Raw genomic sequence first — 288358 nt, 5'->3', positions numbered from 1 at the left:
CTTGGCCTGTGTGTGCACCTCTTGCACAACGGCGTTCAGGCTCACTTTTGTCAACAATGTTACCCTGTCACCTTCTTGTCTTCTTACCGGAACCCTCCTGCCAGTCTAGCTGGGAAGACAGCCTCATGCCCTGCCATTGACTGGCCAATGGCCACAGGATAAGAAAGCCATGCAGAGTCGACAGTGGCACTCAAGTGGGTGTGCACACAACACCACACTGGCATCACTGCACGGAGATGGAATGGAAAGGTAAACTCCTCAAGGCTTGGTGATTTCAACCCTGGAGGCTCATGGGAATCGCCTGGAGAGATTTAAAAACTCCTGATGCCTGGGTCCCACCTCAAGAGTTTCTGGTTTCTTGGGTCTGAGGACAACTCTGGCTTTAGGAGTCTAACAGCTCTTCAGGTGACTTTAATGTGGAGTCAAGACTGAGAAACCACCACCCGAGACAAGCGTAAGGGTCGAGAATTCGGAGCCCTCTCCCTCCTACCCGCCGTGTTTCCCTCGGCAGCATCCCATGCTAGTGTTCTACGTTGGTGTAAAATTACCTCGTGCTACGTCCCCAGGTGCTTTTCACTAATAGAGCTGCAAGGACTAGGGCTGAGCCCTGGAACCGTCTCTTTCACCTCCTCCTCTGAGGGGCTCTCTTGTCCTAGGGGGCATGTGGGGCTGGCAGTCAGAAAACCTGAGTTCAATTCCAGCTCTGCCGCTGTCAGCATGGAGTCTCAGGCGTGTCCTGACTTCCGTGCTCTCTCTCAACGCATCTTCAAAATATGAGGATTGGACCAGAAGTTCCTGAAAGTCCCTCCTGCCCCTTCTACTGGCCACTAATTAGGGATGTGCTACTTGTGAAATGCTGGGGGTGGGGAGAGTGGGGGCCCATCCATGGCTGGAATTGGGGCTCCTGAGTGATCCCAGAGCACGTGGCTGAGCTCTCCACCAGTGTTGCTGCTTGTGGTGAGCAATTCTCAAATTGTCTGGTTTTCACTCCAATTCACAAGTTCCTTGGAAGTTTTGGAGGGTTCTGAGAGCCCAACTGAGTCTGGATGTTAAGCTCTGCCCTGCAGTCACTGCCCATCAAGCTCTCCTCACATCCCGGCTCAGAGGACGCCCCATCTCTTTGGACTGCTTAGCTTTGCTCCCAGGTATCATGACGGGGCCTCTATTCTGAGGCTCCTTCATTGTATCTTTCCAGCCAGCGCAAGTCTTTGGAATTTCTCCAACCCATTGTGTATTCGTAGCACAAGAACGGAGGACTTCTACCACCCCCTAAAATGACTATCTAAAAATATGGGTCTTTGGCTACAGCCTAGAACAGGCTAAACCTAAAACAACTCGTGTGGAAGATGGCTAAGAGTCTGGGCTCTGGACTTGGCCCTAAGTTTGAAGGCTGACCCTGGGACACACCAGCTGTACAACCCTAGTCAGGTGACATATGCTCTCCAAGCTGCAGTGTCCTCCTTGGTAAATGGGGAGGATGATAGGACTTACCTCATTGAGTGGTTGTGGAGATTCAATGAAAGGTGACCTGCAGTGCTGGTGGCACAGTACCAGGTATGTCTGGGTGAAATCATATTAGCCACAGAGCACATGCCAGGCTTAGGATCCGCTTTTGCTGTCTTTACAGCAAGGGGCTCCCTGCTGGATCCTGCACACAGAGGGCTCAAGGAGCGGGCCGGCTGCCTTGCAATGTCCTGTAGGTGCAGGCCAGCCCTAGCCAAGACGCGGCCGACTGCAGGAGGACCAGGCCAAGTTCACCACTGTTCCCCTGTAGCTAATGCCCAATTCTGGAAAAGATTCCCATGATCTCTAACTCTGTGCCCAGCCTGCTGGCACTGCTGTGGACACTGAAGACTGGACGGCCACTGTCACGGGCTCTGTGAATCCTAGGGAAATAAAGCCATGTCCTTCTGGAACCCAAAGCATCCTCCTGAGGTTCTGCGGTGGCCTCTGTGCGAAGCAAGAGGAGACGGGGACCATCGCTTTCATGTGTCCTACATATTCTCCTCCCGGGTAGACTCCGTTTAAAGAAAGTGTTAGGTGCCCAAATATGTTCATTAACAAATAAAATGGGAAAGCTCTGATACAGAGCAGTGCTTCTAAAACCTCCTGAGCACAAGACTCACTGAGGGGTCTTGTTAAAGTGCAGGTTCTGGTTCAAATGCACTTCCAAATGCAGGTCTGGAGTGGAGCCAAGAGTCTGCTTTCCTCACAAGCTCCCTGATGTTGCCCATGTTGCTGGCCCGAGGATCACACTGTGAATAGCGAGGTTCCAGGGGCCCCAACATCCAACATTAGTGAGACTCTATTGTGGGCAAGGAAGCAAAGGAAAGATTCTGGGGAGACCATACAAACTTGAGGAGTGCTCATTTTAAAAACCCGAGCTGAATTTGGAAGTCAACTCAGAAAGAAAGACAAATGGAGCTGCATCCAGCCCGGGAGTGACCCAGACCCCTCAGGGCCACTGCAGACCTCTGCCAATGCTGACGCGAGTTTTGGGGGCACTCTGGGCCCTGGACACTGGGCCTCTCCTAGCAAAGACTCCAGTCAGGCCTGGGAGCAGAGCTGCCATCGAGATGGAGCTCTGGATTTCTCCACTATATCTCTGGATGGCGCTTGTCTGCTCCGCTGGGGAAGCAAGGCCAGGAAAGTCCTCTCGCCCTGGAAAATGTATCGACACTTATTCTAAAACGCCAGGCAAGGCAGATGGTCAGGGGTCAGGAAGAGCTCTGCACAAAATTCCGCAGAGGCTCAGGTAGGAGGACTGTTTAGGCCGGCCCGGACAACGAGGAAGACTTTGCAGGTGAGGCGATGGGAGTCAGTCCTGGAGGATGCGGGACTCCACCAGAAGAGGCCGGGAGGAGGGAAGGCAGCTATGACCTGTTTGTCTTTCAGGTCTGAGGTCCAGCCCTGCAGCCTTCCTTGGCTTCACATTCCTCAGAAAAAAAATTATGATATGTTGTGCTTTGCTTTTCTAGTAAATGAAGTATGAAACCACTCCACAAACTTTAGCGCGCGATACAAATGCAAAGTGGAGCTATTTCTATTCATCTCTATGCGGCCCAAGATATTTGTATTCATCAGCAAGTAACTCAGATTGAAAGGCATCTGGAAAACTTTGCACCTGTTCTTGCTAATCCAGTTAATTTAGGGCCTGAGATTATCTCAGCATTCTGTTGCTCTTGTTCTCATTCCCGAGCTGACGGGCGTTAAACACTTGCATTGTACCGCTGACTGTCGGCAGGCGCTCTGAGCGACCTTTCTCTGGGCTTGGGCACCCAAACCCAGCTGCTGCCAGGATGTGACCTCCTCCATGGGGTCACCTTTGGCTCATGTAAACCCCTTCACCTGGAGATGCTGGGAGTTGCCCCGGCACCTCCCCAGAAGGGGCCCATAGCCCCTGACTGCCAGTGCCAGGGTTAGCAGCTCAGCCCCTCACTCCTGGCTGGACAACTGCCTCGGAACAAGTCACAGTCGAGGGTGCTCTGCAGGACCAGGCTGAGGCTGGACTTCTCCTGAACTCCAGCTTTGCCCAGTTTCTTCCTGCCCCCTACCCTGTTGCCCCCACTCCCTTCAGGTCTCTCCTGAGAGCCCTCCCTCAAAGATCACCTGCTCAGGCTCTGCTCCTAGCGAACTGAGCGCGGATGATTCTCAAACGCTTTACTGTGAGACCTCATTTCATCATCACAGTGACAGGCATGCATGTCAACAAGGCTCAGATTATTGCGAATGAAGTAATCTTCCCAAATTCCTACAACCAGCAGGTGCCAGAGCTGGGACTTGAATTCAGCTGCCTCCCAGTTTTCACCATGAGGTCTTTAGGAAGAAATGGGTCATTTTTTAAAGTATCCGTTGCTCACAACCCCTTCTTATATTAGCAGAAATACAAAAATGATACTGCTTCACATAACTATTAAAACAGTTGTGGAGCCGGCCCCGTGGCTGAGTGGTTAAGTTCGCACGCTCCGCTGTGGCGGCCCAGGGTTTCACAGGTTGGAATCCTGGGCATGGACAAGGCACTGCTCATCAGGCCATGCTGAGGCAGCATCCCACATAGCACAACTAGAAAGACCCACAACCAAAAACACACAACTATGTACCAGGGGGCTTTGGGGAGAAAAAGGAAAAATTAAATCTTCAAAAAAAAAAAAAAAAGCAGTTGAGCCCTCACCCAAATAATTCAAGTGTAATGGGGCATGAGAGAAAAGCCGAGACTGTCACCGCCCCCGGAGGTCAGCTGTACCAAGAAGGTAATCGCTCAGTAAGCAAGGTCACAAATGCAGACTCCACAGGCATAGTTATGTACTGTGGGGTTTTTCCACAAGTAAAATGTCGACATCTTTGGCATCCTCGGAGAATAAGCAGAAAGCAGAGTTCTAAAGCTTCAGTCTTTTAGTTTCTGTCTCTCGTGTTGCAGCCCAAGTGCGTTTATCTTCCGATCCAGGAGCAGTGGCATGGAGTGTTTCTGGGGCAGCCCTCCGCACTGATTTATGTGCCCAGAGACGACGATGGCACAGTGTTCTTGCAGTGTCCCTCCGTCACAAGTGTCTCCTCGGGGTGTGGGCCCTCCCGCAGCCGGTCTCTGGGCTGGGGCCTGGCTTGCCTATTCTCTGCCGAGCTCTCCCGGTGGCATTTGTACATCCTAGACTGAAGCCTCGCTGCTCTCGGGCAGAGTTTTCATATTCAAAACAGGATTGACAAAGTGCCTGTTACTGGGATGGGAACCTTGAATTTTAGATTAAAAAATATCCTGTCTCCTCTTGTCCAGTGTGCAGTGTGGGGTACTGTCTGGAAATTGTCCAACCGACAGTGAAACAGTGTGCAGAGAGGCAGCGCCGTGGGCGCCCCTCACTCCGCCTCTGACGTGTAATTGTGGAAAACGCTGAGCGTTCTCGGCTGTCTTTTGGCAGTTAGTCACATGAGTACCATGATGCCCATCCGGAGGAAGCGAACCAGATGAAACACCTTCCAAACGTCTGAAGCCCCACGCCTTTGGCTCTGCGAGTGAGAAAACTGTACCTGTAGCTGTCAGCGGAACAGAACTCTGAGGTTTCCATTTAAGTGAATTCTAATGAAACCATATTTGCTTTTTCTCTGGACTCGTAAACTAGGCACCTATTGTAGGATTCGGATCAAGTTCTCTTCCTTTTTTCCTGAATTCCCAGGCCAAGTCTGCAAGCTTTGTACCCACTTCTGCTATCACTCATCATGGATTGCCCCCAAACACTCCAAAGGTGACTCCAGCCGCTGGATGGGGTCCACACTTGGTCAGACTGACTGCAGTCACACGAAGTGGTTCTGAACTGACTCCAAGGCAGCTGCCCCAGTGCCCTTGGGGATCCTCCATTGCTCCCTCCCACTTGAAGGAGCTCTGGGGGCCGTGCCGAGGCCTCACTCCGGGTGGTTGTTTGGGGAGTTTGAGGTATAATCCAGGCACAAAGCCTAGATCTGGCTTTGAAGTTGGTCTGCACCTGTGACAACTCCACGAGAGGGCAGCTGCAAGAGACAGTCGGTGCTCAGGTGAGGCCTCCACCCAGAAGAGAGCAAAGGCTGGACCTGCAGGACATGCTTTACACTGAGTCCTCAGAATCGGAGAGACACAGCCCTTCTTGTTTTTTTCTTTTAATAGAGATTTATTAAACCTCTATGAGTTCTAACTGTTAAGTACTGGGACGAAAGTATGAAGACAAATGTGACCCCGTCCTCACAGTCCAATGAGGGAACTAGACACTAACCAGGATGCCAAGCAACGCACACATAAACTCTATGACAAGTGCCATGTCAGAAATCATGCAGAGGGTAGAACCTGGCTTGGGCAGATAGGAGTAGAAGTAAAGAAACCTTGCAGAGTTGGATCCAGACATGGGTTCCAGCAGAAGGTCACACAGTGATCTGGGTGGAGAGCAAACAACGATGTATGCAAAGGCCCTGAGGCAGGAAGGAAAGTGGCACCACTCAGAGAATGAGCCAAAGGCCACAGGTGCCTCCTGTGGTGATAGGTCTCTGGCAGGGGTCCCGAGCCTTACTGGCCACTTGGCCTGTGAATGAGCAGCCACAGAGAGCTGTGATCAACTGGAAACAAGGGAAGACAGCAGGACCAGCATGTGGACCAGGACCCGTGAGACTCTTACCACGCTGCACTGCTCATGGGCTCTCAGGGAGGGTTCAGCCAGACCCTAATTCAGACGCCGAGGACAGGGGGAGCTCAGAATGCTGTGACCCCACTTGATTTCTATCCAGCGGCTGCTGGATAGTGCTGCCAGCAATAGGACTGCTGACTGCAGCATCCTGGGCTTTCCAGGTCAGGAGGGGCAGACAGCTGCCTGGCTTCCATCTCGGACACTTCACTGGCCCCATAAAGCCCGCCACCTCGAGGGAGAGGCAGGAACCAGAGAGGCAGCCAGAAGCAGGACTTTCACGGAGCCTCACCCAGCTACTGCAGCTCTTCCCGGCCCCTGCCTCACACCCAGGCTGGGGACAGTCACCAGCAGCGGGGCAAGCCTGCAGGCAGACATCCTCACCCTTTCAGCATTTCTGCCTTTTTTTATCTCACATGTGGATTCTTCTTCATCAGAGGGGCTCCCGGCGGCTGGCACACGGCTCCTGAGCACAAGCAGTGAGGACTTCGCAGGAGGAATCTGAGGGCTGCCCCTGCCCCGTGCCGCCCGCCCCACACACACACAAACACACACACACACACACACACACACAGTGAGGACATCGCAGGGGGATCTGAGGGCTGCCCCCGCCCCCCACACCCACCCACACACATACAAACACACACACACACAGTGAGGACATCACAGGGGAATCTGAGGGCTGCCCCCGCCCCCTGCACTCACCCACACACACACACACACACACACACACATACAGACGGGGTTTCCACTCCAGCACCCAGCCACACTAGATAGAGAGAGCTGGAGACAGTGGCTGCTGTATTCTTGACTTCACAAGCATCACAAAGGAAATGCCTCCATCAGCAGAGGTCCTATCCTAAAATGCAACGGGGCCATAATGGCAGGTACCAGTTATAGAACAGATGCAAACCCAAGACTGGGGATGGACCACAAATTCAAAACTGCATGTCAGCTCAACGCCCAATCATTGAACGTAATTAGGACAGAATCAAGCAGGAAAGAGCTGTGAGGAAGTGGGCATTGTCAGCTGGCGAGAGGGAAGGGATCTGGGAGCAGGGAGCAGGAAAGTCGTTAAGACCACCCTGGGGGTCTCCAAGGACTTTGGTAGCTACTGGCTTTCCAAACAAGGGTGAAATCTAGTTTCCTATTAACTAAGTCTCTTGGAGAGTATTTCCTGGAATCGCTGATATGGAGTGGACAGGCTGTGCCCAAGTTTCCATCTCCAGAGGACCGGCCGGTGAGATGGCCAGCACGGCCTCTGACATGGGCGGGAGCCCAGCTTCAGTCTCTGCTGGGAAATCATCCTGCTTAGGAAAGAAGCTGTGTTGTCATCCAAAGTCAAAGCCTTGTCAACAAAAATATCTGGAATACAAGAATTTAGTTACAAGAGCTTTATTGCTCATACAGTTTGCAACCTGGGGAGATGCAGCCTCTGAAACAAATTGAAAGCACACTGAGGGGAGAGTGTAAGAGAGCAGAGCTGATAAAGGCAAAAATCATAGACCACAGGGATCGTTTTGGAAGCCCTCAGATTCGTTGGTTCCCCTATAGACACTGGCCTTCTATAGTCAGCTTGATCGGGCTTCCAGTCACCTGTTAGCAAGGAACACGCAGTCTCAGGTACAAGTCGTGGTTGTTCTGAGACTAGAGCACGAGACTGCGCTTCAGTTGCCTGACCGCTTGATTCTATTTTGTTCTAGGTCCCAGTTAGCCACACAGAGTCCATTTTGTCTTTCTCTTTTAGGAGTCCTCTATCTTTGGTTTTAATTCCACAGCCTGAAATCCCACGGAGTGGCCTCAGTCGGATTCTTCTGTGGTTGTTTGTTGTTAGCTGTGTCCTTGTGTGTGAGGCCAGCTGGAAGTGAGAGCTCTGCTTAACCCTACAGAGACCTGCCCGGAGCCTCCTGCTTCTCAGGCCTTGTGGCCAAGTGGCCGTGGGCCTCCTGCCGCGCCGGGTGGGCGGGGGGGTTTCCATGGCGAATGTGTGAGGCGTTGTCTGCCCTTCTGAGCCTGCATTTCTCTGCTTCAAAATATGAATTAAATTAATAAAAATTCTATCGCTGACATGAAGTTTTAAAGTAGATGGAGCTCTAAGTATCAGTAAGAGTAAATGAAAGTATGATGTAAATTTAAAATATATTTTCCTCCTCCTGAATTGATGCTTTTTCCCTTCTTTCCCTCTTTTCTTCCTTCTTTCTTTTTTTCTTCTTGCAAAATGAAAACTAAAAATTAAGAACTTTAGCCCTCACCCACAGATAGTGACAAACGCATTCAGTACCTTCGGTACTGTGTAGCTGCTGTGTGCTCTCATTACTGTTTTAGCTGCTGGAGACGCCTCCGTGGAGCAGAATCCAGAAGTCGGCCCTGTACTGCTTAGGAGACCACAGACGCAGTGGAAGCTTCAGGATCAGAAATCGGGCTCAAGATTTGATTGTCATTGGTGATCCCTTCAGGGGAAACCATTTTCTTGTTGGAATTGACTTTTATTGTCATTTTTATTAAACATCACATCTATGGGCAGGCTTCTCCCCCTACTTGGGGTGGCAGATCAGGGATGGGGGAGAGGCTACAGGAAGAGAGAGAAAAAGGAAGAAAGACGGTTATACACCTAGCACCTACTGTGTGTCTTAAATAGATTCTCAGGTTTGGAAAAGGTGGAATTTTGTGACAAAGAGTCAGAATCAAATCAAATCAAGCCAATAGATCAAGCTCCTTCTCATAATAAAGACAGATATGGAACCTCAGAATCTCAGTGAGCCCCTTACAACATCCCTGTCACTCTCATTCGATCCTGACCGAGGTAGGTGGGTAAAGGAACAAAGGGCTCCCCAAAGCCTTCAGCACTGGCTCATCACCACTCCCCACCGAGCATGGCATTTTCTTCCAGGTTAGAATTACGAAATCAATGTGCAAACACTCCCTCTCCCCCTCTTCCTCCCCCTCCCCTCCCCTCCCCTCCCCGCCCCTTCCTCTCCTTCTCCTGGTGGGTGAATTTACCTCTGGGTAATTAACTATGAACAGCTGGAATTCCCTGAAGCTCCCTCAAGGCAGAAGCTGTCACTCTTGAGGCTGTCACATGGACCTTGCAAAGACACTGTTCAGTATTTAGACGCCCATCACTGGGATGTGTTAGGACCACACCTTCCTTCCCCTTTACTTTGGATTGCTTCCTCCCATTTCCTCATTTCATGTCCTTAGAGTACTGTGCGGTCATATGCTATGCAAATTTTAATGATGCAACCTGGAATAATATGGTAAATATTAATCAAATCATTCATTTTATGTGCAAAATTTGAAATAATGTCAATGACCCACATTAATATTTCATTTAGGATTCCCGGGTTTCAAAGCAGATGGTCCGTGCCGAGTACAGGCTGTTTCCACGGGGGTCTTGGGAAAAGCCCCTTCAGCTTTAAACCAAAGACCTGCTGGCCTCTGTCATGATGGCCTTCAGTAAGATGAGGTTAGACTTTGCAAGGGCTCCCACAAGACATCTCTGGCCTGAAATGTAACCCATATTCTAGATTCATTGTGCTTTTGATGAAGAGTTCTCATGGGACATCTCTTGTACGTTGTGGTAGGTTAGACTTTCCAAGTCAGAGGCAACGTCCTCCAAGAGAATGTAAATTAATATAAATATATTGATTTTACCACTTTATATTTTAAATGCTGGAAATTTCCAAATGACTTTCAAATGTATTGTCTCTTTTAATTCTCAGAACAACTTATAAGATAGTTATTTTAGGCAAGGTAAGCGAGGAACAAATGAACCCCAATATTTCAACGGTTTAGGCATGTCATAGTCTGATGCAGGTTGGGTAGTCAACCTCCATCTTGTAGCTACATGATCAGAAGCATGTGGCCTCTAAGGACAACACAGAAGGAAAGAGTGCTGAGAGGATGACACTGGATATGTTTTTATGGGCTCACATTGCTTCTGCTCATGCTTAGCCACAAGTCAGTCATGTGATCCCAACCCAACTGAGGGAGGCGGGAAGGAGAGCCTGCCTTTATGTCCCAACAGAGGAAACGCATGTAGGTTACACAGCATTGACTATGTCCCAATCAATATTTATCTCAGCAGACTTTAATTGAGCATCTCCTATATTCCAGGCAATGTGTTGGATCTTAAGGGTATTATTCTCCTTAAACATTTAGAGGCTCAAAACTGTTACATGACTTCCTCAAAGCTGCACTATGAATAAATTGGAGACTTTGATTGCAAATTAAAATTTTTTGTTTCCCAATTAGTCATCCTCTTTTAGATTTACTTGGCATCTTGGCACAGGTAAAGAGATTTTCTAAAAGTTATTCTGATCTAACAGTTTTTAATCCTATGATAAAACTATCCATGATAAACAGTTGTCTTTGTTTTAATGTCAATGTCTACATATGACAGCAAAGGCACCACTAAATGTGGTGTTGGCCTCTCTAGGAATCAGATGATGGAGAGAGTATTAAAGTAATTTCTTTATTCATGATATGGCTATAATATATAGAATGAATTCTACGCCATTGAGTAACTATATTCTGTGGGATTCTTTCTTGAAGAGTGATTCATTTTCAGTCCATGATTTTTCTAGCCCTCAAGATTTCCTTTGACATGAAGTACAGCATTCTGTTTGGGCATCAGACACCGCTCCTTCAAACACATTGGTGGCATCTACAGGTGCAATATTCTGCTGCTTGTGTTGCTTCATCTTTTGTTATTGTTCCCAGATACGACACTACAGCATAAACAAACAGACCGCGTGCATCACTGTTTGCCTGGGGCTACTTTTTGCTTGCAGGGCTTCTTCTTTGGCCTGTGTTTTACGGAGAAAGCTCCACATTACCCCTGCCCTTCACTCCTTCTTTGGAGAGTATTTTGCTGTTTTTCTCTATAGTGTGTAAGAGTTTAATGGACTTCAAAGAACAGATAACAGTGTCACTGAAACAAGTCACTTTAATTTTCAACGTCATGTGTCTTCCTGTGTATGGTGAATGCCACCATATTTGTGCTATGTTCTGGGCTGTTGTTCTCTTTTTGTCCTAGAGTTCAATTAATAAACACGCGAAATAACCAGGTCTTTTGAGCTTGTATAAGGAAGAGTGAAAGATAAATTTTCACCTATGAAAATTATTCAAGAAATTTTACATTTTTGAACCAAGACTGTTTTGTTCTTTGCACTGGGGCCTGTCACTGCACTGTGAGTGCAATTAGCAGTGCGGATGGAGATCACACAATAGCCCCAACCAGGGCAACACCAAAAGCGAAGGGGGTGCTTTTAGTAATTATGCCTCAGGCAAACCAGGACATAGGTCACCCTGAATATAAAGTACGCGGAAGTCCACCAAGGGGATGCGGTTGCCTAAATCTCCATATCTGAAGTGTTTTTGTTAAGGGGGTAATCCTGAGGCATAAACTAAGAAATTGCATTTAATCAGTTTTGAAACTTCAAATACTTTCCTGTATATGCCGTCATATTTGATCTCACTCATATTTGATCACACATACACAGACACACACGTGCACACACACACGCATAAACACTCACATGCACGCATACGCCCACGCGCATGAAGCCAAGTCGTAGGCAGTCTGTCCGTCTATTGCAGCAGAGCCAGGCCCAGAAGCAAATCTTGGCCCTGAGCTCCAGCGCTCTCCCACCACACCGGATTTCCAGATGGGGGGCTTTCTAGGCCCCAGACAGTCATCATGCAGAGGGATCGCTTCAAGAACACTGTATAGAATAAATATTTGTTAAAAATGTAGATGTCAATGTGCCCATCTCACTTCAAATACAGATTGCCCAGTTTTACAAACAGAAGGTAAACAAATAACGCAATGTGTGGCAGGCTTCATTTGAAGACTTTAAGGCACACACAGTGACTTTTCAATAGAAAATACTAATTAATTTCCCATGGCTTATCAGGCACTGAACTTCTTGAGATTTTGCTAAATAACCCCCCCAAAAAATATTTCTGGGTATTTCAAAGAAAAATATTTTCTCTGGAAAGCCATCAAGAATTCACACGGTGCATGTACCATGCTAAGTAAAAGAAAATGGCGCCTTGAATGGTTCAATCCTTAGACAGGATTAACTATAAAATTTTCTTATGCTTTTAAATTATAAAACTATATATTCACATAGTCAAAACATACAGAAAAGTAACAAATTAAAAGTAACCTCCAAGAGCCACCTAGAGCCAGCCAAATTTCCGCCTTTGATGAAACGGTATTCAGGTGAAAACCTAGAAAGACGTATGTGTTAACAGGACCATATCCTGGGAGCAGGTCCATACTCTAAGACGGAGGAAAATACTGAAACAAAAATTAGGTCTGAAAAAGAACAAAACCAAGCTTCACCCAAGGACCTCTCAGCATTTTAATGGCTTTTCGTAATAAAACCCACTACTTTTCAAAGTTAAGAGTATATAATCCAGACTCTTTGTAATATAAAATTTGTAATACCTAGCATACAATTAAAATTTACTAGACATGCAAAAAAGCAGGAAATTATGATTTATAATCTAGAAAAAAGCGCAGTCAATGGAAACACACTCAAAGCTGATCTAGATGTAAGAATTATCAATGAAAGCATTTAAGCAGCACTTATAAATGTGATCAAAGATTTGAAGGAAAGGTTGAATAATAATGATTGACCAGATGGAGAAGGGAAATTGGAATAAGGAGTAAGGAGTGAGGAACCAAATGGAAATTCTGGAGTTGATAATTACAATATATAAATTACAAATTCCTTTAGGTTATATAAGCAGATTATAGATTGCAGAAGAAAAGGATCAGTGACCTCAATCACAGGTCAATAGAAGTTATGAAATCTGAAGAACAGAGAGAAGAAAACTTTGAAAAGATATAAACAGAGTATAAAAGACTTATGGCGTAATATCATTTTGGTAATTGGAATTCCAAAAGGAAAGAATAATGAAAATAGGGTAGGAAAATATGTGAAGAAATAATGATTGAAAATTTCTCAAAAGTGGAGAAAAACATCAATTTACAGATGAAGGAATCTCAGCAAATCCCAATCAGAATAAATGCAAGGAAAACCATCGGGCTTAAGTACATCTTCAAAGTTTCCAGAGAAAAAAAATCACATTATCTATGGGGGAGCAGGGATATAAATGATGACTTTTTAATGTGAGCAGTAGATCAAAAGTCAGTGGAATGATTAAGGTGCTGAAAAAAATATGTCAGCTTACGATCTATCTGCCAAAATGTCCTTAAATATGAGAGTGAAGTAAAAACATATGCAGATAACCAAACTCTGAGAAAAGTTGTCATCAATGGACCTTCACAATAATAAATGATAAAGGAATTCTTCAGGCTGAAGGGAATGATACCAGATCAATAAATGAATCCATAGGAAGGAATGAACAAAAGCATTGGAAATGTTAAATAAATGGATAAATATAAAAGGTTATCATTTGGTTCTTTTTATAAAGATATGTGAATGCTTGAAAATAATATGATAACATGATGCTGGGAGCTATGATGTATTTACAAGAAAATATATGATAGTAAGTATGAATTATGTAGGATAAATATGGAATTATTCTGTTGTAATATTTGAACATTTCATATGAAGTGATACAATGTTAATTATATGCAGACTGTTGCAAATAAAAAATGCATACTGAAATTCCTAGAACAACCACTAAAAATAAAATTATACTACACAAATAAAACAAAATACTAATAATCTGATTACCTCAAAGGAAGCTGCCTAGGAAAGAAATGAGAAATAAAACTGTACTCATAGTAAAAGTAAGCAATTCGTAAAATTAGTTATGGTAGATAAGTACGTTATATTTATATATTAAGAATATAATATACTTATATATTTGTGTTTATAAATATAAATTAGATATTTATATATACACACATATATAATAACATACATCATGCAGTTATATACACATATGCTTATATATAAATATAATGTATACTATATGTAAAATAATTTATGAAACATATGATCTAGTTGCTAAAAGAGAAATCAAGGTGAATCAAAAGATCCACTGAAACTGTGTTAAATGAAGGAGCAACCTAAAAACACTTCTCATTGGTGATCAGTAGTGAGGATAATAAAGACCCTGCAACGGTGAAACAAGAGCAGGCTGATATGAAAAGAAAAATAAAGCGGTCGTAGTACAAGAAACAGGATGGGGAAATTTAAAACATTATCGCTAATAATTTATATATATGCGTGAACACGTACATATGTATGAAAGAGCAGAATGGATAATAATAAACACAGAGTCACACAACACAAGCATGAAGCATTCTTCTAGAAAGAAGAGCAAAAAGAGCAGAAATTGCACATTTTCTGCGGTCTGCAGCGGGCTCCGTCTGACTGAGTAGCGCGCCCGCCTGATACCCAGCCAGCTCCTGAGGGAGCTCCTCACTCCCGCTCAAGACCATTCTGCTGACTTTTCCTCTTTGCAGATTTGCTGAAAGCAAAAGTAAAAGTTCTGACCACAGGCTCCTAAGCCACAGACTAGGGTCGCAGTTTCCATGGTGCTGAGATACAGAGAGGCCGCCAGGTGTGGAAACACCACGGAACTCAGAACACAGAGCCTTTTGGTATCACAGTCCAATACACAGTCAGGTAATGTCATCCGTGCTTTTGTTACTTATATCCAGGACGTGTGAGAAGAGCACAAAGATGTACAGAGAAAATGAACGAGGGTCCCAGCATAAGATGAGCTCAGGACTCGATCCTGGAGTGGAACCTAAAGCTGAGATGGATATTCCAGGGTCCTCACAAGAGCACTATGAGGGCTGAGAGACAAGGTGCATGCATCAGCCACGAGGAGTGCTCCTGGAGTGCCCTGGGGATGGCCGGTACCGGAGGCGTGTCTGCTGTGCTGGACTCACCTGGAGAGGCCCCAGCCGGCGAGCCCAAACTCCCTCCTTCCTTATTTCCATTCTTGTTTTTTCCCCTAAATAAATTGGGAGTGGGGTGAATATATATTCTTTTAAAGAATTAACTAACTCTGCCTTTCTTCCTGACAGTGAAAAAGCCCTACAGCAAAACTGCTTAATGGAAAAGAAATGATGAACAACATGAATTTATGTTTCTGAAATTCTAACTTCAAATATTTGTCTACATAAAAACTCCAATACAATCAACTGAACAAGTGCTGGAACTAACAAGGAAATTGAAGAGTGTGGCTTGATAACAACCCAGCATATAAAAACCAATTCTTCTGTTCACTGGCAATGATCAGAAAAAAAACGAAATCTCATTCAAAAGAGTAAAAGCATGGTAAGATACCCAAGAATAAACAAATTAAGAAATGCATAGACTGGAATTTTAAAAAATTCATACCTACACATGTCTACATGTACTTTTCCAGAATGACATAGAAAAGAGGATCAGATGCAGGATGAGCCTGAGTCTTATAAGAGAAGTCCCAGGACTATACAAGTACAGATACTCTTAAATTAACCAGCAAACTTGAACAATCCCTATCATAATACTGTCACAATTTTTTTTAAAGCTTTTTTTTAAAAGATTTTATTTTTTCCTTTTTCTCCCCAAAGCCCCCCAGTACATAGTTGTATATTTCTCGCTGTGGGTTCCTCTAGCTGTGGCATGTGGGATGCTGCCCCAGCGTGGCTCGATGAGCAGTGCCATGTCCGCGCCCAGGATCCGAACCAACAAAACACTGGGATGCCTGCAGCGGAGCGCGCGAACCCAACCACTTGGCCACGGGGCCAGCCCCAACTGTCACAATTTTTAATGAACCTTGGCGAGGTGTCTATAAAGTTAATATGGAAAAGAAAATATAAAAGAATAGAATTTTTTAAAAATCTTAATATTAATGAAATACTTGCCCTAGCACATATGAAAGCAGACTATAAGTTACAGTAACTAAATCTGTGTGGTATTGACACAGGGTTAAACAAATAGATGAGAGGGAGAGAACAGATTGTTCAGGAACAGACCCGAATGTGATATACACATGATATTTTGAAACAGTGGGGCAAAGACGGATTATTTGATGCATTATATTTTGGAAAATCCACCCCATTTTGTGGTCAGCAGAATAGCAGCCCCCAAAGGTGCCCACAGGTCCCCCTAGATTCTGTGCCTCACACGGTAGAAGGCTCTTGGCAGACGGGACCAAAGTTTGGACCTTAACACAGGGAGATCATCCAGGACTACTCGGGTGGGCCCAGCCTAACCACAGGAGCCTTTAACAGCTGAGCTCTCCTGGCTGTAGTCAGTGATAGAGACACCAAAGAGGGATCAGGGAGATGACACGCTGCCGGTTCCTAAGATGGAGGACGGGGTCATGAGGCGGAAGGAGAGCAGGCTGCCTCTAGAAGCTGAAAAAGCAAAGAAACATATCCTACCACCCCAGGGCATCCAGGAAGCAATGCAGCCCTGCCAATACCTTGATTTGGTCCAGGGAGACGTGTGATGGACGTTGGGTCTACAGAATTGTAATATAATTACTTTGTGTTGATTTAAGCCACAAAGCTTTTAGTAATTTGTTATAACAGCAATAGAAAACTAACGCAACTTTGAAAAAAAAAACTAAGATTCCTACCTCATTCTACATACAAAATAAAAAAGAGAGAAAATTCCAGATTAGTTAGTGAGCCAAATACAACAAAACACTTGGCTGGATGGTTACAGACACACATGCATCCATGAGACGGGGTGGGAGGGAGGAGTGAAAGCAGCTTTCGTGGAATGCGCATCTACATCTGAAGCGGCAGCAAGCCCACTAAGCAACACACAACATCCGCAAGCAAGGAAACCAGATGAATAAATTTGACTTCCAACAAATAAAAGTGTTCTGAAGGACAAAGAAAAAAACAAAACTAAAAACAAAAATTGCCTGAGGGAGAATATTTCTCACATATGTAATTGACAAAGTGATAGTATCTTTATCAGAGAAAACAGATACTGCAAACTTCAAGAAAAATAATAACTGGACAGAAAAAGAAATTACACAGTACAAGACCAGGTGATTCCCAGAATAAGCTATTTAAATGGCCAGTAAACATATGGAAAAAAACGAAATCTAGGAAACAGTAATGATAATAATAATGACACTTCACCCATCAGATAGGCAAACCTTTCAAATATTGATAACACTCACTGATTGAACATTACATAAAGATTTTTCTCTTTTCTTCCATGGTGTATGAATATATGAAATAAAAAAATGTTTTTGTGTCTAGCTTACAGCGTGGTTGAGTCAACCCTAAATTTCTTGGTCCTTCTATTAAACACATGCATGAACACACACACTCACACATGTGCACACTCCCCAAAGGAGCTGAGCTGAGGCTGGAGGAGCTCAAATCCCAGGGACAGTAAGTCAGACAGCCACTGCTGAATCCTGCCATTTCTGTAACGCCGAGTGAGTCCCCCCCACCTGGACAGACAGGCAGGGGTGGCTTCTGAGAGGTCAGAGCTGCTTTCCCTTCTTGTGAGGCCCTCCTGCATTTCACCGCGGGGACTCGAGGGGCACACGCTTGGGAGAGCCGAGGGCATTCTCTTGACTGGGGAATTCCCCCACTGCTCATGGTAACACTTTGCTTTTGCCCTTTTCCCTTTCTCTGCCAGGCATCGAAGGGACTTTATGGGTAGGAGAAAACAAAACTTCAAGTTTATGAATTTGAGACGTTGCTTGTGAGCTTCTCTGCCCAGGGGCACGGAGTCTGAGTCTAATAAGAGGACTCACAGACAATCCTGAGAGCCTGGCCTCCCCCAACCCTCTGCCCAGAAGGGAGGGGAAGCAGAGTCCTCTGTGGCAGTGTAAATCAGTGCGGCCTTGTGGAGGGTGATTGGACCCCAGCTACTCCCCCAGGAGAAAGAGAGATGCACAGGATGTCACCGCAGCTCAGTTTATTATAAAAAGTCAGAAAACAGGAAATAAACCAAATGTTCATTGATACGCTTATGACTAAACAAAAGAGTACTCTATCCACCCACTAGATCCTCTGTTGCGTGTGCATGCACATGTGCGGACTTCCTTTGGCCGCCATGAAGTGGCTGGTGGAGACAGCCTCTATCACAGCTTTTAAACCACACTGGTGCAGAACTGCGTGTGCTTAAGCCAGGTGCCAGGCCCCGAGCTCCCCACACCTGAGGACAAGTGTCCCTTCCTTCTCAAGCAAAGCAATTGTTTAGCAAGTGTGTGGGGCAAGGTCAGACATCAGAGTCCATCTCAAAATAAATCATGAAGCGTAAATTTTCTCGGCATCTGCTCTAAAAATGTTAGCAGTCATATTATATCACCTTCAGGGGTGGGGAACATGAATTCTCCAAAATGAGCAGAAAACATAGTGTGATACTTAGAGATGTGGGTTTGAATTGCAGCTCTGTCATTTGCTAAGCATGTAACATTGGACAGTTTATTTAATTCTCTGAAACTTGGCTGTCTATTTATTTTTCCTCCTCCCTCCCCCCATGCTTCTGGTAACCACCAATCCAATCTCTGTCTCTATGTGTTTGTTTGTTGTTTTTATCTTCTACTTATGAGTGACATAATATGGTATTTGACTTTCTCCCTCTGAGTTGTTTCACTTAGCGTAATACCCTCAGGGTCCATCAATGTTGTCATAAATGGCCAGAGTTCATCATTTCTTATGGCTGAGTAGTATTCCATTGTGTATAAATACCACATCTTCTTTATCTATTCATCCCTTCATGAGCACCTAAACTGCTTCCAAGTCTTGGCTATTGTGTATAATGCTGCAGTGAACATAGGGGTGTATGTATCTTTACACATTCATGTTTTCATGTTCTTTGGATAAATGCTAGCAGTGGAATAGCTAGATCATATGGTAGATCTATTCTTAATTTTTTGAGCCATCTCCATACTGTTTTCCATGGTGGCTGCTCTAGTTTGCATTCCCACCCACAGTGTATGAGGGTTCCCCTCTCTCCACATCCTCTCCAACACTTCTTGGTAATTATAGCCATTCTGATGGGAGTGAAGTGATATTTCATAGTCGTTTTCATTTGCATTTCTGATAATGATGCTGAACATCCTTCCATGTGCCTGTTGGCCATCTGTATATCTTCTTTGCAGAAATGGCTGATCAAATCTTTTGCCCATATTTTAATTGAGTTGTTAGTTTTTTCTTGTTGAGATGTATGAGTTCTTTATATATTTTGGATATTAACCCCTTATCAGATATATAGTTTGTAAATATCTTCTCCCAATTGTTAGGTTGTCTTTTCATTTTGTTGGTGGTTTCCTTTGCTGTGCAGAAGCTTTTTAGTTTGATGTAGTCCCATTTGTTTATCTTTTCTATTGTTTCCCTTGCCTGGTACTTGAATATGCTGCTAAGACCAATGTCAAAGAGTGTACTGCCTATGTTTTCTTCTAGAAGTTTTGTGGTTTCAGGTCGTACATTCAAGTCTTTAATCCAACTTGAGTTGTTTTTTGTGCATGGTGTAAGATAATGGTCTACTTTCATTCTTTCGCATGTGGCTGTCCAGTTTTCCCAACACCATTTATTGACGAGACTCTCCTTTCCCCATTGTATGTTCCTGGATCCCTCGTCAACAATTAGCTGTTCCCAGATGTGTGGGTTTAATTCTGGGCTCTTGATTCTGTTCCATTCATCTGTGTGTCTGTTTTTGTGCCAGTACCATGTTGTTTTGGTTCCTACAGCTTTGTAGTACATTTTGAAATCAGGGAGTGTGATACCTCCAGCTTTGTTCTGTTTTCTCAGGATTCCTTTGGCTGTTCATGGTTGTTTGTTGCACCATATAAATTGTAGAATTCTTTGTCCTATTTCTGTGAAAAACGTTGTTGGAACTTTGATAGGGATTGCACTGAACCTGGAGATTGCTTTAGGAAGTATGGACATTTTAACTATGTTAATTCTTGCAATCCAAGAGCACAGGATATTTTTCCATTTCTTTGCATCCTCTTTTATTTCTCTCAACAATGTTTTATAGTTTTCCGTGTACAGATCTTTCACCGCTTTGGTTAAGTTTATTCCTATGTATTTTATTCTTTTTGTTGCAGTTGTAAATTGTATTCTTAATTTCTCTTTCTGCTACTTCGTTGTTGGTGTGTACAAACACAATTGATTTTATGTTGATTTTGTATCCTGCAATTTTACTGTATTCATTTATTATTTCAATAAGTTTTTTACGGATTCTTTAGGGTTTTCTATATATCAAATCATGTCATCTGCAAATAGCGACAGTTTCACTTCTTCCTTTCCAGTTTGGATCCCTTTTATTTCTTTTTCTTGCCTGATTGCTCTGGCTAGGATTCCAATTCTATGTTAAATAAGAGTGGTGAAAGCAGTCTTCCTTGTCTGGTTCCTGATCTTAGAGGGATAGAGTTCAGTTTTTCTCAATTGAGAATGATATTACCTGTGGCCTTGTCATATATGGACTTTATTGTGTTGAGGTATTTTCCTTCTATGCCCATTTTATTCAGAGTTTTTATCATAAATGGATGCTGTATCTTGTCAAATGCTTTCTCTGCATCTATTGAGATGATCATATGATTTTTATTCTTCATTTTGTTAATATGGTAGATCACACCAATTGACTTGCAGATGTTGAACCATCTATGCATCCCGGGAATAAATCCCACCTGATCATGATGTGTACTCTTTCTAAGGTATTGTCGTATTCAATTTGCTAGTATTTTGTTGAGGATGTTTGCATTGATGTTCATCAGTGATATTGGCCTCTAATTTTCTTTTTTGTGTTGTCCTTGTCTGGTTTTAGTATCAGGGTAAAGTTTGTTTCATAGAATGAGTTAGGAAGCTTCCCCTCTTGAAATTTTTGGAAGAGAAGGATAGGCATTAAGTCTTTGAGTGTTTGGTGGAATTCACCCGAGAAGCCATCTGATCCTAGACTTTTACTTTTTGGGAGGTTTGTGATTACTGTTTCAATTTCCTTACTGGTGATTGGTCTATTCAAATTCTCTATTTCTTCTTGATTCAGTTTTGAAAGATTGTATGATTTTAAGAATGTATCCATTTCTTCTAGATTGTCCAATTTGTTGGCATATAGATTTTAGTAGTCTCTTGTATTTCTGAGGTCTCTGTTGTAATTTCACCTCTTTCATTTCTGATTTCATTTATTTGAGCCTTCTCTCTTTTTTTCTTGGTGACTCTAGCTAAAGGCTTGTTAATTTTGTTTATCTTTTCAAAGAACCAGCTCTTGGTTTCATTGATTTTTTCTATTGTTTTTTTTCAGTCTCTGTTTGATTTATTTCTCCTCTCATTTTTATTATTACCTTCCTTCTACTGATTTGGGGCTTGTTTTTTCTTCTTTTTCCAGTTCCTTTAGGTGCACTGTTAGATTGTTTATTTGGGATTTTTCTTGTCTGTTGAGATAGGCCTGTATTGCTGTAAACTTTCCTCTTAGAACCACTTGTGCCGTATCCCACAGATTTCAGCATGTTGTATTTTCATTATCATTTGTCTCCAGGTATTTTTTATTTCTCCTTTGATTTCTTCATTGACCCAATCATTGTTCAGTAGCATTTTGTTTAGTCTCCACATGTTTGTGGCATTTCTGATTTTCTTCCTGCAATTGATTTCTAGTTTCATACCTTTGTGCTCAGAAAAGATGCTTGGTATTATTTCAATCTTCTTAAATTTATTGAGACTTGTTTTGTGGCCTAATATGTGACCAATCTTGGAACATGTTAAATGTGCATTTGAAAAGAATATATATCCTGTGCCTTTTGGATGGAATGTTCTGCATATATCTACTCAGTCCATTTGGTCTAATGTGTTTTTTAAGGCCAATCTTGCCTTATTGATCTTCTTTTTGGATGATCTATCCATTGGTGTAAGTGGAGTGTTAAAGCCTCCTGCTATTCCTGTGTTACTGTTTATTTCTCCTTTTATGTCTGTTAATAATTGCTTTATATATTTATGCGCTCCTATGTTGGGTGCATAGATATTTACAAGTGTTATATGCTCTTGTGGGATTGTTCCCTTTATCATTATATAGTGTCCTTCTTTGTATCTTGTTACAGTTTTTGTTTTAACATCTATGTTGTCTAAGTGTGGCTACCCCTGCTTTATTTTCTTTGCCATTTGCATGGATTATCTTTTTCCATCCCTTCACTTTCAGTTTGTGAGTGTCTTTGGGTCTGAAGTGTGTCGCTTGTATGCAGCATATATATGGGTCCTGTTTTTTTATCCAATTGGCCATTCTATGCCTTTTGATTGGAGCATTGGCTGTCTATTTTATGGAGCTGCTGTGAGGACTGAAGTAGGTAAATACATGTAAAACCTTCAGTGGTGCTTGATACTAGACAAGTGTCTATTGTCTTTTCTTTCTAGAGTCTCTCTAGAGTCAGCATCATACAGTCTTTGGGCCAAACCTAACCTGTCACCTGTTTTTGTAGATACAGTTTCACTGGAACGCAGCCAGAGTCAGGTGTTTATGTATTGTCTGTGGCTGCTTTCACACAGCAACTGCAGAGCTGAGAATTTGCATAGAGATTTCTGGCTCTATAAGGGAAAAGTCTCTGCACTAGCTAACATTTTTGCCATCTTTACTGCCTGCTTTCACATGAGTGTCATGAAATGATTGCACATGTAAGGATATATCATTACTAATTACAAGTGTATATCTATGTACAAGGCTTTCTTTATATTTCTACTGGTATTATACTTTTAACTTCATCTAAATCTTTTTCTATAAGATATATAGAGATAGATATATGTAAGATAATAAGATGAACTTCCATATGTTTTGAATTTCATGTACCTTTTATTAAAATAAAGATCCAAACTCTTTCAATATATTCTCAAAAAGGCACTTCTAGTTAAGGCATATCTCATCGAATAGGATATGTTTGGCTGCAAGGAACAGAAGTCACAACTAAAAGTGGTTTAAATGACACCAGCTGAAGGAAATACCTCTTCAAAACTTAGCGATTTAACAAAACGACATTATTCAGGTTGTTCACAAATCCGCAATTTGCACAGGGTGTGGTGGGTCAGTTTGCTGTCAACTGGGACAGCTTGAGGGCTAGGAGATGGAACCACTTGCCAGTTTGCCCCTCATCTGTCTGGTGGTTGGAGCAAGGCTGTGACTGGAGCACATAGCCTCTCTGTGGGGCTGCCTGGCTTCCTCACTGCGTGGTGGCCACTCTAAGAGCGAGTATCCAAGTGTCCAGGCAGAGCCTAAGTCATCTCTGCTGGTTTTGTGTGGCAAATTCCACAGCATTTCTTGCCCATAGTCTCAGTTCCGTTCAGACCCATGGGGAGGGCTGTGAGCATCGCTGTAAGCAGAATGGGGAGTGCGATAGGTTCTTGGGAAACGTCTTTGGAAAATGCAGTCTGCCACAGCAGCTCGAAAGCGTTTCCTCCAAGCCCCGTTGTGTGGAGCCGTGGCTGCTCGTCGGCTGTGCTGTGGAGGTGTGCCAGCGGGGCTGACCAAGAAGAGCTGACACTTGGTTGCAAAACTTGCCAAGGGAGACAGAAAATGCCAGTGTTGTCTCTGACAGCAAGGACAGCTGTCCCATATGCTGGGGTGCATATAGGTGTTGGGGAGCGGGAGGTTGCACACTTCTTTTCCCTAGTCATTTACATAGCCCAGGTGAGAAGCTGGGACCCCAGACTCCAAAGGACGGCCAGGCCACTTGTAGTGGGGGTGGGTCCCTGACCCTGGCCCCAGAAGTCATCTGCAGAGGCTGAGCCTCTTGTCACGAAGCCCTTGAAGGCAATGTCATCTGTAACTAAGATCAATTAATGGTTATTTTTTTCCTCTACTCACCTAAGCAGGAGGGGGAGTATAGTGTGGCCATAAAGTCTGGAAACAGACATTCTTATTTTATCATCTACTATAACATAGTGTCACGAATCACACATTGTGTATTTGCATGCAGTTGCTGGCTTGTGGGGGCCACATTGATTATCCTCGTAACAACCGTGAAGCCAGGTCCCTGCCGTGTGGGTGTCAGAACTGAGACAGGGAAAGACTGGTCATGCAGAGAGCGCCAGCACTCCACCTCGCTGCTGCTGGGTGTTAAACAACACCAAGAAGCCAAGCTGAAGAACATAAAGAGCAAGAGCAGAAAGAAAACGCTGTGCTTCCCCGTCAGGAACGGCCCCCTGCTGCTGATCTGGGGAGACCATCTGGCCAGTGTGGTGCTCCTCACTGAGAATTCTTTAAACATCTCTTTTTCCCCACGCTTCCCTGGGGAGGGACGCAAGAAGGCTTCCATTTCAAGCATGCTGTGCGGGATCCCCACAGGTGAATAGCCGTGAACCCTCAACAGTATCTCCCGCATCTTATACAAGTTCACCTGCCCATTGAAGTTCCTATCCCAGCGTGGTAGAGCATCCCTTACAGGAAACATATAGGTCTCAACCTCAAAGAAGAACGACTATCCCACCCACCACTTCCCTTCCAGCAGAGTGAACACTGGGCCAGAGGTGTTGCCCTGCAAGTTCGTAAGTGTTAACAACTTGAGGTCATTATAAGTTGCTTCCTATGAAAGCTTAGAGACAGGCTAAATAGCATTCCTCTTGAAGGCAAGGATAAATAGTTGAAAATCCCCATCTACGTAGCAACGACACGCAGTCACGAGGAATGTGAAGCCTCATCACCGTCCACGAGGGAAGGCTGTATGGAAAATAACTAAGGTCTAAAACGCCCTTTCCTGTCATTGTTTTGGCATCACAAATGCCCTCTCGTTGGTCGTCGTCACCTTGCCACCGACCTTTGTACCTTAGGTCAAAGAGTTGCGTCTGTGATTCACAGCAGTGTCTTCCTAATCTTTTCTTTCCCTAATGCCTGTCTTGAGCAAGCCCCAGAACAGGCTGAGAGCAGCTGGCAGTTGTTCCCCACCACAATGGGCTCTGAGAGGGCTGCGATCAGAGCCAACTGCCGACAGAGCCTCAGTGGCGGGGAAACATACGGTGGCTGCCTCCCCGTAATCAGGACCCACCTCAGCTCTGCGTGGGAAGGGAGTGGGCCTTTTCCATCTGTTAGGACCTAAAGCAATGAGTGCACTGGTAGCACCGTAGCCCCTCTCTGCCTACACGCTGCATGCTCATGTCACGTTAATGAAGAAAGTCTGTCCTATGTGGGCAGAGGGCCTGGACAGCAGTGAAGGGAAGCTCCCAGCCATGTGTTGACCCAGCCCTGTGGGAGAAGGAGTTCTACTCAGGGGCTGCTCATTGGAGAGGAGAGAGCATCAGGATGTGACGCCAGAGTCCCCAGAGTTGAGCCTGTTTCTCCATCATAGCTACTGTGCAAACTCGGGTGAGTGATTTGACCTCTCTGAGCCTCAGTTCCTCAACTAGAAATGTGGCATTCAATAGTAACTTCCTCTGGGGGGATTTTTAAGTGTGAATGGGATCACATATGTGAAGGACGCTTTGAGAAACTGGTTGCGGTTATAGGTGTGATGGAAACATGACATCACTAATGGCTTGTTTTAGTTTTGTCATCCCGGTACATGTTGTGAGCCATCCTACCTGCTGTATGGCGGGGGAGCTGCCTTTTCCACTGAGAGGAGCAAAGCTGTACTTGCTCAGCATACAGCCGTTCTCCTAGAGAGTCAGACCTGGTGTGACAGAACTTCCTGGACAGTCCCATCTGTCTCCTGCATTGCACACTGAAGGCTCTGGCACAGGAGGGACACATCGGGGAACCTGCAGTCCCAAGAAGCCCAGACAAGACATCAGCACTGCCCGCGACGACCGAGTGCCGTGCTCATCTCGCACGTCTACCAGTGACTGTGGCTGTGTGGGCAGCATCCTCTTGACTCCATTTTCTAAGTACTTAGTACTAAGTACTGAGTAACTAGCTCCTCATGCTCCTGGCCCTCATTTCTGTTATAGCAACTTCCACAAAACCATGGGATCCTGTGTTACTTCTCTTTTCCCCTAGGGTTTCAGCTGTCAGGCAGGAGGAGTTGTTTATTCGTCTTTGTGCCTGTGGGACAGATCGCTGTGAGTGGCACATGGATTAGTTTCCTACTGCTGCATAACAAATCATCACGGACTGAGTGGCTTAAAAGGTCGCCCATTTATCATCTCATGGTTCTGTCTGTGGGGGACCCGGGCACAGCGTGGCAGGGTTCTCTGCTCAGGATCCCAGAGGGCTGACATGAAGGTGCCCACCAGGCCCAACCGAGTTCTTGCCTGGAAGCTCAGGGGTGTCTGCTTCCAGGCTCATTCAGGTTCTTGGAGCCACAGGGAGTCCCCATTTGCCAGCTGGTCCCAGGGAAAGCTGCGCTCAGTGCCTGCCTCGTGGCCCCTCCGTCCTCAGCAGAGAAACTCTTCCTGCTGACTTCCCATCTCTGACCTCTAGATGTATTGCAGGGGCTCCTGGGTCAGGGCAGGCCTGCAGGATGATCTCCCCCTCTTAAAGTCCCCCTTGACTACACCTGGGAATTCCTCGCCAGCACTGCCTGGAGTCATATTGGTTGAGTGACCAAGAGAAGGAATGTGACAGGGATAGGACCCTTGGGTTACCCTAGAATTCTACCTGCCACATCACATAAAACTGGTTCAACAAATATTTGTAAACTGGCTGAAAGTCATCAAGTCGTATATTTCTCCACGTGACACTTAAATTTCCAGGGCGTGTCTTTCCCATAGACTAGAGTTTCCCAATGCACTCTACCCCAAGGCCTGCTCCATCAACATCAGCTGGCTCTCTTTCAAATGCAGAGTCCTAGGCCCCAGAGGCTTCTGATGAGTGCTCTGGGGTGGGGAGGCTGCCTTCTAAGGGCTCCTCCCTAGGGCACTCTGGTGTGTAGCCCTTGGGGGAAGCACCAAGGGGCACTTCTCCCCGCTGGGCCTTATCTGAAAACGACTGGACTCAGCAGGTGCATGCAGGGCATTTGCCAGGTGGACAATAAAAGGCAGCATTCACCAAGGAGGAGGTCTTACTGGGAGGAATCCATGGAGCACATACCAGGACAGCCCGGGCCTGCAGCTTACCGTGGATTAAGGATACCATCGAAGGAAGCAAGACAAGTCCTGGGGTCTAGGAAGTGAAACATAGACATCAGTACCTCATCCGGAAGAGGAAGGAGTGACAGCTGATTCCTATGTCTTATTAATAAGCTGGACAATTATTTGTAGAAATGGCAGTACAGCACATCTGCACCCTGACAATTTGTGGGTTAATTGAAAGGGGGATCATAGAGTCATCAACTGTTACTGCATTTATTCATTTAACCAGCATCGACTGAGCCAGGTTCTGAGAGATGGCCCCTACTCTCAGCAGCCCTTGTCCCATGGTAGAGACAGGCTGGTACCCATAGGACTCTGGGAGTCTGTAAATGCTAACAGCGGTGTGTGCAAAGTGCTGAGGGGGTGCACGGTCTTGCTGTGTTCAAAGGGGGCCTGGAAGACTGTGGAGGCACAGTGACGTTTGACGCCAAGTTTCCCATCTGTCTAACTGTGTCAACTGTGGCAGGCCACATTCTCACCGGGCAGCCAATATTTCAGTATCCAAAGTGGACCCCATGACCCATGTCTGGGACTCTCTCTGGGGCCAGGCCGTACTTAGCTGTCTAACAGGGCCACAAGCAGGGCTTCCTGCAGCTGAGTGAAGCTGATAGACTTGATTAGCACTCAGTGCAACCAAAAATTGTATTGACATACTAACTCCTGTTTTGTTATTATTGCTAGTGACCCCTGCCCTCTCCCTACCCACCCCGAGAAGGTAGCCAGACTTTGTGTTCTTCATCTGGGGGTGGGCACCAGAGGATAGGTTTCTGTTACCGAGCTAAGGCAGCAGTTGCCAGGCATGCAGAAGACAACCACCCCTTCTGTTTGTTTTTTAGGCCGGTGGAGTGTGTAAAAGGGACAAGACAGGAGGGAAGTTTGGAGCTTCCCCCAAGATTGGAAAGATTACTACAGTTTGTAAGGCTCAGGTTGGGCACCAGGTAACCAGGGCCATTTCCAACACTGATAAAGTGGAGAGTTCTGCTATTAATGACCCCTGCATTGACCTCAACCATGTGGTCTACATGCTCCAGTACAATCTTACCCACAGAAATTTTAAGAGAATCTTCAAAGCCAAGGGCACGAAACTTATGGTCAACAAGAAACCCATCTCCATCTTCCATGAGCAGGATCCTGCTGACATGGAATTGATGCAGGGTCGGCGAGCTGAAGAGTCAAAAGAAAGATTTCTTGGACTCTCAAGGTCTGGCAGTAGTGCTCTTTTATTTAGAGAATAGTGTGGAATAGCACAGGGACAGGACCCATGGGCAGGAGGAGTTCTTACTGCCCATGGGTCCTGTCCCCATGAAATTCCACACTATTCTCTAAATAAAAGAGCACTACTGCCAGACCTTGAGAGTCCAAGAAATCTTTCTTTTGACTCTTCAGCTCGCCGACACCGCATCAGAATGGGTGATGGATGTTCTGTGGTCCACTGGTGCCATCACCACCTTAAAGAAGGCTGGACTCACTTGAACAGTGGAGCCAAAGGGTCATCATCTTGCCCCTTCTGCCAATGATCCATGTTTGTGATGGGAGTCAGACTCCTTCCACACCCAGCAATGCCTGCTGTACCATGAACTGCTTGCCCTCCCTTCCCTCAGGCAACTTCAGTATCACGGAGAGCTTCATGACTCTGGTCTACACCATCCTGCCACTCAGGAGACTCTGGCTAACAGTGGCAAGGTGGACATGAAGCTGCCCAAACACCATCCCTGCATCAATGACATGCCAAGGCAGTGGGCAAGGCCATTCTTGAACTGAATGGGAAGCCCACTGGCACAACCTTCCATGCCCCAGCACCAAGTGTGTCTGCCATTGAACTGACCTGCTTATTTGCAGAAACGTGTCAAATACAATAACATCAAGAATGTGGTGGGGGCCCGTCCCCTGGCTGAGTGGTTGGTTCGCACACTCCACTCTGGCAGCCCAGGGTTTTGCCAGTTCAGATACTGGGCACAGACCTAGCACTGCTCATCAAGCCATGCTGAGGCAGCATCCCACATATCAGAACTAGAAGGACCTACAGCTAGTGAATACAACTATGTACTGGGGTACTTTGGGGAGAAGAAGGAAAAAAAAAAAAGAGTTTGGCAACAGATGTTATCTCAGGGCCAAACTTTCAAAAAGAAAAATTAAAAAACAAAAAAAAGAAGGTGGTGAAGTGAGTGTCAGAGGGACCCCTAAAGGGTGTTCTTGCTTCACTAAGGACTAAGTCATCTTCTGAGACTTGAACAGTGACACCCACTTCTCCAACTTTGGTGATGGGGCTAGCATTGCTCTGGATGACCCCTTTGTCAAGATCATTTCCTGTTATGATAATAAATTTGGCTACAGCAACCACTTTGTGAACCTCATGGTCCTCCTGGCCTTCAATAAGTAAGAGCTCTGGACCACCAGCCCCAACAACAGCGTGAGAGGAAGAGAGAAGCTCTAAGATGCTGGGGAGTCCCTGCCTCATTTCACCCTCCAACAACTGATCATCTCCCATCCATTACTCAGTTCTCACCTCAAGCCCCTTGAAGCAGAGGTGGCACTTGGAGAGCCATGCCTTGCCATGTACCCTCAAGTACCATTAACAACCTCTCTGCTACACCCAGCAATGAAGAACATGCATCAACAAGCTTCTAATTGCAAGGTGGAAGTCAAAACACTTGTTGAAAATAAATATGAACTGCCACTGGAGTCACACCAGATTGTCAAGTTATTGTTTTCAGTTGCAATGAGAAAGAAAGATATTCTGGCAGGGAATTCAACAGAATTGTCTTAAAATGACTAAACTCTGGAAATGATGGCTGCTGTTTGGCCATGCATTTTCCATGTGGATTTCCATAGACTGTGAATCTCAAAAGAGAATTTCTGTTACATTTAATGATTAACTTTCTTTATTTTTTATTTTACTCTATCTGGAAGCATTAAAAAGAAAGCATATTAAATCATGCAATTAATCTCTTTTCCAATAGAATTGTACCCTGTGGTAGGAATGACCATGTGGAAGGTCAGTATAGACCTTGAGAAAGATGAGTCTCTGACGTGGCAAGGCAAACCTAGATTTCTAGCAGGATTCCCACAGGGCAAGGTGACCTCAGCCAGGTTGGGGGCGGAGGTGAGTTGTCCTTTGTCTGTCCTCTGTCATCCTGGGCTGCCCCTCTCCTTGCCCCAGCAGCCCCCACACTAGACTCCTATCTCTCTTGTTCAAGTTGTTGCCTTATCACCAGCTCTCATTCTCATTTATTATCCCAAACCCGCTGCATTCCGCCCTTCCATTCAAGTCACATGTTTGCTTATTCACATCTCTCTTTCCCCCAGACTCTTCCACTCCCCCAGAAGATCGAGCTTAGAGACTCCCTACCAGGGACAATCTCTGCACACTCCTTCCCCCACATTCTGCCAACCTGTGTCTCCAGCCGTGCCCCTGACACAGAAAACGTTACACCACCCACCTACCCCCAGGGAGTTTTTTTATTGTGGTAAAATATACAGAACACAAAATTTAACATTTTAACCATTTCTAAGTGTACAGTTCAACAGTACCAAGTACATTCACATTGTTGCGCAACCATCACCACCATCCATCTCCAGAACTTCTTCAACGTCTCAAACTGAAGCTCTGCCCCGTTAAACAATAATTCCCATCTCCCTCCTCCCAGCCCCTAGAACCGCCATTCTACTTTCCGTCTCTACGAATCTGACTACTGTGGGTACTACCTCGTATAAAAGGAATCATACAACATTTGTCCTTTCGTGACTGGCTTGTGTCACTATATAATGTCTTCAAGATTCATCCATGTCGTAGTATGCAGCGGTATGTCTTTCCTTATCATAACTGAATAATATTCCATTGTATATATACACCATGTCTTGTTTATCCATGCATCTGTCAATGTACACCTGGATTGCTTCCACCTTTTGGCTATTGTGAATAATGATTCTATGAACATGGATGTACAAATAACTGTTCAAGTCCCAGCTTGAAATTCTTTCCAGTATATACCCACAAGTGGAATTTCTGGATCAAGTAGTAATTTTTAATTTTTGAGGAACTAACCTACTGTTTTCCATAGCAACTGTACTATTTTACATTCCCACCAACAGTATACAAAGGTTGGAATTTCAATTTCTCCATATCCTTGCCCACACTTGTTATTTTCCGGGTGATGTTTTTTCTTTTGGAATAGCCATCCTAATGGGTGTAAAGTGGTATCTCATTTTGGTTTCGATTTGCATTTCCCTAATGATTAGCGATGTTGAACATGTGTTTATTGACCATTTGTTTATCTTCTTTGAAGAAATGTCTTCCTCTGCCTATTTTTAAATCAGGTTGTTTGTTTTCTTGTTGATTTGTAGGAGCTCGTTATATATTCTGGATATTAACCTCTTATCAGACATATAGTTTGCAAATATTTTCTCCCTTCCATGAATTGGTTGCCTTTTCACTCAGTTGATAGCGAATGCACAAAGTATCTAATTTTGATGAAGTCCAATTTACCTATTTTTTCTTTTGTTGCCTGTGCTTTTGGTGTCATATCCCCTGTGCTTTTTAGAACCTTGGGATCTAGTGCTTTTCTCTACCTGTTGATGAAGGGCTTGATGGAGTCCTGCCCACTGACTGTTTCTGTGGCACGCACATTTAGGCCTCTGGAATTTCTTAACCACCTAGTTTAGTTATGATTTTTAGTGTTTCTTAGTCTCTAACTTTCCTGTTATTATAGGTTTTATTTGCCCTCCCAATAATGGGATGTCTCTCATTATTACTAGTAACAAATTTTAAAATTTCTCTATGACATTATCTGGGAGATATCCCAGATTTCAGTATATTTTAAGTTAATCGGAAAAATCAAACTTTTTATTTATTTTCACTGTGGTCTGTGATGCTTTTAATGGGAATTTAAATACACAAAATATTAGTTGAACTGTTATGAGGCTTATATTCCTTACAGTAAAATGGGGCAGTCCAGCTAGTCAGATGCTGAAAAATGTCATCCTGTGCTCCAGATGATATACGAGGCCACGTAGCCCCTGCTGTGGCCAAAGTGATGAGATTCCTCAATGAACGTGCCTGGGAGTTCCTGTAAAGGCGCTGTTTGTAAGCACTAAGCTCTGTATTGATGTAAGTGTCCAAAAAGAGGGGGGCGTGTTCGAGGCAGGATGCAGCACCATCAGCTCACACCATATGATGTAGCCTGGGAATAAGAGATGAAGGGGTGGTAATATGGCCAAATTTGATACAGGATGTGTTTGTGAAAAAAATGAAACCACAGAAACCAATTTAATTTTTAAAAGACAAAAAATTATAAACATTTCAAATGTGTCTGTATCTGGTCATTGGAATTTGGGGTGAAGTTTATTTTCTTGTAATTTTCCACATTTCTTGAGAAAATTTAAATGAACATGCATTGGTTTTTCTGTTAGAAACAGGGCTAGTGATGTTTGTTATAAGAGCACAGCCCGCTCCTCTTCTCCTTCCTTCCCTGACCCCACAGACTGGCACATTCAGGTGGGACCTACAGGGCCTTGGTGGCCACTGTGTACAGAGGAGACTGAAGACCCTCCATGCAGCCCTAGAAGCAGTGCAATCATATTGGCAGAGACTCATGAAATGCAGGACTCTCACTTGATTTTATTAATAAGTCATTTTAAAAAACATTTTATATAATTACCATAAAAAGTGGATGTGTGTGTGTGTGCACATAACCACAGCAAGGAAATCCAGAGTGTGAGGATAACGTATTAAATGTATTTCTTTTGGGGCCATGGTTGTTTCCTTAGAGATTCTAGATTTAATTTAGGTTCTTACCTAAATTTCTTTTTCTGCCATCTATCCAAGGAGATGGTGCCCAAGGTCTTTCATTATTGGACACTGAACGAATGAATGCCTGGGCTTGCAGAAATATGTTTTCTTGGCTCCATGTCATTCTCACCCCTATGCCAGGACGTATCATAGGGACTCATGTCAACACCACCAATGCATGGGGAATCCTGCTGACACTACACTTTCGCACTGGCCCAGCACCTTCACGGGGTGCATACCGCCTCCCTCCCTCCACCCTGACAGCCCGTTAGCCTCACCTTCATGAAGGTGGCCCCTCATTCTCTCAGCAAATGCAAACAACTCTGGCCTATCCTTACTTTTCCCAATGGCTGGCTTTCATTCTAGTGTCCACCTCATTTCTGGTCTTTCAGCTCCCTCTGGGTGCGTCCATGCCCAAGAACTGAGGCACTGAAACCACCACAACTTACTCTCTGTTACCTCTCCTTCATATTGTAATGAGGGCATTAAACTGACTTGAATTTTGAAATTATTTGAAATGATGAATGCATGTAAGTTACATCATCTGTTAAGTTTCATTTCGGAAGAGCAGGTGGGCATTAGTTCTTTCTGATACAAGTGGCTGAGGACCAGGACTCCAGCTGGTGTTCCCTGATTGGGCATGTATGTTTCCTTTAGTGGACAAGATGTATGAAGCCCTGTTTGGCCTCAACTCCAAGCTTTGTTCTCTGGGTCAGCTTTTACCAACAACAAACTGAAATGCTACTATCTGCTTGCCCCTGTTGGGCGTTTGTCAAACGGTCCAAGAGCCAGAAGACCAGGTTTTCTTCACCAACATTGGTCTTCCCAGCAGCAACAGGAGGTAGGGTTGTCAGGCAGCCTGGAAGACCACCGAGGAAGGCTTACCTTCCAGAAGGAGAAACGTGACGCAGGCTCTCATTGCCCTCTTGGGTTTGCTTGCTGTTGTGCTTGGCGAGGAGCTGAGCCCCATCTCTGCTTTTCATGGCCTGGGCCAAGTGTTCCTGACGCTTAGGAGGTTTTCCTTCTCTCCTTCAGTGAGCATCCTCCCACCCCTTCACCTTCTCCTGCAATTGCTTCCGTCAGTGTTGGGAATTATTTTGCCGCATTCTACAGATGAGGAAATGGAGGTTCAGACTGGTGAAGTGACTTGTCCAGAGTCACACAGTCTGGATTTGAACTCAAGCCTTCTGCTGCCTCCAGTATGAGGATATTTTCACATTTTTCCATTTACAGAATTCTGGCTTTCTCACTGTATTTGGGCAACAATAAAATATTTGATTGGAAAGGGCCTGAGTGCACTCAGTCTTACCGCTCAGCACGGGGACCCCTCTCTGGCCTGGCCAGCATGTTCAGGACCTGGAGCAGCCTTTTCCCTAGGAGCCAATGTCACTGTTGTTGCTGGTTCTTCCCTGCAGACACTGGCACTTCTAATTCTGCGAGAGGCGGAACAGGTCTAGCCTGCGACCCAAGTACACACGTCAACTCTGCCGTCCTGTTCTCCTTGTCGTCTCCCTTTTTTGGCCTAACCCCCCCAGGTAAAGCTCCCCTTCCCCAGAATCACATTTATGCATCTTTCCCATTTGTTACTACCTTCTGTTGCACAGTCTCATTTATCAATGTCCCTTTCAAAATGGGGCAGCCAGGGTTACCCTGTTAAATTTATTCTTCTCAATTTGGGGCCAACTTCTGGCTTTTCAAGGCCATTTTGAATCCTGCAAGTTTGTAGGGAAAACTCAGCAAAGCATTCCCACCCCTCCGTGCCCAGAATTTGCGTTTGTGTCTAAATTGGGAAAGTTTGCCTCAGGCCAGTTGTTGGAAGATGGAGGACTGGACGGGTCCCAGCCTGAGCCTCGGCGGTCCTCGCTGCCGCCCACACACGTGTGCACATATACACGCTGACACGCACACACCCACTCACACACACCCTCCTACACCTCACCCTGGCGCTGTCTCCACATACTCCGTGCCCCTTGCTGATGTGCTCACTCCTTCGTTCTCTCTGCCGCCTCTGCTCTGTCTGCTGCTCCGATCCTCTGCCAGCCTCACTCCAACACATAACCCACTTTCCAAGGGCAGATCTAGGTGGGAATAATTGCTTTTATGTAGGACAGGGCGCTGGCCGCACTGAGGAAATGCCCTCATTTCAGGGAGAGGCCTTTCTCTGCTCATCCCACTCCACTGATGTTCTGGCCCTGCCCCTGCCCTGACCCCACAGAGGTCATAGCGACTTTTGCGTGGCCCTCAGAGCTGCTCACACCCAGAGAGCATCACACATGTCACACTCTGGGGTGTGACTGTGAGGTGTATTTGTGCCCCAAGGAGCTGGGCAAGACAGGGGACCAGTTGCCACCTTCTTACCCCAGGGGTGTCCTTGCTGCCAGAGGTTATTCAACACATTCCACATGTGGGAATCCTCTGTCCTCTTGGTTGTGAGGACAGCACACCCCCTGGCCCTCCCCCAAGGCCACTTACCTTCCACCTCCTTTGTGGATCTCTCCTTCACTGTCCATCCAGGGACATGTCCATATGTTCCAACACTCAGTTCTTTCCTTCCTTCTTAACTGAGGTGATGTCATCAAGTGACATGGTTGTCAATGCTCTAAATGCCAATGATGACTCCCATGCCTTCCCAATTCCAATCCCTGGTTCTGAACTCCACCTGTGTTCTCACATGTGCACCTGCCTCCCTGACATCCCACCTGACTGTGGAGCAGAGACCTGGGACTCAACCTTGTGCTGGCTCACACAGTTCTCACTTCCTCTCTCCTTCTCAGTGCTGACAGTCACAGCAATCGGCAGCATCCAGTTGCTGCAGCCACAAACCAAGGAGTCCCTCTTGATTGATGTCTTTCTTTCATGCTCTCCTTTCACCCATCGGCAAGTTCCCTTGGCTCTGCCTCCTTACTACATGGTGGGCAGGTCCAGTTCTTCCCTCCACCTCCTCTACCTGGTCTTGGTCAAGGTCACCATTATCACACTCCTGGGCTTTGCAGCAGCCTTATGACTATTTTCCCAGCTTCCTCTCCTGCTCCCTACAATCCATTGTCTGAGCAGCAACCCATGTGGTCATCTTAGAGTCATCAGATCAGAGGACTGCCCAGCTGAGAGCCTTCTCTGACCCCACACCTCTGCTAAGGCCCCCCACTGGACTTAGAGTAACATGCAAACTCCTTACTATGGCCTACGAGTTTGCATGGGCTGGCCCTACTCACCTTCCAACTGCATCTTGGGCCACTTTCTTCCTGGCCCAAAGCACTCCAGCTGGGTTAGGGTTAGGGTTAGGGTTAGTGTTAGGGTTAGGGTCAGGGTTAGGGTTAGGGCTAGAGTTTTTTGCTTTCTGCCTGAAAATAATCTAAGCTCATGCCTGATTTAGGATCTGAGCATGTACTCTGCCTTCTACCTACATGTTCACCCCCAGATGTCCATATGGTTGTTCCCTCTATTGAGAGGTCTGAGCTCTCAGGTCACCTCTTCACAGAGATCTGCTCCAATCATTCAGTGTGATGTGGGACACCCTCCTCAGGTTGTCCCCTCACACATGGTGCTGGCTTATTGCCTTCATAAGAACTTATCTTTTTTGTTTATTTGTTTGTTTGTTGTAGGAAGATTAACCCTGAGCTAACATCTGTGCCCATCTTCCTCTACTTTATATGTGAGACACCTGCCGAAGCATGGTTTAATAACTGGTGCTAGGTCCACTCCCAGATCCAAACTGGCAAACCCAGGGCCACCAAATTGGAGCACATGACCTTAACTGTTATGCCACCAGTCAGCCCCTCATAAGCACTTATCTTAATTATGGGATTGCTTTCTTTTCTCCTCCAATGGAATATAAGTTCCTTGAGTACAGGGACCAAGCCAGTTTTGTTTATATTTTAGTTTCAGTGACTTGGCATGTATAAGGCAGTCAATAAATATTTGTTAAATGCATGATTAAATAATTTAATGGCAAATTCTGAGCTTCTGTGTCAGTGTTTCTCAACCCTGGAGGCAAAGAATCAAATATGAGCTTTAAAAAATGTGAACATCAGACGTCAGCAACATGGCAGAGTGAGTTCTCCCAGTGATCTCTCTACCCTCCATGATACAATGAAAAAAACATTCATACTCCAACAGAGGACATCCATACAACACAAAACATGTCTGAGAGATCCATGCAGCCACATGTCAGAGGCCAGAGAGGCTGGAGCCCCACTCAGAGGAGGTAGAATGGAGGAAGAGAAAACTTTGCTTCCTCCCCAAAGACTGCAATGTAGGACTACACGAGGCCTCCAAGAGGGAAGGAACAGGGGAGGGAACATTCATTCACGGGAACATCAAGGACCCTGGAGGGCCTTTGCAGGCTAGGGGAAAGCCCCTACCAAGGTGACAGCTAACACAGGGGTGACCTCAACAAGCCAACACCCCAGGAGAGCAGATAGTGAGAGCAGAGTGAGAAAACTCTGAAAGCATGCAGAAGAAAGCACCCTTCCCCCGCACCCACCCAGCACTGGCCACAGTGCCTGGGATCTCGGTGGAATTCAGAGGGCTCAGAATACGCAGCTCTTGACCACCCCCTCCCCTCCACCACCACCACCAGTGGCAATACACAGTAACTGCAAACAAATAATACCAGAATGTGAAAGAACAAAGCCATGCCCCTAGATGTATCAAAAGTTATATTATATCTCCAGACCAGAGAGAAAATGACAAGTACCCAGAAACCAGTCCTGAAGACACAGAAATATGTAATCTAAATGACAGAGAATTCAAAATAGCTATCATCAGAAAACTCAACAAGTTAAAAGAGAATGTAGAGAAACAATTCAACTAGTTCAGGAGCTACTTCACAAAAGAGATTGAAACTATAAAGAAAAAACAATCAGAAATATTGGAGATGAAAAACACAATGAATGAGACAGAGCAGAATATGGAGTCCCTGAACACTTGAGTGGACACCATAGAGGAGTGCATCAGCATAATCAAGGATAGACATGTTGAAATGCTCCCGATAAAAGAGGAGAGAGAAACAAGACTAAAAAGAAATGAAAAAAGTCTCTGAGAAATATCCAACTCAATTAGGAAATGCAACATAAGAATTATAGGTATTCAAGAGGGAGAAGAGAATAAGAATGGAGCAGAAAGAGTGTTCAAAGAAATAATAGCAGAGAATTTCCCAAACCTGGGGAAGGAGGTGAAAATCCATGTGGAAGAAGCTATCAGATCTCCTAAATGTGTCAATGTAAAAAGACCTACTGCAAGGCATATACTAGTAAAACTAGCAAAAAATGAATGACAGAGAAAGAATACTAAGGGCAGCAAGGCAGAAGAAAATAACCTACAAAGGAACCCCTATCAGGCATTCAGAGGATTTCTCTGCAGAAACCTTACAGGCTAGGAGAGACTGGAAGGACATATCCAAATCATTGAAGGACAAAAACTTTCAGCCAAGAATACTCTATCCAGCAAAAGTATCCTTTAGATATGATGGAGAAATAAAAATTTTCCCATATAAACAATAGCTAAGGGAGTTCATAGCCTCAAGACACCCCCTCCACAAGAAATCCTCAAGAAGGCCCACATACCTGAAAAAAAAGGGAGAAAGGGATTACAAAACATGGAGTACGGAGATAAATAGGTAGACAAAATCAAAAAATAGTAGCTATACATCAGAACAGGTTAGCAAATACTCAAGTATAACATTAAAGGGAGGGAAAACACCAGAAACAAAGACAATCTTGTCATTTTAACCACAAACTCACAACATAAGATGGAATAAGATGTGAGAAAAACAACATAGGATGAGAAGGGGACAGGGACTGGATTGGTTTGGTCTAAGGAAATAACAGGCCATCAGAAAACGGACCATCTTATCTACTAGATTTTGAATACAAACCTCATGGTAACCACTAAACAAAAAAGCAGAACAGAGATGCAAATAATAAATAAGGAGAAAACAATGAAACACAACATAAAAAACTACATAACTCAATTGGTAGACTGAAACACATGGGACAAGAAACAAAGGAAATGCAGGAGAACCAGAAAACGAGTGATAAAATGGCATCATTAAGCCCTCATATATCGATAATCACCCTAAATGTAAATGGATTGAATTCCCCAAACAAAAGACACAGAATGGCAAGACGGATTAAAGAACAAGACCCAACAATATGCTGCCTCCATGAAACACATCTCAATTCCAATGACAAACAGTCTCAGAGTGAAAGGATGGCAGACAATGCTCCAAGTTAATGGCAAACAAAAGAAAGCAGGTGTTGCCATAAATTGTATCGGAGAAAGTAGACTTCAAGATAAGACAGGTAAAGAGAGACAAAGAGAGGCAGTACATAATGATCAAAGGGACGCTCCACCAAGAAGACATAACACATATAAATATCTATGTACCCAACACAGGAACACCAAAGTACATAAAGTAACTATTAGAAAACCTAAAAGGAGATATTAATAATAACACAATAATAGTAGGAGACCTCAAAACTTCACTCACATAAATGGATAGATCATCCAGATAGGAAATCAACAAGGAAACAGTGGAATTAAATAAAAAGCTAGATCAGTTGGACTTAATAGACATATATAGAACATTCCATCCAAAAACAGCAGAATACACATTCTTTTCAAATGCACACAGAACATTCTCAAGGATAGACCATATGTTGGGAAACAAGGCAAGCCTCAATAAATTTAAGAAGATTGAAATAATAATAAGCATCTTTTCCAATCACAATGCTATGAAGCCAGACATGGATTACAAGAAAAAAGCTAAGAAAGGGACAAAGATGTGGAGACTAAACAACATCCTATTGAACAACCAATGGATCACTGAAGAAATTAAAAGAGAAATCAAAAAATATCTGGAGACAAATGAAAATGAAAACATACCACACCAACTCATATGAAATGCAGCAAAAGATGTACTAAGAGGGAAATTCATTGCAATACAGGCTCACCTGAATAAACAAGAAAAATCACAAATAAGCAATCTCAAGCTAAACCTTACTGAATTAGAAAAAGAAGAACAAACAAAGCCCAACGTCAGCAGAAGGAGAGAAACAATAAAAACCAGAGAAGACATAAATGCAATTGAAACAAAAAAGGCAGTAGAAAGGATGAATGAAACAAAGAGCTGGTTCTTTGAGAAGATAAACAAAATGGACAAACCTTTAGCCAGACTTACAAAGAAAAAAACAGAGAAAGTTCAGATAAATAAAATTAGAAATGAAAGAGGAGAAATAACAACGGATACCACAGTTTTAAGAGAAAACTCAAAAAGCAATAAGCCAACAAAATGGACAAACTAGAAGAAATGGATAAATTCTTAGACTCTTACAACCTCCCAAAGCTGAATCCAGAAGAAATAGGTAATCTGAATAGGCCAATCACAAGTAAAAAGAGATTGAAACAGTAATCAAAGCATCCCAAAAATAAAAGCCCAGTACCAGATGGCCTACGTGGAGAATTCTACCAAACTTTTAGAGAAGCTTTAATACCTATCCTTCTCAAGCTATTCCAAAAAATTAGGAAAGATGGAGCACTTCCTAATACATTCTACGAGGCCAACATCACCCTGATACCAAAGCCAGACAAGGATAACATGAAAAAGGAGAACTACAGGCCAATATTGCTGATGAACACAGATGCAAAAACCTTCAACAAAATATTGGCAAACTGAATATAGCAATACATCAAAAAGATCACACATTATGATCAAGTGGGGTTTTTACCAGGGACACAGGGATGATTCAACATCCACAAATCAATCAATGTGATATACCACGTTAACAAAATGAGGAATAAAAACCACATGATCATCTCAATAGATGCCGAGAAAGCAATTGACAAGATCCAACAGCCATTTATGATTAAAAATTCTCAATAAAATGGGGATAGAAGGAAAGTACCTCAACATGATAAAGACCATATATGACAACCCCACAGCCAAATCATACTCAATGGGGAAAAACTGAACGCCATCCCTCTGAGAACAGGAACAAGACAAGGGTGCCCACTATCACCACTCTTATTCAACATAGTACTGGAGATTTTGACCAGAGCAATTAGGCAAGAGAAAGGAATAAAAGGAATCCAAACAGGGAGTGAAGAAGTGAAACTCTCACTGTTTGCAGACATAATCTTATATATTGAAAACTCAAAAAAATCCATCGGGAAACTAATAGAAATAATTAACAACTACAGTAAAGTTGCAGGGTACAGAATGAACTTACAAAAATCAGTTGCTTTTCTATACTCCAATAATGAACTTACAGAAAGACAACTCAAGAATACAATTCCATTTGCAATCACAACTAAAAGAATAAAGTACCTAGGAATAAATTTAACCAAAGAGGTGAAGGACTTACACAATGAAAACTATAAGACGTTACTGAAAGAAATAGATGATGACCTAAAGAGGCAGAAAGACATTCCATGCACGTGGATTGGAAGAACAAACATAGTTAAAATGTCCATTCTATCCAAAACAATCTACAGATTCAACGCAATCCTAATCAGAACCCCAAGGACATTCTTCACAGAAATAGAACAAAGAATCCTAAAATCCATATGGGGCAACCAAAGAGCCTGAATTGCTAAGGCAATCCTGAGAAAAAAGAACAAAGCTGGAGGCATCACAATCCCTGTCTTCAAAATGTACTACAAAGCCATGGTGATCAAAACGGCATGGTTCTGATACAAAAACAGACACACAGATCAATGGAACAGAACTGAAAGCCCAAAAATAAAACTGCACATCTACGGACAGCTAATCTTCAACAAGGGTGCCAAGAACATACAAAGGCGAAAAGACAGTCTCTTCAATAAACGGTGTTGGGAAATCTGAACAACCAATTTCAAAAGAATGAAAGTATCATTATCTTACGCTAACAGAAAAATAAACTCAAAATGGATCAGACTTGAAAATAAGTCCTGAAACCACAAAAATCCTAGAAGATAATATAGGTAGTACACTCTTTGGCATCGGTCTTAAAAGGATCTTTTTGAATTCTATGTCTTCTCAGACAAGGGAAACAAAAGAAAAAATAAACAAGTGGAACTTCATCAGACTAAAGAGCTTCTACAAAGCAAAAGAAAGTAGGATCAAAACAAAAAGACAACCCACTAATTGGGAGAGAATATTTGCAAATCATATATCCAACAGGGGGCTAATATCCATGACAGAAAGAACTCAGACACTGAACAACAAAAAAACAAACAGCCCGATCATAAAGTAGTCAGAAGATATGAACAGACATTTTTCCAAAGAAGACATACAGATGGCCAGTAAACACACGAAAAGAGCTTCAACACCACTAATCATCAGGGAAATGCAAACCAAAACTACACTAAGATACTACCTTTCGCCTGTTAAAATGGCTATAATCATTAAGACTAAAAGTAACAAATGTTGGAGAGAATGTGGAGAAAAGGGAACCCTCATACACTGCTGGTGGGAATGCAAACTGGTGTAGCTACTACGGAAAATAGTACGGAGATTCCTCAAAAAACTAAAAATAGAACTACCATACACCCAGCTATCCCACTACTGGGTATCAACCCAAACAACTTGAAATCAACAATCCAAAGTAACACATGCACCCCTATGTCCATTGCAGCACTATTCACAATAGCCAAGACATGGAAACAATTCAAGTACCCATCGACTGATGATTGGATAAAAAAGATGTGGTAGATATATACAATGGAATACTACTCAGCCAGAAAAAAAGATAAAATCATCCCATTTGTAACAACATAGATGGACTTGGAGGGTATTATGCTAAGCAAAATAAGCCAGACTGAGAAAGGCAAACACCATATCATTTCACTCATATGTGGAATATAAACAAACACATGGACAAAGGAAACAGTGGTTACCAGGGGAAGGGGTGTGGGGAGTGGGCACAGGGGGTGAAGGGGAGCACTTATGTGGTGACAGACAAGAAATAATGTACAACTGAAATTTCACAATAATGTAAACTATTAAGGACTCAATAAAAAAAAGTAAAAAAAAAAAAAAAATGAATACCAGGCCCCTGTATCTGGAGATGCTGATTAAATTGTTCTGGAGAAGGGCCCAGGCATCAGGAGTTAAACTACAAACGTAAACCAAATATACATCTGGGGCTGAGAATCACCTGGAATGCAGGTCTCAGCTCTGGTCCTGATACTGTCAACCCCGACTCCTCAAAAGGACCCACCGCAGTAAGGGAGATCCACCTGGAGAGGTTGGGGGACAGTGCTCATTTGTTTTGGGGCTGAGCTCAGCAATTGTTAGGCCAGTCTTGAAAAGTGAGGAATTTGTTGGAACTGGGCAGTTTAGGACACGACAGCCTTGGAGTGGTGGATGCAGTGGAGGGAGGGTCTGGAAGTGAGTTCTGATGAGCAAAGTTTCTGTTGGGTCTTATCCTGTCATTCTGTCTGCTTGTCTGTTTGCTTGGTCCCAGCACTATTTAACGCAGGGACAGGAAATCTTCTTGGTTTCAGTTCTCAGTATTAATCAGAAGGAAGGCAAGTCTGAATCTATGCAAAAAGAAGTTTATTCAGAAAAGTATAAATGAAAACCCATAAGTTCATGAGGAAAAAGCAATGCAGCAGCCTCCCCATCACAGAGGAAGCAGAGGCTGAAAGCTGTCTTGCCCCTCTGAGTTAGCTAGTAATTTTTATTTCAATATTAAACCATCGCATGGTTACTAATATAACTCAGTCTAATAAACACAGTTTAATGGATCAATCTAATATTTTTGCAATGAGTGAGATATATTAAGAATACAAATGTGGCAGTGAATCAAATGATTTGTTCTAAGTAATGCAATATAATGATGCTGCATCCAATTAGAAATTAAAATCAGGAAACTGATGAAAGACAATCATAAAATATATGGATTTTGTTAAATACGTAGAAGGTGGTGGGCCTAGCAGAATACGCAGGAAGATGTTTGGTGCTGTGCCAAGGGGGAATGTAGCGGAGAACAACCTGAGAAGGGGGCGTCACCAGCTACTTGCTCTGCATCCAGAAAGATCCACATTTGATGTCACGGCTCAGAGGCTGATTGGGAATATTCTGGTAAACGTTTTCTCTAAAACCAGTTACAATGACAGCTAACTACCCGTCTCATTGAGTCTGGATACCAAATCAAGTCACCTTGATTCACGTCCTTACTTTCTATATTCGTGATGTAATTGAATAGGCTCATGATGTATTAAAATAGGATCTTCTTTCTGGGAACAGCTTTTATATCATGAAAAGATCTAAATTGGTCACAAAGTTAAATGAAAATAAAATAAAACACAATGTCTGTAAGTATGCATAGTTTTAAAGTATTTTAGACGAAACATGTAATAAAAAAGCTCTTGTGGGGAGATGAGCAGTGTGGCCCCAGCCAGCTGGGCCAGTGGCTGCCCAGCCAGGCCCTGAGCAGCAGGAGTAATCTCCTTTCTTTGACCACTGGTACTTTCGTTTTGCAATTCCCCTCTATTCGTTTTGAAGGTCTTGGTTTCATCTCCTCTCGACTCCTAGAGTATAAACCCTTGCCCGGCTGAAGCTGTGTTTCAATCTGTAGCATCTAAGAAGACATCTTGCACTCGTTAAACGTTTGAGTGAACTGCGTCTCTTGCCTGCCTACTGATCTGAAGGTGGGATGTGCCCTGTGGATTCAGAATCCACCTTCTCTAGGCACCGTTTCCTGACTGCTCAGGAGTTCCTGTGGATCAACAGCCCAGGACTCAGCCATCCCTTCAGCACTATGGCCTGACCTGGGCGAGGAAAGGAGACAGGAAAATGGGGTAGAAAAATAGCAGTTGTCCTAGGCTGATTGAAATTCAACAGATTCCCCGGGAGGGTTTATTTCCTAAATGGCTTCTAATTTCCTTAAGTGTTTTGTCCTTTTTTCTCTTATATGCGGGCATCCAATAAGCAGGCACTGGTGCCATAAATTTCTGACATTCCTTTCCTGGCAAAACCCTCTAATTATAAAGCACTGCTTGCTGTGCGAGCCAAAGGAAAGAGTAAATTACTTTACTTTTGTTTTTACCATTGACTCCAGAGATGAATGTCTTCTCTTCCCCTGCGGAGCCAAAGCCATCCTCTTCTGACCCTTTGCAAAGGCAGGTGCCAATGCTTGTGCTCACCCACATCCTATGAGTTGGGGTGTCTGCCTCCTGTGCCTCAGGAATGAACTGTGCATCTCCCAGCTTCTGGTGTCCCTTTGAAGAATGTCAAGGACAGTATCCTCTTGACATGTGAGTCTCTCTACCTACTCCCAGCCCCAGGCAAAAGGAGAGGGCCTCTGAGATCCACAATCAGAAGAGAATTCTCCTAGAAACATTCCCAGATGCCTTCAGGGCTGTGACTTGGATGGGGAAGGTGTGAAGGACAGAGGGCTTAAAACATGTTGAATGCTAGCACAAGGCTCCGTACCAAGCACATTGCATGCATGACACCATTTAATCCCCCTAACAGGATGAAGAGATGCCATTATCGTCCCCATTTTACAGTTTAGACCTGAGGCCTAGAGAGATTAAGTAGCTTGCCCAGGGTCAGTCTCTCTCTCTCTCTCCCTCTCATAGACACACACACACACACACACACACACATGCACACATGCGCACAGAGGCACACATAGAGTTAATAAGGAGCAGAGCAGCCTTTGGGCCCACAGACCTACCTCCTGTGCAGGATGTTAGGATGCCTCCTTAAAGCAGCCTCCTTTCATGGATCTCAGTTGCGGAGCTGTCGGAAGTTACAACTGGCAGACTCTAGTTCACATGAGAAATCCAAGCACAGGAGCGTGTGAATGTGCCCAAAGTCCCATGGATGAGGCCATCCAGAGAGCCTTTGGGACCTTGAGCAAGTGTTGAAACTTGAGAGTCTTAAGCAGCTTCTCCCAGAATCAAACCCTGAAATGAGGAACTATGGGCGAGTGACTAATTTGGAAGAAGTCCCAGGGGAGGCAGTCAGGGAGCAGGAGAGGAGGATGGTTATGGAGCGAGCCAAGCAAAGAAGAGTCTCAGGTACGTGCTGTAGAGGGGAGCTTCAGCCTGACCCCACAGAGGCCTCTGGAGGGTAGGTGCACCTCTGAGTTTGTCCTGCCTTGAAGCCAGGGAGCCAGATGTTCCTAATCCTGTCTATCTGTCACAGATTACTGGCAAGCAGGGAGGACATCAACCCACAGGCACTCCCAGCTCTGAGTTTGAAGGGTAAGCTCAAGTCCTCTGAAGAAAGTGCATGTGCTAGAGTTAGGAGAAAACATACAGAAGCTTGGAGTGAGTGCAGTTCAGATAAAGGAGTCAGAGGACATCTGGATGGAGACCACCAGGAGTCATGGCACTGGGCCCCTATTATTAGTATGATGCTCCACACAGAGCCAGAACTGGACCTCGTTACTACGCAGCCCCACAACCTCATCAAGGAGCAGGGGGAAGGGGGAGGATGTCCGAAAGTACACAGTGCAATTGACAAAGAAGACTGGAAAATAGATTTTAAATCTTTGTTTTTTTGTTTTTAAAGATTGGCACCTGGGCTAACAACTGTTGCCAATCTTTTTTTTTTTTTTTTCTGCTTTTTCTCCCCTAACCCCCTCTGTACACAGTTGTATATCTTAGTTGCAGGTCCTTCTAGTTGTGGGATGTGGGATGCCACCTCAACGTGGCCTGACGAGCAGTGCTATGTCCGCGCGCAGGATCCGAACCCTGGGCCGCCGCAGCGGAGCGCGCCAACTTAACCACTCGGCCATGGAGCCGGCCCCTGGAAAACAGATTTTAAAAGAAAGGTTAACAGAATTAGAATATTTAGCCTCAAGAGAAAACTAAATAGTGATCCAGTAACTGTGCAAGTAAATAGAGACTTGGTGCAGAGACAGACAGCTGATTAAAGAATACAGAACTATGACTTAAGTACAGAAAAAGAGGCTGGTGTTAGACATAAGAAAGAGGAGTCTGACCAAGGACAGCGGCCCTCAGAAGGCACTCAGGAGCGGGGCGCTCAGCATGCCTGGGACCCACTGCACAGGGGTACGCAGGGGCCCTCCTGGAGTGATTTGCGTGAACATATAAAGCATGACACAAAGAACACTTCCAGAGCATCTCTGAGGTAGATGAATTTGGGAGCAGAAGCACATGAAGATGAGGATGAGGCAAACTCTGGATGAGGCAATCTTCCACTCTCCCCTCGGCCCTACGTGAGGGGATCGGTAGTGGTTCACACTCCCAAGCAAGGGCTGGGCATCAGGAAGCTCCAGGTTATGGCTCCTTCCAGCTAAGTGACTTCAGGGTATTACTTAACTTCTCTGGGCCTCAGCTCCCTCCCTTCTGTGAGCAATAGCCTCATAGGCACGGACAAACTCAGAGGTGGGAACAAGTAAGGAAGGATCAACTAGGTTGCCTCTTTAAATGTGAACCCATGTCCTGCCTGCTGGCAAGGTGGGGTTCACTGTTGCCTGCAGGCCTCTAACACACTCATCTGTTCAAGCAGAATTTATTTTGAGTCAACACAGCATCATCAAGGGACACCCAAAACATCCTGAATATCCAGCTCATACTATTTATATTTCTTCCAGCTATTGACCCAGCACCTTCCATCATACCAGCGCTATGCAGAAACGTAAGCTCATTCATCCTCCCAACACCCTCGGGTGTGAGTGAAATCTGGAAATGAGCAGCTCCATTTTGCAGATACAGAAACTGAGGACCGGATCAAGTCACCACTTCTGGAGTCTGAGCAAAAGCAGGTTTCCTCCCTCACCACCCCGAGTCCCCACTGCATGAGCCAAGCCTTTGGGGCACTCGGGTCTCTTCCTGCTCTGATATTTATTTTCTTCCTTCCTTTTATTTGTAAAAATGAATGGATCTTTGTTTGAAAGGAGTGACAAATGAGCGCATGGAAGAAGTATGGGAATCTGGGACAGGACTGGGCTCTCGCGAACAGAATCTGACCCCGCGCCCTGATTGATGCCTCCAGGCACTGCCCCATGAGCAGCAGAGGAGCAGCAACAGTGCATAGTGCACAGAAGGACAGGTGCATTATCATCCATTGAATCTGCCCACTGGCACAAGCAGATGGATCACCGCCAGGAAATTTCCATCTTTTCAATTTTATGCAAAGCCTGCAGATGGAGCCCTCCAAAGTCAATGAGTCCAGGCTCAGGCTGGACTGCAGCCGTAGACAGGAGAAAACCCAGAGTCAGGAGGCCTGGATGCAAATATCATTTCTGCCACTTTCCAAATGCAACTTTGGGCACCCCCAGCTCTGTGTCCTGAAGGCGCGGCGTGAGCTCCGAGCACTGCCCTCTCCTCTGCTCACACGGAATGGGGGCCTGTTCCAAAACAACAGGGGGTTTGCCAAGACAGGACAGTTGAGGTCCAGCACCAGAAATGCGGCTGGGAGAAGCTGAGGTCTGAAACAGGAAAGTGACGTTGAGTCCAAAGACAGAGGGAAGTGGAAGTGAGCAGCTAGATCAGTAGCCAGCAAAGCAAAAAGCCAAATGGAAGCAGGGGCAAAAACGGGTTTCAGAGCGTGGTTCAGAGTGAAGCCCCTTTTTGTGAGTGTGAGCTAGGGGGTCCCTCACACACTGTGACCAGCTCCAAGGAGCCTGGGGGCCTGCTCTGCAAACGGGACTAATAATCCCCCTGGAAGGGCGGCCCCTGTGCAGGGGAGAGAACAGACATGGAAGGGCCTCTGCTAAGCACTGCACAGACAGGGAGGTTCCGCGAGTGCCAGGTGCTTGGCGACTCCAGAGGCTCCTGCTGCATCACACAGTCACCCCGACACCTTCTCACTCACAGTAGACAGCCGGTGTTCTCAACTGTGTGCTCTCCACTGTTCCAGGTTTCTAGTAAACGTGTTGACTCACTTACTCTTCACCAAAATGCAGAACTGGGAAGGGAAGGAACTCACTAGCCCAAGGATGCTCTGCAGGAGGCACAGAAGGAGCCGGCAGCCCAGCCCTGCACCACTCCTGGCCACCAGGCTGCCCGCCTTCTTCAAGGGTCCGTCCTGCCCCCTGCAAGGAGAAGAGCACAAAGCCGCCAGGGGATGTCCATCAGAGCTTGTCATTTAAATTAGAGTCATGCATCGCATAATGACATTCTGGTCAACGACAAACCCATATACAATGGGGGTCCCATATAATTATAATAAAGCTGAAAAATTCCTATTAGTAGTGATGGCAAAGCCATCCTAACATTGCATAGCTGAAGAAGAGGCAAGAGAAAAGGAAACTGCAGAAGAAGAAAAAGAAGAACCCCCAAGACAATTCGCAGTGAAGGGTTTAGCAGAAGCCTTTGCAGACCTCAACAAGCTCCTTAAACAGTTTGAAAATGTGGACCTCAGCACTGAAAGGCTTTCATTAATAGAGAGGAATATTCATGGTGCGTTATCTGCTTTAAAGCAAATCTGTGACCAAAAAAAAGAAACAAACCAAGCAAATCACCATGGACATTTTCTGAAGAGAGTGACCCCTCCTCAGGAAGAGCCTCAGGCAGGTCCTTCAGGAGACGTTCCAGAAGAAGAAGTTGTTATCTTACGAGGTGACAGATCCACGCGTGTTATTGCCCCTGAAGACCTTCCAGTGGGACAAGATGTGGAGGCGAAGACAGTGATATTGACGATCCTGCCCCTGTGGAGGCCTAGGCTAATGTGCGTGTTTGTGTCTTAGTTTTTAACAGAAAAGTTTTAAAATTTAAAAAAATAAAAAATTTTAAAAATAGAAAAAAGATTATAGAGTAAGGATATAAAGAAATAAAATATTTTTGTACGTCTGTACAATGTGTGTTTTAAGCTAAGTGTTATAAAGAAGCTAAAAAGTTAAAAATAGTTAAAAAGTTTATAAAGTAAAAAAGTTACAGTAAGCTAAGGTTATATCTTATTGAAGAAAGAAAAATATTTTTTTTATAAATTTAGTGTATCCTAAGTGTACAGTGTTTGTCAAGAATACAGCAGTGTACAGTAACGTCCCAGGCCCCCACCTTCACTCACCACTCACCCGCTGACTCACCCAGAGCGACTTCCAGTCCCGCAGGCTCCATTCACGGAAAATGCCCTACAAAGGTGTTACTGTATTTGTCTTTCATACCATATTTTTACTATACATTTTCTATCTTTGGAAATCTTTATCTGTCACATATCTACCTTTAGATATGTGTACAAATACACAAATACTTGCATCGTGTTATAATTGCCTGCTGTATTTAGTACAAGAACATGCTGTACAGGTTTGCAGCCTAAGAGCAACGGGCTGTACCGTAGAGCCCAGGTGCGTGGTCGACTGGACCATCCAGGTCTGTGTAAGTGCACTCTGTGATGTTCACACAATGAGGACACGGCCCAGCTATGCATTTCTCAGAACGTGTCCCCGTTGTTAAGTGACACAGGGCTGTACCGTACGGTGGAAATGAGCGTTGGCATTTGCATCTGAAGAAATTGGCTAACTCTCCTGTTACTATTTTGGTTTTGGCTAGCAGGCTATTTATATGACAGTGAGAGCTCATGGGTCTAAAGACCATGATGGGCTGGAATAAAGGAAAGACACAAATATCCTGTTCTTCTCAGGAGAAAAGCATTGTTCGTATTGCTCCTTTACACTTCCCATCCACTCAGCTTGGAGGTTCAGCCTACTTTGTCATCTTGAAACATTTGAGGCTACTTGGCAATCTTGACTTTTTCCTTTTACATCCCCTGGAACTCCTCAGCAGGGAGATAGGCTGAGGTGAGGTGATCAGGAGAGGCTGGAGCAAGAAGACACCAAAGCAGAAATGGGCGAGGAGACTCCAGAAAGGGCCGCACGCGATCAGAGTGCACCGTCTGAGTGCACACAGCTGCTCCTTGTGGAGAGCGGGGACCTGCAGCTGTTTCTCTGTGCGGACAGCCCTGGCTTCTGCTGCCCAGTACTGTGCTGTGGCTTCTGTGCCTTGAGACTGTCACGTACCAACCTGTCGCCTCACCCTGCATGTCGCCCCCAGCCCAAACTGTCCTGAGAGAACAGGCTCACAGGAGAGGGCAGCCGGGCGCAGGCTGACACGCACCCTGCCCCCCACCGGGGCCTCACTCTAGCTGCATCCACAGTCATTAGGGGACAGTTAAGTGGTTTGGAGGAAAAAGACATGTTTCTGTTGAAAAGTGTTTTCAGTGTCTTTAGTGAGGCAATAAAATGTATTTTTCTACCTGTTGACTTTTTTGGTCAAGCCTAACGCGGTTTCGTGAAAAGACAAAATACATGACTGTGGGTGAGGCAGCCCACTCCTGGGAGTGGGAGGTGGCAGGCTCAGACTCCAGCCAGCCTGCAACCCGTTCAGCGCTGCCTCTCCAGCCTCCAGCTGTTTGGTACCCAGGCAGTGGGAGACCCAGGCGAAAACCCACAGCAATAAAAACCTTGCTGAAATTAAAAATATATATATTGTTACAGGTAACCCAAGTTTTTAATTATCAAATATATTTGTGCAAGAAGGAAAAAAAGTCACATAATATATAAATTCTAGGGAAGAAGTAATTTTGTTAGCAGCGATATTATCCCACAGGGTTTAAATGGTATGCACTCAATTCGTGAACACTTTTCAGCTCTCACCATGAAGAGCAGTCACGGTGGCTGCTGCTGGGGGTGTGAAGATGCACAGCATGGAAGTCCCTACTAACTCCCCTGGGGGCCAAACTTCACATGTGCATATGCACACAAGCACATGCATACCTGCACACGGGTTCGCCCACACGCACACCCACACACGTGTGAATACATACATGCAGTCCTTACCTGCAAAGAGCTTTCTGTCCAGTAAGTGTGATAAGCAAGGTGCATAAGGAACACTGCTCCAGGTAGGAAGCCGTCCAGCCAACAGGGACATAGGGAGGGTGATTCCTTTCTTGAAAGAAGGGCAAGACCCCGATTTTGTGTTCTGGAAGTGGGGATGTTGGAGACAAGCCTGCCTGTGGGTAGGATGGCTGTGCAGCCAGCTGTGAGGCAGACAAGGGGGTGGCTGGAGAAGCACACCTGGCCAAGAGTACAGAAAAAGTAATGGGAAGTCCAGGTGTTGCCTGAACAGGGAGTCACAGCACTCACCTTCAGACATTTTTGTAAGAGAACTTGGCAAAATTACAAGGAATTCAGTGTGGCTCATGATATGCGATGATTTCAAATGGTATGAGGCCACTGCCAACCTCCGCAGCCTGACTTCCTGACTTCACACAACTTACACTCTGGTGCTCTGTGCTTCTTCTGACCTAAAAACCTGTAAGAGCAGCTGGGGCCCAGGAGAACCCCCTTCCCCAGCCCCCATGTGTACAAGCACCAGACACAGGTCCATAACTCCTGTTCTGCACTCAAGGCTCAGCTGTCTTGATTACTCCAACCTCCATGGGCTACCCTCCCTCTCTGCTCCACTGGGACCCTGCGTTTCCCCATAAGAGCAATCATCAGTCTGCAGACCACTGCCTGTTTACCTGCCTTCCCCATCACGGTCCCACCATCACTGCTCAGACATGCCCAGTAGTAGACACCAGCAAACATGCTGAACCAATGGCAGAGGCACAGGCCAGGAAGGAGGCATCCAGTCACTCGGCCTTCCAAAGCAGTCTACCATCGCAGACACTGCTGTTTTCCATTGTTTGTTAAATCATTTTATTTTGCTCCTCCTTCCACAACTGTGGGGACAAGACGTAAGTACACTCGACAATCTATCCCTTAGCCGGTGAATCCCGCTTTGGTACAGCCTGGATTGTCAGGCGGTCCTTGGACCAGAGGGTACTCTTTCTTTTGTGCTGCCAGCCAGGGCGTATGTGTTTTACACTGCAAGTGGATAGATTCTACATGGCCATGTTCAGCCCCCGCTGTGGGAGGAGACCCTCACGGCACCCCAGTGCCTTGATATCAAGCAAACCATGTTTCAGGGACTCTGGGAAGGACTAGTCACCAGGATAGCTGTGGCCATGCCAAGCCCTGGCTCTCCGGCCCTGCTCATGCGCATGGCAATCACCCAGTGAACAGAGCTACAGTGTGCTTCGGTTCTGGCACTTGCCTGAGTGAGTTCCTTCGTTTAAGAGGCATTCTTTTCTTGAAATATGAGTGATAAACTGAAAATCACAAAAATGAAATTGCTTACCTTTGTGTTTTTTCCTCCAGTTTCACATCCTGCAAATTTAGAGAAGTGTTTATTTTTGCAACAGAACTCTTTTATTTTGCAGGGAAAAAACACATTGCAGGAAAAAATATATGTTCTTGAGCCAAAAATGAGTTTGCAGGCCCTTTAGAAAATGCCAGAAATCACAGTAGTAATTAATGACACGTTTAAATGCTTAGTTCTGCACCAGCAATGTTTTCAATGATCTCAACCTCCTAGTTTCTCATTATGTTAGAGCTACACTAATACATGTCATTCTTTTGTATAGCAAGGGAAGCCCAGGGTCTCTCATTTCAGTGAGGGAGGGACATTGCTTTATCCACTTCAGCGCATGCATGGAAGTGGACCTCTGAATCCATTTTTTGAGGCTAGCATTTTTGAGCACATGCTGCAAATTCTGGCCTCACGGTCCATCCTGATACCAAAGTTTTGTAGAGCTAAACTTTCTCTATTTTTTTTCCTCTCCAACAGTCCTGGAAACAATCATATTTTCCAACTTTTGGTAGATATATTTTCTGAAAGATAATGACTATTCTGAGACTGCACTCTGTCATAATAATAGATACTGTGTTGTGGATCACAGAAATTACTAACTAGATAAAACGCAAGTAGAAGCCATCTGCCAAGGCAGGACAGGGGCGAGGCAGGTGTCGGGGGCTATGGAGGACCAGCCACATTGGGAACACACAGAGCTTGGAGCTGGAGGCTCTGGCGTAAACAAGCTGGATTGTTACCTGACCATCCCTGGAAATGTCCAAGAAAATGTGAGGTCAAATCTGCGTTCATTTCAAGTGACAGTCTAGGAAGAAGAAATGAATTGTCAAAGTCAGGAGAGGGAACAGATGCAGGGTGGGAGATAAGCAGAACGACAGCAGACAGGATCAACAACATATGCATGGGGCACAGTGGGGCACTCGGACTTGATCTCTCTTTCCTGATTGATCTCTGACTGCATGGTGTGTGGGCTGTTCACTAGGAAACGTACAGGATCTTTCCCAACTGGACAGCATAACCAAACCTACTTTTGTGTTTATCTGATGTAACCCAGGAAAATGAGCAGCCTTGTGGCCCAGTCTCAACACAGGGTCACATTCAAACAAAGAGCAATTTGATACCTAATGTAGGTCTTTAATGTAGATGTGGATGATATAGGAGTTCCACACAGTAAATCACACAGCAGAATTTCCCAGGATTCTCTCTTGTGCCAGAGGGAACCTGTTTGACACATGCTCAGATGCCGTCCAGAAACGTGGGGTGCTGGGCCCATCGTGGAGGATGGAGTCTGTTGGACAGGCATTTCCTCTTTATCCCTCACCTGAGTGATTCTGAGACACACTCTTTATTCATCAGGTGGTCCTAGGAGATCAAGAACTAGTTGTTACGTTGTTACCCACAGTGCGGACCCCCTCATGGATGCCTCCTTGGACTGCTCCCCACTCCCTCCTCATTGCTCATCCAGGTGGTCTTCACTCCTTGTCCCTGGGGTTAGTTCCCAAATAAACTGCCTGATTACATCCTCAGGCTCTGATTTCAGGAAAGGAGACTACTCAGGCCAAGACACGTTCTTTCTGGATATTGAGCACCTGTGCTTTACTGAGGCACAACCGAGCTTACTCAATTCAGGTGTGTGAAATTGTGAGCACCACTGAGGAAAACTATGCCAACAGAGGACGCACATAAGGACACCAAGAGAAAAGATAACAAAACCTGTTATTTCAGCTTCAGTTGGTCTTGAGGGAAGAAGAGAGAATTCTGGAGCATTCCCCACCAGTATGTCTGACCACACCCACAATAACCGCAGCTCGTCTTTGGCATGCCCACTCCTATAGGTGCCCTGGACTAGCTCCCCATGGCAAATGTCATCATGCCCATTTTGTAGATGGAGAAATTGATATTTCAAGAGGTGAGGTGCTGGCTGAACATCAACTAGGTAAAAACCCATGAGCTGGATTTAGCCTTACCTGCTTGAGTCTGACCTGCCCGCTTTCCACGACACCACAGTGTGTCCCACGCTCCCAGACATGCTCAGGGTTTCTCCAGGCTCTAGCTTTGAAGGCCTGGAGCTGAATGGAGGAGGCAGCCCATGTTTTCATGTTCTTATAGGATAAATTTAGGCAGTCCCAGGAAAGAGAGTAATACTGAAGAAATAGGCAGGTGGGAGTCAGCAGCAGCCAGGTCCACAGAAGCCGGAGAGTGGGCAGATGGTCAGCCAAGGGGATCTGGGGGGGTCTGAGGGGACATAACTGTGTCAGCCATACTCAGCCTCTGCCCCCTTGAAACAAGAAGCACTTGGATGAAAAAGATAATGTCAATAACCCCTATTACATAGCATTCTGAGGTCTTCCAAGCACCAGCATTGGTTTTGTGCCAAAAATCTAGAATTTGCCATTCCTCTCAACTTCCTTGGAAAAAGTATCCAGCAAGTCCTGTCTTGCCAACTGTCTTTAAGAACAACAGCCGGCCTACTTTGCTCAGGAAAACACGCTGAGTGCGTTGAACACATTCTTGCCTCTACAATGCCAGGCAGCAGATATTATACAGGAATTATGCTCATTTTAGACATGCAGAAACCCAGGCTCTGTAAGTGAGGACAGAGAGTGACAGGATGTGGCAGATGCCTACTTCAAGCTCAGGTTTGCCTGGCTCCGATGTCTGGACTCCTAACCTTGATGGTAAGCATTCAGCCAACTCCTGACAGACACCCTCTGTTAATGTTGGCTACTAGGGAAGTTGAAGGCAGGCTGGATCCAAGCCCCACTCCTGAACACTCCCTAGCTATGTGGTGACAGACAAGCGACTCAGTCCTCAACACTCAGCTTCTTCAGCTCCTGGGATTGCTCCTACCAGCCCCATGGAGCTCAGATCAAATTATGCGTATAAAGAGCCTATCTCACTCCCAGGTGTGGTAGATAGCAAAAATGGTCCCAAATTCCTCCCACCCCTCATCACATGCCCATTTCCAATGTGACTTTATGGCTCCACCCCTCAAAAGGTGGAGCTATTTCCCCATCTCCTGAGTCTGGGCTGGTGCACATGACCTGCTTTGGTCAATGAGACATTACCTAATGTGATGTCAGCTTGAAAAGCCATGTGCATTAAGGCCTGCTGCTGTTGGGCACTCTGCAGCCACCACTTTGTGAAGAATCCTGGGCCAGGCTTCTGGAGGAGGAGAGCCTTATGGTCCAGTTGGCCCATCACCCCAGTCCACAACGAACCCCCAGACATGTGAGAAAGGCTTTTGACTGCCAGCTGACCACAGATGCCTGAGTGAGCCCAGGTAGCACCATGTGAAGCAGAGGCAACCCATCCCAGTGGGCTCAGCCCATGATGCCAGACCTCAGAATTATGAACAAATATATGGCTGTCATTTTAAGCTGTGGAGTTTTGGGGTAGTTTGTTATGCAGCAATAGATAACTGATATCCTGGTCCTATAGAGGTTGCTTAAAATGCATTCACTTTCTCTCTTCCTTACTTCTTTCCAAAGTGAGGTAATGGATGCAGAGGCAAGACTGACGATTTGGAAATCAGCGAGCCAGACCTGGGCTGGCCTGCCCTGAACTCAGCCCCCTGGAACTGTTTCCTCAACTGTAGGATCAGAGACTGCAACCAGGCGATCGCCAAGGACCCCTCCAACTCTAATGCTCTGACGTTGTGTTGCATCTTTGTTCCTGTTCTAAACTCTCACATCAACGTGGCCTCAGACATTTGTCTAGGTTTTGGATCTTTCTCCCTTGATTTCTGACAGCAATTCAGTTTTTCTTAGAGCCTTGCCTATCGTGTCTTCATCGAATATCTGAATGGTCATCTTTCTGTCTTTCTGTCAAGAAGATTCCAGTTTAATAAGACATCACAGGTTTTCAATTCCTGGATGTCATCAATTTAAGACAAACAATTTAACAACAGATTTTGGAGAAGAAAAGAAAAAACTATATTAATTACATTGCTTTAAAATTGGGTACACCATTCTTCATCTTTAGTATTACAACAATTTGAGTTTGAGCATTTTACATATCCATCTAAAGATGGTTTCTGAATGAGTGCTGTCCAACTCCGGACACTACCCATGGCGCCACACGGGCATTTTGTAGCCTTTGCCCATGGTGTAAAGCCTTTAATTCAAGACGTATTAAGGAATATTTCCTATTTGAAAAATTCCAATCTGTGTTTCCTCTAATCAAGTCACCTATCTCTGGGATGTAACAGCTTCTCCTGAAGTCATCCAGAAGCCTGACAGCTGGCTCAGTGTTTGAGTGACAGTTCTTCACAACACATGAACTGGCCCCACTGACCTCTCTTATCTCTGAAAGTCCTGTAATCTCTTCTTAGAAATAAGCATTGTTGAAAAGATTATGCAATTTCCAGGAGATTTGGCAATTTCTGTGTCCCAATACCCATTATGTGACAGCCCCTTATTTACTTTCTTGTTTCAATGCTACATCACAGCATAATAGTGAGGATAATATTCCAAGCAACACACACACTTAAGAGAAACCACCCTCTGTGTGCAGCTACCATTCCAGCTCAACTGAAGGGCCCACCAGGAGCCGCAGATCCCTTCCCTGAGCTTCCTCGTCTGCTGGGAGCAGGTGACATCTCTCTCTTCATTCAAGATTCCTGGCCCTGGCAAGTTTCTTTTGCAATGACTGGGAAGGCCCATTCAGATTGCAAAAACACTAAAATGTGCATATATGTGTTGGGGGGGCTGGGTCAAGAAAAGACAACATACATCTGAGGATCTTGAAGCCATGGGAGTGGCATGGGAGAAATAAATAACAACAACAATAATAAATAATAATAAAGCCTATCACATCATAAACTTTCCCCCTTTCTTTCAAACTGCCCTCTTTCTTCAGAGACATCTGTTTTTTGACCCCACAATCCAATGTGGTTTCTCTGACAACTGTCATTTGCTGAGTTTTGTTCAATACCTGGGACGTGCCTACGCAAAGACAATACAGCAGTGACCTAAGGGAGCCCACCCATATGACGCGGAGACAGAAATTACACATTCATCCCACAATAAAAGAAAATGCAAATGTTTAAGGCTAAATTGAGTGAGGCATGTTGTGAAAACTAAGCCTTAGAAAATTTTAGGAAATGCAAGCCCGCCCTGCTGCCCAAAATGTATCTGCTCAACACACCACCTGGAAGAGCTGGGGGCACGGCTCCAAAGCACGAGCCTGAAAAGTTGCAAAGTTCCGAGGACACGGAACTCGGCTGCAGAACTCAGTCCAGAGTGACTGCAAAGGCGCTGTCTTCCCTTAACTTATGCAGCCCTCACTTTTGGAGGGAGCATTCTGAAGTCAACCAGTGGTGGCCAGAAATCACGTTCCCTGCTACACTCAAGGAGGTGCCTGCCTGCTGAATTGGGAAAAGTCCATTTAAAATTCGCCAGTACTCTCGAGTCAAAGGCAAGTCAGGGCTGTAACCCAGGCTGGTGTTCTCTTGACAAAACAAAGCTGGCCTCAAAGCCAGGTAGGTGCTAGAGCTCCGACAGGCAGGAGCCTGAATCCATGCTCCTTCTGCATACTGAGTGGCTACAGAAATCTCAGTTAACCTTTCCGAACCTCAGCTTCTCAATCTGATAAACGGGAATGATGATTCTCCACCTCAAACGAGAATAGCTGCTCAGCCCAGTGGTTCGGATGAGAGAATGTTCTGCCCACGAAAGGACCCAGGAAAAGTGAGCAACTTCACTAGAGAAAGGTGGCATTTCCCTCCGTTTGAGAAGTTCTTCTAGACGGGAGACGTACAATGGCCTTTTCTGAGTGTTCCAGACCACAGCCTTGCAGCTGGGGATCTAGAGAAAGAAACCCCAGTTGTGTTTCGCCGTGTTGCAGAGATGAAGACACGTGTAATTCAGGTGGATAAAGACAAACCACAGGTGGTGCTGGTTCCATTGGCCTACTGCTCCACCCAAATGCCTCCTTAGGGAGGCAGTCTGACTTGAGCATTCTCTTTGGGCCGCTCAAGTTCCGCAGGAGCCAAGGCCCTCTCTCCACCACCTCAAGGAAAGGGAAAATGTGGAGGGACCTGCAGTTCTGGCTCCAACTCCTGCCCTTTGGAAACTCCACCGGGGGAGACCCAGCAGAGGACTCAGAGCCTTCTCAGGCAAAGCGTTGGTTACCAGGCAAAAGAGAGGGCTCTGCACTGAGGATGGTTTCATGGGGCATCGCTGGCCCTGACCATCAGGGCTGGAGAATGGGCTGGCAAGGCTGGGACAAGTGGCACGTCTGTGCTTGGGGTAGAAATGGGCTCACAGATTTTTTTCCTGAATCACCCTCTTTCTGGTACATCTTTCTTTCACAGTTGTTCTTTTATGAAATCCCAACTGAAAACACTACTTTGCCCCCTTTCCCTCAACGACTGAGATGCAGACTATTCCGGGAGGAGGCCTTCCCTCAGCTGGGCTCCCCTATCCTCACTCTCTTCCTCATGATTATGCCCACACCGCACCTCGGCCACGCCACTGCTCTAGTTTCCTTTCAATTCCAACTACCAAGGGCCAGCCGTGGGTGGACAACAGATCGGTTTGGGGCTGGCCGGGGCTCTCACAGTCTGGTCCGGCGCCTGGTTTCGCCTGGATGCTTGGCTGGTCAGGACTTGAGTAAATGCCAGACCTATAAAATGGGTCCTTATGAACCTCAAAACCGAACTGGAGCCTGGGAAGGCCTTTAGGACCGAGGGGAGCCATCTCTTCTAGGAGCCAGGCAAATCCCTGTCCTCGTGTCCCCAGCGGCTGCCCCTTCCCCCAACCTCTGTCGCCCTCACATTCTCAGACACGGCCCCTTGCCACCCGCCAGACGCGATCACCCGCGGGGCCCGGTCGGCGTGGGGCAAAGTTGGCCGCCGCCTTCGCGCGGGGCCATTCCTTCCTCCTCCTCCTCGCTTCCATCCTCCCCCAGAGCCGGTGGCCGCCGCCTCCAGCAAGCGCGTCGCCAGGCTCGGCAAGCCTAGAGGCGCTCCCGGGAGCCCCCTCGCCCGACCAGCCGGCTGGGAGCGCGCCGCGGGAGTCTTGTCGCACCCCTTCCTTTCCCGGGGGTCAGAGGGCCGGGCTCCGCCCCATTCCCACAGCTCCCGAGCTCCCAGCCGCCGGGGCTACCCCCGCTGCCCCACGCCAGGCGCTCCAGGACGCGCGGGGCAGCCGGGGGCGCGGGCGGCGAGCGCAGGGCGGCGAGCAGCGTGGGGAGAGGAGCAGCGCGGAGAGGAGCCGAGGGGAGGGGAGGGGAGGAGAGGGCAGAGGAGGAGAGAGCCGGGGAGCTGAGGAGCAGAGGCGGGCGCCGCACGGCCCCGCGCCCGCACGCTTGCTCGCTCGGGAGACGCGCTGGTGGCCGCCTGGGCGCACTAGCCGGGTCACCTTGTCCCAGAGGTAAGTCCCTAAAGCCGGGGCAGCGCGGGCGGGCGGAGGGGCCGGCGGGAGCGGGGCGGGGGCGGCGGGTGGGCGCTGGAGGCTGCCCTCGCGCGGGAGGGCGTCCCAGCTCCGCCTCGGAGCGCGCAGCACCGGCGGCGGCGCGGCGCCAGCGGTGAGTCCCGGTGGTCGAGGCGGCGGGACACGGGAGGCGTGGGGTCTCCAGGAGCTAGGGGAGAGCGGAGAGGCGAGGAAGATGCGGAGGAAGGGGTGGGTGCTGTCGGCCGGGGCTGCAGCTTGGCGCCTCGCCACCCCAGGCGCCCGGGCGACGCGGAGGGGCTGCTGTGCAAAGTCAGCCGGAGCTAGTGAGACCCAGACCTGGGTGCGCGGCGGAGCCGGGCTGCCCAGGCCGTGACCGCGCGCGGCGGGCATCAGCTCTGAGGGTTCTGGCGACCCCCTGGAGCGGCCCAAAGGAACCCGAACGCGGCTGGTGAGCGGGGCAGCCGCGAAGCTGGGGACCGAGGTCCATCTGTGTCCGGGAGGGAAGCGGGCTTCAATTCGCCGAGCGGAGGGAAAAAGGAAGGCGAGGGTGCGAACGCCCTGGGGAAGGGGACTCTCAACCGGCGACCTGGACTGACATAGGGACTTCCGGAGCCCCTTGCTGCCGGCGAGGGCAGGACAGGCATCTATGAGCTGTCTGGTCCTTGGCAGCCCGACAGTCAGAAGCCCTGGGAGCCGCCAGCCCAGGCGCGGAGAGGGGAGGGAGTGGATGCGCCTTTGGGGTTCAAGTTCTAGTCTCAGTTTCCCTGGGTTTGAGCTCTGCCTTTTCGTGTGCGCCGAGAAGCGGAGAGAGAGGAATGGACTACAGGCAGAGTTGAGCACTTCCCTGAGGGAGGGGCTTTGATCGCTGTGCGTTTTCTGCAAGACTCCAGTAGAGTGGGCACTGGTAGCCTTGCTTTAGGGAGGCTGCCAGTAAGGTCGCTTGTCTTTTCTGAAGGACTTTTCTGAAAGGGTCGTCTGGTCGTCTTGATTTCCTTGGGGTCCCCTTGCACGCAAGGCTTGGGCGCCTGGTACCCAGACTTCTGTTGCGCGCATCCGTTGTGTGGCGTCAGATGCGCTGGCGCCGCCGGGCTGCTGGCCGGGACTCGATGTATGCGCCTTCTCTGGCTACGTCCCCATGTTCAGTGCAGCAGACAATGGCCGAGGGCTTGGCCGATTTGGGGTTTAGGAGGTGGGTGATTCCGTTTTCTGGTTAGAATCAGGCTCAGGCTGTGGGGCGTGTGCGCGTCTGTGTATCTGTCCGCCCCCCTCCTACTGGCCAGCATGTTTGGTCAGAACCCAAAGGGAGAGGCGTGCTGCGCAGACCTGCAGCCTGTGGGGTGAGCAGCCTGGTAACAAACGCCAGAGCTAGCCAACTTTTCCTTGCCAAGGTGCGATTGTCAGGGCCGTCTGCATTGGCGCTGAGATTTCCTCCCTCAAGAGGGATCCGACCCCCGAAACCCCCGCGGCAGCTACCGAGGCGGCCCGGGCAGTCTGATGTTGGTTCTGGCTGGGACAAGAAGTAGCTGGAGTGAATTTTCGGATGAATTATTGCCTGCTTTGTGCCTGGTGGTTGTGTGGAATGTCCTTTTGGCGATCAGAACACAGGTGCACAGCCTGTGAGCCATGAGGAACAGCTCTCCGCCTCTTTCTCTCCCACAGCCCAGTCCCTTGGGTAGGTTTGTAGCTGGTCTGGTGCCCTCTTGCACCCGCCCCACCTACTGCATGAAAATGGAATCGTCATAATCAAGAGGGCCTTGTTAGATAAAGGAAAAAATGGGGAAATCTATGTTTCAAGTTTTTTATGATGAAAAAGTCCAGTGGTACACAAAAGTGAAGAGAATAAAACCCTGAACCTCCAATGTCCCCCTCATCCAGTTCCCAGACTCGTAGCCTTTTGCCTTTGCCGCTTGTTTACCCACCTCCTCAGAGTTTTGGCGGCCATGTTTGATGAAGGATGTAAAACCCATTCCTAGCTCCCCTCTTCTCTAAGCGCATCCCCACCTGTCTGCAGCTGAGGAGGTTCCCCTGCATTTCCACCTAACCAGCATCAGAAACGACTGCTTCAAAGGATTCCAGTAGAACATGGGTGATGTTAAAATAAAAATGAAAGCATCCCCCCTCTTCCATTTGGGGGTAGAAAAAGAAAACCTGCTAATGTTCTTTGAGGCATGAAGTAGGGAATTGAAGGAAGAAAGAGAAATCCAGATCCTGAAGAAAAGAGACATTTGAAACAATTAGATTTGACTTAGACGTGCAGGGGATAAACAAGATTCCAGCTGAACCATGGTAGGCAAAATAACTTCTTTTTGGTAAAAACTTTCTCAATTCATAAATCATAAGCAATCAATTTCTTCCACATTCAGCATGACATAAATTAAAAGTGCTCCGCTAGACTTGACTCATCTTTCCCATTAACTCTAACTCATGTTTTCTAGGGAGTTATTACTATTATAAGAGAATAAAAGGATATTTTCTTATGTAAGTTTTCTATCTGAGACACTAGTTGGTGCTATTCCGAGGCTCATGACGAGTGCTGAATATTCCGTCTCTCGATTAGAGACCGTTTGGCCATCGCACTGGTCACATCTGATCCACCCTCTGGAGAGAGGCTCTGCTCACTCAGCTTTGATTCTGGGCGTAGCGTCTGTTGGCTGGAGAGGAACAGCATGGAGAAGGCCTCCAGAGACAGTGGGAGGGTGATCCCCCCACACACGCCCACAAGTCCCCTCCCACCCTACACATCTCTGCGCCTTCCTTTATATAAAAGCTGTTTCTAAAAATTGTCAATGACGTTCTGGGAGGATTCAGTGAGACTTCTGAATTCCTTTATAAGGTGCGCTATTTAAAGGATTCCTTAGCTAACCTCTTGTAATATGAATAACCATCCTGTACGTAGTTTTATAAGTCCTCTCCCCCCAAATCAGACCTTGTTTTTCCATGACACCAGCATAACCCTGAGCCCCTCCCTTTAGCCCCTGCAGGGCCCCCATGCATTTTCGAGATTTTCATGGCCAACACAGACTGATTGCAATACTGCGACCTATAGTTTGAACAGACTTCATGTTATCAGCAAAATTCTTTGAATGAGTGGGTGAAGGTGGCAAGGATTGAAGGATGGGGTATTCATTTATTAGCATCAGCAAAGCAGTGGGGCTAAATGAGTAGCAAAAGTCTGTTCTTTTAGTGGGAAGTCACATGGGACCGTCTGGCAGAAACGTGCTGATATGAGGCGATATTGGAGCTTTGGACCCAGCATCAATACACTGGAGACATTGTACCAATATGTCAAAAAAGCAAAACATTAAAGATAGTCAAACATTAAATATTCAAAACGTTGAAGATAGGCTGACCAGGTTCTGGCCCATGTCACCAGAATTGGAATAATGAAGGTGGTAGTAGGTACTTTTAACAAATGTGACTTTTCAGCATTCTCTGTGCAAGATGCTTAGACATCCAAATTATTCCGGAGAGTCTATAAACATGTGTTTTAAAAAGGAGCTGCAGTAACTGTTTCAGGCACCGGGCTGCGACTCCATGCCCTGGCTGTTGCTTTCTTTTGGTCAAGCAGTGTACTAGATTTCAGCTGTGAGTGGAGGGGAGGAGTCAGGGAGACATTTGCATTTTCCCCTGTGTGTGGCTGCTCCGCCCCACAGCACTTTGTGGAGTGCCTGTGAGAGGACTTAGGTTTCAAACTCTGGGCTCTGCTGCCTGCTTGTTGCATCACCGTAGATCACTGAACTTTTGTCAGGTTCTGTTTCTTTACATCCATGTTCTTTCCAGGATTTTGAAAGCAAAATAGCTATGGTTGTTACAATATTTTAAGTGGGGAAGGCTCTGGATTGGGAATGTGTTTGTGTCTTGATTGAATGTCTCTTTGGGTGAAGTCTGCATGCCCGAGGCTCTCTGAGAAGGCAGGATGAGCCCAGGCCCTTCGCTGCACCTGCATCCTACAGCTTCTTGTTGGGAAGAGTCAGAATAAGAACAGACAGTGCCCGTGCACCTGGGTTGTATTCTCATGTAAGAATGTGCCTGAGTGGTGCAGACATTCCTGTCGGGTGGGGTTTAGAGGGAATGTATAGAAAAGGCTTATGAACAACAGCTTATGAAATATATCTTTAACACAACTAAATTTAGACTCATATCACATAAAAGTTGTATGATTCATGTTATCTAGGATAAACATTTTAAAGTAGATTATCAACAAACCACAAAGCACCATTTATAACACATGGTGATTAAGTTACAAACTTTGTTTAGATCAAAAGTCCAAATCATTTTAAACCATTTTATGATAAATAACCTGTTAAATTACATAAAATAAAATACAACAGCAGCAAGCAACAACAGCAAATAAGCATGCAGGCCCAAGATAACTATTAGAGCTAAGAATAACACAACCAGGAAATAATATATGTGTAGAAAATAGTAAAAATAAAAGCTGCTTCTGAAAGCTTATTTCAGATCAACCCAGGTAACTGCATATTTACTTGCACAAAAAGAGTTTATCTAGGAATTCAGTTAACATTATTCCAGAGAGATGGAGGTTTTGCACTTGGGGTTCAAATCCATGTTCAGTGTGAAACATTTTGAGTTTTCAGTTCCCAGTCGATTCTTGTGTTGATCATAGTCGTTTTTAAACTTAGGTCTTGATAATGCTGTAGTGGCATTTAGGGCATGTGCATCTGAAGGAGAGAAGACGTAGGTATTTACTGATTGCAAGTTAAGTCTGTCATGAAGGGCCCACTTAGTTTAAATTCATATTTTAAAAACATTACTTTTTCAAACTCTTGACCTCACTGGGTCGCCACCCGCCTTCAAAGATGCCTCCCATGTTCCTTCCTTAACCTTTTTCTCTGTTGGCAAAGTCAGGGTCCAAAACCAAACCAAAAAGTAAGCAAACACTTCACACAATTGGAACCACACAAGTTCTACTCCACTGCCTCAGCTTTAAGATGCTTCTGAAAGAGAAAAACATCATACCTCAAATCTGTTGGGGCTTCACCTCCACTCAGGGAAGCAAAGAAACAAAAATGTTATGTCAACTTACCTTTCTGCCATGCGTACATTGTGCAGTTTTTAACTTATTATGATCTTGGTCCTCACACCCTGGTGGCGTAGCCTAGTGCAGGTGTTTGAAATAAGAAGGTTTGTTTTTGAGAGTCCTAATAGGATTGAGTCCTGGGGCTGGGACAGGAGCCCATCAGCTCTGCTCAGGGGTGGGCTTAGGCTCCATTAGCATTAGAGGGGGCTCTGAGGATGCCTTACTCATCCTGCCAAAGGCTGCCACCAAGTCTCCTGTTATTTGTAGTGTCTAAAATAGCCTTTAAATAAAGTATACGTGTTTCTATAGCCAACCTTAATATCTGAAATCCAGGCCTTGGCCCCTTATCCCATATGTGTCCCTTAGGAGGGCCCCCATCCTTACTAGTTGGGATAATGGTGCTTCGTCCTGTAGGGCAGTCAGGCCCTGTAGGACATATAATTTGCATGTGACACCCAGTGTGCACTGGGCCTGGGTGCCGTCTAACCACGGGGTCTGGCCTGTGCTAGGAGCTCAGACATTCACAGATTTGTCTTAAGAGCCGCTCCTCTGCTCCACCTTGTGTGCCCTCCCAGCCCAGCCTGGAAATACCTTCCAGGGTCTCTTGCTGGAAACGACCCTGTCTTCACTTTTCTCTCCCAGTTCCTTTCTTTTCCCATACTCCCCTTTGGTACAAGCCGTTCTGCAACAAAGAACTATGAGCTGATTAATTAATATGCATATTATTTTACAGTTTTCCTTTCATATACTAAACCCAGAAACACAGTAATTTGCATCAGTACTTTATATGGTTCACTGCTCTAAACTCACTCACAAAGAGGGATTTCTGTTAAAAGCCAATTTTAAGTAAAGGGAAATAACCTGTTTGTCATTTCTAAATTCTTTCTCTGCCTTTCATTCTTACTGTAATTTTTTTAAAGCTGTGGACATAAGGGTCCCACCTTTCCACATGGGGAAACCACTGTGTTGTTCTCACTCTCTTCAGAAACTAGACTGGCAAGGCTCTTGTTGGAATCCTCTCCTAACTGCCTCTGGATTAGGTAAGTGCCAGGCATCTGTGGCACAGTGTCCCACTCGAGGGACTCAGGACAAGGAGGGTCATTTATCCAACTGCCTCTCAGTCCTTCTGTCATCCCTTTGACCCCACTTGTTGGAGTCCTCTTGCATGGTATTCATTGGCATGATTGCTAATCTGACTGTTCTTGGTGTAGGTGTATTAGCTGTGAACAGGAGTGTTGAATATATTTGGGGACTTCACAGTCTATTCTAAAACCATAGAGGAAAAATGTATTTGTTGACTCAAAATGTGCAGAAAAATGCAGTTTCTTTTTCTGTTGCTAGACTTTGAGTAGCTGATTTGCCAAATACCCTTCCAGGAAAAACATGTACTTCAGCTTCTTGGGTCACAAACATATATTTCCATCCCAGATTCCAGTAACTGCTCTGTGTATTATGCATCACAGGCCAACAAGGCCACATAGCAAAGGTCAGCTAAGCGACAGGCTCTAGTGCAAGGTGTGACCAGACCACCCATGCTGGCGCCCTCCCTCCCTTGGTGTTTGACCATGGCTCAGCCTCAAGCACCCGTTTTCTTTGCCAGAGCAGGGACATTTTCACATGTTCAAGTACTCCATGACACCAGGGTTCCATTTTGGAAAGTTGAAGCTTTGGAATGCCACACCCAGAAGCTTCCTCCTGCCTTTGTTCACGTTTTCGCCTTCCCCAACTGGGGAGCTCCTCCACAGGCAAGGACTGCATCCCACTGACAGTCGGGTGACCCTTGATGAGGGATGCTTTGCTGAGGTGTAACCACTCTAGAACTGCCCTACCTCGGCACATCTTGTCCTCCAGCTATTCCAATGCCTCTTGCTACCTGCACAGGTTTCTGGTGACCTTCAGATGCTAAACTGCCTACTCGGATTTAGAACTGCAAGTGACACCCAGTCTGAGGCTTGCTTCTCCCACAGCTGCAGAAATGTTGCCTGGTGGGAGGGCCCCTGGTCTGCTCTTCCATCAGCTCTCCTGTTCTCCCGCAGTGGGACCCAGAGGAGGACAGGGCACACAGCTTCTTCCTTAACTGCTGCGGTCAGGGCCCTGGGTGTCGCCCCGGCGGCCCAGATGAACCTTGGAGAGGAACCACCGCGATCATTCAGTGCCCCTAGGGCCGTCCAGCAGCACGGCTCCTGCCTCCTGCCAGGCCCACGGCCTAGCGCGACTCTGCTTGCCTGCAGAACCCAACCCAAGGGCCCTACTCGGGATGTCGCCCTGGGGCGTGCGTCCGCAGCCCAGGGCAGAGAGAGTGCAACCAGGGGAGCCTGGTAAGCTTGGGAGCCTGCTCCTTCGGCCAACTGTGTCCTGGGCACCAGGGATGTGGGGAGGGACTCCGTGGGCTCTGGAGGCGTCAGCACTTGGGCGGAAACAGCGTGTGCGGCAGTGAGGGGCAGCGTTGCAGGGGCTCCCAGCGAGCCGAGCACAGCGGAGGAGGGGTGACGGCACCTCTGCGTGGCTGCACAGCCTCCAGATGCCAGGGCTCTGGGCTGTCCCTGCCTAGGACACTGGCGCTCTCTTCCAGCCCTCCCGCCCTTGGGGTTTGGCTCTCGGGGCTGGACGTGGATGCTACTTCACGTGGGGTGGACTGCCACTTTCCCTCCTCTCGGGTGGAGCTGTTGTGCCCACTGAAGCCTGGTGCCTCACAACAGAGTGATTGACTGCACTGAAAGGCGCACCTCCGGCCTTCTGGTTTCTGGGTGGAATGGAGGTGAGTTGATGAGTTTGGAAAAGTAGAGTGAACCCGAGTCTGAAGGGTCAGATTAAAGCTTTCATAGCTTGTAGTATCTTGTCAAGAGTATTATTCAGGGAAACCAGCAGAAGCTTCTACTGTTGCTGCCTTATTGTGTTATTGGTGTCTCTCTCCCAGGCAAGAAGGGGAAGGGAACAGCCAGAAAAGGGAGGGCTGAATATTTGATATGTGTGTGTTGTTCCATGTGATTCCATCAGCAACTTCTTGAGATGCCCTAGTTTACACTTGGTGGGACAAGACCCGGAGAGCTTACCCAACCTGCTCTGCAGCCTCAAGTTGCCAGAGGAAGAGCCTCAGTGCCAAACTCGTCTTTAAAGTTTGTGTGGTTTTCTGTTCGTCTCTGAAGTTCATGTTTTCTCACCCACCACACTCAGTTTTCTTGGCATTGCCAGCAGCTGCCAATAGGCTTAGGGAAATTGCACATCGTGTGCAATAGTTGGACAGACAAACAGATGCAGATAATTCCATTTTGCAGTAAAGCCCAAGTAGGACAAAATGTAATGAGGTCATTTCCCCATCTGTGCTTTTTGGTGGTTTTCTGAGAGGAGAATACCCACAGCAAGTCAGCAAACTGTGACCCATAGGTATGGGCGAGGGGATCTCTGGCTTGTAGACAAGGCCAGGGACGCCTAGAAAAGTCCAGGAGAACAGAAATTCCTGCAGAACATACAGCAGAGGGGAACTCATTCCCTCTAAATGCCACGGGCCCCAGACATTCATATAGAACATCAAAATCAACTAGGACAGCAGGTCGACCCGTGAGAACTCGTGGGCACTGTGCTCCCTTTGTGCTCTCAGCACAAGGCTTTTCCCAGAAGACGGGATTGTCCTTTCTCCTTAGACACTGCCCAGAAGTGCTGGTCTTCCTGGAATTTGTATTTGGAGCTTTATATATTTTAGAAATGTATTTCAGTGAGTTGGACTCTGCCTGTTGCCTGCATCTCTCCTTAAGACTAAGTCGGTGCCTTTCTTAGTAAAACAAGGATGAACCCAGTTGTTTCTTGGGGGCACAAATCAAAGGGACTCTGTCTCCACCAGAGTCTGGCTTCGCCCTGGACTGAAGTCCTGACCGTGGACTTCACTGCCTTCTGAATTCTTCTCCTCCGTCACTGACCCTCCTTGGATTCTGCTAACCAGGTCTTCTCTGCCAGAATGGGGTGAGCCCCAGCAGGAAGCCACTGTTTTTCATGCTTCTCATACTCTCACTAACTGAACTCTCGGTTTTGGTTGTGCTTTATATGCAGCTGGCTCCCAGATTTCTTTTCCTGTCCCTAAACACTGCCCGAGGCTCTGTCGCTTCTAGCCACGTGCCCCGACTTCTCCATTAGGTGTCCCCTAGGGCATCAGCCTCACCGAACTCATGCTCTGCCTACCTCCCCAAGCCCTCGTGCTCGTCCTCCCATGCCCCTTCCTCTGGTGATGACACACAGTCACCCAGATATCCACACCAGAAAACTGCTTACCTCTTAGGCTCTTAGCTCTTCTTCATCCCCAGATTTATTTTCCTCTAAATATTTCTCACCTCTATCTTGGGTCTCTTCCATCATTAGCCCCATCTAGACACTCATCTCTTGCCAGGTTCTCTGAGTAGCTTCCTGCAAGGTATTCTTACCTGCTTCCATGTGCTTCTCACCTCCAGCCTCTGGGATTGTTGGAAGAGCAAGCTTTCTAAAATGCACATCTGCCTCAGTAGCCCTCTCCTTGAAGCCTTACACTGCCTTCTCATCTCCAGTGACATAGGACAGGCTTCCTGGGGAGGATACCAGGCTGGCCGTGACAATCTTTTCCATCCTCCAGCCTCATCCCCACTTCTCTAGGTTCCCAGAACACTGAGCCACTGCTGCCCCTGCACACACACATGCTGTCACACTTCCCCCAGCTTTGGTTACCTGACACTTGCTAATCTCCTTCAAGGCCCAGCTTGGCCATCACTTCTTCCGTGTGTCCTTCTCTCAAAGCTTAGTGTCCCCACCTCTGGATGTCCTTGGTATCTGGGCCCACCCCCCATCCTGTTGTGCATTAGCAGAACAACCAAAGTATGAGATATCTAGAAATAATTTAGCAAGAAATGTGTAGGATCCTTACAAAGTAAACTATAGAGATGTAATCATGGAATAAGAGACACTTGAATAAATAGAAATACCATGCTTCTGGGTGGGAACACTCAATAGTAACAAGATATCATTATTTTTACCAAGTTAATTTATAAGTTTAATAGTATTTCAGTCAGAATCCCGATGTTATATTGCCTTTCGGACTTGACAGAATTATTCAAAAGTTCATGAAAGAACCATTGGGTTATGATGCTAACATTTTTTTAACAGGAAGGAAAGAGGATTTGAGCTACCAGATAATAAAACCGAGCGTTCAAACTACATTAATTGACCTCATACCCATTAGGATGGCTACTAGGAAAAGCAAAAACAAAAACAAAATAAATGTTAGTGAACGTGTGGAGAAATTGGAACTCTTGTGCACTGTTAATGGGATTGTAAAATGGTGCAACTGTTATGGAAAACAGTATGGCTTCCTCAAAAATTAAGCATGGAATTACTGTATGATCCAGCAATCCCATTTCTGGCATATATCCAAAAGAACTGAAAGCAGAGTCTTGAAGAGAGATTTGTACACCCATGTTAATAGCACCATTATTCACAATATACAAGAGTGGAAGCAATCCAGATGTCCATTGGTGGATGAATGGATAAACAAAATGTGGTGCATACATACAACAGAATATTATTTAGCCTTAAAAAGGAAGGAAATTCTTACACGTATACAACATGAATGAACCTTGAGGACATTCTGCCAAGTGAAATGTCAGTCACAAAAAGACAAATACTATATGATTTCAGTTATATGAGGTTCATTGAGTGGCAACATTTATAGAAACAGAAAACAGAAGGGTGGTTACTAGAGGCTGAGGGGAAGAGGAAAAGGGGAATTGTTTAATGAGTACAGACATTCAGATTTGCAAAATGAAATGTTCTGGAACCTCCCAACAAACGAAAGTCCAGGACCATATGACTTCACTGATGACTTCTACCAGACATTTAAAGAAGAATTAATACCAATCCTTCCCAAACTCTTCTAAAAAATAGAAGCAGGGGAAACACTGTCAAGCTCATTTTACAAGGCCAGTGTTACCCTGATACCAAAACCAGGGAAATATGCCACAAGAAAAGAAAATTACAGACCAATATGCCTGATGAACATAGATACAGAAATCATCAGCAAAATATTAGCAAACTGAATTCAACAATACATTAAGAGGATCATGCGCCATGATCAAGTAGAATATTTTCCAGGGATGCAAGGAGGGTTCAATATCCACAAGTCAATGTGATACACCATATTAAAAAAATGAAGGGTAAAAATCGCATGATCATCTCAATAGATGCAGAAAAAGCATTTGAAAAAATTAAACATACATTTATAATAAAAACGCTCAATAAAGTGGGTTTAGAGGGAACATACCTCAACATAATAAAGGCTGTTTATGACAAGCTCATAGCTAACATTATACGCAGTGGTGAAAAGCTGAAAGCTTTTCTCTAAGATCAGGAACAAGACAAAGATGCCCATTCTCATCACTTTTATTCAACATAGTATTGAAAGTCCCAGCCAGGACAATGAAGCAAGAAAAAGAAAGAAACAGCATCCAAATCAGAAAAGAAGTAAAACTGTTACTACTTGCAGATGACGTGATATTGTATATGGAAAACCCTAAAGACGCTACCAAAAAACTGTGAGAATAAGTGAATTCAGTAAAGTTGCAGGATAGAAAAATCAATATGCAAAAACCGTTGCTTTTCTGTACACTAATAGCAAACTATCAGAAAGAGAAATTAAGAAAACAGTGCCATTTACAATTGCATTATAAAGGATAAAATAACTAGGAATGAATATAACTAAGGAGCTGAAAGAGCTGTGAACTGAAAACTCTAAGACGTTGATGAAAGAAATTGAAGAAGGCACAGATAAGTGGGGAAATATTCCATGCTCATGAATTGGAAGAATTAATATTGTTAAAATGTCCATAGTACCCAAAGCAATCTACAGATTCAGTGCAATTCCTATCAAAATTCCAATGGCATTTTCCACAGAAACAGAACAATCATCAGATGTTTGTGGAACCACAAAGGACCCTGAACAGCCAAAGCGATCTTGAAAGAAGAGCAAAGCTGGAGGTATCACACCCCCTGATTTCAAGCTACAACACAAAGCTCTAGTAACCAAAACAGCATGATACTGGCATAAAAACAGACACATCCATCAATGGAACAGAATAGCCTAGAAATAAACCCACATATATGGGCAAGTGATTTATGACAGAGGAGCCAAGAAGATATAGTGGGAAAAGGACAGTCTTTTCAATAAATAGTGTTGAGAAAACTGGACAGCCATATGCAAAAGAATGAAACTGGACCACTCTCTTATGCCACACACAAAAATAACTCAAATGCATCAAATATTTGAAAGTGAGACCTGCAAGCCATAACATTCCTAGAAGAAAACATAGCTGGTAACCTCCTTAACATTGGTCTTGGGGATGATTTTTTTGGATTTGACACCAAAACAAAGGCAACAAAAGCAAAAATAAACAAGTGAGGCTACATCAAATTTAAAAGCTTCTACATAGCAAAGGAAACCCTCGGCAAAAGGAAAAAGAAACATACCAAATGGGAGAAAATATTTACAAATCATGTATCTGATAAGGGGTTAATACCCAGAATATATAAAGGACTCTGCAGCTTGATAACCGAAAAAAAACAATCAGATTAAAAAATGGGCAGAGAGGGGCTGGCCCAGTGGCGCAGTGGTTGAGTTTGCACGTTCCCAGTTCAGCGGCCTGGGATTCATCGGTTCGGACCTCAGGCACAGACCTACACATCGCTTGTCAAGCCACGCTTTGGCAGGCGTCCCACATATAAAGTAGAGGAAGATGAGCACACATGTTAGCTCAGGGCCAATCTTCCTCAGCAAAAAGAGGAGGATTGGCAGCAGATGTTAGCTCAGGGCTGATCTTCCTCAAAAACAAAAAAAAAAATGTAGGCAGAGGATCTGAGTAGACATTTTGCCGGAGACAACGTACAGATAGCCAAGAGGTACATGAAAAGGTGTTCAACATCACTAATCATCAGAGAAATGCAAATCAAAACCACAGTGAGATATCACCTCACACCTATTAAAATGGCTATTATAAAAAAGACAAGAAATAGCAAGCAAGTGTTGGTGAGGATGTGTAGACAAGAGTTACCCTTCTGCATTGTTGGTAGTAAATTAGTGAAACCGCTATGGAAAACATTATGGGTTCCTCAAAAAATTAAAAATAGATCTATTGTTTGATCAAGCAATTCCACTTCTGGATATTTATCCAAAGAAAATGAAAACACTAACTCAAAAAGATACATGCAGCCCCCATGTTCATTGCAGCATTATTTACAATCACCAAGACATGGAAGCAGCATAAATGTCCATCGATGGATGAATGGATAAAGAAAACCTGAATATAGGGGCTGGCCCAGTGGCATAGCGGTTAAGCTTGCACACTCTGCTTTGGCTGCTCCGGGTTCATGGATTTGGATTTCGAGTATGTTACCTACACCCTGCTCATGAAGCCATGCTGTGGTGGCATCCCACATACAAAATAGAAGAAGATTGGTGCATGTGTTAGCTTAGGGATGACCTTCCTTAAGCAAAAAAGGAAGATTGGCAACAGATGTTGGCACAGGGCCAATCTTCCTCGCCCCGCAGCCCCCCCCCCAAAAAAAAGTGAATATGCAAATACACACACACACACACAATGGAATATTATCAGCCATTTTAAAAAAGAAGGAAATCCTGCCATGGGCTTTGACATGAATGGACCTTGAGGGCATTATGCTAAGTGAAATAAGTCACACAGAGAAAGGGAGAAAGGCACATATGGCATAATCTCAATTATATTTGCAATCTAAGAACAAACAAACACTGAACTCATTGATACAGAGAACAGATTGGTGGTTGCCAGAGGCAGGTGGTAGGGGGTGGGCAAAATGGGTGAAGGTCATCAAAAGGTACAAACTTCCAGTTATGAAATGAACAAGTCCTGGGGATGTAATGTACAGCATGGAGACTAGAGTTAATAAGGCTGTGTTTTATATTTCAAAGCTGCTAAGAGAGTAGAACTTAGAAGATCTAACCACAAGAAAGGTTTGTAACTATACTTGGTAATGAATGTTAACTAGACTTATTGTGGTGATCATTTCACAATATATACAAATATTGGGTCATTATTTTGTACACCTGAAACTAATATAATGTTCTATGTCAATTTTCTCTCAATAAAAAATGACCAAAATGGTAGGATAGTTTGCTTGGCAGCTTCTCATGTTCACAAGCACCCCATCTCTGGGCCAGAGCTCTGGGGTGGGTACCAAATTATCCTGCAGCCTGCCACTGAGCCTAGGGGCCATGAATGAGGCTGCTTGACTCTGGTGCTTTCTCAGCTGTAAAATGGAGATAACACCTAGCAGCCTCCTTCTTGGAGTTGTTGTGAAAATGCAAATAAAAGATGGAGCAGAGAGAGAAGTTGGGTGGGGGTAAGTGGGGAGGTTCAGTGCTAAAAAAGAAAAAAAAGAAACAAAAGTTCCGGAGATCTGTTTCACCACAATGTGAATACACTTAACACTACTGAGCACTTGAACATAGTTACGATGGTAAATTTTATGTTGTGTGTTTGTACCACAATAAAAAATCCCTCTACGTTAATTGGAGCTCTAAGGTTCTGATTACTAGCAAACAATTGACAGACTATTCTGGTTATCGTGTAATAAACTGTCCCAAAACCTTTGTGCTCACACATTTGTGGGTCAGAAATTCAGACAGGACACAGTGGGGATGGCTTTTCTCTGCTCCAGGACATGGGGAACCTCAGCTGTGAAGACTCCCTTGGCTGGGGATGGAGTCACTGGGGGGCTTCTTCACTCCAAGTATAGACTGGGCTGGGCTCACTGGAAGCTTGGACCCAGCTGGGACTGTCACCCGGGGTGCCTACACCTGGCCTCTTTCTGGGGCTTCTTCACAGCATAGGGGCCTCAGGGGAGTCAGACTTCATGTGCCCTGGCTGGGGTCCCAAGAGTGATATGAATGAGCAGAGGGTGCAGGCGTGTTCAGCCTCCCCGATTCTGATGGTTGTGGGCAAGTCCGTAAGCCAGCCCAGATTCAAGGAGAGGCAAATGAGACCCAGCCTCCCGAGGGGAGGCATGGCAAAGAATTTGCAGCCATGTTCAATCTGCCATGATAGGCAAGAGGAGAGCTCTGAAATAGATTCCAACCCCAAGAGCTTTGTGTGGAGAAAGCAGTGTGGTAACCAAGGGAAGAGCTTCATTAGTCAACAACTAGCACTTAGGAAGTTGGCTGTTTGTGTATATAAAGTTGCATTACATCTCCCTGCATCATAAAAATTTCTGAATGAATATAAAAAGAAGCATTAATAAATAAAATGAAAAGCATAAGTAATTTCAGCCTGCAGTTGAATAACTTACCAGTATTTCCAAATGAGAAGAATATTAATAAAGATTAAGTAAATATATGTTACACATTTTGTGTAAAAAACCCTGTAAGCAAAATTAAAAAGCATAAAGTGGAAATAAACTTTTGCAACAAATTTAACAAATGCTTAATCTTTATAGAGCAAGCAATAAGAAAACAAACAACCCTGTTGAAAACTGAGCACAAGCCATGGAGAAAAAGTTTGGGAGAAGAAATGGAAATGAGTAATATATAAATATATGTAAAAATGTTTATCTTCACTTGTAATCATGAAGATAGAAAATTAAGTTAGGGAAGACTCATCTTCCTTCCGAAACGATTGCATAGATTCAAAGATGGTGCTGCTCAGATGCGTAAGGACCGAGGCAGACACGAGCTCCCCACTTCTCTGTGGGGAAGGGCTGAGTTGGCCCTTGTCTCCAAAGCTATTGTGAAATGTTCATTCGGGTCCTTCTGTCACCTCCTTGGCCCCATATAGAAGCAATTTTAAGACACCTGAAAAGTATGTGCATCTAGACTTGAAGTAATGAAATATCAGAAGAAAGCCTGTCGTGAGGGGACAGTTAAATATGATGGAATGAAGTTCTTACAACAGTAAGGTGGACTCAATATCTGGTCTGTTGACCAGGGCCAACCCTGGTGTGTATGTATGTGGATAAATGTTCATGATAAACTAATCAGGATAGGAAACTAGAGAAAAATATGTTAAAAATTTGTGTGAATGTGTTATTCAATGGGGGGGCATGTAATTTCTATATTTATTCTAGAAATTCTGGCAGGCTAGTCTCCAAATTGGTTAATGGTACATAGCTATGAGTAGAATAGAAATAGGCACTTTCACGTTTTTTACTTTACATGCATTGGTATGGTTTGAATTTATAAAAATAAACATGTTGCTTTTGCAATTAAAACAATTTAAACAAAAATCTATCCTATGGAAATGATCAGAGGTCTGGATAAAGTTTTTTGGCTCCATGTTTATACACACTTTTGGTGACATGGGAAACTTGGAGCCTCCTAGAAGTTGAGTAACGGGTGTTGGTGCAAAGCATGCAGTGCACACTCAGGTTACAGTGTGAGGAAGCAGGATTCAATGCCATATGTACTTACAACCAGAGGGAGAAAAACGTGTTACCAAGCAAGGGCCTGCTGCCCGATGTGCATAGAAGCAAGTACTACAGCACTGGCCTTTGAGAGAAGAAAGAGCTTTATTGCATGGCTGAGCAGCAAGGAGACAGAAGGCGAGGCTCAAAGCTGTCTCCTTGAGCTGAAGCAGGGAGAGACTTTTAAGCAGCTGGGAGTGGGCGTGGTTATACAAAATGTAATTTAGCAGAATCTGATTGGAGGGTGGGAGTGTAACAGTCTTATAAGTCCTATGTGCTACAAATCAAGGATCCCCTCACTTCTTATTAGGTTCCCTTTCCACCTTCCCTTCACATTGAGTTTTGCAGTTAGGAAACTTTTGGTTCCTAGGTGACTTGAGGTCATCTGAGGACAAGATTTCCATCTTCTGAGCTTGCTCCAGCTACATGACTTACATTTTTTCTTGTTGCCCCTACAAAACAACTGTTGATACATCGTTATTGATACAATAGGATACAACAGAGCCAGTATGAATTGGTCTATGGTAGTTACAAATACACTCAAGCGTGGGGAATGACTGGAAAAGATGCCCCAACCTCGTATGTAGATTTTATTTCCTTCTTCATGTACTTTTCTAATTTTCTACTTGATCAGTTTGGAATAGAAAAAAACTGAAAAATTAGAAAAGACATTATTTCGTTTTATTTTGTATTCCCACGTCTTTGCCTAGAGCTTACTGTGTGGGAAGTACTTAGACAATACTTGCCATTCTTTGACTTCCTCTTGTCCACCTGCCCTCCTCTTGAAAGAGCCTTTCTGTGCTCCCACTGAGCGCTCCCAGTTTGAGTAGGTTCCCACCCTCTCTTCTGAGCTTGCCCATGCTTGCTGTTCCCTGGCTGGCAGTCCCGGCTCTAAAGCCTACAACAGTGGATACACTTTAGAAGTAATTCATTCAACATGTCTTGAGTACCTACCATTTGCTCCATCTCTTGTTAGAACTGAGGCACAAGAGATGACAAGGCTGGGGACCCTCCCTGTCCTCAAGGGCCATATCTGGTGGGATAGGCTTCTTTTTGCTCTACATGGGTGCAAGTCTGATGATGTAGGTGGGCATGGGGCCATGGCGAGGAGGCCTCAACCAGAGTGAGGGGTGGGGACGCTCTGGCAAGACTCAGCAAAGACCCAAAATATGAAAGAGTTGGACTAGAGAGGAAGTAGAAAGAAAGGATCTTCCAGGAAGAAGATGCAGGATAAGGGCCAGAGGTCAGACAGCCCTGGAGGTAGTAGGATGTGGCATTTTGGTGTGGCTGCAGAATCCAACCTGTACCAATGGTGTTTACTTGGGTTGAGGGCACCAGATGAGAAACTGTAGACAGAATAATTCACAGACCACTGTGGCTCCCTATTGCTGCATACACGTTGCCCCAAAACTTACTAGCATGAAATGCTCACAGTTCCTGAGGGCTGGGAATTTGGCAGGGGCCAGCTGGGTGCTTCCAGCTCTGGTCTGTTGTTCAGGTGAAGTCAGAGGGTATCTGGATCTGGAAGATCAGGAGATTTGGGCAGCTGGGGGCTGGCTGGGCAGCTCTGGGAGGCCGTGGGAACACTTCCATGTGGTCTCTGTACCTGGGCTACCTTGGGCTTCCTCATAGCCTGGTGGCTTTCAGGCATTGGACTTCCTAAATGGCGGCTCAGTGCTCCAATGTGAGTCTTCTAGCAAAAGGCACATGTTGCATGGGTTCTTCTGACATAGCCTCAGGGGTCACGTACGAGCACTCCTGCCACGTTCCATTGATGACATGTAAGTCACAAGTCCCCCTAGATTCAGGAGAGGGCATAGGGACCCCACCTCTCAATGAGAGGAGTGCCAAGGCCACGTTGTGGAACGGCTGTGGGATGGGAAATATTGTTGTGTCCACCTTTGGAAAATATAATCTGACACAAATACTGAAAAATAAATACTCAAATCATGTGCCTTATACGTGGTAGGTCTTTAGATCACAAATAAATGAAAAGTGGAGCCCTTTCTCATCAGAAAATGATCTAGACCCACCTTGTTAGTGTATGGATTCTTCCACAGTTCCTTACTTATTTTCCAATGTCAATATAAATTCTGAGTCTGTCAAATTGTTTCTCAAAGTATATGTATTCTAGAGTGTGACGCCTCAGAAACTGGGGCATAGATTAATAGCACCAATTTTGCACCTTATATGGGTGCGTTAGTTATTACATAAGTGAATTCTAGGCCTTAGGAATTTTGTTCAATTCCATCATTCAGTGTTTTCACTGAAGAGATAGAAGGGAAAGGTGAGAAAAAAATTGGGAGTTTCATGCCCTTGCATGTCTAATTTCTTCAGATTTATACAGAAGTCAGTGGCAAAGCTGATTTGGATCTAGATTTTTTTCCTTTTTTCCTCTTTTTCTTTATTTATGTGCAAAATAGAAAGACCTGTCTAAGCAACTGTGTGCGTACATAGGTTAGAAATGAAACAGCAGCAAGTGACTGCAGACCAGGGACATGAGAGCTGAACTCTGGAGTTTATTTTTCTGATGTGGTGCAAGCCTGGAGGTGGGAAGTGCTGACTCAGCAGCTCAGTGGAGTCAGGGCTGCATCTCTACCATCCTCCTGGTTCCCAGATGGCGGCTACAGCCCCAGACATTACATCTGAACTCAAGGCAAGAAGTGGGAGTGGTGGATGGAGCCGTCCCAGAGGACATTTGCCCACAGCTCTCTTTGGCCAGAGCTGTGTCTTGGTTATAAGAAAGCCTGCGGTGAAGATGAGGATTTAACTTTTCTGGCCTCCAGGTGAAGGTGGCAAAGGTGATATGCTATGGTAGGTTCTCTACTCAACCAGTGACTGTCACCCACCTTTGAATGCGAGGAGTACCAAGGCACATTATGGGATAGATATGGGATGAGAAGACCTGCATGTATTTGTGAACACAAAAGAACAGTCAGTGGTTTGCTGGTGGCTCTGAAATTGTGTATGGTGCATGTAGGAGGGATGGTAGGCAGGTGGGCACAAGAGAGATGGCAAGCCTTAGGCTTGAGCTGGGCGGCAGGGCAGAGGACCTGGACTCAGGCTGAGCAGAGCTGCTCAGCTTGAGTGAGCACACGCCTCTCCGGGGGGCTGCTAAAATTCAGATTCTCATGCAGTGGATCAGGGCGGGAAATCCTGCTGCTCCATCATGCCCCCAGCTGATGCTGTTCTGTTGCCTCACTCTGAGGAGCTCAGGTCCAGGTGGTTCTCAAACTTGGCTGCACTGTAGATTCACCTGGAGATATTGAAAAATTGGTTTACACACAAATAATGTAAAGAATATAAATTGAGTTGAGTCAGTAACATGAAAGGAGCAGGTGAATCAGTTTTGCTTACTGAAACATCTGTTAAAGTCGCGCTCATCCAACTCTAATGCACACACAAAACACCTGGGGATTTGCAAACATGCAGGTTCTGGCTCAGCAGGTCTGGTTTGGAGCCTGAGAGTCTGCCTTTCTAACAAGTGCCAAGTGATGACAGTGCTGCTGGTCCCTGGGCCACACTCTGAGTAGCCAGCTAGTCAGCTAAGGTGGTGGGAGAGGGTTTGGGGAGGAGGTGGGGAGTTCAGAGGCACAGAAGAGGAGGACTACAGCCATTACCCCAAGGGATTGTCTGAGCCAAGGGAGGGGAGCAGCTGTTCAGCTGGAGATGCCAACGGTACAGGCCTCCTGACGACTTACTTTTACATGTGGTTTTATTTGCCTTGTAAAATTTACACAACCTGGATTTGGGGTCAAGAAATATAATATGCTTGAAGTTTGTCTTATGTAATATATATAAAAAACAAATAAGTTCTTAGCATCCCTTTTACTTAAACACTTCAAGGTAAAAAACAAATACTAGAGTTGGCAATTGCTATGCCTGTGGATCTATTGGGGTGAGTGTTGCAAGGAGATGTGGTTAGAGCCCAGGCTCAGAAGGGACCAGTTTGGGCCATCCTGGGTTATTTAATCTCTGTGCTCTGGTTTCTCCACTTCTAAATTGGAGATGAGTGCTGTTATCTGAGAGAGTGTGAGGTAATGTTTTGAAAGGGGTCTAGCACACTTCTTGGCATGCACTGGGGCTGAATAGATAAATCAACGCATATCTGCGTGTATAAATGCGTGGATGCACACACAATGCACATGTGCACAATCTATGTGTACACGCATGAATATGTGCATGCTAACCTTTCTGCCCCATCTGCTTCCTTTTGTAATATTCTACACCATGTGAGGTGTGGTAGATTGTTTGCAAACATGGGCTGCAAGGGTTCCTCTCATTTTCCTGCACACTCACCTCTGCATTGTGACATTCCCACACCTCCTGTCAAGAAGAGGAGTCCGTTTCTTGCCCTTGACTTTGGACTGGCTGCATGACTGCCTTTGACCAATACAATGAAGTGGGAGTGGCAGTGTGCCAGCTCGGCGCACAGGCTTCTTCACGAAGCTTTGTGCACTTGAACTCGCTCTTTTGGATCACCAGCTTGTGAAGGAGCCCAGGATAGCACGTGGTCCAGCCAACAGCTACCAGTAACCACCAGACATGTCAGTGAGGCTGTGCCCCACTGGAGCCCCCCAGTGACGTCATGTGTGACCCTGGGAGAGACCAGCCGAGAACAAAGCAGCCCAGCTCAGCCCCACCTGCTAACCCAGAGAACTGTGAGCAAATAAAATAGCTGCTGTTTTAACCCACTAACATTTGAGTTGGCTTGTTACACAGCAAGTAATAACTGATACATTTGGCTAAAAAAAAATGGACTGGAAATATTTCTGCATAAAAATATATATTTATACTCAGTTCAATAATACAGCCCTTGAGCAAATGTCAGATTGGAGTTCAGCAGGTCATTCACTGCCCTTGCAGACAGGAAACATGGGAAGTGACTTCTCCAGGATCCTTGAGCCCCTGTAGGAGATAGCACCATGTGAGATGCTGCGTTCACACTGAACCAGACCTGGAGAGCCAAGCAGACACTTCTCATTCTCATGCACACACAGTGCTTAAAACAGTCCCCTTTCATCAGCTCTTGATGTCCACTTGTGACCTAACTGTGGCTCACACTGCCTGGTGGTGTGTTGAGAACCGGGTAGACCAGATGGAAAAGCACTAGAGTGCGGTGGTGATAATCAGTCACCTCACGCTCTTCTCTAGGCTCCAGACCATTTCCAGGCCTCCCGCAACAAGCTGGAGGGTGCAGGCTGCGTCTGTCCTGGGACCTGTGGTGTGAGTGCGAGGAGCCCTCCCCTGTACATCACACTGGTTCCTGCTTAGGAAAGATGAATCCCCATTTATTCGATCTTTGCTGAGAACTCTGTATTCCTCATGAGGGCCCAGGGTGTCTTATCCACGAGCTAAGTGGGACCAAGGTGTGAGTGTTTTGTGGAATAGGAGTTAAATATGGAAGAAGACTCTCCACCTGGATTCGCAGCCAGAAACACCGTTCCCGGACCTGCCGCTGTCCTTAACAGCAGGCCTAGGCCAGGGTGTTAGCAGGCTCTGGGATGAAAGGGTCAGGCATTGCTCTGCTGTCCTAGAATGGGGTCTTGATCCTTGGGTCAGGGTTTTCCCCACATAATACGTGGGAAGGCTTTTCCATGTTAGTCATCACTTCTCCTTCAGTGACTCTGCCCTATTCATGGTCTCGGCAGGTCTAAGCAGCCTGTGGAGGCCAAGATTCCTGCAGGTGCCCTCATCTAGAACTGGGCATGCAGCTTCTTTAGAAGATAATATTCTAGACATATGGAGGTCCCCTTCCCATCCCCATCCTTTACACACACACACACACACACAGACGTATTCACATGGACATACACACCAACACACACACACGGGTGTATCTGCTCACACATACATGTTAACACTCACATGGACACACACAGACTCTGATGCACACAGGCACATTCACATGGACACATACATATACACATAGTCACATGGACACACACATAAACTGACACACAGAAAAACACACAGACACACACCCACCCTGCAGAATAAATACTGCCGCTGTGAACATCACTGATGCGTGGAGCTGCTCCTGGGGAGCCTGGTGGGCAGTGAGCCAGAGGTCAGCACCTGGGGCTGCAGCCAGCCGTGTGCACTGAGTCAAGGAGGAGGCTCTCTGGCCACAGCCCCCGGACTGCGTTAAGAAGCCTTATGGGACATTTTGTGTCTTCACTGAGCAGTCTCCCTCCAGTGCGTCTGGTTCATCTAGGTGGCAGGGTCTGAATGTGACCCCCAGATTGGGGTCCACTGCACATGTGCCAACAGATAACAGCAGATGAGCCGCCAGGAGCAGGGGAGGGCAGCCAGGAGCCTGAGGGGACATGCTGTCAGGCGAGGACGTGAGGTGAGTTTAGGGCCCTAGGCTTTTGTTTCGGTGGAGTCTTTCTGTTCTGCTCCAGGTGATGACTGGAGGGGTAGGGTGGGAGGCAAAGGGGTCTCTTCTGCTGTGTTGCTTCTCTTGGGGGAGTGGTCTGTTTCCATGCATGGATGAAAAGCACAGAACTCACAATTCCCAGAGTACTTTATGTAAAGCTTGTCTGTGCAGCTTCTTGTTTTTATTTACGGAGAGTTATTTCACTTAAAATAACAGTATGCTTTGCCTATGAGCCCACAAGGATGAGATCTGCTGTGGCTTTTGGGAAATGGAAACAGGCTGAGAGGAGGGGAAACCAAGTCACAGTAGCTTGGGGAAGGGGTCAGGTTGGGTGGGGGGGAGGGGTGGGAGGGGATCAGGGTAAACGGGCTGTACCTGGGGGTTTGGCAGGCAGTCTGCCTGGGTTTAAGTCCTGGCTTACCCCTTACTCTTTGGGAAATTATTCAACCCCTCTGTGCCTCGGTTTCCCTATGAATGAAGAGGAGGCACCAGTTGCCCTTCCATGGCGTTGTCGTGACGATTACATGAGATGAGAGATATGCAGCGCTCAACACTGTCAGCCAAATTAAGGGCCAGCACCCAAAAACTGTTGCTAGCCTTTCCTTATATGGGGCCTTACCCGAGGCCGGCCCCGGGGGAGGAGGCTTGTCAGAATCCTTCGTTCTGGTGGCAAGGAGATGCTAGGAACCCAGGAGGCCAGGTCTCAGGTGGGCATAGAGGAGGGAGGGGCAGGTACCAAGTCAGTGTGCCATGCCTGACATTCTGTAAACTTGGATCTTCTGGGTGGAGGCAGAACCAGAGAGGAAGCAAATCCCAGAGGAGCTGGCCTGGACCAACCTTCCCAAGCCCAGCAGAGAGGGCTGAGCCAGGGTGGTGAGGTGCCACAGAGGCATGGCCCTGGACTCCGTCATGGGTCTGATTGTGGTGGCGGCTGAGGGCTGGCCATTGAGGACCAGTGCCAGGAGAGGGCAGCTGGAGTCGTTAATGGGGCTGAGATGGTAAAACTCACAGAAAGTGATGTTTCAGTAGCTGCATGTGCGGCAGTCAATAAGCCCCGCGGATTTGGTCCTCTAGATGCCAACCAGTTGGCTGGAGTGAATGTGAGGCCACTTGTAATTTTGTGAATTCTTCAAACATACAAGTGGTGGCTAGTGGAATACTAAATAAAACAAAGTGAAGGTGCCCATGTGGATTCGAGATCCGTACAGGCTGGGAAGATACCGTTTGCACGCAGCCTGGAGAGAGCAGGAATGCTCGTGGAGTCTCTGTGCAGAACAAGTCATGTCAAAACAGTGCACACTCCCAACAGGGTGACAGGTTGACAGGCGCAGTGGATTAAAGGGCCCAGGCTCACATGCTCGCACTTGGACATTACCAGCAGCTCATTGTGACAGAGCGCAGTCGTCACAGGCTGGCTTTGGAAATGGTTCGTCTAGGGCCAGCGGTGGGGCTGCTGCACAAGGGAGGCACTTTTGGCCTTGTTCCCCTGGCAGACCCCAGAAAAGTCCATCAAGGGCTCCAGAAGTTGCACATGGTGCAGACACCTGTGGGGATACATCTGAGGAGCATCTCCCAGGGGGGTACCCCACAGTAACATTTCCTCTAAGGTCGAATGATCAAGTAGGAAAGTAATCATAATGTTGGCAAATGACATCAACTTGACAGCACTTTGGAGAATTCTGAGGGAGTTAGAAGTATGGTTGTGATTGCAGACAGCTCAGCTTGTTGACACTGAGCCACGAGTTGCTGGGCACACGCCGTGTTGTGTCCTCTCTGGGAGCACGATCAAAAGCAGATGCCGTCCCTTCCCTCAGGACGCTGGTAGTTTCCTTTGATGCAAGTCCTTTTTGGAACCACAAACAAAATCAAAAACAAAAAAGTATAAAAATACAAGAAGAATAAGAGATGCGGAGGATTGGTGAAGGGAATAAAAACAGGGCTTTCTGAGTGAGGCACTGCACTGCGAATGTGGTCGGAGATCCAGCACTCCTGTTTAACCGAGCGAGTGCCTGACGCTCTGTGGGCACAGGTCTGCCAGGACCCCCAGGTGACAGGGGACTCCGCCAGGACCCAGCCCAGCTCTATCTGACCAGAGAATCGTGCTGTTGACCACTGTGCTTTTCTGCCCGTTGTGCCTGTGGGGGACCTCTGGGCGCCCCTGTGGACACTGAGGAGAACCTTCTCGGCCCAGGCCCCTCAGAATGGGCCCACTCCTTGTCACTGGTTCCTGGGAGGCATTATGGCTTCCTGTCAGGGTTGGGGCTCTGCCAGGTAGGAACACTGAAGCCAGGAAGCAGCCCCCACAGCTCTGACTTGGGTGAGAGAGCAGAGGTGGGTGTTCACTGACAGAGAGAGGAGGGCAGGGCGGGGAGTGAGAGGAAGTATGGGCTTAGCGGAGCTGCAGCTTTGGCCCCAACGCCTCTCTGCTGTCTGGTCTGAGATCTGCTGCTGCCACCACAGGGGACATGTGCATTTTTGGTAATCCTCCAAGTTCCAAAGAAAAACAAACAACTAAACCTCACAGTCACCCCTCTTGCAGGAGAAAGGATAGGAGTGCCTTCTGTTTTGTGCAGAGAATGGGCTGAGTCTGGTTTGCCACAGTCCCCTGTTACACACCACTGAGCTGGAGACTGTCAAAACAGTGTCAGGCAGGATGGTGAATATTGGCCCTCTCCTCCTGCCTGGAGTGTGAGGACCCCCTGTCACCGGGCTCACTGACCAGCTCGCCACCTAGAAGCCCCCTCGAGCAGCCCTTCGCTTTCCGTCAGCACCCTTCCCTGCCATCCAGTGGGGACTTCCAGCTGCCAGCCAGACCCTCTGAGCAGAGGGAGGCCACGCGTCTTCACAGTGGAAGGGACTTGAGGTGCTGATGCAGGCGGTGTCGGGATGGCTTCATGTGGGATGGAAACAGCGATCGTGGTCGTCTCAGGGTGCTAACCAGTTAACAATGGGAGAGAAGATTTGGGAGCTTCAGACAGCTCAGGCCACTTGTTGGTACAAGGCTATCGAAGTATTGAGATGTCCTCTCGAATGTTACCGAAGCCTTGAATGCTTTTGCAAAGGTCATTCTCTTTCCACTTGCTGTCACAGTCAATTTTGTTGGAGGAATTAATTACACCAGCAAACCTAAACAACACTTGATCATTCTTTGCTCTGAGGATTAGCACCCATTTGTACTTTAAATCTTGTTAAAGATTAAATGAATTTGCTTTTGCAGTTTTGGGTTTCCTTTTTTGGCATGAAGCCCACATGTGCACACACTTGCTATTGTGAAGTTCGGTTCGTGGTTTAAGTGGATTTATGTTAGCTGGATTTTCCCCCAACATCAAATATCCTTTGCAAACAATAACTTCTCATGTTAACATAAATTCCTGGAGATTTTCAGACCATCTTTCCTAAAAGTCTTACACACGGGCTGCGTGATTGCTCTGTGATTTTCTTGGCGCCACTACTGCTGAGGGAGTAGAGTCTGGTGACACACTGAGTCTGGGGGGAAACAAGGAAGAGCCAGGGACCCTGCCATCGCAGGCACAGTTAACTCTCAGCACCAGTAACTAGACCTGTTAAGAACAGGCCTGTGCAGGTGAGCACATGAGCTGGTGTGCCTGCTATCCTGGCATTGCTCTGACCAGTGCCCCTTGACATGCCCAGAAGTGGCTGGTCTGGATGATAAATCATGAACATGCCAGATTCAGTCAAATGCATGGGTGTAAAGTACATGTGTTAGTGAAAGAAGCATCTAGAAAAATGTGGGCCGGAGCCTTCCAGAAAGACAGTTTTTTCATCTGACCAACAGTGGAGTGGTTTTATGTGCCAAGCTCTGTCCTGGGTGCATGGGATACAGGAGCAACGGGTCAGACAAGGTTTCAGCTGTCACAGAGTACATTCCCTCAGGGCAGGTTTGGAAACAAATAGTTTCAGATTGTGGTAAGTGCTTTGAAGAAAATAGGTTCATGTGACTGGTTGACTGGGGGATATGGGAACAATATATGTGGTAACTAGGGACAGCATCTTTAAGAAAATGATTTTGGAGCTAAGATCCTGAAGACAAGAAGGATACAGCCATGCCAAGATGTGCAAAGGGTCCAGGCACAAATACAAAGGCCTTGGAGTGGGACCCCAGCAGAAAGCGAGGTGATGTCTGCAGAGCAGGTGGGGAGAGGCCAGCTGCGCAGATGCTGCCGCTGGAGAATCTCCAGGTGGCGGAGGGCACAGCCGGGGCTGCAGGCAGAGGCCAGATAGTGCAGGGAGTGCAAGCCAGGCCGACAGGTTGGACTTGATTCTAAGTACGCTGGGAGACCTTGCAGGTTGTAGGCACAGGAAGGAGAGGATCTGGGTACCATTTCTAAAGTGATCTTGCCTTGCTGTGGAGAACCGAATGTGGGAGGCACGAGAGCAAGCAGGGAGGCAGGCAGGCGACTGCACTAGTGTGGCGGGTGAGGCTGTGGGGGCAGCGGGGTATGGGGGCGCTGGGGATGCCTAAGGTAGGATCTGGCTGCTGGGGATCATGACAGAAAGAGAGGAAAGGAGGATGACTCTGTGGTTTGGGATTGAGTGACTGAGTTACTTGAGCTCCACGAGGGCTGGGATTTCTGTCTGGTTTGCTCACTGCTCTGCCTCCAGGGCCTGGGATGGCCCCTGGCACCTAGCTTATGTGGAGCTGGGTGAGAATGGGGAGTGGTGGAGGAGAGGTAGAGTTCTGCCTTCGTGCTCTGAGAGTGAGGGCTTTGTCCCTGCGGGACTGCCAGGTCATCCGCATGCTCAGAGGGCAGGCGTGGCGGGTGCTGGTGTGGCCTTCAGCATCTGGAGGGCACCAAGCCCCGGGACTGGCTGAGCCTATGCAGGTTGAGAGGGAAGAAAGGACAGGTGAGGCAGGGATCCTGGACTCATCTCGCCGTGTGCAGCTCTGGACGAGAAGAAGCGGCCCACTGGGAATGAACAGCAGCAGACACTGCAGGCTCCGGCCCTTTGGACACCTGCCCTGTGGGAGCCAAGCTGGGTGTCTCAGCCGTTCACTCCACTCACTGGAGTGTGGGGCCCGGGGGGGACTCTATGGGAGGCAGGGGGCTGTCGGGGATGCTGTGGGGGTGCTGTGGGGAAGTCAGGGTGTGAGGGAGACGGGGGGTTGAGTGTAAACACAACAGGGGCTTTGCCAAAGAAACACAAGAGTAAGAAAGAGGGCAGGGGAACTATGTGCCTGTGTGAGTATGTGATGCTACTGATGGAACAAAGAGCAGGTTGGGGGAGACAGAAAGGAAGCTTCCGTAGGATCGAGGCATGGGGCTGACTGGACGGTGAGAGGCCTGAGAGGAAGCTTCCGTGGGATCGAGGCACAGGGCTGACTGAACGGTGAGAGGCCTGAGAGGAAGCTTCCGTGGGATCGAGGTGCGGGGCTGACTGGACGGTGAGAGGCCTGCGGTCAGTGCATTGGGGTTTCAGTGGCAGGAACAGGTGTTGGAGGCTGGATGGCAGGGCAGGGGAGCTAGAGATATCACAGAGAGGGATGCTGGGAACAGAGGCTTCCGAACTGGCACAGTTAGGGGAGGTGCTGAGGCCAAGAACGTGGCCATGTGGATGGATGGCTGAGGAGGAATGGAGGGAAAGATTATTACAGGGGACGTGAAGGCCTTCAGAAGCCAGGGAGTTGGGTGGACATTGAAGTTACGAAACAGTGACATTGTGGTAGAGGGTGAAGAGACAGTGGGCTGGGGGCTGACATCATCCATTTGTGAGCAGTCCACATTGCAGGTGTCCCTGAAGGATGGGTTGGCTCAGCATGGAGGAGGGAAGGCCCAACTCTGAGAGGCTGCAAGTGGCAGGAGAGCAGTGAGCAGGGAAGAGACCGTTGGGACTGGCGGCAGGGGAGGACCTGGGAACCCGTCTGGTCACCCCTGCTCCTTTGCCTGCAGAAGGCTGAAGTGACGGCCCCGGAGGAGCCCCTGCTGTACTGGCTGAGGGGTCCTGGGTGTGGCAGGCACCATGTGGTCTGGCTTTCATGGTGTCCCTGAGTGAGGCACTCGGTAGCCTCTCCTTCCCCCTCTAAGGCAGCTCCACAGATGCCCTTTATCCCACTGAAAGGATGTGAGGTCACCCCCTGGAGGTCCCACTCAGCACTCCAAGTTTCTCTGTCTGTATAGGACCCCGTGTTAAGAACAGTTTACACTGTTTAATTCAAGGTCCCAGAAGTACCAGTTCTCATTTGTTATGTAATACTTGCACTAGTTAGTTAAAAAAAGAGTTTCTAGTTATAAGAACAATAACTAATAATTAACTAATTAGAATAATCACCAATAATCACAATAATAATCACTAGTAATAATATCTACTATGATTGTGGCCATTAACAGTATATTTTTTATGCTTTCCACTATATAAATTTAAACTAAGACAAGGATATGACCTGGGGCCAAGGTCATATATATATATATATATGTATATACTTGCTCCCCTAGTAGGATGAGATTTTCTGGTTAAATTTTGTGACCTGGACTTTACAACATTCTCAGAGACGTGGAGAGGAGGGTGGGTTCCTTGTCATATATCTCAGACCACACGTCTACCCTCAGTACCCGGTAAACTTACTTCAGAGCAGCCCTCCATGCTGTCCCTGTCCCCAGCTTGCTGAAGGTCAGCCACTTGACCACGTCTAGAGAGTCCCCTCTCCATCACTGCCTTTTAGGGGGGTACACAAAACATTTAACCCGTATTGACACACCAGCCCTCTACTCCCACTTATATCTTGGCACAACCCCAGTTTACAACCCGAGCCCACATCTTTCCGTTCCCCAAGCTGACTGATTCCCGGTAGGGCAATGGCAGCGAAGCTGGGAATGTGTGGGAAGGACAAGGAGGGCAGCCTTGATACACTGCTTTCCCCTGAGACACACCAGATTGACGATCCAGCCTTAGACAATGTGGGTCATGGTTGGAGTAAACACGATAGAGAGCATTCCTTTATAACAATGCCAGTAGGAATTTATCTGGACAGAACTAGGATCAAAGCTCAGGACTTGAACCTCACTTTCTTCATATATAACATGAAAGTAATATAGAGTTATGGGAGATTCAAACAAGACACGTTGGTAGAGTATATTAAACCCTGAAGCTAACAGTAACTGTCTGATGAATGGGGATTTTTACTATTTTTATATTCAGAAATTGTTACAGTGACTGCATGTTGTAGGAGCAGCAAGAGAGGAACCCTGTCTCTTCCATTTCTATGTGAATGTCAGGGTAAGCTTGTCAATTTCTGCCAAAATGAAAACTGGAATGTTGATAGAGATTGCCTTGAATCTATAGATCAGTGTGAGGAGTGTTGAAATCTTAATGTTAAGTTTTCCAATTCTTGAACACGGAATGCCTTTCCACTTATTTAGTTCTTCTGAATGATTCTTTAGTAATTTCTTTCAATGATATCTTATAGTTTTTGGAGTCCAAATTTTACACGTATTTTGTTAAATGTGTTCCTAAATGTATTCCTAAATATTTCATTCTTCTTGAATTTAACACCGTAGCATTTTATGTAACAGAATGAGTGTGGGCATCTCACAAACCTGGGTGTGAATTTCTAGCTCTGTTACTGACCAGGTTTGTCACCTTGGGCAAGAGACTGGCTTCTCCGAGCTTCTATTTTTCTCATCCATAAAGAGGGCCTCAAATTCCTTCCAGCTAGCGTTGGCAGGATGATCAGCCGGAGTAAGAAGTTAGACCGCGCAGTGCAGGTGTATACCAGTTTTATTCCTTCCTTTACTAAATCTGCAGTAGGAACTCTGGTTTTTTTCCACATATGACATCTTGTCCTCATGCTATATTAAAATAGCCCCAACAGACTTGAGGGGGAAACATCTGTCTACTTTTGTACCTTAGATACTTAAAAATATTTTTTTACTCTTCTCTTCAGTGTTGTAATTTTTATCTAGTTCTAATTCTCAATCCCCCCCCCCCAAAAAAATCCCTTTGAGTTTCTTTGACCTATATCCTATATTTTTGTGGGCTTATTAAAGAATTTTATCTCCTCAGAGTAGCGGTAACACAATTTACTTCATTTAATATCGTTGCTAGCTCATATTCTCTTAGAAGCATGGAATTTCATCAGAATTTCATTCTTCTGTTCCTATTTAGATATATTTTCTCATGTTTAAGAATTTGATGAAGTTCCTGTGGTGGCTGATGCCCAGGCCCTGTAAATCAGACAAGTTTATTCCCCTTCTTGTAATTTCATGTTTTTTTGTCATGTGTGGACTCTTAGATTTCAGAAGGACAGCAAGAGACTGACTACCTGGCCTTGAAAGGACATGCCCGTCTTCCTGTGTGTGTCATACTGCACGTCACAGCAAGGTGTGTGCCCTGCCAGCGTTCATTTTGATGAAATTGTAAAAGCAGAACTTCTTCAGGAACTTTGTTTCTCCTCCCAAAATTAAATAACTACTGGGGATTTTAAACAACACTTGGTACCACTGTTGTTAAAAAGGAAAACCATGAGCTGGTGAAGAAGATCAGCAACAGGGGCTGGAACGCTGAGAGTAGCTGACCACCTCAGGGAGAGTTTGAGGGTCATGCACCACTCTGATTTCATACGTGATGCACGGGTTCGCCTCTGCTAGAGCAGATGGAAAATGGTGGCTCAATACAAACAGTAACGGCTTTCCCAAACTGTCGAAATCTATGATTTAACACGGGAAACAATCCATGTTTTCATGTGGGGTGGGGTTTGTCATCAGTCTGACGCACTGAAAATTATTTAAATAAACGCTCAAAGCTCTTACAGCCCTCATTTCCAGGTGGTTTCCCCATGTGGTGACATCACAGCGTAGAACTTGAAGAAGGATCCTGATGGGCATACGCCTTACCCTGTTAAGGAGAGACGGAAGTCTTTCTTGATCCAATTCACAGGCATGAGTGGTCAGAAGAGGAACAGGAGAGTGAGGTGTCACATGCTCTCATTCTCACACCCAATGGCGCATGGTTCATTTCAGGCAGGGCAAAGGGTAATGGGTTCACATCCACCAGTGCCCACCCCTGCTGCTCCAGGCAAGGCTGCAGTCATTGGCCGTTATGATGTTTACTTACGAGCACACAAGAACTGCCAATGTAAAATGAAAACTTCACTGCTGACCTGTCATGGCATAAACATTTCTATTACTTAGTGTTAACAATTAGAAGTAGCAGGTAAAGGGTGGGTTGGTACCAGTCTAGATTTACCAGCTTTGCAGAGAATCTTAACTGTGTAGATAGCAGTTCTTCATGGCTTCTGCAGGCAGCGGTTACTCACTGGTAGGAGAAGAAAGGAAAAGAAGCTTTCTTGATAATGCAAGGAATTACCACTGTCTTGTTATTTAAAATATTCTGTAGAACAAGATGAAAATCTTTATAAATCTTTATAAAGCTGATTCCTGTTTATCAGCCAAGGGAGAAAGGATAATAGATGCCTTGTAAGTCGTGCCATTAATTTTAATGATTTTGAGCAAAGCATGTTTCTAACACAAACAGCTGCATTTAGAAGTGTCATACTCACTCACTGTATGTCCACTCCTCTACCGAGGTTAGGTGGGAAGTAAAATGGCCAGAAGCTATCAGGAGAGGACCACCAAACAAGACCAGCACGTTCTCCACTCACTGGCTGTGGCCTTGCCCTCAGACGCAGGAGGCAGTGTCTGTTCCTCTGCGCAGACAGGAGCACTGGAGGAGCGCTGTCTCCCGCTTCTCTGGGTAATGTTGTAGTTTGCCCATGTGTATCTCAAAAACAACGTTTTAAAAGATGCCAAATGGTGACTCTAATGTTTTTTTAAAAAGAAGTAAATACAATCAGAAGATGTTAATACAACTGGAATAAAAACAGTTGGAAGAAAATGCCAGAAAAAATAGGAACACCTTTATGCAAGAAAAGAAAGGATCGAACACCTTCCTTTCTTTCAAGTTCTGTTTTTAACCCATTTTCTGTCAGTTTCCACAGAATGTTGGGCTATTTGGGCATTTCTGTATCAACTTAGAGAATCTGATGTTTCTAGTCGACAGACCAAAGGAGACACTTTTCTTCTTTTTGCCTCTGTCTTGATTCAAGCGATGTGCACCATTCCTGTTGTTGATGGAATCTAAACTCCGAGGCACTGTCCACATCCAGCACTCACGGCTCCAGGCTTTAGACACGACTCCCACGTTTGGCTCCACGACATGCTTAGTTAAAGCACAGCTTTTACAATGCTTGTCATATCAGACCTGTTTGTCAGAACATTGGTGTTGCCCTGGGGGGAGCACAAGGCGAAGAATGTGGGATTTCTACTTGGAAGTCTGTGCTGTGAAGATCCATTTGCCATAAAGCAAAATAAATTACACTCTTGGTCTGAGGCCGACAGCCAGGACCTGTGCTCAGGACCCCAGGGAACCCAGGGAAGGGTTTTCTAATTAGTGAGGACAAATTGAAAATACAAGCAGGTGGTTTACCAACTCTACCATGTAAACATTAAAAAAATGAAAAAAATGAGATTTCTTCAAGCTAGCAAACATCGGAAATAATTTAAAGTTTTCTGGAAAAGAAATATATTTATTTATCTACCAATCTGAGAAAATAGTATATTTGCATATTTCATATATTTAGTTACATGATAAATTTTATTTTGTACAGTGTAGAGTAGTATGTCCTTTGCCTGAATACTGTACTTCTATAGATAATGTACTTAAACCCTTGAATGTCATTTCATTGTGCTACGTAGGGGCTGAACGTTTGTGTCCCCAAAGTTCACATGTTTAAGCCCTGATCTGCAGTGTGATGATATTGGAGACAGGCCTTCGGGAGGTGATGTGTGTGAGAAAAGGTCATGAGGATGGGGCCTTCTGATGGGATTAGTGGCCTTATAAAAGAGGATGAGAGAGAGATCTCGCTGTCCGTGCATGTGCACGCACCAGGACAGGCCGTGTGAAGACAGGAGAAAGAGGCCTTCTGCAAGCCAGGAAGCGGGCCCTCACCAGGAGCCACGTCAGTTGGAACCTTGATCTTGGGCTTTCCAGCCTCCAGATCTCTGAGGAAATACATGTCTGTCGTTTGAAACACCCAGTCTGTGGTACTTTGATGGAGACCGGGCTGACTGCATCGCCAGTAATACACTGGCCCTGGGCAATGGCTATGATATTGTGCACGTGACCCTGCTGAGCAGCAGCAGCTAATGAAGACTTTTCCCACCACTTTTCAAATGGATTCCATTTATCAGCCTTCAGATTTATTTCCAGCCCTAAGCTAGGCTCTGTGCATCTAGGCTGTGTCCATTTGTGTGGCCAACTACATTTCTGATGGGAAACTGTATGGAGTGGAGTTGGGGACAAGGGATCTGAGGCAAGACTGACTGTGTTCAAATTCCAGCTTTGCCACTTACTAGCTGTCTGACCATCAGCAATTGACTTTACTTACCTCTCTGTACTCAGTTCCCTTTCCTGAAAATGGCAGTGATAACAATGTCCACTTTATAGGATGGTTGTGACGTACTGAATAATGAGGTGTTTGGTCCATGTTGCCTCTTAATATTATCCATCCATCATGCTATAGGCTGTACCTTATGGAGTTAAAGATGAATTCCACTCATAGTGTGTCATCCATGAGTTTTATGCACAAGTATACCTTCTGCACATTTACTTCTGTAAGCGAAAAGTGTCTTACAGGTAACACCTGCGACTTTCCACCTGGGGGCTCCTTTTCCAGTGGTGGAAGACTGCTCAGCTCATCCCAGGGCAAGCTGCAAGGGCCAGAGAGTGAATGCCCCAGGAGCAACCCTTGACCAATAATGGACAGGGAGTTGGCATATGTGAGTGTTCTACATGGTCTCCCAGAGTCCCCCAGCAAGATTGAACCCCAGCTGCCTCCAGCAGAAATTGGCTTAATAGCACATACTTTCTTGGCTTCTCTCTGTACCCCACCTTACTCACCATGACCTGTCCAGTGCTTTCTGGAACCGCCTCCCAAATAAACTGTTTACCTACACTCCAGTCCTTATTTCAGGGCCTGCTCAAGGGAAGTCTTTGGCATTAACACAGACATAGGAATCGTAGCCTTATTAAACTGGTAGGACCGTTCCACATGGTGTGTTTCTCTCCTACTCACTAAGTGAATTCTCTCCCAGGACCAGCAGAGAGCAGGGACTGATGCGTCACACTGGAAGGCAGTGTCACTTGGGAAGTGGCTTTACATATGCATCGGTGTTGATGCTATGCAAATCTCTTCAGAATGAATCACATCCCAGGCATAGATGAGAGTGAATCTCAGGGAGACAGAGTCTCTCTGAATCCTCACAATGGGTCTTCTCTTATAGAGTCTTATGGGAAAAACTGACTTTGAAACAATCATTCATTTGACCTCGGCTGCTATTTTAATGATTTTTAAGAACAAGCATCTTTCCATGGATGTCTCACCCAGAATTTCTTAAGAATATGTTAATTTGCTTTTCCAGATCAAATGCAGATCCATCAGAGTGCATTGCCTTTTGGCTTCTGGTCAGGAAGGTGTGAAGGTCTGCGGGGCTGTCCTTTGCCATTAAAGGTAATAAAATACAAAGTCGCTGAAGTAAGATAAGAGTGTCAGCAACTGAATTATCGAGTGTCATCAGATAGATGCTTCTGATGTGTCCAGAAAGCACCTTCAGGAGAGTTTTATCTGTCTTTATATTTATACTACTTAAACTCTGACTAGTTAAGATCTTTAATGTGAACGTTGACAAAATTATGCTCACTTCTCATTCAGAAGTCACACATTAAGCATATCACACTTGTTTTCCAAATTTCAAGGGTCCTTTATCCTGAATATGTGAGTGGTCCTTTGCTCCAGATTCATTTTCAGGTTCTCAGAAGCTCTGTGGTCTTCAAGTGAGACTGCTGAGTGACCGGGCCCTCTTTGTTTCTTCTCAGCTGCTCCTTCCTGAGGACTGTGGAGGAAGGCTGGCTTCTCTGGCCAGAAGAAGGGCTGCTGATGAATACAAATGTCCCTGGGGAATGGGTTGCTCACACATGGTATTTATCACCAGGGCATAACAATGACATGTGGCAATATAACAAGATTGACTAACCAACTAACTCAGTACATAGGCAGTGCTAACCAGGTGAAGGGAAAAGCTGAGGGAAAAAAGAAGACAAAACATTATTAAAAAATAAGACAAAGGGAGACAGGTCAGTACGCAAATATGTATTTTGATGTCCAGAACTGGCTGTAAGCTCATCAGCAGTAATGCAAAGAGGGAGACACAATCAGCAGCATGACTCACAGTGTCCAAGCGGTAAAAATAGACTGGGGCTCATGAGAAATTCAGCTATTTCTGTTCCTGAGATGAGATGCAAAGTTCTCGTTGAAGCAACAGTGCTCTGCGATGAGAGCATCGCCCAAGTCACTGGGAATGCCTCCCCCAGCCCTGCTCTCCTGTCTCCCTTCTCCTGCTCTAGCTTTTCCACGCCTCTGGTCTACACAGCTCACTTATTACATTCATGGTCTGCCTCCCATCCTTGGGTTGAGCATAAGCTTCACAAGGGCGGAGGCTTCTTCTGGCTGGTTCCCTGATTTACCCCTAGCACCAAGAACAGTGTCTGATAGAGGGTGGGTGGTCACTGCTTATTCAGTGAATGATTGGATGAAGAAACATCATTTCTTTGGGTCTGTTCCTTACAAAGTAAATCTGTGGGATTTGATGAGAGCAGTTTCATGCTCTGCAGACACTCTTGGTGTGTGGGTCTCTGATCGCTTGTTTCATTGCAATGTAGGTTGTGGCATACCTAGTCCAAGGATCAAATAAAGATGCACATATGTAAAGGGACCACATGAATAATAAAAATCTTTAAAGAAGCCCATTGAGATCAATTAGAGAATGATGGGGATTGAGACAAAGCAAAGAAACCCATGCAGGCTGGCCTGGGGCACCCTTGGCTGCCTGTGGGCTGACCAGGCCCAACCTTGGCTCTGGGTCTCCATCCATGGCCACAAGACTGTTTGCGGGTCTCTGTCCTGGGGTTTTATTTTCCTTGTTGTGAAGCATGGAGGTTCTTAGTTTTCAGTTTTCTTCAGAGTAGATCAAGTTTCAAACTTGAAATCTGTAATTCATAAAGAATAGTTTTTATTTCAAAGTAGTAAAAGAAGTTCAGTGAGGCTGGAGGACAGAAAGTTGAGGGTGGGATGGGGTCAGGAGTTGAAGTCGAGAATTGGACATGGGTTGGCTTATGCTGGGCCTTGTAAGCTACGCTAAGGTCTTTGGTCTGCACCCCAGGAACAGTGTCGCTGAAGGAATTTACACAAGATCAGCTGTGTGTCTGAACGACCTCTATGGCTAGTCCACTGGCCAGGAGTGGATGTCGGGGAGGAGCTAGGAGGTGGTCAAAGTGGCCTGGGTGAGAGATGATAGTATCTTGTGTAGGGTTACAAGGGAGACAGCTGGATGATTCAGCAGGACTTGTCAGTGACTCGATTTTGAAGGGGAGGAGGAGGTGGTGGTAAAAAAAGACTCCCAGGCTGGGACCTGGACAGGTCGTAGGGAGCTCACAGACACAGGGTGGGGTGAGGAACCAGCAGAGGGTTTGGTGGGTGTTGAGTCTGATGCTTTTGAGGGGTCCTAGTGGAGATTCTAGTGGGTCCCGTGGTCACTGGCACGTGGGTTGTAGTTGGCACCATGTGCGACAGGGAGATTTTGAGAAAGGAGTTAAACCTAACACTTACAAGCTGGACAGAGGGGGATGACCTGGCCAAGAGTGGGTAGAAAGACCTGGAGAGGAAGCGGGAAGAGCAGGAGAAAGTGCAGTCAGGGAAGCATGGGGGAAATTCCCTCAAGGAGAAGGAAATTACCATGGGTCACGTGTTTCCAGGTTTCTAGAGGTGGAGGATTGTGAGGTGTGAAAGCATCCTCTTGGCTCACTGACCTTTAAGCCGTGCAGTCTTTCAGTGGCATCGGGGCAGGGAGCCAGACTGGTTCCTACACACCCCTGCTCCAGCTTTTTCTCCTCACGCAACCTCGAAGCTAACTTTGGGTGGATTTTAGCCATCCGCATTCATTTCTTGTACCTTGAGACTTGTTTTTTAGTGACACTGCACCATCTTTAATACCATTTGAGTTTAAGAGGATCTGTGGTAGCCTCCCCCCGTATTTGCTGTGTCACAGTTTGCTTCACTTACCAGGTTAGGTGTCTCTGAGGCCCGGCAGAACTCGGCCTTCTCCTTAGGTGTCCAGACCTTGGACGTCAGAGCATAATGGGGCTAGGGCTTCATGAGGAGATTGGATATCCCAGTGCAGGAGGTGGGAGGCTGGAGCTCTGCCTGGGCACTTGGAGCAAGTTTTAACGGTCTGCAGATACTGATGTGTCGTTAAAAGTCCCAGCGTTTCTCAGTTGTCTCACTCTCTGTCCTGCCAAATGTTGTAGCCCAGTGGTAACCAACCAGAGGTCGGCTTCAGATCAGCATTGCTAAAGGGAGATGGTTTCTTTTAACTAGTCCAGGATAAATGTCCTGATGGCAGAAGTGAAAGGGCCGTGAGATCATCTCAACGCTGCCCTGAGCCTTGGGGTGTGACTGTGACTTAGCCCCCCACTGTCAAGTCCTGGTCCAAGTTTATCCCAGCTGCTCAATTTGGCACCACCAGCTTCCATTCATAAATCACCCCAGGGAAGAATTTTCCATCTAGGTCAATGCAGCGGTGGCTAGGAGCATGCCTCTTGCCCAGTGCTTCCAGCTGGGGGTCTGTCAATCCAAGCATCCCTGTCTTTAGCAAGGTTTCAGACCAAGGGCACATGGAATAAGGTAAAGTTAACCTTTATCCAAAAACATGCCAGGGGTCCAAGCAGAAACACCCCACATACCTAGAAAGGGAAAATGCAAGTGAGACAAACACCCAGGATGTCAGGACACCAGGCCAGGTTTATGAGAAAGAAATGCCCCCCGGTGAGATGGAGAACATGACAATAATCCTCCCTGCTGCCATCAGAGTCAGGGGTGCCAATGTTCTGGTATATTGTCACTTTTTTTCCTTTAAACCTAGAGAAATAAGACCTCAAACTATAAACTTTCCAAAATTCAAGTCTCTTGAAGTCATATAACATTAATGCCCACTAGAGAAGGTCCTTTTCTGGAAGCCCCAGACTGGCCTTGTTGCTGGAGAAGAAATGTGGCCCCTGTGGGTGCAATCCAGTGATTGTCCTCACCTAAAATAAACGTGCCTGTTGGTTTCCCTCTGGCTGGTTTAAAGTCTGCGACGCTGCACCTTCCAGGGCAGTGGCTCTTCCTTGATCTGCCAAGTCAGCGTGCTCCACGGCAGGCCACACTAGCTCCTGGCATTGACACAAGTTTGCGACTTGTGGACCCAGCTCACATGTGAGGGGCTGTGTTTTGTGCCAGTCTCAGCCTATCAATAGCCAATTAGTAGGACCAGCCCTTCTGGCTATGATGATTGCAAGACACCCTTGAAAAATAACCATCAAGAAACTGAAAAAATAAAGGTTTTTTTACTTACAGGTCCTAGAAATTGCACAGTACACCTGTAACACAGTGAGGTTGCACGTACAGAGAGAGAGCACATGGGCCTGGGGTTCTCCTTTTATTAGGGTCAAAGGTTGGGGCATAGGATTTCAGGGGCTCACTTTTTGTTGGTGAACATATGAGCGGGAATTTGAAGATTGGCCCTGAGCTAACATCTGTTACCAATCTTTTTTTTCTTCTTCTTCTTCTCCCTAAAGCTCCCTGGTACATAGTTGTATATTCTAGTTATCGGTCCTTCTAGCTCTGCTACGTGGGACACCACCTAGCATGGCCGATGAGCAGTGCTAGGTTTGTGCCCAGGATCCAAATCGGTGAAACTGTAGGCCACCAACGCAGAGCGTGCAAACTTGAGACCTAGGCCCTGGGCTAGTCCTGAGAGCAGGAAGAGATTGCGAGAAGAGAAAAACAAGCCGCCCAAAGGATCAGTTATTGATATTAACCAAGATCTCTAAAACCAAGGAACCCCAGTGATTGGGGAGGGGTTGGGGGGGATGGACTGGCTCTGTGTCTAGTCCTGTGGCTGGCAATGTGTTTATTTGAGATAGCCATCTTTGAAATGGATGCCTTGGCAAGCAAAGCTTAAGTTAGGCACTTACATTACAAAAAAGAGAAAACCCACTGTCAGGGCTTATGCTACAGGCAGATTCAAGTCAGCCAGACAAGGAGAGAAGTTGGGCGGTGGGCGAGGCAGCCTGGTTCCTCATTCACTTGGAGGGGAGCGGTATTAGAATGAAGGGGAGATTGGGTTAGGGGACCTATGACTAGGGTTTGGGTGCATGTGGCTTCATTGGGAAGTGATTCAGGGGGAGTGGGGAAGGCGGCAAGGAAGGGAGGGCAGCCAATTAATGGCTCCTTATCAAGAATCACCACTGCCACAGCCCCCGAGTCAGTCTTGCTGGAGGAGTTATCAGGGAGGAAGTAGGACCTCTTACAGAACCTGCAGGCCAGGGGCTGGTTGGAGTCATCCTCACCTCCCCCAGGGTGGCCCAGGCTGCTCCTTGGGGCCCTGACTCCTTCTCAGGCCACCAAGCATGGGGACCCACACAGCACCCTGCTTGTGGTAGGATGCCGTCCACGCATGCTGCAGTGACGAGTGCCGAGGGTAAACAGGCCACACGGTCAGCATCTGCAACCCCAGGAATGAGGAACCTTCTCCAATGCCTCACCCTTACTCCCGAGTGGTTCCTGAGGGAGGAGCAAGTAATAGTATCAGCTTACACCGGGCTGGTGAGAGCCCTGGCTTTTCTGTGAGGTGCTGTTTGGAGCTCACTACTTAGGCACCTCCTTTGTAGGATGCCTTGTTCATAGCCCAGCCCTCTGCACCAGCAGGAACCCAAACCTTGCCACAGTCCACTGATGTGAGCATGGGAGCCGGAAGGAAGGGAACCGCAGGGCCTGCAAAGACACACCTCTCTGCACCTACTTGGCGCACACGGCTGATGTCAGCGAGGCTGCAGTTTCCTCCTGTGGCTTCTGAGGACTTCCATGCTGGAGTGAGCCACCAGCTGATGTGAGGAGAACGTCTGTTGCTGGGCAAGCCTTCACCATCTGACCGGGACGGAAGCACTGGCCTCCTGCGCCGTCAGTCTCCTCGTTGTCCAGCACACACTGCGGGCATAGTTTGCCCAGAACTCCTGGTTCCCACCCAAGGAGCTCAGAGTCAAGAAGGGCCTGGGAGAAAGCCAGGAGGCACACCGTGCCGGCAAATCCAGGAATCCCTAAGCAGGGAAATCGGTGGTCAGTGGGCAGCGGGAGTCCCTCAGAAGAGCCTGGGCAAGAGGGGGCACATGGGCCTGACTAGAGAGCAGGGTCTGGATCTCCCCAGGGCACATGGTGGGCGTACAGAGCCAGTAGAAAGTGAAAGAAAACTGCCTGAGGAGAGCAGGGGGTGAGACAGACAGACAGGCGGCAGGAAGTTTCAGAGATTAACATGGTGGTGAGGATGGAAGGCGAAGGGTGAAATGAAGGGGGTAATGTTTGAGCATCAGAGAATTTAAAAGCTCCAATGAAGAAAAAGGAGGATGAAATAAAAGAGATTTAAAATGAATGTTAAACAAACAAAAAACAGAACCAACAAAATTAAGAGGAAAGCCTAGAAGTGAAAGATTGTATTTTAAAATAAAAACAAGACAAAAACCAAATGAATAAGCACATGTTAAAACAAGACTAGGAACTGGAAACTCAATAAACACATTTCTTCAGAATGATAAAAAGATATGATTGCTCCAGCACCCAGCCCACCTCCCACACAGGTGCACACTGGAGTGATCATGAGAACCCATGGAGAGAGGAAGTAAATAGAGACAGAAGTAAGGAGCCTGAAGATTAAATAAAGAACGTTGCCGTTAGGTCAATAAGACATAAAAACACAATTGCCTAGAAGCCTGGCCCTACAACAGAAAGCATTCATAGTGATTTAAGAAAATAACGTGGTATAAAAAAGACCATAAATAAAATATATGAAGGATTCCACAGGCCTGAGTTGTAAATCTCTCTGGACTATCGCTTTCCTGCGTGATGTCCCTGGGTCCCTGTAATTTTTACAGAAACCCTGGTACAAAGACGTGTCACTCAGAGTTTACAGCCTGCTGGGCTGTAGGCATGTTCTGTGAAGTGCCCGGAGGGGTGCAAGGGATGCAGTGTGCACGCGCACGCACAGGTATTCCAATCGTTTGCCATTTTAAAATAAATCTGGATTTCTAGTTTCTCTTGAACTGTTTATTCTTTTTTCTCCTTCAACTTCTTTAAAACGTATACTTTTCTATTTATATCGTTAGATATTACTCTTAAATTTTTTTCAATTTTGTTTTTTTCAATTTCTTTGTTTTATTCTTTTTTTTATTGTGGTAACAGTGGTTTATAACATTAGATAAATTTCAAGTGTACATCATTAAATATTTAGATTTCTGTGTAGATTACAGCATGTTCACCACCCAAAGACTAATTACCATCCATCACTGTACACAGGTGCCCAGTCACACCTTTCACCTTCTTCCCTCCCCGATTCACCTCTGGTAACAACCAATCCAATCTGTCTCTATGTGTATGTTTGTCCTTGTTTTAATCTTGTACTTATGAGTGAGGTAATATGTATCTGATTTTCTCCCTCTGACTTATCTCACTCAGCATAATGCCCTCAAGTTCCATCCATGTTGTCACAAATTGCCAGATTTCATCATTTCTTATGGCTGAGTAGTATTTCATTGTGTATATATGCCACATCTTCTTTGTCCATTCGTCCCTTGATGGGCACCTAGCTTGCTTCCAAGTCTCGACTATTGTGAATAATGCTGCAAGGAATGTAAGGGTGCATATATCTTTATGCATTCATGTTTTCATGGTCTTTGGATAAATACCCAGCAGTGGAATAGCTGGATCATATGGTAGTTCTATTCTTAATTTTTTGAGGAATCTCCATACCGTTTTCCATAGTGGCTGCACCAATTTGCACTCCCACCAGCAGTGTATGAGAGTTCCCTCCTCTCCACATCCTCTCTAACACTTATTGTTTCCTGTCTTGTTAATTGTAGCTATTCTGATGGGAGTGAGGTGATACCTCACTGTAGTTTTGATTTGCATTTCCCTGATAGTGATGTTGAACATATTTTCATGTGCCTGTTTGGCCATCTATATATCTTCTTTGGAAAAATGTATAATCATGTCTTTTGCCCATTTTCTAACTGGGTTGTTAGTTTTTTGTTGTTGTGATGTATGGTTTCTTTTTATATTTTGGATATTAACCCCATTATCTGATACATGGTTTGCAAATATCTTCTCCCAGTTGTTAGCTAAGTTGTCTTTTCGTTTTATTGATGGTTTCCTTTGCTGTGCAGAAGCTTTTTAGTTTGATGTAGTCCCATTTGTTTATTTTTTCTATTGTTTCCCTTACCCAATCAGACATGGTACTTGAAAATATGCTGCTAAGACAGATGTTGAAGAGTGTACAGCCTATGTTTTCTTCTAGAAGTGTAATGATTCCAGGTCTTACATTCAAGTCTTTAATCCATTTTGAGTTGATTTTTGTACATTGTGTAAGATAGTGGTCTACTTTCGTTTTTTGCATGGTGCTGTCTAGTTTTCCCAACACCATATTTTGAAGAGACTTTCCTTTCTCCATTGTAAGTTTTTGACTCCCTTATCGAAAATTAGCTGTCCCTAGATGCATGAGTTTACTTCTGGGTTCTCAGTTCTGTTCCATTGATTTGTGTCTCTGTTTTTTGTGCCAGTAACATGCCATTTTGGTTCCTATAGCTTTGTAGTATATTTTGAAATCAGGGAATGTGATACCTCCAGCTTTGTTGTTTTTTCTCAGGATTCCTTTGGCTATTTGGGGTCTTTTGTTGTTCTATATAAATTTTAGGATTCTTTGTTCTCTTTCTGTAAAAAATTTTGGAAGTTTCATAGAGATTGCATTGAATCTGTAGATTGCTATTGGAAGTATGGACATTATGTTAATTCTTGCAATCCAAGAGCATGGAATATCTTTCCGTTTCTTTGTGTCTTCTTCCATTTCTTTCAACAATGTTTTATAGATTTCAGGGTACAGATCTTTTACCTCTTTGGTTAAATTTATTCCTAGGTATTTTATTCTTTTCATTGCAGTTGTAAATGAGATTGTGTTCCTAATTTCTCTTTCTGCTACTTCATTGTTAGAGTGTAGAAACACAACTGATTTTTGTATGTTGATTTTGTATCCTGTAACTTTGCTGTATTCATTTATTATTTCTAAAAGTTTTTTAGTGGATTCTTTAGGATTTTATATATATAAAATCATGTCATCTGCAAATAGTGACAGTTTCACTTCTTCCTTTCCAATTTGGATCCCTTTTATTTCTTTTTCTTGCCTGATTGCTCTGGCTAAGATTTCCAATACTATGTTAAATAATAGTGGTGAAAGTGGGCATCCTTTCTGGTTCTTCTTCTTAGAGGGATAGCTTTCAGTTTTTCTCCATTGAGAATGATATTAGCTGTGTGTTTGTCATATATGGCCTTTATTGTGTTGAGGTACTTTCCTTCTATACCCATTTTATTCAGAGTTTTTATCATAAATGGATGCCATCATAAATGAATGTCAGATGCTTTCTCTGCATCTATTGAGATGATCATGTCATTTTTACTCTTCATTTTGTTAATGTGGTGTATCACATTGATTGATTTGAGGATGTCAAGTGATCCCTGCATCCCTGGAATAAATCCCACTGGATCCTGGTGTATGATCTTTTAATGTATTGTTGTATTTGATTTGCTGTATTTTGTTGAGGATTTTTGCATGGATGTTCATCAGCGATATTGGCCTGTAATTTTCTTTTTTTGTGTTGTCTTTGTCCGGTTTGCTATAAAGGTAATGTTGACTTCGTAGAATGAGTTAGGAAGCTTCCCCTCCTCTCCAATATTTTGGAAGAGTTTGCAAAGCATAGGTATTAAGTCTTCTTGGAAGGTTTGGTAGAATTCACCAGGGAAGCCATCTGGTCATGGACTTTTGTTTATTTTTTTTTTGAGGAAGATTAGCCCTGCACTAATATCTTCTGTAAATCCTCCTCTTTTTGCTAAGGAAGATTGGCCCTGAGCTAACATCTGTGCCCGTCTTCCTCTACTTTCTATCTGGGATGCCTGCCACAGCATGGCTTGATAAGCAGTACATAGGTCTCCGCCAGGATCCGAACCAGTGAACCCTGGGCCACTGAAGTGGAGTGTGCAAGGTTAACTGCTGTGCCACCAGGCCAGGCCCTGGACCTGGACTTTTATTTTTTGGGAGGTTTTTGATGACTGTTTCCATCTCCTTACTAGTGATTGGTCTATTCAAATTCTCTATTTCTTCTTAATTCAGTTTTGGAAGGTTCTATGATTCTAAGAATTTATACATTTCTTCTAGTTTATCCAATTTGTTGGCATATAGCTTTTTGTAGTATTCTTTTATAATCTTTTGTATTTTGAGGTGTCTGTTGTAATTTGTACTCTTTCATTTCTGATTTTATTTATTTGAGCCTTCTCACTTTTTTTCTTGGTAAGTCTAGCTAAAGGTTTGTTAATTTTGTTTATCTTTTCAAAGAACCAGCTTTTGCTTTCATTGATTTTTTCTTTTTTTGTGTCTCTATTTCATTTATTTCTGCTCTTATTTTTATTATTTCCTTCCCTCTACTGATTTTTGGCTTTGAATGTTCTTCTTTTTCCAGTTCTTTTAGGTGCGCTGTTAGATTGTTTCTTTGGGACTTTTCTTGTTTGTTGAAGTAGGCTTGTATTGCTATAAACTTCCCTCTTAGAACTGCTTTTGCTGTATCCCATACATTTTGGTATGCCATATTTTCATTTTCATTTGTCTCCAGTATTTTTTTATTTCTCCTTTGATTTATTCATTGACCCATTGTTGTTCAGTAGCATTTTGTTTAATCTCCACGTATTTGTGCTTTTCTGATTCTCTTCCTGTAGTTGATTTCTAGTTTCATACCTTTGTGGTCAGAAAATATGCTTGGTATTATTTCAGTCTTCTTAAATTTGTTCAGACTTGTTTTGTGGCCTAATATGTGATCAATCCTGGAGCATGTTCCATGTGCATTTGAAAAAAATGTGCATTCTACAGTTTGGGGATGGAATGTTCTGTTTATATCCACTAAACCCATTTGGTCTAATGTGTCATTTAAGGCCAATGTTTCCTTATTGATTTTCTGTTTGGATGATCTATCCATTGGTGTAAGTGGAGTGTTAAAGTCCTCTCCTATTATTGTCTTACTGTTTATTTCTCCTTTTATGTCTGTCAATAATTTCTTTATATATTTAGGTGTTTCTATGTTGGGTGCATAGATATTTACAAGTGTTATATCCTCTTAATGGATCGTCTGCTTTACATTATGTAGTACCCTTCTTTGTCTCTTGTTATAATTTTTGTTTTAAAGTCTATTCTCTCTAAGTATTGCTACCCCTGCTTTCTTTTCTTTGCCATTTGCATGGAGTATCTTTTTCCATCCCTTCACTTTCAGTTTGTGAGTGTCTTTAGGTCTGAAGTGTATCTCTTGTATCCAGCATATATATGGCCTTTTTTTTATCCAGTCGGCCACCCTGTGCCTTTTGATCGGAGCATTTAGTCCATTGACATTTAAAGTAGCTATTGATAAATATGTATTTGTTCCCATTTTGTTACTTTTTCTCTGAGGGTTTTATTAGTTCTTCTCTGTTCCTTCCTTTTTCTCTTGCTCTCTTCCTTTGTGGTTTGATGACTTTCTTTAGTAATATGTTTGATTTCTTTTCTCTTACTTATTTGTTTATTTATTATAGATTTCTAGTTTGTGATTACCATGAGGTTCATACATAATAATCTACGTGTGTAGCAATCTATACTTAGTTGATGATCTCTTTAGTTTGACCTCCTTCTAAAAGCTCTACTCTTTTACTCCTCTCCTCCCACATTTTTTGTTTTTCATATTATATCTATCCTCTTGTTTTGTGTGTGTGTCCATTACCCTCTTATCATTGAAATAGGTAATTTTAGTACTTTTGTCTTTTGACGTTCATATTATCTTCACAGGTGATCTGCTAACTATACTGTATTTTTGCCTTTACCAGTGATTTTATTACCTTTTTTGGGGGGGTAATTTTCTTATTCCTCTTTGTGGTCTTCTCATTCCCACTTAAAAAAGTCTCTTTGGCATTTCTTGTAGAACTGATTTCTTGGTGATAAACTTCTTTAATTTTTGCTTATTAGGAAAACTCTTTATCTGTCCTTCCATTCTGAATGATAACCTTGCTGGATAGAGTATTCTTGGCTGTAGGGTTTTTTTCTTTCAGCACTTTAGATATATTTGCCACTCCCTTCTATCCCGTAAGGTTTCTGCTGAGAAGTTAGCTGATAGCCCTATGGGATTTCCTTTGTATGTTACTTGTTGCCTTTCTCTTGCTGCTTTTAGGATTCTCTTTTTATCTTTAATTTTGGACATTTTAATTATAATGTATCTTGGTGTGGGCCTCTTTGGCTTTATCTTGTTTGGTCCTCTCTGTGCTCCCTGCACTTGGATGTCTGTTTCCTTCCTTAGGTTAGGAAAGTTTTCAGGTATTACTTCTTTAAATAGATTCTCTGTCCCTTTGTCTCTCTCTTGCCCTGTGGATGCCTATAATACAAATGTTGGTACACTTGATGTTGCCCCAGAGTTCCCTTAGGCTGTTCTCATTCTTTTTAATTCTTTTTTCTTTTATCTGTTCAGCCTGGGTGATTTCCTCTAGTATTTGTCCAGCTTGCTGATCCATTCTTCTGTATTATCTACTCTGCTGTTGAGTCCCTCCAGTGAAATTTTAATTTCAAGTATTGTATTCTTAATTTCTGATTGCTTATTTTTTATATTTTTCCAATTCTTTCTTGATGTTATCACTGTGTTCATCCATTCTTCTCCCAAGATCAATGAGCATACTTATGACTTTTTGCTTGAACTCCTTGTCAAGTAGATTGTTTATTTCTGTTTCCTTCAGTTCTTTTTCTGGGATTTTGTCCTGTTCCCTTGCTTGGAACATATTCCTTTGCCTCCTCATTTTGCCTCTTTCTCTGTACTTATTATCTATTTATTAGACGGATCACCTATGTCTCCTGATCTTGGCCTTATGTAGGAGACACCTTTTGAGGGACAGCAGTGTGCTTCCCTCTCATCACCAGTTCCAAATGTTCCAACAGTGACCCCTGTGTGGGCTATGTGTGTCCTGTTGCAGCAGGGTTGCTCTTGCTGCAGGTGCCCAGGGAGCCTAGGCTGTCCCCATGCTGGCTAGTTGTAATTCTCAGTTGTATGTGGCTGCTATGGACCCTTCAGTCAGTTTATTGTGTTTTGGGAGCCAGAGCACCTTTGGGTACAAGGCCTAGTAACACATTCCTGTTGAAATTTTTCTATTAAGTGGGTAGGCCCCCAACATGGCTGATTGCTAGACTCAGAGGTTTACAATTGCTGTAGGACTCTGACCTACAAGGCTGTTGTCAGCTCTCTCAGGATTGCAGCTGAGCGGAACCAGCCCCAGGCACAGGAGGACCCAGTTGTTTCAGGCTCTGGATAGTTGAGTTTATCCCCTATGTAGTTGTTTGTGAAGTTCAGGTCTTCTGCCACCAATAAGCCTCACCACCCACAGGTCCCCACTGTCAACGCAGTCCTGGCCCATGCACACTTCCCACCCCCTTAAGTGGACCCAGTCACCCCATTGCAGAGACCCTCACACACTCCACCAACACCCCACACTCTCTGCCCTCTCCTCACACACCCTCTGCCCCACAGAGGCAGACCCACACACATGCCTGCAGAGGATCCAAGCACCCAGTGTATGTAGGCCAAAAAGTTGCCCAAGGGCTTGCTGTTCAGTGGTACCAGTCCCTAGGGTGGCTGACCTGCCCTTGTTGAGCTGGATTAAACTGGTGCTCTAGTGGGTGGGGCAGACCCTGGGCTAACAGGCCAGGGGAAAAACTCCAATAGCACCTGCCAGTGTCTGTGTCAGCACACCTGTGCTAGGTCACTAATGGCTGCCGCCGATATCTCAATCCTTGGAGAGATCTCACCTCTGACTGAGATGCACCCAGAGCCTACCAGGTGAGTCTCTTTTCACCAAAGGACTGTGCACCTTTCTTTCTGGTGATTTTAGGTTGCTTCCTGAAATGGGTGAATTTGGGCATGGACCCTTTAAGATCTGTTTTTTTTCCACTTACGTCTGATAGCTTTTCTAGGGGTTGCTCCCCATTGTGGTTAATGGCCAGCAAAGCCAGATATTATGAGACTTGTCTCAGTTGTGCTGAGTGCAAAGGATGCTTATAGTGGTGACATGCCTCCACTCAGGTCCCCACTCCCCTAGGGAGGGCTGCATACCTTAGGATTGCTCTCCGCTGGCCGTGAAGCCCCACAGCTTGCAAAGGTGGCTTTTTTCTCTCCAGAAGGAATTTCTGCCTCTGCTGCCCCAGTCAGGACTGTCCCTTGTTGAGGGGGTTCTTTTTATCCAGTTTTCACTTCCCTCTCAGGGCTAGTTCTTCCAATAATAGTTGTAACTTGATTGTGCCTGTGGGAGGAGGAGAGTTCAGAGTCCGCCTACTCCGCCATCTTGACACCCTCTCTACTGTTAAAACTTTAAAATGCGTTCCTTCTTGTACAGATTCTAGAGTTAATGCTATCACCATCTTTTCCCCTTAATAATGTAGACATCTTAGCATTCTCTTCCTGTCTTACATTATTGTTCACTAGTTCAGTTCCTTCTCACTTTTATAACACCAGAATTGTTCACCATTTTTGTTGCTATTATTTTCCATGGTCATTTCTTATTAAAGATTCCTCCTTTCCTCACTTACCTTACATCTTATGTCTCATCTCTACTTTCTGTGATCAGTCTCCTTTGGTCTGGAGGACATACCTCAGTGGTCCTTTTCATGAAGGTCTCTTGGTGGTTCATTCTCTCAGTCTTTGGCCAAATGTATTTTGTTCTCATTTGTGAATAGTAGTTTAAGTAGGTATAGAATTCGAGGTTGAAAGTGTCTTCTGTCTTGGGAACTTTGTTTTGATGTTTTTCTGGTTGCTCTGGCTATTGTTGAGAAGTTTGCTTTTTTCCTGTAGGGAATCTATATTTTTTCCTCTGATAATTGTCATGTTTTTGTATAGTTTTACTATAAAATGTATAGATGTGGCATCACTTTCATTTACCTTGCATGATGTGTTTTTGAATCTGCAAACTCACATCTTTCATAGTTCTGATAAATTCTAAAATCTTTTCAGACATTGCCTCTTCCCCATTTTCAATATCCTTCATTCTGGAATGCTCTCTTATTCTGGAATCCACAGTTTGTTCTTCCAGGATTTGTAGTAGTTGATTGAGGGAGATCCTCATTTTTATCTTTCTCCGTTTTAATCTATCTTTCATATTTCCCATCTTATGCTGAATTCTAGGTAGGATCCTCACTTCCATATTCCGGTTCGTTAATCCCCTCATCAGATACTTCCAGTTTGCCCATTAATTCATCCATCATGTTTAAAATTCAATATATATTTTTACTTCAGGAAATTCCAGTTTGCCTCATCTCTTTTGATAATGTATTTTCCTATGTGGATTTAGTTCCTTCCCATATGCCTCAAATATCTTAGAAGAGATGTATTTTATCACCTCTGCCTTACTGTTCTGTTATCTGAAGTCTTGGGAGGCTGCTCTATCTGCTGACTCAGGCTCATGGTGGATTGTTCCCTGGTAAATTTTCAATTTTTAAATTGTGGCCCTTCCCACTGAGACTCTAACTGAAAATCCTGGTTGAGGATTTCATGAGGGGAAGGTGTGTCTGATAAGCACTCCTGAGGATCCCTGACTTGAGACCACTTTTTCATGTTAGTTCCTCCACTTACGGGTTTCCTGACCATGCATATACTAAAATTTCAAACCTGAGTTCCACATGATGTTATTTCCAGCAGAGAACTGTCCCCAGTCGCAGGCCAGTCCCAGGCCAGGGTCACCCCCGTTTTTCTCCCTCACTGCACTGAGGCACAGCCTGGCTCTAGACAGTGTTTTCACTGGGCATGTCGTCCTTTGAGGTGTTCTTCTTTATATGGGGGGGGGGTTCTCAGTTTATACTCCCTCCTTAAGGAGACCTGAGGCCTTGTCCTCTCTCTTTATGTGACCACGAAATCCTGAGCCTTGTTTACCAAGACTTATTTCTCTTCCCAAGGATGCAGCAGCATCAACTTGGGTTTCAGCCTCCATATTGCACTTCTTTCTTTAATTTTGCCCCTGAATATTTCCCTTTCTTTCTTGTGAGCTCAGCTATGCCTTTAAAGGGATCTTTGCCATGTTACACATCATGCTTAGATGCTTCATTGCAGGAGGCTTTCACATTGTATGGTCAGCCTCATTGGTGAAAGCAGATTTCTCCTGAGAAATGTGAAGATCTGGCAACACCAGGGCTGTGTTTCAGCAGGCTTGAAATAGGCTATAAACTTGGGTGGGGGGCATTGTGCTGTGTGTTCAGTCTCTAACTTATCACTTGTAATATCATCTCATCCCTATGTTGGCATTTATGATCCAGCATTATATGGTGCCAAGTTTTTCTAACTTTGAGGCTCACTTCTGTCGAAGCCCACCAGCTAAAGACCAGCAGGAGCACACCCAGGGTCAAATGAAGTTGGTTCTAGTATTTAGCTGCAGCAGCAAGTCAAATGGACTACATAGAATCATGGGAGCATCTTCAGCAGGGAGGGGAAGGTTCTTAAAGGGTGGGAGCTTGTGCTAAATGATTCACAGGAGCAATTTAGGGTAGGGAGCAGCTATGGTCGTGATACTATGGAGAAGCATAAACACTTCAACTGGTATCTCAGTAATCTGTGTTCAGGAGGTGAGGAACCAGCAGGGCTGGGACTGCCATTGGTGAGAAAGGGCACTCACTCAGAAGCAGAGATTGAAGGCGTTTCCGCAGCTGCAGGTTTCTTGTGCAGAAACTGGGTTTGTGGAATTCTACTGTCCTGTTGGAAACACTGTATCACCAGCAGGGCTGAGTTTCTCTTTTCTCATTTTTTGATCCTTAACTAACCTTTCAGTGAAATGGGTTTGTCAAAAAGTAAGCCCTTTTTCCAAAAGAAAATTCAGGTCTTCTGAACCTCCTACAGAAGGAGTAGCTGCCTGCCTGGCCCTGCCCATGTCCTAGCCTCTGGGTTCCTGCTGAGTTCTGATTCATAAGATCCGTAAAGCTGCCACGTGTGTGACTCACCATATTCCCTGCTTGAGCACAGCTCTTCACTCTGTATTTTCACTCTGTGAAGCATAGTACACAGAAGATTAAGGAATTCACCATAGAAAAAGCCAGTTCTCCTCTGTTGGAAATGTAATGAAACTAATGAAGCAGCCAGGTGACCTGTGACAAGGACCATCCCCACCCCATCCTCCTAAACCCTTTACCCTTGGTCAGTGGTCCAAACACACCCCAGAGTGAACCGAGGCTGGCCCAGTGGGTTCCCTGGAGTGTGCACCTTACTCCAATTTGTCTTCCTTGCCCTTTGCTGGGTCTGTGAAGCCATCACTGACTGGCAGAGAATAACTGAGGAGTAAATGGCTGCGTGAATAAACCTGAGATATTAGCATAGGAATGCTGCGTTGAAAAGTGATTCATTTTCTCTAAGTCATAACTCTGATGAATTAATTTCAGCTACTGAATATTTTATGTGTTTCTCAGGCTGAGCTGGCCCTCTGTTTCTCACATGAAGGTCCAGGAAGCAGCCTGAGAGTTTATTATGTTGATTAATTAGAAAGTGAGCCATGGATGTGATCCATAAGATTGTGCATTCATTTCTGAATCTTTGTAATAAAGAAACTGTGTTTCTATATTGAAGAAGCACTTAGTTATGGAAAAAATGTGAGGGAACATCATTTTTAGTTTTTCTGCCTTTAGTTTATTTTAGCAAATCGGAGTAAAGCCTCATAGCATGAGAAAAAGCAAATCACTGTGCCGTCTTGTTTCTGTGGGTGCTTGAGATCTCACATTGCACCCTGAGTGTCTTTTAGTAGATGATTTATGATGTGAATGATGAGCTGGCCATGTTCTCACTTTGGGATTCATTTCTGTGAACTTGGGAAGGTAAGAAGCATATTATTCTTGCAGTTTTGTTTTTACCCTTTTCCATGAAATGGATCCTGGCAACAGCTGGTGCATCCCCCAGTTCTGTGCTCTGTGTCTTTACTGTTGATACGGGGAGGCAGCCGTGCCGCTCCTTTGATCCTTTGATAATTCCTATTCCTCATGAAACTCTGCTCTACTGGCAACCCGTAGTGCATGGTGGGTTTCTCTCTCCCCTATACACACACACACACACACACCACCACCACCACCACCACGACCACCACCACCATCATACGATCACAGGATGTAATTACTGTAGATGAAGCCCGTTTAGTAACTAGCCTATGCTAAAGGATTTTCTGGGTAAATTTTACAGTCTGAGGTTATCTCAGTCTTTTAGTTTATTTTCCTTTTAATAGTGATTTCTCCAACTGTAACATGCACATTCTTTTCACATTTTAACATTTCTGTAATTCTGAAAAAGGGGTGCATCTTACAATCAATGATTGCTGATGAAATATGACAAGGTTTTTCCCTGAGCATATATTTATGTATGTGGTAAATCTAAATGAATGTTGACTGCATAAAACAATAATAACAAAGTATTAAAGGGTTTAAATAAATACATTTAAAAATAATCTAATGTGTATATTTTATATATATAGTTTAAAATAAGGACAACAGTAGTATTAAACTGGGAGATTGTAATCAGAACTAACATATTCTATGGTTCTTGTATTTTCCAGAAAGTGGTAAAAGAATGAATGTGTATTAAACTCAAATAAATTCAAAGGTACCATGTCTTATTTGCTTGGATGCTCAAGTCATTCCTTCTTTTTTGGAAGAAAGTGACTTTTCTTTATTGTAGTAAAATACGCATAGCATAAAATTTACTGTTTTAGCCATTTTTAAGTGTACAGTTCGGTGACATGAAGTACATTCACATTGGTGTACAACCATCACCACCATCCATCTCCGGAGCATTTTCATCATCCCAAACTGAATCCGTGTACCCATTAAATGATAATGTCCCCTCCTCCCCTGCCCTAGCCCTGGGAAACCACTATTCTACTTTCTGTCTTATGAATGTGACAACTATGGGCACCGCATGTAAGTGGAAGCATACAGTATTTGTCCTTTTGTGTCTAGCTTATTTCACTTTAGATAAGGTTTTCAAGTATCATCCATGTTGTAGCATGTGTCAGAATTTCCTTCCTTTTTAAGACTGAGTAATATTCCCTTGCGTGTCTATATTACATTTTATTCATCCCTTTGTCTGTTGATGGGCGGCTAGGTTGCTTCCACCTTGTGGCTACTGTGAGTAATGCTGTTAGGAACGGGAGTCTACTAATATCTCTTTGAGACCCTGCTTTCAATTGTTTGGGGTATATACCCAGAAATGGAATTGCTGGATCACATGATAATTCTATGTTTAATTTTTGAGAAACCACCAAACTGTTTTTCTGCAGAGGCCGTGCCATTTTACATTTCCACCAGCAATGATGAAGTGACTTAAAAAATATACATATTTTTGTGGTTGTTTTGGCTAGGATAACAAAAGCATAGTAAAATATTCATTAGTACACAAAAATAGTAATGAAAATTCCAAACCTGTCACCTCGAACTCCTAACATATCATTCCATATTCCTACCTGCTTCCCAGAGGCAACTCCTGTTCGCCTTTCTCTTTTGACAGTTACCATCACACTTTGACTACTGTATTCATCCAGTTGTTCCTTGATCTCTTGACTCTACATTCCGTCTAACGGACTCCCTGCTTTCAAACGGTAGAATTTAGCTCGCTTAAGGATAGAATGTAGTTCACTAGCTGCTGCCTGTTTCTTTCCCCCTCTTCCCAAGTTTTCTTTCTTTTGAGTTCTCCCATTGGTCACTACTGTATCTGTAAGTGAACGTCATCAACCCTCCATCCCCTGGCTTCCTACCAGGCAGGATGAAGCTCAGGGTGGCATGCTTGCCCACTCCTCTTCCTTCATTCCCATTTCCTTTCTGGTTGAGGTTGGCTGTGTCCTCACTTTTACATTAGAATGAGTGCGTCCTAGCTCAGTGGCTGTGAGTCAGACCCTAAAATCAGACTTCCTGGGTGTGACTGTGGCTCTGCTGTTTACAGGTGAAAGACATCAGGAAAGTTACTTAGCTTCTTGGTATTTCAGTTTCCACATCAGTGAAATGAAAATAACAGCAATATCTACCTCAGGGGTTATTTTGAAAATTAAACAGGATAATCCTTATGAAGATTTGACCACAGTGCCTGGCACTTAGGAAATGCTCAATACTTCTTGGCCAAAATGCTGCTGCTGCTGATGATGGTGATGCTGATGACTGTTGGGACTGGTAATCTTTAAAATCTGTTCTTTTAATTATGTAAATTCCAAATGTTAAATTATTAAAGTCATCGTTATGATTCTATAAACATTACTGACTGTAAACCCAGCTTGTAGTGATAAAATAATACTTGTACAGTACTACTTTTCAGTAGCTTGACCCCCTGTACAGAAGAAGGAAAATATTCTTAGGGTCTAGGTCAAATGAAATCTATCTTTTTACATTCTGTAACTGCTCAGAATAATGCAATGCAAAACTTTCTTTGCTTTTGTCCAGTGGAATTGGACCTATGGAATTCTTGTACAGGTTTCTGGTTGTGTGTTTTTCTGGAGTTTCTAAATGACATTCTTTAACATTGAGGGAAGAAACTTGCACCTTCTTCCCAGCATCACTGGTGGCTTCTGGATTTGTGTTTGTCCCGTCTCCTGCTCAGGAAGATGGCCTTTGTGATGCTGCAGATGTGTGTTACCCATTGGACACATGGGTGCTGGACGGCTGCTCTATAGGGATTTCTTTTTCTTCATTTCTGGAGTTAGTCCCCATTTCTTTTCTCCTTAATTACCCACTTCCTTGGTTTCCACTATCGCTTTTTTCTGAAGTAAGTCTGAAAGTGACTTATTTTGTGAGGGAGTATGTGAGATAAATTTTCTGAGTGCTAAAATATTTATCATTGTTGCTCTATTGTTTCTTTTTTTGTTTTTGCTCACGCTTGAATGATTGCTTGGTTCGGTGCATAATTTAAAAGTTGTTTTCTCCCAACTTGGAAGACATCGCCCTGCTGTCTCTCTACCATGTCTTGTTCTCTGCGACGTCAGAACTCCGCCTGTGCGCCCCGTCGTCTCATCGCCCATCCACACATCTCATGGATTCCAGGCTGCAGCTGCCTCATTGGGCTGCCACTTACTCTCCTTCTTTGTTGAACTTTGTTAAACTTCTCATCTACTATGGATCTTACATTTCTTTATTTTGTTAAGTATTTGTTACTATTTTCCCTTCTATTAGGATCTCTTTTGTTCCCTTACTAACATTTTAATGGGATCTTCAAGAGAGATAAGAAAGATAATGTGTGCTCAGTCCTCCGTCCTGTCAGAAGCACGGCTCCAGCATGGATACTTTCTGTGTCTCTCTAATCAGTTTCATCAGAGGATTGTTTTTCAAAGAACAAACTTTTGGCTTCATTGATTCTCCTTATATCTTTGCTCTCTATTTCACGACTTTCTGCTCTTATCTTTATTACCACCTGTCACATATATTCTTTCCCTGTATTATTATTCTTTTAGCTAATTTATTAATTTGGATGTTGACTCGTGACTTTTTAGTCTTTATTCCCCTAATGTATGTATTTAAGGCTGTATGTTTCCCTCTAAGTGTTGCTTCACCTGCACTCTTAGGTTTTCATATGTGGTTTATTTTGATATCTAGTTTTTGCAATATGATTCAGTTCTAAATAATTTTACATTCGTTTATGATTCTTCTTTGGTCCAGCGGTTATTAAGAAAGCATTCCTGTTATTTTCTTCATTTCCATATGAGTGTGGTTTTTATTAAATGTATTCATTTTTATATCAACTGTGTTGTGGTTAAAGAAAGTGGGTCTATAAGATACTAATTATTTGAAATTTGTTGATACTTCTTGGTGTAGTACTTGATCAGTTTTGGAAGGAAGGGAAGGAGGGGAGGAAGGAAAGATAAAGAGAAACAGAGAGAAAAAGAGAGAAAACATGTGCCTAGAGGAATCTCTGTTCTCTAATTGTTGGAGGCAGAGTTTTACATGTGCTTATTTGCTTAAAACTGTTATTGTTGTTTTTAGAGTATATAGAATATTCTCCTTATTTCTTAACATAATTGAGAGTTTTTTGAAGCTTCTTGTTCTGGTGGTGAAGAGATCACACTATCCCTGTAATCTACCCGTTTTGCTTCATATAGTATGATACAAATTGATTATGTCCATAGAAGGTGGGAACTGAACCTGGTGAATTGAACCTGTTATTATGTAGTAACTTTGTTACTATGTAGTAGCATTTTCTATTCCTTAATGTCTGCTTTCTTTTAGATTATTAAACTGTGCCAAATTTCTTATATTTCGCTTAGGATTTTCCTTATATATATGCTTTCCATTCTTTTGCTTTTAATGCTTCCATGTCCTTATGCTTTAGGTGTATCTTATTAATAATACATGTCTGGGTACAATTTTAAATCCAAACTAAAAATTTATTTTAACTGGCAATGTTAGTTAATTTATGCCTATTGTGATATATTTTAACTATTATCTCAATTTTTTTTTTTTATTATTGTCTTGCTTTGCTTTTCTTTTTTTTTTTAGTCATTAATTTTTTTCTCTCTGCTGGTTTGGAGTGTATATAACTGTTTCTATTCATTTGATCGTTTTACTTGAAATTTACCCATGCATACGTAACTTGAGTCTAAAACTGAATATTTTAACACACTTCTGAAACATTTAAAAGATCTTAGAATCACCCACCTCCCGATTTACATACTATTGTTTTCCAATGAAAATTTGAATTTTTAAAAATAAACCTCACAATTTAGGAAGGTGGTTTGCGTCTACTCATTATTTGTTTGGATTTACAAACATGTTGTTGACTTGTCTGCTCATCAGTCCTTTCTTGTGTTTCAAACCATTAGCTGGTATTATTTGTCTTCTCCCTGAAGTGCATCCTTTAGAATTCCTTTTGGTTAAAGTCTCTTAGTTTGTTTGGTTTTTTTTGTCTATCTGTAAATGTCTTATTTAACTGTGTTCTTGAAGGATAATATTATTGTATACAGTTCAAAGTTGACAGCTGATTTCTCTCAATATGTTAAAGATATTAGTCCATTGTCTTCTGGCTTCTGTTACTGCTTGATGTCTGTTCCCCTTCTAATTTTTGTTGCTATATATATTATCTGTCCTTTTCCTCTGACTGCTTTTAAGATCTCCTTTGAACTTCACGTTGATCAGTTTAACCACAGCCTGTCAATGTTGTGATTCCTGATGTTTATCAGTGAATTTATGTTTCTCAGCAGTTCTGAAAATTTCACAGGGGACATCCCTTCAAGTATTACTTCTTCACAATATTCTTTATTCTTTCTCTTCTCCCTCCTCTCTGCTAGAAGTAATTGAAACTTCTCGGTCTATACTCCATACTTTACCCCTTTATATTTTCTATCTTTTTTTTTCTGTTAATGATGCATTCCGGGTGTTTTTCTCAAATCTATCTTCTAGTTTCCATTTTTTTCTTCAACTGTGTTTATTTTGCGGTTTAAATTTTAATTCTTCTGTTGTGTTTTTCCTTCAAGTAAATTTTCCTTATTTTTTTAAATGTAAACTTTTCATTTTTTCTATTTATTTTTGATAGTCTCTTGTTACTTACTTATCTTTAAACATTCCTATTTATTTCTATACATATTTGATAAGTTATTTCTATAATTCTACAACTATTTTTATATTTCTACAAATATTTCCATAAGTATTATATAAATAATTATTCTATATTCTTACTATTCCGATATCTGAAGTCTTTGATTGTCCAAAGCTTTTTTTTTCTGATTCTCATGCACAGTGACATGCAGCTTTTTGTGCATGGTGCTGTTTGATTGTCAGCTCATCACTTGATCTTACTATGTGGTTAAATTTGAGGGATTTTCACCACAGAAGTTTGGTTCTATTTCTGCTTGTAGCCGGAGGTCATCGCTTACTTGACACTGTCAGAACCTACAGAACAGTGACTCTCAAAGTGTGCTCCTTGGATCAGCAGTAGCAGCATCACCTGTGAACTTCCTTGAAATGAAAATTTTCAGAACCCACTCCACGCTGAATAGGAAACTCCGCTGGTGGAGCCAAAAGCCTATGTTTTAACAAGCCCTCTGGATTATTCTAATGCATGCTTAAATTTGAGACCACTTCCATAAAGAATCTTAGCTGAGAATGGGGATTCAGTCTCAACTTCTTCATCTCATGTCTGTATCCAGGCTGCATAACATACTGTCATCATCACTGTTCCATTCTAAATCAATGCAACTCTTGCCCCTCCGGTAATTAGTTATGGGGCGATGGTAATCTTTGGGGACTCTCCTTCACAACCAGCAACATCTCAGAGTATATTCTGATCTAGGGTGTTATTTTGTAGTAAGAGAACCCCTCAGAGCCTCTAGTGAACTTAAATGCCAGAAGTGACAGTCTGTCCATTGAGGGTTTAATTTCACAAATGCATTTTTTTATTTCTAAAATTCTAAGTCCTTCATTTTTTAAATGTATTAAACACTTTTTTAAATAGCCTTTATCTGATAGTGTCAAATCTGCAGTCATCGTGATCTAAATTGGTGGTGTTTTTGCTCACCCTTGCTAATTGTAGCTTATTTCCTCATGTGTTTGATCCCAAACTCAAGCCCCGTGTAATATTATCTGTGGACGTTTTCTGAGGCCTGTGTTTAACACATTCTTCTAGAAGGGATTTGCATTTGCTTCTGCCAAGAATCAGGGCAAGGGGATTCCCAGCCCAAAACATTCCAAACTAAGTGTTCTGCTGCGTTTTTCAAGGCATACTGAGAATGTGAAATCTCAGAGTGTGTGTGAGTTCAAGCTTGTGGCTAGAAATTCTCTAAGATGAAGTTACCCCAGCACCCTGCAAAAACAACAGATTACCCACAAGAGTTTTAGAGACTAGAACACTTTCAAGGCTTTCTCTCCCTCTCAGTCAATGGTGAAGAGGAGGTCTTCTTGCTTGAGTCTGTGTCCGTGTTCACAGTCTTCTCATTGAATTCTTTGACCACGTGGGCAGCCTCCACATCTCTGAACCATAGAGTGGTGTGTGGATTGGGAGTGGGGGTGTCACTGCTGTTGATGGCAATGGTAGCGGTGGAATTACTTGTGCTGATGGTGGTGGTGTTGTTAGTAGTGGTGGTGGTGGTGATGGTGGTAATTGTGGGTGGTGGTATGGGAGAGGTTGTGGTAATGAATCAGTCAACTTTGTCTAAGAACCGGATAATAAATATTTTAGGCTTTGTAGACCATATGGCCTCTGTCACAATTACTTAGCACTGCTTTTGTAGTGCAGAACAGCCATGGGCGTATGAGAATGAATGGCTGTGGATGCGGTTCAATAAAACTGTACTTATGGACACAGACATTTGAATCTCTTATAGTTTTCATGTGTCGTGGAATATACTTCTTTTCCTTAACCACTTAAAAATACCAGAATCATTCTTGGCTTGTGGGCTGTACAAGTGCAGGTATTAGGCTAGTTTGTTCTATGGGCTGTAGTTTGCCAATTCCTAGTGGAGGTGTTAGTGGTGGGGATGATGGTGGTGCTGGTCATGGCGGTGATGGTGGTGAAGTTAGTGGTGGTCATGGTTGTGATGGAGATGATGGTAGTGGTGATGAAGGTGGTGGCAATGTGGGGATAGTGATAGTGGTGGTGATGATGGTGTGATGGTGATGGTGGTAAAGATGATAAAAATGGTAGAGTTGGTAAAGGTCATTATGGAGATGCTATTGGTGAAGAAGCCTCCTCCCACAACATTTTCCTTAAAACTGAGAAGGAGACTCACAAAGCTAAAGGAAGTTGGCACAACTTTTATGGGCAGCAATGGCCATAATACGTAGGTTTTCTCGTTTCCAGTATCACAAAACTTCTTCTGCACATCTCTGACCATTAGTGAATCAGATTTAGAATTCCCGTGGACTCTTTCCCGGAGGTTCTATGAAAAACCCTTGCTTGCCAGCAGAAGTTTGGATTGGCTTTGTGAGCAGGAAGTCCCAGGCCACCAAAAATGATAAGGTCGATGATACAACATTTTGCAGTTGTAATGTGTCATTTAAATGTTAAGTAACAATAACTGATCTTGTTCTGAATGCTTCATTAACTGTCTCCACTGCCAAATCATAGGCTTTTCTATGTGTTTGTGTTAAAGACAAATTTTAATTGCTTTAGTGAGGATTTGCAAGCAGCTCTTTTCTCTCAACACTTGGGCTTTGGCGGAAAGACACACATTATTTGCATAGCAAAGGGAAGAATGCTGTTTACACAGAGGCTGTGAACAGTGTTGGGGCTTAGGAAAGACCCAGCACAGGTGTCCTCCTAATGCTTGGCTTAATTGAGCTGCATGCGGAGGGATTAGAGTGTCAGGAGCACTTCCTGCCTGTCACACATCCCAGCATCCTGGCTAAACTAACTTGCTCCTAATCAGTTGTGTAGAGTTTGCTCTATCCTGTTTCTACTTGGAGACGCTGCTCGAAGGGTTGCTTTTGTGTTAAATGTGACTGTTCCTGCACCAAGTCTTTGGCACATAAGGTTCTTCATCAGCCATAGAGGTACCAGCATCAGATACTACTTTATAAAATTCCTCCCACCCCACCCATAAACAGATCCTGAGCCCAGCAGTGCAGGTCTCTGAGTCTCCCTGTGGGAGGGGTGTAGGGGTCACAGTAGGGGTGGGGGGAGAGACACAGAGATTTTAAAATCCAGAAGTGTTCACAGGCTCAGTAAAAAGGGGAACTAATGTGAGAGAGCTGTAGTGCTTCCGTTTGTCTTTACTTCTTTGTTCGTGCCTTTGTTTGGAAATAATTACACTTACAACACTGGTCCCCAGAGCTTTCATTTGATTTTTTCCTAGTTATTTCCTCAGAGCAAAGCATCTATTAAACATTACAGACAAGTTTCAGGAAAATGCAACCTATAACGTACAATCCCAGTTTCTATAAGGATAGGTCCATGTATAATTCTGCTGTGATCATCATATACAGTTGCTGGGGAGCATGCCGGGGTTCTTTAAAAAGGGTGTGTGTTGTTGGGGCAGGAAGCAGACGGAAGAGAAGAGTGCTCAGCTCCTATCTTTGGCGAGGAAGGCGGGGCCTTTGGCTACAGCATGGGCTACCATTTCTGATGTGGAACTCAGACCCACCGGGCAGCTGCTGCACTTGGGCGTCTGAGCTCTTCTTCACAGCAAGGACGCAGGCTCAGCCTCCAGTATCCCCTTCCTTCAGCTGGCCGCACGACCTGGCTGCCAGTGGAGTTTCTCTGGTCCAGCTAATGTTTAGAAACCCCGCCTCTGCTTCGTGAACATGGATGATGTCTGTCACTATGTTCCAGGCCGTACGTGAAATGCCTTTCCCTCACTCCACGGTGCAGACTGAGGGTTTGTTTTGCGTTGTTTGTTTTTAAGACAATTTCGTTTTCACTATGTGTTTTCCAGAAAAATAATGCACTATTTTATCAACCACTCAGCTAGAGAAATGCAATCACGATTATTGGTCTAGTGTTACATAGGAGATCAAAGATAACAACCACTCCTCCAATAAAAGCAATAAAAAAAATGCAGCCTATCCATGTAATGGCTTATTATTCAGCCATTAAAAGGAATGAAGTGCTAAGACATACCATAACATGGATGAGTGAAAGAAGCCAGTCACAAAGACCACATGTTGTATGATTCTATTTATATGAAATGGCCAGAATAACATGTATAGAGACAGAAAGTAGATTAGTGGTTGCCGGGAGCTGGGGAAGGGTGGATGGGGAGTGGTTGCTAATGGGTATGAAGTGATGGACCTATTCTGGAATTATATAGTGGTGGAGATTGCACAACTCAGTGAATATACTACAACCACAAAATTGTACACTTACACGTTAAGTGGGTTTTATGGTATGTGAATTATATCTCAATAATGCGATTATTTTAAAACATGAATGAACTTACTGATTAAAGCAAAAGAGAGCAGCAGAATCAGGATCTTCCTGACCTGTCACCTGCCTTCAGACGTGAGAGCTGGTGGTGCGGGCCCGCAGGTGAACGTGCTTCCCCAGCTTTTGTGTTCCTCCAACTTGAGTGAGGAGACTGTAAACCTTGGAGTCAGAGATACCTGGGGTCAAATCCCACCATTTCTACTTCCTTGTTGGAGGATTTTTTCTGCTTGCATTTAGGTTATCTACTGTTATGATTTAGGACCTTGTGGAATTTGAAAGACACCAGCAGAGACATGACGCCAGGCTGAATCCCTGAGGTTGCTGGGGGCATTCGTTTTCTTGGTGAAGAGTTGGTGAGTCAGGGTCTTATCCTGTGCCCTAGAGGCCAGAAAACCTAATTCTTTCTCAACTGGTGAGAATCCATGTTTTAGAGGGCAGGCTTAAATCATCCCACCGCCTGAGACTGCTCTACAGAATCAGATTGCCGATTTATTGATTAGCAGTGAGGAATTATGCTCTGGGGGACTGAGGACATAAAGCCTGTGTGACCCTATATACCCTCTCCCTGTAATAAGGCAGCTTATGAATTTTCAGAGAGAATTAACTGTCTCGTGGGCCTGTTTTTGATTTTTGATTTAAAATGTGTTCACCCAAGCCAGCACGAGACCCTTCGATCTCTCTGGCCTAGGAGGCCTTCCATCTCTTTATGGTGGCTTCTGTTTGGGTGTGTGAAGGCAAACATGTGCCCTCTTCTCCAAGTTCTGACAAGAGAAACAAGTTGCAGTCATTCGATAATGTCGTAGATTTGTGTGCTCACAGATGTGCAGGGGGCTGGCTTGGTTCTCTTCTCTATCCAGAAGTGGTGGTGGTGCCTCACAGGCTTGTTGGACAAGAGTCTGATGCCCTGGCTTCCTTCTCCAAGAAGGAGGCCCCAAGATGAGAATCTAGGAGCACCAGTAGAGGAGCAGGGAAGTGAGACAGGAAAGGAAGAGGCAGACAAAGGATGCATTATGCAGCAAGGTAACCTCTGGACACCTGGCGCTCAGGCCTCCTGGGCCTGTGGGAGAGTGTGCATGACACCCACCTCAGACTGTCCCACCCAAGGGACAAAGATGCTGGGCATTTATCCATTAACTCCCCATCTGTCATGGCCGAAGCTGCAGCAGAGGCCTTAAGCCCTCTGACCTGGCCTGTGTGAGCCAAGATGGCACCAGCAGTCCCTGGAATGCTGGGAGCCAGGGCACGGAGTGCGTCACCCATGGGTTCAACTCACCTGATATATGTGAATTCATCATCATCCCCCAACTTTCCCAAACCCATCTCTCACCCATTGTTCCCTACCTTGATAAATAGCACCTCAGTCCAGCCAGGGCCTGGGCCAGAAGCAGGGGTGCCTTATCTTCACTTCCTCTACTTCTATCCCATTATGCATATTCAAGAAAGCACCCAGACCTGTTGATTCTTGCCTCCTACATGCCTTCTGGACTGCACACATCTTTCCATCCACACCTCTTCCTGTGGTCCAGCCACCAGCACCTTCGCCTGGATTCCTGCTTCCAGCCTTCTCAGAGGCACATCTAAGGGCCTCTCCTCTCCATCCCGCTCGTTGCTAGACTCCTAAGGTTGTCAGGACAGGCTTCAGTGCTCCTGTCACCATTCTCACCCTCCCATCTCTCCCAACCCTGTGCTCCATCCAGCTCCACTGGCCTCTGTCCTGCTTGTTCCATGCCTTAGAGCTCCAAATAAAGCATTTGACATGCTGTTCCCTCAGTCTGGAACACCTTGCCTTTTGGTTTTGACCCCTACTCCTCCCCACCCTTCAAGTCTTACCTTTAGTGGCGTCTCCACGGGAAGCTCTTTCTAAAGCCCCAGGCTGGGTTATTGTGCCCAGTTATCATCTAATCTCACAAGGTGGGCCTCTCCTTGTCTAGAGCTCTGGGCATAATTTAGTATGTGTGCAAAGATGGCCTTTCTCCTGGGCTGTGAGCAGCATCCTGACCAGATGGCCTTCTGGTCCCTCAACTCCGCCACCATGCTCAGCACACTTCCCATTCACAATCGTGCCCACTAAATGCATGTCAGGTAGATGCATGGAAGTGCCCCATACGTGCCGTGCCTGCTGTGTGCTAGGAGCTGGATACATGCAGACTTCCTTCCTTCTCTGGTTTTGGGGAGAGAGTTCGAATTCCTGGTTTTGAAAGTTTTATAGGTGACATTGCATTGGGGGTTGAGGACACCTTTGCTCAGGCCATGGTCCACTCTGGAGAGCTGGCTTTTGTCCCCCCAGAACCTGACTTTCCAACTGAAGGGCAGTTTTTGCGCTTGTATGAGAGATGATTGTCCCTTGGGGGTGGGGGTGTTTGCTGGCCCAGGTTGAGAAAGGCTCCCACATCCAGACTCATAGGAAAAGCTGCTCCTATTCTCTTTAGATATTATTCTCGTTAATTAAAATAGGCTGTTACCTTTAATTAAAACAAGGATGAGATGGGAATCATTACCTGCTTTTAGGCAGGAGCATAGGAGTCTGCTGAAATTCACTGATGGCTTATGTGCAAACACGTCCTAGGTGAGAATAGGACTTCCTCTCTGTCCAAAGGAAGTTCTAGGAAATTGTTTGAGGAAAGTCTAACCCTCATCATCAAGGGTGTAGAAATGTGCTTTTCTCCTATACAATTTGGAATTTCTGTCTGGAATAGTTTCTTCATAAGTGAAAAGTTTATTTGTAAATCAAGAAAAGCCAGTAACATTCTAAGATAGGTGAGCTTTTAAATTACCCATCTTTCTGGGTTGGTGACTAAACGAGTGGTTTCTCTTGATTGATAAAGAAGAATGTTTTGTTTTCATCAGTGAAGTTCTTGTCGCATGTATTTCTGGGCCCAGTTGTGGCCTATATTGGCAAAACATCATTAGTTATTCATCACGCACTTGTGGACCCAATGAATAATCTAGGACTTGTCATCAGACTTGCACGGGTGGTTGAGTGGGTCTCTGACCTGGAGGAGCTCGCAGACCAGTTGAGGCCAAGCCCTGTCCAAGGTGAATCACAGGGAGCATGGCAAGTGTTGTCACAGAGGCCTGACCTGGACGCTGCTCCACGATGGGGGTGATACCTGAGCAAAGCCTCTGTGGAGTTAGTGGGCAGCTGAGGGGAGAGGACAAAGGCAGGAGAGTGCGACAGACTCAGGTGGTCTCAGCACACAAAGAGGCCAGTTCCAGCAGACATTTGTCTCTGCAAAAGTGAGAAGTTGGGCGTCCCGAGTCTGGTGTGGGGTCCAGTGTGATGGAAGGTGAGGCTGGAATGGGGCATCAGGAGCAGACCCAGGCCTTGTAGCCCAAGCTGAGGCCTGGAGTGTGGATGGTGGGCCCACCTGAGCCTTTCAGGAGAGACATAATCAGAAGTGCAGCCCCCGCACTCGTGGGCCTGGGGAGGGATTTGGCAAACAAGAAAGTTTGTGGACTCAAATAGTACTGTCCATAATTTTTGTATGAAAATGAACCACCATGAATAAATTTGGGAAATTATTCATAAACATCTCTGCTTTCAGTGTCTTTTGAAAAGTTAGAAGTGGCAATGTGGAAAGGCATTCCAGCATGGGGACTGGCAGCAGGAGTCAGGAGCCAGCAGCTACCCCTCCAGGCTGGTGGCAGTGTGCCCTGGGCCACTGCGGGCAGGTGTCAGACCCTTTCTGGGTGGCCTGAATCTGAGGGGCATCTCTGAGGGAAAGCAATAAAATTGGTGACTGGGTGGTGTGGAGGTGGTGGAAAAAAGAGTTAAGATTGGCTTTGAACTTGGAAATTGAAGGAACAAGTGATGCGAGAGTGATTTTCAGACTAGATTTAATGGCAACAGAAGCACCAAGAATCAAATCCCAAACCAACCAAAAAATCAACCAAAAAAATGGGCAGGGGACCCAAAAATGCTACCCTCAGCCCTGCTCTCAATTCTCCTGCCTCCATTATTTCCTGTTTTGCCTGTTTTCTCTTCCTGGATGGCTCCTCTGTCTTGGAGGCTGTTCATAACTATTTTTCTACAAATTATTCAGAAACGATTTCAGGTAATTTCTCATCTCTGACCCGAGTAGTAATAGGGTTTGGTGCCAGCTCTTGTTTCTAGACTCCTCCTAGATGAGCCGCGCTCTGCCTCCAGATGGGGGAGCCCAGGCTCTCTGTGAACAAGCTGTAGTTACCACTCAGCGTGTGGTACTCAGAGACCCCCAGGCGAGCAAGGCCGCTGGTGCCCTTACTAATCCCAGGGGCCAGGTCCTGGGGGCTGTGCAGTGAGCTCCAAGCACCTGGCCAGGAGTTCTCCCTGGGCTTTTGGGAGACAGCCACAGGCCACACAGCCACTTCAGTGTTAGAAGCCCAGTGTGTCATTCACAAACATCCTCACCCAGGTGATCCTAGCTGAACACAGTCTTCTGGAAAGTGGCAAACCACACACAGCCTGGAAGAATGCTTGTACTTGAGAGGAGCGAGTGAGACGGACACACAGCGTGCCTGCGTTCGGCACCTCCTGCCACCCCTGCCCCACACAGGACCCCATCAGTTAGAAGGGAAGAATTCGCTGTGTGAAGCCCGCGTTTCCAGCAGGGTCTCCAGGACCTGTGTCCCTCGGGAAGGCCTCTGTTGTCTGGAGTGACGGCAGCACAGGAGCTGCTGGTTGTGGAATCCTCCCCACTGCCATGGCTGCTCACAGTGCCTCCTTACAATCCACTTGTCAAAGAGATGAGATACACAAAGCACAGGAATCTGGAATCAGTACTCCCTTGGTTCCTGCCACCCTGTGGGTTCCCACAGGGCCTCAGGCCCTTCTCACTGCCCGGAAGCCAGCTTCATTCACTGCCCGGGGCATCAAAGCCAGATGGCCCGTGTCTCCTATGCTTCCTCTGGGCCCATTCCCCACACCATGCACAAATCCATCTACCTGGGCTGCTTCTGTGTTGAGCACACTCCACTCAAAGCCTTTCTTCACCTGTTCCCATTCTTGATCAAAGTGAATGTTTTATCTGTGCGTTGGCATTCAAGACCTTCCAAATAAGGCCCCTCCCCTCCTTCGGTTGCACCCCTTTCTGTTAGAATTTCACCAAAATCTACCTGTACACGTCCCTTCTCTTCGCCTTTGTTTCATGCTGTTCCCTCTGCCTGAAACATCTTTCTTACACATCCTCGCCTGTTGATTTTTAAAAAAACTCTTTGTTATAGAAAATTTCAAACATACATGAAAGTAGAGAGAATTGGTCGGGACCCATCGACCAAGTTCATTGATTACCAACCCATGGCCAGGCTTGTTTTCTCTGTGCCCTACCCACTGCTCCTCCCTATCCGGATGAGGTTTTAACAAATCCCAGACATTATATCATTTATTTCATCTGTAAATACTTTAGTGTGAGTCTCTAAAAGTAGCTATCTCTTTTTTAATCCTCATCGTGTACTTTCAAAAAATTAACAATACCTAAATAAATTACGGGAACTCCATAGTATCAACTATCCAGCCAGTGCTCTCACTTCTCCAAGGTCTTAATATGCAAACCCATATGCATATATGTATAAATCAGACATTTATGGGTACATATGTGTGTACACATGTGTATGTGTGTCTGTATACATGTGCATACACATATGCATATAAAAAAATCTCAATTTATTTGCTTGAATTAGATCCAAATAAGATTAATATATATAATTAGTTGCTATGTCTTCTGTCTTTTTAATCTATAGAATCTTTCTCTATCTCTATCTCTCTCTCTGTTTCTTAATCCTTACAATTTCTGGGTTATTTTCCCTGTAGAGTTTACCACATTCTGGATTTCGCTGATTGCATACACCCATGATGTCATCGGGCATGTTCTTCTGTCCTCTGAATTTCTTATAATTGGTAGTTAGATATAGAGATTTATGAAAATAAGATTGTTTTTTGTTGTGTTTTGTTGGCAAGAAGACTTCATAGGTGATGGCATGTATTTCCACAGAAGGCATGTAATGTCCGTTGTCTTTATTTTTGTCATGCTAGTAGCCATTGACAGCTACCAGCCCTTACATAACATCTCTCTGCTAATTTTCGTCATAGCTTATATTCAGTTAGCTTCCCCAGGAAGATCTCATGTGAACAAATGCCTCCAGTGCTTTCATGTCACCTTACCTTCAGCCTTAAACTTGAAGGTCAATTTGACTACATATAAAATCTTTGACGTTTGGTTGCCTTGAGTATGTTCAGTCTTCTCTGCATTGGCTTCTGTTATAAAGCATTTTTGCTCACAAGTCTGATGACAATCTGAGTTTCTTACCCTTTTTAGTGACTCAGGTTTTTTCCCTGAATAGCCAAAGGTGTTTTTATGTTTGTTTCTTTTTCTTTAAGGTTTAGTAGATTTGCTACAATTTATATTGGGGCCGGTCATAATGGGTCTGTTTTCCCAGATGCTTATTGTCACCTTTCAACATGTGTTTCAGGAGTTTTCTTCAATCATAGTTTTAGTATTTGCTGTTATCCATTGTTTATTCTCTTCTCCAGTCTCCTTTTATATGCACATTGTACTTTCTTTGCCTTTATTGTATATTTATCACTTTCTTTCAAAATATTTTTAGCGCTTTAAATGCACACAATGAAATACACGTCTTCAGTGCTACAGTTTGATTAGTTTTGGCAAATGCATACATCTACATAACCTCTGCTTTCCCAAGATACGGAGCATTTGCATCACCTCAGAAGATTCCCTCGTGCCCTTTCCACAAAAGAGTCCTCCCCACCCTGAGTCAAACAGTGTTTTTTGGTTTTTGTTTTAGGGTATGGTTTTTTGGTGAGGAAGATTGGCCCTGAGTTAACATGTGTTGCCAGTCTTCCTCTTTTTTTTTTTCTTCTCCCCAAAGCCCCGGTACATAGTTGTCTATCCTAGTTGTGCGTACTTCTAGTTCTTCTCTGTGGGACGCCGCCTCAGCACGGCTTGACAAGCAGTGTGTAGGTCCACACCCAGGATCCGAACCAGTGAGCCCTGGGCCGCGGAAGTGGGGCATGTGAACTTAACCACTATGCGACCAGGCCAGCCCCTCCAACAGTGTTTTGGTTGTTTCCGTAATACAACACTTTTGTCTACTCTAGAAAAATTTCGTATAAATTGAAGTAGTCATGGTTTTTTTTTTTATTTAAAACATTTTTCTATTTTCCACGTTCTGTTTCTTTTAAGGTAAGATCCACTGCATTTATTCACTCCTGTGTCCCTTCTGGTTTAGCCTTGATTTCTGAAAATTATTTTTGCTTGCATTTCTAATTCTTTCCTGAGTTCTGTTCACATCTCTTTCTGTTCTCAAATTACATTGCTTCTGATTTTTCCCCCAATTCTGATTTATGTTGTTCTCTCACAATTTCTATTATTTTTGCAATTCCTTTTAGCTCATTTTAAAATATTAGACTTCAGTTTCATGTTGGCATGGCTTTCTGGTATGTTCAGCCTAACTACTATTGCAGTGGTTTTTGTCATTGCTTTCTTTTTCATTGATTCAACTTTTTTTTTTTTTAGGAAGATTAGCCCTGAGCTAACATCTGCTGCCAGTCCTCCTCTTTTTTGCTGAGGAAGACTGGCTCTGAGCTAACATCCATGCCTATCTTCCTCCACTTTATATGTGGGATGCCTACCACAGCATGGCTTGCCAAGTGGTGCCGTGTCTGCACCCCGGATCTGAACCCGCGAACCTCGGGCCGCCAAAGCAAAACGTGCAAACTTAACTGCTGCACCTCCAGGCTGGCCCATCAACTTTTAATGTTAGGAACTCATCTTTCTATCTCTAGCAGCACCTAACACAGTACCTTGAAATAATAAGCAATTGATAAATACATATATATAAACATACATACATATATACACAGTGCCTTGAAATAATAAGCAATTGATAAATACATATATATAAACATACATACATATATACACAGTGCCTTGAAATAATAAGCAATTGATAAATACATATATATAAACATACATACATATATATATATTTTTTTTTAGTGAGGAAGATTGGCCCTGAGTTAACATCTGTTGCCTGAGCTAACATCTGTGCCAATCTTCCTCTATTTTGTATCATGCTGGGTCACCACCACAGCATGGCTTGATGAATGGTGCATAGTTCTGTGCCTGGGATCCTAACCCACAAACTGTGGGCTATCGATGAGGAGCATGCAAACTTACCCACTATGCCACTGAGCTGGCCCTGATAAAGACATATTTTATTGAACTGAAACCTAGCCTATTGTGATCAATGTGAGATTTTTCTCACCTTGTGGAAATACCTCATCCCATAAAACTCCAAGACTTGAGGGCCAAGAGGTACGAATCATAGAGCTGAAAGGGACCTTTCAGCTTCTCTTGCTCAACTGCTTTATCAATAATTCCACTTTCAGAAGGAACTAGCCCAAGATCATACAGACATTTAGTAGCAAATCTGAGGCTGCGTCCCTGGCGTCTTGATTCTTATTGTAGTGCTCTTTGTATCACGGCAGTCTCAAAGTAAAGAGAAATGTGTTCCTCCGCAATAGAATATTGGTGCAGGTGTTTCTCACCTACTTCTGTCTTTTTCTTGTACAGTCCCTATCAATTTTCTTATCCACCTGATATTTACCCACACTTGTGGGCAGGAGGGTTCTTCCAGCAGTAGTACAGAGAGCGAGACCCATGGCAGGAGGAGTGAGGGGGTCACACTCAGGGACAAGGAGCCCTTCTTCACTGCCCCCACTGCCAGCTCAGGAAGGCAGCAGGTGTAGCCTGGGGCCAGCATTGTACCTCAACCAGCTGCCCCTAAAGACTAACAAAAACAGATTTCAAGGCCAATTTCACCACAGGTTGAAATTGGGAGCCCAGCTGAGTTTGCAGCCCAGAAAGAGTTTGTCAACAGAAGGCAGCATCCTAGACATAGCAGAGGCCATTCAAGCAGAAATAAAGGATCAAGTGAGAAGCTTTCCTCTTTGCAGCCACTGGTTCTGAGTGTGGTGGACTGAGGAAAAGATACAGAATAAGCAAAGTATGATTTGTTATATAATGTAGCCAGTTATATAATTAGGTACCTGTTATGGAGAGCCTTGGAGGAAGAGCACAGTGCCTGGGTAAGACTCCAGACAGCCCTGGCTAGGAGACTGCGGGATTGCTGAGCTGGTAGCAGCCCTGGAGGCGTTCTTTCCCCGTGTTCTCTCTAAGCTGCTAAACTCAGGCTTGAGCAAAGGCTGTCAGCAGGAGTGGGTAGAAGAGAACACAAAGGAAATGAGCTAATGGGACTTGTGAAGTTAAAGACAATATATATGACAAGCCTGTCTGTGTTAAAAGAAATATTGAAGGACAATGCAGTGACAAAAATAAAATTCCACTAATTTCAGCCCCTTTCACTCAGATGTAATCATAATCTATGACACTCAAAGTAGGAAAAGTTCACTTCAAGAAGAAAAAAAGGTCTTTAAGAATGCAAATTGTTGGAGCCAGCCCGGTGGCACAGAGGTTAAGTTTGCACATTCTGCTTCTCAGCAGCCTGGGGTTCGCCGGTTCGGATCCCGGGTGCAGACATGGCACTGCTTGGCACGCCATGCTGTGGTAGGCGTCCCACATACAAAGTAGAGGAAGATGGGCACGGATGTTAGCTCAGGGCCAGGCTTCCTCAGCAAAAAGAGGAGGACTGGCAGTAGTTAGCTCAGGGCTAGTCTTCCTGAAAAAAAAAAGAAAAGAAAAGAGTGCAAATTGTTTGATATATTTACTTGAATACTTAACAAAAGATAGTAATTAATCAGTTGTAAAATCGAGCCAACTTGTACCACAGGCCAAAACGTGCAGTATACAATATAGAACAGTGTCCTTCAACTCTAAGGTGCACAACAGTCACTGTGATCACGTGCAAATGCAGAGTCTGAGTCAGTAGTTCCAGGTGGCGCTCAAGCGGCTGCCTTCCTAACAAACTCCCAGTTCTCAGCTGGGACTTTGGGTGGCAAACTCTAGAAAGCATCTAAGAGACCTACGCTGGTCTTCCTCAAGATGCCATAACATCAAATTCACGTCTGGGGCTGTGCAGCTCAAGGAGGTCACTCAGTAGGGATAATTCTAATCACGTAACACTTGAGACTGTTTGTTTCAACACATGTTCGTTGAGTACCTGCTGCATACCAGGTGCTAGCAAGGGAAAGGGTAACCCTGGCTCTTTGGTCTCAGGGAACTCCTGGACAGGGGCAGGGGCTGGGAGAGGATGTTTGCGTTAGTAGCTGTCAAGCTGGCAGAGAAGGAGGCAACAGGAACTATACAGCTTCTGAGAATACACCAGAAAAGGAAGAGGTTTCTCTGGCTAGGAGAGAGCAAGTGATTCCATTGGAGAGGTGGAATTTGGACAAATGCAACCAAATGTCTTTTATAAGATACCTACAATGGATCTAGGTAGAAGAGCTAAGACTGAGAAACCAAACTGAATATCAAGAAGGTTGTTCTAGTCTTGGTCGTACATCCAGAGATCACAAACCACATGAGGGGCCCAATTGTGGGATCACCCCAGTGCCGTCTCTGTGGAAGGAGGAAGATTAGAGAAGTTGAGTAGTTGGACCAGAAATACCTCAACAAGCGTGTTGTACCAGACTGGAAGATGGTCGAGCACAGATATGATGCCCGAACACATGTGCCTTGCATGTTGCCGGTGCTCAAAAGATCTTGTTCAAATAGTTTAATTAATGGTTTTAAATTGCAGATTGTGAATGTGCCTCCAGAGTGGAATACTTCTTCGTGCCACGTAAGCAGAGTAGCAGTGTGTTTTTGGACCTCTCTTAAATCTGACACAGAGTACGTTGATAATACCCGCCATCTCTCAGTGCATTTACATACTGTAGTTTGAGTAGTCATTTGTCAACTCTGTTAAAACTGTTATTTTCCAATGAGTCACAAAGGTGTCCTCTCTATCTCTCCTCCTCTGGTAAGTCTGGAATTTTAGATTCCTGCAACTACCACCAAATAAAGCCATTACAATATAAGAAAATTCTTAAACCTCAGAGAAAGCCAGAGCACCTGAAGTCCCCAAGATGAGGTTTCCTTACATAATAATTATTAACTTGCAAAGAGGAAATTCATTCTTTATCTCCAAAAATCATAAGCTTGGTTATCTTCTTTTCTTTTTTTTTTAACATTTGAAACCCTGAAAAGGAACATGATCCAGGGAGAAACAATTTAGAGGACTCCTTAACTGCATCCCAAATTTGAGGATGTTTCTCCAAGTAGAGCCCCATTAAGGCAGGAAGTTTCTAGTCCGACTTCTGGGACTGTGCTGGAAGGCCAGTAGACATGCGTGAGTGTTGAGATAGTTCTAATAGGTACTTTAGAATGTGCTAGAATGTACATGTGAGTGTTGCCTCAGTTGGGGAATTTTGTCCATATACAGTACTAATGGTGTGGGTCTTCCTGTCATTTATCTTTTAAATCTGTGTGGGACATTATTTTAGACCCTTTCTTCCTTGAGTGTGTGTTTTCTACTCATGAGTATCCATGGATCTTCCGCATTGCAGGTTTACGGCCTTATCTTCCCTGTGGGCTGGTCTGATGCTAATGGAATGGATTTACCTGTGGGTTTCTGGATGTCTGCTGGCAATCCTAGGTTTCTCTAGAGCTGCAGGGGTTCCAGTTCCTGCAGAGTCTCCTTCATTTGGAAGCAGAGCCTTTACAGAGATTCAAGTAATCCATTTCTGGCTTGCGCTGGCTGGCTGCCCTGATAGAGCCTTTTATAAATTGCGGGCATAGGCAGGACTGGAATATCGTCTGACTCTCCCAGCTACTGTGCATATCAGCTGACTAGTGCCTCTGAGAGAAGGGGCTGAGTGATTAGCTCTTTTTCAGGTATGATTTCCATGTCTCATCTCTGTTTCTTCCTCCTCCAGGAGATATGGGTCCCCTGAGGCAAGTGTGACCCTGGAGTCCAGCCCACCAGCCTGACGCCCGGTCGGGCAGGGAAAGCACTATGGATGGCTTGATTGAACAGAAGAGCATGCTGGTGCACAGTAAAATCAGCGATGCCAGCAAAAGGAATGGCTTAATTAACACCAGAAACTTCATGGCCGAGAGCAGAGACGGCCTGGTGTCTGTTTACCCAGCACCCCAGTACCAGAGCTGCCGGGTGGGGGGCAGTGCAGCACCAGCCACCCTGGACGGCAGCAGGAATGAGCCAGTCCAGCAGCTGCTGGACCCCAACACTCTGCAGCAGTCGGTAGAGTCCCGCTACCGGCCCAACATCATCCTCTACTCGGAGGGCGTGCTGCGCTCCTGGGGGGATGGCGTGGCTGCCGACTGCTGTGAGACCACCTTCATCGAGGACCGGTCACCTACCAAAGAGAGCCTGGAGTACCCCGAAGGGAAGTTCATCGACCTCTCTGCCGATGACATCAAAATCCACACCCTCTCCTATGACGTGGAGGAAGAAGAGGAATTCCAGGAGCTGGAGGTCAGAGGATGTACTTGTCATAGGCCTTTGGGAATGAGGTGGAAGGATTTGGTGGGGACCCTTGAGCACCTGGCAAGAGTTAGGGAATGAAACTTGAGTGTGAAAATGCAAAGAAACTGCAGCATTCTTGGTGCCCCTTAACTCTTGAATATTTGTGGCAGATGGAAAGAGTGGAGAAAGACTAGATGACCAAGACCCAGTGGGGGCTTCAGCAGGGATTCTGGTCAGAGATAACCCAAGGATGGGGCTACAGATGGATTTAATGGTGGCCAGCACTAGCAGGTCAGTTGGGGATCCCTGCTAACACCCCACCCACAGGAGAGAGAGGTCATTGGCCAGTGAGCAAGGTGAGAGAGGGGCACATGGTTCTAGGACACAGGAGGCTGGAAATGTGTGTGTCGGAACACTGTGGGAAGTGTTTTTGCTGCCACATATGGTTTCCTCAATTTGGCATTCCAAAGTTTCTACTAAGGTATCATTGGCTAGCTAAAACCTGCTGGAAGAAATAGTAATTGATCACCTAAAGGGAAGATGAGTTGAATTATTACAGAAATCACTTCTTCAGTAGACTGGAGGGCAGGTGAGGATATTTGGATTACATGCTTAGAAACGCGCAGTTGGACACACTATAACACGAACATGGCACAGCAGCTGCCGCTTGGGCAGCTAATCCCTTCTTTGATGCAGCCCCCAGTGGGAGGGCAAGCGACACTGCACGGGTCTGAACAAAAGCTGTATGTTTGTCAAACTTGGGAGGCCAGTGCCCAAGCTTAAGGAAGTAATTCAGTTGCCGTGAGGGTAATGGGTGTTCCTCCAGGATGTGAGTGGCAGGGAAAGAACGTCCATATTTTCAGTCAGTTTAGAGAGGAAGGACCTTCAGGAGGAAACATGTGGTGAAAGGGAGAGGAAGTTTGTTTTCAACTAAGGGAGGCTAGAACATTTTGTAGGCGGAGGGGAAACGTTCAGGACAGAGAATGCAGGATCAGGGCTAGGGAGCCATCCTGGGGAAGCAGAAGATGTGTGTGGAAGCATGTCCGCAGAAGTTCTGGCCTTTCATAAAGTCAGCATACTGCTTGTCTGAGAGAGAAGAGAAGGGTGGCGAGTGCTCTGGATGGAAGAAGAAATGAAGGGCTGTCGTTGGCCGAGGGTCGCTGGAGCCAGGGGAGGCTGGGGACATGAGGAGTTCGGAGACACTCAGAGTGATGACTTGGAGAAGTGCCCATTCTGGAAGAGACTGTTGAAGAAACTGCCAAGCTGCAGTGGGGGTCTGTGTGAAGACTTGGTCAGGCCCAGGTCTCCATGACTTTCTCCAGCGACTTGTGGCTAGAGTTCAGCAGGTGAGGCTCCCAGCAGAGCAAACTCTGGGCTTCCTGCCTGCAAGATGGAGGAGGCAGAAGAAAGCGAGAGGGAGGAGGTTTGGAGTAGAACCAGATCCACACCCGTGGGGCCCAAGACTGGGGAGAAAGCCAGTGAAATCATAATGAATTGATGGGCCAAGGAGACCAGAAGCATCAGGACTGGAGGTACAATGAAAACAGAAGCTGCTGGGGAGAGAGAGTTTTAGTCAGAAGGGAAATTCAGAAATGGAAAAATAAAATGTGATGTTGTAGCAATTGCTATGAATGGAACCCATGAAAACCAACTGACTGGGAGTCAAGAGAAGTTGCCGGAGTGGGAGAGGCCATCCAAGGAGACCTTCAAGCCCTCTGATGACACCTATTAAGGGGAGAGAAAGTGTGAGCTCTGGCTGTGCTAGGTTTTGAGAAAGTTGGGCGAGTTCTTTAGCTTCCGTTCAAAAGCCTCTGTCTAAGTGTCCACTGTATTCGAAAGTCTGTTTTTGCTGAAAGCAAAAGTAAAAATGCTGCTGACCTGCATGAAGTTTTAGGAAGCACTTACGCAAAATTGAGATTTCAGCATAACATAGGAGTTATGATGATAGAATACCCAGTCTGCTCTGAGAACATCCGAAGGAGGGCATGGGGCGTTGAGCTCAGTGTGGGGGATCAGGAGTCGATGCAAAGGGGCATTCCCTGCATTGCATCTTGAGGGGGAGAAACAGACTGTTGAGTAAGAAGGCTCATGGGGAGGTGGTGGGACAATTCCAGTCCAAGGGGGCGTCGTGAGCAGATAAAGCACAGAGGCATCCAACCTAGATCTCCAGGGAACAATAACTGGTTAGAATTGCTGAGCCCTATGGATCATGGTGAGACTGGGGAGACAAGACCAAGAGGAAGTGGGGTCCCATCACTGAGGACCACACCAGCCATCTACGGGAGATTGGATTTTAGGTGAAGTCACAAACCCAGATGTCTACAAGACAGGAAGGACTAGTAATACGGTCAAGAAGGAGCCCTACAGAGGGAAGGGACCTGAGACTGGAGAGCCCAGGCCCATCCACGGCTTCAGCCTTCCTCAGCTTCGGGGTGTGGCTATGCTGTTGTTGTGGGCGTGGAGAACCACTGAGGGGTTTCAGGCAGGAGGCCGTGCTCAGACCTGCAGTTTTGGAAGCTGCTTTGACTGCAGAGTGGGACAAGGGTGTAGGGATATGGAGGTGAGAGGAGACGGGGCGTGGGGCTAGGACCAAACTGGCTGCACAGATCCCGTTGGGGGCCTCCTGTAAGAGATGGTGAGAGAGAATCAGAACAGCTTAGAAGTGAAGAAATACTTAGAAGTGAAATTTGCCGTTGTTTGGAGATGATGGGAAGAAGTCAGGCCTCTCCTGTGCAAAGATGTTCCCAAGCTCCTAAATGGCCAAGTTGGCCAGCAGAGGATTTTCAGCTTTCTTATGAATTTTTGGAAAATCGGCTCCAATATATAATATCCACCAGCCATAAAAAATTTGAGATAGTTACCAAATTGAAAATGCAAGAGAAATTCCTGAAAGTCTCCATCATTCCTTTGTCACTTGTTGGGCTTTTTTCCTCCCCTCCCTCTCATTATGTCCATGCACTTTATATCCGTGTCTTTGAATAACTGCACTATGCCGAGGTCAGTGGAGATGAACAGGTGATTAGCGTATCTTCTTAGTCCTCAGTTAAATTCCTGTGGCTTTATAATTAACTAAACTCAAAAGAATTTTATTCAAGACTTGCATGCGCTTCTAATTAAGTTTGCAAATAAATACAACCAATATTTACATGCAATTGTTTTCATAGTATTTTTGGCAATCAATTACTGAAGCCATTTTATTGCAACAATTTTCACACAGTAACCTCAGCCAGTAAATGTGGTTTTTGGAACTGGGCAAAGGTCCAAAACCCACTCAGAGACAATCTTTTAAATTAAATGCTAGGAGGTGAGTGGCTGGGGCAACAGGCTTTTCCACCTGGTCAGTCTAAGGCCTTGACAGGTAGTACAGGCTCCTGGAGAATTGAGCTCTACTCTGCCACCCAGTTGTGTTTCTCTGTTCTGGCAACAGTAGGGTTAGCCTGTCAGAAACAATTCTTTTAATGATACAGCAACTGGAATCTTTAATCATAATAATAGTACCTACTGTGTATTAATATTTTTATAGTGACTTCTGACTGGTAGTAAGATGGAGCGTGTTGGCATTTTTACCTTAGCCAGGAAGGGTACAGCCAATGACATCAGTGGAACAAGTTGTTTGAAAGTTGGGCTGCTTCTTAGGCATTTAGTGAGACTTTCTGGTTGACATCCAAGGGGAAAACCCAAACCAAGAAAGGGCTCCTCCCATAGGCTATGGCGTAAAGAAATGAAGGCATGGTTGTGGCTGCTTTCGCCCCTTCAATGCTGTTTATTACACCCATAGAGGATTTCAGGAAGTCACCCAAAGTGGTTGATTTGGTCCTTTAGGAATTCTGTAAAAACAAAGATATTTTTTCAGCAACATTCTTATATTGCTATGACACTCTTTATTCTGTACTAATGACTGATTAGAAGTATCATCACACATTCAGTAACTCTTCTAAAGTTTACTCTTTTTTCCATTCCATGAAACAACGAAGGAGCATGTATCAGTTAGCATTTGCTGCATAAAAAATCACCCTAAAAGTTAGTGGCTTAAAACAACATCTATTTACTTAGCTCATGATTCTCAGGGTCAGCAATTTGAGTTAGTTTCAGCTGGATGGCTGTTGCTCTGCTGGTCTCACCTGGGTTCCCTCATGGGTGTGTGGTTGGCTGCCACTCATCTAGGCAGCCATACTTGAGAATATTGGCTGGCCATTGGCTGGGGGGACAGTGGTGACTAGACCACATGTCTCTCATCCTCCAGCAGGGCACTTCATCCCATGGCAGTCATGGTTGGGATTTTAACAGCAGCAAGAGAGGATGAGTCCCAGTGTGCAAAGATTTTTCAAGTCTTTGCTTATGTTACACATTATTGTCTTATTGGCCAAAGTGATTCACATGGCCAAGCCCAAAGTCAGTGTGGGGGGCACTATTTAGTGTGACAATGTAGGGAAATGCCAACAAATTGGGTGCCAACCCTGTAGCAGTCTATCACAGAGCAAAAGGTTGGACTATTTGGCATATTGTTTTTTGTTTGTTTGTTTGTTTTTATTAAGGTTATAAAAGTTAACATCCTTGTGAAATTACAGTTGTACATCATTATTAGTCGTGTTGTAGGTACACCACTTCACCCCTAGTGCCCTCCCCCCAACCCCACTTTCCCCTGGCAACCACCAATCAGTTCTCTTTGTCCATATGTTAACTACCACCTATGAGTGGAGTCATACAAAGTTTGTCTTTCTCTGTCTGGCTTATTTCACTCAACATAATACTCTCAAGGTCTATCCAAGTTGTTGTGAATGGGACAACTTTGTCCTTTTTTATGGCTGAGTAGTATTCCATTGTATATATATACCACAACTTCTTTATCCAATCATCGGTTGCTGGGCACTTAGGTTGGTTCCATGACTTGGCTATTGTGAATAATGCTGCAATGAAGATAGGGGTGCATGGAGCTTCTGAAATTGCTGATTTCAGGTTCTTAGGATATATACCCAGTAGTGGGATGGCTGGGTCATAAGGTATTACTACTCTTAACTTTTTGAGGAATCTCCATACTGTTTTCCATAGTGGCTGCACCAGTTTGCATTCTCACCAACAGTGCATGAGGGTTCCCTTTTCTCCACAGCCTCTCCAACATTTGTCACTCTTGGTTTTGGATATTTTTGCCATTCTAACAGGTGTAAGCTGATATCTTAGTGTAGTTTTGATTTGCATTTCCCTGATGATTAGTGATGACGAGCACCTTTTCATGTGTCTATTGGCCATCCGTATATCTTCTTTGGAGAAATGTCTGTTCATGTCCCCTACCCATTTTGTAATTGGGTTATTTGATTTTTTATTGTTGAGTTGTGTGAGTTCTTTGTATATTATGGAGATTAACCCTTTGTTGGATAAATAACTTGTGAATATTTTTTCCCACTTAGTGGGCTGTTTTTTTGTTTCAATCCTGTTTTCCCTTGCCTTGAAGAAGCTCTTTAGCCTGATGAAGTCCCATTTGTTTATTCTTTCTATTGTTTCCCTCATGTCAGGGGTTATGGTGTCCGAAAAGATTCTTTTGAAGCTGATGTCAAAGAGTGTGCTGCCGATATTCTCTTCTAGAAGACTTATTGTTTCAGGCCTAATCTTTAGGTCTTTGATCCATTTTGAGTTTATTTTAGTAAGTGGTGAAAAAGAATGGTTGATTTTCATTCTTTTACATGTGGCTGTCCAGTTTTCCCAGCACCATTTGTTGAAGAGACTTTCTTTCCTCCATTGTAGGCCCTCACCGCCTTTGTCAAAGCTTAGCTGTCCATAGATGTGTGGTTTTATTTCTGGGCTTTCAATTCTGTTCCATTGATCTGTGCATCTGTTTTTGTACCAGTACCACGCTGTTTTGATTACTGTGGCTTTGTAGTATGTTTTGAAGTCAGGGATTGTGATGCCTCTGGCTTTGTTCTTCTTTCTCAGGATTGCTTTAGCAATTCGGGGTCTTTTGTTGCCCCATATGAATTTGTGGATTCTTTGTTCGAGTTCTGTAAAGAATGATATTGGAATTCTGATTGGGATAGCGTTGAATCTGTAGATTGCTTTAGGTAGTATGGACATTTTAACTATGTTTATTCTTCCAATCCGTGTGCATGGAATGTCCTTCCATCTCTTTATGTTGTCATCGATTTCTTTCAAGAAGGTCTTGTAGTTTTCGTTGTATAGATCTTTCACTTCCTTGGTTAAATTTATCCCAAGGTATTTTATTCTTTTTGTCACATTTGTGAATGGGATTGAGTTCTTGAGATCTTTTTCTGTTAGTTCATTGTTAGCATATAGAAATGCTACTGATTTATGGATGTTGATTTTATACCCTGCAACTTTGCTGTAGTTGTTGATTGTTTCTAATAGTTTATGTATGGATTCTTTGGGGTTTTCTATATATAGGATCATGTCATCTGCAAACAGCGAGAATTTTACTTCTTCGTTGCCTATTTGGATTCCTTTTATTTCTTTTTCCTGCCGAATTGCTCTGGCCAACACCTACAGTACCATGTTGAATGAGAGTGGTGAAAGTGGGCACCCTTGTCTTGTTCCTGTCCTGAGAGGGATGGGTTTCAGTTTTTGTCCGTTGAGTATGATGTTGGCTGTGGGTTTGTCATATATGGCCTTTATTATGTTGAGGTACTTTCCTTCTATACCTATTTTATTGAGGGTTTTTATCATAAATGGATGTTGGATCTTGTCCAATGCTTTCTCTGCATCTATTGAGATGATCATGTGGTTTTTGTTTCTCATTTTGTTAATGTAGTGAATCACGTTGAGTGACTTGCAGATGTTGAACCATCCCTGTGTCCCTGGTATAAATCCCACTTGATCATGGTTTATAATCTTTTTGATATATTGCTGTATTCAGTTTGCCAAAATTTTGTTGAGGATTTTTGCATCTATATTCATCAGTGATATTGGCCTGTAGTTTTCCTTCTTTGTGTTATCCTTGTCAGGTTTGGGGATCAGGGTGATGTTGGCTTCATAGAATGTATTAGGGAGTGCTCCATCTTCCTCTATTTTCTGGAACAGTTTGAGAAGGATAGGTGTTAAATCTTCTTTGAATGTTTGGTAGAATTCTCCAGAGAAGCCGTCTGGTCCTGGACTCTTATTTTTGGGGAGGTTTTTGATTACTGTTTCTATTTCTTTACTTGTGATTGGTCTATTCAGATTCTCTATTTCTTCCTGATTCAGTTTGGGTAGGTTGTATGAGTCTAGGAATTTATCCATTTCTTCTAGGTTGTTCAATTTGTTGGCATATAGTTTTTCATAGTATTCTCTTATGATCCTTTGTATTTCTTTGGTATCTGTTGTGATTTCTCCTCTCTCGTTTCTAATTTTACTTATTTGAGACTTCTCTCTTTTTTTTTAGTGAGTCTGGCTAAGGGTTTGTCGATTTTGTTAATTTTTTCGAAGAACCAACTCTTTGTTTCATTGATCCTTTCTACTGTCTTTTTTGTTTCAATATCGTTTATTTCTACTCTAATTCTTATTATTTCCCTCCTTCTACTGACTTTGGGCTTTGTTTGTTCTTCTTTTTCTAATTCCGTTAGGTGTCGTTTGAGGTTGTTTATGTAAGATTTTTCTTGCTTATTGAGGTGAGCCTGTATTGCAATGAATTTTCTTCTTAGGACTGCCTTTGCTGTGTCCCAAATAATTTGGTACGGTGTGTTTTCATTTTCATTTGTCTCCTGATAATATTTGATTTCTTCTTTAATTTCTTCAATAATCCATTGTTTGTTCAGTAGCATGTTGTTTAGTCTCCACATTTTTGGCCCTTTCCCAGCTTTATTCTTGTAGTTGATTTCTAGTTTCATAGCATTATGATCAGAAAAGATGCTTGATATTATTTCAACCCTCTTGAACTTATTGATGCTTGCTTTGTTTCCCAAGATATGGTCTATCCTTGAGAATGTTCCATGTGCGCTTGAGAAGAATGTGTAACCTGCTGTTTTTGGATGAAGTGTCCTATATATATCTATTAGGTCCATCTGATCTAATTTTTCATTTAATTCTATAATTTCCTTGTTGATTTTCTGTCTGGATGTTCTGTCCATTGGTGTTAATGGGGTGTTGAGGTCCCCTACTATTATTGTATTACTGTTGATGTCTCCTTTTAGTTTTGTTAACAGTTTCTTCACGAATTTTGGTGCTCCTGTGTTAGGTGCGTATATATTTATGACTGTTATGTCATCTTGGTGGAGCGTCCCTTTTATCATTATATACTGCCCCTCTTTGTCTTTCTTTATCTGTTTTGCTTTGAAGTCTACTTTGTCTGATATAAGTACGGCAACACCTGCTTTCTTTTGTTCATTATTGGCTTGGAGTATTGTCTTCCACCCCTTCACTCTGAGTCTGTGTTTGTCTTTGGGGCTGAGGTGTGTTTCCTGGAGGCAGCATATTGTTGGATCTTGTTGTTTGATCCATCCTGCCACTCTGTGCCTTTTGATTGGAGAGTTCAATCCATTCACGTTTAGTGTGATTATTGAAACGTGGGGGCCTACTGTTGCAATTTTATCACTTGCTTTCCGGTTCCTTTGCGTTTTGTCCTGATGGAGAGCTGTTACTTTGTGTTATTGTCTTTCTGCTTATCTCCTTTGTTCTGGATTTTGTAACCCCTTTCATTTTTTTGATTTTTCAGGAATGAGTTTCTTCCTGAGCAATTCTTGAAGAGGAGGTTTTGTGGTGATGAACTCCCTTAACTTTTGTTTATCTGGGAAAGTTTTATTTCTCCATCATATTTGAAGGATATTTTTGCTGGGTAGAGTATTCTTGGCTGCAGGTTTTTTGTCCTTCAGAGTTTTGAATATTTCATTCCAATCTCTTCTAGCCTGTAAGGTCTCTCCTGAGAAATCTGCTGATAGCCTTATGGAGTTTCCTTTGTAAGTTATTTTCTTCTGCCTGGCTGCCCTTAGTATTTTCTCTTTGTCGTTGACATTTGCTGGTTTCACTACTATATGCCTTGAGGTAGGTCTTCCTGCATTAATAAAGTTTGGGGATCTATTGGCTTCTGTCACATGAAGTTCCATCTCTCTTCCCAATTTTGGAAAGTTCTCAGCTATTATTTCTTTGAGCAGACCTTCTGATCCCTTCTCCTTCTCTTCACCCTCTGGTATACCTATAATCCTTATGTTGCATCTCCTAATTGAGTCAGACAATTCTCAGAGAGTTTCTTCATTTCTTTTTAGTCTTAGTTCTCTCTCCTCCTCTGCCTGCAGCATTTCTATATTCCTATCCTCCAAATTGCTAATTCTGTCCTCCATATTATCGACCCTACTGTTCAGAGAGTCCAGATTTTTCTTAATCTCCTCCATTGTGTTCTTCATCTCCAGTATTTCTAATTGGTTCTTCTTTATGGTGTCAAGCTCTTTTGTGACATAGCTCCTGAACTCATTGAGTTGTCTATCTGAATTCTCTTTTAGGTCATTGAGTTTTTTCATAATGGCAGTTTTGAAATCATCGTCATTTAGATTGTAGATTTCATTGTCTTTGGGATTGTTTTCTGGATGCTTATCATTTTCCTTCTGTTCTGGAGATTTAATATATTTTTTCGTACTGCTTGATGGCATGGGTTTGTGCCTCCGCTTACAGATAGAGTTTAGTCTCTGCTTCCACTTGTTGCGACTGGTGTGTGTGGGGGGCAGCTGTTTAGACTGCCCCAACCAGGAACCCTGTCAGCTTTACTGACTGGGTCTGGACCCCTCCTCATAGTCACAGTGGTCCTGTGGGGTCCCTCGTTGGTTGTGGGGCAACCGCAAGGGAGCCTCAGGCTGCTGGTGCCTACTGCTGCAGCCCACCTAGATGTGCTCCCTGCTTGTGGTCTGCAGCGGTGTTGTGGGCTTTCCCATCAGCCAGGAGCAGGATCACCTATAATCTCTGATTTGTCCCTAACAGAGCCCACCAGATCACACTTGTCCACTATAGGGCCCAGTAGAGCTATGGGTATCTTCTGCAGTCTGTCATTAGCTCACTTAGCTGTGGTACTTTTGCCCCAGGGCCTTCCTGCCTTGCGATTGCCAGTCGGGACCTCTCCACTAGTGCTGTGCAGAGGCTTTCGCTGAGGCTGCTGTAAGAACCTGGAGTTCCCCCCTGGGCTACGTAGTCATTTCACTGGAGCTCTACTCTGCCCCACTTTACTCTCACAGGATCTCTGGGAGCCCCTTGCCTCATCTGGGACATGGCCAGAGTCTGTAGGCCTGGCGGTGGCTTGTAAGCTGCTGCCTTGTGGGGAATTCTGCTCTAGGGAGCTTCCTGGTGTTCTGAATGCTGTGTGGGGCCTCCCTGCCAATGGCGAGCAGAGGCCCTCCCTGCTGGGGGGGTGTGGGACCCTGGGGCAACACCCCAGGCCGCAGAGCCGGGTATTGGAGCTCCACCCAGTCCCCAGGCACGTCCACGGGAAGTCCAGGCACCCCCTGCACTGACCTATGCCCAGGAGACCGTGAGACCAGCAGGAGCTTGTGGCCTGGAGCCACCCCAGGGGAATCCGCCCACCGGGAGCTTTCCTTTTTCCTGGATTCTGGGCGTGGCCTCCCTGCTAATGGCGAGCAGAGGCTTTCCCTGCCAGGGAGCTGCGGGACCCTGAAGCCTTCCCCCGTGCTGCAGAGCCAGGCGCTGGAGGTCCAAACCTGTCCCCAAGCATGTCTACAGGAAGTCAGGGTGCCCCTGTACCGAGTCGTGCACCGGAGACCATGAGCTCAGTGGCAGCTTGCGGTCTTGTGCTGTGGTGGGCCCGCCAGGAGCTTCTCTTTGTTCTGGCTTCTGGGAGGGGCCTCCCTGCTAATGGCAAGTGGAGGCCTTCCCTGCCGGTGGGTGCCGGGCCCTGGGGATTTACCCCTGGGCTCAGGTGTGATTGTGGGGGGCTTGGGTAGCAGTGTTGTCACCTGTTTCCACCGTCGCTCCACTGGCGAGTGCACACTCCTGCCCTTGGTGCGTGGCGATGCTATGGTGGAGTCCGCTGGAAAAGAGCCTCCTGCAGGAGCTAGGCTGTCTGGGGATCGGAGAGTTTTCACCTATTTCCACCTCCTCCCAGGGTGAAGTCTGTCCGCGTTCCGATGTGTAGTAGCATGAGACTTTTAGGCGTCTTGAGATGCTATCTGGATATCCTTTGTTAATTGGTGAATGTCCAATCAGTTGTAGATTCAACAGGGGGAGAGACAAAGAAGATCTCTCACTCCACCATCTTGGTCTAGATTAATTAATGGCATATTGTTTTTTAACATCATCTAATTGAACAGTGACTATAGTCATGATTATATTGTGACTGAAACAAAAAACACAGTACATACTGATCGGCAGCTCTTCCCAGAAGACACTTCTACTTCATACAGAAAAACAAAAGTGATTTTAACTTCCTCAGGAATTCTCTATCTTCTCTTGGTCTATAGCAAATCAGCACTGTTTTCTGAAAATCACAGTTTTTAGAAAGCCATTGCCCTGGTTAAGAGCAGGGGCCCTCCTTGCTGGAGTTCCTGTTTACTGGACAGCCTGCCTCTTACCTGTCCCCTTATCACTGTGCCTGGAGAGGTTCATCCCTGGCGTTTATAGGGGAGACAGCCCTGATCCAGGGAGCTTTGCTCACCTGGCACATGTTTTTGTAAGAGCATCTGGAGTTTTCGATTTGCCTTTGAGGTTGTGGTATTAACTTGAATGGCTTCTGTAGTTAATTTCAAGAATCTTTACGGAAGTCCTCAGAAATTATGATTTGCCCTGCTCTACTCTAGAAGAATGAGTTGCTGGCCATGGTAAAGTGCTGGTTGTGACTGTCAGACTGGGAGATCTCGGGGGCCTCAAGGAGCAGGGAGGCACAAGGGGTTGCACTCAGTGGGACCAGATAGGCTCCCTGGACCCCACAGCCCCAGTGCCTCCTCCCTGTGTCATCCAGTTCCCAGGCCACAGCTGACACTGCGGCTTACAGGAACACCAAGGGCAGGAAGCACTTCTCCTTTTCCCACAGATAAACTCAGTGAGATTTCAGGCACGAGGAATGAAGCAGTTCGAGGAAATAGGAAATGTGAGTGTAAAGCTATGAAGTAAAGAAGGTGAGGTTCGCAGCTGGAGAGGCCTGGGAGCCTCCTGCTGTTGAAGAGGCTTCTCAAACGTTGAAAGGGCAGTTAGCGCCCCTGTATTTGTGACAATGCAGAGCCTTCAGAATCCTAGAGTGTGTGGAATGTCATCACTTAGAAACAGTGCCTGAGAGGCTGGAGCCTTTTCTTCAGCGAAGGAAGAAGGGGAAGGAAAATGGGTATTTATGGAGCATCGCTCTGTGCCAGGCCGCTGGCGCACACTCTGCCCTCTGCTCCTGGCAGCAACACTGAGCGACAGGTGCTAGCACTGCCTCACTCTGCACATGAGGACACTGGAGCTTGGGAGAGATCCAAGGGCACACAGTTGGCTTTGCTGGCAGCTCTGGGGTCTGAACCATGCTGACTTCAGCCTCTTGTCTCCTAATGGCGATGCTATTCTTCCAGGGTTAGGGGAAAAGGAGTGTGTTACAGTGGGCTGCTGTTTCCCAGATAAAGCCGGAGGAGACAGAGCCAGGGCAGTGACAGCCCACCTCCTCACTTCTGTGACCCCTTGGCTAGGGCTCTCCAAGACCTTTGAGTCTGCCCTCTGGTTGAAAACTTAACCTTGTTGGGAGAGACAGGATTTCACAGCTGCGGTGTAGCCCTTACATATGGCTCAGTCACAGGTATGAGCAAAGGGGGAGGACTCAGCGAACATCTAAGAAAACCCAGAAGAGTGAATGAGATGGAGCAACAACCAAAATAGAACAGTTGACCCAGAGGAAACGGAACTGATTCAGAAAATAATAGTGTTTGCAAAATTATTCTAGTATACCTTGGGACATTTCAGGGGCTGATTCTGGGAGGAGAGTTTTGGTTTGCTTCGATGTGTTGGCCTCGTTGCGCGGTCTAGAGCCTCGGGCACATGTTGAAGTGGGATGGGGAGAGCAGACGTTCTTGCCCTGCCCCTGGTCTCAGGGAAGCATTCGACTTCATGGCGAACGTAGCGCTGTGATGCCCTTGACCAGCTGTAGGAAGTTCCCTTGTATCAGGACTTTGTTACAGTTTGTTTTTTTTAAATAAAAAAATGAATGTTTAATTTTGTCAAATGCTTTTTCTAGGTCTGTTTAGATTATCAGGTGTGGGTTAGTTTTTGTCTTTTATTCTGTTAATATGATCCATTACAGTAACTGATTTCCAGATATTAAACTATTCTTACATTTGGGAATGAATCCCCCTTTACTCCTCTTTAAATATTGTTAGATTTGATTTGCTAACAATTTGTTAAAAATGTTTATGTCTATGTCCATGAGGGATGTTGGTTTGTAGTTTTCTTTTCTTGTGCTTTGGTATTAGGGTAATACTGGCCTCAGAGAATGAATTGGGCAGTATTCCCTCCTCTGTTTACTGAAAGATTCCGCATAGTGTTAGTATGATTTCTTTTTAAATATTTGTTAAAAATCACCAGTGAAGCCATCTGGGCCTGAGCTCTTCTTTGTGGAAGATTTTGATTACTGGTCCAATCTGATTTATTTATTGTTTTAAGTGTATTGTTTTAAAGAAAATCTTCAGACTTTCCTGTCTTCTTGATTCAGTTTTAGTAATTTGTGTTGTTTTAGGAATTTGTCCATTTTATCTGAATTATCTAATTTTTTTGCATAAAGTTCACGTTACTCCACTTAAATCTTCTTACTTTCTATACAGTTGATAATGTCTCCTCTTTCATGCCTAAATTGGTAATTTGGGGTTTTCTATTTCTTCCTTGGTCAGTCTAGCCACAGGTTTATAAATTTTGTTGATCTTTTCAGATAACTGACTTCTGGGTCCATTGATTTTTCTCTTGCCATTTTGCTGATTTTCACTCAGATATTTACGATATCCTTCCCTCTGTTTCCTTTGGGTTAAATTTACTCTTCTTTATCTAGTTTCTTTAGAAGGGAGCTTAGTTAGTGATTTGAGATATCTTTTCCTTTCATAATACATGTGTTTAAAGCTAAAACTTTCTCTCAAACACTGTCTTAACTGCATCTTACAGATTTTGATATGTTTTTCTTTCATATTTTATTTAGTTCAAAATATTTTCTAATATCTATCGTGATTTCTTATTTCACTAATGGGTTATTTATAAAAATGTTTAATTTCCAAATATTCAGAGATCGCTCACATTTTTCCTATCATTTACTCCTAATTTAATTTCATGCGGTCAAAAAACATAGTTTGTATAATTTCTCTTTTAAATCTATTGAGACTTGATATGTGGTCTAATGGATACTGGGTTCCGGTAAATGTACCATGCACGCTTGTGAAAGATATGTGTTTTGTCACCGTGTGACGTGGTCTCTAAGTGTCTGTCAGGTCAAATTCATTGATGTGCTGTTCATGTCTTCTGTCCTTGCTCTTTGCCTGCCTAGTTGTTCCATCAGTTTGTCAGTTTTTGCTTCACGTATTTTGGGACTCCATTGGGAGGTGCGTGCACATTTATAATTAGTATATCTTGCTGATATATGAGCATTTTATTATTATATAATGTGCCTCTTTGTGTCTAAGAATATTTCCTGTGTTCAAGTATATTTTGTGTGGCCTATTAAGGCTGTTAATAGCCACTCCAGCTTTCTTATCATTACTGTTTGCAGATAGATATTTTTCCATCTTTTTGCTTAGAATTTGTTGTTCTCTTGGAATTTAAAGTGTGTCTCTTATAGAAAGCAGATGGGGCTAGCCCGGTGGTGTAGTGGTTAAGTTCGACTCACTCCACTTCGGCGGTCCAGGTTCACAGGTTCGGATCCCAGGCACGGACCTACAGTATTCATCAGCCATGCTGTGACAGCAGCCCACATACAAAACAGAGGAAGATTGGCACAGATTTTAGCTCAGGGCCAGTTTTCCTCACCAAAAAAAAAAAAAAAAGATAGCATAGCAGATAGCTGGATCTTGCTTATTTAACTGTCTTACAATCTCTATCTTTTGAGGGCATATTTGGTCCATCCACCTTAAGTGTAATATTTTATATGGTTGAATTTATTTCTGTCACTTTGATTTTTGTTTTCTACGTGTTTCTTCATTTTGTTGTTGTTCTCTTTTTCTTCTTACTGCCTTTTTTGTGTTGAATATGCATTTGCATAGCCACCATGTCAGCCAGGGCCATGAGGAGAGCTTACTAGGCCCCTCTGTGGTTCTCTCATTTCCATGAGCTCCCTGTTAAGTTCCGGATTGTCCCCTAGTCTGCCACTCCACCCAACCAGGACTATAGCCGTAGGTTGGGAGGGCTGCAAACTTCTCCCATTTGTAGCTGGGAGTGGATTTTCCACCCTCTGCTGGCAATCAGTTCAGCCCCTTTCAGCAATGAAGCTACTGAATTTCATGTCTCGTCCCACCTAGCAGAACTAGTTCATGGCCCAAGCTGGTGGTGGGCTAAGGGCAGCCCAGGGTAAGAAAGCCACAAACCCCCAACACGATCCTCGCTCAGAATCAGCAGTGGTTGGCGAGTACACACCTCTCAATATATTGAGAGCCTTGCTAAGGCTGTTGCAACAGTTTTGTCCAGTTTATTCTTGGGGTCAGGGTTTGCCTACCTCCTGAGTCTGCCATACCAGAAGTCTGGCCAGGATATTATCTAAAGTGTTAGACGTACGTTTTCCAGCATGCACTAGATACAAACAAAGAACATGTTCAAATGCCCACAGATGGCTTGTGGTTAGGTTAAGAATTTTAAGTAAATTAATTATCTTTAAATAATATGACATATATTTGCTTTTAGCATTATAAAATTAAATTATTCATTTTCCTCCCTTGGGATAGTCTGTAAATAAAAGAAATATGTGTAGATGCTCCAGTCTCTTTGCATCTGTGTGTGGATCAGTCACTCAAAGGGATCTGCTTTATCTCCTTACAATCACGTATCGTCTGGCGTTGCAACCACCTTACTCTGTGAAGAGGCACTGCGGGAATAACTTCGGCTCGTCTAGAAATTAAGTTTACTTTCACAAAATAAATATTTGCCACTATTAAAGGCATTCTAAATACTTAAAATTTCCAAGGAAAAATTCACAAGTATTTTGTGAAATATATGTGATTGGAATGGTAGTATGCCATTTATCATTTTAATTTTCCACATCGAGGGTAACTCTCATTTAAATGTGGAACTCAAGGCATGTTTCTTAAAAAAAAAAATCAATATCTTTATATTCTCATCTAACATGTTCTCATCCTATATATGTCAACAAAAGGCATTGGTGTGTGTAATTATAGCCATTTGATAGGGAGATAATCTCCGAGATAATAAATCCTCTGTCATAATAACACAAGCGGATCACTCTTCATATCCTTCTGAAATACTTTTTGAAAAGTAAAAGGATGGGGGCATCAAACCAAACTTGTATGCTAAAGAAATAAAAGCCTTTTTAGTTTGTCAAATTTGTACTGATCAGATCTCTTGATTGTCGCTTCCCAGCCACTAGTCGAAATTGTGGGTGAGGAGCCACCTTTTCTATCTGGAGCTGCCTTAATAAAGAGAATCATTGTCAGAGAATTAGGATCTTTTGTCACTATAAGACTGTAATTAATGTAATGAAATCAGCTTTTGTATGTTTCCATGTAGCTGTGAGCTAAACGCTTTCTAACATAAGTAAATGTAGTTTGAAAAACAATGAAGAGAAGGCCTGTAACCTTGATGAATCTCTTCCATACTCAGTTTTCATCAAGTACCAGTAAAATTTTGATTCTAAACCAAATTGTAGTTTAATAACGTTTCCCCAAGCTTAGCTAAGGTCCACTTATTTCAATAAATACTCATTTGAACGAACTCCAGTACAGAGAGGATCCTTTGGAGCCCCTGTGCTGTAGATTCGCTTAGTGGTTTGTGAAAACGTGGCCCCTCGTGGGCCTGCTGCTCACTCCAGCACTTCGCACTCTCGGATGTGTGTACGGAACAGTCCTCCTCAGGATTAGCCTTGAGATTTTGGGAATACCATTTAACCTTGACCAGTGTTGATAAAAACAGCGTCTCCTACTTAACATGTCATAATATTCTAAGAAAAAGAAAGTAATGTAAGCATTAAACTTAACATTTGTTAAAGAGGCGCATCCTTTGAATTGAAAGTATTGGTGATGAAGACGTGCTGTTTTACAGGGGTGATGAGAAGCATGGTCCTCATGTCACAGTACAGTTCAGGTATCTGTGAATCAGCCTACTGGGAACAATGACAGAACACATCATTAAAATCCAGGATGAGCCCAACATTTATTTTAACCAATATCTTTCACTTTTTTCTCTAACAAACCATTTCACGGTGTTTCTTAAAAACAGAAGAAAAAAAATCACACAACTGAAACATAGCCTGGGGTGCACGATCAACTCTTGTGTGTGGAAGGAACCCGTCGTACGTGAGTGAAGGTGCAGTTCTGCTGAGCCTCAGTGCTCTGGGAGTGTCGAGTTAGATTTTCCGTAAAAGAGGCGGCTTGTCCGTTCGAGGGGCTGTGCTTATTCAAATCATTAGAAGGGCGAGAGAGGCTCTGTCCTTAGGGTGAAAAACAAGCACATCCACCTTTAGTGGAACCTGATGCAGTGGTGAACATGGCCTGTGCTGTTATCCATTTGGAGGAGACAGGAATGGAAGGAGCTGAGAACGAGCCCTTCACTGTGGAAAGAGTGCAGGGTCACTCTCACCACACTCGTCTTGAATGAGGGTTGCGTTCTCACTCACGAGTGGAGAGAAGCAGAATAGTGCTACCTTGGCTGTCCTGGGAGTTGGAGCCACGGAAGGTCCCAGAAGAAAAGATGTTTTCCTCCTAGATAATGAAAATCGCATTGTGTACCGTGAGCTTGTCACCAGAGAAATGCTAGACCGTGTTGGGAAAAACAGCTTCTGCCCAGTTTAAATAATGAATCTACAAAACAAGAAGTACACGCTGTTGTGCAGTGTGTTGAGTGAAAAATGTCCCCTTTGTACGGTTCATCTGAGGCTTCAGCAAGTTTTCACACTGTGCCTCAGACGTATCTGTAAGCAGAAAGTAAGCCAAGCTACAGTGCTGCCATATCTTAGAGGACAAATGATTAGAGATCTCGTGTTTGGAAAGGTGAGAAGTACCAGAGGATAGGGTGGAAGTCTGTGTTATCATAAAACAAATAGAATATGTGGAGTCGGGGAACATTCCTCAGAGTTGAAAGAAGTATGTTTAGAAGCAGGACACATTGTTGGACTCTCCTAACCCTACTTAAGACGTTACCCATAGAGGTCTAAACTGTGAAACGTAGATTTAGGAATGATTTAGCAGAAATAACAGTGGTGTTTCCGGGAGGCTTGCTGGTGGAGGGGGCCATCCGTAGCTTGAGGTCAAAGCCCAGAAGACAGGCATCTTTCCAGCAAACTAACCAGTGCTCTACTGGCCTAAGCTGGGTGAAATCTGGATGAGTTCCAATATGGTAGATCATATGGGATCTTACTCAAACGTTTCTTCAAGAAAATTAGGAAAACTCAAGCCTTTGGATAGAGTAAATAATTGAGTCTCCTCTTCTAGTACTTTCGCTTGTATCTCTTTAAAATGATGGCTTGTAGCAGATCACCCAGAGTGAATAAAATGCAGACTCCCTGTGCGTGAGTTCAGGGAGTGCCATGGGCAGGGCCCTCCACTGCCTCCGTGGCTCTGCCCCCAGCCCCAGTCTCAGGAGCCTCCTAACCACCATATGGGCCTCTGCAGCCATTCCCGATGCCTGAAAACCTGGAATGCTCTTTCCCTTGCTCTTCCCTTGGCTGGCTTCTTGTCAGCATCCACATTACAATCAATATCATTGTTTATGAGTTTGGTTTGTTTTCATTTATTTTCTATTTTGTTTGACACAGTCCTTTTAGGTTGAGTTTCCCAGAAGGAGACAGCAATGTGAGGATTCATGAGCAAGTGATTTACTAAGAAAATGCTCCCAGGGAAGACTAGTCAGCCAGCGGAAGAAGCAAGATAAGGAGAGGAGGTGAGGAAGGAGAGAGTTTCAGGCAGAGTGCCACAGAGGGGAGCCCCAAACTGGCCCTGAGAGACCTGGAGTGTGAGTTATGGCCCGATGGCCTGAGGACCGCTTCTCCCACAGGCACTGTAGGTGAGTGCTTTACAGCCTGTCGGGTGAGGAGCAAAGGCATAAACTCTTGCATGTTATCTCCAGCGCTTAGCCCAGAGCTCCTTAAGTCGGCACATGATTAATATTTGTATTCATTAATTTATTAATGAATAAATGAGTCAGTCAGAGGGAGGAGAACTCCAAGGGCCATTTCATATTTTTTTTAGTAGAAACGAAGCCAAACTGTATGAGCACCCAAGCTCCTTGAAAGTCTTCTCAGTAAGAATCTTATGTGACCTTGACTTTGTTTAATAAAGTGCTTTAAAAAGTCACCTGTGTCAAATGCAAGAAGCAGCAATGGAACTTGGGCCTGCTGGCACACAGTCCACTCCCCAGGGGCTCTGCAGTAGCACCTGAGCATCTTCCTGTCTGGGGGACTGCTGGGCATGGCACGTGTTAAATTGCTCCCAAACAACATTTGGCACCTTGTTGAAACACAAGAGCAGATTGTGTTTTTCACAAACCACAAAAACAAAGACAGACTCCAAATAAGGAATAAGAAGAAAACATGACATGAAGAATACTATGAACAACACACTATTAGTATTTCATTAAAAAAGAAATCCTGTGGTCATTTTAGCCAGATGGATCTTACTCTGCAGAATAGGAAGAAGCAGAAGAAAAGCTGGAGCAGTGGAAAGGCAGTGGGTGGCAGCCAGGCAGCGCCCACTCTCTGCACTCGGTCCAGAGCCCCCGTCCTCAGCTGGCGTCCACATCCTCCTGGCTCTCTCTTTAAACACAGAGATGCAGAGATCATACCAAACCAGTTAGATCAAAATCTCTGGCATCAATATTTTTCTTAAAGATCTGCGGGTGATTCTAATTTAAGACCCACAAGTCTAAGGTGTTCGTATATGCCACCATCTTAACCAAGACCAGCTACTATTGAACGTCCTCTTCTGTGACTTACTTGGCCTGTTCCCAGTAGATCTGCATACAATCACCAACCCTCACACAGGTTTCTTAAAGTATGTTCCATGGAACACTCACCGTGGGGAAAGAGAAAAGGTTTGGCAGCACCGCTTGCCTGTCCCACCTCTTGGAAACTCGTGATACTCCCTAGAAAGTCACAGCCTCACAAATCCCACAGTTTACAGGCAGCCACAACTTGCACATTTGACTTTAACTCAGTGATTCCTGATTCATTTGACCCCGAGCCTTTTGGTTTTCAAAACACTGTTTATTTTGACTTCCTGAACCAGTGTGTCATAGCACACACTGGCCTGGCTGTTCACCACCTGGTTGGGGCCGCCCCAGGTGGGTTGAGTGGGAGGAAAGTGCCTAGTGACAGCTGTGACAGTCCCTCTGAGGAGAACCTGCATTGCATCGCGTGGCAGGAATGAAGTCAGCGCTTACAGTGTGGACAAGCCCCAGAAGGCCACTGTCACCAGGAGAAGACTGTCCATCTTAGAACAAGATGAGAAGCTCATGGAGCCTGAGGAACCTGGAGGAAGGGTGGAGTCTGAACTAAGAGCGGAGAACAAGGGGAGTAGCAATTAGTTTGTCATCATCGTTGCTTTCTGTTTGGTGAAGTGGACATTTGGCAAAAACATAAGTAGCTCAGGCAGAAAGCTGGGGAGTGTCCCAGCTAGGGGACACTCCTGATTAGGGGACACTCCTGATACACTGGGCAGAGAGGCCTCCCAATCTTCTTTTTTGTCCTCCCCAAAGCTCCAGTGCATGGTTGTATAGTCTCGTTGTAATTCCTTCTAGTCCTTCTAGGTGAGCTGTTGCCACAGCATGACTACTGACAGAGCAGTGGTGTGGTTCCGCACCCGAGAACTGAAACTGGGCCGCCAAAGCGGAGTGCACCGAACTTTAACCACTAGGCCATCAGGGCTGGCTCAAAAGAGTCTGCATTTCTCACAGCTCCCAGCCAATGCTGATGCTGCTGCCCCTGACCACCCTCTGAGCAGCAGGGACAGGGGCGTTCCCTGCGGGGTCCAGATGGCTTTTTCTAATCCACTTCCAGGACAGAGATGGTGTAAGACCAACCTTCACTGGAAACATCGTCCCTGTCTGGAGACAGGGCTGTCCTTTATAGCCCCTTTTGGAAGCTGAAGATCCATGCCAGCCTTGTAAGGATGGGCCTTCACACCTTAAGACAACTCTCATACTCCGCCCCTTCTCCACCCCAGGGTGCCAGGCCCTGGGCAGAACACTCCCGATGTCTCCACTCTTCCTGGTACAAGAGTATTCTACTCTTCTCGCCATCTTGTCACTCTGGATCCCTCTGAAATGAGCTGAGAAGTGGACAGTCCAGAAGTGATCTGACGTGTGTGGAGCAGACTGGCATCCCCTGCTTCTCCTTTCCAGATACTTCCCACTGCAGATCACAAGCTTAGAAGCCCTCTCTTCTTTGTGGCCTGTCAGCTCTGCCACGGCTTTGTGCCCATCTGGGCCGATCTGCCCCCCTCACTGCCTCTCTCCCACCTCCTGCTGCAGCTCTTCCCACAGTGGGCGTGGGGCCCCTACCCCTGCTCCACGCTCAGCCTCGGGGCTCAGATGTGTGGTGTAATGGGGATTGGATCCTCCATACCATATCGATGTGCTTCTAAAAATGCAGCCACTGGTCCAGGTTTATGGAAGAAGTAGGTGAGATCCTTGTGCTGTGCCTGCTGGGGGCTCAAGCTTTTCTCTGCTTCCTCGGACCTGGAGGAAATAAACTTACATTGTGTAAGTCCTAAAAGGGACTCACACAGCTCTCTTTCCTTTGTGAGCAAATGGGCCACATCATTCCAGGTGGAACTGTCCCCTTGTAACATCCCCATCTGTCAGTTGTTAGCCTGGGCTTGGGGAGAGGTGTGAGAATATCAGACTCCTAGGGTTAGGGGCCCTTGAGGGGCTGTCTCTTTCCAGGCCAACTGCTGATCTGCCCATTTTGATTCCCTTCTCATGACGCCTGGAATCACCCCTGGCTGGCAGGACTTCAGTATTTGGCAAATCAAAACCAAAGATAAAGACGATAGGGACTTTGAGGAGAGTTTTGAAAGAGCCAGCTGACAGACAAAAGAGAGGCGCATGTTGTCATGGTCATCTCCATGGATCTAGAAGCAGCAGAGATTTTCAAAATGTGACAAGGAATTCCTGTATTTCCATAAACACTCAAAACATGCTATCAGAAGGTGAAGGCAGTCATAGCATTTGGTGTATGGGTCAGGGCTGGTCTCCGTGCTGGGTGAGGGAAGAAGCAGGTGCCATTTTCTCCCAGTCCTCTTTCGGAAGATTCGCTGCAGCTTCAATTCGTTCACTTGAACAGATGGTGGTCCTGGACCTCACACTTCTCCTTCAGAGGTCACGAAATCCACTACTTGATAAACTGGAGTTCTCTGAGATAGTGTAAGTCTAATATTTATTCTAAAGACCCAGGAAACTGGGGCCGGGGCGCATGGTGAGAATCAATATCTACTAGCTCATCGGAGAACCTACAGGGGGAAACTGTCTCACCCATGTCAGGAGACAGAAAGTATACGTGTCCTGCAAGAGCCAACCTGTTGACAGTGAAATGGGTAGCTGTTGGTATCAGAAATATAAGTTAGATAAATTATTATTACTTAAGAGGTGCTGGAATTTTCTGTAAACTGAGTTATCCGCTCTCTTTACCCTTAAATATGACTGGACCCATAAGGAGAATTTCTGTATGGGGTAGAAAAGGCAAGAAGAAGCTCTTTGACGATCAGGTCACGTGTGACAGGAAGAGTGACTCGTGTCCTGTGTGCTTCCCTAGCTAGTGCTTTTTCCAGTTCCGTCAGGAAGATATTGGCATCGCTGTCTTATAGATCATGAATTTGAGCTTCCAGACAGTGGTTGTCCATCTTGGCTGCATATTAGAATCACGTATGAAACTTATAATCACATATAAAATACTTATAAAATCTCTGGTGCTCTGGGCATCAGGAATCTTGAAGCCCCTAAGTGAGCCCCCAAGGACAGCCAAACCCCAGGACATTGGTGTGTTGCCCAAGGTCACACAGCTAGGAAGGGACAGACCAAACTTTAACTCCAAATCCTGTGCTTTTTCTATTCTACTATATTGACTGACCTGTATCTTAAGGTCATGATGCAAATTATCTAAATCAGAACCAGAAACCCCAGTCTTCTATTAAAAATCAATTTTTGTAATTTTACTCCAGAAAAAAGTGCAAACAAATATTGAACCTCAGTTGATGACATGCATGCTGAAGTGTTTAGGAGGAGTTTACTTTGAAATACATCAAAAAAAAAAAAATGAAGTGACAGATGGATAGAAGGATGAACAAATTGGTAAATATATGATAAAGTCAGTACAGTAAAGATGCTAATAGTAGAATCTAAATGATGGATACATGAGCATTTGCTATGTAATTCTTTTAACTGTTATGTGTGCTTTATCTATTTGAATGCACATTGGTGCAAGGAATAAGAATGGTGTTGTCTCTGCACCATTCATTCACTAATCTGTTTTTAACCTACTGTTTGAAAACTATCATCCACCAGTTTCAGTGTTGTGTTTCCCATTCTAGAGTTTATATTGACAGGCAAATGCATTTTTGTAGTTGAGTTAATTTACTGAACAAATGTTTAGCAAAATTGCTTTGAAAAAGAAATGGGCCATCACATTTACATTTAAATGTAAAGTATATCACTATAAAACGTTTAAAAGAAAACATAGAAAATCTCTGTAATCTAGAGTTAAGTGAAGAGTTTTTAGATGTGACATCAGAAGCACAATCCGCAAAAGAAAGGATACGTAAATTTGACTTCATCAAAATTAAAAACTTTTACTCTGTGAAAGACTCAGTTAAGATAATGAAAAGACAAGCTGCAGACTGGGAAAAAGTATTTGCATTCACATGTCTGTCAAAGAATTTGTCTCCAGAATATGTTAAAAAAAAAAAAAAAAACTCTCTAAACTCAAAAGTAAGAAGTCAAACAATCTAACTTTAAAAAGAACAAGATTTGAACAGACGCTTCACCAGATAGGATCTACAAACGGGAAATAAGCACACAAAAGGATGATTAACATCATCAGCCATCAGGGGAATCCAGACTGAAACCCTGGTCAGATACCAGGCTCAGCTCTTCGAATAGCTGAAATCTGAAAAACTGGGCCCGCCAAGGGCTGGTGAGGATGCAGAGCAGCCAGAAGTCTCCTTCATTGCTAGTGGTTGTGCAAAACAGCACAGCCACTCTGGAAGTTCGTCATTTTCTTGTAAAGTTAAACGAACACCATATGACCCAACATTCCCACTCCTGGGTGCACACGCTAAAGAAATGACAGCTCACGTTCACACAGAAACCTGTATGTGTATGTCACAGCATTTATTTGTAATAACCAAAACCCGGAAACGAATGCCCTGCGGTGGATGAAGGGATGGACACATGGTGGTACTTCCTTATCACTGCATATTACTCAGGAATAAAAAGTGATGAACTGGTGATACACCAGGAAGCTCGAGGATCTTGTGCTGAGTGGAAAACGCCATTTCTAAGGTCACAAACTATCTGATTCCATTCCTGTAACCTCGAAAAGACACTGGTGTAAACCAGACAGCAGCTCCATGTTTGCCAGGGGTTGAGGTCGGGGAGGTGAGTGACTAAAGAGGCAGAAGCGGGAGGGCGTTTCTGGAGGTGGTGGAACGTTCCTGGATCCTGGTCGTTGTAGCAGCTACGCACACTGTGATAGTTTATACATATGCACATCTGTACACATATGCATATTGGATAAGGTCTTCTTTAATGAATTGTAGGATTATCTCAATCGTCTTCAAACTAACTAAAAATACAACTTACATACATGCTTTCCTTTCAATACAGCAGAATGTTTCAGAACAGTAAAGAAAATTGGGAAATTAGTGATTTTTAAAAATGCCTGATACTCAATTACCTAGACCACCCCAGCCCGGACCTCGATATGTAACCTAAGGCTTGCTGTAATTGTATTTTGTACAGAGGCAACCTTTGGTTTGGAAAATACGCTAAGTCTTATAGACTAGGGGACACCCCTGGGCCACGGGTGGTTCCAGATGTGTGAGGCTGTCGTCCATGGGCCAGCAGTGCGGGGCTAAGAGAGACTGGGCAGGTGCTTTGTGGAATCAGCTGAACACAAGATTCTCCTAGCTCCCACGTTTCAGGCAGTTGACTTTGCTTGTCGAGATGGAAGAGTCTCACTGCAGAGGAGCTGGTGGCTTTGGCCAGTGCCTGAAACTTTGAGAGGACAGAGGAGCCTTGGAACAAGTCAGGTGGGAGATGGGCATTCTACCCACCCTGGATATCTTTATAGACATGGCTCTCACTCAAGCCAAAGAGGTTTCTGCTACCCTGGCGTGGAGGACAGGATTGGGCAGGATATGGGAACAGAGATGGACACTGGTCTCTTAAAGGAAGGTCTCACTGTGGTGGCTACCTGCACTCCTCACTCAGCTTCCAGAATAATTCCTGGCACATACTAGGGACTCAGAGACTATTTGTTGCGTAGATGGATAGTTGTGGATGGATGGATATCACGTCCCCCCAAGTTTGCCTTTGTTCCTGGGAGGGTTCACATTCTGCCAGACTTCCAGCCCGCCCCTCCTCACCTTCGTCAGTCTGAAGTTTTACCCATTGTTCTTCTCTGAGCCCCTGAGGGTGGACATCCTGTGGGTAGCGTCACTCTGGGCACTAATGTCCTTTGCCAGGTTCCTCCAGGAGCTCTTTGCTATGTGGGGCCCTGGCAGTGGGCACATGGTGGCCCTGTCCTTTGAGAAGGTGCCTCTGACTGTGCATGGTGCCCATGCTTTATTCTGGAAGCCACTTTTGGTTTGTTTGGCTCAGGCACATCTCTTTGGGGTGTTCGATGTCCTGTGCTCCTGTGGGCAGGTGTGTGATACCAAAATGCCACTAAGTAGCTTCTCTGTGGAAACATGAAAAGGACAAACTTGGTGAAATACGAAATTGCAACGTAAAATGAATTATTCATGTGTCATGAAAAAAGTGAATTCAATATTTTTTTCCCGTAATGCTCACAGTGTTTCCATTAAAGCACAATTGAAAAAATATGCGAATGCTTAATCCCCAAAGGAAAAAAAAATTCAATAAAGTATAATTTTTTTCCTTCTAAAATGGCACGTGTGAGAGATTTTTTTGATGTTTTATTTTTGAAATAATTTGTTACAAAAATTTGCAAAAACAGTACAAAGAATTTCTGTATATCTGTCATCCAGTTTCCTTCAGTTTTTTTTTTTTTTTTGAGGAAGATTAGTCCTGAGCTAACATCTGCTGCCAATCCTCCTCTTTTTGCTGAGAAAGACTGGCCCTGAGCTAACATCCGTGCCCATCTTCCTCCAGTTTATATGTGGGACACCTGCCACAGCATGGCTTGATGAGTGGTGCCATGTCCGTACCCGGGATCTGAACCAGCGAACCCCAGACCGCTAAGCAGAACATGCAAACTTGACCACTGTGCCACCGGGCTGGCCCCATCCTTAATAGTTTATCATACTTGCTTTATCATTCTATCAACATACATATGTTTTTCTGATTTGCACGTAAGTTAGAGACATGATGTTCCTTTACTCCTAAAGGAACCTTGTGTATTTTCTAAAAACAAATTCAATTATAAAAGTCAGGAAATTAAAACTGTTACAATACCGTCATCTAAAGAGCTTATTCAAACTTTTCCATTTCTTTCAATATTTTCCTTTATAGCAAAAGTGAAAATAAATTGAGTCCCCGGTCCAATTCAGGATCCTATATTGCGTTTTTTCCCCATGCCTCTTTAGTCTTCTATAATCTGGAACATTCTCTCTGTCTTTGTCTTTCATGACCTTGATGTTTTTGTGGAGTACAAGTCAGTTTTTTACTAGCAACCCTCCACTTAGTTTTATCTGATGATTCCTGTCAATCGGATGACTGCATTTTTAGCAGGAGCACCCCAAAGTGATGCCGTGCCCTTCCTGGTGCGGTGTGTCAGGAGGCCCATGGTGTCAGTGTGCCCCATTACTGGTGGTGGTAACTGTTCATTTGTGGAAGACCGTGCCTGCCAAGTTTCTCACTGGCCAAGTGACGGTGTTTCTTTGCAGTTAATAAGTATCTTGCAGGGAGGTACTAAGAGTTAGACTCTGGGAGCATCCTGTGTTCCATTAGGCACTCACCTACTGGTTTTAGCATTCTTTGACAAATTTCTAGCTCCTTTGCTCCTTCTATCTTTATTAGTTGGCATTCAGCTGTGAAGAAGAGTTTTCCCTTCCCCTATGTTTATTGTTTTATCCAATTATTACTTTATTTCAGGCTGGACCATTGATTCTTATTTTATTCAGTGGGTTACTATCCCATTTTTACAGTATTTATTGTATATTTATTGTGATGCTGCCTTCGTTACAGATTTGGGGGGGGGGCGGGATGAAGGGTTGGCTTCTGAACCCTTTTGATGTAGTTCATCGTCCTTTAATCATTGCTTATTATCATTCCTAGTACAACAATCTGTTCCAGATGTTTCTTGTAGGTTGGCAGCCCTAGCCCTGAAATCAGCCATTTCTCCAAAGAGCCCTGTCTCCTTTTGTTGGAGAATGGTATTTAGAAACCAACATCTGGGAGCCAGGTCTGCTCATTGCTGCTGAGATGGGGGAGTGTCATTGTTTCTAGGCCCACTCAACAGACTGTGCTGGGAAATATATATAATCATATATGTGCAGAAACATATCTATGTAACAATGTGCGTGTATACATAGAGCATGTATACTTTTATGTATCTGTAGATACCCTCAATACGCTCAAAAAACTGATGCTCTCAATTCCGACCCAATTAGTTCACATTGATATCCTTAATTCTTTTTTTTAACTGAGGTCATAGTAGTTTATAACATTGTGAAATTTCAGTTGCACATTATTGTCGGTGACCATATAAATGCACGCCTTCACCCCTTGTGCCCACCCCCCAGTCCCCTTCCCCCGGTAACCACTAATCTGTTCTCTTTGTCCAAGTATTTGCTTATCTTCCACGTATGAGTGAAATCATACAGTGTTTGTCTTTCCCTGTCTGACTTATTTCGCTTTACATAATACCCGCAAGGTCCATCCATATTGTTGCTAAAGGGACGATTTTTTTGTTTGTTTATAGCTGAGTAGTATTCCATTCTATATATACAGCACATCATCTTTATCCAATCATCAGTCGATGGGCACTTGGGTTGCTTCCAGGTCTTGGTTATTGTGACTAATGCTGCAATGAACATAGGGGTGCATAAGTCTCTCTGAATTGTTGATTTCATGTTGTTTGGGTAGATACCCAGTAGTGGGATAGCTGGATCATATGGTATTTCTATTTTTAATTTTTTGAGAAATCCCCACACTGTTTTCCATAGTGGCTATACCAGTTTGCATTCCCACCAGCAGTGTATGAGGGTCCCATTTTCTCCACATCCTCGCCAACATTTGCTATTTTTTGTCTTGATAATACCCATTCTAACAGGTGTAAGGCAGTATATTAGTGTGGTTTTGATTTGTATTTCCCCGATGATTAGTGATGTTGAGCATCTTTTCTTGTACCTATTGGTCAATTTCCCTCTTAGGACCACTTTTGCTGCATCCCAAATGGAATGGTATAGTGTACTTTCATTTTCATTTGTCTCCAGATGTTTTTTGGTTTCTCCTTTAATTTCTCCAATGATCCATTGGTTGTTCAGTAGCATGTTGTTTAGTCTCCACATATTTGTCACTTTCCCAGCTTTTTGCCTGTAGTTGATTTCTAATTTCATAGCATTATGGTCAGAAAAGATTCTTGATATGATTTCAATCTTCTTAAATTTATTGAGGCTTGCCTTGTTTCCCAACATATGGTCTATCCTTGAGAATGTTCCATGGGCACTTGAGAAGAATGTGTATTCTGCTGTTTTTGAATAGAGTGTTCTATATATATCTATAAAGTCCATCTGGTGTAGTTTTTCATTTAAATCCACTATTTCCTCGTTGACTTTCTGTCTGGATGATCTATACATTGATGTAAGTGGGGTGTTGAGGTCCCCTACTATTATTGTATTGTTGTTAATATCTCCTTTTAAGTTTGCTAATAGTTGCTTTAGGTACTTTGGTGCTCCTGTGTTGGGTGCTATTTGTAAGTGTTATATTTATTTAAGATATTTAGAAGTGTGATATCTTCTTGGTGGAGTGTCCCTTTTATCATTATATACTGCCCCTCTTTGTCTCTCATTGTCTATCTTGAAGTCTACTTTGTCTGACGTAAGTTTGGCAGCATCTGCTTTCTTTTATTTGCCTTTAGCTTGTAGTATCATCTTCCATCCCTTCACTCTGAACCTGTGTTTGTCTTTGGAGCTGAGACGTGTTTCCTGGAGGCAGCATATTGTTGCATCTTATTTTTTAATCCATCCAGCCACTCTGTGTCTTTTGATTGGAGAATTCAACCCATTTACATTTAGAGTGAATATTGATATATGAGGGCTTAATGCTGCCATTTTGTTGCTTGTTTTCCAGTTCTTCTGCATTTCCTTTGTTTCTTGTCCCATGTATTTTGGACTACCAATTCAGTTAGGTAGTTTTCGATGATGATTTTCTTAGTTTTCTCTTTATTTATCATTTGTGTCTCTGTTCTGATTATCTGCTTAGTGGTGACCATGAGGTTGTATTTAAAAATCTCATAGATGAGCTATTCCATTTTCTGATAGCCTCTTATTTCCTTAGACTAAGGCGATTCCATCCCTTTCCTCTTACCCTTCTAAGTTATTATTGTCACAACCTATTCTATCTTGTGTTGTGAGTTTATGGTTAAAATCACAAGATTATATTTATTTTTGGTGTTTTCCTTCCCTTTATCTTTAATGTTATAATTGTTTGCTAACCTGTTCTGATAGAGGACTACAATTTGATTTTGTCTACCTATTTGTCTCCTTGATCAAGGCTTTGTAACCTCCTTCTTTTTTTTCAGGGATGAGGGCCTTCTTGAGCATTTCGGCGGTGGTGGGGGGGAGGTCTTGTGGTGATGAACTCCTTCAGCTTTTGTTTATCTGTGAAATTTTTATTTCTCCATCATATCTGAATGAGAATTTTCTTGGCTGAATATTCTTGGCTGAAAGTTTTTGTCTTTCAGAATTTTGAATGTACCATTCCACTGTCTCCTGGCCTGTAAGATTTCTGCTGAGAAATCCACTGAAAGCCTGATAGGGGTTCCTTTGTAGGTTATTTTCTTCTGCCTTGCTGCCCTTGATGTTTTCTCTTTGTCATTACTTTTGCCAGTTTTACTACTATATGCTTTTGAGAAGGCCTTTTTACATTGATATAGTTAGGAGATCCTTTGGCTTTCTTTACTTGTATTTCCAGCCCCTTCCCCAGGTTTGGGGAGTTCTCAGCTATCATTTCTTTGAACAAGCTTTCTGCTCCATTCTCCTTCTCTTCTTCTTCTGGAATGCCTGTAATCCTTGTGTTGTATTTCATAATTGAGTTGGATATTTATCAGAGAATTTCTTCATTTCTTTTTAGTCTTAGTTCTCTCTCCTCCTCCATCTGAAACATTTCTATATTTCTGTCCTCCAGACCTGATTTGCTCCTCCATAATATCAGCCCTATTATTCAGGCAGTCCAGATTTTTCTTTAACTCATCCATTGTGTTTTTCATCTCTAACTTTTCTGATTGGTTCTTCTTTATTGTTTCAATCTCTTTTGTGCAGAAGTTCCTGATTTCATTGAACTATCTGTATTTTCTTATAATTCATTGAATTTTTTTATGATAGTTATTTTGAATTCTCTGTCATTTAGATTATAAGTTTCTGTGCCTTCAGGATTGATTTCTGGGTGCTTGTTATTTTCCCTCTGGTCTGAGATTTAACATATTTTTTTTACTGTTTGACAGTGTTGATTTGTGCCTCCACATAGTGATAGTATCTACTCACAGCTTCCACCTGCTGCCACTTGGTGGGTGTCAATAGCTATATATTTTGAGCCCACCATGATTCACAGCTCACTCACCCACAGCCAATGCTTTACTATCTGTGCAGGCACTCTGGCTGACCCACTAAGCTGGAGTGCTGGGCAGGAGGAGGGGGCTTTCTTTCACCTGCGTGATCCCTGGGGTGTTCTTGCTCTGCCCTCGCTATCTACTCTCCTGGAGTGCTGGCTTGTTGAAGACACCCCCACAACAGCTTAGTCACCTCTGTATAGGGCTTTCCCAGGGCTATGAGGGAACTTGGAGAGCAAAGGCGTTCCTGCAGACGGCTGCCCCTCCCCCCTCTCCTTTCAGAGCTGTGCAGTCTGGAGCCCAGGGTCGCTGCCATTGTGGGAGGCAGAAGAGATCCCCCTACCTCCTTCCACATCCTCTGGTGGCTCCAGCACCTCCATCTTCAGACATATGGCTGCGTGGGTCTGTCAGACATGTTTTGTGTTGTGTAAACATCCTCTGTTGGTTTATGAATGTCCTTTTCATTGTATCTTAGTGGGGAGAGTCTGAGGGAAGAGCTCACTCTGCCATGATGCTGACGTCACCTCCTTTATTCTTTTTTAAACTGCATTATATTCCACTGTGTGGATGTATCACAGTTAATCTAACCACTCTCCTTTGAGTGAGCATTTAGGTGATTTTGCAATTACATATATGCTCTAATGAATAACCTTGTGCCCATATATTTTTATATTCTTAGAGGTGAATCTTCAGGATAAATTCCTAGAAGTGAGATTACTGGACCAAAAAGTAAACTTGTACTTGATTGTGTTATAAATGAACAAATTTGCTTCCTACAGTTGCACCAATTTGCATTCCTATCAACCTGTTTCCCCACAGCCTAATAGTGTGCTTAGTTGTGCTTTTTAATTGTTGGCAACTTGATAGGTGAGAAATGGTATCTTAGTGTAGTTTTCATTTTCCTTTCTCTATATTTAAGTGAAGTTGAGCATCATTTCCACTTGGACTAGTGTGCAGTGAGCAGAGCAACCAGGCCACAACGTTGAGGAATTCCCTCAAACCAATCCAAATCCATGTTGCTAAAACTTTTTTAACTCTCTGAAAACAGTAGGAGCTTGGTGGATTATGCATTGATTTCCTCACACAAATGTTACATAAACTGGAAGCAAGAAGACCTAAAAGGGACAATCATCACCTTATGCAATAATATACGTGCAGAAAATCACAGGTGCAGATAAAGCAGATTTTGAGCAGTGATACACATTTAGAAACTGGATCAACAGTTAATGATAACTTGACATTCTAGGGCTGGTTTTCAGTTGTGACACTAGCTCCCCTGGGTTAGTCATAAAAGACTCTATCCCTGTGTATTTCCTGGTGGCCTGGTTGATGTGGAGTAAGCCCTGGTTTTCTCAAGCAGTGACAATTGGCAGCACACTGCACGGTCTCTCTGTGGGCACCTCTCTGCTTTCTCTTTCACTCTCCACAGCCTTGTGTGTGTACAGTGCTCCCTCCTGACCCAGGGCCTTTGCACACACTGCTCCCCCTGCTCACAAGTCTTTTACTGAGCAAGTGGCCTCCAGATGGGAATCTTAATTTTTTCACAAAATCCAAAGTCCGGTGTACAGCTCAATTATAGCCACACTGTGAAACCAAAAACATATGAGAGTGAAAAAATAATATAATTATCAACATACATTGATTGCTGGCTAAGCCCATATCAGTTTCACCTGATTCATTTAGTGTTATTTTATGTCGAGCCTTAGAAAGCTTTGCCCAATTCTCTGTTTGAAGACACGACGTGTATTTATTCTTTGTGCCTATTCATGTGGCAGTAGATGACATGTGTCGTCTTGGATGTCCACATCCCTGCAGAGTCTCAGGGAAACCATATTCCACGGGTTCTATGTGAGGACGGAGGGACGGTGGAAGCCCCCGCACCCAAAAGCACGTCTGCACCTTTATAATTTTCATGCCAAATAAACTTTGCTTATTGGAGGAAAAAACTAAAAACCCAGAAATGCAAAAAGAAAGAAAACATCACCAATATGCCCAACATCCAGAAGTATCTAATTCCTGACATTCTGGAGGAAATACGATTTATCCCATTTTCTACCCTGGTTTTTCACCTCAGTTATTATAAACATCTTTCCAGGGCAATAAATAAACATCCCTGCCATCATTTTCCATGACAGTATAGAATTGTACATGGAATTCTTTTGTAATTTTGCTGCTTTTAAACAGTCTCAGGGATACTCCAGAAGGAACGCTCCTACGTGCTTGTCCATGTGTCTCTCAGACTGTGCTCCTGAGAGATGAGCCTCTGGAGGAAAGCCTGGATCCTGAGCTGCTGAGGGGCTGCTCCTGTGTCAGCAGAGTCTCTGGGCCTCTGCTGTCTCCCGTGGGCCCACACAAGACACTCTCTAGAATTAGCAAGGAGAGAAGGCTGGGGCAATAAGGAGGGCAGCGTGAGGCCCAGGGACAGCCAGTGGGGGGACGTGTGAGGCCTTGAATGAGACCAGGTGACACAGCTGAGCCCAGCCTTGCACCCCTAAAACAGCACCGTCACAGCCCTTGCCCAGGGTGCTGAGTGGACATGAGACGTCGTGACGTGCAAGACTCTGGATGTCAAGCCTGCATTATGCCTGGAGTCATGATTATTTTATGAAAATACCCCAAGGTAGGAAACCCCACTTAGAGCCACCTAAGTGGAGGTAATGAAACCTGGACAGAGAAGGGGTGGATTGCGGGGAGCAGGTGGGCCGGCAGGACCCCTGCGGAGGGATGCAGCAGCTCTGCCTCTCTGCCCTCTTGCAGCGTTCGCTTCCACAAAAGGTTTAGCATAAGAGCACTCAGGCCCTCTGCATGACTGTCAGCTGCTTTGGAATGCTTTCCCTCTGCGCTGCAGACATTCCAATGCAACAGCCCACGGGGAGGATTTCTGGAAGACAGCTGCTGGGAGGGATGCATTTCTGGGTGTTAGTGGTCCTGTGTTTTCTCCACTTGGTTATTGGGATCTACGTGGCCTCGCCCAGGCCGACCTCCTTGCCTCCCCTTCCTGTAGGTGGCACGGTGCCCAGAGCCATGTATACCCAGAGAGCACCCGCTGATGGAAGAAGTTGTATAAAAAGAGCTGGGCTGTTTTGTCTTCCCTGTGCTTTGTCTGAATTATTAAAATCTGTTTTAATCAAAATTAACTAATTATTTTGGTGCCATGTAGCCACAGCTTTGCAATTTACAGTGAAGTTCCCTTATGCTTCTAAATAAAAATCTGTGAAGATTTTGGGGCAGTGCCCTGAAATCTAATTCTTTGTTTAATGGGGACAATGGTGTAATTCTAAGCAGTTCCCAAAGATGGAAGTCGATGCTGCCAGCATGCCTGTGTGGGCTGCGGCAGCACCTGGCACAGCACTGGCTGTTTGGTTGGGAAAACTCTCAGCTGACCACTACTACCTCTGGCCTCCCTGAGGCCACCATGAAACAGACCAGTCAAGAAGCAAAGCCATCCGAACCCCTGGGATGGGGAGAGGAGACCCCTCATCTCTGGACAAGAAGCAACTGAGGCAAAACGGGGTTTGTTTGTAGCCAAACCCCTGGTGTCCAAACACAGCGTCTAGTGCAGGGCTCCAGGGTGAGCGGCCATTGACAGGGCAGCACTGTGATTCAGCAAGATTTTAACCGTCAGAGCCCAGCTGTGTCCTTTGTAAAATAGAAATAACAATAAAATTAGTAACAACACCTATTTCCAGAGCCATTGTGAGAATCCAACCAGCTCAAGTATATCAAACTCTTGGTAAACTAAAACCCAAGAAACAAAAAAAAATAACTATCCGTAGACAGAGTTGGTGCTCATGTGCAAGAACGTCCACCCGCAGCATCAGGACCCATCGGCAGTGAAGCTCATTGGCTCAGGTCTGAGCTGAGGGCTAGAAGTGGATGTCCTTTCAGTCCTGGTCCTCCCTTCTCTCAGGGCTCTCTGCTCACGGCCTGCCCTCGGGTTGTCACTGAAGTCCCGTCCTTCCCAGATCTTGCTGGCACCTGGCGCAGACGGCCTTTCAAGTGCAGCCTGACTGTTCCAGCTAGCCCTGGCACCACCAGTTGCTTGTTTCTGGATTGAGGGTCTGGAGACCGTGGAGTGGACAGGGCTGCCTGTCTGTGGAGGGGCACAGCTGGCAAGACATTTGGGCTCCAAACGGCAACATTGCACATCCTTCGTTCAGATCAAAGATTTCACTGCGTCTGTCCACCTGGGCAGCCCTCAGTCCACCAGTCTCACCCACGAGTCGTGCATCCCCAGGGCTGCTTACTTCCCTTCTCTGACAGACACGAGGACGGTAACTTTTATTTCCCTTTATTGTTTGAGAGACTATATGGGAGGTGCTGCTGCAGAGGAAAAAGAATACAAATTTCACAGGCACAGCTCTATGGAGGGGATGCTGTGGCGGCCCAGACTCATGGGGGAGATGCTGCCCCAGTGGCCAGGACTCACCTGGGCAGAGAACAGATGGCACCCACCTGGCAGGAAGGAGCTGCCCTCTCTGAGAGGTGGCACCTCAGAGCCCCTGGCCTGCAGGGATGTGTGTGTGCAGTGGACAGGTGCGTGGGGACAGCGTGGCTCACACTCCCCTCCTGGGCCCTCGGAAAAGGGCCCTCCTTTGACTGGAGGGGCCCCTTCAGAAAGCGCGTGTCTGCTCTCAGTTGCCTGGACGAGAACAGTGTCCAGACAGGAGGCCTCCATCGCTGTGTCGCTGCAGCACCCCAGCTGTCTGCGCACTGACTGGAGGCTCCGACAGCCAGTTTGGCCAGTTTTATGTGTGTTTAATTAACCAAAGTAAGAAGAGACGTTGTTGTCACCCATGGGCTTCTTCGGTATCTGTCTGTGGGTAGGAATGTTGGGGGGCATGCGAGGTGCTGCAGGGGTTCCTGGCGGCGAAGGCATCCAGGCAGCTGATCCTCTCACTTGGGTGTCCCACCTGAGCGTTTGTCTGGTGCTCAGGTCGCTGCCTCCCTCTGAGGCCACATGAGGAGGTGGCACCCGTGCACAGCGGTGTTCCCGAATGTCTCTAGCCTGCATCAGGAGGCCACGTGCTTGACACCCTCCGTGGCTGGCGGGGGGAGGTAGGAAGCTGATGACCATTTTCCAGGAAGAAATACTTAGTTTCCTTTTTAAGAAACATAATCTGGAGTAAAGTATGACTTGGTCTTGTATAAAATAAGCACCTAGATAGAGTGGCCCTGGCTTTGGATGAGTCAGCATGAGTGTGCCATGTGCTGATGAGGAGAGAAGATTCGCAGTGGGGGCCCAGCATTGGAGGAACCAATGAGGACAAAAGCGCGTGAAGGTCGAAGTGCTGGGGGACCGCAGCCCTGAGCATCCTGGTGGGCATCTGCGAGGGGTTTGGTCAGGGCTTCCCATTGCTTTGTCAGTGTTGGAATGGTCCAAGCTGTTTTTTAAAAATCCATTACTGGGGGGCAGGCCCCACAGCATGGTGGTTAAGTTCATGCACTCTGCTTCAGCAGCCTGGGTTTGTGGGTTTGGATCCTGGGCATGGACCTACACCACCTGTCAGCCATGCTGTGGTGGTGACCCACATATAAAGCGGAGCACAGATGCTCAGGGCTGATTTTCCTCAAGCAAAATAGAGGAAGATTGGCAACAGATGTTAGCGCAGGTGCCAATCTTAAACAAAAGAGTGGCGTCCATGTACCAGACGAGTGCCTTCTGAGAGTGCCCAGTTCCGGCCTCGAAAAGATACACCCTCACCCCCTTCGTCTGTCACTCAGTCCCAGAGATCTGTGGAATAACTGGCTTCTGTAGGGTTTCGCCTTCTGTGGAACGGCCCAGGAGCCCTGTAGTGGGGATTTTTCTCTGTCTGTTCTCGTTGAGAGTTCCCTAGGCTGGGTCTGTCTTTTTGGGGAGAAGCTGACTTGCAGGCAACAACAACAGCGACCTTCTGGGAGGGCTTGCTTTGTGCCAGGACGACACCCATGTCTGGGGGCATCATCGAGGGAGTCCTCTATTAATCCTGTCTTCTCTTGTCCCGTCCCTGCCCGTTTCTCTCTTGCAGAGTGACTATTCGAGTGACACGGAGAGTGAAGACAACTTCCTTATGATGCCCCCACGGGACCACCTGGGCCTCAGCGTCTTTTCCATGCTCTGCTGCTTCTGGCCTCTGGGCATCGCGGCCTTCTACTTGTCCCACGAGGTAAGGCCTCTCTCGGTAGGTCACACACCCATAGCACACCCAGGCTGAGAGGAGGAGAGCCCGCGAAGCCCGTTCAGCTCGTGCGCCAGAGGTTCTGGTTGGGGAGCAGGCCCCAGGGAGGCCAGGCGCCTCGCTCAGCCTCGTGGCTGCTCTCTCCTCACAGAGGCGGGATTGCCCCATGGCTCCCAGGGCAAGGCAGGCAACCTTCAGGAAGGGGGTTGCATGAAGGAAGCTGGTGCCCCTGGTAGAAAGCAAATACAGGGAAGCCTGGCTCCAAGGAGACGCTTGGATGGCACTAGCAGGACTGACATGGTGCTGGGGCACTGTGCCCGGGGCGAGGACACTGACATCACACTTATACTGTGAAAGGAGGCAAGGGCGGTTGTTTTCTCTGTGAGAGGCTCATTCGTATAAAATAGATTCCAGTTCCACAGCAGCCTGTGTGTCCTCATCCCAAATTAATGTCCTGCTAGAGGAAATGGTGCAACCTGGCGGGTATGGTGGCCTCCTCGGCCAGTGGGAGGCTTCTAAAGGCATCGCTTCCCAGCTCTGTTTCCCTGCAAAGCATCCTCCTCGTTCCTTTGTGGAACCCAAGTTTTGAAAGATTTTTTCTAGCAAATGAAGAGTATTCATTCAGAAATAATCTATATTCGCATATTTATTAATCAAAGGAAGACATTTATACTTGCCAATTACAGATGAGGTTTCAGCCCCCCACCATCATCCCACCCAGGGTGAGCCTGGGGCCCTGGGCTTATGGGTGACCTCAGGGCACAGTGACCAGCCCTCAGTGCTCAGGGGTTTTCCTCTCCAGCTTCTAGGGTTCTGGGACTGAGGCTGCAAACAGCTGGCTCTGGCAGTCTTGTGTGTAAAACATAGATTTCTCTTGGCTTGAAAACCGATCCCCAGCCGAGCCCAGAAGAGGCCTCTCACTGCTTCTTGCTGGTTTCTGCATTGATTCCTTCTCATCTGACTGTGAGAGGAGAGGACAGTCCCTTTATGCACTTTTCTTTTTCCCCTGCTTCCCCTTTCCTGGCACCAGGGAGGAGCCTGGGATAGCAGTGGACCCACTGGCGGTGGTGCTCCTGGGGGCAGGTGCTTCTCAGCAGGAACACCTGAGGGTCACCCGAGGCCCTTCCAGGCAGCATCAAGGTGGGCCTCTGCTCAGCACTGCTCTGGGGTCCCATGCTGGAGGATAGTGGATGGGGAGGGAGTGGGGAAAGTCCTGCACTGCTGGGTCAGGCTGAGCACCTTTCCATGTCCACCTTTGGCCTGGAGGATCTGTCTGAGCTTCTCTTTTGTGAGTTTGTCCCACAAATGCCAAACACCCCCTTCTCCGAGGGCACCAGCACCGGCTGGCGGACAAGAGACCTGGGCCTGGCAGGGGCCTGGGCAGCTAGGGGCTGAGGCAAGGGCAGTGTGTTCCCAGACCCCAAGGGGAGGGCGTGGGCGTTGCTCACTGAGAATTGGGACACACAGCGGGACTGGACAGACACCCTCTGGGTATAGAGAATGCTCTGAGGAGGACCCCAGAGGCCGAGCATCTGCCCGTTCCTGTGGCAGCTGCACCCTGAGCCCGGGCTAGTGCGCTGCAGACGGGCCAGGTGGCTTCACCAGGAGGGCGGTCAAGTGGATGGAGCGATGGGAACCAGCTTCTTGCATATCATGGGCAATTCAGGCTTTTCCCAGGAGCTGACCGAGCGACCTCACCCGCTCCGTGGCATCCCTGGCCTGCCACAGCGCCTGAGGGGTGAAGGCAGGCAGCATTCCCACCTCCTGGCCCAGCCTGCTAAGAGCAGCCTTTCCTCCCGCAGGGAGTCCCATCAATGTCAGAGCTGGATTTTGATTGCCAAATTTGAGAATGAGTGATATTTCTATATTAGATCCTCTGGTACAGGTGTTAACTGTTCAAAGAGATGCAGGTGGACATCAATATGCCATGCAGGCAGGGTGCCAGGCAGAGCACGCTCTGGATCAACAAGGAGGGGTATGTGGAAAGGCTGCCCACATGGCCAGGAAGGAGAGGCTGCCCCTTGCTTGGCTGCTCCACACACCCTAGCCGAGGCTTCCCATCTGGAGCAGAGCAAGCTGTGCACGGCATCTTTGTCTGAAAGATTGTAATTATAATAATTAACATAATTCATTGTATTTATAATAAAATTTTAATTATAATAAAAAGCAAGCCCACAGCAGAGACTGGCATTTAGATGCCCTTTCTCAGAAAGTAATTCTGTTCTCCACACCTTGAGAGCCACTTGGCCTTGGCCCCCGTGGTGGAGAGGACCCTGATGGTCTGTTCACCAGCCTGTGTGAGCTGCCCTTCGGGGACGCCCGGTCGCCTTTCCTGGAGGTAAAGAGCAAACATCTTGAGGAGTGTAGGGGTTGCCTTCACTCTGGGGCTCTCAGCTCCTCTTTTCGTGGTGCTGTGAGCATGGAGTCCCCTTCAGTGAAGCCCCAGCAGGGAAGAGATGCACATTTTCATAAAGAAATCTCCGGAGGTGAGTGTCCTTCACGGAGCTTGCCTCCAAATCCTTCTCCCTGGGAACACCCAGACTGAGACCACGGCCACCCAGCTCCCTCCTTCACAGTCCACAGCTGTGGCCCTTCTGGGCTTTGCTGCACACCCGGGAGATACAGCCCTTGGCACACAGGCCTCAGCCCAGCCATGAGGCTGCTTCTGTTTGTGCCTCTTCAGCCCGACATCAGACGCTAAACCTATAGCAGGAACTGAGGGGAGCAGGCAGCTGCTGAGGGGAGGGTGCGCAGCACGCCCCAGAACAGAGCTCTGAGAATCGTTACACTAAACTGAATCACTGCTTTCCTGGGCGCGGCCACCGGGAGCTCTACCCCGGGCACTGGAGAGAGGGGAGTCCGGAGCCCATCTCTGCAGGGCTGTTGTCAGGTGGCCGCCCATCCCTCCTGCTGCCCTGAGTGCTGAGGGCTGGGCCGGTGACCTCAGAGTCAGCAAACAGCATAGTAATTAAGCCACAGTCCCCAAAGTCCCAGATGCTGCTCACAAGGAAATCTTTGACATCCGAGTATGACTTTGGGGTTTCTTCCTTTACCACCGATCATGTCTCAGTGTAGTCACTGCCAATTAGACGATGTCTGCACATTATCAAAACACCCGCTCAGTGAAGTCAGGGGAACATGTGAGGGCATTCTGGGAGGACAAAACCAAACAAGTCTCTGTGGTGGGATTACCTCGGGCAGCGGTGAGCGTCATAGGACCCCTGGATTTACAAAACCCAGGGTATTTTTTGTCCTGTCCTCTTCTGGCTGGGTCCAGGCCAGCAGGCAATTTCAGATGCCTAGGTTTCCTGATCCATGAGACCATGAAATCAACCATGGCCATAGCTGATGAGGCTTAGGGGGATGAAGAAAGAGGGAGAGTCCCCATGAGGGTCCTGGAAAGCGGCAGGTGCCCAGCGCGATCTGCTGGGAATGGCATTGTCAGCACACAGGTGCGGTCCCCGGGGAAGGAAAGCCTGGAAGGAGACAGAATCTTTTCTCCAACAGGTTTTATAATTCAAAAAAGGTGTGAATTAAGTAGTAGTAAGAGTAGTGATAACAGTACCGGTGAGGTGGTAACATGTGAGCATCTATCAGGGGCCAGGTCCTGTGTTCCATACTGAGCACCTGGCTTTTCAGAGCATGGTCCTGACCAGCAGTGTCGATCCCCGACACTGTTAGAAATGCATGTTGTCCGGCCCCATCCAGACCTGCCCAGTTGGAGCCTTTGGGAGTAGGGCCTGGGCACCTGCATTTGAACAAGCCCTCCCACTGCGTCTGACGTCGCTCAAGTTTGAGTAGTGCGGTTGCCCATACATGATCTCGTAGGAAGTCTGTGACGTGGCACTGCCGTCACATCACTTTGTGGGCCATGAAGTCAGGGTTCCGTGAACTCAGATGGTTGCCCCGAGGCCAGAGCGGGCTGTCAGTGGGCTGGGACTACCAGGACTACCTGGCTCAGTGCCATCTCCGGGGGAGGCACCTGCTTGGGCTTGAACCCTGATGAGGGATTCAACGTGGAGGCAGGGGGAGGGTGAGAGTAGCTTTTGTCCACAGCTACATTTTCCTCCAACAGCATTAATCGTTTGAGCCAGCTCCCAATGCAAGCATGTTTTGTAAACCAGTTTATAGAGAGGAAAGTGTTGTGTGATGCATCCATCTAGGAACTGAGGTTTCTAATGATGTTGAGGATAGAAATGAATCCATAATTTACTGGGCGACTGCTGTGAGCTAGTTAATACACACACTTTATCTCGCTTAATTTTTGCAATGTGTCTGAAAGGTGGACAATTCTTACTCCTATTTTATGGATGAAAAAAACTGAAGTTACAAGGGATTAAAAAACTTGCAGAAATCAGAGAGGTAGCAAGTATAGGTACATGAGGCAAGTATTGATATTTTTAACCCTTAAAATCAAATTTTCCGCAATGTAACTTTGACTTTTATCTGTTTACAAACAAAAATAGAATCACAGTACTTGCTTCTCAATCTACTGTGCCTCCCGCCGAGGAAGAGAAACCCCTCCAGGCAGGGCTGCGGGGCAGGCCGAGGCGACGGGGCTGTGTCTGCTGCAGGCACCTTCTGCCCTGCGCATTTATTGTGTCTCAATTTCATTTCGTTTCATTTCATAAATGTTTCTTTCCTTTACTAACTGCAACATTATAGCAATAATTAAATGAGGAAAGGGTATTAAGGATCAGATTATGAATTTCATGAATAGCACTAGCAAAAGGAATTGGACGAATTAGGGGAAAGAAAAGGGAATCTTTTTATGGTACTAAAACGTAAAAGAAGGAAGATCCAGCTAAGCCAATAGCAGTGTCCTTGAATTCTGTTCATTCATGCAGGGTTTCCTGAGCTCCTGCACCGTGTCAGGACCTGCTCTGGGGGCAGGGGTACAGCAGTGAACAAAGCAGACAGGACCCCACCTTCACAGAGCTTTCATCCTAGTGACCTAATGATGAGAGGCCAGAAACAAACAGAAGTAAACGTATACATGCCCAATAATGATAAATTACAAGAGAAAAATAAAGCTAGAAATAGGTATGGGGCATACCATTTTAAATAGGGTGGACATGGTAGGGCTTGCCAAGAGGATACCATTTCATGTCGTGAAACTACAGGCCAACCTGGGAGAATCTCTTGAGAAGGAGCTTTTCAGGTAACGGGACAACCAGCGCAAAGGCCCTGAGGTGGGAGGCTGACTGGTGTGTATGAGGAACAGTGTGGAGGCCAGTATGGCTGAAGCAGGAGCCCTTTGGGTGTGGAAGTAGGAAATGAGGGAGAGAGGTAACAAGACAGGCAGGTGTGGCAGACCCCACAGGCCCTCTTAGGCTGTGACAATGGCTTGGGCTTTTTCTTTGGGGTGAGAAGCCGTGGGAGTGTTTGAGCAGAGAAGAGACACCATGAGTCTACCCCTGATCAGGAGGGTGTGCGGAGGACAGGGGTAGAAGCAGGACCACCATGCCGGAGGCTGGTGGAATCCAGGGCGGCAGTGGGGGTCCGGACCGCAGTCACAGTTGGGAAGTTAGTGAGAAGTAGGGGGATGGGGATGGCTTGGGGAAGAATGGCCAACAGATTTCAACTGCTGATATGAGAGGAGAAGAGTCAGGAAGGACCCACTGGAAGATGGAGTTTCCACTGGCTGGGGAGGTACCACGTGGCAAAGGAGCAGGTGGAGCCGGGCATTGGCTCTGGCATGTTCGCACTGCCTAGTGGTACCCAAGTGGAGGCACCAAGCACACAGCTGGGTGTGCAAGTCTGGGCTCCAGGGAGAGGTCTGGGCTGAGGACAAGAGCGTAAGATGAAATCTGGGCGTTAACCTTTCAGCAATGAGGAAGCTGGTGGCGGCCTTGACAAGAGGAGTTCTGAGGGTGCTGGAAGTGACAGCCCATGGGTGTGGGCTTGAGAGAGAACAGGAGTGAGGGATCTCGGTGACACACCCAGCTGTGCTGCAGGAACTGGAGCAGCGCGCACCATGCAGGGGGCACAAGAGGGCCTGGCAGTGCTGCGAAGATGCTGTGTCTTGATCTGGGTGCTGGCTGTACACTTGCCAGCATAGCCATAAATGTACATCTCAATGAGTGACCACTTAGTCACTGCTGAGTGTCACACTTATGATTTGTGCACTTTCTGTAAGTATGTTATACTTCACTTAAAAAGTTGAAAAAAAGATTATGGGAAGAGGGAAATTGGATATGGTGCAGCGAGTTACTTTTTTTTTTTTGGAAGAATTTTATTGGAAACAGAAAGAGAAATGGGTGGTAACTAATAGGAGAGGTGATGTCAAGCGTTTTTTTTTTTTTTTAAGCGGTGGGCAAAGCAAGGAGCCAAAGGGGCGACCCTCCTTAGGAGCTCATGAGGAGCAGCGGGAGGTGGGTGGGCGCTGGAGAGCCCCCACCTGAGAGTCCCGATTCCTGAGCTGCACAGGAAGCTTGGCTGAGAGCGCAGGTGTTGAAGTTTGAGGAGGAGGCAGGAGCAACCAGGTAGTGCCAGGGCCCAGGGAGCAGGATTGTGGCACCTGGTGGATGTGAGTGTGCCTTGGCAGCGTGAGGTCTGCAGGGCTCCAGGGCTCCTCCGGCCCCATTCTTCAGTGCACGTGCAGCTGTGGCATAGGCGGAGCAGGCATGCACCAGGACTGCCGACCTGCCTGGAGAAGACCACAAAGCAAGAGATGCGGGAACTCGGGGACAGAGAGAAAGGAGCAGTGAAGACTGTGACGACGGGCCATGGCATCTGAGTGCCATGAGAAGGGAAGGAGCATGTGAGGGCAGTGCGGGCCAGTGGTAAGCTCCCTGCACTGCACGTGCACTGTGCTCGGCACTGTGCTGGGTTCCCACGCACTTCCCCTCACTCATATCCTGCAGCCTCTGAGGAGGGTGCTCCTGTCCACATTTTCAGGCGAAGAAATAGGCCCAGAGAAGTCAAACAGCCGATCCCAGGTCACACTTTCAGGGGCAGAGCCTGGGTCTTGTCCTCCTACCCAGCATCAATGTCCACCTCTGGGTTGGGGCTCAGTATAATGTGCTTGGTGACTGATTGCACCCGGATAAATGGGAAGAAGAAACCATGGATCTTGGTTTAGACCTTATGAATCCCCATACAGGGAAGAAGTATGTTGTCGAGTCCTTTCCTACTGTTTTCTCAGCGAAATAACAGCCCTGATTACAGCTCCCAGGGCTGGGTCTATCCTTCGCCCACCTGACTCCATTAGGACTGGATAATATTAAATCATGGAAAGAACTAGGCCATCCTGAGTAAGATGTATACTAAAGGTGTTTCTTATTTCTCCTGAATTTGACTTTCTCCAGCAGAGTAGAAATATGTCAAGTACATTGCAGGCTGTCCCTCCTCCCCTCTAAATAAGTGCAGATTCTGTGAAGGTGAAAGGAAATGATTATGGGATTTGGCCTGTGAAAACCTGTCACTCAGATAAGCCCTGGGAGAAGCATTGCTGTTCCAAAGGAAATTTAGTCTTTCCCTCCTGAATCTTTACCCTGGATGTTAATGCTAATTGCTTATGGCCTGTTGGTTGGATTCTTGTCAGTGATTTCAGCCAATTTCCCAGAACAAACCCAAACTTTTCTATAAACACTGTCCAGATCTGGGGCCTCTCCAAGAGAGCAAGGGCGTGGTTCCCCCACAGACTACCAGCTGGGTTTCGTTTTCGTAGTGTTGTTCTTGAGCCGCCATGTTCTTGGTGTTATAAAAGAACGAACCAGGAGGGCCAGCGGGACTTGATGACTTGCCCCATCTTCCAATTGCGTAATATCAAAAGAACAAGCTGATTTGCCCTTGGAAAAATGTGAGGTTGGAAGATGATTTGAAAATAGGGAGCAGGAGACTGTTGGGGACTTTTGCTGGTTGCCTAGACTAATGACTTCCTGCAGCTGGAATAACTTGACGTTTTATGTTTGTTTGTCGGTGTATTTATTTTACCAAGAGCTTCCTTGAGAGGCGGTTGAGCATGGAGCCTCCCAATCCCAATCTTCATGGCCTCTGCTTCTCGCCACTCCCCACGCATGCGTCTTACCTGCCTGTGGCTTCTGGGCCTTCGCTCTATGCGCCCCCGCACCCCTTCCTTCAGACTGCTTCAGCAGCCATGGCCTGGACATGTGACTGCTGAGTCCTCGCCCTACCCGCCAGCCCCTCCAGATGGATTCAATGGCCATCTTCCTGTTTACATGGTTAGTCTCTGTGCCGACCACGGGGTGTCACTCACTGCCCACAAGTGTTGTGGCCTGTGCAGGAGGCAAAGGAACACCAGCCCTTGTTACCGGGGTGCAGCGAGCTTTAGGGCGCCGCAGAGGGAGCCATGCAGCATCTGGGGTGTGCTGACGGCCATGGGATCGTCCCTCCGTGGGGGTCAGGGAAGAGATGCCCCTGAATTTCCTTCTCCTTCCTTCCTTCCCCCAGCCCATCACCCAAGGCCTTCTCACGGTCTTCTCCCAGAATGCATTGGAGGGGCCGGCCGGCAGCACTCCCCAGGCAACAGACGATGGGAGTCCACTGTGCCGTGTCTGCAAGCAAAAGAGCAGCTAGGGAGGGAAGCAGGTGTGTGCAGAAGATCCCCTGGCTTTGTGTTACAGGAAGAGCTGTGTGTGCTTCTCCTTGTTCCTGTTCTAGTATTTTGGGCCGGAGTTTGCCTCCCCAGGGACTGCCTCGTCCCATCTCTGTCTGCGTCTCAGAGAGCTCCAGTTGTTACAGAGTGCAGAGTCCCTTCTGGAGGCCGACTAGGGCATTGCTCTCCGGGACGTGCGGAGGCTGGGGCAGGGGTGCGGTTCCTGCAAGTGACTGAGGGAGCCCTTGGCCCGTGAGAGCTGGAGTGAGCTGGATTGCAGGCCACTGCTTCTCCTGTGGGGCCCTGAGAGATTCTTCACACCACAGCGCCACAGCTGGCGAGCATGGAGCAGAAAGGCCTGCCAGCCTCTGGACTCGCCCTGGCTCCCTGGGACACGGAACCTGCAGCGAGGTGGGGCACTAATGCTTTATTTGGAGGTACAATCCCAGCCAGTGAAAGCAAGGGAAAGTGGAGATGGGGCATGGAGGGAGGGAAAGGCATACGGGTGGTGCCTCACCACGCGGGCCACTACTTCCGCGGGGCCAGCTGGCTGCTCACCGCAGTGGACAGGCTTGACCAAAACGGCAGAGGGGGAGCTGTAGGGGCAGTGTTTGTCCAGCTGCCACCACCCCACAGGTGGAGTGACAGGCCTGCCTGGAATGGTGGCGGAGCTGAGGCCTGGGGCAGAGGAGGCAGTATAAGTGCAAACTTACCCCCTAAGGTTGCGTCTCTGAGCCTGCATTTCTTTATCTTTCCTGACCACGCTTTGGAAAGCAGTGTGAATATCAGTGACATCCTTATCTTGTCTCGGATCCCTAAGGGAAAATTTCCCACTTTCACTGTTAAGTAAGACTTTTCAGATATCTTGTTTTTTAGTCATGAACAGATGTTGAATTTATCGAAAGCTTTTTATATAACTGAAGAAATTATGAGTGTTTTCACTCATACAATCTACAATCTGGTAAATTGCACTGACTGATTTGAAAATGTTAAACCAACCTCACATTCATAAAGTAAACCTTAATTGGTCAAATTTTTATATGTTGTTGAAGTTGTGTGCTTCTGTTTTGCTTGGATTTTTGCATCTGTGTTCATGAGAGAGATTGGTCTATATTGTCCTTTCTGGTAATTTCTTCATTAAATTTTGGTAGCAATATTATGCTAGTTGTGAAATTTTGCCCTTTTTAGTGTTCTCTGAAAGTTTTTATAAAACTAAAATTATTCATTTGTTGAATCTTTGGTAGCACTCACTGTTAGAGCTATTTTGGCCTGAATCTTTCTTAGTAGGAAGGTTTTTAATTACTGATTTCATTTATTTAATATTAATGTCTAATGAGGTTGCATTTTGGCAAGTTGTATTTTTCTAGAATTTTGTCAATTTCATCTACATTATCAATTTTATTAATCTTTTCAAAGTATGAATTTGGACCTTCCCTGTTTCCTTTTTTGAATATAAATAGAAGGATGGATAGATAGACAGACAGACAGACAGACATAGCTCCCAAAAGACAATGTTGTTATTGTTTGATCTTGTCAGTATTTATTTACATATACCCACATATGCTACTTACTTTGTTCCTTATTTCTCCCTGAATCTTTGACATTCCTGCTTGAATAATTTCCCTTTTGTCTAAAGAACATCCTTCAGATTTTCCTGTGGTGTGGATTTGCTGGTGGTACGTTCTCTCTGTTTTGTATCATTGGAAATGTCTTTTTATTGCCTTCTCCTTGCTGATGTTTTTACTAAGTATGGAATTCTAATTGACAGTTTCCTCTTCAGTGTGTTGAAACTTCTGATAAACCCATTCACTGAGTTATAATATTTTTTCTTTTTATCAATTCTAGAATTTCTGTGTTTCTTCTTTCTCCAAATTGCTAGAACTGTTTTTCTAGTTTCCAATTACCTACCAAGATTTTCAAACTTTGGTTTCCTTGAATAGTAAGCAGAGGTACTTGGTGGTTGTTTATATGCCTGATGATTACAACATCTGGGGCCCCTGTGAGGCTGTGGGTTTTTTTCTCCTTGTTCTCACTCATGGTCTATTTTCTTAGATATTTTTGATGCATGTTGGTCATTGTTTTTGAAAAAAGTATTCACAGAAATATTTTGAGGATTAGGGTGACACCGCTTTCCTTCAGACAGACTATTTCTTTGCTTTTGCAAGGACATGGGCACAAAGAACTCAGCGTCTCCTCAGTGCAAGCTCGTGCTTTGAGTTGATGCAAAGCAAGGCTGTAATTCATGAGAATGCAGGTCTATTTCTGCTTCACTCTTTCTCCTATGCTTTAACTCTTTGGTGCTCCATCCTCTGGCAGGGGCCAGTGTGCCAAGATTGCCCTCTGAACCCCCAAAGGAAACGGAAACTCGCCCTTCAGGCACCTCTTATGGGTCAGCAGGTCTCACCAGGCACAGGGGTTGCCATGTTCCTGTCTCCCTGCAGATTCTTGTCCTCTTCCTGGTCTCAGCCTAGTAATTCCTCATGCACTTATTTCTTTCATGCTTTTTAAAGTATTTTTTAACATTTCCTCAAGGATTTTTAGCTGTTTTCTGCAGAACGGTTACTAGTGACATTATCAGAAGCAGAACTCTGCATTTCTCTCTTTCCTTAATTGTTTATACAGAGAATGCATTCCTCTCACAACAGGAATATTTCTTTCATTAGAAAATTGGAGGCTTAGTTGAGGAACTTAGATTATCTGTTGCTTGAATTCCCATTCTTTCTGGTGCTGACAAAAACTTGAAGTGGCTCTTTGCTCTGTGTGTGTGACTGTGCAGTGCCACTGAGGTTGATAAGCCATGTGAGAAAATGGGACAAAGCCCGTCACTGAAACTCACCCCCATGTAAATGAGAAAACATGGGGTCTGGCACTTTGTAGGTGCTCACGAAGTCCTGGGGGTATTTGTGTCTCGTGCATGTGTCTGCACACCCATTTTCTGTTTGGCCATTTCGTACAGATGAACCATGTGCTTATCAATGGGTGTCCAGACAGAGTTGGGAGGAGTTGGCCATGACTGAGATCCAATCAAGCTGCCAAATACTCTGGGCACGGGCCCTATTCAGGGCTGTGGGCAACTGGCACTAACCCCACTGGGACCTCTGGCAGACAGTGCCCATCTCACTCTTCCAAGCTGCTCCCCCAAGGAGAGGGTGCTGTCAGTCATAGGTTGAGGGCTTCTCCAAAGGAGTGTTAATTCTCTGGCCCTTCTGGATTGTTCCTGCATCCTAAGTGGAAACAACAGAGGAAACACACAGAGGTGACCTGAGTGGGGCATTGCCTCAGAGACGGAGTTAATCACGCTGACGTAAACTGGATGCTGCAGAAGGAAGTAGGTTAATGTAGGACTGGGAAGGCAGGGTGGGGCCAGAGAGCCTTGAGTGCAAACTAGAGTCTGTCTGTTAACAGAGCATTGTAAGTCCGAGAGTATAGGTTGGAAGTAGACCACCATAAAGAACAGTCAGAAAGCAGAGGATGGAAACAATATGTTCTAAAATAGACTCGTCCTTAGACCGGAAAATCTTTTCACAAGGAAATGAACAGAGACATTTGTCAGGCACCATGGGGTCTCTGTGGATATCTGCTGTACACCCTTGGGGTCACCAGAGATAGATGGAGGAAGACACGGGACAGTTCGTGTCCCTCCAGCCTCCCAACAGCCAGAAGCATAGTCACAGCAAACCTTTGACTGGCATGATAATTGAACGGGGACTTTTTCAAACACTTGAAGCAAAATGCTTTAGATGTTTTCAGAAGCTGTCACTTGTCCATCTTTCTAACCGTCTATCTCATGGAAACAATCCAGCATTTTCTTGTTCTCATATCTAAAGCTTGTCACAAAAATAGAATTTGGAAATGTTCACTATTCTTTTTTTTCGAAGTTGTGTGCTCAGAACAGGTGCATTACATGCAACTGGACCCTGCGTATTCCACTCACTGAATGGTCTTGTTCGTGATCATCACTGAGTCTTGGAGTTGATGTTTTATGTACTTCCCCATGTCCCTCTTTTGTCCTCAAGTTCGTTATTCTCATATGTCCCCTAATTTATAGTAAATTGAGTTCCACCCACTGAATGCATCTGTAGGCACTAACAGATTCAGAATTAGCACAAGATCCAGCTTTTTCCTTGAGAGTCACAGATCATCCAAGGTAATAGGCAGATAGGGGTTAGCTGGTTAAGCAGGGTAACTACTAACGCCATACAGTCTGTGCTGGAGTCGGGGAGAAAGACATGGCAAAGCATGGCCCACCCCTAGGAGGTGTGAAGAAGCAGGAGTATGGGACCACATGGGAAGGAAAATGCTACCAAGGGACAGAATGGCTGGGAAGGACCAGGGACAGGCCCACGTCAGCCTCCCAAGGTGACTGATATGTGAATTATGGTGAGGGAAGTGGTGGGGCTGCAAGAGCCCAGCCAGCCACAGGAATAGTGTTGGATTTGCAGACAAATAGATTAAAAAACATTGCTAGAGGGATGGGCCTGATATATCAGATGGATATATATTAACTTGCATTGAGAAAATGTGCAATGGCAGCTCAATGACCAGCAAGTTATCTACTTCTCTCTCTCTCTGCCTAATCCCTTCCTCTCTCTCTCCTGCCCCTCTGCTGTCTCTGTCTCCATATGTATGTCTAATATGCTGATTGTAGCTTCTGAGAGCTGTTTTTCAACTTCTGGGTTTAAACACTTCCATATAAATATTAATGATCTGGTACAGCCAAGACAAATCAGATTTCTGATCTATTTTTCCCCTGGAATCTGTGCTGGAGTTCGTTGCTGATTTCTAACTTTTTGTGGTGTGTAGATGAGTGGGTACATCGTGTCTGTTTTGCTCCCTGGGGCATGTTGGATGGACTTTTTTCTGTTATAGGTGATGCATCGTCTCAGAAATTAGCATCTTGATTTTGTGACTGTCTGTAGCAGAGAAACCCTCATGCTGACTGTCCAAGGGCAGAGCTCATGCAAGGCCTGCACGTTCAGAATCTAAGGTTAAAAGTGCAATGTATTAAATTGTACATTCCTCCATCTGCCTTATGGCTCACCTCAAATTCCAAATGTATGATCTTTTTGTTTTTAGACGATGTATCTGAAGCTTTGAGGATACAATATGCCTCTAAAAGCAGAATTGCTCACGTTTCTTTTCCAACTCTTTTAAGAGTCTGGCCCTCTGCATGGGTCCTCTGACATCCTGAGAACAAAACAGAAGGTGCAGTGCCAGGAGCTTTTGCTTTTGTGCAGTAGCCATGCCTATGAATGCTGAGTCCAGCCTGGCCAGATCCTGGGACACACACTCAGCCAGGCATGCCCTGATTGATGACAGAGCCACCAAAGGGTCACTACAAGTGTCTCTGGCCGCAGCCAATAAACAGTCCCTACCGGCCTCAGATGGCCTTGAGTATAGTCTCAGGGCTCCATGTGTGTCAGGGATATGACTGTGATATTGTCGCCAGTGGGACACCCCTGCTTCCTGAACCGGGGACAGGCAGGGCTCCTGGTTCATCTCACCCATCATCACATGAAGTACCACCTTGCATGGAGGACAGCAATTTCATGTGCTTCAACTCGCATGTATATTTGTGCAAGCGGAACAGTCAAGTTCAAGAAAAGTTGTGATTTACGGACAAAAAGAACAGGATAGTGGTCACCAGTGGCAGGGGTCGGGGTGGGCACAGGGGGAAGGGTTGCAATTATATGGTATATGACAAATAATAATGTACAGCTGAAATTTCACTACATTATAAGCTATTATGACCACAATAAAAAAAATAAAAGACTACTCCACAAATCTCAATGACCCATTGAGCAGGCCAAAAGATAGGATAAATGTTAAAATGTCTATAAATGCTAAGGTCCTTTACCAAAATAAATTGTTCTTTTGAACTCCTTAAAAGAAAAAGAAGGGTCATAATGAGTCATTGAGTGATGAGCACGTGACAGATTTTCGTGGAAATGTAGAGTCATTTTTGATACATCTCTGACATTTTGATTTTGACGTTGATGGAATTCAGTCTCTGTCGCTAACAGAGACCCCCTCACTGAGCTACCTCGCCCATCAGGCCAGCTGCACGTGGGCTTCTTAAAGGTGCTTATAAAATTACCATCTGCACATCCACCATAAAAATGACCCATCAAGAGGACAGGAGCCTTGGCTTATGACCCTGGAAGTAGCTTCTCTTGGCCGTGCCCCTCTTTTCTTGCTTCCTTGATGAGCATTAGCATTTTCTGGCACTTCAAGAGTTCTATGAATCCTAGGCATAGAGCTTAGCGGATGCCAAATTTAGAGCTGAAAAAGTTACCCTGAGCACAGTGTGTCTACTGTGACCGTCAGGGCAGATGTGGGGTATTCCTCACTTTAATTTTTCTTCTCTCCTTTTGGATAGGGCACTCTGTTCTTAAACTGTCTGGATTATGTGTAAAATAGTGAGGAATCTTTGAAGCACACCACAGCGTGTGTTTACGTTGGTCTGCTTCTGCGTCCACCTGAGCTTTACGCTGCAGCAGTGTGCAAGCACACTCAAGGACAAGGGGCCTGGTGAGCCCACATACTCAGCTTCTGAGTGTGTAGGTGAGAGCTGTGGGGCTGGTTGCCTCAAAAATAATTCAAAGATAAATGATGAAGCAACGAGTTCTTGAGTGAACGTGACTGCAGATTGCTTAGAGGAATTGGAAACAGCAAGATCTGTAGGCAGAGAGAGGGGTTTTATGGAACTGGCCCTGCACTGGGGTATAGTAAAATGCAAGTGGTGAATTTATGAGGATGAGTCAGCTGCTCCCGGGGCCAATCCCCTCTTTTGGCCATGGCCTGGACCCTTCTCTTCTCCCATCAAGGCACAGCTGTTGTTCTCCAGAAAGCTCCATGGTTTGGGACCACTTAGCATTCATATCAGCCTCCCCTGCAAGGCACAACCTCCACGTGGACAGTATCACCCCTCAGGAGCCCCCTGGCACTGCCCACTCCATCCAAACTGACTGGGGATTTTCAAAGCAAGCCTGAACCCCAAGGCTTCCCCACTATCCCCATTCTCCCAGCACCCTCAGCCTCTTGCTACATTGCTACCCTCCAAGGCCACCTGTCTTCATCCCAGGCCCACACTGCCCACCATCACCAGATGGAGTCTCTGGTAGACTCTTCTTGGGCACCCAGAGAGCCACAGGAGCCTCCAGGCTGTCCTGATACAGTTTACAGGCACAGAAAGCACTGAGAACAGACTGGCAGTACGTTCGAATCACCTCAGGAATTCTTATAAACACAGTGGAGACGTGCTAAGTAGGTGGAGAGAGAGGGCATCTTGAGACCCTATCCCCAGAACTCAGTTTCAAAATTATTTTCTGCATTCCTGAGATGATGTTGAATAATTTTGCCTGGTCCTAATAGGCGTATAAAGTACCTTGTGTTACTTTGGAAATGACATGCAGAGTTTGAAAACCAAAACAGATTTTGTAAGTGACACATCTTCCTTCCAGAGTTATCTGTGTCCATGAAATGGTTGAGGATCACCTGTCAAGGACACTTGGGAGCACGTGTATGTATCTAGCATTGCACACAAGGGAGCCCTGTGCCAATCAGCCAGATCTCGGGTCACAGCCGCATCTCTGATTCCATAGCAGGGTGGCTGAGTCGCGCACGCCGCCCAGAAAAGAAGCTCAGGTTTGTGCAGCACCTGATTGCTCTGACCCTGAAGCTGGTTTTCAGGTAATTGGCGAGGTATCCAGCAAGGCACACTCACAGCGTGGCCCGATTTATTATGCGTGAATGTTGAATCATGAGAAAGGGAGTTGCCCAAAGTTCAGCTGCCTTGCTCGAGCCTGAAGGAAGCTGGAGCCCCAGTGCAGCCGCCTGGCGGCCCCCTGCAGCTGGGCACCATGTGTCTGCTCAGGTGCACGTGGGTGTTCTTTGCCAAAGTTGTGCTTGTGGCTTCCCAGGGAGGAGGCGATGTGCGCAGGGATAAAGGGGAGCCGCTCTGGGCAGCTTTTCCTTCTAGGAAAGGCTTGTCTCTTGCCTGCGGGCCCTGCTGCCTTGCTGCAATTACAGCAAGTGGGAAGAGCTGGCATCTCAGCTCTCTAGTCAGAGGGACGTTTCCTGTCCTAGGTGGGCTCTCTCAGGCACAGTTCCTGGAGGATTGTCTGGAATCTCTCCCACGCATGAACCTGGAGATGCTCAGGAGATCCTGCGTGCTGCCTAAGAGGGTTTTCTTTCTTTCTGTTAACGGAACCAGAATTTGTCCACATCCAAGCCTCCAAACCGCTGTGCAGATGCCCGGGCCTCCCTCCCCTCTGCCCACCACATTCTCTGGGCTGTGAGTCCTCAGGTCCTCTCTCTACAAAGCTCTTGTCATCGTTGTTCCTCTCTCAGTCCCTCTGCCCTGCCCTAGGTCCTCATGACCTCCTTTCTGAGCCATTGAACATGTTCCAGCTCATGACCCTGTTTCCAGCTTCTCCTTGTTCTCCCAGTTAATATTCCTGAGGCAGATAGGCCATGCTGGGCTCCAGCATGCAGGCCTCAGTAGCTCCCACTGCTCTGCAGAAGAGACAAGAGCCCCTCTTCCTGGAGGCCCAGGGCCCTCACGACTGGGTTCAGGTCTCTGCTTCCAACAGCCCACCTTCCCACAGCCCTACAACCTGTTCGCTGGGGCCAGGACATGGCCCACACTCCCACACCCACTGCCCTGGCCCCCATGCCGCCTCCCCAGGAATCCTTTCTTGGCCCTCCCACCCTGCAGGCTTCCATGTGGTCCACAGAAATCCATGCCCTTCCTCTGTGACCCAGATGCTCACGCAGTGCAGCTGCTCAAAGGAGATGCTCTGGTCCTTTCTGGTTCTCTTTATGTTCCGTGGCACCCATCTGAGACACGGGTGGGAACTATCTCTTGGCTCAAGACTCACAGGGAATTGGGCCAGCCTCATCTTCCTGTCAGTGTCAGACGTGATCCCCAGGAGGGGGTGAACCTGTGATTCAGGAGTTCTAAAACAAAATACAGGGGCCCATGAGGCCCCACTGCTGTCCTGTAATGGCACATCTTCGTGAAGGCGCTCTTGCTTTATCCGAGTCCATTGCATAACTGTGCTGACAGGTACATGACCACTTAAAGGCAATAGCAAGAAAATATTACCCCGTGGAATATTGCATTAATTTATCTATCAAATTCTGTAAGCGTATGATTGGTTAAATGCAGACAAATTATGCCTGCCTCCATTCTTGTCATCAGAGCCTTTCATGAGGAAGGCCAATTCTTTCTGAAATTCTCTCTTACTCGTCACCACTTCAGGAGCAGGCAGGCCTCAAAGTGACTTGACGTATTTCACCAGAGTGATCTCTTCCCCAGTGGTTCTGCTTTTTCATTAGATAGGAACAGTCTGACTCTGCTTGAAGGGTTTGGGGAGGTGGTGTCTTTGATTTAGGACAGAGGGCTTAACCCTTTGGTGCCAGGACAGAAATCAGGCATGCCCCAAACACTGTCCCCAGCCCCGTCTGATTAGGAATATTGTGACTGGCCCTCTGATGTAAACCTCCAATGTCCTTGTCTTAATGCCGGAGAGGAAAGAAGTGTGTGTGCATCATGCATGGCGTGGAACGTCATGAGCCATAAAACTAAAGAATGGCTTTGGCAGCAGACTTAAAAGTGATCTTGACACAACCTTTCATTAACCTGCAAAATGGTGACTTTTATTTGCCAGTAACTTACAGAATTCAAAAGCTAGGGGAAAAGGCTTCAAGCAGAGTCAATCTTAGATGTTTCTATATATCTGAACTCAGAATTATTTCCCCTCACCTCCCAGCGTAGAATTATAATAATAATTATTATTATTATATAATAATATATATATAATAAAATAGAATAATAATAGTTTGCCACCATCAAAAAGAATGAATTAAGGGTTTCAGTTGGTGGTGGTCTATGAACAGATGGGTATAAGAGTCAAGAACTCAGGGTTGCAGGGAGTCCCTGATCTAGGCACATCACTGTCAGCCACTCAGGGACAGGACGTGTCACCTGCTGTCTACCCTAGGGACAGGACGCCTCCCCCAGTCCATCCTAGGGATGGGTCACCTCTCCCAGTCCAGCCTGGGGATGGGTCACCTCTCCCAGTCCAGCCTGGGGATGGGACACCTCCCCCAGTCCACCCTGGGGACGGGTCACCTCCTCCAATCGACCCTAGGGACAGGACACCTCCTCCAGTCCACCCTGGGGACAGGTCACCTCCCCCAATCGACCCTAGGGACAGGATACCTCCCCCAGTCCACCCTATTGACAGTGGCAGTGATGGTGGCCATCATCACCTGAGCACTTACATGTGCCAGGACCCATGCAGGACATTTTGTGAGCTTTCTCGTACATGTCCCTCGACAGTTCTAAGATGAAATAAGGAAACTGCATCTCAGAGAGATCAGGTAACTGGTCCAAGGCCCCAGCCCTAGGGCAAGAGTGCAGGACGCAGACCCGGGCTGGAGATCTGCCTCAGAGCAGACACTTTAACACTTGGCTAAACTGCCTCTCTCCAAAACAAACCAGAACGTCCCGTATCTCCATGTCATTCAGATAAGGGGTCTGAGTGTTGGGGGTGGGATTTTGGAGACTATCTTGGTGACATTCACTCCCAGATGTGTGACTCTGAGCAAGTTCCCCTTCCTGATCCTCCAAGATAAGACAAGATGAGGTAAGGCTAATGATGGCATCTGGCACCACAGAGCTGCTGTGTACCCTGTATGAGCACAGGTGGACACACTCTGCAAAGTCAGAGGAATGGCACCATCCTGACCTGGACTGCCTGTCCTCGTCCTCATCTGCCTCCTTGAACAGAGTTGCATCCCCCACGCCCAGTGCTATCTTCTTGCTGGCCCATGGTTGGTTTCCTGTGACACAGACCTGCCCACAGGGATACCAGGGCCACCAGGATAGCCCATAAATGCTTTAACCTGCCAAGGCGAAGACCTGCCTGCAGCCTCCCATGGTGTCTTGCCACACCTGCACCTTGTGCGTCCACCGGTTGCAGCTCCCAAACTCCCTGCCCCACCCCCACCTCACCTCAGAGCCTCTGCCCAGTGGCTCTCCCTTCACACCCACCCTCCTGTTACCACACAGTCTTGGTAACATCTTTCCAAAGCCCCTCTGGACGGCTGAGTCCCACTGCCTGTCATGCCCCTGTAAGCCCTGGATAGTCAGCTCTTCTCCAGTTACAATGAAGGGACTTCAGGGGATGTTTCCAGTCTGAATCATGACCTCCCCCAATGACCAGAATGTAAATAAGATTTGGAGTCTGAATTCTTAGCATCTGAAGACAGGGGAGAATGGGCTTGGATGGCGAGGGCATGCTGCCTCCTGGGTGGGGCGAGGGTTGCTGGGTGCTGGTGAAAGTTCATAAAGAAGGCACTGGTGATCCAGGGGATTGTGCATCACTTACAACCTTAGCACGCATTGTGCGAGCGTGTAGTATTCGCGTGAATCTGTGGCCTGGGAAAGGAGTGTAATAAATTCACCCTTGTTTGTTTGATTGGTTGGTTGGTGAAAAGATTAACACAGGAGGGCAACATCCAAGAGGAAAGGAGCCTGGTGTACAAGAGCACTTCTCCCAAAACCTCCTGCTCTCACTGGTGGAAAAAGACAACCTGAGGGGAATGAAGGTAAATCCCTAATTTAAGATTCTGCAGTGATCAGGGAAATATATGCAATTAGACCTTAGAGATTAGGTCAAGGAAAATGCGATGAGAAAGAGCCACTTCTATGTGGGAAAGAAGCTAGCCCTCTGCTCAGAGCCTTCTTGGAGGTTGTCAGGGTATAAATAAGACATAAATAGGATTAAAGTACTAATTGACAAATTGTTGTCAAGGAGAAGTCCTGCTTCACCTATTTAAATGCTCAGAATATATTTAGAATGCTTATTATGCATAAACTAATATAACCCGAAGGCCTGAGCCCTCCCTTTCAACACGGGCATGTTGGAGAAAGAAATGAACAAAACATAACAATACCTTAGAGTTTGGACCGTGTGTGGGGAAAAGTCTTGAAAAATATGAATGGTCAAGTATTTTTAATGCAATGTTATTGCATTCAAGGACTTCTGTGACCTAGTAGTTAACTAGTTTATATTTCAAAGGAGTTCTTTCAGTGGCCTACTTTAATAAATGAAAGCTAATAGTCAAAATTAACAATTTGTAGATGTTTATCAAATTCTTAAAGACATCAGTATCTTAAGTAGATAAGGCAGCTTCCTTGCTAGTATTTTAACATCCATTTAATTGGTCCACACAGCTTTCTGTCCATCCTAATAGCCCGCTCCTCCTGTGTGATGGTCCTTTAAAGCTCCTGATACCCTAAAACCCATCTGAAATAAGCCTGAGGGGGCGTTACTCCCAGGTGGCAGGATTTGGGTTCTGAGAGCCAAAGGCAACACACACCACCTGAAATTCCTAGTTGGCGATCACCCCAGGTTTTCTGAACCCAGGTTCCGCCTTCTCTAGGTTCCTCTCTGCAGCCAATATTTTCCTTCCCAAATCAGGTTCCTACCCTGAATTATTTGACATCTCTGTGGACACAGTGGTGCCTGTGGGGGGTCTGGGAGCACCAGGAGCCCCTGGTGTGCCGGCTCCATCCTCCTCATGGACTGGGGGCTAAGCAGGCTTCACCTGTCCAGAACCACCCCCCGACTTCCTCTCCAGGCAGCGTCTCCTCACAGGCACCTTTGCAGAGAGGACACAGGTCCTCAGTTTGCTCCCACACTCCTGTCCTTGAAATAGGCACCCAACAAAAGGTCAGTGGGGCCTTTCGTCTTTCACCTCTTCCACTCAACATGCTGCTCCCCAGAGACCCCAAGGTCCTTCTTTCAGCTCAGAGCACATGGGATTGTCTCTTCCCTCCGGCTCTTCTCTTCGCTTCCTGTCTCTTCCCTCCGGCTCTTCTCTTCGCTTCCTCTCTCTTCCCTGGAGCCCTAAGAGGTCGAGGGAGGTCATTTGGAACATCCATGAACTAGGATGGGAAATGAGTTGCATCATGATTTTCACCAACCTCTAACCAAAATTTGGCATTTCCTCCAGTTATGAAGGTAGGCAACAAACCACATTGTTGTGACTTCATCACCAGCAGAAACCACAGATGTCTTCACTGCAGGTGACAGTTGTTGAAGATATCTCAGAATATTGCTTATGTTCATCACTACTTTGAAAACACAAACCCAAGTGCAGACATACCTCATTTCGTTGCACTTCGCCTTATTGCTCTTTGCAGATATTTTGTGTTTTGTTTGTTTGTTTGTTCTTTTGCAGGGAAAGAGTCACCCTGAGCTAACATCTGTTGCCAATCTTCTTTGTTTTTTCTCCCCAAAGCCCCAGTGCATGGTTGCATATCCTAGTTGTAAGTTCTTCTATGTGAGCTGCCGCCACAACATGGCAACTGACAGATGGGTGGTGTGGTTCCTCCACTGGGAAGTGAACCCAGGCCGCCAAAGTGGTGAAAGTGCTGAACTTTAACCACTAGGCCATCAGGTCTGGCTCCCAGATATTTTGTTTTTTATGAATTAAAGGTTTGTGGCAATCCTGCATTGAGCCATTTTTCCAACAGCGTTTGCTCACTTTGTGTCTCTGTGTCACATTTTGGTAATTCTCACAATAGCTCAAACTTTTTCATTATTATTATATTTGTTATGGTGATCTGTGATCAGTATCTTTGATGTTATTCTTGTCATTGTTGTGGGATGCCACAAACCACGCCCACATAAAACAGCAAACTCAATCGACAAATGCGGTGTGTGTTCCGACTGCTCCACCGACTAGCCGTTCCCCATCTCTCTCCTTCTCCTTGAGTCTCCCTGTTCCCTGAGATACAACAATATCGAAATTAGGCCAATTAATAACCTACGATGACCTCTAAGTCTTGAAGTGAAAAGAAGAGTTGCACATGTCTCATTTTAAATCAAAAGCTAGAAATGATTAAGCTGAGTGAGGAAGGCGTGTCGAAAGCTGAGACAGGCCAAAAGCTAGGCCTCTTGCACCAAACAGTCAAGTTGTAAATGCAAAGCAGAAGTTCTTGAAGGAAATTAAAAGTGCTACTCCACGGAACACACGAATGATAAGAAAGTGAAACAGCCCTATTGCTGATATGGAGGAAGTTTCAGTGGTCTGGAGAGGAGATCAAACCAGCCACAACATGCCCTTAAGCCAAAGCCCGATCCAGAGCCAGGCCCTGACTCTCTTCAATTCTGTGAAGGCTGAGAGGGGTGAGGCAGCTGCAGAAGAAAAGTCTGAAGCCAGCAGAGGTTGGTTCATGAGGTTTGAGGAAAGGAGCCGTCTCCATAACAAAAGTGCAGGTGAGGCAGCAAGTGCTGATGTAGAAGCTGCAGCAAGTTCTCCAGAAGATCCGGCTAAGATCATTAATGCAGGGGCCGCCCTGAACAACAGGTTCTCCGTGCAGAGGAGACAGCCTTATATTGGAAGAGAGGCCATCTAGGACTTTCATAGCTAGAGAGGAGAAGTCAGTGCCTGGCTTTAAAGGACAAACAGACTTGTTAGGGGCTAATGCAGCTGGTGACTTTCTGTTGAAGCCAGTGCTCACTTACCATTCTGGAAATCCTAGAGCCCTTAAGAATTATGTGAAATATACTGTTCCTATGCTCTGTAAATGGAACAACAAAGCCTAGATGAGACCACATCTGTTAACAACATGGTTTCCTGAGGGTTTTGGGGTTTTTTTTGAGGAAGATTAGCCCTCAGCTAACTGCCGCCAATCCTTCTCTTTTTGTTTTGCTGAGGAAGGCTGGCCCTGAGCTAACATTCATGCCCATCTTCCTCTACTTTATATGTGGACACCTACCACAGCATGGCTTGTCAAGCGGTGCCGTGTCCACACCTGGGATCTGAAACAGCGAACGCCGGGCCACTGAAGCAGAACGTGTGCACTTAACCGTTGCACCACTGGGCCAGCCCCTTCCTGAGTATTTTGAGCCCACTGTTGAGACCTACTACTCAGAAAAAAATATTTCTTTCCAAATATTACTGCTCATTGACAATGCACCTGGTCCCCCAAGAGTTCTGATGGAGATGCGCAATGAGATTAATGTTGTTTTCATGCCTGCTAACACAACATCCATTCTGCAGCCCAAGGATCAAGCAGTAATTTTGACTTTCAAGCTGTGTTATTTAAAAAATACATTTTGTAAGGCTATTGCTGCCATAGATAATGATGCCTCTGATGGATCTGGTTAAAGTAAATTGAAAGCCTTCTGGAAAGGATTCACCATTAAGAACATTTGTGATTCATGGGAAGAGGTCAAAATATTAGCATTAACAGGAGTTTGGGAGAAGTTGATTCCGACCCTCATGGAAGACTTTGAGGGACTGAAGACATTAGTAGGGGAAGTAACTGCAGATGTGGTGGAAACAGCAAGAGAACCAGAATTGGAAGTGGAGCCTGAAGATGTCACTGAGTTGCGGCGACCTCATGATCAAACTTGAACAGATGGGGAGCTGCTACTTATGGATGAGCAAAGAAAGTGGTTTGTTGAGATGGAGTCTACTCCTGGCGGAAACGCTGTGAAGATTGTTGAAATGACAACAAAGGATTTAGAATACGACATAAACAGTTGATAAAGCAGCAGCAGAGTTTAAGAATATTGACTGCAATTTTGAAGAAGTTCTTCTGGGGGTGAAATGCTACCAAACAGCATCACATGCTACAGAGAAATCATTCATGAAAGGAAGAGTCAATCCATGTGGCAAACTTCATTGTCGTCTTATTTTAAGAAATTACCACAGTCACTCTAACTTCAGCCTCCGCCACTCTGATCAGTCAGCAGCCATCAACATTGAGGCGAGACCCTCCGCCAGATTACGACTCGCTGAAGGCTCACGTGATGGTTAGCTTTATTTAGCAACGAAGTATTTTTTAATTAAGATGTGTTAATGCTGGGTTTTTAGACATAATGCTATTGCACGCTTAATAGACTACAGTATAGGGTAAACATAAGTTTTATATGCACTGGGAAACCAAAAAATTATTGTGATGTGCTTTATTGCGGTGTTCATTTTATTGCGGTGGTCTGGAAGTGAACCCACAATATCTCTGAGGTCTACCCATACTAGTTATTATCTAGTGCCTTAATAAAGTGATACAAGTGGTAATATAGTTACAATTATGACTTTTTAGTATTTTCTCAGCTCTATTTCAATATATTTGGTTCCTGTTATAACCCTTTGTATTTTATTTTATGAATTTAAAACCTCTATTCTGAGAAAGTGTCCATTGGTTTCACCAGGTCCTAAAGGGGTCCGTGGCACCAAAAATCTAAGGACCCTGGTGGGTGTTCCAACATGCTCATCCACCTGGCTGGAGCCTCTTTCCCACGCAGTCCTACCATCTCTTTGTTTTCAGTAAGGCCTTTCCTAGACCTCTCCTCTTCTACCTGCATCCTCCCAGCTCTGCCCTGGAGACTTGCAAAAAGAGGACCAGAAGTTTCCCATTTCGGATGGGGCTCAGTTCACAGTGTAAGGTCACAGGCCACCCTACTCACAACTCTTGCCTCCCTTTCCTGCAGCGAGGGGCCTGCCCTCTGACTCTCGGTCCTTTGCAGTCCCGACGACCACAGGTGTCAGGGTTCAGCAGAAGGAGAAAATATTGAAGGCAACTTGTGGGGCCCAGTGGCATCTCTGGGGAGAAGGAGTGACGAGGCCTCACTGCAAAGTGAAGCTGAAAATAGCAACTTACAGGATGGTCACAGGGCAGCTGGGAGGCTCGGGCCTCACAGCCTTCAAACTCCCATAGCAATACCCATGGGCTTTGAGGAGAGAAGACCATCCTATGGCTTCTCTGTTTGCTTTTTCTCTGTAAGTCGTGCACTTCGGAACTCTTAACTGAGCACCGACTGCATACCAGACACGATGCCAGGTGTTGGGGACACGGCAGAGAACAGATGTGGGCCCTGCACTTGTGGGAATTTAAATTATGTGCCCCGAAGTGGAGCCCTGTTCCCTAAGGGTCTTGGCTGAGAAGGCATTTCTGGAGGTAGTTGCCCTCCTTCCATCTTCCCTCTCAGGTTTCCCTGCCCCTGTCAGGCCTCTCCCCAACCTCCTACATCTGCTCAGATCCCACCGGGCCTTTGTTCCCCTCACCATTGGGCAGCCTCATTCACTTTCACAGCTCCAGACATCAGTTTCCCAATGTCTAGCTCCTGCTCAGACCACTTGCTTGGGGTTTAGAGAATATCCTCCTAAAGTACAGCCAACCAGCAGCGAGTGGCAGGAGCCGAGGGAGCCTGGCCCGCATCCTCCCTGCGCTGTCTTGGGAACGGGCCTCTCGTCCCGAGCTGTGCCCACCAGAACCTCGGGCTCCTCCTGGCCCATCTCAGTCCTTCCTCTCCCTCGTCTCCCAACCTCACTCACCAAACTGCTGTTGGCATCAGACGCCCGCCTCCCTCCTTTCCACTGCCTCCTGTCACCACTGCCTCCACCGTCCTGCCTCCTCACTCAGCTTAGTTAGACTCGGGGAAGGTGGGACCTTCCTCAACAGTGTTCACCTTCCTGGAGCCCTGAAGAATCTATGCCTAAAGGCCGAAGACACAGTCCCACGACCAGATGAAGGCCAGGCTGCCCCTCCCACCGGCACCCCGCCTTTTTGAGTGGCACCTCCTTTTACCTCCAGTCACAGGTGGCTGAGAGAACAAAGACAACTGTAGTGAATGCACTAACGGAGCCCGTGTGGCTCCATCGCTGCCGTGTCTGCCTTCTTTGGAAGGAGGGCAGCACAGGCGTCTGCAAGACTCAGTATTGAACGAGCTTAGAAACAGTGCCTGGAGTTGGTAGGACTGGTTCTGTAATAACTGATTCCTTCCCCTGAAAGGCTCACAGGCCCAGGGACGACCACTGACCTCAAGGGAACCCCAGGAAGTCGAGGCCCCTGGCCTTCCAGGAGAGCCATTTGGTTCACCTTGCCCTCCTGGCCACGCGGCTAACCCGCAGCTCTCTGTGTCCTCTGCTGGCTGAGTGGCACCGAGGAAGGGCCCAGAGGAGCCGCAGAGGGGCGGTCCTGCAGCACCTCTGCCGTCAGAGCGCCAGGCCGCCCTGGCACTGAGGGCTCGGCCTGTCCCTCCTCTTGCCGGGGTCATTTCTGACCCAGCAAATGATGTTCCTACTAGCCTGTTACTCTGCCAACCTGCAAAGCCCCAAGGAGAAGACGACATCAGCCCAGGGGCAGCTTCACGGCCTTGCTGTTTTAGTCTCATCCTTTGAAGCTGGAAAGATGTTCTGTATTAAAATGTTCCTTCCCGCTGTGCATAATGCTAATGTCTTCCACATAATATGGTTAATGGAATATTTTACACACTGGAAATAGCCACAGTGACCTTTTCTTCCTTCTGGAAGTCTCATTTTTTCTCTCTCACTCCTTCCCCCACACCTTTGCTTTTTTTTTTCTTTGCATTTCAGGTATCAGTGCCCTATAGCCAAGTGACCAGGGCATCTTCCAGGATCAGTGTTTCCTCAACTGAAGCAACAACAACAAAGAAAATCATAAAATGATGTGGAGGGAAACAGATGCCCTGTTATGGCCTCTACAAAACCTCAGACCCTTTCATGAGAAGACTCAGACCTTGGGGGGTAGCTGGGAAGGCAGTTCACACCCTGATGGGGGGCTTTTGTTTGAAGCCTCCTGTAATTTAGGACTGCCAAAGGGTCTGGAGGAGGTTGTGGTCTTAGGTTTATCTTTTTATGTATTTATTTATTTATTTTTGAGGAAGATTAGCCCTGAGCTAACATCTAACTCCAATCCTCCTCCTCTTTTTGCTGAGGAAGATTGACCCTGAGCTAACATCCGTGCCCATCTTCCTCCACCCTACATGTGGGACACCCGCCACAGCATGGCTTGCCAAGCGGTGCATAGGTCCACACCCGGATCCGAACTGGTGAACCCCCAGCCGCCAAAGCGGAATGTGTGAACTTAACCACTGGGCCACGGGGCCCACCCCTTATCTTTTTGTTTTTTTCCTCCAGCTTTATTGACGTGAAATTGACAAATAAAATTGTATATATTTAAAGTATACACCATATCACTCTGTTTGAATGCTGGAAAAGTGTGAAAGTCTGTGCTAGGCCTAGACGTCTGACTTATTGGAACCCTCAGCTGAACCTGACCATTACTGGGTCCCGGGGATCCTTGATCAGGGTGGGTGGGGAAGGCCTGGCCTGGGCAGGGCAGCGTGTCCATGCAAGGCCTGTGGGGCAGCAGCCTGTCCTGCACCTCCTCTGAAGAGCAGGCGCCTCTGGGCCACTCTGTGCTCAACTGTCACTTCCGTAGACAAGTCTGTTCTTTTTTTTTTTGCTATGAAAGTTAATGTTTACTGGGCATGAAAAAGAAAATAATAGCAAATTACACTGTAAAAGTTGGTAAATGCCATAAACATCACACGATACAGAAATAAAAATATATCTTGTTACTTAGCTGCTAACGTACTTCTACAATACTTTCATTCTTGTACTTTGGCTGTTTGCTTTTTTCCCCCAGTAATTTTATTGAGATCATAATGCTTTATAATATTGTGTAATCTCAAGTGTAGATTATTATTTATCAATTTCTGAATAGACTTCATCGTGCTTACCACCAGTGGTCTAATTTTTGTCCACCGCCATACATATGCGCCCCTTTACCCCTTTTGCCCACCCCTCAACCCCCTTCCCCTCTGATGACTACTAATCTGTTCTCTTTATCCATGTGTTTGTTATCTTCCACAAATGAGTGAATGGATAAATAAGATGTGTGTACACACACACACACACACACGCACGCACACGATGGAATACTACTCAGCCATAAAAAAGACAACATCGTCCCGTATGCAACAACATGGATGGACCTGAGGGTATGATGTTAAGTGAAATTAGTCAGGCAGAGAAAGACAAGTCTGTTCTTTTAACGTTTCTGTTGTCAAGGGAACTGGAGGCAGCAAGTCACTCACATGGCATTCATCAAGTCTCCCTTCATTCGTCTGCATTTTGGAGGTGATAAGGGAAACAAGGCAGAGGTCAGCCTGTTTATACCTGACAAAGGTGGGACTCACCAAAAGGCATTGTCTGGAACAGGTGGGAAGTAGGGAAGAGCAAGGTTCAGAGAATTCTGTTGCTGCTAATTCCCCAGCCAGAAAGGCACTTTTCTTCTGGGGATTATACTTGTTTCTTACAAAGGAAAAGAGAGTGGCATGAATATTGAGGCTTCCAAAAGGGGCAGCCACACCGACAAACGAAGAGCAGAGAGAAGGTGTGTGGGCCCAAGACACCTCTCAAATTCCCTTCTCCATCTGCCCTCCATGTGTTCCTGTTTGTAGATGATTCTCATGGGAGTCGTTATTTATGTGGCATAAACAGGACATGTGTTTGCACGTGTGTGGACACACACACATAACTTACCTACACATTGTAGGCATTTTTAATGTTTATAAGTCTGATAAATGTAGTGTTGTCACTATATAATAGTAGAGCCTTTACTGGCTACAAACTTTGCATGGGCTCATCAGGCTGCAAAGCTCCGGGCATAAAAGGGAGCTCATCTCCTAGACAGTGACAGGAACGTGCCTTATCCCAGACCCATGCATATGAGCCAGCTTAACTTTCTGGTCTAAACTCTCAGAGTTTGGTGTTTTCCAGTCGAGAGCAGCGTGGAGGGAGAGGAGAAGGGGTGAAACTAAGGTTTCTGGGCTCAGACCCTGCACAAGCCGAGGTGCTTTGTCGGGATCTGCGTGTGAGGAAGCTCAAGCCCTGACGTTTAAACGTGGACTCAAAGTGCACCGGCTAATGCGTGGTCTGCAGCCTGGCCTCTGCAGAGCAGTGCCCAGGGCTTCTGCAGGAGGGTGAATCCCTCCTCCTCAGGCGGCCTCCTATAATTTCCTGCAAACTCCCACAATCTTGGACATTCTTCTTGGTTTTGCAATGGAAATGTTTTACATGCGACACCTGCTCCCAGTTTCTGGTAAACCTTGTTTTATTTAGGATGCTGATCCGGTTATTTCTGCAAAACAAACCACTCTATAGCTCGTGGCATAAAACGGCCTTGTCATTATGCTCATGGTTTCTGTGGGTTGGGAATCCAGGAGGCAGCAGGGGGACAGTTTGTCTCTGCTCGTAAATGTCTGGGAAGACTCAAGGCTGGAGTGATTGACAGCTGAGGCTGGAAGCATCTGTAGTGACTTCACATCCATGTCTTGATGCTGGCTGTTGGCTGGGACTTTAAGTGGACCATCCACAGGAGTACCCGTTACATGGCCTTTCCATGTGGTCTCTCCGTGGGTGCTAATCTGAGCTTCCTCATGGTATGGTGGCTGGGTTCCCAGAGCAAGCATCCCAAGGTACCAAGGCAGATCATGAGACCTTGTTATGATCCAGCCTCCAAAGCCACGGAGCATCACTTATGCCAGACTCTCGGGACCAAGGCCTTCCAGACTCATAGGAGGGGACGTGGAGGTCAAGGCTCTAGAAGAGGATGAGGGATGGGAAACATTGTAGCAGCCATTTGGGGGAAAATATCATCTGTCACAGCTGTATTTCTAGGGATGAAAGAAAATTTTACACACAACATATTTATAGTACTAGGTTCATAGGAAAATGAATAATGACGAAACTTTTTTTCTAAATATTATACTCAGAAAGAATATATCAAATTAACAAAACCTCTAAGACCTAAAATGCCGTCTAGTTTATGAGGTCATGGCATTATTACAGTAAAAAGTAAATGATATTTTTACTCAAAAGCTATTATACTTATCCAATGAACATTTGCATGCATAAAACTGATGATAATTATGTTGCCTAATGAAGATAGAAGAGCTGAGAATCTTGTGCATTTTCAGTCAGTGAGGCAAACAGCATTATGTTGGTTAAGGCTAAATGATAGCATTAAATATTTTAAAAATAAGCTAAGTTAACTTATCCCCTCAAATATCTACAGCCTTACACTATGAGTCCGTGCAGAAGAGGAACAGAAACTCTCAACAAGAGAGAGCCACCTTAAAGCATGTTTTAATCTTAAATATGCATCTCATTTGTTATTCTAAAAGCAAAGTGCTGGGAAAGCTTATCATATTTACTTTTGCCACTTATGTAAATAATTTATTACACGTAAGTGCATTGCACTTCAAAGGTTTGAGCTTGGCTTAGCACATGGTTAACACCAATTTGGCACAGTCTCTTTTTAAGTGTACATTTGCAAAATGCATCATCTCAGATTTGCTGAAATGATGTATTTCTATGTCAGCATCCTGCTTATTCATAATTTGAAATAAGTCTTTTGCCATTTGGTCCTAAGCCCCTTTGTTGACGTGTCTGCTGATATCGCATTACTTCCTCTGTATTCATATCTGATGCAAGATGGTCTCTGGTATGCTTTCATTAGGGGGAAAAGCTCTACTGTAGAGGAAGGACAGAAAGACTGTGAAGTTCATAGTTCTTTGTGGAGTGCACCCCAGGCCCGCTGTGCACTCCAAAGGATGAGACTTAATCAGAAGATCACAGAACACCCCCCTCCCCCACACCCTACTGCCATGTGAATAAGCCTGCAGTATAACAACCACAGATTTGAGCTGGGAAAGATGAAAGACATATCCTCGGTTTGAGGAGCAGTACATAGGGAAGCCCCAAAGCCAAGAGAGAAGATGAAAATAAGGACATTAGAGGACTTTAAAGCTTTTGGTACCTAAAGCTATAACAAACATCAAGTGTGCTCCACTCCTGGCCCAATTAACATAAATTCTCACACTAAAGGCCTGTTTACCTCAATATCTAGTGCCCCATACAAGATGTCTCTCAACAAAACATTGCAGGGCATGCCAAAAGTCAAGAAAAGCCTGAAGAGGCAAAACAGTCATCAGAACCAAACTTGATTATGACTCACATGTTGAAATTAGACAGAGAATTTAAGACTGACCAATATGTTAAAGGCTCTAATGGAAAAGGTAGAAAACATGCATGAACAGATGGGTGATGTCAGCAGAGAGAGAAAAACAGTAGAAAGAAATGGTAGTAAAAAACAGCAACAGAAATGAGGAATTTTTTTTCTTAAAGATTGGCACCTGAGCTAACATCTGTTGCCAATCTTCTTTTCTTCTTCTCCCCAAAGCCCCCCCAATACATAGTTTTATATTCTAGTTGCAATCTTGTGGCTCTGCTATGTGGGACGCCACCTCAGATTACATTTCACTTTTATTTATTCCTTCTTTACTGCTCTTCTTTGTTAATGTAGATTCAGTTTTCTGACCTGTATTATTTTCCTGTTGCCTTAATAACTTCTTTAATGGTTTTATAGACTCAGGTCTGCTGGTAATAAATTCCCTCAGTTGTTCATTTGAGGCAGTTTTTATTTATCCTTGTCTTCTGAAGTTATAACTTCTGGATATACAATTCGGGGTTGGCAGGTTTTTGTTGGTTTATTTTTTTTCAATACTTTAAAGACTGTGTTCAGCTGCATTCTTAGTTGTATCAATTCTGATGAGAAGTCTGCTGCAATTTTTATCATTGTTTCTCTGTAGGTAAGGTGTTTTTCCCCCTTTGGGGATATTCAAGATTTTCTCTTTGTTTTCAATTTTCTACAGTTTAAATATGACATATCTAGGTTTTTCTTGTTGTTGTTTGTTTGTTTTTGTTTTTTGTTTAATTCTGCTCAGTGATCTCTCTCCTTCTCAGAACAGTGATTTCAGTGTCTGTCGCTAATATTGGAAAACTCTTGGCCATTATTTCTTCAAATATGTCTTTTTCTTTCTGGTATTCCAGTTACACAAGTTATGCCATTACTTATGGTCCAATGGTCCACAGTTCTTGGATATTCTCTTCTGCTTTTTTTTTTTCATTCTTTTTTCTCTTTGTGTTTCAGTTTGGGTAACTTCTTTTGACCTATCTTTAAGTTCACTGATTCTTTCCTCAGCTGTGTCAAGTCTACCAACAAAGACTTTTTTCAGGGGACAGCCCTGTGGTGTAGTGGTTAAGTTCACCTGCTCCACTTCAGTGGCCCAGGGTTTCATCAGTTTGGATCCTGGGTGCAGACCTAGCGCCACTCATCAAAGCCAACTTCAGAATAAGGAAGATTATCAGGGATGAAGAGGCACATTGCATAATAATAAAGGGGTCAGTTCTCTAAGAAGAAATAACAATCCTAACGTGTGTGCACCCAACCACAGAAAGTCAAGATATGAGGAAAATGGGCCAGCCCCGGTGGCCTAGTGGTTAAGTTCAGCACACTCCACTTTGGCAACCCAGATTCAACCCTGGATGCAGAAATACACCATTTGTTTGTCAGTGGCCATGCTGTGAACGTGGATCACATACAAAAAAATAGAGGAAAATTGGCAACAGATGTTAGCTCAGGTGAATCTTCCTCAGCAAAAAAATACAAAAAGAAAGAAGAAATATAAGGAAAAAACTGATGGAACTGAAAGGAGAAATAGACGCAAATATAGCTGAAGACTTCAACACCCCTCTGTCAGAACTTCATAGATCAGGCAGACAGAAAATCAGGAAAGATATAAACGACCTGGGCAACATACTTAGTCAACTGACCTAATTGATGTTAAAAGAACACTCAAGCCAACAACAGTAGAATGCACATTCTTCTGAAATGCTCGTGGGCCTTCACCAAGATAGACCATATTCTGGGCCACAAAACAATCCTTAAAGTTTTTTCAAAATTAGAAAAACATGCAAAGTACTTTCTAGACCACACAGGAATTAAAATAGAAACCAACAACTGAAAGATAGCTAGGGGTTTTCCAAATATTTGGAACTTAAAAAAAATACGCTTCTCAATAACCCATGGGTCAAAGAAGAAGTCTCAAGGGAATTTAAAAAATATTCTGAACTAAATGAAAATGAAAGTAAAACATCAAAATTTGCGGGATGTATTTAAAGTAGCACTTACAGGGAAATTTATAGCATTAAATGCACATATTAGAAAAGAAGAAAGATCTAAAATCCATAAGCTACACTCCCACCTTAAGAAACTAGAGGACCAAGAATAAATTAAAACAAATGGAATGAAGGAAATAATTAAAATTAGAGAAGAAATCAACACTGAAAATAGGAAAACAGTAGAGAAAATCAACAAAATCAAAAGTCAGTTCTTTTCAAAGATTTGAAAAGAAAAATCAATAAAATTTGAAAGGATCAATAAAGTTAATAAACCTCTAGCCAGGCTAACCCAGAAAAAAATAAGAGACAGCACAAATTACCTGTATCAGGAATGAAAGAGAGTCATCGACTGATGTCCTGGATGTTAAAAGGAGAATAAGAGAATTCACATAGAGTGACCAACTCTATACCCATATATTCAATAACTTAGGTAAAATGAACCAATTCCTTGAAAACAAACTGCCAAAATTCACTCAAGGAGCAGTAGATAACCTGAGTTGCCTAATATCTATGAAAATGATGGTTCTCAGTCTTGGCTGCACATTGGAATCACCTGGGAAGCTTTGAAAGCTATCGATGCCTGAGTCCCACTCCTCATGGTCTTCAGGCCGTTGGAGTGGGGGCTGGGCTGGGGCCTCGGGACGCAGATGTTAGAACTCCCTGAGTGATTCTGCTGCACTGCCAAATTGATCATGCTTCTGCCTAGCGTCCACATCCTGATGTCCTTTGAGCAAAATGGTGTTTCCCTACTCTTAAGAAGACTTTCTTCTAGTGGATTGTTTATTACTAAAAGCACGAAGTCTCTCCAATTCCAGTGACTGGAGCTGACTCTGGTTTTTATCCCCAGTGTTAGAAATGGCAGACCATCAATTATCCACAACAAAATGCTTTGCTACCAAACTGCAAAAACACCCTTCATGAGCCTGTGTTTGACTGGACAGTCTCACCACCACACTGAGCTTGGGGTGAAGGGCCCCTAAAGCAGGGGCACCTCTTCAGGACCTGGGGATCTGCCCTGTGAGTAGGGCCTCCTCCTGCACACGTGTGTAAGCATGGCGTTGCAGAATAAAGTGCTCACAGACTTGGCACAGAGCCCTCTGGGGCCTGGAGAGCAAAGGTGGTGATGAAAACTGGAGGAGTCAGTGCTCTGGGCTGTGGCAGGACCTTGAGATCTTTTATTCATGTTGCTGGTGTACAACGTGGATGCGAAATCATTTTTGATCATTTGTCCTTTCGACACTTAGATGAGAGTGGAGCTGTCCCCAGCTGGGAACGGGGAAACTGACCAGAGGACAGAGGAAGCTGGCATGTTGTCAGCACATCTCGCCGTATTCGCACTCCCAGCCTAGCTGTCCCTAACTGCTCAGCTCCTGCTTCCTTATGTAAAAATTCTTTGGGAGGAAAAAGGAGAGGAATTAGCACTGGCTGCCAGAGGCACGTGGAAAGCTTTCTGAGACTGCCAGAGCCACTGTCATTCAGTGAACCTCTTCTGAAGCGAATTCAGGGGAGCTCCCATGAACTTGGAAGTGTAGGGTGAGGCGTCTTCCATTATGGAGCTCTGTGCTGCTCTGCATCTTCCTCCCTGATGACTGTGTGTTAGTGTGGGACCATCCGCTGGGATGGCCTCGCTCCAGGCCCTTTGCTTTATAGCAGAGGGAATGAAAAGATTTCCAAGCGAAGAAAGGTTATTATTAGTGGAGGAAGGAGAGGCATGGAGCAGTGTGGACCCTGAGTAGAATTTCCATTCTGTAGATGTAAGGAAAGGCCTTATAAATGCATAATACTTTCTCTAAGTGCTGATGTTCCAGAGCTTTTATGTTTTCTACTCTAAACCAAACAAGAACACAGGTGTGAGTGCAGCAGGCAGTGGAAACCGTCAGAAAGGGGAAGATGACCACAGCCAGGCTCACCGTCCTCATGAAGGGCGCACCCCCTGCCTCATCCTCTTTCCTTCTGCCTGACGCACCTCTCTGTGGCTCTGTCACATTTATCTGAAGCTGAATCCCCAGCCTTTCATGGATCATCCTGGAGCCGAAACTGAAAAACAGCCCCAGCTTTCCAGGCTTCATGCACCTAGAGCCTGTGTGTGAGGGAGGTTGAGCCCATGACTGTACACTCTTCAAAGTCCCAGGATAGACTGTGAGCTCTGGACCCTGAAAGGCAGGGGATGATTGTCTTGAGGGTGCAGTGGTCATCGTGAGAAAGCTGGTGCTGCTCTGCCCGTCAGGGTGTTCCCCGAGGCATGGAGCGCTCACACAGCTAGCTGGAGGGGCCCCCAGTGGGGCTCACACCCGTCGGATGGATGGAGAGCCCAGCAGGTGACATTAGGGACTGCCCAGGGCCACATGACCAGGGAGGCTCTGATGCAGCCTCTGCTCTACTTCCACTGCTCATTCCCAGAGAGATGTGGGGACAGGTCTGTGGGGACAGGCCCATGGGCACGAGCCGGACTGACATAGTATGTACAGACTGACTTCCTGCCTGAAATGGAACAAGCACGCGCACAGGAGGGAGACCGGAATCTTCTCTTTAGAAGTTGATAGGGAAACCTCTGCCAGCCCTCAGAAAACACCTATGGAACTGAGAGACTTAGCAGGACCCAGGGTGGGGCGGAGAGCTGTGCCCACCACCCTGCTCTGGATCTGTCCGTACTGAACATCACGGAGAGGGCCTCATCCCAACAGAGGGACAGCAGTGTTTGAGCTGTGGTGGCAGCACGCTGCGCACAGAACAGGTGGGCAAGAAGGAGCAGTTCCAACTGCTACCCGTGGGCTGCTCTGAAGGCAGGTGGGGAGAGGACACGCTGTGTCACATCCACGTGTGTATGCATGTGTTCCCCGAAAAAGCCACAGAGACCTCCCCAGAGCACAGTAAGTTTTCCTCTGGAATTCCATGGATGGCACTTGCTACTTCCCTTGGCAAGACCTCCTGGGCAGTGTCCTGGGATGGAGACAGGTCTTACGCAGAAGTTCTTAAGCAACAGAGTCAAAAATGATGTCTTTGCCGTCGTCAGGCCTTCCAAAGAGTGATGGCGATTTTAAAATAACAATATACCAAAGAGAAAGAGACAGAAACAGAGACAGGAAGAAGAGGAAAGGAGGGAGAGAGGGAGGGAAGGAGGAAGAAACAGGGAGGAGGAAAAATGAAGACCACAGGGAAAAGGCACCGACATGCACTCTTGTTCTTCCGGTGTTCAGAGCTTTGTAGAGTCCACATCATATGAATATGACACAGAACGGAAGCACGCCACTGTCTTCGCCATGCTGTGCCATAGGAACACACACTATCCAGGGTCCTTCTGTGTATTTACAAAGCACTGAGGCATCAAAACTGAAGATGATTTGCAAAGCCCAGCATAATGCCAGCAAAGAGAAATGAATACAATGCAGGTTTTCCAAAATCACTTTGAAGCACCATTTCCGGGGAGGTAGATGAGGGTGAGGAGCACAGGCAGCTTCCGGGAGCTGGAATAATGTCAGCAGCCAAGGTAGACAGTGGAATAGCCCAGGGACGCAGGCGAGTTGCCGTGTCCCCCTGCCCACTCTGCACCAGGTACTCTGCTGTGCAGTCAGGATGTCCACACTTCGGGCTGTGCACAATCGCCCAGAGTCAGAAGCTGGATCCCAAGCCCAGCACTACATGGACGAGCTGCTTGAATGCTTCACCTCTTCATGCCTCGTTTTACTCATGTACAAAATGGGAGATGCTACTGGTGGTAATGATACGTATATAAAAACAGTGATATGGAGGCTATATAAAGAATGGCAACAACCCAATAAAAAAAAGAGAAAGAGCTTTATAGTCCATTCACAAAGGAAGATGCATGAGGGACCAGGAAGCACAAGAGAAGGTGATCATACTCATTTATCATCAGGGGGTGCAAATGAAAACCACCTGAGATGCCACTGCACACCCACTGTGAGAACATGGGGCACTGGGCCCCTCACCCGCTGCTGGAGGGAGTGTAAAATGCTACACCCACTGTGGAAAATGTTCTTACATTTTCTTATCAATTTAAACATCCATCTCCCTAGATGCCTAGATACTTGCCCAAGAGAAATGAACCCACGTGCCCACAGAAAGACCCATACAAAATTGTTCATAGCGTGTTCATTCATCATAGGCCCAAATTGGAAATAACCCAGGAGGGCTGAGAAACAGCCAGAGAGTTGATCTGAAGGATCCTCTAAACAAAAAATGGCTCACCAGACAGGCCAACTTGGCTGTAGCAGCCAGCACCTCTCCATTTCACAGACGGCGGGGCCCCGTGTGTGGCAGCAGCAGCGCCCATGCTCCTGAGACGGTGGCTGCTGGAACCGATGCACCTGGTCCTTCACTAATCTCACCTTCTGCAGTTGGCACCTTGATCGTCCCCTCTTTCGGCCACCCATGCTGTGAGTTCTATCTCCTCCACTGCTTTTCTAGAAGAATCTCTGAGTAATGGAATTTCCTATCTAAGAAGGTAGGTGGTTCTGAAGCAACCAGCTGCAGGGACATTAATACTAGACAAATAGAATTTAATGAAAAAGTCATAAAGAGCGATAAAGAAGGACACTCTATAAAGATAAGGCAACAGGAGGCCAAGCAATGAATAAGGTGCGGAAGATTATCTAGTTTGGCTACTGATAGGAATAAGGGAGGTTTTAAGGGAGGCATTCACAGATCACTGTATCCTCCACAGGGCGTTACTGTTATCTAGGGTGATGCTGACAATTAAATACTGCCCCTGCAAGTCCCACTGGTGAGCCTCTGCCTGTGAAACACAAGAAAAGCTTTGGAAATCGAGGAAGAGGCCGTAGTGTCCCCACGACTGTCAGCCTGGAATTCAGTGTTCCTCATTCCTGAATGAATTTCCCAAAACTTTTATCTTCAAAGAAAGGGGCTATTTTTACCTTGCAGACGAGAGGAACGTTATTAGTTTATTAGGAGTATATTGGAAAGGACTTCAGAGTGTAACTTCACCCTGTAAGATCTGCTGAGGCTGCTGGACATTAAGGGGTCTCACCTGGAAACAGACAAGTTGTAAAAATTGCAGACAGAGGCCTGGTGATTCCCCTTGCCTCTGTTACCTCTCCTGGTGAATAATTTGCAAAACCATAGCCTGTGAAGTCAGTCCTATTTTCAGTGACCCTTTAAAGAGGCATAATAAAATAAACCTCTTTGGCTGTTTCTACTCTCCGACCCACCAGCCATTTTTTTTTACTAGTGGACTTGCAGTGTTGATGGTTATGAAACCAAGAACCCAACATCTTGATAAGAGCTTAGATTTCTGGTAGTTACGCCAACCAGGACTCTGGAAAATTGTGGGCAACCGGTCACCACTGTCCACCTAACGTGTGCCTGTGGTTTTAGCCTCTGCCCTCAGACCATATCAGAATAGTTCTTCATTTTCCAAATGTGCTGTTGGAGGGGCTGCTGGCTGTGGGCCATGTGGGTGGTGAGGGGTCTGGAAATGAGCTCATTTCAAAGCTTTCCAGCCATGTGGAATTTCTGCTGCTTGTGCTTAGCTCCTAATTTAATTACAGCATTACAACCCCAGTGAAAATATGCAGAAGACCCCTAACTGCACCACTTCACTATCAGAGATTTTATCAAAACCGTCCCAGGGACTCTGGCCCCTCCCCCTCTCCTTTGTGGGGAGTCCAGGTGACGAGGTGGAGTGAGTGTTGCTGGCTGAGCGATGGATGCAAGGCGAGACTGGTTCTGAAGGATCAGGAAGCTGCCTTTTCATTCAGATTTCTCATGAGTGTTTTGGCGAAAGAAGGCAGTAAACAGTTGTTCCTTTAGGAGAAAAATGTCTCCTCCGGCTGAGAGGGGCCGTGGGTGGAAGAGCCACGCAGCCTTCTAGAGACAGGGCTCATGAACTGTTTCCTCTCTTCTGGAATAAATTTGTGAGCAGCTGAAACAGGACTTGAAAAACCTGGCATTTTGGAAGGCCCTGGAGGATACTGCCATGGATTCCATGAAGTTTCTTATTTTCTTTTTGGCCAATAAAGTTGCCATCAACTTCCGCAGCACAGAGTAATCTTTCCACAGAGTAATCATTTCCAGGGCTGCTTCGTGTTCTCTTCTGGTCCTTGTGCCCCCAGGAAAATCAGAAGCGATGGGTGGATTGTGTTTAATGTGAACAGGATGTGGTTTGGCAGCCTGCAGTGAGCTAACTGCTGTTAAAATGTTCCATGAGGACGCAGGTGGGCCGGGAAATTGTCTCCCCTGGTCAGAGTTCACCTCCAGACCTGCCGATTTGGGCAGATGTTACAGTCCTAAACGCAAATGGGGGATCACAGCCCTCCACTGTCTATGGGTCCACCAGTGACTGCCCACCCCAAGCTCTGCCACCCAACTTGCAGCCCCCCCTACCTCGCCAGTGCCTGCCTTCCTCCCCGACATCACCCCTCGGCATTCCCCTTGCACCCAACCCTACAGTGTCTCAACCAGCCCTTCCCTGGCCCCCAGCCATCCACCGCTATGCCCCTCTTCTGGAATGCCTTCTCTCGCTAGTCATCTGGCTGGTCCTTCTGAGAATGCTGGGACCTGGCTCAGACAACACCTCCTGCAGGAAGCCTTCCAACCTCCCCCTACCCTATCTGCAGCAGGTATCCCTACCATCTGCTGCTGGGGACCCTTACCACGGCCCCCCACATAGGGTGTGGCTCTCTGCTTTGCCTGTAGTTGTCTGAGATGGGACCGGCTCCCACCTTGTTCAAGTGTCCTGCCATTGTCTCACGTGCTGGTACATGGCTGGAATTCAGTAAATACTGGGTTGAGGGATGGAGAGATGAGTTCTGACTGGCAATTTTATTAGCTATATGGGAAAAAAAGTGGTATTATTTTTTCCTTTCTGGTTGGACAGATTGCCTAAAAGTCTAAATAAAACAGTGTGTTATAACAAAAGTAAAAATCAACGCTTGGGTTGTCCACGAGGCTTTAAGGAGGACAGAGTTCCTCTGTTTTTTGCATTTTGCAGATAAGGAAAAGGAGGCCCCAAGGGGGCAGAGCTGGGCTCTGAACTGGGCAGTGTGAACACCAGATGGAGTGAGGACCATGTGTGCCCCACGAGTTAATCAGTGCCTGGCAGAATCCCCAGCACCCAGCACGGGAGGGGCCCAGAGGGAAGCACAGAAATAAATGAACTTCCACAGAAATGGTGTTTCCAGATAACTGTTGAGCCCTTTTAAGTTGGCCCGCCTTTAATTCTATTTTATCATGCTAGATGAAATTACAAAATTCAGTATGACATTCCCTTTTAGTAACTACAAGGGTTGTCCTCATGCAGGTTTCCCAGAACCATCGGCATCAGCAGCAACATGAGGGAACTTCTTAGAAACGCAGATTCCCAGGCCCCACCCCAGGCCTACTGAGACAGAAACTCCAGGGGTGGGGCCCAGAGTGCTGTGTGTTAACAAGCCCTGCAGGGGATGCTGATGCTTGCTCAAGTACACTTAACTAAGTCAGTCTTTTGCTGATGAACCAGGGTCTTTCTTATGAACCCCGTGCCCATGGGAGGATGTGGTTCAGGATGAGTGAGGGGCAGGAGCCAGAGTGCACGATGCCCTGCACCAGATGCCCGTCCTGTGTCGGTGAGGACTCGCATCATCGCATGGTCACCTGGTCCTTTTTAGATCTCACCACTTTTAGTTCAGCAGCATCCCCACCAACATCCCCCACACTCTGCCTCGTACTCCTTTAATTATGAGTGGACCACTTAGACACACATCTCTGTTCACTCTTTCATTGTCTTTTTAACTTAGATAAGTAACACACTCCCATAGGAAGGAGGAGGAGGAGGAGAATGGAGAAAGAAAGGATAAAAACTGAATCTCCCTCTCCATGCCTCTTCTTCAAAGCCTCTCTCTAAGGAGCCCACCGCTTAGCATGCATTTATAAATCTGTGCAGGCATGCAGGCAGCGTTGATTTATAGATAAAAGACGATCAACATGCATTGCAACTTGCTTTGTCACATAATATAAATACTTTTGGTGTCAGTACATAGTGATCAGCATCAATATTTTTAACAATTTTGTAGTGTTCTGATATATGAATGTGCACTAATTAATCATTTCCCTAAAAATGGACATATAAATTGTTTCAGTTTCTCCTTTTGCAAGCACATCCACAAGTGAAACTCCACTGAATCAAAGATTATGCACCTGTAAATTTAGTAGATACTCTAAATTGTCCTCCAGAAGTCTGTACCAATTTTCATTCCCACTAACGAAATGTGAGTGCCTCTCTTCCCCACCTGGGTCAGTGTTCGATTTGCATTCATCTGATAGATAAAAATAGAGATCTAAAAGGAAAACAGCTTTGCAATTTGCATTTCATCCATTACTATGATGTTAAACATCTCTGCGTATGTTAGATTTTTTTTACTTTTCCTCTATAAATTGCTCGTTCATACCTTTACCTATTTTTATTGGGCTTTTTACATTTTATTAATTTGTAGGCACTCTTTTTAAGTTATACCTATTAGACTGTTGTTCAATCGCTTTGTCACAAACATTTTCTCCTGGCGGAATGGTTTGTCATTGGTGCGTTGGCCATAGAGAGTCCTGGCATCTCTGTGGTTGTTGGAAGGACACTTACAGAGCTCGATGTCTGGTTCCTTAGAGCTGGTGGGGGCTGATTGTTCAATGTCTCACGGCGACTTAGCAGAAAGCAGAAGGCTGCGCTGTGTCTCGCAGACCCCATCTGAGTGAGCAGCTCCCACAGAGCAGCCCCAAGAGCAGCCTGGCTGCATCTGTGGCCTCCAGTTCCTGTCATGGACTGCTCCTTCCTGCCTGCAGGAAGCCTTCCAGGGCTCAGGGAGAAAAGCAGTCAGGACTGCCACTGGTTTATTGTTGGACTGTGGGGCCAGGTGCTGGCTTCACATCTGTGATTTGTGAATGCACATGGACTCAGGTGCACTTTCTTCCTGCCACGAGATGAGGGTAGAAAAGGAGAAAGCTGTATAGGGAAGAGCCCCATCATCCTGACGTGAAACCCCATGAGAGTTTATTTCTACATCCACGTCCTGCATATGCTTCCCAGAGCCTCCTACTAGGGCAGCTTTACCTTATCATTCACAGATTTTATAATTTCCTGCTTTTCTGAGTGGCCTCTTCATTCCCTGATAGTCTCTTATAATACACCCCCTGGGACGCTGAAGAATGGAAGCGATGGATGTGATAAAGGCCAGTTGGAGCCACCAGTGGACATTCCCCATTATCCCAGAGATAACAAGGTATCTTCTGGATACCTTGGATGCTGCACAGGTCTTTACCCGAGTTCTCCTTTTTCCTGTCAAAGACTTGAGTTTTTAAATTGGAAACATCTTGAAGAGGAAGCCAAAGGAATACCTTTTCATAAACTTTATTTTATTTCTTTACACATTCATACAACATATGTAATTTTATATGACTACACAAATGCAATTATTCACACATGCTTCTTATTTTTAGTGCAGTCTTTTTCTCTTCTCTGAGTTGTGCTTGGGTCCTGCTTACCCTACGTTAGTGCCCTCACCAGGCACCTATGTTAGTCACCTGAATCACCTTCACGGTTCCTCCATCTTCAGCCATTTATAAATACACACGCACCTCTGCCCTCGTGCACCAAGCACACCTCCCTGTGTGGGGGTTCCATCATGATTTTAGTTTACCTTGGATACAGTTAGACACAGGTTCTGCATCTCGATATTTTCACTGACAATACTTCCCAATGCTCCTGAAATTGCTGTTTTTAACATCCATGAACTAATCCACACCGAGATCGTTGTAATTTCTTTAGCTGTCCTCCCATCACTGTGCATTCGCGCTGGCCGAGTTTTGTGGGGAACCGTGAACAACAGTTCAATCAAATGTTGTTTTTGGTGAAAGTTTATACCCACGTCCACCAGTATATGAGGCCACACTGCAAATAGGAGACTTTCAGCAGTGGGAGAAAAGACTGACTCCTTTTCATCCTACACACTTTGAAAGCAATTTCACTCTAGCCTTATAGGGGAAACCCATCTTGATCATACAATTAACCCTGGACCGTGCCCTGGAATGCAGGACATCTTAAGTTGCCACTGAGGCCTCAGTTGAGAATGTCCCTCTCTGCATCACCAGTTGCTGGTCAGACCTTCCCCTGGAGGGGAGCCCTGGGCAAGGCTGAGGCAGCGCCCTGGGAGGGGTAGACTGCAAGCCACAGGCAGCTCAGCATCCCTGTGGCTGGGGGAGGGCACGGCCTTGAAGAGAGGTCTGCGCAGGGCACCCGCTGGATCCACCATACACGGTGGAGGTGACAGACCAGTGAATGAAGAGCAAGCCCCAAAACGCACTCCATGTGTCTGTCTCATATGGTACCAGCCATATGGTAACTTAAAATTGCTTCTACCCAGAGCAGCATTTTCCTCAGGTCCCTCCCCTGACCACTTCCCTTCACTCTGACTACTCTTCCCTGTGAAAAGCAATGATGCTGGAGAGATGGGGAAAGTGAGCCTGCAAAGATAATACCCCAATTCAGAAAGGTGTGTCCTCACAGGTTCCACTGGCTGTCAGATCCTCTTCATGAAACCTCTTGCTTACCTAGAAAAATCCAGCAAAGTATGGGCTCCCCTCGCCTCCTGCCGTGGGGGAGAGCTTTCTGGAATGCTGGTAGCCCTTCACGACATATCAAGTCTTTAAAGTCCTAAACATAAAATCAAAGAAAAGAGAAGGCAGATTTCCAGAAACAAAACAGAAAAGCAAAAAGCAGACCAGATGCTCCCACAGCAGGCACGGTCCAGAGACCTGGCCCGAGAGGGGCAGGGCTCACCAGGAGGAGTGGGCACAGGAACTCCAGCCACACTGGCTGGGTGGAGACCACCTCGGCTCCCTGTGAGGCTCTCCTCACCCCCAGAAAACCTCTCAACTCCCTGCAGACACTCTGTACTCAGGCCTCCCTGGATACAACCCAGGACCATCATGGAAATATCTTGGAAACCGCCAAGACCTTGTAGGGTTAACTGTTTTGAGGCCACAGCTGGTTAATGGTCAAGCTGGGACTAATACCTGGTCATCCAGTGTGTCAGAGAGAGTGCTCCCTCCAGACATCGCATTCCCTAACCTCACATGGTCATAAAAGGGGAAGGGAGCAGGTCCCCTAAGCAAAGCAGGACTGCTCACCCCTGGCTTGCAGAAGACATGCCACCAGCACCACCCAGCACCACCACCTTGGCCAAAGCTGAGCACCTCAGGGACTGTGCAGGCTGAGAGGGACAGACAGTGACAGAACCCAGATGCAGCTGGGACAAGCAAGCAGCTCCCATGGAAAGGGGGAATCTGGGCGCTAAGCCCTGCTGCGTGGTGGACGGGAAGGGCTGGTGAAGTTGGTGGACAGTGGTCACAGCCCACCCAGTGAAAGGCTTGGACAAAGCTGGGCACTGAACTCGTGGAGGCCTGCACTGGCACCCATCTCACGGCTGCTCACCAGGAGGAGTGGGGCTCCCAGGGGAGGGACTTTCTGAGCCTTGGAAGGCAAAACCTGGCCTCACTTCACCTCACATGACACAGAAATGGGTGCCAATTGCCAAGGGTTTGTCAAAAGTCTTGTATTACCATGACGACACTGTATTTGAGAGACACACCCTCCCTATCCACCTTGGGAAAAGCAGGATCTGAAAGGGAACAAATAGATACCCAACGGGGTGAGGAAAGTTCTGGAAGCTGCAGAACAGCTCCTGCCTCACAAGCGAGGAGATCACTCCAAGAGTACAGGAGCCCAATGCAGCAGCCCTCATCTTTCTGCTGTGGGTGTGAAACTGGATGTTTTAACAGAAGGGACAACAACGGGCGACAAACATACTAAGAACAGCAATATGGTGGAAGGTAAAAATAGAACTGGTATATTTTTTTAAATGTGCCACTGGATGAATATCTGTGGATGTGATTACTACCCAAAACCAACCAACCAACCAACAGAAGAAAGGAAGGCGGTTGCCGGGAGACATGGCAGGTTCAGTGTGGGACCGGAGCTGCCCTCCCAGCGCCGAGATGTGCTCCTTGCCTTTTCCAAGGCCACCGCGTGCGCACACTGTGTTCTTTATGCAGTGTGCCCACGGCCAACCCAGAAAGGTCGAAGGTCAAAGGCCAAGCTTACAGGCCTCGAGGTGAGGGGGGGTAGTAAAGGTGAAGGAGGTCTGAGCCCCGCCCAGACTGCCTGCGGGCGCCCATGATGACAGCCCCCGCCAGGCGCGGTCTGCAGTGACGGAGGAGACGCGCAGAGCAGCAGGAAGGGGTGTCCCGGAGGCGCGCGGGCGGGGCAGGTAGGCAAGTCAGAAGAGGGCTGTCGGGTGGACGCGTCCGCAGCGGAGGCAGAGCAGGCCGGCGCGGCCCCGCTCCAGGCTCGGGCTGGGCTGTGGGTCCCCAGGGAGCGCTCACGCAGGCCCTGCGCGGCGTGGAGCGTCTGTGGGGTGCGGGACGGTTTGGTGGCCCTGCTCCCGTGCTTCCTCACCCCGGCGGCCGGCGCTGCGCTCAGGCTGCACACGCATGGAGAGAGAGATTGAGTTGTCGGGCTGATGTCGTCCAGGGAAAAACGGCCCCTGCGGGATCAACGGGTTTTTTCTGTTTACCGCCTTGCAGTTTTGTCCAGTGCACTAAACTATGCAAAAACAGGGGAAATTGCAGAAGCAGCTACATAGAGTTTAGTCTGCTCCTTCCGTGCTTTTTTCTATGCGTTGTTCTCTATATCGGTAAGATTAGGTTTTAAAATCTGCCTTTTTCTAGCCGTTATCGTGAGCATTTTTCCTGTAATGCACAATACCTCCTAAGCATACTTGTCACCTAATGTCTTACCGTATGGATATAATACGATCGTTTAGTTATTTGCATTTGTAAACATTTAGATTTCCCCCCAACTTTCAAGTCTTATAAATAACACTGCATTTCTCGCGTTTTTTACTTAAACCTTTGCTAGCCTTTACTATTGCTTCTTAAGACACCACGTTCTTAGATCATTAAAGCAATATAATTCACGATTATCTAGTGGCCCTGTTGTGGGAAGACTTTACAGCAAGGGTGTTTTGTTTATTATGTAATTGGCTTTCTGTGAAATGGATGGAAGGAGGACGAAAGCACTAGCACGTCATCCATGATAGAGCAGACGTGGGAAAGCTTGTGTGCAGGAGAGCAAACTCGGTTCTGCAGGCTCTCCTGCAGACAACATGGGGTGCACCCCCAAATGCTGTAGGGGCCCCAAACTAGCACCTTGGTAGGTTTCCACTGGCACAAAACAGCCACTTCCCACGTGTCAGGAAGGTACCGCACACTCGGCGGAGCGCCCACATGCAGGGGTAGAGGCCAGCCAGCCTGACCCACACATGGCTGATCGCTCTGAGGTGTTCGAGCATCCATTTTTGTTCCTAAGAATTTGTCTTTGTCCCCAAGGGGTATTTAAAAAGAAAGATCTAATTTTCCTCTGCTGGCTCTAAAAATCTTTAATCTTCTCCCCATTTGTTTCCAGAAACAAAACGAGACTTTTGCCTAGAGAATAAGAATGATGGCAGTAGTTTCCACTCGTAAGCACCTGTTATGGTCCAGGAATCAGAAGTTCTGTCACTCACCAGCTGTGTAATCTTGAATAAGTTCCCCTCCCTAAACCTTAATTCCTCATTTCTCATTCCTTAATTCGCATTAATGGATTCACATGCACACATGTTTAGCAGCGAGTGTCTGCAACTTACACTGAAATGCTTTTTAAAAGCAAAGATGGATTGATGGATGGATAGAGAGTTTGACAGAAGAACAGATACCTAATAACAAATATAGCAAAATGCTAGTGGTAAATCGAGGTGGTGGATATATAGATGTTCACTATAGGTTCTTTTAACTTTTCTGTATTTTGAAAATTTTCGTCATCTATCGTTGGGGAAAACAGTATGAATGATGGTACATACTTCATGGTGTTTAGCAAAGGGGGAAATGAGATGAGGCAAGCACAGTGTGAGCAAGGTGTCTGACGTAAAGCAGTAACTCAGTGTGTTACTGTTGCTAATGTTTGTCACAGCAGCCAACTAGATAGATATATAACTCTGTTTTAGGGAGGAAAATAAAATCAGATACTCAGAAAAGATAGTAAAGAGTTCGAAGGGTGAGGAACTAGTTCAAAGGCTGAACTAGTTCACGTCAGCTCTGGATTTGAGCCAGGTGTGCCTTTCCCAAAGCTGTGCCCCCGCCCCCCTCCAGGCACTCAAGGACCGAGCGCTGGCATGTGGACCCACTTCAGTAAAGTCGCAGCTCCTGTCTCACTCTGTCCCATGCCACACCCTAACTTTTTTAAATAAAGCTTTTATTCTCGAGTAGTTTTAGATTCACAAAGGCAGCCCAGGCAGACACCTATACCCCTTACCCAGTTTCCCCTTTGGTTAACACCTTAGATGTGGTACGTTTGTCACAGTTAATGAGCCAGTGTTAATACGTTGCCATAAACTAAAATCCATACTTTATTCAGATTGCCTTAGTATTTACCTAATGTTCTTTTTCTGCCGTAGCATCTCATCCAAGATATCACGTTACATTTAGTCCTCCTGTCCCCTTAGACTCTTTTCGTCTGTGATAATTTCCTAGAGTTTATTTATTTTGATGACTTTGACAGTTTTGAGGGGCACTGGTCAAATATATTGTAGGATGCCCCTCTGTGGGGACTGGTCTAATGTTTTTCTCATGATTAGACTAGGATTATGGATTTGGGGGAGGAGGACCACAGAGATAAAGTGCTCTTGCTAAGGGTACCTCCTATCAACATGACTTAGCACGATGGAAGTTGACCTTGATCACCTTGCTGGGGTGGTGTTTGTCAGGCTTCTCCACTGGAGTCACACTTCTTCCACCCTTTCCATACCGTCCTCTGTCATAGGAAGTCATTGCACAGCCACACTTAAGGAGTGGGACTTGTGCTTTACTTCCCTGAGGGTGGAGCACCTACATAAATTATTTGGAAGTCATCTATATGGGAGATTTGTCTTTTCTCTCCAGTGAATTGATTATCCAATCATTTATTTATATCAGTATGGATCCTTGGATATTTATTTTATTTGACTTACAAATAAATTATTTATTTGTCACTTTGGGCATCAGGAGCTCTTCCAGGCTGCGTCCTGTGCCCCCTGACGTGGCCCCGTCATTTGGTTTGGGGAGCACTTTTTCTTTTTTGCACTACAAGATACTGCTCCTGGCTCATCTTGTATATTTCTGCCAAGTCCTAGAATCAGTCATTTCCCCACAGAGCCCTGATCCCTTTTATTGGAAAAGGTGTTACTAACCCAGATCTGGGCACTGAGTATGCTTGTTGCTACTGGGGTGTCATTAATTCTGGGCTTTCTCAGCCACAGAGCTAGGAAGTAGGAAATATATATGTGTGTACTCACGCATGTTATTAGTTCTATATGTAGAAATGCATATATTTCTACATATTTATATATATGGAAATATTTCTCTGTGTATAGTTATGTTTATATGTATCCCTCTGTATCTGTATTAAGCTAAACCTGAGTTCATACTGAGTAGTCTCCAACTGTAAACCATTATCACACAGATCATTTTAGCTTTCTCGCTTCTCTGTCACCTCCCGAGCCAACAGTGAGAAACCTGGCTCCAACCATCCACCATCCATTTATTTGCTTAATCCCAGTAGAAATTTATAGTAGTTTCAGATTGTTAACCTAGATTCACATGGGAAGCAACTTTATCAATGAGAGCACAGTGCTTATGTGCAGTTCATTTCCCCTCAGTCTTGCGGTCCTCCTCCTCACTGAAGGTCCCTAGGCCAACACCTTTCCCTCCACCCCTCAGTGAGGCGGTTTCATAACTTTGTAAGTCAGTTAGATTCTTTTGTCACAATCTGCATTCCGTTCTGGCATGCCTTGACCTCCTAATAGATTTTTTTATTAGTGTATGTTAAGATTCATTCTTTGTGCTATAAAGTTCCATGCGTTTTGACAAATGCTTAGTGCCGTGTATCCACCATGACAATATCATACAGGATAGCTTCACATATATCCTGACTTTCAACAAGAAGCAATACAACTTTGTGGAAAGAGCCTCAGGAAGTGTGGTTGTCAACCAGTCACATGATGCTGAGCTTCTTCCCCTTGTTTCACGACTCCTCCCCAAGTTGCCCAATAGGAAAACAGACAAGTCATCGAGAGGAGAAGATTGAGTCTCAGTGGTGATCATCTCTTGCAGCTTCGTATATTTTAAAATGCAAACAGTAGACTTTCTATCCCAAAGAAGAAAGGAGAATCACATAGTCTATCTGCACACAGACACCCACACATTATTCCCAGGCAGCTTAGAAGGGAAATCAATGGATGGTTCAAGATTCAGGATACTTAGATTTTGAACATACTTTGATTTAGGGGCATGATGATGGGAAAATTAATCTGCTCTCTGAACCTCCATGTGCTCATCCATTCAGCAAGGCCATTGTTAGTCGCCAACCCTCTGTGCTCACATAGATGATAAGACAGAGGTAAATTAAAATGACAGCTAAAATATTTTCCTCACTGTGGTAAATTGCACTTTCCAAAAATGGCCACAAAAATATTTCTGGTCACACATGCCCTTTTACCTTGTGGCCTTGCCCTTCCTCTATGGAGGGGTAGAATTTAATTCTCCTTCTCTTGACTCTGGGCTGCACTTAGTGCCTTGCTTGTCACCAGTAGAATGCAGCAGAAAGGGTGTTGTGTCACTTCCAAGGCTGAGTCACCATGCCACTTCTGCCTTGTTCACTAGGATACTCATTCTTGGCATCCTGAGCTACTGGGTAAGAAGTCCCTCTTCCTGAGTCCTCCATACTGTGAGGAAGCCCAGACCACACAGAGAGGTCACTTGTAGCTGCTCCAGTCCGTGGTCTTAGTCTCCAAATCCTCCCAGCCCAGGCACCAGATATCTGAGAGAAGCCAAACTGGGCTTCCAGACCAGCCTGTCCTCCAGCTTAGTACCACTGAGGAGCAAAGAATCCTCCAACTGAGCCCCGCCTGGATTCCTGCCCCCAGAATCCATGAACATCCGTGGTTATTGTCTGAGGCCTCTCAGGTACTTAGGCACGGAGCAGTGGGTCAGCAGAACCCTCGCTGTTCTGCCCAGGCCCTGGTCTAAAGACGTGCATGTGTTAACTCTGAACACTCAAAGCCCTCATCACGTGGTGGCTTTCATCATCTTCACTTACAGGTGAGGAAAGTGAAGCCAGAGAGGGAAAGAAATTTGCTGAAAGTCACAGTACTGTTAGAGCAGTGGATGTAAAGCCTGTTAGTCTGACTCTACAGAAATGCTCTTACACTTGGCCAGGCTGCCTCCAGAAAATGCTTGGGAGGCACTTTGAGAAGGAAACATTAGAGAAATTAAAGGTAGGATTGTGTTGCCTGGGGTCCGACTGTAGCCAGACAGACAATGCTGTGTCGGCTGCTTTCTCCTGGTTGGTGGACGGAGCCTCCCGTTAGAATGAGGAAGCCCCCTGCCTCTGACACGCTTGTTCATTACAGTTGTGATTAGTATTTCACTTGAAAGCATCTGCAGCCTGTTGGATGTAGAGTATCAGAATAGGATGTCAGCCCATTTACCAAAACACAACAGGAGCAGACCAAAGAGCTGGCTTTCCAACCATTAGCCAGCTTTCCCATGCTGCCAGTTAAGGTGTGCATGGCTAAATCAGAGCTGTCTGTTCCTGCGGCCGTGGCTGCCACTGAAACAGCTGAGCAAGGAATACCAGCACAGGGCTCCAGAGAGATGGAGGGGGAGATGAGAGAGGAGGGAACAAAGTGAGAGGGAGAGAGGTGAGCTCTCAGCCTTGAGCAGGCTCTAGCGGATCCCCTTGCTGGACTGGTAGATGGTCTTGCTGCTCGTTCAACCCACAAGATGCAGGCCTGCACTCGGACTGAGAGATACGGCGGCTGGGCGAGGGAGACCTCATTCCACCAGTACGTATGGCTACCACTGAATTTGTCTTATATTCATAGGGCTCAAAGTGCTTGGCAAGTCTTCATGTGATACCATCTCAACAGTCCTGGGAACCGAAATATTATTCAGAGCCTGGTTCTGCCCTCCCCGACCCGGTAGGCTGTAGTGAGCTCCTGGTACTGACCAGCTGCAGGGAACAGGCTTTTTCCTCCGACAGTGGCTTGCAGGAATTGAGGCCCCCTGGATAGAAGCCAAGCTCATGGCTTACCTGGGGATCAGTCCTAGAAGGTAACCTTGTCACTCACAAAGCTGCTTCCATCCACCTTGGCCTCCAGGAATCTCACACGTCCACATCTGAGCTCTTCTCCAGGCAAATTTGATGTCAGAATACAGCTCTGCCCTTTCAAGTCCAGCATCTCATTTTGAAGCCCCAAGGCATGTCCAAATGCAATTCTGAGGAACCTATACGGCCCCTCCAATGCTTGGAGGGCCCACGGACAGACCAGGAACCATGTGCACACTCCAGGACATGACAGCAGCCCTGCCTGTGTGCACAGGGGGTTTCACATCACTGCTGTAGGGAGTGGGGGACCTTTTAATTTCTCTTATTCTTTTGAATTCAGTAAAAGGACATTTCCTGCCTTTGCTTTTGAATTCATTCCAAACAAGCAGCTTCTCATTAGCTTGCATCTGACAGTTGGCATTTTGTTAGAAGGTGTAATAAAGAAGTTGACATAGGCCTACTTGTGATTTTGCACTCTGCTCCCAATCATAGGCCCAGGGGCCAAAGTGGAGGAGTTTGTGCACGCGCAGGCAGAGTGAACGGTAGTGCCGTCTCCATAGTTTGAAATCCATTCATCTGAGTGGCAATGGGGCAACCCCTGCATCAGAATAAAGGGGAATCTCTGTTGTGCAAATATATGGCAGCCAATCAGGCCTCAGTGTCAGGCTTTCTCTAGATAGGGAAGGAAAAGCAGTATTCTAGAAACATCCTCTTCGAGGCAAACGCTGCCCTTGGGAAGGGTCATGGTGTGTGCCCCAAAGGGTGGCACAGGGGCTGTGGCCCAGCAGCCATTTGTGGGAAAGAAGAGGCACTTTTTAGTTCGAGTTGAAATACCAGGACGCTCGTCAAATGGCTGCTCTCGAGGACTCTGCGAGCGGAAGACACCTGGACACATTTCAAAACATAATCCCAGCTGTGACAGCAGATCCAGCTGGAACCCGGTTTCTAAAGGGAAATGCTCTTTTTCATTCGGGATGAAAACCATGGGAAACGACTGTTTCCAAGGAAGGAAGTAGAATAGGGGGTGCGCACCCCCAACCAGCAGACTCTGCAGCCACCCAGAAGGCCACGAGGTTCCCCAGGAAGAGGCCAGACGTCCAGGAGTGAGCCCCAAACAAGGACCTGCACAGGCTACTCGCTGGCAGCAGATGCATAACAATTTTAGAAAGTTCACCTCCGGCTCTTTGCGAGACAAGCCATCAAAAGAGCGAGAGCAGAATGTTAGAGAGAAGTGTGCAAGCTGAGGGCAGCAACAGAGAGGCCACGCCACCAGAGCCAGACTCCATTCCAACAGAAAACATTATGATGCTAACAGCTGGTAGAGACCAGTGTCTGTGGGACACATCGTCGCTGTGTTCACAAGTCAGTATGGTGTTTGGATTCATGTTGGAAAAGGCGCCAATTCACTCGTGTTTTGGCTATAACTGCAAAATAAGAACCTGTGAAAATCCTTCCTTTGTTAAATGAATGTTGTTTCGTGTCGTCCGAATGCAAGGTGCTGTGTTAAGTGCTAAAGATAAAAAGGTGGGCAAGACGGCAGCCTCTGTCCCCTCAAGGCATGTAGTCTAGTGGGGAGCTGAACATTGATGCCATAAGTGCCTGAATGGAAGGGTCACAGTTCCGTGAAAGCATGGTGCAGAGGAGCGTGACCAACCAGGGTCAGGGAAGCTTTCCCTGGGGACTCGGGACTTGAGCACCATCAGGAGATGTCCTCTTGTGGATTGGGGCAGGGGTCCTGCAGGCTGAGGGTGGAGCACAGGGAAAAGTGACCAGTGAGGCTGGACAGGAGAGAACAGGACAGAGAGGCAGAAAGGACCAGACCCTGCAGGACTTAGGACCCTTTAAGGATGGGAAGCTTCTGAGGGGCTGTTTTAAGAAGAGGGAAGGGAATGTGGGTGGGAAAGCCTGAGATGTGTATTTTTAAGATGTTCTCCATTCCTCTTCCCAACTTGCCAGAGTAAAGGACAGGGGATAGAAGACTGTGGCTTACACAAAGTGGATAGCAGGAAACAAAGGGAAATGTAGATTCAGGGCTTTTAGCCAAAACTTAGAATCCTGAGAGATGATGACTAGGTAAGTGGGTAATGAGAAAAACTGGGCCTGGTGACACTGGTGGTTGAGGGGAGCAGTGGCAGCAGGATGATGACAAGGTTGGGCACTGAGTTGAAGTTACCTTTGATAAATGGAGGTAAAGATACCAAGTTGTATATGTGCGTCTGGTGGGGAGTTATGTATCAGTGGTAATGGAAGCTGTGGATATTAATGAGATGGCCAAGGGTGAACAGTAAAATGGGGACGTGGAGGGCTAGACCTAAGCCTTTTGTTGATTCTCCCAGTCCTGCTCTGCAGTTCCACCACGATGTGTCTTCATGTGTATTCTGTTTTATTTATTCTGCCCAGAACTCAGTGAACTACTTCCATCTGAAAACACATCTCTGTTTTCAGCTTGAACAATTCCTAGCCATCACCACTTTGACTATTGCCAGTACCCCGTTCTCTCCTCATTCTCTCCTCTGGAATTCCCAGTGGCTGCGTGTTGGACCTTCCTGTCTGCGTGCTGAGTGTCTCTCTGTCTCTGTATCTTCCTGTGCTTACCCACTTGATTCCATGGATCCACCTTCCAGCACTCAGATTCTCTCTCCAGTTGCATCTAGTCAGTCTGCTGTCTGACCCATAATTCTTTTTCTTTAATGACAGGTAGTCTATACTTTTCTGTTCTAAAAGTTCTAGCTGTGGATTTTCCAAGTTTGGATTTTTAAATTTTTGTAGTATGGTCTCTAGTTCTCTCACTGTGGATTTCTGTTCTTTCTTAATCACTTTAATTATTTCAATTATCTAAATCTCTTTGAGATTATTGTAAAGTTCTACAATGATCTTAAAGAGATTAAAAATGAATTATTTAGAAATAATTTAATTCTGGAAGTAATAGTTCTGTTTTGAGTGATCTATCTGTCGACCACCCTCTCGTGTGTGTTTGTCCCCGTCATGCAGTTTATAATTTTCTATTGCAGTTACATCCAGAGCTAGGATTAATTGCGTTATTTTTGTGCCCTAAACCCATGAGCTCTAGCTTGTGAAACTGTCATTTTCCATAAAGAGCATCTTCGTATTTCCTGTGGCTTGAGCCCTGAATCCATTTATATTTTAATTTCCTAGCAGGAGACTTTTCCCACTGTGCGTACATGTAAATTCAGGGCCCACACCTATGATCAGTCTGGCCCTGAGGTTTCGACTGTGTGCTCAGGTCCAGAATAGACACAAAGCTTAGCCGCTGGTTTCTCAAGCCCAGGGGAGAAGCCTCTAGCCCCTTTCATAGGCAGGACACTCTTTGAGGCTATGGATTTTGTGCACAGGTCCTCCCCTGGCCAAACGCCATGTCCTCTCTCCCCTCAGAGGCGCTAGAAGCCGGCCACAGCCCCAGACCTGGCTCCTAAAGTGAATTACCCTTGGGCTGCATGACTCTGGCTCTTCCCAAGAGGGATCGCCCACGTCAGCAGTTTGCCATCTTGCTGGAATGCAGGACACACTGCCTTTCATGGATAAACACCATGACAATAGCAAAGGCAGAAGACTTTCTTTGAAACAGGAAACAATTAGAATAGATAATGCAAACATGACCACAATTCAAAAATAGGTCATCATCCCTCTCTGTGGTATACAGTCACCTTTGACGTGTTCTGTGACAACAGATAGACAGTAGTTGGGGATCTTGTGGGCGTGGAAGGGCCACCAAATGCACCTCTGTCATGTCAGTGGGGCCTCATGGTCAGAGTTGCCACTAAACCAGAAGACGGTAGCATGCAGAAGAGAAGGGGCGCTGGGTGTGATTGAGAGAAGCAAGTTCCACTCCGGAACCTTTACTGGCTGTGCCCGTGCATCTTTCTCAGCCCCCATTTCTCATCTATGACATGTCATCCTTACCAGTCCCCAAGGTTGTTGTGAAAGTGATCTTATGGACAGTGAACCAGCCAGAAAGTAGCATGCGTACAAGCAGAATGCTGCCCTCCCTTCCAGGAGATAACACATTCATAAACAGAAAGATGCAAGTTTGCCAGCTGTGCTAGAAATAAGCAGTGTATCCAATTTGTGCTGTGTCCTCTGGCCATACTTGACTGTCCATCCTCAGTCCACAAAAGGCTGTGTCTAATTGTGTGTCTCCAATATAGTCTCCTGCATTTGGGCGTCATCCGATGCGACATGGCATCATCACTGGCTCTGTTATGTCCATGGACAGTGCCACGAAGCCAAATGAAACAAATATCTTGGGGAAGCATCATTTCCATCCTTTTCCCTTGTATTTGAAATATACAAGATTCACCCCTGTATGTTGTACAAATTGTCCAGGTGAGGAAAGGGTCCTGCTGTTCACAGTAAGCACTGAATCTCAGAATTCAAAATGCCAACCTATCCAGTGGGATTAGAGTCCTTCTGGGGTACTGTTGTCAACTGCAGTTGTTTTGTGGTATATATTTAAGTTGCCTATTTCATATGAAAACAAATATGTGTTCCCTAAAGCTGCAGTACATCTTGTCCCCTTAAATCTCCTCCAGCCACCAAGGCCAGTGGGCTGCCTGACTTGCCATTGCACCATGCAGTGATGCTCCATTTCTTGTCCTTTTATTCATGTTTTTATTTTTTATTAATGTTTCCTAATCGCTTCAGCTTCTTTGTATTTGTTCACATATGTTTACTCCAAAGGCCAATGCTCTTGAATTTACCTGTCTTGCTTCCCTGCAGAGAGGCCAACTGTAAGCATCGACACCCACCAGGGCCATGCCCCAAATATCATCTTGGGACCATGGCCACAGGCTGCACTAGTTGTAGGTAAAAGCCACAAAAATGTCACAGATAAATCTCTTGGTCTAAAAGAGAGCCTGATGGAGCAAGAGACTATGAGTTAATCAGTGTAAACTTGCCCCACAAAGAGCCCATCTAAATTTCTTAAGGTTGCAAGCAGGCAACCCTGCTACAGGAGTGGCAAAGGATGCAAAATGAGCACCCATGAACACAGCTCATGACAAAATCAGAAAAGGCATGTGGTGGAGTTATCCTGACATGCATTTAAAGCAAAGGAAATTTACTCTGCAGCGCAAATTGCAAGTCCAATAAATAGGGAACTAGGGACACTTCTTCATAGGCAAAGCCTGTACTTCTGGGGCAGCCAGGTGAAAGGGGAGAGTCAGAGAGTCGCTGGGGGAGAGCGGTTGTCATTTCAGTAGGTTATAGGTGGCCACACATCCTTTGATGTGCCTCCCAGCCACTTCCCCTCCCCTTGAATAGGGGCTGACCCCAGTGACTCACTTGTTACCAGCAGAGCACAGCAAAAGGGATATTCTGGGTCTTCTGTGGCTGGTAGTAGGAAACTTGCAGCTTCCTCCTGGGTGTCTTGGAATATTCACCCAGAGCCCTGAGCTGCCACGAAAGAACACCAACTACCCGGTGACCGCCATGCTGAAGAGGCCCAGCATGAGCCGTCCACCAAGATGCCAGGTGTGACTGAAGCCTCATCGGACCCTCCACCAAGTGATCCCAGGTAATGCCATGTAGACTAGAAGAATCACCCAACTGGTCTGATCTGAATTCCTGAGCCACAAAATCACGAGATATAATAAAATGTTTGTTGTCCAAATCGCTAAGTTTGGGGCTAGTTTATACACAGCAATAAATAATTAGAAGAGTCACCACCCCCTACAGAGAAGTCCTCAGTGAAGAATGAAGCATGGACAGAGCAACCCAGTCCTCAGGCTGCAGCCAGGAAGCAGGTGAGAGATGGGGAACAGGCAGAGTCTGGGAAGCGGAAAGAATGAAGGACTTGGGGCTCCTCCCCTCAGGTAAGTGAGGGGTGAGATCAAAGAGACCTGATCCCTAGCCTCTGCTCAAAGTTAAATTCTCCTGCTGGGAACTCTCTTACATTTAGTTTTCAGTTACCAGGGTCCACCTCGTGTCCTAGGCGGCATTACTGAGAAATGTTCACAAAACTTGTGTGAGCTCCTTCACTGGGCTGTTTCCCCGTGTCTGCTCCTCGTTCTGACCCCTCCCATCTCCACAGTAACCTGCCAGTCGAAAGAGGCGTCAGAAGAGGTTTCTGACTGAATCTGGTCCTGGGACCTGGTCCAGTCCTCTGCCAGTTCCCGGTTGGCTCTAATTCCAGTAAGTTCAGCAGTTTCTTTGGGAATCCCAAATCCGTGCCTCTCTGAACCCTCCTCAGGGTGTCTGTGGCAGGACTGAGCCCATTTCCCACAGCAGCCACCCACTCGTTAACTGTCTACACTGGCTTCTGTGCTTCTCTGTCTCACTTCTATACTCTCTCACTGGCGCTTCCTGGGATCACCTCCAAATAAACAGCCTGCCCGTTTACCCTTGTCTCAGGGTCAGCTTCTGGAAAATCCAGCCTAACAGGAAACGACATTAAGAACAAAGGAATAGGGGCCGGCCTGGTGGTACAGCGATTAAGTGCACTCATTCTGCTTCGGTGGCCCGGGATTTGCCGGTTCGGATCCCAGGTGCAGACATGGCACCACTTGTCAGGCCATGCTGTGGCAGGCGTCCCACATATAAAGAAGAGGAAGATGGGCATGGATGTTAGCTCAGGGCGAGTCTTCCTCAGCAAAAAGAGGAGGATTGGTGGCAGATGTTAGCTCAGGGCCAGTCTTCCTCAGCAAAAAGAGGAGGATTGGTGGCAGATGTTAGCTCAGGGCCAGTCTTCCTCAGCAAAAAGAGGAGGATTGGCGGCAGATGTTAGCTCAGGACCAGTCTTCCTCAGCAAAAAGAGGAGGATTGGTGGCAGATGTTAGCTCAGGGCCAGTCTTCCTCAGCAAAAAGAGGAGGATTGGTGGCAGATGTTAGCTCAGGGCTAATCTTCCAAAAAAAAACCAAAAATTGTAAAACCATGAAGGAAAAGAGACTGGACATGGAGCAACAGGAAACAAAAGTGCCAGACCATTTTGGAAGATGGAGTTCCAGCCAACCAGGAACCAGCTGAGGGCTGGACCAGGCCTCAGGATCAGAGTTAATCAGAAACCTCTTCTGATGTCCCTTTGGAACAGTAGGTTACCATGGTGATGGGCAGGGTCAGAACAAGGAGGAGACAAGGGGAAACAGCCCAGTGGAGGAGCTCACACCGTAGACGGAGCTGTGGCAGTTGTGAAACGTGGAGGAAGCCGGATCTCAGTGCCTTCAATGAAAACACCAATGGGAATCTGGGAACTGGATTCACAAGAGAGTGAATGCAGTCAGCTCACTCTATAGTTACCAGGAATACGCAGGAATTGGAAGTTCCAGGTACTAGGCACGATGTGAAGAAGGCGTAAACCTGAAAACAGTGAGATTTGTTGTGGAGCTGTTATAAGCAGTAGTTGAAGCGCGCAGTCCTGTCTCTCCCTCCACAGCTTAGCACAGGCATTTCCTCGTCCCAGGGGAGACCAAATGTGCGTTCTTCAATGAAATTCATCAGGATTCTCCAGCCTTGACAACACGAGGTTCAAAAATGGGTAAGAGTGAGACACCAGCTTAAAAACCACAAGATAGTGAACAGTGAGACCCCACTCCCCTTCCACCACCCAGTGCCTAGAGCGCCTTACCCACCAGGCAGGAGGTTAGAGGTTTTGTCCCAGGAGAAACTGAATGTCCTGTGTTAGTCTGCTAGGGCTGCAATGATGCAAGACTGGGGCCTCGAAAGACAGACATTTATCCCTCACAGCTCTGGAGGCCAGAAAGCCAAGGTCAGTGTCAGCAGGGCCAGTTTCTCTTGAGGCCTCTCCTCTTGGCTTGTAGATGACCACCTTCTCCTGTGTCCTCACATGGTCTTCCCTCTGTGTGTGTCTGTGTCATCTTATAACGACACTAGTCATACTGGAATAGGTCCTAACCTAAGGACCCTGTTTAAACTTAATTACTTCTTTAAAGACCCTATCTCTAAATACAGTCACATTCTGAGGTACTAAGTAGGGGTTAGGACATCAACATATGAATTAGGGGACGTGGACACAGTTCGACCTATAATAGTTCCCAAAGAAAACACTGACAGATGCTGTTTTGCAGAAGCATAAAAAAGCCATCTTGCTGACTGATCAACACTGTAGGAAATTTCATTAGTCAATCAGCTCCCTATATGCATGCATAGCATCTAATTGGCCTTTTGGTGCTCTTAAATGTTAAATCGCAGCCAGTGATTGCCTGACCCTTGAGAAGGCCTCCTATCTGAAGAAGTAAGACCTGCACATGTGAGTGAGGGCTGGAGGGGGGACTTGGAGAGGAGACAGTGCAGGAAGAAGAAAAATATATTTCAAAAAAATCTATGCAATATTTCCAAAGAGACAAGGAATTAAATTAATTTTCTGAAACAAAAACAGAAAGTTGTGAAAAAGCATCAGTGAGGAAAGAAAAAGAACTCTTGGAAATGAAATAATATAATAACCAAATAAAATGCCATGGAAGGCTTGAAGACAGTTGAAGAAATCTCCCGTAAAGTGTAACGAAGGGCAAGAGGTGGAGAGTAGTACACAAAACGGAGGAGACAATTGAAGGATTAATTCAGAGACTGAAGCTCAAGACAAATTTGATGTTTCAGAACACTGGGGATAAAGAAGGTTCCCTACGAATGGATAAGGAAGATGTGGTATTTACACACGATGGAATACTACTCAGCCATAAGAAATGATGAAATCTGGCCATTTGTGACAACATGGATGGACCTTGAGGGTGTTATGCTGAGTGAAATAAGTCAGAGGGAGAAAGTCAAATACCATGTGATCTCACTCGTAAGTAGAAGATAAAAACGACAAAAAAAAAAAAAAACACATAGCATTGGAGATTGGATTGGTGGTTACCATGGGGGAAGGGGGGAGGGGGAGGGCAAAAGGGGTGATGAGGCTCACATGTGAGGGGATGCACTATAATTAGTTTTTGGGTGGGGAACATGATGTAATGTACACAGAATTTGAAATATATTGTGATGTATATCCGAAAATAAACAAATAAATGAAAAAAAAAAGAAGATTCCCTAAAAGCTTCTAGAAAGAAGAAACAGGTTACAGCAGTGAACAAGGTATAAGGATGATGCTAGACATATTGACAGAATTGGAATTAGGAAGAGGATGGGGCGATGTCTTCAAAAATCCAAGGAAAAATGATTTCCAATACGGAATTCTACACCTAGCCAAACTATCAGTCAAGTGTCGGGGTAGAATATGGTCGTTTACAGACGTGCAAGGTCTCGAAAGCAGACCACCAGGCACTGTAGTTCCCAGGGGGTTGAGGAGCAGGTGCTGCTGGAATAAGTCTTCCTGAGAAAAGACCTGAGATCCAAGAAACAAAAACTGCAACACAGAAGGGAAGCTGAAAGAATTCCCAAGATGAGGTTAAAAGGGTGGCATCAAGGAGCAATCAATCGGAGGAGAGGACAGAGGACCCCAGGAGTGTGGGCTCCAGGAAAATAGGAAGGAACTGATAGCTTAGCTGATATGTTTTGTCCTATGGTGAAAAATGGTATTGAAAGGCTATTGGTGAGTGTGGTAAAGAAAAAGTAAGTCCATGCAGCAGATGAGAAGCTATAGTAATTGAGGCCAGGAGAAAAGGAACAAGACCAGTGCACTTGGCTTAGCAGGGGAGAGAATGTACATCGTCAGACAATGAGTTCATGAAATGCTGTGATGACCACATTAGGAGGATGGGGGAAGGGAAGAGATGACATTGCAGGGGGGGCGGGGTGGACAGGGACAGAGGATGTGTGAAAAAGCAACTTTTCATCTACCACAGTAGTTGGCCAGTGATAAATAACTGACAAACTGATTAAGAAACTAAAAAATTATGACCTTTTAAGAAATTAGTAAATACCAGATAGATCCAGTAAAAAAATCAAAACGCATCTCTGGGAAAGGTCTCAGAGGTAGAGAAGTCCTGGTGACATCGCTGCTGATGTTTTATTTTATCAACCTTTTAAACCATGTATTTTATAAAACCCTGTGTTCATATTATAAAAACTATTTTACAAACTGAACATGTGCATTCCCTATTATCAACAATTCTACTCCTAGCTGCACACCCAACAGAAATAATTATATATGCTCATAAAAAAGAAAAAAATAGGGTGTTCACGGCAGCCCGATTCCTAATAGCCCCAAAGTGGAAACTTCCCAAGTGCTTTTGCACAGGAGAATGGACAAATGAATCACAGTATGTTCACACAGGAGGACGCTGGGGACTAAGTGATCCATAACTACAGGCCACAGGGGTGCCTCTCAGGGAGAGCAAAGGAGGCCAGACCCACGAGTGTGTGTGCCATAGGGCCTGTTATGGGAAGTTCCAAAGCCGGCAAAGCTGATCCAGGCTGCTGCCAGTCAGGACAGTGGTCCTTGCTGGGGGAGGGTGACAGCAAGGGGGCAGAGAAGCTTTCCAGGTGGTGAGACAGTTCTGTTCTTGCTCCTAATGCTGGTTACTTGGTGTGTGCATGTGAAAATTCACCAAGTTGTGCAGTTATGAATTTATGAATTGTGCATTTTCTCTATGAATGTTATACTTGGTTTATATATACACACACACACATATATACACACACACGCACTCACACACTCATACGTGTTTACATATAAGCAAATTTTTAAAAAGAATGAAGGATACAAGGAAAGCCAATACACAAATGTATGGCCATTTACAACTCCTCACATTTGAATTGGAGAAGCTGGCAATTTTCAATCCTTCTGATTTTGTCTCTAATTCCAATTTAATACTAGAACTTCTTAAGATCTTATGATCATTATTATTCTGTAAAAGCCTGCATTTTGAGCGCCCGTGACACCTAGAAGAGAAGAGGAGCGGGTGTGGGGCGGCACCCGGAGAAGAGCAGGGGGTGGGCTAGGGGTGTAGGAACTGCTGGATGGGGGCAGGCTCTGGGCGTTCCAACTGCTGGCTGGGGGTGGGCATTGCTGGAGCCTGAGCCACTGGCCTGGGTAGGGGTAGGGGTGGGGGTGGCGTCGGAGGGCAGCAGGAGCAGGCTGAGTGGAAGGCACCTCTTCACCCTTCCCCAGGGGCTCCCATCTTTCTTTGGATTCCTCTGTGGTTCCGTATGCCCTCACCAGAGGCGTCCCGGGCTCCCGGCCTTCCTCTCACAGCAAACAACCCGAGTGTGTGGGGAAACCAAGGCAGGCCTCTCTCTGGCTGCGGCCAGGGGCCCTAAAGGGCACGAAACGCTCGAGGCCAGGCAGCAGGGAGGAAGATCCCCTGGGAAAGCCTCTCACCAGCTGACTGGCCTCGAGGGTGTGGGGGCTCCTCCCGTGGAGAATGAAGAGAGAACAGTAGCTCACATGTCCCTCGGGGGCCTGGCACATTGGCCTTGCCTCCCCTTAACATTTGTGTTGTTACAGTTGTGTTCACCATGAAAGAGGCCCCCAGAAGATGCGCCCTTGATGAGAGCCACGCTCAGGCCTCTGCGGAGGAAGTGCCCTGCCCTGAGGGCAGCAATCCAGACCCAGGACAGGCGGGAGGGCCTTTGCGAAGGGCCAGCCTTGGGCCAGCACCCACATGGCCATGTGGCAGTGACCCGGAGTTTGAGTCAGGTTTGACCCAGAGTTGGTACGTTTGTTTCATAATTGGCCTCCTTTCCACCATTCAGACCTAACTAACAGAAGATTTATTTTTTTTAAACGGCTTAGAATAGAAGAGTTGCTTAAAGGAGGGGGAGGGGTCATAAAAGTGCACCTGGAACTAACTGCGCGTGAGGCAGCGACGGTGCGTGTGCATGTGTGGTTGTGAGACCACCTGCCTCCAAGAGCTTCCCCCTTGTGCCCCGCCGCCTGCTGTCCCGCTCCGAATGCTACGCTGCGTCTGCCTCTTTTTCAAGGACAGCTCTGAGTACCTTGTCAGTGCATAGAGAATGACAGACAGTAATAAATAATGGAAATAACTTTTGCAATAATGCAAAGAAATGTAATCCAGCCAGACAGGTATTGGTACTGGAGGAAAAATGAGCCATAAAGTACCCAAAGGGCTTTACATTTCCGGAGGGATGGTTCTGGAGGCAGCAAGTGTCTTCAGGAGCCAGTCACAATCTTGGAGGCTGGCGTCCAGCACTGGCATTTTCTGCTGCGGCCCCGCAGCTGGCCTGGACCCGTCTCCTACACAAGAGTGGAGCAGTGCGTGTGTCTGTGGGTGTGTGGAATGTGGAAATGTCTGCCCTCACTGGCTCTTACCCCAAAAATCAGCGATTGTAAGAAAAACAGAGCAGCAGGGCTATCTCGCAGAGAAAATCATCATTGTTCCAGAACCTCAAACAAAAGTGGGTATTTTCCAACCAGAGGAAATAAAGATTTTGGCAAAAGCTGCAGAAAACTCAATCCAGAGCTAAGAGAAAGGCTGGCCAATTTCATGGCCGTCTGAGACGACCAGAGTGTGTGTCCTTCGGAACGTCTCCCGGTGGTCTCAAGAAGGGGCCGGTAGTCACCTAGTGGGGCATGGGGCTCAGCATAGAGGCCCAAGCCACAGCATCACTGAGAACTAGGGCCAGTGCATCTCCCCATGGGAGATTCCAAACATGAGGGCGGCCTGTGGGCCCAAGGTCCAGGTAGATGTGCTCGTGCCACGCGCCATGGAAGCCAAAGGCCTCCCGAGTTATCTGCAGACTTCAGGGGCTTTCCCTTCTCCCGGAGGCACCCCGGTTTCCTTCATGTGGCAGCTGTGTTCCTATCTCCACCTGACATTAAGCCAAACTGGTGGGGTGGGGAGGTGGGGAGGTTGGGAGGTGAAATAAATTCACACATGAATCCCCACAAGTCAGGGGCCCAGGGAACGCCCTGCAGTGGGCTGCCTGGCAGACACCTGGAACTTGCCTGTTAGGCACTTTGCCTTCTTTTGGTTCACCCCACCACAGGGGGGGGTTCTCCCTCACTCCTCCTCCCTGTAGGATCTTCTGCCATGTTTTCTCCTGGATCTGTGCTGCCAATATAGTGGCCCCCAGCCGTGTTTGGCTATTTACATTTAAATTAATTAAAATTAGATAATATTAAAATTCAGTTCCACAGTGACACTAGCCACATTCCAAGTGCTCAGCAGCCATTAGGCCACCATGCTGGACAGACAGCACAGACATAAAACGCCTGCATCATTGCAGAGAGCTCTGCTGCGCGGCACCCCCCAGACAGTCCCTCTTCCAGCTTCTGGCCGTTTTCCTGGCTCCTTTCTCCACTCGTCTCCTGGATTCCCTGAGGAGCAGCAAATCGCTGTCCCTCTGTCATTCAGAGCATTGCATCACACCCAGACTTGGATCACCAAGCCCTGCCGGGCGTTGAGCAGAGGCACAAAGGCTGCACCTTCCAGAGCAAGGAGCCAAGGGTATAAACTCGTCCTTTTTGGACACGCCTGATTTATGTTGTCCTTATCAGCTTGCAGACTCTGTGTAAGACCAGTAGCTGTCAGCCAAGGAGATGCCTTCAAGGGGTTCCTGCACACAGTGGAAATGTTTCTGACCAAAGCATGTTGCGCTCGGCAACGTGGGAGAAAAGGCTAACGGCCGCTGCGCTCTGCTCTGCCATGATTCCTGGAGAGAACATCCTGGCGCTGAGCCACGCAGCCCCTGCTGGGTGATGCGCCCACGTGGAGGGAGAGAGGCAGGTCCAGGTGCAGAGAGTAGTCAGCCCTGGGATGGAGCCCTCAAGGGCCCCCAACGGCCTTTCCAGCAGTAGGGGGCATGTCAGGCTCCCCGGAAGATTAGGGGTTAAAATGGGGATGCCTGAGGATGAAAAGGCTGCTGCTGATACAAAGGCAGAGAGCAGTCTGGCAGGAAAGCAGGGCACCTTTGCTTGAGGAAGCCCATTCGCATCTATGTTTACAGGTGAAATTAGCATCTCATTTCCTTTTCTCCTACTTTCCTTCTCTGATGTTGATATCAAGACTTTACTAGTTTCATAAAATGAGTTTCTCTGTCCTTTATGGATAGTTCTTATCTGTGCAGTTAATTTTTGGTAGAATCATTTCTAGAATTATCTTCGGGTGTAAGAGTAGATTTTTTTCAATTATACTTTCCTCCAGTGACTGACCCTTCCTAAAGGTATTTTCTGACCCGACTCCTCTGCCAACAGCATATATGACTTTGGTCTGTTTTGCACTTTAGGTAAATAGAATCTTGTGTCTGGGTTCTCTTGTTCAACATCATATTTCTGAGATTTATTTCATTACCATTATTGGGTACCATTATTATTTATACTTTTTATTGTTGTTGGACATTTGGGTAGGCTTCATTTTGGGGTTTTGATGTTTAATATTGCTGTAAACGTTCTTTTAGATGTCCTTTGCTGAACACAGGAGTCGTTTCTGTTGAGTATTTATGAGGAATGGAGCTGGTGTTCACGTATCTTCACGTTCAGCTGTAAGAAGTGCTGAGAGTCCCCAGGCAGTGACAGGAGCTCATATTCCCACCAGGATATGGGCGGGAATTTGTTTCTCCCAGGTCCCCACAACACGGTACTGCGTCTTCCATCTGAGCCATTGTGGGGCTGGTCTGCAGCACCGCTCCTTGAGGACGTGGCCTGCTGCCTGCAGAGGGGGCGTGGTCTCCTCTCTCCTGCTCCCCTCCCCTCAGTTTGCCAACCTTGGTGTCTGCCACTTGGGGGTGAGGCGTGGTGAGCATGGACATGCAGGGGACAGAAAAGTCTTACTGAACTGAGATTGTCACACAAGGCCACATGCTCTCTGGGCCTGGGGAGTGTGTGCAGCTCTCTTTCTCATCGGGGCGTGTTGATGGGTTCTTTGCAGACCCCCGACTCGTTCTGCATCATCCACTACAGTTTGCCCCGCATCTTCCATCAGCATTTTCTGTGGAGGTCTGCTTGCCCTTCAGCTGGGCTTCATTGGGCGGGACCTAAGACTGTCCCCAGGCAGCCCAAGTGTGGTCCCGGGAAACATCCATGTCTCCTTTCCCTGACCCATGGGGGTGCCTGGCCTGCCCTGCAGAGCAGTACTCCTCTTGGCTCTGCCCCTGGAGCTGCTGGCCAGCCCCCCTCCACCTTTTAGATTCTCCAGGCAGGAACTGGTCATCTGTCCTCTGCCCTCTGTGCAGAGGACACACATACAGACCCCCAGTGTCCCATCGAAGCTGCTCGCACTGGGCCTAAAGTGAGAGGTAAACACCTACCATCCCTGCTGGAGTGGCCCCACATGCCTTGCAGCCCTCCAAACACTAGGCCCTTGGGCCCCTCCACAGGGCACAGGGCTTCAGATGTATAATACGTTTCTGCTCTTTCGTATTGAAAATTGACAAACACTGTTGTGCAGCTGTGTCATCATCCTCCTGTGCCATGTCTCTTGTGATGGGGCCTTGGGTGGAACTTCTGGCTGTTGTGAGTGAGCAAAAGAAGGAAGGAAGGAAACAAGTGAACAATAAGGACATGGGCTTCAGCATGCCAGCGAGGGCCAGATGCATCTCCTAGATAAACCTGGGGCCTTGGGCAGGCAGCCAGAAGGGTGACACAGTGGAAAGTGGGTCGACCCCCGCAGGCAGGACCTGGACGCTCTGGGGAGCACCAGAAGAAAGCCTAGGATCTGGTCAGAGACCACGGGAAGGAGCAAGTCCCTGCAGATGAAATCGTCCCCCTAAACGGTACCAGTCGGTGGGTTCTGTCACCACCAACAGAGAGAATTGTTGGAGGGTAAATGCAGCGAAAGCATTAAAATATCACACCTGAAGAACATAAACTTGACTTCATTCCTCTGCAAACTGATCATTTCTCTTCCTGAAAGCTGAGCAAAATAAGCTTGAAATATGTATCAGAAGCTTTCTGCCTTTTGATTGCGTGTTCCCCTGGCATGGTGGCATGACGGAGTAGCTGTCCCAGCCTCAAGAGACATGACCGGCAGTGACATGGTAACTGACCGCATGCTTTTGTCCTGCGGATCAAAGTTCTGGTGGTGGTGATTTTATCCAAAGCACGTTTGTGCTGGTTGCACATTCTCTGTTTATAGGATTTTATTTCCTCAGTGTAAGGAGCACTTGGCTCAAGGGAGAGGAAGGCAGGTATTTTCACGAGGCTCAGTAGGATGTTATGCTTTTGCTCTTCCATTGTAAACGTTAGGTCTGCTGTGTATCTTTATAGCAGGTAAGTGAGAGTAGTTATTTAACTGAAGAACCAGTGTGCACATTTGATGTTTCACTGGGCTGCGCGGGAGCTCAGGCGCTCCGTGGTCGGGGTCTCAAGGACGGGTCCCAGCTGGGGCTGTGTCCGAGCCCTGTGCCCAGTGTACCTTCTGGAGCCGCAGCGGTTTCTGCCCTTCAGTCCCCTGGCTGCTTACCGCCCAGGTGTTTGAAGGTTCTCTCCCTCCCCTGCGACTTCCTCCAGGCAGCCTCCTCCAGGGTGGAAATCAGGGATCTCCGGGTCCCACTGAGCCCCCACTGGCACGCAGAAGGTGCAGCTGGCTGCTGCTCAGGCCCTAGCCAGCCAGCCACCTGCACTCTGTTTTCTGAGTAAAATAATCCAAAAAAGAAAGTACGAAACTTCACTTATGACCTGAAGGCAAAAGGCAGGGAAGGAGAAATCAGCCGCAAGGGAGAAGGTTTCCAGCTGAGGGGGAGCATGCGACTGGCCCTTAAGCCTCAGTGGCAAGAATGGGAGCGGCTGTTTGCTGGCTGGGTCAAAGGGGCTGGCTCGTGCCACACACTGTCACCCTCCCTTTCATCCAGCACAGTGGTCCTCACGGTTCTGCCTTAAAGGATGACAGAGGCGGCACTGAGAGAAAGTTGCCTGTGGGCAACCTGCATCCAGAGCAGGAGCCGCACAGCCTCTTAGCCTAGTCCCTGCAACCCAAACTTGTCACTTCCCTAAGGGAGGGCTCTGATTTAATTCTGCTCCGGCAGGAGGAGCCTGGACTGCGCCGTCCCGGGCAAGCATCTATGTTTTCATAGGATCTACATTCACTGTGCAAGTAGGAGCAGGCCCCGTGGGCACCGGCCTGAGCCACAGCTGCGCTTTCCTGAAGGGGATCCCGCACGAACAGGCCACCTGTCTCCCAGGGGACTGACTCTCTGGGCCGAGCAGAGGCCATCAGGGCCATGAGGAAGGAGCCGGGAGCTTCCAGCAGTGGGCGCTGTGAGCAGGTGGGACCCATCCCACACCTACCCCGCCCCCTGGCCAGGGCTGCCCTCAGCAACGATGCGGTGAGGATGTGGAGATGACTGCAGCCCAAGCTCCTCTGAGGTCAAGTCAGAGCCACCCCACTGAGCAGCTCCCAGATTCCTGACCCTTGGAAACTGGGAGGGATAGAAGTGCTTTCTCTTGTTTTAAGCCACAAAGTTGGGGATGCTGGTTTCTCAGCAACGGATGATGGGCACACCCACCAGGAGCGAGCAGGCTGCCTGGGTTGGGTGCCCCGGACGCCAGCCAGCCTCTCACTGGCGACCAGGAGTCTGCAGCTCAGCTGCAGAGGGTCGTCCTTGGGGCTGGTCCAGGCGGCAGCCGTCCACAGCCCAGGCAAGTGTGTACAATGCGCGGGAGCCGCTTGGGCCGGCGGGCTCAGCCCCCTGGCTCCTCTGAGGAGGGGTTACTTACCCAGCTGGAGGGGGGCATGAGGGAGCATCAGAGCTGCCCCGCCACGGCTGGGCGTGCGCTCACAGGCGGGCGCCGGCCCCCTCCCCCGGGTCCCACAGGGCTGCCCAGGCTGGCAGACAAGGGCGGGCGTGGGTCCGGAGGCGCCGGGAAGCAGGCGGTGCGGGGCCCACTGGCCGCACCTGCCTTGTGCCAGGTCGTGCTGAGGCTTCCCATGGGCCTCATTCGCCTCACAGCCACTCGTGGGGCCCCCTGCACAGAGGGTACACTGAGCCTCAGACTCCCTCTTCACCTTCTGAAGCCAGTGGAGCGTTTGATTTGAAGTCGTCTCACACAGTCCCCAGTGAAGCCGGGACTCGGCACACCTTTGACCTCTCAGAGGGAAGGGTTTGGTGGCCTGACACGGGCTGTGGGAGGAGCCAAGGCAGTACAGGTGCGGACTCTGGGTCAGAAGGGAACGGTGACAGGCCCTGCAGGGGCGCTGTGAGAGGTCTGCCTGCAGAAGGACCGGCTAGGGCAGCATTTAGAGCCAGTGGGAGAGGTGTGGGCAAGGCAGGAGGCAGGGGCCTATCCACAAGCCCAGGACGCTGTAAACAGGTGATTTGCATGTCTCAGAACAAAGTGCAAGAGTGGGATTAGGGCTTCCGTTTCCTGTGGCTGGCTCACCGCCCAGAGCTGGAGACATTTTCCCAGGAGGCCAGACTAAGCTCAAGGCTGGCCCCACCTGCAGGGAACCTGACCACATACCAGCAGGAGTTAGCCGATGCTCTGCTGGAAAGGAGGCCACCAGGAGGTAAAGTGCCAGCACATTATAAACTCCTGGGGGCCATTCAGCAGTCACGAGGGAAATGGAAATTACACCCCACAGGCTAAAAGCAAAACCAAGCGAGCCCAGGGTCTGGGCGGCTCCCCTTCCTGCTGTCTGTGACTTCCTGTGTGAAGTGCACATCCACCTGCAGGGGTCAGAGCAGTGCTCTGCACACCCATGGGGCAGGCCATCAGGGAACACAGCGCGCACATGGGTGGACACACCCCCCAGGAAGCTGTGTCCACCTCCCTGACCCCCAGCTCTCCCAGCTTCTTCCCCTTTCCTCAGGCCTGCTGACGTGAAGGGTGATCCTGGCTGTCGGGAAGCCCCGAGTCACAGACCCTCTCCATGAGACCAGCACTAGGGCTTCCTCCCTGGCAAGTCACAGGTCTACACCTGATTTGCCTGAACTGTCCCAATTTTAGCACTGATAGTCCTGAGTCCCAAGAATCCCCTGGGTCCTGGGCAAACCAAGACAGTTGGCAACCCTGGTGTCAACCCTGCCTGCACACTGGAGTCACCTGGGAGCTTGATGGGCCAGGAAGCCCGAGTTGTAGCCCAGAACTTTGACTGTCCCAGCCCGGGCTGTGGCTTGGGCCTCAGGAGTCTTCAAAGCTCAAATGTGCACCAGGTCTGAGAACTCCTGCTACACAGCATCTGGCATGACGCAGGCGGTGGGGATCAGACCACAGGCCGCCCTGGCTCGGGCTCCTCGGCATAGCTGCTGAGCGCTCACTTACACCCCACGAGCTGCATGCACAGACCAAGCGTAGATGAGTCTAGATTTGCCATGAGGACAAGCAGACAGCATCTGCTCACCCCAGCCAGGAAGCACCTGCAATGTCCCCCTGCCCCTACCAGGAGGTGCTGGGTTGGCTCTGTCCCCTTGTTCCTCCTCTCCTCTTTCCCTCCCCCAAGGCCGCGGGTGGGGCAGCCGGGAACATGGCTGCTTTGAGAATCCAGTGAATATGGCTGACCCTCTTCTCATAAAAACGCACATGCACACACAGGCTTGCCTTCAGCATCAGGGGTTCATAGACCCACGGACCCAGGGCAAGAACCTCTGCCTTCAGGCATAGCAAGAAAACACATCAAAGAGCGTGGAGCTTTAGTCCAGAAGTTGTCAGGGTGGAAACATTTCCTCTCAAAGGAATGAGCCCGCTGTTTTGTAGCCACAGTGATCCATTTTCTAAAACAAAGAATGGAAGTCAGGGGTCACCTTTGGGGTGTCCAGTCTGTGGAACGTAAATGGCATCGCTGCTTCACGGTGGCTTCTACGAGATGCGGACTCTGAGCAGCATTGCAGACAAGCTGCCTGCCTGTGAACGCGGCTGTATCTGTTTGCTGTTTCTGACACATCTCAACTGATAATGTCTCGAACACAACACACTTCCTGGGCGTCTTGTTGGAACAGTCATCCTAGAACCAAACAAAACACACGCCAAGGTCCCCCAGCTTGAATTATGAATAATGAGAGCAGATGAGCAAGCGTGATTCCCAGGGAGACACAGGGGGCTCCGGGGGATGAGAGCACTGGTGCTGGGTCTGCTCAGAACCCGCAGGAGGGGAGGGTGTGGAGTTTGGCCACAGCTTAGGTCAAGGCTGCCCAGTGCCATGCCTCCTTCACAAAGGCCACCAGAAAAGCCAGGAGTGTGCTCCCGGGGCCAATGCCACTGGGAGCATTTGAAAGGAGCTCATCTCGCAGAGGCCACTCACCTGGTCCTTCCTCAAATGTTTGGTGAGTTCCTACCATCCCCCCAGGGCACCGGCATGGGCCCAGGCTCCCGGAGACCCCGTGGACAAAGGGGATGTGGGCTTGCCTCTGGAGCTTGAAGCTGAGCGGGGAAGGCTATGACCAGACGTCATGACTGAGATGCATGAGCTCTGGGGGAGAGAGGTCAGTCTGGACACAGGAGCCCCTGCAGGGGGCTGGGATCACGTGAGGGAGTGTGAGCGCCTGCCTGCCTCTCTGTATCCCTGCATCCTCTCCTGCAGCAGAGCCCAGGGCAGACTGGAGGAGGGTGGTGATATTGGCAGAGAGAGTAGCAAGGCCCCATCCTAACGGAGGATAGCTCCCTGGCCGAGGAAGGACCATTACCGTGAATTGCGTCGTAGGACATGGGAGTGTTTGGGAGTGCTGCTACATAAAATGAAACGCAGCTAATTAAGACTTCATTAATTACTGTTGTCCTAGGAGGCTTCCTATTTTGCACTCCCTTAGCTCTGCTTCATCAAAAATTGTACACAGTGAGCGCCCAAGCTCACTTCCAAGCCAAAAAATTGGGGGAGGAAGACATAAAAACTGGCCTTCAAGAGCCGGAAGTTAGGGAAAAGAGAGGGGGGCCACACGGCAGATCTCAACCCAACACAGAGTTCCAGAGTTCATCAGGTCAAGGTCAGGACTGCAGAGGATGGCAGTTCATTTCACGAGTTGTCTCTGAGCCTGACCCTTGTGGTCCATTGCGAAGGCATTGGTGTTTTTTAATCTGAGTAAACAATATGCCAGCTGCCATACCTTCCTACAAAATGCACGAATAGCACTGATGACACATGGAGGCAGGATCCGGCGAGGATCTGGTTTCCAGAGGTGGATCATGAGACTGAGTTAGGACATACTACAGGGCAGTGGCCTCTGCCTTTGCCCTGACCATGAAGAATCCCCCGCTGGCTGGAGGATAGCCCTCCTCGGTGTCACATGACACTCCGGGGGCCTCCATGCCGTGGTAGCCTCCACCCTCATTTGCCAGATGAGCCGTTTTACTCAAGTGGTTCCTCCGTGATGGTTACAGCTGAGTCACGTAAGGGTCCCCAGACTCCTGGTGTTGAGTTTCTACTCTCGCTTGTGGAGTAGGACAGCTAAGGAAGGGGCTGGGGATGGGTCTATGGGGTCTGCCACAAAATACCAAATCAGATAGAACATGCAAAAGCCCCATTTTCCTATCGACCTCATGAAACATGAATCTTATCAAACCAACACCTCATTATGTAGTTAAGTGACCAGAAGTGGAGGTATTGGTCTTAACATAAAACTATTTTATTGGTAGATGAATCTCCCAGCTCCAGCTATGGCAAGGGAGGGAGATGGTCAAGGAATGCATGATTCCACAGCCACCAGCTCAAGGGTAAAGTCTCAAGTATCCTGCAATTGACTTAATGATCTTATGGCACAGTCTCCTCACAGGCAATGCAAACTACAATTCCCTTCCCCACACTCTTGCTATGTTGTAAAGACTAAATGAGGGAAGTGCAAACATACTTTAGAAAATTGTGGGGGCCAGCCTGGTGACATAGTGGTTAAGTTCAGCAGCCCAGAGTTCACAGGTTCAGATCCCAGGTGCGGACCTAGCACACATCAAGCCATGCTGTGGTGGCGTCCCATGTGAAATAGAGGAAGACTGGCACAGATATTAGCCCAGCAACAATCTTCCTCAAGCAAAAAAAAAAAAAAAATATTGGAAACAGATGTTAGCTCAGGGCCAATCTTCCTCACAAAAAAAGGAAAAAGAAAATCGTGTTATTCAAATGAAATAAAATGTCATTCTTGGATAGAAAGGAAGGCACTAGAGGTGTAATATCTATCCTATCCCTCCCATACCGGTGCCTAAAACCCAGGACCACATTGGTGGTATGCAGCTGGGTTACTGCTGGCCATGGGTATTCCCTGGGGCTTTTTTTCCCTTTTGTTTAAGCTTTGCCTTGCCATGTGGAGGAGCAGCAATAAGGCCTCCCATTCCTTCCTTGCCAGTCAGAGAACTGCTGCCATCACTGGGAGCACCCCTGGGTAAGGCTTCTCTCTCCGGAGTCGGTTAAACCCAAGGTTAGAGGGGAGCCAGAGATGAGTCCCACACCCACTTCATTTGTTCCGACATGCTCGTCTTGACTTCCTTTCTCTTCTCCCTCCTTCCTCTCTAACTCTGCAGACCAACAAAGCCGTGGCCAAGGGGGACTTCCACCAGGCCAGCACCAGCTCCAGGAGGGCCCTTTTCCTGGCTGTGCTCTCCATCACAATTGGAACTGGCATCTACGTGGGTGTGGCTGTTGCCCTCATCGCCTACCTCTCCAAGAACAACCACCTATGAGCTTCCGCCAGGCACATAGGGGAAGAACCTGGGGCCCGTTGTGTGTGGATCAGAGAAAGCAGAGTTGGCAAGGGATGGACACACAGGGAGACACAACTGTGTGATGCTATACAGTATACATTATTGCCAAGTGACTCCATAAAGCCCTGGAATTTTGTACCTATGGATTTCTTTCGTTTTTGCCCTTTAGTTTCCTTTTCACAGCACTGTGTAGAGCACGTGGCAGGTGGGTACTGCTAACCCTTCTGAATGGAAGCTCCGAGATCCTGACCCGCGAGGCCGTCTCTGGGTGGATTCTGGCGGACAGATGACAGCACCGCCCTCTCTGCAGCCTGCCAGTGCCTGGAACGCCATAGCATTAGCAATATACAAACAGTACAAAATGTGTTCATTCTTTATGGAATACGGTGCAATAGGCAGAGGGCAGGGGACACATCTCTCTTCTGTCTGTGGCCCTGCTTGACTCCTCTGGCACACCCCAGTCCCCGTGCCTTCCCTGCAGGAAGAAAATGGGGCTGAGCAGGAGGAGAGACGAAACAGCTTCTGGCAGCACCCCCAGCCCATCTTCAGATGGGTCCAGCCCTGAGAATGCAAAGCCAGAAGAGCATGGGACCTGTCCCCAGCTAGTGTTTCATTCTCTCCACACTGTCCCCAGCCTAGGAACATGGGTCCTCCTTCGGAAAGTGCCCAAACTCGCAGCCACCACGCGGCAGTATGCAGCCTCGGGCCCCGTTGGTCCAGTGGGGAGCAGGGCACAGTGCCCTCCCAGACTCCTTCCAGTTCCAGGAACTCTGAGCACAGCAGCTCTGCCCGCCAGCTCCGCATAAAGAGGCCTGTGTGGACACTCACCCGGGGGAGCCCCAATGATACTAGCGATCTTAAAAAGGAGATGAACCTTCTCTGTCGACTAAATGAATAGCTATTTTCTTGTCATTTTTTTTAAGTGCAACTATTGCTTCATGCTGCTTAAGTTATCAGATGAATGCTGAGAAATAAGTAATCACAGACATTTTAATACCATTTCACTGCTGTTTTATGAGTGTTCATTATTTAACAAAAATTATCTTTTAGCTTTTTTGCTTAAGCCTTTCCTTTCTGATTAATATCAATTCTTGGGTTTCATTTATAGTTTTCCTGTGTTTAAATAACTGCAGAGCCCCCCCAGGACTCAGCTGCTGAGACAGTCGTGGGGTCTCCAACATGAGAATCACAGTGTTCCTGGCTGCTTAAGCTTCTACCTGAACGCCTGAGCACTGTTCATAAGCATTATTATCCTAACACCCTCAGCGGACACAGAGGCCATCTCTCTAGGACAGTGGTCCCACCCACAGCACTTAAAAAATTCCTGCTGCCTGAGTCCCAGCCCCAGAAATCCCGATTTGACTGATCAAGGATGGAGCCTGGTGATTCCAACGTGCAGCAAAAGTGCAGAACCACTGCCCTGGCACAAGGACACAGGGGTGACCTCCCGTAACCGGCACTCTCCTCCTTGAACTTAAACACTGAATATTGTGGAAATTATTAATACTGTCTTCCTGGGTAAAATCCAAGATCCATCTAGCATTTGTCTCTATTGGATGCTCCAAAAATGTCCTGTAAGAAGAATAGATAGAAGCCCGAACAGCCCTGTGGGAATCAGAGTCACTCGGTGGTAGAGAGCCTGCATTTGAATCCAGTCGCACTGCTTTCTAGCTGTGTGATCCTGGGAAGATGGGTGCCCTTCTCTGAACCTCATCTCTGGGAGAGGATGATAGATGAGGCCCACTTCCTAGACCTGCTGGGAAATGCGTGGGCACAGGGTCTAGCGCTTGGCACGGCTGGGTGTACAGGAGATGGGGTGCCGTGGTTACTCCCAGTGTCTTGGATGGTCCATCCCATGGCTTGTTTGTATCCTCTCATGTTTCCACCCCAATCTCTCAGGGTTTATTCATCATGAATCATTGTGTAAAACGGCTCTTTTGTATTTGTCCTAAAATGGTCCGTTTTAAGTTCAAGAGGTATCTACAGTTGCATATCTTTGGATTTAGTTAAGAAGTGGGATCAATCCTGTCTGTCCTGCCCCACCATCTTCACTGGCACCATCTTGGTTGCTCCACACCAGCCCCTCTGTGCCCGGACACCCTGTCTCCTGCTAGCGCACCTCCCATCTTCTCTCAGTCCCTGTCTCTCCAGATGGAAAGCCTCAGTTTAAAACAGCTCAGCCCTCCCTGTGCTTTCTCAGGCTCTGCCAGGTCTTTCCCAAGGACCAGCACCAAGACCATAGGCAACGTCGTGTGATTGGACAGTCATGTGTGTGTGCAAGGGTCAGGGCCCCACCTGCCAGAGGACAAGTGAATGAAGCACATGGGGCCCTGCAGCTCACTTGATAGGTAGACACAGCATGGCCCAGGCCAACAACTGGCTTGGCCTTGGTGGCAGGGGAGGTCACTCTCGGTCGCTGCTCAGCACAGCAATCTTCTAAGTGCAGGGCTGCCGCATACTCCCCAGATCCACATTATCCTAGTTGCCATTGCAGCCGCCGCAGACGAGGCACCATCTTGCACAGCTTGCACTAGGCACTGGGCCCATGTTGTCTCATATAGTCCTGAGAGCCCCAGCAGGTGGGTGACAGAACTGAGGTTCAGAGAAGGTAACTTGCCCAGCACCACATGAGTGATGGCTGAGAGCGAGACTGGAAGCCCCTGGCTGGCGCCCCTACTGGGCAACGAAGCATTTCCTCGCCCTCACCATGGGCACAGCTGTCCGTTCTGCACCAGCTCATTTCAATCTTGTAAAAACTCTATACTACAACCGTTTTATTGACAGAGGCCCAGAGCATGTAAGTAATTTCCCCCAAAGTCGTGCTCCTGGGAAATGGCCAAGTCAAGCTGTAACGCAGCCCGTCAGACCCTAAGCCCCACCGGCTTACTCTTAAACTGTGCTTCTCAGCTGTGGCTTTACAGTGACAAAAGTTGCATCTGGGCCCCGATCACACTGTTCATGGGTCGAGACTCTCAGGGACTCGGGGGGTACTTTTGTTTCTGTTTTTCCAAAGGTGTTTGCCGACGGGCGGTGGGAGCGATGTGGAGAGAAGATGAAAGGCACGAGGCAACTTCATGGACAATGTCATGGTGGCAAAGGTGATTAGGGCACATCTCGTTCCTCTACACAACGCTCTTCCCCCAAATCCTCAGAGATGCCTGTGGCCTACCTATCTCCAGCTGCCTCAAGGCTTCTCTCTGTTCCTGTGTTACTGGGCATCCCTGGCTTCATCAGGTGTCCCCCTTCACCAAGCATGTCCGCCTCACCAGGTGTCTCCACCTCACCAGGTGTCCCCGCTTACCCGGATATTCCAATTCCCCCCAGGGAACCACAGTGGGTCGTGAGGGGAACCTGGAGGGGGAGGCCTCATCCATCGGTCACTATGCAGTCCGTGGCTGCCCGAGATGCCACAGTTGGACCACACAGCTAACCAGTAACACTGCTCCACTGGCAACAGGATCAGCTTCTCCAAAACTCGGGGCAGGACATTCCTCACACTCAGCCAGTCATCCTGCCTCTCAAGACGCTAGAGGCCGTCTCTCATTCGGAGCAGCCTCTGGCTTTAAAACATGTCAGGGGAACAGCCTTCCTGCTTGCCAGCAACCGCTACCGCTTCCCACATACAAATGCCCAATAGTCCCTGTGGCTGCAGCCACAGCCAGAGCTGCCTTTTCAGGGCCTCTGGCCTGAGTCTCAGGACCTTGCCCCTGAGGTTTTTAGGGTCTCTTAAAGGCCCCCAGTGGACAGGCTTAAACGCCAGCCCTAAGAGGACAGTTTTGTGTTTCCCGTCAAAGTCCACCTGCGTTTGTTGCCATGAGTGTGGGCATCTGTTGACCCAAGTTGCCAATAAACCATTAAGTATAAATTTAAACCCTGAGCTAAGACTGACCTCTTGGAAAATGCAACTGTCCCGTCTCCTGTCTAGAGGTCAGGCTTGCATCTGTTCTCTGCAGTTGATGACACTGGGAGTGTCAGATGGAGCCAGAAGTAGTATGAGAATGTGTCTGTGATGTCCCCACTCCGATGACCTCCCAACAACCCCTCCTGGTGTTCAGGATGAGCGGAGTGCCCAAGGGGTGGGGGGCCTCACTCCCCTGAGGTTCTCATTTGAAGATTCTGCTCATCTTAGCAAAGTAATGGTGGACATCAGACCCACAGGTGCTTCAGGCTTGCAGACTGCTGGCTCCCTGCCAGACAAGCTTGTAGATCGAGTAATGAATTTGTTGTTTCACTGGGCCCCACAGGAAGGTGTCAGGGCTCCTCATGGGTGAGGAGGGAAGGGGCGGGAGCTGCCAACCAGCGTTTAAGGCACAGCAGGATTCTGAGCTGCAGGAATGATGGATGCGGCGTGGCGTGCTGTAGCCTCAGAACAGGCTCCAGGGACCATGATCAGAGCAATCACAGCTGCCCCGCTCAGCAGGGCACGGGGACCACTGGGAGTGAAGCTCCCTGCAGGCCTCTGTAGCAGAGAGCACATCTTGAGTGAGCCCCAGGGCAGGGGAAGACCCTTGGGGGCTTTAAAAATTTGCCCAGATCCCCCAGGTGGAAAAGACAACATGGCAGGATCAGGAGAGGTAATTGGGGTGACAGAGCAGAATGTGGGTGCCTCCAGAGAGAAGCACTGGGCTGGGCTTTCCAAACCCAGATAATGCTGAGGAGCAACATGTGGTCTGAAACGTTGTCTCAGATTTTCAGCCACCACCGAGTTCAACGACAGTGTCATAGCTGCTCGGACCTTTGGACTATAGTTCCTTATTGTTGCTGTACCATTCCCTGTCATGTAGGCACCACTGTGGCATGTCCGGGCTCTGGACAGCAAGATGACTGTCCCTTTATTGGGACACCACCGTCAGTCTCCTCTCTCACCCTAGAGCCCTTTACTCTAGCCCACAGTGAGCTCAAGACTACACTTGCCCAGACAGTCAAGTTCATCTGTCTGAATTCTGCATCTGACCGTGCGTTAACTGACGAGCAAATGATGATGGAATTCAAGGCACTCTGTGAGGGGCCGGTTAAGTGACCGGGAGTGATTCACTGTACCCCTGAGGCCTCCAAGGGACTGTGCTGGGTTTTTTACTGAAATCAGGTCATTTGGAGCCAATTGAAGATGATAGGTAGGAAGATGATACATAGAAGATAGATAGATAGATAGATAGATAGATAGATAGATAGATAGATAGGTGATAGATGGATGATAATAATGATAACTTAGATAAATAGATGGCTAGCTAGATCAAATATCCACAGATCCATCAGAGAACGTGCCAGCATGGTGCCAGCGCCACATGCAGCTCTGTGCTAAGGCTCCCCGTTCCCTCAGGCCTTTGACTGTGACACGTCATGTCACCTGAGTCCAGCTCATGACTCAGCTGAAAATAAACCCTGACTTGGGTCTGTTGTCTGTCTAGACCAGAGAACGCATATTTGGATTCAAACCATTTTATTAAACCAAGCAGGATTTGTAGATGGGACAAGAAGGGGAATAATTAGCATTCTTCCAACTCACCCCATGCCTTCATTCCCTGGACGTGGTCCCAGCACATTTTAAAAAATATGTATTTTCCATTTGACGTGGTTTAGGAAGTATTCCTGATAAGTAGAAAGAGTCTGCTAAGATCAGCTGTTGCTAAGGGGCTGAATTAGGTGAAGGCTGATAAAGAGCTGGACAGTGTCCCTCTCAGCACCATGAGGCTGGTCTTCACTTAATCTCTTGAGAGGACTTGTATAAATGGAGAGACGGTCACTGCCGGAGACAGTGTCTAATTTAGAAACAGAAATCAAGCCACTTCAGCATCCCTCACTCCTCATCTTAGTCCATAATGGAGAAATGCGGAGACCCTCACAGACAACGCTTCCCTCAGTATCATTCCCAAGGAGAAATCCAGCTGTTCGAACGTCCCAAACCAACTCTCCATCTGGCATTTTGTGAACTCTCAAACAATTAGGTCTTTCTGAAATAACACATACCTTAAATTTGAAGGGTACATTGCAAACAGATCCAGCTTCACGGTTGCAGCAGTCCTGTCCCAGGCCTGTCACAACCTCAGTTGCAGATGAGGACTCGAGCTCAGGGAGGCTGCTTTCCCCAAGCCCACAGACAAGGAAGCATCCAAACTGGGCCTTGGGCTCAGCAAAGTGGCACTGAGGCCAGTGCCCTCCCAACATGACTGGGAGACTGGGGGGCTCTGCTCAAGTCTCGCTGAAGCCTGGGCAAGGAGGGCACCTGGCGGGGGCATATGATAAAGCCAAGGGAAGATGGGTGGCACCAGGGAAGCTGGGAGAGCCGGCCTTCCTCCAGCGTTGGAAGGCCTGTGCTGCTGCCCCAGAGCAGGTGCACCTCTTGGACAGGAGAGGGAACTTCGCCCGACCCCCGCCCCTGGGCTGTCAAAGCCCAGTTCACAGGGAAGTGGGGATAGCAGTGGGTGAGGCTGAAGGCATAACGCCTGGAGAGAGTGAAGACAGAGCCCTGGACAACCCACCACAGGCACAGAGATAATCGAGGTCTGACAGCAAATGAATGAACAAGCCGGGGACACTTCCTCTCCCCTCAAGCCAGGGACATCTGTCAATATCTGGAAGTATTTTTGACTGCCACAACTGCCCATCCAGTGGGTAGAGGCCAGGGACGCTCGCTGCTCAACATCGTACAATGCACAGAGACTCAGCCAGCCCCCATTGCCAGCAGCCTGAGAAGCTGCGCTGCATTCTGCATCGTGGTCGCCCACCGCGGGCTCTGGGAACTGACTCTGAATTAGGCATCGCCAGGTGGCTCGCCAAACAACAAGGAGGCTTAAGATCCACTCATAGGCTGACCACAGCTCCTTGGAAACACTTACCATAGTTTAACCGAGAGAGAAAGGGAAGGGGGAGGGAGCAAGAGGGAGGGAGCGCCAGGAGGAAGCCCATTGAGTCAAGCCCCGTGGCAGCTCAGGGCCACGCCCTGCCCTCCTCCACCGGCACAAGGGGCAGTTCCAGGAAAACAGTGAGAGTGATGACACACCCCTCACGTTTGGTAAGACGTGGGCCTTGATAAGGAAAGCTTTCACATCCACTCAGTCACTGAGTCCTGCAGATGTCCTCTGGTTCAGAAGGGGCACTGGGCCTGTTCATAGGTGACAGGGCCAGGGCTCCACACGGGGAGCTTACTCAAGTCGGCACAGCCAGTTCATGGAGAAAGGGACTCAGGTCTTCCTTCCCCAGCTGCTCGTTGGGGGGAAATCAGATCCACACGCCAGAGCCGTCACAGCAAGGGTGCCACTTCATCCACGCCGCCTCCTGGTGTGGAGGAGGGGACTGAGTTTGAAAACCGTGATCCGCGGAGCTTCAGCAGGGGCCCTGAGGAGCTGCGGGCTTTACTTCAGTTACCCACAGGGTCAACCCACTTCGAGTCCTTTGACATCACTTTGGAACAGAACCAGAGGTGTGATGCTGGTGGGCAGTCTGTTCCTCCTCAAGGCAGTTCAACAAGCGTTTGCTGAGCACCTACTGTGTACAGGGCTGCGATGGGCCCTTGGCAGACAAAGACAGGGAGAGATCGGACCTGGGAAAACGCACGGAGACAGCGAAGGAGTAGAAGCCAAGAATAAGGGTACCGGCGCCCTCAGAGGTGCCCAGACAGAGATGGGGATGCCAGGGCCATAGACCATGCGAGTCCAAGAGCTGGGTGTGTGGGGGGCATCTGTTCAGGCTGGAGCGGAAACCTTAAAGAAGACTCGCCTTCTCCTCTTGCACTCCTGGTGGCTCGTTCGGTTCCTCAGCTTTCTGCTGACGTTGCTCACAAATGCAGCCTGCGGTGCAGTGTGTCAGTGCAGGAGGTGAACTTCCCGCCTGCTCTCGCCCAGCCAGCTTCAGGGAAAAGATGGAGACACTCTCCACGTCTAACCAAACCCGGATGATGGTCTCCCCTCCCAAAGGTGTTGGGCAAGCCACGACAGTATTCTCACCCGCTCATCAGACAGTCACCACGAGCGCCTGCCCGAGCCAGGCGAGGCAGGGTGAGGCCCGGTTTCCAAAGGGCCAACAAGGCCACCTTCACAGTAATAAGCTGGTGGTGGAAGAATCAGTTGAGTGTCCTCCCCTTTGAGTCACAGTGATGCGTCATCTAAGATTAAGGATGAGGTCTCTGTGGCAACGAGGATCGCAGAGGGTTAGGGAAGGCGGGGCGTCTGCCAGTCACCCAGCTCTGGGTATGTCATCTCCACCTGTCCGGGGGCTAGCTGGGACACACCACTGTGATTCTCGTACCCCAGCAGGAAGACCAAGACTTAGGGAGGGAAGGAACTTGCTCCAGGTCACACAGCAACAAAATCTGAGCTGTGCTTCAGTTCCGTCTGAATCCAGGGCTCACGGTCTTACCCGCCTCAACACGCACCTCATGGCTTATTCAGTTCATTTGCTGCTAGTGCTCAGAGGAAATAGAGCTGTGACCTTTCTAGCTTTCTGACTGTGTCAAGTGTCAGCTGTGCAGTCCTGGGACCCAGGAGGCCTTGCCTGCACCCTCCACTGCCCTCAACTGAGATTCCTCCTTCCTTCCCCTTCCGTGGGTGGGTTTGATCAGATTTTATTTTGAGCCTGGGAAAATCAAACCCGTGTCCGCACATCTCTGGGGTGATGGTGGGTGGCCCTGGGATTGGAGGAGGGCTGTATCATCAGGGCCAGCGCTTGTCTGTGGTGTGGTAGACACCACTGCATGCCCCCTCCGTCTGACATCTCAGCCCAAGCCTTCAAGGTGGGCCCAATTTTGTCATTCTCATCTTACAGTTGGGGAAACTGAGGACCAGGACCTTGCCTGGGTGACGGAGCTGGTCCACAACAGGCCAGGGCCAGAGTTCAGGTCTGTGTGGCTCTCAGGCGACGTCCTGCTCTCTCCCCGCTGGCATCGCTGCTTGTGCATCAGTTACAGAAGAAGCCTTAGGCACCTCTCAGGGGTCCTGCCCATGCCAGGGGTGGACGTGAGGACACACGGAAGGCAAGGACACACAGAGGAACAAGACACCACTGGAAACATACGTGCCAGGCTGACACCCTGTGTCTGGGAGAGTGAACATGTTCCCAGGAGGAGTCCCAGCCCGTGGGACCACAGGGAGAAGTATGGCAGACTGGGCAGCTGGGGCAGTGGACATTTATTCCTCACAGTTCTGGAGGCCAGAAGTCCAAGATCAGGGCTGCAGCAGGGCTGTTCCTTCCAAGGCCTTGCTCCTGGACTGCAGGTGAACACTTTCTCCCTGTGTCCTCACGTGCTCTTCTCTGTGTGTGGCTGTGTCCTCATCTCCTCTTCTTGTAAGGACCCCAGTCATATTGGATCAGGGTCCACCCTAGTGGCCTCATTCTGACTAAATCACCTCCTTAAAGTCCCATCTCCAAATGCAGTCACATTCCGAGTTACCGGGGTTTAGGGCTTTGACATATGACTTTGGGGGACAGAACTCAGCCCATAGCAGCACCCAAGCTCTTGCGTCTTCCATCCCTGTGACTGCCAGCCTCTTGTCCACATACACTGCCCATAGTCACCCTGATCCCCTCGCCACCCCTCCCCGCCACCCCTGTCCTTGGCCCCAGCCGCATCTGTCCAACTGCCCGCCTGTGCCTGTGGGCTCCAAACCAAAACTGTGTTTGATGGACAAAGGGCTCAAGCAGCCCACATGTGGGCAGTGGGTGATCCAGGATCCCAGACCCCGCTCTCCCATGCAGGGAACCCTGCTGGCACCTGCGTGACATCCTGATGAAGCTGTATCTGCTGAGCCAGCCTCCCCAGTCCTACAGGCAGAGGACACACCAGCATCAGAGATGGAGAAGGAGCCAGGCTTGACACATGACACAGCTCCAAGGCTCCTGAGGCCGTGGCTAGCTACAGCAGGGCCTGACAGACAGAGGGGCTCCCAGCAAAACTCAGAGAGCTCGGCCCTGGGCTCTTCTTGCCTCAGTGGGGAGTCCCTTGGGGACTGGTACACCTTGGGTCAGGCTGGAGTGGTGGGGCCTGCCAGGACACAGATGGGAGATGTGTGGACAAGGGGCGAACCCCACATGGGGCAGAGAGGAGAGGTGGAAAGGCTGGTGCAGGTGTGGGCTGAATCATGCTCCTACGCACACGGAGGTGCCCCTGAGGAATACCTAGAAATCCTCAGCAGACGAAGTTTAAAGATGAAGAAGTCCCCCCGAATCAGCCTGAGGGTAGGAGCCAAGATCCCTGTAGCTGCTGTTGCATGGCCCTGTGTCCAACACCCAGAGGCCCTTCCCAAACCCCGGCTGCCTGGCTGTGAAGGGTGTGGCCAGCTGACAGCCCGCGGCATGAAGCTATGGCCACACTCTTCCCAGGACAGCTATAGCCAATGGCTGAGCTGGGCCGTGACAAAGGGCCTGGCCATTTCCACCCAGCACAAGCGCAGGTCTCCCCCACCGGCAGTCTTTGCTCAGGAACTTGTGCCCGATGGCTGCCAATGTAACCCATGTTCTGACGGCTCCTCCTGCCCTGTCCAGCTCCCTCCATTTCTAGGTCACATCTGTTACTCCCCAATAAACCTTTTCACCCTCCACCTGAGAAGTGCTTCCTTGAGAACCCAGACCATAACAGTCCCCGCTGTTGAGGTCTGGGAAATGAGGTCACAGATTTTAGGAAGTTGAAACTCAAAGATGTAAAGAGATATGCCCAGAGTTCGTGAGCAGCTAGAGACTAACCATGTGCCTCCCTCCCACCGTGGCGCCAACAATCCTCACCGCGGCTGTGAAGCACCGCACACGCATCACTCTGTCCCCACAGACACAGCCCCCTCTCCTCGCACGGAGCAGGCTCAGGCCCCTGCAGTGACTAGCTCCGGGAGGGAGGGCCCCACGGCTGCTGGTGCCCTGCCTATCCTTGGGCTACTGGCTCTCAGACCCTCATCTTTATCCATCTATTCCTTTCCTCACTGCCCAACCCATGTGGCTCCTGCTCTGGAAGGAACCTGTTAGGGCTGCAAGCAAAGGTGCACGCTGCTGGCTGGCAGCTGCACTGTTCAGCCCACAGGGACTCACGTTGACGGAGATGAGTTTGACAGCCTTAGCAGATCTATTCGGAACTCACAGCACAGTGCAAACTTCTCTCTCTCTCTACAAAAGAGAACAGGCTTGTGCTCATGTGCAGAAGGCTCCCATTAGCACAACTGCTGTGCAAAGCGTGTAGTTCATGTTTAGTGCAAATGTTTGCAGAGCCACGATTTGCGTAGAGTCGTGACAGTCTATGCTGCTTGTCATTCTTTGGCTCTCTGGGCAATTAAACTTTCTGGATTTCACTTGCTTATCACGGGGGAAAGAGATCCCTTCTAGACTAAAACTCAGCTCGGTTGTCCTGGGAGCAGAGCTGGGTTATGATGGGAAAACTCTCGTCACTTCTAAATTGTGTGCCAAAGAGAAAAATAACTACATTTTTTCAGTTTAAAAGTTAGAAAGGCAAATTTGATTCCTTGGAAAGTGAAGCGGGCCAAATCGCCACCCACAGACATGCCGCAGCTCCTGGAGACAGACCGTGGGGAACGTGAAACAGCAGAGAAGCTGTGAGCAGGGGGACAGCCCTGGGCTCCAGTTCTCACGCCTCCTCAGCAGCCTAACAGCAATTTTTGCACCTTCATCCAACAACCCAAGGTCTCTGCCCAACCCAGACCCACAAGTCGATGCTTTTTTAGCAACCAGTTCTTTAGCATCCATTTAGGGTCTTCCAGACACAAACTTCCAGTACCGATCTTGCACTCCAGCTCATGTTTGATAAGGCTAAGTAAGGTTTGCACCAGCCTGAGCAGCACCCTGGGCACCACTCTCTGGAATGTCAAAGGTCAAACCAGAATCCTGCCAACAGCTTCCCCACTCCGAGGTGGGCCTCAGCCGGTAGGTGTTTGATGGTGGTCAAGGAATCCTGCCCTCTGACACAGCTAGAAAGACTTCTTGGCCCATCTGATGCCCATGGGGTGTACTCTCCCATCTTTGGAAGCCAAAGCCTTCCTTCCCCAGAAAGCTTTCTTTGAGCACTGCCCCAGCCCACAGGAACCCCTGCCCCACCTGAGCTCCCGAGCATTTAACACTGGCCTCCCACTGCATCTCATTCCCACCTGATTGCTGTGCGTGACCAGCTATGAACACACTCATCCAACACATTTTTATTGCAAACCTTCACAGTGCTCAGTGCTACTCTCAACTCAGAGGTTGTGGCGATCCCTAAGAGAAAGGCCCAGGCTTTGTGGCAGACAGACAATGATCGGAACACCAATAGCCGATAAAGTAACCACAGAACGTGGGGAAGTCATGAAGAAAAACAGACAGGTGAGAAAATGGGCATGGAGGGATGACCAAGCAGGGATGACTAGGGAAGGTCAATCCAAGGGGGTGACATTGAGATGCCCTGAAGCCAACTCAGCCATTGACACAAAAGTCCTGAAATAGTGAGAGGCTTAGACCCTGGCAGCTCCCATGCTTAGATCTGTGTCATCAGTGATGGGAATGTCACACAGATGAGCCTGAGTCCAGCTCAAGTTTGGTTCTCTGCGACACTCACGGCCTAGGCCCCAGGCTGGCGTCCTCCCCTTCCCTTCCCCTCCCTTCCTAACAAACTCACAGATAGAACTCGCTGCCCGCGTCCCTCTTTCTGTATCCATCAGCAAAGGATGTGAAAGGCTTGTGAGAAGAAATTCGTAAGAATTTAGGATGGCCAGGACAAGGGCTGAATTCAGGTTGTCACACCAGGGTGGTGACGAACACCAGCTCTGATGATGTTAATTGATACCGAAGATTATTACATTCAAGTGTTACACGATCGCAAGAGATACTCCAGAGATGCATCTTGAAATAATTTCTAAAAGAGCATAAAATGTTAACCTTGTGTAATCAAAATTGCCCTTGAAGTTTTGTAATGTAAAATGTAACAATGTTATAAAATAAGAACGCAATGTAAAGGGATTACATTCTTTTCATTGATATCAAATCCCCATGTGCGTGAGTTGAGGTTCCCAGCTGGTACAGTGACGCACTCCAGCACTGCAGGCACAGCAAGGCCCAGCTCAGACTGGTGCACAAAGGGGCCTGATCGACAAGGCAGTCATCACCATGTCTGCTGCTGGCGGCAGAGCAGCAGGTACGCAAAGATTCCAGCCCTCCGGCTTCTCTTTTGATCTTTACTCTTCCCCCTCTGGAGACCGTTCGTCAGGTCTTCTAACTGTCCCTCAGCCAGTCTTTTTATTGGGCCATCAGTCGCTTCTTTGGTTTTTCCTTGAGAATACTGCAGGAGCCATCACCTCGCACACTCTGCCCACCCCCTCAGCAGCACCTCCAGTGCCTAGTCAGTGGCAGGAGAACCTGAAAATCACCTAGCCTTTCTTCCCATGAGTCTGCTTAAAATGCACTGATTCTTTTCAGGCTTGATTGTATTTGTTGCCCCTGGGTGAAAGCTCATCGATTAAGGCATCTGATTAAATAGTGTCCCTCCCTCTCACCAGCCTCCAGAGCTCTCAGTTTCTTTGTTTTCATCAGGGGCAGGTCAATTAAATGTTTTTACGATGGAACTCTGCCGTGAGGTCTAGAATGACGTGGAAGGAAGGCCTTCCTTAAATGTTTATGGATTTAATTAAATTGCATTTGCGATGTTATGCATAGCCCGTCCCCTCCCGGCGAGTGATGTGCTGGATCTGTCCAAATTGAAATGAGAGGCCCATCGTAAAGTGAGTCAGAGCTGGGAGTTGCGGAAGGAAGGTCACGGGTCTGGGTAATGACAAGATCGAATGAAGTGTCACTGGACCGTCAGTCACAGGGGCTGAGTGTCTCAGTGATCCCTTCCATCATCCCTGTGATGACAGTGGGCCGCCTTGGCCAGCATCCCACAGTTAGGATCTTGGGGGTGGCTTGGGAGCACCCCATGTTCTGGGGTCACCTTAGGATCCTTCCTTCAGCTCTGTTTTCTCTGAGCTTGATCCCTGATCCTTCCAAGCCCCTGATGACAAATGAAGTGAACTTAGTCTGCATTCTAGGGCTGCAAGGAATGGGCTTTGTCTTTGAGAATTCAAGCACAAACTTAAGAAACGGGTTCAAAGGACGGGTTCGGGGAAGGAAGCCCAGCACTGTGAGAGCTGACCTGTCGGCATCATCCTAAAAGCGAACTGGAGGTACCAGCTTCGCTTGGAAAATAGTTTGCTTAAAAATTCAAAAGAAAAGTCTCCTTGTAGGTGCTTTGCTGTGTGACTTGGTATAACAACTTCTTCCTTTAATCCTCGAGAACAGAAGTATGCTCACCACAACTGAGGCAGCAGTGAGCGGACGTCTCCACAACATCTGTCCCAGACGGAAGTCCTGCGCTTGACCTTGTGCACCAAGGACACGGGCCCGCGGCCAGACGGAAGTCCTCGAGTCTGGGTCCTGAAAGGCATTCACCTGCTGTGTGGGCTTCATCAAAGGGCCCGACCACTCTGAGCCTGAGAACAAGTTTGATCATGAGGATGATGGGGGGGACAAGAAATGGCGTCTTCTGCTCTCTCTTTTGTGTGGATGTTGATGAGATGAAACAAGAAAACTAAACAATACGTGAAGCAATTTTCATCTCCTGATAACGACTTCTCCAGAAGCAGGCTGATTTTGCTGACGCCAACTGTAATGGACCTTGATGGCACCCGCCCACATTCTCTCAGACATGTTTCCTCCAATGCTGACATCCTGCCCTCGACTCTGCCTGAGGGTCTCCTCTTTGCCTCTGTGAAGGGCGATGGGCAGGCCGGCTACAGGGCCAGGGAGTTCATGACCCGGGGCTGCCTCAGCCAACGACCATGGAGACAAATTGGTGGATAAACACCCAGCTTCCCTCGGCTGAGGGACAATGCTGAGGTGTTATTCAGTCTCCCAGGGGCCCCAGTGGGCTGATGCGTCCTCCACAGCTGTCACCTAGTCTTTAATACACCCTCCGGCTGCCTTCTTCCCTGTCCCATCTCACTTCCCCGCCCCTACCCTGCTGCCTGGACCACCTCCCAAATGGAACTCTGGCCCCAGTGTCCATGTGTGCTCTGCCGGGGGAGGGCAGCCTGAGGCCCCAGCCTTCCGGCCCTCACTCTCCAGTGTGAAATGCTTCTGGATGAGCCAAGGCCGTCTTGGTTCCACTTCTGTCCCTCGGCCCACTGAGATCTGACCTCTTCCAGGCTTGCCAGCTCTCCTTAGGGGCAGTGGGTGTGCTGCCGCTGAGTTGCCACTGTGGCCTCATACACACGAAGTCCCAGGACCACACACCTAGCCTCGGGGGCGCAGAGACCCTGTTCAAGTCGCCGGGGCTCCCGTCCCGCTTCTGCCTCTAACAAACGTCCCAGCTCAACGTCCTCATGTACACAAGGGGCATAAATCCCGTCTTTGCTGATTTACTGTGAGTCTGCACTGCACTGTTTTTTGTGAATTTTGACAAACACACACTGGCACATGACCACCATCACAGTCAAGAAACGGCAGTTTGTCACCTGCCCAGAGTCCCCAGGTGCCCTTTGTGGTGGACCCTGTCCCCCAGCCCCCATGGCAGCCCCCGACCTGCCCTCCACACTGTCTCTTTGCCTTTGCCGAGGGCTACAGGGACAGAGTCACAGACCGTGCCACCCTCAAGCCTGGCTGGGAGGTCGCCAAGGCTGTCGCTCATCACTGGTCCTCCCTGGTTCCTGCTGGGCAGCGCACTGTGGGGCGGAGGCAACGCAGTCTGTCCATCCACTCACCAGCGGAGGACGTCTGGCTGTCTCATTTTGGGCATGATGAACAGAGCTGCCGGGCACGGGTTCGTGTGGGACCACAAGCTTCCATTTCATTCAGGTGAACACCCGGGAGTGGGGTTCCCCACACCTTACCACTGGCTCCAGGGCTCACCTGGCCCCACCTCCCCGCCCCCTCACTGTGCTCCCTGGGACCACCTGTGAGTCCTTGTCAGGTCTGCCTTTAATGGCAAGTGGCAGTGGGTGTGGTGGGAGTCAGGTGAGGGGGCGTCTCTGTGAGGCTGGGCTCACTGGGGCCCAGGAGCCCACAAATCCCGTCAGAGCCCAGCCTCCGCTCCCCTGCGGGGACACGAGCTAGGACAAGAACCTGCTGACCATGGCGGCAACGTCATCGTCCGTCTCCACTCAGGACCTTGGTGGCCCCTCCTTCGTGTGGACAACTGCTAGCAAGGTGGGTCCAGGTGACCTGCTTCCCCAAGTCACCTGGGTTCCGGTCCTGAGGACTCTGACTGAAGGGCAGGCCGCCTGACACCTGCCCATGGAGCCAGCTGGAGGAAAGGGACTCAGAGCGCAGAGGAAGCGCTCCCATCCCCACAGCGTCTCCTTCAGCACGAGAAACAACCGGCCAGAACTGACTCAGTATCCAGGGGCGTCGAGGGTGGCCCGAGGTCAGTCAGGACGCAGAGGGTGATGAGTAGCACCAGGTGAATGGCGAGCCACCAGCAAGGCCGTGTCACCCTGAGCAAGGGGAGGGGCCCGGCGGGGAGATGGGGAGGAGAAGCCTTCCCTGAGCGCTGATCCTGCAGGAGCAGGAGCCAAACCGCCACCTGCCCTGGAAAAGAAGGTCCAACAGTAGCTGCAGCCAGACCCTGTCAGGGCCCTGGGGGCAGTGAGTGGACACAGGGGTGGCTGGGATTCCTGCCCCACCCCGGGACTTTACACTGCCCCCACGGGCCTGAGGGGGAGCCTGTGGCCCCGGGCGTTGGGGCCGGGAGGCCAGACCTGCAGCTGCCAGGTCCTACCTGGACCACGAATCAGCATGGCTGGGGCCGGGGCCCAGGAAGCTGCATTCTAAAGTCCCGAGACGATTCCAGTGAGCAGCCGGGTTTGGAAACTGCCTGCTGAGAAGACCACCAAGTCCCACGGCCGTGGGGCTCCACTCCACCCAAAGACGGGGTCCTGAGAGACGCAACAGCCCCATCCCAGGTGCGCCTCGGAAGCCCGCCCACTCCCACCTGCCGACGCTGGCCAGCCGCTCACAGCTCAGGCCGCCGCTGCTGTTGATTTAGAGGAACGAAGCATTTTGGAAGATAATTTTCTTTTTGGTCCCCAGCCGGCTCCCTGTGGAGAGACGGCTGTAAATCCACCTTGTCCCCAGCAGTGTCTTCCGTCCCCCTCTGCCCATCCTCGGCAGCACCCGGCCCACCAGACTCGCTCGAGGCCTTCCTGTCTCTCGCCTCACTGCATTTCTTACCTTTTCCCTTTTGTTTCTACTCTTTTCGGTTTCCATAAAAAGTCCCTGCACGACCAGTTTGATCCAGCCTGAACCAGTGCTGGGCTCACTACATGCCACAGAACTGATAGTGAATGCTCTCAGATGCGTGCTCTGCTGGCTGTCGCAGAATTTAATCCAGATGCCAATTCAATGGCCAAAACCATACTTTCCCTGGAGCCAAGCAGAAGAAAATTTGTAACACAAATAGCAAATGACAGGTTAAATATTCTGTGATTGCAGTCTCAGTTGGACATTAACATAGACTTAAAAACACATGGATTCTTGGCAAGCGCATTCATTCACTCTGGTATTGATTCATTCAACAAACATTGTTGAGCAGCTGCATGTCCCAGGCACTGTGCTAGGTGGATTCCACCCGAGAGGAAAAGAGGATGAATGGACAGTCTTGTGTGCATGAGTGTGAATGTGAGTGAGTGAGTATGAGTGTGTGTATGTGTGAGTGTGTCTGTGTGTGGCATGATTATATAACACATATATGGTGAAACAAACATGGATGGCTATCCAGGAAAAAAGAGGTAATTGCCCTAAGAGAGATGCAGGGGGGAGTTTTGTGGGAGTGGGGAGCATTCCCAAAGGGCTCTGAGCAGTCCCCAAGGCAAACACAGGCCTACCAACCACAGCAGGTCTCCACGGGCACCCAGACAGGATGGTGGGGCGAGTTTGGAGTGGTCAGAGGCCAGAGGCTGGAAACAGCGCATTGCTGGGCACCAGCCGCCCTTCAAGTTCAGCCTGAGCCACTCACTCCTCCTCTCCCACTGTCCTGAAGCTCTGCTTCAATGGAACTCACTAATTGGATTCTGCACATTGGATGCTGTGGTCCTTGCATTTGCTGAACACGCAGTGTGGGCTGTGTGGCAGGGCTGGGGCACACACAGTCAAATCCATCATGGGAGAAGGTGGCCCTGATCCACTCAGCCAAGGGAAGTGACAAGGCCCACGAGAAGGGACAGATGAGTGCTCAGGGCTTAGAGGGGACCAGGAGACCCTCCTTGGGGGAGTATGAGGCAGGCTTCACGGAGAAGGGGAGAAGAAGGAGTCAGAAATGGCTGCTGGTGGAAGATGGTGTGGGTAAGGACTTGCCAGGAAGAGAGAAGCATCAATAAGCCCAGGAACAAAATGGGACTTCGGGGGAGGGGGAGGTTAGAAGGCCTGGAGTGCCAACCCAGGACTCAGAGCTGGACCCCAAGAAGGTGAAGGGCCGTGGGCTGTGTAATGGTGATCAATGGCAAGATGGGGCAGTGCTTCAGGAGCAGGAGTCCGGTGGCGGAGGGAGGACACGCTGAGAGGCAGGCGGAAGGATCATTCCCCATGAGCGAGAGCGAGAGTGAGAGCCAGCTCAGCGTCTGAACGGACTTTTGGTCTTACAAGGGCTGGAGGCTGAACACGTGGACTGTCCTGTCCCCCTATGTGGACAGGCTCCCGGCCGCCACAAGCTGCCATGTTCTGGAAAGAGGACAATTTATACCCGGGTCTGCATTCAAGTGCTGCTCTGCTGCTCACCAGCTGGGTGGCTCCTGCTCCCCCGTGGACAAAGTGGCATCAGGAGTCCCTCCCTGGTGGGTCGTGAAGAAAGGAGATGACAGTCCCAGAGCTGAGAGCAGCCTGTCGCCTCTGGCCTGCCCTTCCGCCCTCCCTCTCTTCGTCTCTCACCCAGTGCTGTGAGGTGCTCCTGAGGCCCACTCGCCACTCACCTGTCCGTGTAGCCTCTCTCCCTCCTGAGCGCCCAGCGGACTGCACGCCGCCTCCCTTGCGGGGAAGTGTGGCCAACAGCACATGGGCGGGAGAGACTAGCCAGCGTCTAGTCCAGGCTTCCAGCAGCGGCTGTGCCTTCTCCACGCTCCGTCCTTCTGCAGTCTGGCTCCAGGTGTGGACCATGAGGCCCTAGGGGATGGAGGACACGGAGGCCAGGTCCCTGGAAGAGACTTACCTGCCACCCAGGAAGCCACAGTCTGGACTCGTCAACAAGCAAAAGGCCTCTGTATTTGAGACTTTGGGCGTCTGGGGGTCACTTTGCTCTGGCAGCTGCACACCCCAGCCCAGGTCACCTGCAGGACTTCTCACCATGAGAGCGTCCACGGGGAGCTCTGTCTGCGTGAGCAAAACAAGAGGACTCAGCAGCGAAGAAAGGGCTGTGTTCCTGGGACCTGCTCAGAGGCAGGACAAGCTCATGCCCGGGCAAGAGAAGCAGCCCCGCCCCCCACTCTTGGCTCAGCTCATGGCCCTTCCTAAGAACTCGCAGGGTCGGCCCGGAGCACAGACGCTGGAGGTGAAGCGACAGTTTCATGCTCTGAAGGCCTGACTTCCCAGAGTAAACGTCTGCCCCCAGGTAACCCGTAATCATCTAATACGATTGGGTCTAGTGGCCCTACTTAGCCTGAGAAAGCTGCGGGGCGCAGAGGTCGAGTCTCGCTCTGATTGGGGGGCCGAGAGCAGCAGGGCAAGCGTCATTAATTACGGGTGGGCCCAGCTGTCAGTGCCACTCCTGACAGCATCAGGAGCTCGCCGCTCCCGCATGCCCTCGCCACATCTGCACCTGGCACAGGCTCGTCACACACCTGGCCTGGATCCCATGCAGTCCCCGTGGGCTGGGACAGGCCAGAAGGACTCCACAGCCTTTAGAAGGAGATGCTGCAGCTGCCTGGACAGGATTTGCTTCTGAACCAGGACAGTGGTGACTGGGGTGTTTAACTGGCTGCAACATGCTCCACGTTGTGCTGGAACCTGGCTGCACCTGCACATGGAGTACAGTGTAATCCCCATGTTTCCCTGCCTTCCCGCTCCAGGGCCACGGCCTGCAGCGACACACTGCGGGGATGGGTGGGAGGCTGGAGGTGGCTAAGTGTCCCTGCTATGACCACTTCTTAATACCAGGACAGAGGCAGGAGATGCAGCAAACCCTGGTACCACCTCTGCTCCCAAGCACGAGCACTGGCAGCCCTGAAATCCCGGCTCAGCCACTCGCTTGCTGTGTGACCTGAGGCAAGTTACTCACTATCTCTGAGCCTCCCTCCTCTCCTGAAAAGTGGGGATGATATCTGCACTCATTTCACATGTTGCTGGGACCCTGGGTGGGACAACGTATGCCCCAGCTGAGCAGCTGATGCTGTAGACCTGCCCAGTATCGTCACATCCTAGCCAGGCCTGAACAAGTCACAGCTGAGCCTGTGTGAGTCACTGGGCCTCTGTGGACCTCTGTTTTCTCTTCTGCCCAGTGGAGGAAGAGCTTGTGCCCCCCATCCTCTGGAGGTGGTGCTGTGATGCCACCATGGGCACACCTGAGACACGGAAACCAACTACAAAGGCACTGTGCGGCCCGTGCCACAGACTCCTAGCCAGGGAGCACCACGGGCATTCCCGGGAGGTCGTGGAGGGAAAGGTGCCAGGTAACTTCCGTGGGTGCCTGGTGCTCAGGGCATGGGCTGCCCGAACTCACATTGGGTGTTGAGGGACTGATGTGAAAATAGAAAGGGCTCCTCGCTCACCAGAGCCCTGTGGCCGTGACAACCCTCCTCAGGAGCTCCATCTGAGGATGACGAAGGAAGATTTGAATTACTCGAGTCCAAACCTCCCCTCGTCCAGGCAGAGACATGGCTTACACTCACCTCTTTCCAGCCTCGTGGGCTCAGCACTGGGCAAGGGTGCTGGGCCCGGGAAGTCCTCAGACAGTCTCGCAGCAGCACGCTCCTCCTACCCTCCCTCCCCTCACCCCCACGTCCCCTCAGGAGCCATGGCATCCTTTACCCACACCATTGTCCGCTTCACTCTCAAAACTGTCGTCCATGGGCTCATACTGGTGCCACCTTCCCTACTTTGCATCATGAACAAGAGTACTTATTTTGTTTGAGCCAAAATTGTGCGAAGACGCAGAGTCTCTTCTAGTCACATGAGGACATGTGACATCCTAGTAGTCGGAACAAAAGCCAAGCCAACAAAGCCATCACAGCCCCCTGCAGTGAGCTGGGGCGAGCAGGGGCCCCGGAGGAGCCTGGGGACTCGTGGGTGGGAGCTCCAATACCTCTACGTCTGCCATGGGTCAGCCCTAACCCCAGCTCACGCCGTGGGCTCAGGGGGCAGTTCTTTGTGTGGACAGTGGGTGCAGAGGGCAGCACCCCTGAAGTAGCGGCACCGGGAGGTGAGGGCGCCCAGCCCAGGTGACAGTGCCGCCGCAGCCCTTCCTCGGGCCCCAGGCTACCGCTCGCTCTCCGCACAAGTGCTCATTTGCTCGGGGTCTAAGCCACAGAAGCTCCCTCCACACCCTGGGGTCATGGAACCGCCAAGCCATGCACCGCACCGGTTGTCCTGGGATGAAACTACCACAGCCACGTGCTCGTCCATTTCCTGGTGGCATCGCTCCTCCTTCCATTCTGTTTCCATGAGCCCAGAGGACGCAGTGACCTAACGCTCAGGAGAAGCCACCCAGAGCAAGCTGGCTGAGAGCCAAGCCCGCGGATAGGCTCCATCCAAATGCAATCCCAGATTTCCCTTGGGACATGCGGGTGGGAACAGTGCCCTTCCCAGCCCAGCCCCTGGGTCAGAACCGCCCATCCCTGTGCCTTCCTCCCAGGTAGGCCAGGGCGGTGGTCTGCACTGTCTGTGGTATGGACGGCCAGGAGTGCCTCTTACCTGCAGAACTCGGCAGAGACGGCCCTGCTGCCAGCCCTTCTCATGCACGGCGGGGGCCGTGGGAGGTCGGAGGCACTGGAACTCTGCAGTAAGTCGCTGAGGGCTTCGAGAGGGAAGGTGAAAATGGAAGATAGAGTCCTGAGGGCTGAGTTTGAGCCGTGACGGTGTGCACCCGTATTATAGACCTGGGAAGGGAGCAGCATGGAACCCCGCTGCAGGAGCCGCTGCTGAGCCCAGGGCTGCGGGCCTCGCAGGCATGCAGGCTCCCTCCACTGCTCCTCGACTTTCATCCGTTGAGACCGAGAGGTGACCAGCTCCGGGGAAACACTGGAAGAGGGCACAGGTCAAGGCCCTCCCAGGCCACACCCAGCAGAGCTTCTAGGCCCCTACCCGTCCTTACCAGGCAGAAAGACCAGCAGGCCCATCGCCCCGTGAAGCAGACCTGGACTCAGATTCGCTGCTGTAAGGCCCCTGGGTAGGGCAGTCCCCTTAGTTAAGGGATGGGGTGCAGGGAAAGCTTCCCTCTTGCCTGGATCCAGCTGCGCAATCAAACCTGACACCTGGACCCTTGGCTAGGAAACTGGTGTGGCCAGCCCCTCCCTCATTTCTTTGTCCCCTTGAGGTTGGCTGGGCTCTTGATCTGAATGAACTGATGAATCTCCAGCAACACGGTGCCTCTGTTGCCAAAATCCACTTCATTGCCTGCCTGGAACCCACAGCAGTCCCACTGCATCCCTGGGTATCAACAGGGCCTGGGTGGCCCAAGGACCCTCCAGGACACCCTGTGTGGTGCGCTAGCCTGCTACTTGGGGAACTGTCCTCCCTGAGACTGTCCCCAGCTCTAATCTGTTCACTCCCAGCCCACTCTCTGGCCCAGCAACATATGTCCCTGCACATCGAGCTTGTGCTAGCACTGAGGTCACCTCTGTAAGACCACGGCCTGGACGACGAATTTCTAAAGGTGGCTGCACTGAGGTCTGTCCGTCCCCTGCGCTCTCCTCACGATGTGATGCTGACTTCCAGGCTAAGCTGCTTCTCTTTCCTGGGGCATGAGCCTCTTGGAACCCTGGGCCACCATGCTGCCATGCTGGAGGCTGTGTGCCAGGTGTGGCCGTGGAGAGAGCACACCGAGCTCTGGGCACCCGCCGAGCCCAGCTGGCCGAGCCCTCCAGCTGGAGGCCCAGACGTCCAGGAGCAGAGACAAGCTGTCGCACTGTGCTCGTCCACGTTCCTGCCCCACAGACCCATGAGGTCGACCAGTATGGTTGTTTAAAGCTGCTGAGGTCTGGGCTGTGTGTGTCTCCAAGGACAGCTTTGCTTGGGCTCGCAGCCTCCAGGGAAGCTCTGGGTGGGGAGCATCGCGATTGCAGTGGATTAGAGCAGTGGAAGAAGAGGCAGCCCGTTCCTCCCAGGTGCCTCTGTTGGTCCTTGCTATTCACATCTTTAATCCAAATGCTACGTGGCCTTTTTCTCTGGGTCACCTTAGAGTCCTCATTAGTCAATAAGAGCAAGACAGCAAATGTGCAAAACTAAGCAAGAAATGCAGACAGCATGTTCCTGGCTTGTAGCAAATAATGAGAGCAATCTTGCACAAGGCGCTGTCCCCTCAAATCTCCTCAGGGAGGGGTTTGCCCTCGAGGGAACAGAAATGCCAGCCTGGCTGGGAGACCCCAGGAGCCAGCCTGCGCCTGAGAGCTGGATTTGGGATGTGTTTGCTCGGAAGCAGCGTCGTAGGTGAGAGTGAGAAACGGGACTCCAGAGGTCCCCCAAAAGAGACTGAGTCAGTGCTCTGAGTGGATCTCAGCACACCGTCCTGCTGTCGGACGCCGCCAGGTGTGTGGGCGCGGCCCCTCCGGAGAGCAGTGGGGACCAGCAGTTCAGGACAGCTGATGCCGCAGACATCCTGCCACTTTCTGTGCTGCAGGCTGCTTGAGTTACTGGAGGAGAATAGCTGCAGGGAGGACACACCAAAGCGCTGGTGCGATTCTCTCCAGGCAAAATTGCGGAGATCTTTCTTCTTATGATGAGGAACTTTATTCCTAAGCAGGGAAGTCTTTCTTTCTAAAAGCTTTTTAATATCTTTTCCAAATCCCCACTTCCCAAATGTATGTATAAATAATAATATACATAGCATAAAATATATTAATCTAATATCACATTATATGTATTATCATTTATATATACATTTGGGAAGCTGGGATTATATATTATGTATTATGTCATATAGTATATAAATATAATATAATATTGTAAATAATATATGATTATATATAATATATAAACAAACGCATTTGGAAAGCTGTATTTAGAAGAGATATTAGAAAGTCTTGTAGAAGGTGAAACTTCCCTGCTTCAGTCAGTTTCTCACCTCTGGGACCGTTGGGAGCAGTCAGGACTGTTCTTGTACTGGCTCTGGAAGCTCAGTCCTGCCTGAGGCAGGGTCAGCCTGCTGGACGAGATGCTCAAACGCTCCAGGCCCAGGGCACCCAGCCAGGGCAGGGACACAGAACTCTCTGAAGTCCGCAGGGAGAGGAGGACAGCTGGAGGGCACAGGCTCCTGCCCCAGGTAATGCCTTCCTGAGTTTGAACTGGGATTGGTCTCAATTTCAGCCCCTGATAAGGCAGAGCCTGGGACAGACGCATCCCTGCCAACATCCCCCTGGGAAATACAACCTGCAGGGAGCAGGAGTGAAGGGGAAAGACAGTGAGGCAGGGAAGGTCTGAGGCCAGACCAAGGGGCTGCATTTCTGTGCTGGCCAGGGGGCGTAGGTCCTCCAGGATTTCTCCAGGGAGGCTGTGTGATCTGCTGTCTTGGAAGGGTTCATGGCTTCCTGCATGGCTTCAAGCAATCATCACCGGCTTCCATCTCATAACACAGCAACTGTCTCACATGTCTAGCTTGGACTGTCTGGCCACCCTGGGTGGCTACAAGGGGACCACATCCCAAGAAGTATTGATATCGAATGTGAAGTGAGTTCGCTCACCCATTGCGCAGCAAGCCGATCTCTGACATGGGGCTTAGTGGAAGAAAGTAGGAATTTTATTATTTCACAGTGCTGAGCAAGGAGAAATGGCAGCTAATGCTGAAATCCCAAACTCCCTGAAAAGCTAAAAGGAAGGGTTTTTATGTAGGGTTTTAGGTAGGGGAGGGGGACCGTGGCCTTCTTGGTCAGTGTTTTCCCCTCAGCCTGTGTCTGGGGCTGCTTCCAGTGGAAGAGACAAAGGACTGCTCAGATGAGTGTCCTTGGCTGTGTGTCTCCACGGTGGGAGGGAGACTCTGACGTCAGGAAGCTGAGGAGTCCGGCCTGGGAAGCTTCGGTTTCCTGATATTCCCTGGACATTAGTTTCTCTGTAAAAGGACTTCAAGGTCCTGGGATTAGCACGACTTTAGTGGGAGTCTGGCGTGAGGCCATCTGAGCTTTAACAATGTGTAACTTCTGTTTGGCTCTACAGCTCAGAGGGTCAGAGGTTAAAGAAACAAACATTTACATACGAGTGTAACTGAAGCACCAGGAACCTGAGAATGTGTGCTTTTGGTTTTAACCCACATGTGCTGGGTTCACTGTAGGGGAACCAAGATCAGGGCTGATATTAACTAAGAGCCAGGAACAGTATCTGCTCCCCAGCCCAGCACCAGGACACTCGGCCCTGCCACCAGGTGGCGGTGGAGCTCCAGACAGAGACCCTGGCTCTGAGGTTTGCCCCCTGTAGGCTGTTGGTAGGTGGGGGTGGGGTGATGTAGGGGCCCAGGGCACAGTAAGTGTGCATGATACTCTTAGCTAGTAACATCAGCATTACCACCAGCATTAGTGTTGCAGCAAGAAATACTGCTTCTCACATGCAATTTATTTGGCTCACACAAGCTCGAGAGATTCCGCTGGGACAGAGGCAGCAGGTTGGGAGCCGGTTGCTGTCCTACTGGTGGCTTGAAGTCTGCAATAGTCAGAGTGTTTACACCACAGAAGTCAGGAGACGCTACAAGTCAGGGGATTTGTGAGTTCTTTCCTTTCAGATTTCTGGTTTACTAGCACACCACTGGTTGGTACTGTCAAATTTCTTTATTTCTCAAATTAAATTAGAAAGGGTGGTCCTGGAATCACCTCCATTGACTATGTTCACAATGGTGCCTTGTTAACATGCAGATTCTCAGGCGCAGACTCTCCAGGGGAGGCCTGGGCCTCTGAGTTTTGATGGTGATGTTGATGGTGATGAGTTTTATGCACATTCACATTGAGAGCCGCTGGACCAGCCTTTCAGGCACCTGGAGTCCAGGGACTCGGAGACCTGGGGGACCCTTGGTTATTGTCCTTCACTTCCCTCTTTAAGGCCCCCCCAACCAGGGAAGTTCACTGTCCCCTCCACCTCCCTGTCCTGGTCAACACAGTGCTTCTGCTTTGACAGTTAACAAAGAGCCCGTTTACTGATTTTTTCCAGGGACGGCCGCAGTGGCCTGGTGACTTGCGATGGGAAGTCTGGAACACAGACAGCTGACTGCTTGCTGTGTGGGTAGTGGCGACACCTTCAGTTGTGAACTACTCCCAGGGAGACAGACGTCGCAAACACGTGTGTGTGCAGGGGTCCTCCACCTACTCGCTGCTCAGAGCAACGCATCCCCGCGGTCTTACAAACCCAGAATACAGGCCCAGACCTCTACTCTTTTATCCAGACCAGCACCTCTCACGCTGGAGCCCAGGAAACCCCTGGACATCTTGTGAAGAGGTGGGTTCCGCTGCGGCAGGTCTGGGCAGGGCCTGAGAGTTTTAGAAATTACCAAGTCCCCAGGGCATGTCAATGCTGCTGGTGTGGGGACCACACTTGAGTCAAGGATCGGTACTACATTGTCACCCACAGAATCCTTGTGAAGTAGGTAGTCGATGCTCCGACCCCGTTAGTGATGGAAGTACTATCCCTCTTCATGTGTTTGTTTCTGGTGCCTGCTACCTTTTCTTCAAGGTGTGTCTCAGGTCCCATAGCCCTATGTTTCAGGCATTCATTGCCGTACAACAAAACTCTTCAAAACTTAGCAGCTTCAACAACAAAAATGAATTTGAACAGGGTCTCAGCTGGGCAGTTCTTCAGCTCTGGTCGTGTATGCTAGGTTGTGGCATGCAACCTATATCTCGTGTTTCAACTCAGAGAGCTAGAACAGCTAGGAGGTTATCAGACAAAGCTCTCTTTTCATGTGTCCTCACCCCTCGCTAGCTTGGGCTTCCTGACAGCATGGTGGCCTCAGGCCAGTTGGACCTCTTACATGGTAGCTGGCTTCCCCGAGGAAGCGTTCTGGGAAGACAAACCCCAATGTGAAAGCATGTCAAGCCTCTGCTTGCATCACGCTTGCTAAGATTGTTTCTTTATCATCAAATTCTGGGATCTTCACCAAGATCCTTCATTCTGTGTCTGTGTCTTTTCCTAAATTGTGGCATTCCTTCTCATTCTGTTCACTCAGGTTGCTTTGTTCTGGGAGTATTTTCTTTTATTATATTTTAAAATATTTTTTCTCTTCCACTTCTTAAATTTTCTTGTTCTTGACCACCATTTATATGTATATATGGTTGGACCTCTTTAATTAATATTTTTTTCTCTAATCCTTTCTCTCTGTTCTTTTCCAAGTGTGTTATCCACACTGCTGCCTATAATTTTAATCTTGTCCTTTTTTCACCCCTGTGCTGCTGATTGGACGTTTATCTTTATCATAGTTTTTACTTTTATTTCTTTCTTTAACTCACTCTGACCAATATTATCTCCCTCTCGTGTCTTACCTCTTCTCTTATCTCTAGTATACTTTCTTTGTGCTATTTTTCCTTACAACTTATTGTGTCTCTGTCCAGTAAGGAAAAATAAACTACATCAGGGATCTTAACAGGAAGAATTTAATATAAACTATTGTCAACCAAGTACAGTGAGCTGAAATGGGAAAAGGGAAACATTGAGGTAACATGAATAGAACAGCTGCTGGAAGCCACCACCACTCCTCGGCCTGAGAAGTGATGTGAGAAGGTTGGAATATTAGAGTATGCAGCTTGGGCAAAGGAACATCCTAAAGCTGGAAACTGGACTTCTGAGTAGGCGTTGCTGCTTGGTTCATGTGGTGTCTCCCAGCTCTGAGGAGGGGTCCCAAGGGCCCATGACCCAGATATGTGGGGATGGGACTGCTTGGCCAGTGTAGTACATCAGGAACTGAGAGGAGGGACTGGAGCCAAGACCTCCAAGAAGGGGGCACTGCTTGTCTGGTGCTGGTGTCTCTGACCTCAGAGGAAAAGGCCCAAGGAGCTGAGACCATGGGTGTGAGAAGAGGCAATGCCTGACCAGTCCTGGTACAGCAGGAGCTGAGTGCTGCTTCTGCCTCCGAATGGCAGGACATCACTGGTTCTATGAAAGTGACAAAGCCATAAATAGGATTTGGCTGCTGCTATAGGAAGAAATTGCCACTGCCAGAGTGAAGAAGGGTTGCTGGGGTGATGCAGACAGGGACAAGAAGTGCTCAGGAGGGAAGGAGTAGGTCCCTTGTCCCTCCTACAGCCTTGAAGCTTCCCTCAAACCCCTCTTCTTGGCAGAGCCCAACATGGAGCAGCAGACAGATCAGAAACGTGGCTGCAGAGTCCAGCACCACAGAGCAGAGAGTAGAAGGCTGCACTTACAGCCCACAGGAGACAGTTTAGAGCCCAATATACTTCTGAAGTGTTGGTCTAAAATTCTTTCCTACTTTATAGCTCCAGTGTCTGGATGTGTACCCTTCATCAGCCTTGTTTATTAAGTTCTTTCTTCCTTTCAGGGTAGTATCTCTGCATTAGTCCCGATTCCTTTCTGAGTATTATTCACAAAAGGAAAGATGGGTATCAGGGGAGGGGAAGGACAGGACACGAACTGGGTGGTGAAACATCCACTGTAGGCATGTTGTTTCGTTTTGTGGTCACTTTAGCTAATCCAATGAATTAATGGCTGTGTATGCTCCCACTTTACCCTCCATCTGCCTCCTGCAAAAACAGCTTTTCTGTGTGACTTTTCCTGTGCCCCGCCCCCTTATCTGCTTCCACACAGTGTGAAAGGGCTTGGGGGCTGCTCCGTGGTCCTCCCATGCCCCGGATATTGCAATGGCAGGTGCTAATTGGATCATTGGATCACAGCATTCATGGCTGTGCTCTTTTCAGAGAACTCTGTATGGGACACCTGCGGGGTCATCATGACTTTGTACTTTTTTCTTTCTGTTTGTTCCAAATTATGCTTTATTTTCCAGCCATTCTTCACAGTGTGTGGTTTGAGGCAGTGGCTTTTTCTTTTCTAGTTTAGTTGAATGTGGAGCTTTCTTTTCCATTTTTCATTCCTTTTGGCTACTTTTGGTTGGTATGTAACAGAGTATAAATAACTTTACATTGCTATTTTCAGCTAGAATCCAGAAAACTGGTATTGAAACTGTTATCCACCATAGTTGTTCAAGGTCTATTTTAATTAAATACTTTGAAATTTAGTGCAAAAAAAGACTGACGTACTTCTGTAACTCAATATGTTTCCTTTTTGCTGCCTTGGCTCTTAGGAAGCTCAAAACAAAATATAAGGGTCAATTTTAGTAACTCTAGTTTTTATGTTCACTCTCCCATATGCTTCTTTAGATTTCTTTCATGACGTAGATGTTTACCTGAAGTCTCTTTATATGCCACTTGAAATCCTGTCTGCAAGCAGGTCGGGTATAATTGATAATTTTCAAAGTTCAACACGATCGATGATTACTTAAGATGTGGATATCATGCTTCAGTCTTCGAATGAACACTCCAGACATCACCCAAGAGGGTCCCCCATTGCTGACTAGGAGGGCGCTCAGTAGTGGTATTTTACGCATTTGGGAGAAAGATGAGGCCAGGTGCTAGGGAAAGTGACATCAATGAGCTGCAGTTTGTGTCCCTTCCTCTTTTTGGCACCAGCACTACTCAGTGCTGCTTGCTGCACCGGGACTCCCACCTGTGGCTCGTGGCCCTGTGAAGGTCTGGAAGGCACCCTGAGTCTCCCCACCCTCACTTGTAGAGTGAGGGTGAGTAATGGTATCTTCCTCGTAGGATGTTGTGGGGAGAAGTAATCTTGTATGTGTTCCGTTTTTACCCCAGGTTAGAAAAGGCCACCGTTCCCACCCCTGCTGATGTGCTCAAGACTGAATGTGAAACTTCACCTCCACACAGAGCAGACAAAGGCCCTACAAGGGGGTCATAGTCAATAGAGCATTGAACTCAGGGGTCTGAATCCTCAGTAATCCATGGTGACTGTTGGTTTGTGTACTCCAATGGCAGAGGCCCACAGATTCTTCTGCAATCCCTTCTTCTTCATATTGGCTCAATGCACCAGAGCTAGACTTTCCCCAGTCCTGTTGTACTTGGTTTATATGTCCACCAAGGTCTTTACTCACCTTAGCCTTGGCATAAGATACCTTGGGTCTGTAACTGTCTCCCCTCCTTGAACAATGAGCCACTGGAGAACATGGGTCTCATTTCAGCTTTCATTGTGCCTCCCTGACCTCCCCACATGACATCTGGAACACAACTGGTGCTTTAATAAATTTTTGCTGGATTGAATTAAAATGGCAGTGGTTGGCACATAATGCACGTTAAAGACATGAAATGTACGATTGAGGGAGGAATGGAGCAAATGAATAAATGAATGAATGCTGTGAAGACATCTGGTAAGTTACCTGCGATTAAGCACACACTCTGTGCCAAATATCATACTGGGTTCTGCTTAAAGGAGAAATAGAGGTGGCCACAGCCTTCTTGTTCAGAGTAAAGAACATTCTCTCAGGCCCTTCACAAGGTTTTTTACTCAAGGAGGCTTAGGATGACTTCCCAGCACTGGGCTTAGAGCTCTTGGAGAAGAAAATGACATATATTCAAAGAAAAAAGTACTTGTAGATTTGTCTATTACACATCTTTCTGAAGCCTAGATGAGCCAAACCCCTTACTGGGAAAAGCAACTCGGGATAAGTAATTTGGCATCATCACAACATGTAGAGATTTTTGGGGGAGATATACTTCATAAAAAATTTCATACAACATAAAATTTACTCTTATCCAGGCGATTTTAGTATATTCACAAGATTATGCAACTGTCACCACTATCCAATTCCAGAATATTTCCATCATCCCGAGAAGAAACCCTACACCCGTTAGCAGTCACTTCTCATTCTCCCCTACCCCTAGTCCCTGGAAACCACTAATCTACTTTCCATCTCTAGGAATTTGCCTGCTTGTGGACATTTTATAGAAATGCCATGGGTATAATGGGTTTTATATAATGGCATGGGAATACAATAGTGGCTTTCACTTAGCTTAATGTTTTCAAGACTCATGCATGCTGTAGCATATATTAGTACTTCATTCCTTTTCATAGCTGCATAATTTTCATTGTATGGATATACTACATTTTGTTTATCCATTACCAGTTGATCGTCTTTTGGGTTGTTTCCATCTTTTTGATACTGTAAATGATGCTGTTCACAAGGTTTGTGTGTGTATGTGTGAATATATGGTTTAAATTTTCTGGGATATATACCTGCAAATGGAATCACTGGGTCTTAAGTAACTCTGTGTATAATTATTTGAGGAACTTCCAAGCTGTTTTTCACAGCACTTGTGCCATTTTACATTCCCACCAGCAATGTATAAGGGTTCAGATTTCTACACATCTTTAGCAACGTTTGTTATTGTCCATCTTTCTAATTTAGCCATCCTAGTGGCTCTGAAGTGATATCTTATTGTGGTTTTGATTCGCATTTCCTTGATGATTAATGACAGTGAGAATCTTTTCATTTGTTTCTTGGCCTTTCGTATATCTTCTTTAGAGAAATGGCTATTCCTTTGCTCATTTTTTAAATTGTGTTCTTTTTACTGTAGAGCTGTGAGAGTTCTTTTCATATTCTGAATACTGGATCCTTATCGGATGTGTGATTTGCAAGTATTTTCTCCCATTTGTGGGTTGTCTTTTCACATTCTCGATTGTATCCTTTGATGCACATAAGTTCTTAATTTTGATGAAGTCCAGTTTATCTATATTTTTCTTTGGTTTCTTGTGCTTTTTGTGGTGTATCTAAGATGCTGTTGACTAATCCAACGTCACAAAGATTTACATCTATGTTTTCTTCCACCAATTTTATAGATTTAGTTTTTACTTTAAGATCTTTGATCCATTTTGAGTTAGTTTTTCTATATTTTTTGAAGTGGGGTCCAACTTTATCTTTTGCCTAAATCCAATTGTTCCAGCACCATTTGTTGAAAAGATTATTCTTTCACCCTTCAATGGTCTTGGCACCTTTGTTGAAAATAATCGGCCATAGAGGCATAGGTTTATTTCTGGACTCTCAATTCTATTCTATTGATCTATATTTTATCCTTATACTAGGACCACATTGTCTTCATTCCTGTAGGTTTGTAGTAAGTTTTGAAATAAGAAAGTGTGAGTCTTCTAACTTTGTTGTTCTTTTTCAAGATGGTTAGGCTATTTTGGGTCCCATTGTCCCATTTCCATAAATGTTTTAGACAAGTTTGTCCATTTATGAAAAAGAATCAAAATTTGAATAGGGGGAGCGTTAAATCTTTAAATCAAACTGGAATGTACTGCCATCTTAACAAATGCTTCCAATCCATGAGTAGGGATGTCTTTTCATTTACTTAGGTGTTCTTTAATTTCTTTCAACAATGTTTTGTAGTTTTCAGCATATGAGTCTTATATTTCTTCGGTTAAATTTATTCATAAATATTTTATTCTTTTTTATGCTACTGTAAATGGAATTGTTTTCTTAATTTAATTTTCAGATTGTTTATTGTTAATGTATACAAATACAACTGATTTTTATATTGATCTTGTATCCTGCAACTTTGCTGAAGTCACTCATTAACTCTAATAGCTTATTTGTACATTCTTTAGGATATTCTATATATAAGATCATGTCATCTGCAAATATAAATAGTTTTATTTCTTCCTTTGCAATCTGCTTGACTTTTTTTACTTTATCTGACCCAACTGGTCTGGGTAGAACCTCCAGGACAAGCTTGAATAGAAGTGGTGAGAGAAGACGTCTTTGTCTGTCTCTGATCTTAGGGGAAAGCTTTCAGTCTTTTGCCATTAAGTATGATGTTAGCTGTGGGTTTTCAAATTGCCTTTTATCAGGGTGAGGAAGTTCCCTTCCATTCCTAGTTTGTTTAGTGTTTTTCATCATGAAAGGGTTTTGGATTTTGTCAAGTGTTTGTCTGTGTCTACTGAGATGATCTTGTTGTTTTCATCCTTTATTCTATTAATATGGAGCATTACATTGATTGATTTTTCATATGTTAAACCAATCAGGCATTCCTGGGATAAATCTCATATAGTGAATGATCCTTTTTATAAGCTGCTAGATTTGATTTGCTATTATTTTGTTGAGAGATTTTGTATCCATATTCATTAAAGATATTGATATGTACTTCTCATTTCTTGTGATGAATTCGGTTTTGGTATCAGGGTAATATTGGCCTCATGGAATGAGTTAGGAAGTCTTTCCTCCTCTTGTATTTTTTTGGAAGAGTGTTTGAAGAATTGGTGTTAATTCTGCTTTAAAGTTTTGGTAGAATTCAATAGTGAAGCCATCTAGTTCTGGGTTCTTCTCTGAAGCTTTTTTATTACTAATTCAATCTCTTTACTTGTTATATATCTATTCCAATTTACTATTTCTTCTTGAGTCAGTTTTGGTAGTTTGTGTCTTTCTAGGAATTTGTCCGTTTCATACAGCTTATCTAATATGTTAGTGCAAAATTGTTCATAGTATTCCCTTATCATCATGTTTATTTCTGTATGATCCATATTAATGCCCCTTTTGTCAATCCTGATTTGGTAATTTGGTGATCTCTCTTTCTTTCTTGATCATCTAGCTACAGGTTTGTCAATTTCGTTCATCTTTTCAAAGAACCAGTGTTTGGTTTTGTACATCTTCTCTGTTGTTCTTCTATTTCATTTGCTTCCACTCTATCTTTATTGTTTACTTCCCGATGCTGCTTTGATCGTGGTGCTCTTGTTTTTCTTCTTAAGGTAGATGGTTAGGTTATTGATTTCAGATATTTCTTGTTTTTTAACGTAGGTATTTACAACTCTGTATTTCCCTCTGAGCACTGCTTTGTCTGTAACCCATAAATTCTTATATGTTGTGTTTTCGTTTTCATTTATCTCAAAGTATTTTCCAATTTCTTGTGATTTCTTTTTGACCTATTGGTCATTTAGGAGTGTATTGTTTAGTTTCCACATATTTGTGAATTTTTCAAATTTCCTTCCAGTATTGATTCCTAATTTTGTTCTTTTGTGGTAAGAACATACTTTGTACAATTCCAATCCTTTTAAATTTATTAAGACTTGTTTTGTTGCCTAACATATGGTCTGTACTGGATACTTGTCCATGTGTATCTGCTGTCGTTGGGTGGAACGTTCTACAGGTGGATGTTAGGCATCATTGTTGTATGGTGTTGGAAGTTTTCTACTCTTTGCTGACCTTCTATCTAGCTGTTCTATCTGTTACTGACACTGGATATTGAAGTCTCCAACTACTATTTTGAATTGTCTATTTTTCTCTTTAGTTCTGTCAGTTTTGCTTTGTGTATTTTGGAACTCTGTTGTTATAATTATAATTGATATATCTTTCGATAGATTTTCTATTTTATCATTATAAAATGTCCTTATTTGTCTCTAGTAACAATTGTTGTCTTAGAGTCTGTTTTGTCTGGTATTAGTATAGCCACTCCAGCTCTCTTTAGGTTATTGTTTGCATGGAATACCTTTTTCCATACCTTTACTTTCAATTTATTTGTGTCTTTGAATCTCAAGTGTGTCTGTTTTAGTCATCATATCGTTAGATCATGTTTCTTATCCATTATTCCATTCTTCGCCTTTTAATTGGAAAGTTGATCCATTCACAAATATGCCTTCTCCATTGGAGATAACAAGAGTAGAGCACTTATTTTACCTTACGCCCATAGAGCATGAGCTATTACCCATTTCACTCCTTGACAAATCATCTTACAGAAAACTTCCAAACAATTGTCATGTAACCTTGTTCATCACATTCTCACTAGGTCTCAGCTTCCTCGTCTGTGAAATAAGACAGACTTTTACTATTCTTTTGACAGCCAACATGCAAATGACACAGTGCACCCTGTCCAGGGGAAGCCTGAGTCCAGACTTCTCCTAGTGGTTCCATAACAGAGTAGAGTTGAGAGACTAAAAAGAGCATCTTTTCCACATTGGGTAAAATAATGGTAATAGTGATGAGACTTCATTTTTCTTTAAGCCCAAAATAGTTTGAGATATCATCTAGTGACCTCAGGTTGCTTCTAATATCCCCCCGCAACATTTGTGCCCAGAGAATCAGTCAGAAACCTGAGACTGGATTCCGCCACCTTCCTTCATCTTCACCCCACTCCTGTGAATCACAAACATCTGTCAATTCTACTTGCCGAATATATATCCTCCCACCTTCCTTCCTCCTGCTGCCACCCCTGCCTAATTTCTGCCTTTCTTGTTTCTCAGATCCTAACTTCTCACATCCTTTCTTCCCGTCCCTCTGCCCTCTCCATGTGCCAAATAATGTGTTGTCACAGCACCAAATAAACTTTCTAAAATGGCCTTCACCATCACTAGCCTGACACTTAAATATACCCCTGAAACTCCAGAATCCTTGGCTTCTCTCCCAAGGCCTTTGTGACTAAACACATTCCCACCTCTGGGCTCACTGCTTCTCCCTTCTCCGCAGGCAGACGTGCCACCGTATCTAGATAGACAGACTTTACTGCAGTTTCCCCCAGACAGCGGCGCCTGACTAGCCTCTCTGTCTCAGAAGTTCTTCCACCATTGCACGAACTCCTTAACAGAATTTTAACCAAAGTATGAAAATCTCCTCACATATTTTTAAGGTTACATTTAACTTTTTCACACAAATATATAATTTCTTCTGTATTATAAATACTGGCATTTTAAAATAAAACCCTTAGATCTCTTTAGATTTTATGCAATAGAAGGTAAATACCACAGCAGTTTAAAATCCACCATTATCCATTAAAAAAAATACACGAACAACAACAAAATAACAAGAGCACTTTAACAGTCAGAAATCTGACCACTTCTTTCCTCTCTTTGAACACAGTTCCATGCCACTCCCATCACTGAAGTTTATCCCAATGTCATAGAATTCTACGTTGAACATCCTTTATTCTCATCCCCATAAAAAGTCTTCAGCAGACACAAGCTTACAAACTGAGGTTGTCTTGCTTCATATGACCAAAAGGTTCTAGGTGTTTCAAATTTTTTTCTGGGTTGAGTGATCATTAAAATTACTATTGATACATAATTGATCGATTCAAGATAATAGAGTAGAAATTCTGGTAAATTATTATATATAAAAAGTGAGCTGTATTGGGGAGTGCTTCACTTAAGGAGATGATCTTGAAGTTGTTGCTCTGCTTCCTGAGGAGCCATCCCCATATCTGTCCCCTTGATCAGGAAGGGTACAGAAGGGGCAGCATGACTGGTCCAGCCGTCTAGAGGGCATTTGAGTCCCTCTCTCTGTGTTTCACATCAATACAAATCCACTTACTGGGGGTCCTATAAGATGTCTTTTCAGCTGGGGCCTCACCATGAATGGACATCACTTGTCTCTAGACTTGAACAGGACAGATTGCACACCAAGTTTGTTCCTACCTTTTGTTTTTCGTGTTTTTGTTTTATGCTTCTAAACACTGAGAAATTTTATTCACATCTGAGAGTAAGCAAGGATTTTGTTACACCAACATCATTCAGTTCTTAGGACTCTTTCTGAATTATAGCGATTAGATCTCTCTCTGATTTTTTTGAAAGCAAGGAATTGGAAACCACTCACCTTAGAAGGGGATTTGTTACCCAGTCGTTGAAATCGTCATTGCTCAGTCTCTGGGAATCTACCCAAAGGCCCGTTCACAACTCACAGAGGACCATCAGATTGGCCAGTCCCACGCTCATTCAGAGGCGCTTGAAAGAGAAAAAGTTGGATCGTATTTTATCGTACGTTTTAGGTACAGTTTTGTTAAGAGCCTGAGGCTGAGGCTTAGCCATCCCAAATGATGGAGATGCCACCGATGGTATGCTTAGAAAGCCAGGCATTACAGTGGCCGTGGGCTCAAGCCAATTGCCAGATGGGACTTCCCACCAGGTGGATGCATACGCCATTTCTTAACGCAAACAAACGTGTGAATAAATGTTTCAAGAAACAGTATAAAATCTCTGAGAAATAAATTGTGAAATGCATCTTATAAGAAAAATTACTAAAAATAGTCAAGATTAAAATGATAATATCTAATAAGAGATTAATGCCCAAAATATACGGAGAACTCCTAAAACTCAGCAACAACAAAGAAACCCAATTCAAAAATGGGCAAAGGACCTGAACAGACGTTTCTCCAAAAGAGATATACAAAGCCCAATAAGCACATGAAAAGATGCTCAACATCACTAATCATCAGGAAATCAGGTAAAATCAAAACTGCAATGAGATACCACCTCAGGCGTCCTAGGATGGCTGCTATCAAAAAACAGAAAACAGTAAGTGTTGGTGAGGATGTGGAGAAACTGGAACCAACAGTTCCAGTTTTGGTCGGAATGCAAAATGGACAGCCACTGTAGAAAACAGTATAGAGTTTCCTCAAAAATTTAAAAGTAGAATTACCATATGATCCAGCAATTCCACTTCTGGATATATGCCCAGAAGAACTGAAGCAGAGTCTCTAGGAGATAGCTGTACACCCATGCTTCCAGCAGCGTCATTCACAATAGCTAAAACCATAGAAGCAAAGCAAGTGTCCACTGACAGAGGAATTGATAAGCAAAATGTGGTCTATGCACACAACGGAGTATTATTCAGCCGTCAAAAGGAAGGAAACTCTGCAATATGTTACAACATGGATGAAACTCAGGGACGTTATAGTAAGTGAAATAGATAGTCATAAAAAGACAAATACTGTTTGATTCCTCTTAGATAAGGTACTTAGAGCAGTGGAATTCATAGAGACAGAAAGTAGAATGATAGTGGCCAGGAGCTGGGAGGAATGGGGCGTTACTGTTTAATAGATATAGAGGTTCAGTTTTATAAGATGCAACAGTTTTGGAGATGGATGGTGCTGAGAGCCCACGACAATGTGAATGTGCTTAATGTCATGGAACTGTTTTCTCAAAAGTGTTTAAAAGGTAGTAAATTTGATGTTACGTATATTTTACCACAATAAAAAACTAATCCATATTTTTAAAAATTATAACGTATATTTTAAAAGTGTATTAAAAAACAAAGAATGTTGAAAAACGAATAAAATTAAGTCATATATTATAAGAGACTGTAAAAACAAGATAAGTCTAAATGCTGTTTCTCATTGAATTTGCTATAAGGCAATATCTTATGTAGGAAAAATTAGTATTTATATAATAAAATATATGATAAAAGCCATGACAATAATTAAGAATCATCTATTAAAATCATAAATAGCCTCATCGACTTTGTGAGACATAATGATCAAAGTTTCTATTTATATTTAAGAAAAAAGATGGTAAAAGTGCTAAAAAACTAAGGGTATGGTGGTTGCATATAATTTTATTTTTTGTTAATGAAAATAAGAAAGTCATAAATATTTGCTTTGACAAAGATGAAGATTGACTATAATTTGAATAAATATTTCACTTCATGATTTGATAAAATGGATTTTAACTTCCTTTGGAATAAGGCACACGAAATTTTAAACAGCAAATTTTAGCTTGTATGTCTTAAAAAAAATGTTGATCCCTCCCAAAATTGAGATTACATTTAAACCATAATCTTTATTAAGCTATAAGAAATACTGCTCTGGCTGTTCAGAAATACCTTTTTCTTTCTGGCCAAATGACACACCAGATGACAAGATCACCAAGATCAGCGAGAAATCTGTTACCATCAAATTCGTGGGAAAAACTGACTTCCGTGTTTCTTAGTGACGTTCTCTGCTTTGCTCCCACAGGACTCCCACTGGGAGCGCTGCCGTCTCTGGCTGGAGTCTGAGGCACCATCATGAAAGGAGAAGTTCACCGACCCCTCGGCTCCACTCTATGACATTTCTGGATTCCGAGCATCCGAAACTTCGCCCCAACAGCGAAGGTTTAAGGCAGGGAGAAGCCCTCCAGGGCGTGAGGTCCCCACATCCACCTGCAGTCCTCCAGCGTCCTGCAGCCGGCACAGGGAGGATGAGCAGCACGTAGGCACCGTTAATGGGAAATGAGACAGGGAACCTGCATGTCTCCTGATCTGACCTAGGAGGCAGGCGTGAGGGTCTGGAAACCTACCCTATGTTGCCCAGGACCCCTGGGAATTTTCTGTGCCCCAGGGCTTAGGTGCCCAGGGGAAAATCACATCTCTGGCTTGTTTCCAAATTAACGTTGAGTCCACGTTTCCCTCCGGGCAGTGACTGTCTCAACACCTACACAGGACCCAGCCAACATTCAAGAACTCTGCGCTGAGTTGATATGTGTCAAACAGGTTGCACTTGCTAAGAAGCCCCACACGGCCGTGGGCAGAGGTCTGGGCTTGGGGCCGAAGTCGCCTCAGCCCTTGGGAAGAAAGGGAGACGTGCCCTAGCTGGCAAGACAAGCTCTGAGCCCACAAACAGAACCTCTGGTCTCCAGGCCGCAGGACCCCCGGGGAGACCAGGTGACATCCCCCTCCTCCCGGAAAGCTGCCCACAGGTCAGTGCCCTGGAAACCCTCTTACCACCAGCAGCAGGCTCCAAGCCTAAGCTGAACTTTTCTAGCAAATCGCTCACAGACTCCCGTCTGCACGGGTGTTTGCTATTCCTTAATTGAATAATTAGATATGATTAATAACCTCGTGTGTTAGCATAATCCTAACATTATAGGTGTCAGGAGGATATAAGTTAATTAGAGGTTAACATTTTTGGCTCTGAATCAGATGCTCAAGCTGTATGCTCTGCTCCCGCCAGCTGGGGAAGCACGAGCTGCACTCATTCGATTAAGATTGCTGTGTTTGTAGGGTCTGGAAAGGCAGAGAAGGAAATTTACGCTTGTCTGTCCGCACTTACTGAGGACCTACCTCATCGGTATCCCCATGGCTACACGCTAGCCCCTGTGGGGACTGGGAAACGGGTCAGGTGCAGGCCTGACTTTATGCCCACAGCCAGGAAGGCGAAAGAAGGCCTGTTGGCAGGTCCCTGTGGCAGGAAGCGAGGGGTGATGAGGGCTGAGCTGCTCCAGATTCAGAGGGGATGTGACGCTTTTTGATAAAGACCCTTTAATAAACTACTAAGTATGATTTTTTTTTTAATCTATAACTTGCTAAGACTATTTTTGTAATGAAATTTTCAGGTCAGGAAAAGAAACTCTGTCAAGACCTTAATCAGGATTTCAGACTTAGAAAATATGGCTCTTGAGGTGATAAATGATACACAATGTGGGAACTGAAATGAAGGTGAGGTTGCCCCTGCTTGAAGATGTTAGAACTCTTTTGACTGCAAGCAAGGCAACCCCAATTGAAGTCAGTTTAAACAAAAAGAAAGAAAAAAAAGGCATTATTGACACATAGCATTGAAAACTCCAGAATTGGATATCAGACATGGCTGCATCCAGGAACCCAGTGTCATCAGGGAGTCCTTTTTGTCTTTTCTTTTTTTAGGGGGAAAGAGTTATGATTCCTCATGTATTGGCATCTTTCTCAGCGAGGCCTTCCCCATGTATGGTAAAATGGCCAAGTTTAACCTCTTGCCAGCTTAGCTACTCCAGTAATAACAACAATGGCAATGATGCTAACGCAGCTAACATTTATTGAGCACTCACTATGTGTTAGGCAGCAATTTAAGAGTTTCATATGTATTGACTTGCTTAATTATTCAATAGCCTGGGAGGGTAGATACTATAATTATCACTCATTTAACAGGTGAGAAAACTAAGGCACAGAGAAGTTCAGCAATTGCCCAAGATAATTCAGCTAGGAAGTAGAAAGCAAGTCAAAGAGAAAGCCTCTTTCCCAGCAGTTCCAGCAAAAGTTCCAGGATCTGTCACCCTGGCCGAGGGCTGAGCGCAGGGGAGGGGCGACTCCAAAAGAAATGTCAGGCACTGTTGCCAGCAGACAGGCAAGGGGAAGCTGGGTGGCTCCACAGAGGGTCCAGGGCAGACTCCACGAGGGAGGGAGTTTTCAAGCTGAGGATTGTGATATAAACAAAATTAGAGTGGAGAAGACGGGGAAAATCCTCAGGGGGAGATGGCGGCGTGGGTAGAGACCAGAGGCATGGAGCAGGCAGGATCATGTCTGTGCTATTCAGTTTGTAACACAGGTGATGGCAGAGCAGCGACAAAGCACAGTGGTTGTGCCGATCCATGAGGACATTTGGTGAGCCTTCCCCATGCCAGGCAGGGCTGAGTGGTGCGCACCCGATCGCATCCCATCTTCCCGAGGGAAGGTGAGGAAACTGAGGCCAGAAGGGGTTAAGGGGGTCTCAGCTTGGGTTTCCCCAAAAGCAGTGCCTGAGACAAGTTCTTCGGGAGGCAACCCCGTGGAGCCTCTGGAAAGCAGGGAAGGGGAGCCACGGGGCACTCTCACACCGCTGCGTGATTGCAGCCGCGG

The 288358-nt window shown here is 46.5% G+C and overlaps 1 protein-coding gene and 1 long non-coding RNA gene across 12 annotated transcripts; one reads left to right on the top strand and one right to left on the bottom strand.

Moving 5' to 3' along the window:
* Positions 1-7520: 7520 nt before the first annotated feature.
* Positions 7521-45741, bottom strand: LOC139040258 (uncharacterized). The gene is made up of 3 exons (XR_011494423.1): positions 45535-45741; positions 9138-9381; positions 7521-8706 (listed from the first exon to the last, which is right to left on the bottom strand). It is a non-coding gene; the product is annotated as an uncharacterized lncRNA (long non-coding RNA).
* Positions 45742-59723: 13982 nt separating this feature from the next.
* On the top strand, positions 59724-250832 carry SYNDIG1 (synapse differentiation inducing 1). Of its 11 annotated transcripts, none has more exons than XM_070485461.1 (5): positions 59724-60342; positions 95660-95748; positions 135142-135701; positions 172725-172862; positions 173905-181281. In XM_070485461.1, the coding sequence occupies exons 3-5, from the start codon at positions 135222-135224 to the stop codon at positions 174445-174447; spliced, it is 1161 nt and encodes a 386-aa protein (XP_070341562.1). In that variant the 5' UTR covers positions 59724-60342; positions 95660-95748; positions 135142-135221; the 3' UTR covers positions 174448-181281. The 11 variants fall into 11 exon arrangements, 10 of the variants coding, with proteins under 10 accessions (XP_070341562.1, XP_070341561.1, XP_044604257.1 ...); XR_011494510.1 differs by lacking the exons at positions 95660-95748; positions 173905-181281 and adding exons at positions 181290-181845; positions 246730-250832 and having other exon boundaries at positions 59738-60342; XM_044748321.2 differs by lacking the exon at positions 173905-181281 and adding an exon at positions 246730-250801 and having other exon boundaries at positions 59750-60342.
* The last annotated feature ends 37526 nt before the right edge of the window (positions 250833-288358 follow it).

Source organism: Equus asinus, chromosome 15 (genome assembly GCF_041296235.1).
Source record: "Equus asinus isolate D_3611 breed Donkey chromosome 15, EquAss-T2T_v2, whole genome shotgun sequence".
Lineage (NCBI taxonomy): Eukaryota > Metazoa > Chordata > Mammalia > Perissodactyla > Equidae > Equus > Equus asinus.
The sequence above is the reverse complement of the archived record's forward strand: the minus strand, read 5'-3'. Positions and strand labels throughout refer to the sequence as shown.

Coding starts and splice junctions, on each gene's coding strand:
- SYNDIG1 (XM_070485461.1), top strand. CDS start 135,222: ATGGATGGCTTGATTGAACAGAAGAGCATGCTGGTGCACAGTAAAATC. Junction 135,702..172,724: donor AGGAATTCCAGGAGCTGGAG/GTCAGAGGATGT, acceptor TCTCTCTTGCAG/AGTGACTATTCGAGTGACAC. Junction 172,863..173,904: donor CCTTCTACTTGTCCCACGAG/GTAAGGCCTCTC, acceptor TCCTGGCACCAG/GGAGGAGCCTGGGATAGCAG.